This window comes from Microcaecilia unicolor, chromosome 3, assembly GCF_901765095.1.
Source record: "Microcaecilia unicolor chromosome 3, aMicUni1.1, whole genome shotgun sequence".
Taxonomy (NCBI): Eukaryota; Metazoa; Chordata; class Amphibia; order Gymnophiona; family Siphonopidae; genus Microcaecilia; species Microcaecilia unicolor.
Genome location: NC_044033.1, coordinates 501,455,316 through 501,743,673, shown reverse-complemented (window position 1 = coordinate 501,743,673; position 288,358 = coordinate 501,455,316). Strand labels below are relative to the sequence as shown.

At 43.8% G+C, this 288,358-nt stretch overlaps 1 protein-coding gene across 2 annotated transcripts; it reads right to left on the bottom strand.

The window, feature by feature from the left end:
- Positions 1-82,633: 82,633 nt before the first annotated feature.
- MAP3K7 (mitogen-activated protein kinase kinase kinase 7) lies at positions 82,634-230,675 on the bottom strand. Of its 2 annotated transcripts, XM_030199091.1 has the most exons (17): positions 230,446-230,675; positions 211,717-211,827; positions 193,504-193,569; positions 188,804-188,849; positions 180,160-180,298; positions 177,776-177,900; positions 169,222-169,350; positions 163,007-163,137; positions 159,580-159,661; positions 158,169-158,320; positions 150,282-150,441; positions 144,917-144,997; positions 128,233-128,300; positions 116,870-116,984; positions 111,673-111,734; positions 94,184-94,299; positions 82,634-83,695 (listed from the first exon to the last, which is right to left on the bottom strand). In XM_030199091.1, the coding sequence occupies exons 1-17, from the start codon at positions 230,530-230,532 to the stop codon at positions 83,515-83,517; spliced, it is 1,851 nt and encodes a 616-aa protein (XP_030054951.1). In that variant the 5' UTR covers positions 230,533-230,675; the 3' UTR covers positions 82,634-83,514. The 2 variants fall into 2 exon arrangements, with proteins under 2 accessions (XP_030054951.1, XP_030054952.1); XM_030199092.1 differs by lacking the exon at positions 144,917-144,997.
- Positions 230,676-288,358: the final 57,683 nt, after the last annotated feature.

Here is a 288,358-nt window from a genome sequence, read left to right as displayed (position 1 = left end):
TTAGTGAGGTTATATGTTCTCATTGTAGGCCTTGTTGAAGAAGAATGTTTTTAGAGACTTTCGAAAGATGGTTATTTCGTTGATTGCTTTCAGGTCTGTGGGCAATGCATTCCATATCTGCGTGCTCTTGTAAGAGAAGGTAGTGGCGTGCATCTGCTTGTACTTGAGACCTTTGCAGCTGGGGTAGTGCAGGTTGAGAAATTTGCGGGAAGATCTTGTGGCGTTTCTGGGAGGTAGGTCCACGAGGTCTAGTATGAATGATTTTGTGTACAATTGTGCAGATCTTGAACGCAATGCGTTGCTAAAGTGGGAGCCAGTGAAGCTTCTCTCTTAGTGGTTTTGCACTTTCATATTTAGTTTTGCCAAATATGAGTCTGGCGGCCGTATTCTGGGCAGTTTGGAGTTTTTTGATTATCTGTTCTTTGCATCCAGCTTATAGTGCATTGCAGTAGTCCAGATGACTTATTACCATTGACTGTACCAGGATGCGGAAGATGTATCTCGGGAAGAAAGGTTTTACTCTTTTAAGTTTCCACATGGTGTAGAACATCTTTTTCGTTGTGTTTTTCATGTGGGTGTTAAGAGTGAAGTTTTGATCAATGGTGACTCCCAGAATTTTCGTGAGACTGGAAGGGAGCAGTATGGTGTGATTATGATGTTGTAGTTTTTTGTGTTATGTTGGGAGGTGAGTACGAGACATTGTGTTTTCTCTGCGTTAAGTTTTAGTTGGAATGCATCTGCCCAGGTATGCATTATTTGGAGGCTTTGGTTGATCTCATTGGTGATTTCCTTTACATCCTGTTTGAATGGGATGTAAATTGTGACATCATCTGCATAGATGTAGGGGTTGAGGTTTTGATTGGCTAGTAGCTTGGCTAGAGGTATCATCATTAGGTTGAATAATGTTGGTGAGAGAGGGGATCCTTGGGGGACTCCGCACTCAGGTATCCATGGTGGTGATCTGTCCGCATTCATTGTTACTTGGTATGATCTTGTGGTCAGGAATCCTTTGAACCATTTGAGAACAGTGCCTCCTACTCCGAAGTATTCTAGTATATGTATTAGTATGTCATGGTTAACCATGTCAAAGGCACTGGACATGTCAAATTGCAGGAGGAGGTTGTTGTTGCCAGTCGCAATTGCTTGTTTGAATGAGTTCATTGCGGACACTAGTACAGTTTCGGTGCTATGATTCGTCCGAAATCCTGACTGGGACTCATGTAGGATTGAGTGTTTATTTAGATATTCAGTGAGTTGTTTTGTCACAATGCCTTCCATGAGTTTGGTCATGAGTGGAATAGATGCTACTGGTCGATAGTTGGTCAGGTCCATTGTGCTTTTTTAGCATCTTTCGGTAACGGGGTGAGTAGGATGTTTCCTTTATCCGTGGGAAAGAGTCCATTTTGAAGCCTGTAGTTTATGTGGTTCGTGAGGTCTGTTTTGAATTGTTTGGGTGCGGATCTTATTAGACTGTTTGGGCATATGTCTAATTTGCATTGCGATTTGGTGTATTTTCCTACCCAGTATGAGATTTCTTTTGATGAGATCGTGTCAAAGTCGGTCCATGATCGATCTGCTGGGTATTCTCCGGGTTTTGGGTCTAAACATTCAAGGATGTTTGTGTGGTCCGTTGTGTTAATGGGTATCGTGAGTCGGAGTTTCATGATTTTTTCATTGAAGTATTTTGCAAGGTTGGTTGCTGATGGGGTATCTGCATTGTTGGTGGTGACCTCGGTAGTATTTAAAAGATTGTTTACGAGTGAGAAGAGTTTGTGTGTATCCTTGTAGTTTGTTCCTATTTTGGTTTTATTATAGGTCCTTTTGTTTGTCTGATTGTATTTTCTTTGTAATTGTTTCCAGTCTTTATGTGGACTTCAATTTGATTCCCAATGTATATTGTTATTTTCTTCTTTTTAGTATTGGTTTCCTTTATTATTGTTATTGCTGTGACTCTTACTTTACTATACAAGTATGTTGATTGGTTGTAATTAGAAATATTGATAAATAAAAAGAAAAAAAAAGAAAGCATGAAGACGACTTGGTAGTAAATAGTAATAATAAACAATATTAAGTGCATTTTTATAATATTATAATTCCTCTGTGTACATCCATATGCTGCACAAGCTGGCATGTTTAAAAATATAAGTGAGATTAAATAAAAATGCTACCAGCAATAAAGAACAACAACATGGATGCAGCAGCCTGTTTTTATCCAACCTCCTTGGATTCCTGCAGCCAGCAGCGATTCACAGTCAGAGGCTGTCTCCGTGGCTTTCCTTCTGTAGTGTCCCGCCCTCTGTACTGCAACTTCCTGTTTTGATGCTAAACAGGAAGTTGCAGTAGAGGGTGGGATGCAGCAGGAGGAAGACCATGGAGACAGTCTCTTACTGTGAATCGCTGCCGGCTGCAGGACCCTGTAAGTGAGACCCGCGGGGAGGAAGATAGGGAGGGAGGAAAGGATACAAAACATTTTACCATTCCCGCAGGATGGTAAAAAGTTTTGATCCCACATCCCTCTGAAGTGAGCGCACATTGATCCAGGGGTGTAGCCAGACACCCACATTTGGGTGGGTATGGGCCCAAGATGGGTGGGCAGAAGAACTCCGCCCTGTCCCACAAGTGATTTGGTCTCTCACTTTCTTGCCTGCATGCCATATGGTCTAACAAACATCCCCCCTTCCCTGCATTCCTTTTAAATAGCAGATTTTCACCGGTAGCGAGCAGCAACTAATACACACTGCTCATGTTGGCCCCGCAGTCTTCCCTCTGATGCAACTTCTTGTTTCCACATAGGTGGGAATACATCAGAAGGAAGGCTGTTATGCAGGAGGGACAGTTGTTGGGAGTTTTCGGCTGGTGGGGCGTGGGGATCCCTGCCAGCCACATCATAGGTGTGCTGCAACTGGGTGGGCCTGAGCCCAAAGTGGGTGGGCCTGGGCCCATCCAGGCCCATCCTTGGCTACGCCACTGCATTGATCTTAAGTGAGTGACACTCCCGATTCATATGAGCAATTGCTCATGCACTCACCTTACAGGGAACACTGGTCACAAATACCTGGCAAGATCCTAAAAGAGTAAAACAGTTTTTATGCTGCTTATCCTAGAAATAAGCACTGGATTTTCCCAAGTCATATTTTAAAAATGACTGCCGAGGCTTCTGGTGGCAGTTTCGTGAGACTGCCCCCAAAGTCTCGGCAGCCATTTTGAAAACCCAGCAGTGCCGCCCACAGCACAGAAGAGCAAAATGGAGATGGAGGAGCGGCAGAGGGCAGGAGTGGGATTCTTTCCTGCCCCCGCAGCCACAGAGGCCACTATACCATCAGAGTGGCCTTCAAGGATCAAGGTAGGTCTTCTTAGGAGGTTTGTAGTGTGTGTGTGTGGGGGGGTGATGTAGTATGCAGGAGGGGAATACATAAGTACATAAGTAATGCCACACTGGGAAAAGACCAAGGGTCCATCGAGCCCAGCATCCTGTCCACGACAGCGGCCAATCCAGGCCAAGGGCACCTGGCAAGCTTCCCAAACGTACAAACATTCTATACATGTTATTCTTGGAATTGTGGATTTTTCCCATGTCCTTTTAGTAGTGGTTTATGGACTTGTTCTTTAGGAAACCGTCTAACCCCCTTTTAAACTCTGCTAAGCTAACCGCCTTCACCATGTTCTCCGGCAACGAATTCCAGAGTTTAATTATGCGTTGGGTGAAGAAAAACTTTCTCCGATTTGTTTTAAATTTACTACACTGTAGTTTCATCGCATGCCCCCTAGTCCTAGTATTTTTGGAAAGCGTGAACAGACGCTTCACATCCACCTGTGAATAACACACAAAAAAACTGAGCACAAAAATACTTCCTATTATTTTCATTCAGCTCCTTCTTCTATTTTCTGAAGGATTTTCTTTTACCTCTAATAGCTTCCTCGCCTCACATTTTAACCATGTTTGCTGTCGATTGGCCTTCTTTCCTCCTTTTTTTAATACATGGAATATATCTGGTCTGGGCTTCCAGGATGTTATTTTGAATAACATTCATACCTGATGCAAATTTTTGACCTTTACTGCTGCTTCTCTAAGGTGTTTTTTTTTTTAAACATACTCCTCATTTCATCATAGTCTCCTTTTTGAAAGTTAAAATTTTGTGCTTTTTCATTCACTGATAATAAATGCAAAAAAGGGTGCGCTATTTATTATTTTAATTTTTGTATTTAAACATTTCTAGTCCGCCTACAACTGGGTGGATCACAAATCAACATACACAATACAAGAAACAATAAAAAAAAATAACAGGCACTGAATTATACAATATTCAAAATAAAGAGTGTATACTTATTGAGTATAATGTGCACGCTCTGTGAAAGAAGATGCACTATTTGCAAAGTGTGTGTACTTGCATAAACCTATCTATGACAGTGGGGGGCTGGAGGGCCTTGGAGGCCTGAACCCCCCCCCCCCCCCACCACTTTGGTCTCAGGCCTCCACCAAAACTGCAACACCCCTTGAATGGCTGGCGGGAATGCCAAAGCCCCGCCAGCCGAAGACATCCAGTGCTCAAGCTGCCCTCATCTATGCTGCCTCAGCAGCAGTTTTCATATGAACTGAGCATGAGCAGAGTCCCACCACTGGTAGTTGGAAGCATGCTGTCGACTTGCTTCTAAAACAGCACACGTGGGAGGGGGGTGACTTAGGCAGTGGATTTCTTTTGGCTAGGGGAGGGGCTTCAGCATCCTCGCTGGCAAAGATTTGATTTTTAATACTGCGGTGGAAGTAGGGGCCAGAGGAAATGCCAGAAATGGACTTCTGACTACTCTCCTGATCTACACATGCATGAAACTCGTGCAGACATGCCCTTTTTGTTAGAAGTGTTCCCTCTTTCTGAAAGTGGCTGCATACTTTCCAAGAGTTCACCCTTTTTGTACCCAGTCCACATTATTGATGACACTGCCCCTGACAAGAAAACAAAGCAATGCTGTAGACGACATGATGGGACACAATCCAGCTTATTTTCGAAGGATCAGGACGCCCATCTTCCGACACAAATCGGGAGATGGGCGCCCTTCTCCTATGGGCGGCCAAATCGGTATAATCGAAAGCTGATTTTGGCCAGCCTCAACTGCTTTCCGTCATGGGGACGGCCAAAGTTCAAGGGGCATGTCGGCAGTGTACCGAAGGCGGGATGGGGCATGGTTAAGAGATGGGCGTCCTCGGCCGATAATGGAAAAAAGAAGGGCGGCCCTGATGAGCATTTGGCCGACTTTACTTGGTCCCTTTTTGTTAATGACCAAGCCTTGAAAAGGTGCCCGAATTGTCCAGATGACCACCGGAGGGAATCGGGGATCACCTCCCCTTACCCCCCAGTGGTCACCATCAACCCCTTCCCCCTTCCACCCCCCCCAAAAAATTTAAAAACATTTTTTGCCAGCCTTTATGCCAACCTCAGATATCATACCCAGCTCCATCACAGCACTATGCAGGTGCCTGGAGCAGTTTTTAGTGGGTACTGCAGTGCACTTCAGGCAGGCAGACCCAGGCCCATCCCCCCCTACCTGTTACACTTGTGGTGGTAAATGGGAGCCCTCCAAAACCCACCGGAAACCCACTGTACCCACATGTAGGTGCCCACCTTCACCCTTTAAGGGCTATGGTAGTGTTGTACAGTTGTGGGTAGTGGGTTTTGGGGGGGGGGGTTGGGGGGGCTCAGCACCCAAGGTAAGGGAGCTATGCACCTGGGAGCAATTTCTCAAGTCCACTGCAGTGCCCCCTAAGGTGCCCAGTTGGTGTCCTGGCATGTGAGGGGGACCAGTGCACTACAAATGCTGGCTCCTCCCATGACCAAATGGCTTGGATTTGGCCGGTTTTGAGATGGCCTGCCTCGGTTTCCATTATCGGCGAAAACTGAGGTTGGCCATCTCTAAGTCCGGCGATCTCAACATTTCGGTCGACCATCTCTAAGGCTGATCTAAATGTTGAGATCTGGCCTGCCCCGAGCATATTATCGAAACAAAAGATGGACGCCCCCGTTAGATTATGCCCCACAAAATGAAACAAAAATTTTTGGACTGCCCATATTTTGGAGACTCTGTCCCTAAGTTGAATCTGGCTTGCAATGTGATGTAATGGAGGCTGAACTTTCCTGCCAATCACAGGGCAGAGGTGTTCTCTCTCCAAATTGGAAGGAACTATAAAAAGACCTTACATGCAAGAGCCCGTGCCTTCCATCTACAATGAAATGGGGAATGTAGAAGAGCCCAGGGTTGGGGTACATCACAACTGTGTTTGATGGGACCAGCTCAGCTGCTTCATCTAAAACAGCAGTTCACCTGTATGCCGGCTCAGCTTCAACCACCAGCAGCATGTCGAATGCAATAGAAAAAGAGAGAACTGTGAAAAGGAGAACAGAATCCAGATATCAGAAAAATACGGATAACTACCGTGACAACCTACTCTAGATGATTCAAGAAATCATAGAAAAATAGTAATAGTGAAATGGTTACTTAATCACCGTAGGAATTGAAGACATAGTAACATAGTAACATAGTAAATGACGGCAGAAAAAGACCTGCACGGTCCATCCAGTCTGCCCAACAAGATAAACTCATATGTGCTACTTTTTGTGTATACCTTACCTTGATTTGTACCTGTCCTTTTCAGGGCACAGACTGTATAAGTCTGCCCAGCACTATCCCCGCCTCCCCCCACCGGCTCTGCTACCCAATCTCGGCTAAGCTCCTTAGGATCCATTCCATCTGAACAGGATTCCTTTATGTTTATCCCACGCGTGTTTGAATTCTGTTACTGTTTTCATCTCCACCACCTCCCGCTGGAGGGCATTCCAAGCATCCACTACTCTCTCCGTGAAAAAATACTTCCTGACATTTTTCTTGAGTCTGCCCCCCTTCAATCTCATTTCATGTCCTCTCGTTCTACCGCCTTCGCACCTCCGGAAAAGGTTCGTTTGCGGATTTATACTTTTCAAATATTTGAACGTCTGTATCATATCACCCCTGTTTCTCCTTTCCTCCAGGGTATACATGTTCAGGTCATCAAGTCTCTCCTCATACGTCTTGTAACGCAAATCCCTTACCATTCTCGTAGCTTCTCTTTGCACCGCTTGTCACTTCACACATGGCATCAAATATGGGGTGAATCGTGAAACACTTTACAGAGAGAGTTTCTGAGAGTCCATCTGGGCACTTCAGAAATATTCATCTGAATAAAATTTATAAGTTCAGAGAAAATTGAAATTTGTACTAGAAGTGGTGGTAAACCTAAAATTATGATTATAGAGGGAAATTTGCTGGATTTCCAGATTAAATACTCTTCACGCCTCTGGGATTATAAGAAGGAATTCATTTGTTCTTAGACACTCATTCATTTGCTTTTCCTACATCATGTATTCTGAGGTGGTCATAGATTAATTTATCTTGTATTATTAAGCTAGAACTCCAGATTAATATGGACAGCTATAACACGAGAATGAGTGTTCTGAAGGAATTTGGGGATATCAAATTAACCTTCATTTTTTAAACTAATTTTGGTTTTCCCTTATAGAGACATGATGACTTGTATATAATTAATTAAATCTTCTAATTAATAGTCATCTTATAATAACAATGGCTGTATGAATGTTGACAAAGTAGGGACTCCACACGCAGTAGCTGCTTAATGATGAGCATCAGAAGCACTGCTTAGAAGGAAAGGGAAAAGAGAAAAGACCTTCATAAATGGTTGATTTGAACCAGTGCTTTGTTTTTGTAGGAAAAAAGGTACCGGTACTCATTATGGGCAGGGCCACCACCCATGGCTCCGCCCCTATGATAGCCGCACCCATGTTAGCCACACCCCTTATACCAACCTTGGCGCATATAAACAGGCATCATTGAAAATATTATACCAGTATAGGAGAAAAAAAATAACTTGAATTTTTTTCATTATAAATAATTTCTGTAAGATATTACAGCTCCAGTATACCCAGTGCAAAATAAGACAGCAGATGTAAATTCTCAAATTGGACATATTCCAAACACTAAAATGAAAATAAAATGATTTTTTTCTACCTCTGTGACTTTGTTTTTCTGATCATGTCGGTCCCAGTCTCTGATTCTGCTGCTCTCTATCTGTTCCCTTAACTCCATTTCCAGGGATTCCTTTCCATTTATTTCTTTACTTTCCTCCTTTCTTCTTCATTTCTTGCTCTACGTCCATAGGTAAAAGCTGGGTCCTCCGCAGACTTGACTGGAGAAGGTATAGAGTGGATCCAGTTTTTGCCTATTTTCTCCATCCATGTGCAGTTTTTCTCCTCTTTTCCCTTTTCCTCATCTCCGTCAGTATGCATCTCCTTCCTATTCTTCCCTCCCCTCCATCCATATGCATCTCCTGTCTTTCTCTTTTCCCTCTCATCCATCCATGTTCATCTCACTTCCTCTCTCTTCCATTCCCTCCATCCATGTTTATCTCACAGGTGAGCCGGCCCTCAAAAAAAGCACTGGATTTGAACAATTATGTCTATCAATTTTATTTTATTATTAGAGGATTGTGAGGGAGTCTTTAAAAAGCGCTACCACTCCTCCTTAATGACACCTCCTTTTTTAAACCTCACATTCCTGTCCAGGGGGGAAATGACACGAGAGGAGTGGAGCCAGGAGGGCGTGGTCCAGGGAGTATAAAAGCTCAGGGCACAGCTAGGTTGAGGAGGCCTAGAGGGAGGCAGTATAGTCCCACTGCATATGGCTCCACCATATATGTGTGAACCGCAACTTAGTCAGTCAGGTAGACCAAGTTCAACTTGTGACCCTGCACAACTGTATCTTTTGCAGGTGTACTGAAAAATGATATAGCACACCCAAAACACACACCTACACTACCACAGGCCATTTTTCAGCGCACCTTAGTAAAAGGACCCCTCAGGCTTTTGTAGGCTCTCTCTGATACACGGAAACTTTTCCTACCTCACTAAGGGGCCCTTTCACAAAGGCGCGGGAGGGCTAACATGCAGGTAGTGCGTGCCCAATCGTCACTACTGCCAGTGTAGTGCGTGTGCCCAGTGGTAATTCTGAGTTTGGAACACGCAGAATCCAGGGGCATAGCTACATGGGGCCACGGGGGCATGGGCCCCCACAGATTACGCCCTGGCCCCCTCTACATTTGACCCCCCCCCTGCCGTCGCTGCCCGCCCCCCACCCCGCTGCCACATCAGGAACCTTGTTTGCTGGCAGGGGTCCCCAATCTCCGCCAGCCGAAGAGTTTTCTTCAGCGCCGGTCGACTCCGGCGCCTTTGTTGTGTGATCATCTGTTTCTGACGCCTTATGTCCTGCACCGTGCATGTAGCGGCGGTGGCGGGGGGAGGTTTGCAGTTGCGGCGGCGGTCCAAAGTTGTGGTGGGGGGGTTGCGGTTGCGGCAGTGGGGGGGGGGTCGGCTAAACAGTGCCCCCCCCACCCCACCTTGGGCTCTGGCCCCCCTCCCACCAAGGTCTGGCTACGCCCCTGGCAGAATCCCGTGGTAGAAAATCATTTTCTACCGCGGGGGGGGGGGGGGGCATTCCTGGCTGTAACCGGCATCATGCCCATGTTGGCACGTGCTGCATGGTTACCTCGTGGGTAGCACACGAACCCTTACCGCTAGGTCAATAGGTGGCAGTAAGGGCTCAGCCCATAAATAGGCACGTCCTAGTTTTATTATTAGCGCAGGCCCATTAAAAAAAATAGCCTTTTTCCCAGCTGCAGTAAATAAAATGGTCCAGCGTGCACCTAAAGGATGCGCCCACACTCCCGCAGGCTACTTTGTACCGCGGCTTTTATAAAAGGACTCCTAAAGCCTCTGCTTCTGGCAATTACAGGGTAATTACAGGGCCGCTTCTCTTCCCCAGGCTCTCCATAAATACTGCAACCAACGGGAATACTACTACTACTACTAATATCATTTATATAGCATTACCAGACGCCAGGGGCGTATCTGCGTGGGGCCACAGGGGCCTGGGCCCCCGCAGATTTCGCCCTGGACCCCCCTACTGCCACCGTGGGTACCTTTGCTGGCAGGGGACCCCAACCCCCACCAGCCGAGGTCCGCTTCCTCCTGCCGCTGCAAGGTTTTTTAAGTTCATCGGGATTCGTCCTCCGTCACTCTGTGCTGCTGTTCAAAGAAGCTGCTAGCTGAATGCAGTTTCGGACTGAGTCTGACGTCGCTGCTGCACGTTGTACATGAGTCTGACGTCCTGCACATACAACGTGCAGCAGCGACGTCAGACTCAGTCCGAAACTGCATTCAGCTAGCAGCTTCTTTGAACAGCAGCACAGAGTGACGAATCCCGATGAACTTAAAAAACCTCGCAGCGGCAGGAGGAAGCGGACCTCGGCTGGTGGGGGTTGGGGTCCCCCACCAGCAAAGGTACCCACGGCGGCAGGGGGAGGGGTAGGAAATGGCGGCGGCGGGGGGGGGGGGGCTATAATGTGCCCCCTCACTCTGGCTTCAGCCCCCGCTACCGCCGACTTTCAGATACGCCCCTGCCAGACGCACGCAGCGCTGTACATTTGACATAGAGAGCTCAAAGAGCTTACAATCTAGGTAAAACAGACAGACAAGACATTACGGGCAAGGGAATTACAGGGTAAAGAGGAACAGGAAAGGAGGAGGGCAAATGAGTAACGGTTAGGGGCCAAAGGCAGTAGTGAAAAGGTGAGCTTTCAACATACATTTAAAAACAGGTAGAGATGGAGCTAGACGTATGGGTTCGGGAAGACGGTTCCAGGCATAAGGTGCCACAAGATAAAAGAAACGAAATCTGGAGTTAGTGGTGGAGGAGAAGGGGGATGACAAGAGAGATTTGTTCAGAGAGCGGAGTTCACGGGGAGGAATGTAGGGAGGAGGAGGAATACCCTGGGAGTCTTCTGCTCTCGGGTTCCCGCTCTCTCTTTCTTTCTCTTGGAGACCACTGTATCAGGGCCTCACTCTTTCTCTCACTCCTGGACTGCTGTATAACCTCAAGAGTCCATTGACATCCACACCAGTCATCTTATTTTTTTTTCTTCTATATATTCTTTAAAACAGAAACTTATCGGGAGGCGGGGCTGGTGGTTGGGAGGCGGGGATAGTGTTGGGCAGACTTATACGGTCTGTGCCAGAGTCGGTGGTGGGAGGCGGGGCTGGTGGTTGGGAGGCGGGGATAGTGCTGGGCAGACTTATACGGTCTGTGCCAGAGCCGGTGGTGGGAGGCGGGGCTGGTGGTTGGGAGGCGGGGATAGTGCTGGGCAGACTTATACGGTCTGTGCCAGAGCCAGTGGTGGGAAGCGGGGGTGGTGGTTGGGAGGCAGGGATAGTGCTGGGCAGACTTATACAGTCTGTGCCAGAGCCAGTGGTGGGAAGCGGGACTGGTGGTTGGGAGGTGGGGATAGTGCTGGGCAGACTTATACGGTCTGTGCCAGAGCCGGTGGTGGGAGGCGGGGCTGGTGGGCGGGAGGCGGGGATAGTGCTGGGCAGATTTATACGGTCTGTGCCAGAGCCAGTGGTGGGAAGCGGGACTGGTGGTTGGGAGGTGGGGATAGTGCTGGGCAGACTTATACAGTCTTTGCCCTGAAGAGGACAGGTACAAATCAAAGTAGGGTATACACAAAAAGTAGCACATATGAGTTTGTCTTGTTGGGCAGACTGGATGGACCATGCAGGTCTTTTTCTGCCGTCATCTACTATGTTATGTTATCTTGACAGTGAAGCAGTCTCTTCTGACGTGACCAGTGTTTTGCGGTACTAAAACCGCCGCGTCGGGGAAAATCGCAGGCTGTCACCATGTAGGAGATATTTATTAAAGCATTATTTTTCAGCTTGTTTGGTGGCATCTTTAGTTATAGAAGAAAAGAAGAGATGGGTTTTTTTGAAGCCTATGACTGAATGAAGTAACAATAATTATTTCAACAGTGCGTTGCCTAAAATTCTGAGGCTTTTCACTTAGATAAATAAATATTTAGTATGAATATTACTTTACTACAAATTAAAAGCTTTACTACGTTAATTATAATGTGTTATTTTTGCACATAGTTTGCGGTGGATGTTTTTCTGTTAGTTTATATGTTTAATTCCACTTCCCTCTTGGCGATACATTTTATTATTTACTAGTAAAAAAGGCCCGTTTCTGACACAAATGAAACGGGCGCTAGCAAGGTTTTCCTCGGAGTGTGTACGTTTGAGAGAATGTGAGTGAATGTGCGAGTGTGTGTGTGTGAAAGAGAGAGTGAGTCTGGGTGCGAGTGTGTCTGTGAGAGAGAGAGTGTGTGCAAGTGCGTATGTGAGAGAGAGAGAGAGAGAGAGAGAGAGAGAGAGAGAGAGAGAGAGAGAGAGAGAGAGAGAGAGAGTGTTTCACACAGATACAGTGTGTGTAAGATACACACACTCTGTGAGACTGAGTGTATGAGACCAAGAGAGTGTGTGAGTGACTGTGTGACACATAGAGTGAATGTGATACAATGTATGAGTGAGAGAGAGAGTGTGTGTGACAGAGATACCCCCCCCCCCCCTCTGGTGTCTGAGCGTTACTGTGCAGGACGCTGAGCTCTGGCTGTGCTTCAAGGAACTGACCAATCCTATTTAATAGAATGCACCTCCAACATTCTGAAGCTGAGAAACCTCGTGTGGTTGGTCACTTCTGCTTGTGACGAACCCGGAAGTACTTGATGTCAATTCAGGAGATGGATACAGAGAGCAGGAATGCCTCAGCCATGCAGTCAGCTTCAAAACGTTGGAGGTGCGTTTTATTATATAGGATTTTATTTTACAAGGCTTGATATACTGCAAACGGTCCTGTGGAGGCGACTATGGGGCCCTTGTACCAAGCCGCGCAGTTGCCTACACGTGCCCAACGCGTGCCAAGTCAGAGTTACCACCCGGCTACTGCGTGGCCCGGACAGTAATTTCATTCTTTACGCATATCTGCTACGTGTGCCAGAAAATAATTTTTACTTTCTAGCATGCGGCGGAAATCGGGCGGTAATTGTCATTATATGTGCATAGATGATTACTGCACAGTTACCACGTGAGACCTTACCACTAAGTCAATGGCTAGCAGTAAGGTCTCAGACCCAAAATGGACACGTGCCAATTTTTACTTTGCCACATATCCCTTTTCAGCAAAATTTTTAAAAGGCCTTTTTTACAGGCGCACTGAAAAATTGATCTGCGCATGACCAAAACACACACCTACACTAGCGCAGCCCATTTTTCAGCGCATCTTAGTAAAAGGACACCTATGTGGCGACGAAAATGATAAAGGGGATGGGACAACTTCCCTATCAGGAAAGGCTAAAGCGGCTAGGGCTCTTCAGCTTGGAGAAAAGGTGGCTGAGGGGAGATATGATAGAGGTCTATAAAATAATGAGTGGAGTTGAACGGGCAGATGTGAAGCGTCTGTTCACGCTTTCCAAAAATACTAGGACTAGGGGGCATTCGATGAAGTTACAATGTAGTAAATTTAAAACGAATCTGAGAAAATGTTTCTTCACGCAATGTGTATTAAACTCTGGAATTCGTTGCCAGAGAATGTGGTAAAGGCGGTTAGCTTAGCGGAGTTTTAAAAAGGTTTGGACGGCTTCCTAAAGGAAAAGTCCATAGGCCGTTATCAAATGGACTTGGGGAAAATCCACTATTTCTGGGATAAGCAGTATAAAATGTTTTGTACATTTTGGGGATCTTGCCGGGTATTTGTGACCTGGATTGGCCACTGTTGGAAACAGGATGCTGGGCTCGATGGACTTTTGGTCTTTCCTAGTATGGCAATAGTTATGTACTAATGTACTTATGCAAGGAACCTGTTTAATATGAATCAGAGAAAAGATCATAGATCTTTTAAAGGTACATACTGTCATGATATGTGGCTATAGAAGTACAGAGGAAATTACTAATAAAAGAAGGACCTTAAAACCACATAAGATGACAATGCTGCCGGGTTTATTAGTTGCTTGGTTACAGGCAGCCTCCTCTTTTCTACAGTCAGAAGACGCTCCGGGACTACCAACTATTGAAATGATTGCAGGAGGAAATCAGAATGGAGTTGCCACTTGGTCTCCAGTTCAACTGAATAGGTTAACGATCTAATCTCGGTTTTCTCCCATTGCATTAGAGAAGAATTTGTAGCTCTGATTTTCTTAGAGAAATCAATGAGAAAATAAGAAACTACATGTCATGTCCCTTTGTCTTACTTTGCTGTTAAAAAAGGCCTATGAACACCAGAGATGAAAAGTGTAGTGGGTGGGTAGAATCATTTGCTGTGGTCTTCCCCACTGACATGGACTCGATGGTAAAATACCAAGGTTTCTTATACTACTACTACTACTTAGCATTTCTATAGCGCTGCCAGGGTTATGCAGCGCTGTACAAGTTTAAACATGGGGAAGGACAGTCCCTGCTCAAGAGAGCTTACAATCTAAAGGTAACAAACTATGTAGTAAGTGTAGGTATCATGAATGGAGAAGGTGGTTAGGCGCCAAAAGCAAGGGAGAAGAGATGGGCTTTGAGTAAGGACTTGAAAATGGTCAGGGAGGGCGCATGGCGTATGGGCTCGGGAAGTCTGTTCCAGGCATAAGGTGATGCGAGGCAGAAGGGGCGGAGTCTGGAGTTAGCGGTGGTGGAGAAGGGTACAGATAGGAGTGATTTGTTCTGAGAGCGGAGGTTACGGGTGGGAACATACGGGGAGAGGAGGGTAGAGAGGTAATGGGGGGCTGCAGATTGAGCGCACTTGAAGGTCAATAGGAGAAGCTTGAACTGTATACGATAGCGGATCGGGAGCCAGTGAAGCGGTTACCACACCAACTTATCTGTAGTGATCGAAAAGAAGATTCTGGTTAGAAAGTGCTACATAGTAGTTGATTGCAGATAAAGATCACTTGGACGATCCAGTTTGCCCAGCTATCCCTCCCTACTCGCTGCAGGGGTATATCCAAGCTGGAGAAACATCACCTGTTAAAACGTTGATCTCTTATAGAACATCATTGATTTGCCGCTCAACTTTGGTTTGCTTCTTCTTAGGTTCTTCATTGTCCTGAATAGATAATCGCACAAGATCGCATCCTCAATCCATTTGTGATTCTCCTTACTCCATGATGCCTTACCACAAAGCTTTGATCTAAATGACCAAACTTCTAGCTCAATGTGGCCATGCTGGATAGTAAACACAGTCACAAAAGAGAGGGCAAACAGCATACAAGAACAACAAAGCAAGAAAAAGAAGCAAAAACTGGGCCTTCAGGATTGGGAAAAAATGCAGTCCTTTATTATCATAAATACCCGACACGGGCCGTGTTTCGGCGTACAAACGCCTGCATCAGGGGTCTAACATAAAGATACATACAAATAAATAAATAAAAAAATAAAAATAAAAACCATAAATTGGTTTAACAATATCAATAAACCAAAATTACACATCATTGTTATATCTTCAAGCTATGTACATATACATCTACATTTATAACTGCTGTACTATATATACACACCACGCAAAAAGATATACGTATATCTTTTTGCGTGGTGTGTGTATATATAGTACAGCAGTTATAAATGTAGATGTATATGTACATAGCTTGAAGATATAACAATGATGTGTAATTTTGGTTTATTGATATTGTTAAACCAATTTATGGTTTTTATTTTTATTTTTTTATTTATTTATTTGTATGTATCTTTATGTTAGACCCCTGATGCAGGCGTTTGTACGCCGAAACACGGCCCGTGTCGGGTATTTATGATAATAAAGGACTGCATTTTTTCCCAATCCTGAAGGCCCAGTTTTTGCTTCTTTTTCTTGCCATGCTGGATAGTACCCAGTCTTTGCCAACCTGCTGGTATCGATACTATTTTCTAAGGGGTTATTAGATGCTAGTACTGACCTGGCTACCATATGGTCTGCAGCCTAGGCCCCTGATGGCGAACCTATGACACGCGTAGCCATTTTTGATGAAACGCGGCGCCACCGCAGCGTGGTCCGCCCTCCCTCTTCGCTCCCAGAAACTAACCTTAAAGCCTCCTTTCACGTCGCAGCAAGCAGCAGCAGGGCAGGCCACTCCTTCCTTCCGTGTCCTGACCTCGCCTGACGTAACGTCCGCGAGGGCGGAGCACAGAAGGAAGGAGGAGAGGTCTGCCCTGCTGCTGCTTGCTGCAACGTGAAAGGAAGCTTTAAGGTTAGTTCTGGGCCCGGTAGCGGGTGGAGGGGGGGCCCGGCGACCTCGGGTGGGCAGTGATCTCGGGTAGGGCGGGCCCGGGGGCGGTCCTAGTAGCAGTGATTTTTCTTGAAGTGACACACCACCCGAGTTATGCTCGGTTTTTTGATGAATTTTGACACACCAAGCTCAAAAGGTTGCCCATCACTGGCCTAGGCTGATCTTGTCTCAGGATACAATACAATGCAAAATTTTCTATCCTGCTCTTTGGATATGTAATCCCCTCTTAAATTGGGGTTTACTAGAAGAGTAAGCCCTTTAGAGAATCACTGAGGGGAGGACTGGGAGGTCCCTGGGTGGGAGGAAGCTCAGCCCATGGGAGCATTTATGAAACAAAATTCAGAGGAAAAGTGCCTTGGTACAGAAGAGTGACGGGGAGGTGGAGGTGGAGTTAAGAGATAATAAAGGTGTGTGTATGCCCTCTGAAGGGGGCAGGAGAAGGAAGAAAGCAGAGCTTGAAGGAGACGCTTTTGGAGTCAAAGGACTGGGGACTAAGGAAAGCCCATCCCAGTGACCAGGGTGATTCCAGGAGAGTGGACACTGCTGGGGAAGGATCAAGCCAAGAGGGTTTGAGCTGATAAGGAATTGCTTCTTAGGATTAGAAAGGAAGTACTGATTGATATTAAAAACTTACTGCAAACTGCACAGGGGAACTGTATATAGTTGTACATATTTTTAATTGCCCCGATTATCCCTATAAATACACCTGGAAGTGAAGGAGATGGAATTCCCTTTAAGGAACCGCAGAAGAGAGAAGGAGAGTTTTGATGCATTATCTATCGTTGGGCTATTTTTCCTATTGAGGTGACCGAAACTGCTGGTTGCAGAATTAAAATAAAGAGTTCCAGTTATTTTGTTACAAGCTGCTGACTGTGGAGTGGTCATTTTGGACAAAACAGTGTGTGGCTGCCCCCGCAACAGATTATGTTTAACTGCCAGCTTTGCTTTCCACAGAGGATTTGAACCTGAGACAGGGGCCCAGTTGCACTAAACCTAACGAGTCAGCAATGTGGTTTTTATACAAGTTCTAGCCGGTTTAGCGAGCAAGGAGTAAAATAAGATGCACAAAAGGGTTCGCCAAGCTCTTTTCCTATCATGGTAGCAGCTAATGAAAACAGAATGCAAAGCTATTATAATCAGCTAATTACTATACAAATGTGAATGCAAAGCGGTGCACAGCTGTTTTCCGACCCGATGCACAGAAGCAACCCCTGCCTTTACCATTGAAAATTAATGGGAGGTCTGGAGCTGTCGGTCCTGACAGTTCTTGCTAGTACTCCACAGCTGCAGGGTCCTCTTGTGCAGAAGACGTTAGAGCAAAGCACTTTTGTCAGCAAAGGCTGCCCGAGAGAAAAGCAAGGGGAGGAAGGAGAGGGAACTAGTCTTTGCCCTACAGCCGGCTGCCCTTCCTGTAGGCTTTGTGTCAATACAATACACAATAAAACATTTTAATAGATAGCATAGGGTGAAAGCAAAGATGGAACGTATAGATAGATAAGATACAGTAAGAAAATAAGGAACTAGTTAAAGAGAGTTGCAAATGAGGTCAGAAAGGGGCTTGAACATTATTTTGGCTAGGGCAGGCGTGGATAAACATGTTCTCCTATATGTGCAGCCGGTGTCATTTACTTCTTCCATTAAAGGCCTGGTTGAAGAGCCAAGCTTTCACCTGCTTCCTGAAGTAGAGATAGTCTTGTGTTAAGCGAAGCATTTCAGGGAGGGCAGTCCAAAGTGGAAGGACTACTCCGGGGAAGGCTCACTGGCTGGTGGGTATTGCATTGTGTGATGTCCTTTGGAGAGGCTGTAGTTAGGGAAACTTCTTGGGAGGACCTTAGTGACCTTGAAGGTGTGTAGAGGGCGATCCTGTTCTTCAAGTACTCTGGACCATTTCTTTTAAGGGTCTTGAAGGTGAAACAGAGAGTTTTAAATTTGACTTTATTGGCTACCTGTATTGTACAGGTAGCCAGTGAAGTTTATGCAAAAATGGCAGTGATGTGGTCACGTCGCTTACAATCTTCTATTATTTTATTTATTTTTTTGTTACATTTGTACCCTGCACTTTCCCACTCAATGCAGCTTACATGGGGCAATGGAGGTTTAAGTGACTTGCCCAGAGTCACAAGGAGCTGCCTGTGCCTGAAGTGGGAATCGAACTCAGTTCCTCAGGACCAAAGTCCACCACCCTAACCACTAGGCCACTCCTCCACTGTTGCTACTATTGGAGATTCTACATGGAATGTTGCTATTCCACTAGCCCAAACAAAAACAACAACAAAAAAACAGCACCACGGGCCTTTAAAAATGGAACACAGTTCTTTAATGAATGAGCCTTGACAAAAAGACTCGACACAGGCCGTGTTTCGGTGACTAGCACCTGCATCAGGGGTCACAGTGATGACGTGGAAAACTTGGGGAATAACTCGAATATATTCCTCTACAGTATATTATTCCTTACCCCACGTCTCATATAGTAAAAGCTACAAAGCACCAAGGCACTTTCACTTTCTGTATCCAAATGAAAGTGCCTTGGTGCTTTGTAGCTTTACGGCCCGTGTCAGGTCTTTTTGTCAAGTCTCATTCATTAAAGAACTGTGTTTCATTTTTAAAGGCCCGTGGTGCTGTTTTTTTTTTTTTGTTTGGACTTTAGTTTGTACTTCGTTCCCTCTCTTTTGCTATTCCACTAGCAACATTCCATGTAGAAGTCGGCCCTTGCAGATCACCAATGTGGCCGCGCAGGCTTCTGCTTCTGTGAGTCTGTCAGACTCAAAGAAACAGAAGCCTGCGCAGCCTTCTACATGGAATGTTGGTAGTGGAATAGCAACATTCCATGTAGAATCTCCAATAGTATCTATTTTATTTTTGTTACATTTATACCCTGCACTTTCCCACTCATGGCAGGCTCAATGCGGCTTACGTGGGGCAATGGAGGGTTAAGTGACTTGCCCAGTCACAAGGAACTGCCTGTGCCTGAAGTGGGAATCAAACTTAGTTCCTCAGGATCAAAGTCCACCACCCTAACCACTAGGCCACTCCTCCACTGCAGCATTCTGAATCAATTGGAGCAGGTGCAAACCTTTTGTAGTCAGACCAGTGTAGAGTGCATTACCCTAGCATCAGGTAACTACGATTCGGATTATTCTCCCAATGTGCATCACTTTGATTTGTCCACATTAAATTTCATCTGCCAGTTGGATGCCCATTCTTCCAATTTCCTAAGGTCTTCCTGCAATTTTTCACTGTCCACATGTGTTTTAACAACCTTGAATAGTTTTGTGTCATCTGCAAATTTAAAGCACTTCACTCATCGTTCCGATTTCCAGATCATTTATAAATATGTTAAATAGCACCAATCCCAGTACATATCCCTGCAGCACTCCACTATTCACCCTCCTCCGTTGGAGAGAAATGGCCATTTACCCAACCCTCTGTTTTCTGTCTAATAACCAGTTCCTAATCCAAAACAGAACATTGCCTCCTATCCCATGACTCTTTAATTTTCTCAGAAGTCTCTCACGAGGAATTTGTGAAAAGCTTTCTAAAAATCATGATACACTACATTAACTGGCTTACCTTTATCCACATGTTTATTCATGCTTTCAAAGAAAGGAAGCAAATTGGTAAGGCAAGACTTTCCTTGGCTGAAACCATAAGTACATAAGTAATGCCACACTGGGAAAAGACCAAGGGCCCATCGAGCCCAGCATCCTGTCCACGACAGCGGCCAATCCAGGCCAAGGGCACCTGGCAAGCTTCCCAAACGTACAAACATTCTATACATGTTATTCCTGGAATTGTGGATTTTTCCCAAGCTGACTTTGTCCAATTAAATCATGTTATAAGTACATAGGTATTGCCATACTGGGACAGACCACAGATCCATCAAGCCCAGCATTCTGATTCCAACAGTGGCCAAAAGAAAAGGGAAAAAAAGAGGAAAGGTCCCTCACGCAGACGTGATGGGAAAAGTGCTCATAATGAAATACACAGTCTATCCTACTCAACAACAACAAAAAGCACGCCAAATGTCTGTAATTATTATTATGTTTACCAATGGGTTCATTAGTTTACTATTTAACTAATGGTTTTATTCAAGTGTCACTCATTTTCATTCATTATCATCTATTCATATCCATGTTTTCATTGATTGTTATATTATTCACGTCTATATCATTGTTTGTTTCATTGATTGCTGTATTTACTTATGCTTGCATTATCTTTATTTATTTTTTAAATTGGCTTTGACCCCTGAGGCAGGCCTTTGTGCCGAAACACAGCTGTGTTTGGTCGATTTTATGCCTTTTATTATATAGACTCTTACATTACATGGTCAGCTTTACACCTTTTATAAAAAAAGACTTTTATGTTTTGATTTCCTCTTTGAGTTTGCCTCACTTTTTTGTTTTATTCCAACAGTGGCTAATCCAGGTTACAAGTACCTGGCAAGAGCCTAAAACAGTACAATACATTTTATGCTGCTTATCTCAGAAATAAGCAGTGAAATGAATGCCAGAGTTTAATTACACATTGAATGAAGAAACACTTTCTCCGATTCATTTTAAATTTACTACTTTGTAGCTTCATTGCGTGCTCCCTAGTCCTAGTATTTTTGGAAAGAGTAAGCAAGCGATTCATGTCTACCCGTTAAAATGCATTTATTATTTTATAGACCTCTAACATATCTCCCCTCAGCCATCTTTTCTCCAAGCTGAAGAGCCCTAGCTACTTTAACCTTTCCTCATAGGGAAGTCGTCCCATCTCCTTTATCATTTTCATCACCCTTCTCTGTATCTTTTCTAATTTCACTATATCTTTTTTGAGATGCGGTGACCAGAATTGCACACAGTATGCGAGGTGCAGTCGCACCATGGAGCGATACAAAGGCATTATAATGTCCTCATTTTTGTTTTCCATTCCTTTCCTAATAATACCTAATATTCTATTTGCTTTCTTAGCCATAGCAGCACACTGAGCAGAAGGTTTCAACGTATCATCAACGATGACACCTAGATCCCTTTCTTGGTCGGTGACTCCTAACGTGGAACCTTGCATGACATAACTATAATTTGGGTTCCTCTTTCCCACATGCATCACTTTGAACTTGCTCACATTAAATGTCAATTGCCATTTAGACACCCAGTCCCCCAGTTTTGTAAGGTCTTCTTGTAATTTTTCACAATCCTCCTGTGATTTAACGACTTTGAATAACTTTGTGTCATCAGCAAATTTAATTACCTCACTAGTTACTTCCCATCTCTAGGTCATTTATAAATATGTTAAAAAGCAGCGGTCCCAGCACAGACCCCTGGGGAACCCCACTAACTACCCCTTCTCCATTGAGAATGCTGACCATTTAACTCTTTGTTTTCTATCTTTTAACCAGATTTTAATCCACAATAGGACACTACCTCCTATCCAATGACTCTCCAATTTCCTCTGGAGTCTTTCATGAAGTACTTTGTCAAACGCCTTGTGAAAATCCAGATACACAATATCGACCGGCTCACCTTTATCCACATGTTTGCTCACCTCTTCAAAGAAATGTAATAGATTGGTGAGGCAAGTTTTCCCTTCACTAAATCCACGTTGGCTTTGTCTCATTAATCCATGCTTTTGAATATGTTCTGTAATTTTGTTCTTTTTAATAGTCTCTACCATTTTGCCCGGCACCGATGTCAGGCTTACTGGTCTATAATTTCCCGGATCACCTCTGGAACCTTTTTTAAAAATCAGCATTACATTGGCCACCCTCCAATCTTCTGGTACCATACTCGATTTTAAAGATAAGTTACATATTACTATAGTTCTGCAACTTTATGTGTTCCTTAATTTTAGTCATAAGTACATAAGTGTTGCCATACTGGGTCAGACCAAAGGTCCATCAAGCCCAGTATCCTGTTTCCAACAGTGGCCAATCCAGGTCACAAACACCTGGCAAGATCCCAAAAAAGTACAATACATTTTATGCTGCTTATCCCAGAAATATACACAACTAAATGATGGATGGAGCAAAACCAGCTGTATGTACAATTAAGTAATTAGTGAAGGAGTGTCTCATACTGTCACTGAAGCACCATTGCAGTCAGTGTGCTATATCAAAGCATACGCTTGTGTGACGTTTTTTAATCATAGACAACCTCCAACCTCTGATAGTGCACAACTTTGCTTGATAAGTGCCCTTTAAAATGTTAATACATTCAACTATTCAGTGTCCCAGTGAGATAATCCAAAATTTTTTTTTTGTTTTTTGTTATTTTTTAAGCACTATCGATCTACATAAAGCTTAAAAATACGTGCAGGAAAACCAACTTACAGTGGTGGAAATAAGTATTTGATCCCTTGCTGATTTTGTAAGTTTGCCCACTGACAAAGACATGAGCAGCCCATAATTGAAGGGTAGGTTATTGGTAACAGTGAGAGATAGCACATCACAAATTAAATCCGGAAAATCACATTGTGGAAAGTATATGAATTTATTTGCATTCTGCAGAGGGAAATAAGTATTTGATCCCCCACCAACCAGTAAGAGATCTGGCCCCTACAGACCAGGTAGATGCTCCAAATCAACTCGTTACCTGCATGACAGACAGCTGTCGGCAATGGTCACCTGTATGAAAGACACCTGTCCACAGACTCAGTGAATCAGTCAGACTCTAACCTCTACAAAATGGCCAAGAGCAAGGAGCTGTCTAAGGATGTCAGGGACAAGATCATACACCTGCACAAGGCTGGAATGGGCTACAAAACCATCAGTAAGACGCTGGGCGAGAAGGAGACAACTGTTGGTGCCATAGTAAGAAAATGGAAGAAGTACAAAATGACTGTCAATCGACAAAGATCTGGGGCTCCACGCAAAATCTCACCTCGTGGGGTATCCTTGATCATGAGGAAAGTTAGAAATCAGCCTACAACTACAAGGGGGGAACTTGTCAATGATCTCAAGGCAGCTGGGACCACTGTCACCACGAAAAACCATTGGTAACACATTACGACATAACGGATTGCAATCCTGCAGTGCCCGCAAGGTCCCCCTGCTCCGGAAGGCACATGTGACGGCCCGTCTGAAGTTTGCCAGTGAACACCTGGATGATGCCGAGAGTGATTGGGAGAAGGTGCTGTGGTCAGATGAGACAAAAATTGAGCTCTTTGGCATGAACTCAACTCGCCGTGTTTGGAGGAAGAGAAATGCTGCCTATGACCCAAAGAACACCGTCCCCACTGTCAAGCATGGAGGTGGAAATGTTATGTTTTGGGGGTGTTTCTCTGCTAAGGGCACAGGACTACTTCACCGCATCAATGGGAGAATGGATGGGGCCATGTACCGTACAATTCTGAGTGACAACCTCCTTCCCTCCGCCAGGGCCTTAAAATGGGTCGTGGCTGGGTCTTCCAGCACGACAATGACCCAAAACATACAGCCAAGGCAACAAAGGAGTGGCTCAGGAAGAAGCACATTAGGGTCATGGAGTGGCCTAGCCAGTCACCAGACCTTAATCCCATTGAAAACTTATGGAGGGAGCTGAAGCTGCGAGTTGCCAAGCAACAGCCCAGAACTCTTAATGATTTAGAGATGATCTGCAAAGAGGAGTGGACCAAAATTCCTCCTGACATGTGTGCAAACCTCATCATCAACTACAGAAGACGTCTGACCGCTGTGCTTGCCAACAAGGGTTTTGCCACCAAGTATTAGGTCTTGTTTGCCAGAGGGATTAAATACTTATTTCCCTCTGCAGAATGCAAATAAATTCATATACTTTCCACAATGTGATTTTCCGGATTTAATTTGTGATGTGCTATCTCTCACTGTTACTAATAACCTACCCTTCAATTATGGGCTGCTCATGTCTTTGTCAGTGGGCAAACTTACAAAATCAGCAAGGGATCAAATACTTATTTCCACCACTGTATCTTGATATTTGAAGTACTGGAATCATGCTGTGGTTTAAACATCCTGCATTTTCCAAATCTCATTAATCAGCATTCGGTTCTATTCCCGGTATATGCCAAGTCCCGACAGGAGCCTGTTTCGCATTCCAACGCTTTGTCAAGGGACAACTTTACACATACCTGCTAAAACATACAAAATATTTTAGTGCTTGTTGTTCCTGCAGTCGTTATAAAGGTACTTCAAATATCAAGATAAGTTGGTTTTCCTGCACGTATTTTTAAGCTTTATGTAGATCGATAGTGCTTAAAAAATAACAAAAAACAAAAAAATTTTTTTGGATTATCTCACTGGGACACTGAATAGTTGAATGTATTAACATTTTAAAGGGCACTTATCAAGCAAAGTTGTGCACTATCAGAGGTTGGAGGTTGTCTATGATTAAAAAACGTCACACAAGCGTATGCTTTCATATAGCACACTGCAATGGTGCTTCAGTGACAGTATGAGACACTCCTTCACTAATTACTTAATTGTACATACAGCTGGTTTTGCTCCATCCATCATTTAGTTGTGTATGCTTCAAAAATTAGGTTGGAGTGGTGCCATTTTGTCTAATTTTTGATTATATCCCAGAAATAAGCAGTGGATTTTCCCAAGTCCATTTTAATAATGGCTTATGGACTTTTCTTTTAGGAAGCTGTCCAAACTGTTTTTTTAAACCCCAAATGGCTTTTATCACTTTCTCGATGAATTCCAGAGTTTAATTACACATTGAGTGAAGAAATATTTTCTCCGATTTGTTTTAAATTTACTATTCTGTAGTTTCATTGCATGGCCCCCTAGTCCTAGTATTTTTGGAAAGAGTAAACAAGCAATGTATGTCTACCCATTCCTCTCCACTCAGTATTTTATGTACCTCTTTATAATAGTTTCCACTATTTTACCTGGCACTGACATCAGGATTACAGGCCTGTAATTTCCCAGATCAACCCTGGAACCCTTTTTAAAAATCAGCGTCACATTGGCCACCTTCCAATCTTTAGGAACTATGGACGGTTTCAGATAACTAACAGCAGATCAGCACAAGTTCCCAAATCTATCATGGGAACCCTAGATTAGTCTTTTTCAGGATATCCTCCATGAATATGCATGGGGATAGGTATGAATGCAAACTGTGGATATCCTGAAAACCCGATTGGCAGAAGTTCTTGAGGACAGATGTTCCTGAGGACAGATTTGGGAACCACTGGTCTATGACACCTGTGGGCAGCACTCCTTCTTTCAGTTCAGGAACTGTGAGTCAGCAAGCCATTACAATCCCTCACAACAGTCCTGCCTCCTCCAGGAAGAGCAAAGGCAAGTGAGAGAACTCTGAGTGTATGTTGGCTCTTGGTCCCTCTGCTTACTGAGGAAATGCTAGTAACCAGTGGTGTACCAAGGGGGGGGGGGGGCGGGGGGGGCGGTCCGCCCCGGGTGTACGCCGCTGGGGGGGTGCCGCGCGCCTGTCGGGTCTTCGTTTTCATGCTCCCTCTGCCCCTGAACAGGTTACTTCCTGTTCCGGGGCAGAGGGAGCATGGAAACGAAGAGCCGACAGGTGCGCGGCATCCCCCCCCCCCCAGCGGCATGCACCCGGGGGGGTTCTTTTGCCGGGGGGGGTCGCGCTGCACCCAGGGGGCGGGGCGCATCAACGATCCGCCCCGGGTGTCAGCGCCCCTAGGAACGCCACTGCTAGTAACATGTCTTCATAGCAGCAGAACTAAGGACTTCTCAGCTGTTTGGAAAGAAAGGTGAGGCTTGGAGTGAGTGAGGAGGGGGCACAGTGTAGAGATTTACAGAGGAGCCATAGCGGGGCCCAAATGAGAGAGAGAAAGGGAGGCATCTGTGAAGATCTGTTGGGCATTTCCTGTCACTTCCTGAAACTTACAGGAACACAAATAAAAATAAAATTAAAAATAAAAAATAAAATATAAAAATAATCACAGAATATGTATTTAAAAATATAAATACATAAAATAGATGACACTTTGGTTATAAAAATTAAAAATGAATTTTATTAGCCAACAGATGGCGGGGAAAAAGGGACTCGACACAGCTGTGTTTCGGCCATACAGGCCTGCGTCAGGAGTCTTCTCACCGTATGTTGATTCTGAACTCTATCCAATTATTGGAGAAATATATACATATATATCTCTTTAAAATAATATAGCGTTAAGTCCTGCCCGAAATGAAGTCAGGCGGGCAAGATCGAAGCAGCGTCTTGTATCAGTGAATGCAAACCATATTAGATGATAGCAGTAAAAGACCAAGTATCTCCATTTAATATATTCACTAAGAATGCATCCCAGCCGATAGCCACAGAGTGTGACTACCTGCAAGATATCCACGACAGTCATTGTCTTCTTCCTTGGTAGTCTACCATCTTGGCTAGAAGAGCATACAGATTTCTTTCCTGCACACCATCTTTCCCATATCTGACCCCATATCTGAAGAGCCATAGCTGTTTCAGCCTTTCCTCATAGGGAAGTCGTCCCGTCCCCTTTATCATTTTCGTCGCCCTTCTCTGTACTTTTTCTAATTCCACTATATCTTTTTTGAGATGCGGCGACACCAGAATTGAACACAATAGTCAAAGTGCGGTCGCACCATTGAGCAATTTGTGCATCCTTTCCAAAATTTGCCTCCATGTGTCATAAAAGGGATGGAACTGGTCTACGGCAGTAATAGAGATGTAGGAGAACTCATTTGAAATTACAAAGCTGTGAAAACGTAGCTACATTAATGAACCACAATATGTCCAAAACTCACCTGCACATAAATGAGTAAATTTTCATTTTTCCCTTGAGATTAACAGGAGCTGTGAAGAAGTAGTTGTGTTAGTCCAGTGTAACAAAATCGTGAGAGACAGGTAGCACCTTCTACACTAACCAATTTATTGAGGTATGAGCTTTCGAGGACCAGAGTCCACTTCGTCAGAAGAGTTTGATACACAAAATAAATAAGTCAAATTTTGAAGAAATGTACGCTAAGTATAAGAGAACGTTATTGCTAAAGAGTGCCACATAGTTGGGCAGGGCCACAAATCCAGAGAATAACTAGGAAAAAAGACAGGCATACCAATATAGTGTACTGTTTAACATATTTAAACAAGTGTAATACAATCCATTTTGTTTGTCAAATTGTAGCCTAGTGCAGTGGCTTAAGAACCAGGGGAACTGGGTTCAATTCCCACTGCAGCTCCTTGTGACTCTGGGCAAGTCACTTAACCCTCCATTGCCCCAGGTACAAAATAAGTACCTGTATATAATATGTAAACTGCTTTGATGTAACTACAGAAAAGTGGTATATCAAATCCCATCCCTTTTCCCTTTCGGCAAACTTACCATTGTTCTTCAGTTCTGTGTTTTCATATGCAATTGTAGAAATAAGGATTGTTATCGGGGGTTTTTTGAGGGGGTACTTGGGCAGGGCCTGAGGTGGAGCTAACATGCCGCCTTCCCCCCGGGCCGAGATGCCGCTCCTCCCTTCATAGCGTTTTATAGGAAGCTACATCAGAGATGTGGCCGCAGTAAAGGGAAGAGGCAGGTGCTGGCAGCGGCAGGGCAGCTTATGGGAATTGTTGCCACTGCTGGGTTTGGAATGTCACCGTGAGGTAAAACGCCGGAAAAGGGGAGATGCCTCTCCTCTGAGGTGCCACTCCTGATGAGTGCCACCTGAGGCCCCCATCTCAGGTGGCCTAATGGTTAGGCCGCCCCTGTACTTGGGGTTACTGAGTACCGATACCTTTTCCATTGTCTGCTAAAATAGACCTATGGTCCCCAAGTTTTAACAAAAGAGCTCAGGCTCTACACACCAATTCTGCCTTGTCATAGATTCTCTGAATGGGGGGTCTGGCTTTTGTGGGGTGGGTCCCTCTGAAGGGTAGCCTGGTATTTGAGTACCGCATCTTTTTTGCTAGAAAAAATACACTGTTATGCTTTGATGTTGAGCAACATGGTGTAGGTAGCCATTAATGTAGATTTGCCATGCTTTTGCTGCCACCTAGTGGCCAGAAGCATGGCATTTTCTAAGGTAAATGGGACTTGATATACTGCCTAAGGTTTTTGCAACTACATTCAAAGTGGTTTACATATATTCAGGTACTTATTTTGTACCAGGGGCAATGGAGGGTTAAGTGACTTGCTCAGAGTCACAAGGAGCTGCAGTGGGAATCGAACTCAGTTCCCCAGGATCAAAGTCCACTGCAGTAACCACTGGGCTACTCCTCCACTCCTGCTGCTTTGAAATTTTAGTTGCCAAAGGGGCCCTTGTACTAAATTGCACTAAAAAGAGCCATGCGCTACGATTAACACATAGGGAAACCCATGTGCTGTAAAATGGCTGCATTTCCATTCTTCCCAATAATGGCCAGGAGCTAATTTCCCCAATTAGTGCATGGCCATTAGCATGTGAGCCCTCACATCACTTATTTAGTAGGCAGAAAGGGCTCACGTGTTAAACTAATTAGCACTGGGCACTCCTAATCTCCAGTCCCCCAAACACACCCCCGATGCTAAAAAATGCAAAGAACTTACAGAGTGCTGGGAAACAGTGTTGCCAGAAGGAAAACATTTTCCGCGCCCAAAACCAGCCCAAAAAATGCACAAAGTCATTTGCATATGAATGACATCATTAATAAATATTCATGATGTCAATTTGCATATGAATGACATCATTAATAAATATGAGGCCATTTGCGTACAAATGACATCATTAAGCCCGCCTCCGTGAGACTTCTATTGGCTGCGGGTACGGGAAAACCAGCCAACCCGCGGCCATGCGAAAAAATCGTGACGGGGCAAAAAAAAAAGCCGCCCAAAATCCCACAACCCACAAGCGGCGTGAAAAAGCCGCAGCGGGTCACGGAAAGGAGCCCAATTGGGTGAGAAACCCACAGCCCTGGCAACTTTGCTGTGAAAGCATGCGTAGAATGCCTGAACTACCACTGGGCAGGGCTGCCGAGAGACAGAGCCAGCTCCGAGGCAGGGCCACCGCAGCCACCACCCCTCCCCACTTGGGACACAGCCACCATCCCTCACTCGGGATGCAGCTGCCGCCCCTCTCTCATTCACTGGCTCAGGCTGACGCAACCCCCGCCCCCTGCCTTCCTGCATCAGTGTATCTGCTTTTCCCTCAAGGGGGGCCCGGCGCAGGGGTACCGACAGGAGCAGGAGAGAGACAGACCTCGGCGACGGGCTCCCCTTGGAGCCCTGCTGTTGGGTACCTAAGTGCTTAGTGTTAGTGCTTATCGTTGCTTAGTAAAAGGACCCCATAATTTGTCCAAGGATAAACTGCACACTTTTGAGTTTGTTTCTTTTTATTGGCCAAAGAAAAAGAAAAATGTGCACTTTTTTTTTTTTTTTGGGGGGGGGGGGGAACTGAAGGGACTCACAGTTGCTTTTGCAAAAGGAAGAAGGAGTGATAAGAGCGATAACACATATAAGCCCAGGAGAAATGCATTTTACAGTTAGCTAGGATTTTTCATATGAAATGGGCTGCAATAGTGGGGGACTCAGGGGTGAACTGGGGGAGCCATGTATTTTCTCTCAGTTCTTCCCCCCCCCCCACCCCAGCACTGTTAAGTCCTACCTTTGCTGGTAGGAATGCCCAAGCCTCGTCATCCAAAAAAATCCTCTGCCCAAGCCCCTTCCATGCTGCCTGTGTTTCAGTCGCCAAAGTTGGCGCTCCTGCCAATGCTCAGTTCCATTCCGAGAATATGCAGGAGTGCCAGCATCAGCAGCTGAAGCACACCACCGACTTCCTTGCTGCTAAGGTAGCACAGGAGAGGGCTGGGCAGCGGACCTCTTCTTCTGGTGGGGCATACCCACTAGCCATTCCACAGGTGCTACAATTTTGGAGGGGGCTTGAGCCCAAAGTAAGGTGGCCTAGGCCTCCCAGGCCTCCTCTTGGCTATGCCATCTTCCTGGTATGGCTCAAGTCTCTGTTAATTGTAACAATCAATATTTGTAATGTATTTCCACTTATATCTGGTCTGCAAACAGCTCTGATAATTAATTTCTTGAAGAGCTATACAATAAAATGCCAATAAACAAACAATGAGATGCCATGAGTAAGGAGGAACAGAATTTAAGAGAGTTTTGCAGACTTGAAAGAACAGAGACAGCCCAAAAGACGGCCTCTGAAGTGAGCCTAAAGGCAACAGATCATGAGAGAGACAGCGAGTGAGCCTGGAAGTGACCGGAGCCCAGCAGAAGTGAAGAACCAAAACTGGAGCTGTGACAAATGCTGAGGACTGTAGTCCTTAGGGGTGAAAGAAACTACAGCAGAGGGAAGCAGTGAAAGAAGACATAGTAGATGAGAGACAAGAGTGAACCTTTTGGAGGCTATGCTGAGACATGCAAGAGTGAGTCTTGGGATAGAAGTGGCAACAGAAGCTGATCCAAACAGAGAGGGAGAGAGACTGCCAGTGGAACAGAAAAGGAACCTGCAAGCTGGGAAGTGAGGCCTTCCCTGAGAGACAGCAGCTGTGACAGATACACTGGAAGCTGTGGTGTGCTGCAGAGTGTCAAGAGACAGAGAGAGAGAGAACCACCGAAGGAACTGCAAGTCTTCAAGGGATTTAGTTCACGCCTTTCCAGTTCCAGCTTAGTGATACAGCACAGAGCAGTGCGCATACTGGAGGTCTGTCAGTCAGGTTTAGAGCAGTGGCGCAGCTATGTGGAGCCACGGGGGCTTGGGCCCCCCAAATTTCCTCTGGGCCCCTGGTTTTGCTGGCAGGGTTCCCCAGCCCCCGCCAGCTGAAGCATTGTTCAGCACTGGTCTCTGGTGCCGCTGCGTTGCCTGCCCTGCTGTGTTCTCCTCATGTCCAGCATTCTCCTTTTAGTGAAACTGAGTTCGCACTTACCTGTTGAATGAGTTCCTTCCACGATCCTGGCTCAACAGTCAATAGTGGGCTTTGTTACCCTGAGTAGCAATATTTTGGACCAGAGGAATCGGGAGCTGGGTGAAGGTGGGCTCCTTCCCAAAGCATTAGAGACCTCGCTGAGTCCTGGCTCAATGGAGACGCCTCCTTGACCTGGAAGAGCAGGTAGCTTTGAGCCGCAGGAGGAACTGGGAGCTATTGGAGGTGCTGCAATGTGTTCCCTGGATGACGGGGAGGCTGGAGCTGGTGTTACCCTCCCCCATACTGCCACCGTCTCGACAAGGAGAGGAGTTGCAGGAAAGCTTGCCAATGGCTGAACCACTAGATAAGTCTGGTGTGGTAAAATCTGGCCTTGGAAGCTTTGATCAGCCAGAAGAGGCGTGTGGCTCTATTACATTGAAAGAGTTTGGACTGCACTTGGAGCTGTGGAGAAATCTTTGCATAGTAAAATTGATAAGGTTTTATAATGTACTGCTTCCCTTCAAACCCAAGAACATGTGCAGGATCAGTCTTTGGCTGGGCAGGATCAGAGACTTGGAGAGTTGGAACAATCTGTTAAAGATTTAAAAGTTGTCCAGGGAAGGATGCTAAAAGACAACGTAATGGTTATAAGGAAATTGGAGGCATTAGAGAACATTGAAAGGTAATTGAACCTCTGGGTTTTTTTTTTAAACTTTCCAAAATCGCCCTTGTGGTCGCCTATGGAAATATTAAAGAAATATCTAAAGGAGATCTTGAATATTCCTGCAGACAACATGCCCCCATTGACTAGGGTGTTCTATGTGGGTGAAGTGAGCCAGCCTGTAAGAGTGTCAGGTGGAGAGTCAACGGGATTTCTTAAAGTGGAACGCTCATCTGATGTGGTTTCAAGAGTTATCCAAATAGCCACCTTTGCTTTGGGACCTGACCGGTCTTGGGTTCTGCATTTATATTTCTGCTATAAGGATCAGAGGTTTTTGGAACATAAAATACTTGCACCTCCTGACCTATCCAGGCCACACAAAGGAGAGGAAGGGCCTTTTTGGCCTTTAAGCCCCAGGGTTTGTCTCTCGGAGGAACATTTTCCTTCAGTATCCATGTAAGTGTATTGTTAAGATTAAGTCTAAGAATTACATGTTTATGGACCTGATTCACCTAGGCTCCCTTTTATCAAGCCGTGCTGGTGGCTGCCGGTGCGGTAATGCTGACACAGCCCATTCACTTTGAATGGGCTGTGTCGGCATTGCCATGCGTCTTAATAAAGGGGGTCTTAAAGAAGTTTCTGGAAGCAAGGAATCCTCACCTATTTCAGAATCTGATGCAATATAAGTTGTTTCTCTCTTGAATGATTATCAGCTGAAGCCTGCTCGAGAAAAGATTTCCTTTACTATTTTTAATTTTCCTGATAATGGAAGGTTGCCCCCCCCCCCTCCTCCTCTTCTGTTTCTCTTTCTTTGAAATGTGGTTTGTAACACTTATTCTAATATAGAATTTCTTTGTTTTCTTTTCTTTTCTTTGTCAAATTGCTTCTTGAATTACAATGTTTTCTGTAATCAAGCTTGAACTCGAATGTTTATAAAAATCTGAATAAATAAAAAATGTTAAAAAACCCAAATGAATAAAAAAAAATGTAAAATAAACAAACTGCCTGTAAATACCTTTCTGAATAATAATTTCTTTACTTGCTTTCTGAAACTACAATAATTTGACATTGTTCTAATCCCTGGTTTCGTTCAAAAGGCCCACCAATTGTAAACGTTTCTACCAATTGGCATTTACAGAAGGAACCCTCAATAACCTATCCAAGGAGAGATCAACCTACAGAGCCCATTACCCGAGAAAGCCTGGGATACAGTCACGTGCCTGGGGTTCCAGCTGACTGAATGGACAGAGAGAGAGAGAGACTCGGAGTAGTGAGTGGGACCTGAATCCCAAGTGCACCTGTCTCCACAACAGAAAAACAAACAGTATTGCAGAGAAAGAGACTGGTCTCCCAAGTGCATCCCTCACCATCTAAACTAGGGGTATGGCTTTCAGGGCCGCCGAGAGACTGGGCCGGGCCCCGCCCCCTTGACCCCGCCCCCACTGCCACTACCATAGAAGCCCTGCACAGTACAGCGAAGATCAGCTGAGAGGAGCGCGTCTGTGTGGGCCGCGCACACCGGAGTCAGAACAGAAGACAGCACTTCTGCTGGCGGGGGTTCAGGTGGAAGGGGCCCGGTGGCGGGTGGGACTGCGGTGCCAGGCCCCCCTGGAGGCCCGGGCCCTGGGAATTTTGTCCCCCCTGTCCCCCCCTCTTGGCGGCCCTGACAGCTTTTGATATTTCTGAAATGCTTTCCTTTTTGCTCCAAGCTATATCTCCACCACAGTCTGCTATGTTTTTGAGTTTAAAGGATTTTTAAATAATACACAGCACAGTATAAACACTGGAGGTGCCTGTTTAAGTTACCAGAGGTTGTTTAAAGATGTGGGGTGGTTTTTTTTTTACCAGCTTTATTGCAGAACTAATGCAAAATGAAACTGAGGAGTTGACATGCCTACCTCAACACCCCCAAAAAAAGATGATAAAGAGAAGAATACCAGAGATGTGGTCCAGGTCCAAGGACTTTGAAACCTTATATTCTGTGACGTGAGTGATTTTGCTACTTTACTAAATTATTTCCATTTCTGGACTGCTGTATGTGTGGGAATCACTGATAAAGGTGTTTTATTTATTAAATACTAGTATAAAAGGCCCGTTTCGGTAGGCAATGAAACGGGCGCTAGCAAGGTAATCCCCCCCCCCTGCAGCCTCCTTCCTGTCTCCCCTGCCCCCCCTGCAGCCACCCATCTGGTCTGAGGACCCCCTCCCCACCAACCCTCCTCTGCCATTGCAGTCACGCATGTGCAGCGGCCCTCCTTTCCTCCCTGCTCCCCCTCCAGCCACCCATGTCCAGCGACCCTCCCCTCCCCCTCGGCGCATCACCCAAGCCCCTACCCCCCCAGCACATCACCCAAGCCCCTACCCCCCCCTCGGGCACATCAACCCCCTCGCCACCCGCAGCCGCCAATACTAACGCTGTCCGGCCGCTGCTGCGTCTCCTGTTGAGCAGCAGCGGCCGGTACAAAAAGAAAAAAGCCAAAAAAAGATTTTAAACCTGAAACACGGCTCCGTAGACAGCCATCTGGCATTGGCTGTCATCTCTGCAGCCGCTCCTCCTCTCCCCTCTGAAGTCGCTGCACTCCTCCGGGGTCTTCCTGCAGGGGCAGTGACGTGGAGGGTAGAGGAGGAGCGGCTGCAGTGACGACAGCCAATGCCAGATGGCTGTCTACGGAGCCGCATTTCAGGTTTAAAATCTTTTTTTGGCTTTTTTCTTTTTGTACCGGCCGCTGCTGCTTCACAGGAGAAGCAGCAGCAGCCTGTGAAGCAGCAGCGGCTGGACAGCGTTAGTATTGGCGGCTGCGGGTGGCGAGGGAGTTGATGTGCCCGAGGGGGGGGGGGTAAGGGCTTTGGTGATATGCCGGGGGGAGGGGCTTGAGTGTTGCGCCGAGGGGTTGAACTGAGAGCTGATTGGTAGGCAGGTGGAGGAGTAGGTACTTCTCCCTCTGTCTGGCTCGCAGTTTTGCAGGGCATGGGCTTGGGTGTTGCGCCGAGGGGGGGGCACTGACAGCTGTTTCCCAGGCAGGGGGAGGAGTAGGGAAACACGCGGAGAGTGTTTCCCTACTCCTCCCCTTGCCTTGGAATCAGTGACATCACTGATGTCAGTGCATTCTAAACTGCCTAGCAGACCACCTCCATGGTACCAGGCACATTAGAACGTTGGAGGTGAGAATTATTATATAGGATAGCCACAGTGCTGGCAATGTTCCCTCTAAGGACTGAGCTGATGTAATCAAACATTTTCCTTCGGAAGCAAAAAATGTTCTATTACTTCCTACAGATACAAACACAGACATGCCCACATGTACATATACATAAACACTCGCAGGAAGGTTGGAAAGAATTCCATGAGCCATGCTTTGCATGCTTTCCCTACTTGTTTGGCTGTAGCTTAAATATATGTGTAAAGCTACTGTGAATTTGACTCAGTTACTGGATGCTTACCACAGTTTACAAGGACCATTGCTTCCCCTGTAAGAGCACCATTCTTAAAAAAAAAAAAGGGGGGACAGTAGAGGCATTTTTGAACACAGCAGGGAAAGACTCCTTCACTGTTTTTCCCAGTATCTCTGGTACTAATGGTATAATGTACACTGTATACACTCCAGATAATTATGCACCAAAAAATAAATAAAAAATAATTCACAACAAAATAATATCTATATAAATAATTCCCACCTCTGAAGCTCACTCCGTGCCACTGAAGCCCCCCTGAAGCCTGCCCCTGAAGCCCCCCCCTGTAGTGTTCATAGGGTGCCCCACCCTCAGCCCCGCCCACCCCGACATAATTCACAACTCCAACGTTCTGAAGCTCACTCCGTGGCTTCAGTGCAGGGACCAGGGTTCATGGATTTGTCATGGTGTAGCCATCTGTCTCTGGCCATCTGTCTCTGCCCCGCCCTCACGTCACAACGTCATGACGTCAAGGGCGGGCACCGCCCTCACGTCAAAACGTTATGACGTTGAGGGCAGGTAATCAGAGGACACGACACCTCCTCCAGCGTTCGGAAGCTGACTGTGGCTTCACTGAACTTCACACGGCATCTTTCAACACTCGGAGATTTAAAAAAAAAAAAAACCTTTCAAAAAAGAACTCCGTTTCAAAGGTAACTTCTTTGCAGGACAAAAGGGAGCATTTGCAAGGTGCCCTTTGCTGCTACATCACGCTGGCTCTCAGCGCCAGACGGAGGGAGGGAGGGACGCCCTAGAACTGGCAGGGAGAGGAGAAGGGTAGGGGGACCCTGGAACTGGGTGGGAGGCCGACCTTGAAACTGGGAGGGGGGCCAGAATTGGGAGGGAGGGGGGAGGGACTCCCTGGAACTGGGAGGCAGGGAGGGAGGAGGAGGGGCCATCCTGAAACTGGGAGGCAGGGAGGGAGGGAGGGCCACTCTGCAACTGGGAGGGAGGGGGGAAGGAGGGGGGCTACCCTGGAACTGGAAGGGGGGCCACCCTGGAACTGGGAGACAGGGGGGGGACGGCCACCCTAGAACTGGGAGGGGGGATGGCCAACCTGTAACTGACAGGGACGGGGGGGGGGGGAGAAAAACCCTGGGACTGGGAGGGAGGGGGAGAGAGGGGGGAGAGAGGGGGGCCCCTGGCACACACTCTCATTCTTACACACACACTCTCTCTCACACAGACACACTCGCACCCAGTCTCACTCTGTCTGTCACACACACACATTCACACATTCACTCTCTCTCTATCACACACTCACTCTCGCACACACTCTGTAAAACATATACACTCCGAGGAAAATCTTGCTAGCGCCCGTTTCATTTGTGTCTGAAACGGGCCTTTTTCCCTAGTAATATATTAAACAGAATAGTACTTGCAATAATATTTGCAAGTACTTTAAAACTTGGCTCAGTCAGCCAACTAGCCTTTAGTTTACTACTGAGTTATCAAAACAAGTTTGGAGTATGCATTATCTGTACCTAATAGTTAAAACACAGGCACCAGCTCCTTTATGGTGACTGGAGAGCATTCACGGTGTGTTGTTAAGCACCCTGAATCATTTTGAAAAGTTGACTCCTATGGGTTAGAACAGCAGGCTGAGAACCAGGGAAGCCAGGGTTGAAATCCTGCTGCTACTCATTGAGGTCTTGGACAAGTCACTTAACCCTCTACTGCCTCAAGTGCAGAACTTAAACTGCAAGCCTTCCATGGATAGGAAAATACCTGCTGTACCTAAATGCAATTTGCCTCGAGCTATTACTCAGAAAGGTGTGATGTAAATCCAAATGCAAAATCCAGTGCCAGGCATACTGTGTAGTGATACAAAACATTACAAATGTCGCTTAGTACCTACAAAGCAATTCTGCCACCATACCATAATAACACTGACATACAGTGCTAATTCCGCCACTGCTAATTCCAGGCATCGTTCCTTTTCCCTCACGGCACCTTATGCCTGGAACGGACTTCTTGAGCCTTTACACCTAGCTCCATCTCTACCTGTTTTCAAATCTATGCTGAAACCCCACCTTTTCACCACTGCTTTTGGCTCCTAACCACTACTCAATTCCCCTATCCTTGTTCCTTCTCACCAAGTGCTTTCCTCGCCCTTGGTTGTCTTGTCTGTCTGTGTTTTTAGATTGTAAGCTCTATCGAGCAGGGACTGTCTCTCTGTGTCAGGTGTTCAGCGCTGCGTGCATCTGGTAGCGCTATACAAATGTTAATAATAATAATAATAATACAGAAGTCATACAAGGGCCTACCTAAGAAAAGGTAGCACCATGAACACTGCAGGAGATGCTAGAACAGGGGTGTCCAACTTCGGTCCTTGAGGGCCGCAATCCCAGTTGGGTTTTCAGCATTTACCCAATGAATATGCATGAGGTCTATGTGCCTGCACTGCCTTCATCGTATGCAAATAGATCTCATGCATATTCGTTGTGGAAATCCTGAAAACCCAACCCGGTGAGGGCTGAGGATAGAAACCCCTGCACTAGAACATCAATGCACCTAATCAAGCCAGATTAGTACAGATAAATCCTGCGCAATCAATGGTAACAGAAAACCATATCTCTTTCACACACGCAGAATACAAGCAATATAGGATAAGCAACCACAAACTAAAAATAAAAATATGTAGACAAAACCCTGAAGAAGCCACACCCTGCATACAGTGAACCCCAGAGAAAGAGAAACAGTGATTCATGTGTCTCCTGCACTATGCAAAATATGAAGACAGCAGATATAAATTTCAAAAACTGACATATTCCAGTCATGACATTATGAATTAACAAATACAAATAAAACACAAAGTGAAAAATAAGATTTTGTTAGTCCAATAAAATGGTATCAATTAGCTTTCAGAGGCCAAAAACCTCCTTTCTTAGGTCTGGACAGTAAACTACTGTTATTGTATCCTGTTCTGACCTGAAGGAGGTTTTGGTCTCTGACAGTTGGTCAACAATATATTGCAATTAGTCCAATAAATAGATATCACTTTATTTCCATTTTCTGTTTATATTTATTGCACTTTATTAACACAGCTCACACTACTCAGGGGTCTGTGCTAGGACTGCTGCTTTTTAATATATTTAGAAATGATTTAGAGATGGGAGTAACTAGCGAGGTAATTAAATTTGCTGATGACACAAAGTTATTCAAAGTCGTTAACTCGCGAGAGGATTGTGAAAAATTACAAGAGGACCTTACGAGACTGGGAGACTGGGTGTCTAAATGGCAGATGACGTTTAATGTGAGCAAGTGCAAAGTGATGCATGTGGGAAAGAGGAACCCGAATTATAGCTACGTCATGCAAGGTTCCACGTTAGGAGTCACGGACCAAGAAAGCGATCTGGGTGTCGTCGTCGATAATACACTGAAACCTTCTGCTCAGTGTGCTGTTGTGGCTCAGAAAGCGAATAGAATGTTGAGTATTATTATGAAAGGTATGGAAAACAGGTGTGAGGATGTTATAATGCCATTGTATCGCTCCATGGTGCGACCGCACCTTGAGTATTATGTTCAATTCTGGTCGCCGCATCTCAAGAAAGATATAGTAGAATTGGAAAAGGTGCAGCAAAGGGCGACTAAAATGATAGCGGGGATGGGACGACTTCCCTATGAAGAAAGACTAAGGAGGCTAGGGCTTTTCAGCTTGGAGAAGAGACGGCCGAGGGGAGACATGATAGAGGTATATAAAATAATGAGTGGAGTGGAACAGGTGGATGTGAAACATCTGTTCACGCTTTCCAAAAATACTAGGACTAGGGGCATGTGATGAAACTACAGTGTAGTAAATTTTAAACAAATCGGAGAAACATTTTCTTCACCCAAAGCATAATTAAACTCTGGAATTCATTGCTGGAGAATGTGGTGAAGGCGGTTAGCTTAGCAGAGTTTAAAAAGGGGTTAGACGGTTTCCTAAAGAACAAGTCCATAAACCGCTACTAAATGGACCTGGGAAAAATCTACAATTCTGGGAATAACATGCATAGAATGTTTGTACGTTTGGGAAGCTTGCCAGGTGCCCTTGGCCTGGATTGGCCGCTGTTGTGGACAGGATGCTGGGCTCGATGGACCCTTGGTCTTTTCCCAGTGTTGCATTACTTATGTATTTTCTACCTTTGCTGTCTGGCCGTTTACTTTTTCTAATGGTGCTAAGTCCTGGTGTCTGGTTTATGCTTTCCTTCATCTTCTTTTAACTCTCTTGCCAGGATTCCTGCCTATTTGTCATTTTCCTCTTCCCTTATTTTCCTTTCTACTTTCTTCAATTTATTTTTCTTCTTTTCTGTTCTGATTTAATTCATTATAAAAGGTCTTTTTATTGAAAGCATCACAAATATATTACACCGCAAAACTGGCTAACAAGGCCAGCAGCCTATGACAGGAGAATTTATAGGCAACTCAACAGTGTATGCTAGTGAGTACATAAAAAAAAAGTCCAGTTGAAAACTAACCAACAACCTTTGTTTTAACATTATTTTAATGTTTTAGGTATAACATCAAACAAGCCTTTGAAAGCAATGGTACAGCTAACCAACCTACCCTTCCCCACCTTCTCCGCACCACTTGTTTAAACAACTGAAGATCCCCTTACATTGTTCTTTATAAATAAAAATTATTGGAACTTAACCCCCCCCCCCCCCCCCCACTGAACCCAGCAAAACCCCCTAGTGCTAATCAGAAAATGAAATCCCAAAGATTTAATTCATTCTTACTAGCCAGTCTTCAATTTCCCTCTTTTTTTTACTGTGTCTGTGTCAGGATTTTCATGGAAGCACAGGATTTGTGATCCCTTGGACCACTGCCGTGGAGCGGCAGTGGCAAGCAAACCCACCCCCAAACCAGAGGCAAGGCAGAACAGGACTGGAACCCCGGACTGTGAGTTGCAGCAGAGACAAACAAGCTGAGACAGGCAGAGCAGGAACAGCTAGACTTCACCTGCGCTTGACCGCCGTTCCCAAGGAGTTGAGCCCCTGGGTGCAGGCGGCCGACAGGGCTTACAGGACAGGGCAGGAACTGGATACCAACAGGAAACACACAACAGAGTCGGGACTAAAAGCTGCCAGGCAGCCACTAAGACAGAAACACAGACAGGTGAGAGTCAGGACTAAAAGCTGCCAAGCAGCCACTAAAAAGGAACACAGACACAAGACAAGGAAATGCAGACCAGAAACAAGACTAGGAACTAAGCAATAAAACCAAAGCTTTGGCCTGGATGAGGAAAGTGACATTGGAAGGGGGCAGGACCAGCAGCCCCTTATACAAAGGCTGTAGTTTGGAAAAGCAGCAGCAGCGGTGGAAAGGAAGCGGGAAATGTTCTGCTGCTGCTTCTTCTGAATGGCAGCTTGGAAAGAGGTTTGCGGCTGCGCAGCTTGGAGGAAACAGAGAGTGCCAGTCTGACTCCAGGGGGATGAGATGCCAATGCTTGGCAGTGGCTGATGATGCCACCACCTTTTGTCCTATATGGGCTAATGCAGCAGCAGTAGCAGCTCATGACATCCTATATTTCCTGTGCAGGACCTGGACACTGCTGGATTAAGGAAACAAAGGGGCAGACGATCTGCAAGCTCCAAGATGGAAAATATACAAAGCAGATCGTTGATGGATAAAAATGATTTTAATAATAAATTAGAATATGCATACAATAGCCCGACACAGGCTGTGTTTCGCCCTACTGGGCTGCTTCAGGGGCTCTTCAATGTTTCTCCACTACCAAAGGAGGAGTAAAATGATAAAAGCAACTGTGATATAATATACAGTTGATATCTTGAAAAAACGGCATTCTGGGAGATAAGTTACTGACTGATTGATTGTATGCTATTGATCATTGGTTTCAACATCTCTGAGAGAGCCGTTTTTTCAAGATATCAACTGTATATTATATCACAGTTGCTTTTATCATTTTACTCCTCCTTTGGTAGTGGAGAAACATTGAAGAGCCCCTGAAACAGCCCAGTAGGGCGAAACACGGCCTGTGTCGGGCTATTGTATGCATATTCTAATTTATTATTAAAATCATTTTTATCCATCAACGATCTGCTTTGTATATTTTCCACTGCTGGATTAAGACATATCTGACAGTTTCATTCCCCCCCTCCCCCCAAGCCTGTGGGCCTAGACATATGCCAAGTTGTCTGTGATTTGTTTGCCCTATCAGTGCTTGATGACTTTATGTCCTTCTGGAGGGTACCCTCACCCACCCTCTCTGTATGCTGGAGGTACATAGGAGTGAATGCCAGAGCTCAGTTCCTCCCCCACTGGTAGAGCTGCCCATTAGTAAATTTCTCCACATTCCTGTGCTTTGTGGTCAGTATCACTTTTCCTGTTTTTGCAATTTTTCTTTTGTTTCATGGGGCTGTTTTGGATAACTGCAGCTTTTACTTCAGGGTTTCCAGACTTTTTCTGTTGAGGCTGAAAGCTGTGCCTGAAATAGCACTTTGTTTTGGTAAAGTGGCGCAAGAGATGGGGGGGGGGGGGGGGGGGGGGGAGGGGGGTGTCACCATGAAAGAGGAAAAATGGCATTGTACAGCGTGTTTAAAAAAAACCAACCCAAGAGTATAGCTATTAGTCTTGTCAAGCTTTTGGCGTCACGCAGTGCCAGCTGTGGATGATATTTCTGCGATTTCTCTCGCTGAGAACAGCCGTGCTCAGAGGATATAAACTTTACCTAACCCAATTAATTTTAATCACTGCTTTCAAATCTCATGCTGTGCAAAGAAATACAAATTGGAATTCATTAATAGAAACCCCGGATTACGCTGTAAAACAGCTAAATAGAAATTGTATGTTGGTCCTATTTGTTTTACTAAATTATTTGAAAAGAGCTCACAAATTAGACGTGATTACATAATGGTGCTATCTGAAAGGCTTGAACAAATCCTTCTTAGATCTGTCTAGGGATTTGCCTCAACCTGTGTCATCTGTTTGAAATCCCAGGTTCATTTGCAGCTATAGATTTTGCAAGGTCAGCGTGCAACATGGAGGCGTTCTTTGTATGGAATTTTGGAAGTTTAAGGGACCCTTTAACAAAGGTGCAGGAGGGGCTAACGCTTGGGTAACACGTGCCCAATCGGCACTACCGGCAGGGTAGCGAGGGCACCCAGTGGTAATTCCATGTTTGGCTTCCACCAATTCCACAGTGGAAAATCATTTTCTGTTTTCTACTGCTGGGGCGTTCCCAGCGGTAACCGGCTGCGTGCCCATGTTGGCGCATGCTGCGTGTTTACCGCATGGGTAGCGTGTGAACCCTTACCACTAGGTCAATGGGTGGCGGAAAGGGCTCAGCCTGTAAGTAGGCGCATGCTAGTTTTAATATTAGTGCAGGCTCATTTCCCGGCCCATTGAAAAAAGGCCCTTTTCACAGCTGCAGTAAAGAGTGCCCCAGTGCGCACCAAAAAGATGTGCCCACACTACCGCAGGCCACGTTTTACTGCGGCTTTGTAAACAGACCCCCTAAGTGCTTTGAAAATGAGCCCCACAGTAACATAGTAACAGACGGCACATAAAGACCAGCATGATCCATCTAAGTACATAAGTATTGCCATACTGGGAGAGACCAAAGGTCCATCAAGCCCAACATCCTGTTTCCAACAGTGGCCAATCCAGGTCACAAATACCTGGCAAGATCCCAAAAAAGTACAAAACATTTTATGCTGCTTAGCCCAGAAATCAGCAGTGGATTGTCCCCAAGTCCATTTTAATAATGGTCTATGGACTTTTCCTTTAGGAACACATCCAAACCTTTTTTTAAACCCCGCTAAGCTCATTAATACCTTTCAAGAATTTAAATATCTGTATCATATCACCCCTCTTTCTCTTTTCCTCTAGGGTACACATATTTAGGTCTTCAAGTCTCTTGTCATGTGTGTTCTGGTACAGACCCCATATCATTTTGATTATCTTCCTCTGAACCACTTCAAGTTTTTTTTAAAGAACCTCTGCAAAATATGGCCTCCAAAACTGAATGCAGTACTCCAAGTGGTGCTTCACCATCTACTTGTACAGGGATATTGTTATCTCCTCCCTTCTGCTGTTTATGCCTTCTGTCTACGTAGCCTAGAGTCCTTCTGGCTTTGGCCAACACCTTGTCACATTTTTTTGCCACCTTCCCCGCCGAGGTAAAAAAAAGAAAGGCTTAAGCTGTGGCGTTCCTAGGGGGGCTGACACCCGGGGCGGATCGCCGATGCGCCCCTCCCCCGGTGAAATAACCCCCCCCCCGGGTGCACGCCGCTGGGGGGGGGGGGGTGCCGCGCGCCTGCCGGTTCTTCGTTTCATGCTCCCTCTGCCCCGGAACAGGAAGTAACCTGTTCCGGGGCAAAGGGAGCATGAAAACGAAGAGCCGACAGGCACGTGGCACCCCCCCAGCGGCGTGCACCCGGGGCGGACCGCCCCCACTGCCCCCCCTTTGTACGCCACTGGGCTTAAGTGGACTGGCGGAGACTGGGGGGGGGTTGAGGGCGGTTATTGTGCGCGGGTGGTTCGGGAGGTTGGCAGCCAGTCTGGAGAGATTCCTAGGCAGGGGGAGGAGTAGGGAAACACATGTTTCCCTACTCCTCCCCCTGCCTAGGTCGCTGTTTGTTGCTGTGTGTCGGGCTGATGACTTCAAGCTGGGTGTTGGAGCTGTGCGGGGGACAGGTTCGGACGTAGGCAGCGGCGACTGTGTTCGGGGTGGTGTGCGTTGTCCGTTTTGCCAGTCGAGTGTCAGTGGTCCGCCCTCGACATCATTACGTTGTGATGTGAGGGCGAGGCACACACTCATGGGGAAAAATTCCAATCTAGACCACCTCGGAAGTTGCAACTTCATTAGAATGTTGGGGTTGCGAATTATGTGCGGAAAGGGCGTGGCTGAGGGTGGGTCTATGAGTGACAGTGAGTGGTGCATGAGTGATAGTGAGTGGTGCTGACAGCCTAGCCTACCAACAGTGCAGGGCTTCAGTGTTTCCCTGCCACAGACTGAGCTTCAGAATGTTGGAGGTGAGAATTATTTATAGAGATAAGGAGATGGTGTCCTGACTTTACTTCGAACAAGAATTGTGAGGCCCTTTTACTAAGTCGCGTAGGTTTCTACTCGTGCCCAATCTGCGCAAAATTGGAGTTACCGCCCGGTTACTGCGTGGCCCTTGCAGTAATTTCAATTGTGGTGGGCATCTGCTACGCACATCTGAAACATATTTTAATATTTTCTGGTGCGCAGCAGCTACGCACGTCATGTGGCATTTGATGTGCGTAGACCATTACCGCCCGGTTACCGCGTGATACCTTACTGCTAGGTCAATGGCTTGCGGTAAGGTCTCAGACCCAAAATGGACGCCCGGCAATTTTCATTTTGTCGCAACGTCCGTTTTCGGCAAAAATTTAAAAAAAGGCATTTTTTTGTAGGCGTGCTAAAAAATAATTCTGCGCCTGCCCAAAACACGCGTCTACACCACCGCAGGCCATTTTTCAGCACACCGTAGTAAAAGGACCCCTGTTTTTCCAGATGTCTCAAGACGGACGCAAATTAGGAGAAAGCGATTTCTATTGTATAGACAAGCTAATCTTTCATCGGGGGCAGTTTTTCAATTTCGGTTTCCTTTGTAAATGTTTTGTAAACTATGAAGGGACAAGATATATTTTCTATGAACCTGCCCAATTACTGTTCTTTTTGGAAGTTAAGTCTATCCCAGGTGCTAGGCTATTTTATGTAGTCTGCAGGTTAATGCATTTTTTTTTTTAATTAATCCATTTCCTCATGGAGTTTTCCTTGGTTCCTCCTCTTTAGTTTGTGCGCTGTACTGCCTTGTTTATTTTTGTTTAACATTTGTTTAACTTGTTTATCTTTCGCAAATCTCTGAAGACCTTTCTTCAACAAGGCCTACATCAAGAACCTATAGCCTCACTAATCCACTTCACCAACCCATTCAGTCATGAAAGCCCACCTTCTAGAATTACTCTAATAAATCCCTTCCTTCTTCTTTCTTCCCTTAATTGATCTCTACACAATACTAACTGTACCTGATATACTGGAATAACTAAGTTAACAATACTATGTAAGCCACATTGAGTCTGCAAATAGGTGGGAAAATGTGGGATACAAATGCAATAAATAAATAAATAAAAACTATTTCCTAGCTAATGATATCAATAAGCTAGTTTGGAATTTTATTTCCTTAATTGTTCTTTTCCTTATGTTTATTTAGTTAATGATGTTAATTAGCATGTTTAATTTTGTTATTACTTCCTTTCAAAGTTGTTTCTCTGAATTTGTAAACTATAAATACAAATAAAACAAAACTCATGAGTGGCTTTCTGTTGAGCAACGAATCCTGTTCAAACTTCTTACACTTACCTTCAGGGCTTTTCGGCTAGGTCTTCCATGTTATCTTTCAGCTCTTACCATTCTCTGTTCTCCTGCCTATACTTTACCTTCAATTAAGGACCATCATTTGGTCCTTCCCAGGAGAAAGAAGGCCAGCCTGGAATCAACACCCCACTGTGCCTTTTTCTTTGCTTCCCCTTTCATGTGGAACTCTCTTCCAAAATAAACTTGAGGTGAATTATCTCACGAGACATTTAAAATAACCTTATAGACCTGGCTTTTTACTTTAGCTTTTGGTACTATGTAGCTGGGCTTCTTTGGCCATCTTGTTACAGGAGTACTCTACCCCCTTTTTGTTTCTCTCCTTTCCCTTCCCACCTACCCACTTTCCCCCTGCTCGGGTTCCTTCCCCCTCTCTGACTCTTAAAGTGTGGATAGCTTTTATCTTTCCTATATGAATATTGTAGTTCCTTTCTGTCTCTTCCAATTTTTTATGTAAACCTCTCTGATCTGCTAAGTTAGTGAAGGCGGTATAGAAAATGCTACGTAAACTAAGCTAAACTAAACTAAGCTATAATACCATCAATAACAGAGAGACTAGGTGGAGAGGCAACTGTGTTCAAAAATGTCACAGGTTTTGGCACCCAAGGATTTTAACTTGGCCCACCACACCCCATCCCACCCAGCCCTAGCCCCGCTTTAGCCTCTCCAAACATTTGAGTCACCAGCCATCTCCGTGTGTCTACAAAATCCTGAGTGGTGTAGAACGAGTAGAAGTAAATGGATTTTTTACTTGTTCCAAAAGTACAAACTACTAGGGGAATCTCGAGGAAGTTACATGGAAATACTTTTAAAAGAAATAGGAGGAAATATTTTTTTCACTCAACAAATAGTTCAGCTCTGGAACTCTTTGTGGGAGGATGTGGTAACAACGGTTAGCGTATCTGGGTTTAAAAAAGGTTTGGATAAATTCCTGGAGGAAAAGTCCATAGTCTGCTATTAAGACAGACATGGGAAGCAACTACTTGCCCTGGGATTTGTAGTATGGAATGTTGCTATGATTTGGGTTTCTGTCAGGTACTTGTGACCTGGCTTGGCCACTGTTTGGAAAACAGGATACTGGGCTAGATGGACCATTGGTCTGACCCAGTATGGCTACTCTTATATTCTTATGTAGGGGGTATAAGTGTGGGTTGGTCTAGGTGTTCTGGGGCAGATCTTTGTAAGGTATGTATAGGGGAATGTGTGGGTCCCAAAAAAACAACAAGGCAAACGATCTGCAAAATCCAATATGGGAAAGAAAGCCAGCAGATCAATATCACAACAAAAAGATTTTATTGAAGATACCGTGTATGAACAAATCGCCCGACACAGGCCGTGTTTCGCCCACCAAGGGCTCCGTCAGGGGCTACAATGAACAAATATATATATTTATAAATGACCTAGAGATGGGAATAACTAGTGAGGTAATTAAATTCGCCGATGACACAAAATTATTCAGGGTCGTCAAGTCGCAGGAGGAATGTGAACGATTACAGGAGGACCTTGCGAGACTGGGAGAATGGGCGTGCAAGTGGCAGATGAAGTTCAATGTTGACAAGTGCAAAGTGATGCATGTGGGTAAGAGGAACCCGAATTATAGCTACGTCTTGCAAGGTTCCGCGTTAGGAGTTACGGATCAAGAAAGGGATCTGGGTGTCGTCGTCGATGATACGCTGAAACCTTCTGCTCAGTGTGCTGCTGCGGCTAGGAAAGCGAATAGAATGTTGGGTGTTATTAGGAAGGGTATGGAGTCCAGGTGCGCGGATGTTATAATGCCGTTGTATCGCTCCATGGTGCGACCGCACCTGGAATATTGTGTTCAGTACTGGTCTCCGTATCTCAAAAAAGATATAGTAGAATTGGAAAAGGTACAGCGAAGGGCGACGAAAATGATAGTGGGGATGGGACGACTTTCCTATGAAGAGAGGCTGAGAAGGCTAGGGCTTTTCAGCTTGGAGAAGAGACGGCTGAGGGGAGATATGATAGAAGTGTATAAAATAATGAGTGGAATGGATCGGGTGGATGTGAAGCGACTGTTCACGCTATCCAAAAATACTAGGACTAGAGGGCATGAGTTGAAGCTACAGTGTGGTAAATTTAAAACGAATCGGAGAAAATTTTTCTTCACCCAACGTGTAATTAGACTCTGGAATTCGTTGCCGGAGAACGTGGTACGGGCGGTTAGCTTGACGGAGTTTAAAAAGGGGTTAGATAGATTCCTAAAGGACAAGTCCATAGACCGCTATTAAATGGACTTGGAAAAATTCCGCATTTTTAGGTATAACTTGTCTGGAATGTTTTTACGTTTGGGGAGCGTGCCAGGTGCCCTTGACCTGGATTGGCCACTGTCGGTGACAGGATGCTGGGCTAGATGGACCTTTGGTCTTTCCCAGTATGGCACTACTTATGTACTTATGTACTTATGTACGAATATAATATATCAAATATATAAATTGACAAAAAACAAATAATAAAATATGGAATATTACTAGGTATACATAGAGAGTATACTAGAATAATTACATGAATAAACATATCGCTACACACTGTCCAATATTTATTTATTTATGGTTCATTTATACCCCACAGTTTCCCACAATTGCAGGCACAACGTGGCTTACATGAATTACAAAAGTAGAAAAGTACAACACATGAATTTTACAGCAGAATAAGGAGAGAACACCAACAAAAATTAGGGTGACTAATAAGCAGAATTACTAATGGAGTAAGTTTTTTCAAAAAGGAACGTTTTCAACATCTTCTTGATGTATATATACATGTACATAAAAGAGCATATATAAGAAAATATATACCGTATTTTTCGGACCATAAGACGCACCTAGGTTTTAGAGGAGGGAAATAGGAAAAAAAAAATTTTCCTTTTTCCCTCCTCTAAAACTTAGGTGCTCCGGTGCGTCTTGTCCGAGTTCGGGATTGCCCTCCCCCCGGCCCTGTCACCACTTCTCCCCTACTCACGTCACGCGATGTTCCCTAGTGGTCTAGTGACGTCGGGGCAGGAAAGAGCCCCCTCTTTCCTGCCCAGCGCGCTGCTCTCCGTCCTCCTGTATGCTGCCTGACGGTCTCGGTGAGATTCAAAATGGCCGCCGAGAATTGAAGTCTCGGCGGCCATTTTGAATCTCGCCGAGACCGTCAGGCAGCATACAGGAGGACGGAGAGCAGCGCGCTGGGCAGGAAAGAGGGGGCTCTTTCCCGCCCCGACGTCACTAGACCACCAGGGAACATCGCGTGACATGAGTAGGGGAGAAGTGGTGACAGGGCCGGGGGGAGGGCGATCCCGAACTCGGGGGGAGGGCAATCCCGAATTCGGGGGGAGGGCGGGAGGGAGGGAACTCGCTACCTTCGGACTATAAGACGCACCCCCCATTTTCCTCCCAAATTTTTGGGGAAAAAAGTGCGTCTTATAGTCCGAAAAATACGGTATATAAAAGAAGTGTATGTAATGCAACAATTGTATGACAGTGTTTGTGGTGGTTATATGCGTGGGAGTGTTAGGAGTGAGGTAAGGAAGTTGTAAATGTGATGGTCTAGATGTGGTGTGGGGTGTGTTGGAATGTGTTTAGGTTTCTTTAGTATTTGATATACCACCATTTCTGACTCTCAGATCACAGTGGTGTGTATAATAAAATCGAATCAGAGAGGATCAATGGAAAGGAATGTCAAAGGAACAACGAGAGAGGAATCACTCGAACTTCATGCTTTGTTCAAAGAACCAAAGAGAATGACAGTAACACAATCCAATCTGTTCGACAGTGTAGACAAAGTCACTATGAGATGGACTCCATTCCTGGGCAAACCCAGGGATCCCAAACGCTAATTCATAAAAGTGAGTTTCCTGCAGAATTTTAAATTTGGAAAATAAAAGTGGAGATCTTATTTTTTTTTTTTTGGGGGGGGGGGGGGGGGGGAGGAAGAGAAATCATTCCAGACATGGAAGCCAAGACAGTTGGCATCAAGAGATGTGAGTGAACAACTAGGAGTTTATGAAATAGTCCAGTGGTTCCCAAACCTGGTCCTGGAGGCATCCCAGCCAGTCAGATTTTCAGGATATTTACAATGAATATTCATAAATAGTGTGTACAATCTTCAATGTTCAACAACCTATATTTATCGTAAATTACTACTTGTCAACTCTCATAATCATTTAATACATGTTTTAACAAAATAACAACCCAATAATATATATTGCCCCACAAAATACACAAATCATTCATTCAAACATAATTTAAGCAATAAAACATATTAATCACACTTAAGTCCTCCAGAAAAAGTCACAAACTCAGGAGCAGGAATAAATTCAATATTTGTCCTCCCACTTGATTGTTGTAGTCGACAACCACTTTGAAAACCAGAATCTCCGTGTATGATAATATCCAACTGCGAATTATGTTCATCGAGTAGTGGAACATGTGGAGGGGCATAATCGAAAGGGGCGCCCAAGTTTTCCTGAGGACGTCCCGGCGAAGGGGTGGGGAAACCCGTATTATCAAAACAAGATGGGCGTCCATCTTTCATTTCAATAATATGGTCGGGGACACCCAAATCTTGACATTTAGGTCGTTCCTAGAGATGGTCATCCTTAGACTTGGTCATTTCTGATTTTTCGGCGATAATGGAAACTAAGGACGCCCATCTCAGAAACGACCAAATGCAAGCCCTTTGGTCATGGGAGGAGCCAGCATTCCTAGTGTAGATACATTTCTACTCATAAATAAAACAATTTCTGTTGGGTACAACTGCCCCTCTGAGTTTCTATTTGCATGAGAACCACAAATCGCAGGTCTCTTATGGTGTGTCCACACTATCCAATGTACCACCAGTGGAGTATCTACTTGTTGCAAACATATATTACTTAAATGTTGTTCCAATCTGTTTTTTACTTTCCTAATTGTTTGTCCTACATACCAGTATGCACTTGGGCATTGGATACCATAAACCACATGTTCTGAATTGCAATCAGTACGTGATTTCAAAAAATGATATTTATTCATTGTAGATACCCAAACTCTACCTATGTCTAACGAATACTGGCAATTAACACAATGCCCACAACTAGTATGTCTACCCGGCATATTATTTCCTGGTACAAGTTCCCTGTGTCTACCTAATATCTCTCCCAAGTTAGAACCACGATTATAAGCAAGTCTAGGAATTTGATCAAACAATGTATAATAAGTAAGAATTGGACACTGTCTTATATAAGTGCTTGTACTTTATGCATTTGAACATAATAAGGTAATATACATGATAATCTTGAATTCCCCTCTTTAATTGTTTTTTTTTAAATAGCCAAGGCTGCTGTGCGTTATTAGCAACACTACTTGATGATCATAATTCGCGGTTGGATATTATCATACACGAAGATTCTGGTTCTCTACTACCACAACCAAGTGGGAGGGCAAATAGTGAATTTCTTCCTGCTCCTGTCTTTGTGACCTTTTAAGGAGGACTTAATTGTGATGAGTATGTTTTATTGGTTGAATGGTGTTTGAATGAATAGTGTATTTTGTGGGGAGATATATATTATTGGATCGTTATTTTGAGTGGAGGAGTGGCCTAGTGGTTAGGGTGGTGGACTTGGTCCTGGGGAACTGAAGAACTGAGTTGGATTCCCACTTCAGGCACAGGCAGCTCCTTGTGAATCTGGGCAAGTCACTTAACCCTCCATTGCCCCATGTAAGCCGCATTGAGCCTGCCATGAGTGGGAAAGTGCAAGGTACAAATGTAACAAAAATAAAATAGATACTATTGGAGATTCTACATGGAATGTTGCTATTCCACTAGCAACATTCCATGTAGAAGGCTGCGCAGGCTTCTGTTTCTGTGAGTCTGTCCTGCACGTACGTGCAGGACGTCAGACTCACAGAAGCAGAAGCCTTCGCGGCCACATTGGTGATCTGCAAGGGCCGACCTCTACATGGAATGTTGATAGTGGAATAGCAACATTCCATGTAGAATGTCAAATAGTAGCAACAGTGGAGGGAGTGGCCTAGTGGTTAGGGTGGTGGACTTTGGTCCTGGGGAACTGAGGAACTGAGTTTGATTCCCACTTCAGGCACAGGCAGCTCCTTGTGACTCTGGGCAAGTCACTTAACCCTCCATTGCCCCATGTAAGCCGCATTGAGCCTGCCATGAGTGGGAAAGCGCGGGGTACAAATGTAACAAAAATAAAATAAATAAAACATGCAATAAATGATTGCAAAATAGAAATGATGAGAGTCAATGAGTAGTAATTTACAATGAATATTCGTGAGAGATATTTGCCCGCATTGCCTCCATTGCATGCAAATCTGTCTCATGAATATTCATTGTGGATATCCTGAAAACCTGCCTGGCTGGGGTGCCTCCAGGACCAGGTTTGGGAACCAGTGGGAAACACACAGTAGAAAGTTAGGATGGAATGTCAAGGTTAATTGCTTTATGGATAACTAGTAAAAAAGGCCCGTTTCCAAAACAAATGAAATGGGCGCTAGCATGTGTTTTTTTTTTGTTTGTTTTCTTTTTCTGTTTGATATTAAGGGATATTTTTTTTTTTTAAAAAGGAAAAGAGTTTTTTTTTTTAAGTTGTAAAGTCTGTATGAGTGTTTGTGGTTTTGAGGGGGGGTTGTGGGGGTCTATGGGTGTATGCTATTTTTTGGGGGGGGGAGGGGTGTTTGTGGGGTAGGGTAGCGTTGTTCTGTATGAGTGTTTGTGGTTTTGAGGGGGGTTGTGGGTGTCTGTGGATGTGTGCCATTTTGTGGGGGGGGGTGTTTGTGGGGTAGGGTTGTTCTGTATGAGTGTTTGTGTTTTTTTGGGGGGGGGGGATTATGGGATTCTGTGGGTGTTTGTAAGAGAGAGATGTAGGTTTTTACTGTTTCAGTTTTTGTATTAAGGGGGTTGGGGGAGGGAGTGTGTGTGTATGAGTGTGAAAGCAAGATGTTGTCTGTCCATGGCAGTGTGTGGCATTTTGGGTGGTGGGCAGTTTGGTTGTATGTATGTGTGTTAGTGAGTGATGCTGATTGTCCATATTAGATGTGGGTTTTTTTTGTGGCTGGTAGGGGGTGATTCTCTGCGTGTGAGTGTGATACAGTAATCTTAATTCAGTAGGGCACTCTGATGTGGTATTTGTAGGCACTTGTATTTTTGTTGAAACCAGAGGGATCCGTTGCAGGCAGGCAGTAGGAGTAGATATGGTTTTTTTTCGAGTGTGGAATGTGGGTGGTGTTCTGTAGGGGGGGACGGGGCTGAGGGCGCATGTGTCTGGAGGTCTCCTTGTAGGCACTGATTTCAGCTGGGCACTCAGGTGGGCTGTGATCCGTTTTTTTTAGGGGGGGTTGGGCGCCGGAGGTTTCCGTTTGGGTGGTTTTTTTTGGGGGGGGGGGGTTGGTTTGGTTTTAGTGTGGAATGTGGGTGGCGTTCTGTAGGGGGGGCGGGGCTGAGGGCGCATGTGTTTGGAAGTCTCTGTTGTAGGCACTGAACGCCGGCTTGGAGACTCACCGCATGAACAGCTTGCAGAGTAAGGTCCGCGATGTAGTGGTTGTTTAGTGGTGTTCTTCGTCTGCGCTTTCCTCGCGGTTGGTCCCCGTGCTGGTAGCTACCCCCTCCTCAGGAAGGGGCGGGACTCGTGTGTGTTTGTTTTTTTTTTCCTGAACGCCGCTGCATTTTCTTCGCTGTCCCACTCCTGCTCCTCTGCAGCACCGGTCCCATTCAAAGGCTTGGTGGTTTCTAAGTCCATGTGAGTGTTTGGGAGGTGGAACCGTACTTTGTGTGCATCACCTGAGGCACAGCCAATCAGCAGCGCGTGGGCGGGGCAAACACTGATGTTCAAAAAGTGGTCTCTGCCGTCTCACTTTAGAACATTGGGAAAGTGAGGCTTCATTAGAATGTTGGAGGTGCATTTTATATAGAGAGATACACAAAACTTTAAACCAGATGTAGACAGGAAGCCAGTACAGCTTAGTTCGTAGAGGAATGGCATGGTCATGTTTCCTGACCCTACACGACAGGCGAGTGGCTGAGTTTTGAAGTGTTGTTAAGGTATCAAGGTACAATTTATTTGATTAACTGTTACAGGCATCAAAATGGTGTACAACAAAATTAAATAGTCAAGGAAAAAAAAAAAGGAAATACAATAAGAATAATAAAGCAAGAATAGGAGACTTCCCCACTTGCTGTGACCCATACCCCCAGCGATGTACAATCCCCAGACAGAGTCCACCCTAGTGGCAAAGCTAGCCACCAAAAACTTTCTGGAAAAGGGCTTTAAAGTAATGGATGTGTGTGTGGAGTTGCATGGGAAAGTGTATGCAAGTATTGTGAATGTGTGCTTGTTTGGGGGTTGTGGAGATGTATGTATGTATGTATGGGGTGAGTAGGAAGCTGCATGTGTGCACGTGTGGTGCAGTAATGGGGTTAGATCACATGGAGGTATGTGGAGGTGACTTTGAAAGCACCATTGGGGACCATTTTTCACCAGCTGCTTTAGTTGTTTTTCCCTGTCTCTATCTGCCTGTATTACTGAGGGCACTTTCAGAAATCTACTGTTTCCCTTTTACACAGAAAACAATGTGGACTGTTTTTTCATTCCATGCAATTCTTTCAAACTTTCCGTTTGTTGGAAAGAAAAAAAAAATGATTCCTTGAATTGCCATCGGGAAAATGGGGGAAATGAAGTAAAATTTGTAAAAACAAATAAACTTGCACCCCCAACATTTTCAGATAAAAGAAGCAGGGCCGTCAAGAAGGGGGCCGAGGGGGCAAGATTCCCCTGGGCCCGGCCTCCAAGGGGGGCCCGGTGCTGGGGTCTCTCTCCCGCTCCTGATGGGATCGGGGTGATTGCGCCCTGAGAGGAACAGGAGAGAGAAACCGCTGGTGCCGGGTCCCCCTTAGAGGCTGGGGAGGAGCAGACACGGGGCTTCGGGGCCGCTGGTTTGGCTGGCGGGGGTCCCTAAGCCTTCCTCCAGCACTGTTCTCTGCCCATTGCCTGCCCTGTGGCTGCTTTTCCCTTCGTGTTGTTCATGCATGTGGCAGGGCAGGCACAGGGCCGCTGAGAGACTGGGCCCGGGGCAAGGCCGCCCCCGGGGCCCCGCCCCTGCTGCCCCGCCCCCCCTGAGATCACCACCGCTGCTCCGCCCTCCATCTGCCACCGGGCCGGGACCCCTGCATTGAAATCGCAGTCTCATCTCCGTGAAAGTAGCGCTGCAGGCAGCAGAATAGCCTCCCTTCGGCCCTCCTTCCCTCCTTGTGTCCCGCCCTCGTGGAAGTTACGTCAGACGAGGGCGGGACACAGGGAGGGAAGGAGGGTCGAAGGGAGGCGCTCTGCTGCCTGCAGCGCTGCTTTCACGGAGGTGAGACTGCGATTTCAATGCAGGGGCAGACGGTCGACGACGGAGGGCGGGTGGGACTGCGGCGCCGGGTCCCCCTTGGAGGCCCGGGCCCGGGGAATTTTGTCCCCCCTGCACCCCCCTCTTAGCTGCTATGGGCAGGCAATGCGGCAGAGAATAGCACTGGAGGAAGGCTTCTGTTAGTGTGGCTTGGGGATCTCCACCAGCCAAGTCATGTGGAGTTGTCGCGGGGTCAGAGAGGGAGGCAAAATGTGCCCCCCCCCCACTATGTGGCGGTCCGGGGGAGTGGTAGCGGGGTCCTGGGGGGAGGGGGGCCCAGCAGCAGCAGCAGCTCTGCCCCGGGTCTGGCTCTGAAACGAAGCATGATTTTTAGGACCCAGAAATTATGTAGGGTTTTTTTTTCCATTTGGCTATGGAGCGTTTACTTTTTTGATGCATTGACTGTTTGGTGTTTGTTTTCTCTTTTCTTCATCATTGTCCTATTCATTATTGTAATTGTTTTCTGATAGAGACTCTTGTTACATAAGTACATAAGTAATGCCACACTGGGAAAAGACCAAGGGTCCATCGAGCCACGACAACGGCCAATCCAGACCAAGGGCACCTGGCGAGCTTCCCAAACGTACAAACATTCTATACATGTTATTCCTGGAATTGTGGATGTTTCCCAAGTCCATTTAGTAGCCGTTTATGGACTTGTTCTTTAGGAAACCGTCTAACCACTTTTTAAACTCTGCTAAGCTAACCGCCTTCACGTTCTCCGGCAACGAATTCCAGAGCTTAATTATGCGTTGTCATTTATATTGTACATCGCTATGATGATACTCTCCTTAGCCGTATATCAAATAGAGGCCATATGATTCTGTTCGCTGATGCTTGGATAATTCAGTCGTTCCAGTCCATGAATCTAGATTTTATTTTAACACCACCTTCAGACCAGAAAATGAAACTCGAGGTGCAGATGGAAATAGCTGAAGGTAAGACTGCCTAGCAATCCACCATTCCTGCACTGGAGTATGTTAGATCTGCAGGAAAATCACACTTGACATGCTAATCACACACCACATCTAATTGCCTGTTCAAAGGCATTTTTTTTCCTTCAGGGCAGCTTACCAAAAATAGCTTTCTTTGTTGAAAGTGTAGAGGAAAGCTTTTTTTTTTCTTTTTTTTATTTCTGAACAACCAGAACACTTATCACCAAGGACTGATGCATTAGCATAAGACTTAAATGAGTTCTGTTCCTGCCTGCAGCCTGACTTAGAAATTGAATTTATATGAACAGACTAATTATCAGGTCGATCTTTAAGCTGGCAAGGTGCCAATTACACAACCCGAGCTGGTGAAAGCTTTCTGTGTATGTCCAATTTTGTTTTCCTACTGTGGTTTGCATTATGTTTTGGTGAATGACTTACACTTGACCCCGCTATCCTGAATAACCTACCTTGCCAACACTGGTCTGCCCTCTGTGGTTTTACCTACAAATTCAGCTTTGTCTAATCATTAAGAGGAATGCAGTTTCACCCTAACATGTCAGCAATCACTGAACATATCCTAAACTAGGAATGGGGGTGACAAGACATCGAGGGGCCCTTTCACTAAGCTATGTAGGCGCCTACACATGCCCAATATGACAATTTAGACCTACCTCCTGGCTGTTTACGCTTTCCAAAAATACTAGGACTAGAGGGAATGTGATGAAGATAGAATGTAGTAAATTTAAAACGAATCAGAGAAAATGTTTCTTCACTCAACATGTAATTAAACTCTGGAATTCGTTGCCAGAGAATGTGGTAAAGGCTGTTAGCTTAGCGGAGTTTTAAAAAGGTTTGGACGGCTTCCTAAAGGAAAAGTTTATAGACCATTATTAAATGACTTGGGGAAAATCCACTATTTCTGGGATAAGCAGTATAGAATGTTTTGTACTTGGGGATCTTGCCAGGTATTTGTGACCTGGATTGGCCTCTGTTGGAAACAGGATGCTGGGCTTGATGGACCTTTGGTCTTTCCCAGTACGACATCCGTGTTTCTGTCTCTGAACCCCGTCCTTCCTGGTGTACCATACAGGCATCCTCAGTGCCTGCTGCAATTCATTCTCGCTGCTTGTGCTGGCCCTGCAGGCTTCCCTCTGCCACATACTGTGTTCCACCCTCAGTGACACCAGTGCCTGTTTCCTGTCTGCCTCCTCCTATTCTGCCAAGTTCAACATCTCCCCTTTCGTTCCCTAGCCCCATCCCCTCCCCTATTGGTTTCCCTTGCTTCCCTCCCCTTCCCTGCCCAAGTCTGAAATTTCACTCTTGCTTCCCTTGATGACCACCCCCCCCCCCTTGTCATGACCATCTTATTTTATGGGCTGAAAAAAAAGGCTGTGTGTGTGTGCCTCCCCCACCACTCTCCCCTTTATTTTTTTACTAGTAAAACAGGCCCGTTTCTGACACAAATGAAACGGGCGCTAGCAAGGTTTTCCTCGGAGTGTGTATGTTTGAGAGAGAGAGAGAGAGTGTGTGTGTGTGTGTGTGTGAGAGAGAAAGTGTGTGTGAGAGATGGAGTGTGTGTGTGTGAGTGAGAGAGAGAATGAGTGAGAGAGACAGACAGACAGAGTGTGTGTTTGTGTCAGAGAGAGAGAGAGAGAGAGAGAGAGAGAGAGAGAGTGTATGTGTATGTGAGAGTGAGTGTGTGAGACAGAGAGAGTGTGTGTGAGAGAGAGATAGAGTGTATGAGAGAGAGTGCATGTGAGAGACAGAGAGTGAGTGTGTGTGTGTGTGTCGGGGGCTCCGAGTTCCATGACCCCCTCCTTCCCTCCCTTTCCTCCCCTCTGAGTTCCAGGCCCCCCTTCCGTCTGAGGTGCAGGCCCCCTCCCTCCCTCCCTCTCCCCTCCGAGTTCTTGGCCCCCCCTTCCCTCCGAATTCCATGCCCCCCTCCCTCTCCTCCCCAGCGTGTTCCATGTCCCCCTTTCCTCAGAGTGTGTATGTTTGAAAGAGAGTGTGTGTGGGTGAGAGATGGAGTGTATATGTGACAGAGAGAGTGAGAGAGAGACAGAGTGTGTGTGTGTGTGTGTGTGTGTGTGTTTGTGTCAGAGAGAGAGAGAGAGAGAGTGTGTGTGTGAGTCTGTGTGTGAGAGAGTGTATGTGAGAGACAGAGAGTGAGTGTGTGAGAAAGTGAAGCCTTCAAGCCTTGAAGCATTCGTGCGCTCTGTAAGGCTCCATCTCAATTGACGGCACGTAGTTCCGGAACGTTGCAGGAATGCTTCAAGGCTTGAAGGCTTCACTTTCTCTGCTTCAGAATGTTGGAGGTGTGTTTTATTATGTAGGATTTTATGGGCTACAAAAGAAGGCTCTGTGTGTGTGTGTGCCTATGCCCCCCCCTGCCTCAAGACTGTCCATCTCACGCTGTTACCCCCCCCCCATTTTTCTTCTGCATGACATAGAAGACTGCCCATCGCACACTGTACCCCCACCCAATCCAGATATTTTAAAAGCCAAAACTTATGCCAAACAATCAGCCACCACCGCAGATCCATTTTCCACCCCAGCCACAGTACACAGCATCACAGAGCACAGCCAGAAGAAGCTGAAGAACACACACAGCCAGCTGCGCCAAACAGCAGGGCTGCAGCTGCACTGGGCCGGGCCAGGCCATGTCTGAGGAGGCCAAGGACCCTGCTAGGCCTGGGGCCCCACACAGTGTAGAGAAGAATGTCGGTCTCGTCAAGAAAAGACACTGAGCAGTCATCGACCTGCCCAACCAGGGGCATAACCAGACCTCAGCAGGAGGGGGGGTCCAGATCCCAAGGTGGGGGGGGGCACATTTTAGCCTGCCTCCCCCAGCCGCCCGACCCCCCCCCGCCACTTTCTACCTCCTGCCACCACAAGGTACCTTTGCCGGCGGGGGTCCCCAACCCCCGCTATCCATAGCTTTCTTCAGCACCTCTCCGGTGCGTTCGCTGATCTGTGCTGCGAGTCCTGACGCCCAGCATGGCAGCGGCTGCAGGTCGAAAGTGGCAGGGGAGGGTCAAAAGTAGAGGGGGCCAGGACTAAATCTGTGGGAGCCCATGCCCCCTGTGGCCCCACCTAGCTGCGCCTCTGTGCCCAACCCCCAGTTATTCTGGCTAACCGGCTCCTTCTTTTCTTGTGGTAAGGACAAGGTGTGCTGTAGGCGGCTGGGGCTGAGCAACTTTGAGGCTCGGGCTGGCTCACTGTAGCTGTGTTAGTTAGGGCAGGCAGGCAGACCACTGGATAATGATCCCAGCGCATTCATGGCTGCTGTAGTATCGTGTGCAGACAGGAAGGCGGCAGCGCATACGCATAGGCGTCGTTTAAAAAAAAAATTCTGCATTCCCCCCCCCCCCCCCCAGCTATGCCTTTGCTCCTTTCTGTTTTGCCCACTGTTTTTCTACTTCCCCTGATGTTCCCATCCCACTAACAACTTCTTAAGGAGGAAGTGCATGCAAACCTATCTCATGCTTATTCACTGTGGATATCTTGAAAACCTGACTGGCTGGGTGTGTCCCGAGGACTGGGTTGAGAACCCCTGCTTTAAGGGTTTCCCCCATCTTGACAAAGTTAGTTTTTAGAAGTCTAGAACCTTCGCTTTTGAATGAACCCTCTTCCATGAGTGTCTTAGTATTGAACCATGACAGCTTGTGATCACTGGATGTCAGATGATCACACACTATAACATCAGAAACTCTCTCCCCATTCATAAGCAGTAGGTCCAGTACGGTCCCATTCCATGTGGTTTTCTTGATCAGCTGCTAGAATCCAGGATCTCTCCTACATTTACATTAGTGTTTCCCCAAGTCCGTCCTGGCGTACCCTCTTGCCGGTCAGGCCTTCAGGATATCCACAATGAATATGCACGAGATTGATTTGCATACACTGCCTCCATTGTATGCAAATCTCTTTCATGCATATTCATTGCAAATATCCTGAAAACCTGACTGGCAAGTGGGTACTCCAGGACAGACTTGGAGAAACACTGATCTAGATGACACTGCAAGAGAGATATCCCCCAAAATCTGGAGTACTGAGATAATCTATTTGTATTACTTTCCTTTCATAGCTATATTGTGAATTTCTTCAATTAAATCTCTTTCTCTTCTTCTGAAAGAGAGAGGGGACTGGAAGCAGGATGGAAAAAGGCAGAGGGAGAGAGAGGAGGATAAGTGAGATAAAGGAAAGGTGTGAGAGGAAGGACTCCTATAATAAGTAGATGCCCCCCCCCCCCTCCCATTGCCTTCATATTTTCATCTGCCCTGGTATAAACACAATGTTATGGTGAGGCTTCATTGAACTTTCTGGTTGAATACATTTACATGCTTCAGGCATTTTACAGAGTTGATACCAGTGGGATTAATTTGCAATGCCTGGTTTAATATATTCTAGCAAATTCAATCAGTTTCATCTCACACATCAATAATTGCATTCTCTTCATTTTGCATATTGCTGGAAGTCCCCAAGACTGTGCTGATAACAAATGAAACATACATAGGAACAACCTGCTGCCTGAGGCGAGAGAAGAGCTGGCACCCCCCCCCCCCCCCACCTCCCACTTCGAAAATGGGAAGGGGGTCAGGGCCATCCCAACCATTAGGCAAGACTGGCCAGTTGCCTAGGGCATCAGCTTCTTAGGAGGTAGCAGCTGCAGTCAAATCGAAACAATAGATGTTGTCAGACAAACTCAAAGAGAGCAAAACCAGAAATTACAAATGGACTTCCAGGAGCAGGACAAAGAAAGACTTTATTGCAAAGACCCAACATGGGGCCATGTTTCGGCGACCAAGCGCCTACATCTGCGGTCTAATAAATTACAAAAGTAAAAATTACATATGAAATAGAATAAAATTATTATTAACATATAATAACATAGTAGATGACGGCAGAGAAAGACCCGCAGGGTCCATCCAGTCTGCCCAACAAGATAAACTCATATGTGCTACTTTATGTGTATACCTGACATTGAATTGTATCTGCCATTTCAGGGCACAGACCGTAGAAGTCTGCCCAGCACTAACCCCGCCTCCCAACCACTAGCCCCGCCTCCCACCACCGGCTCAGCCACCCAATCTCCACTAAGCTTCTGAGGATCCATTCCTTCTGAACAGGATTCCTTTATGTTTATCCCATGCATTTTTGAATTCCGTTACCGTTTTCATCTCTACCACCTCCCTTGGAGGGCATTCCAAGTATCCACCACTCTCTCCATGAAAAAATACTTCCTGACATCTTTCTTGAGTCTTCCCCCCCTTCAATCTCATTTCATGTCCTCTAGTTCTACCGCCTTCCCATCTACGGAAAAGGTTAGTTTGCGGATTAATACCTTTCAAATATTTGAACGTCTGTTTCTCCTTCACCCCTGTTTCTCCTTTCCTCCAGGTTATACATGTTCAGGTCAGCAAGTCTCTCCTCATACATCTTCTAACGCAAATCCCATACCATTCTTGTAGCTTTTCTTTGCACCGCTTCAATTCTTTTTACATCCTTCGCAAGATACGGCCTCCAAAACTGAACACAATACTCCAGGTGGGGCCTCACCAACGACTTATACAGGGGCATCAACACCTCCTTTCTTCTGCTGGTCACACCTCTCTCTATACAGCCTAGCAACCTTCTAGCTATGGTCACCGCCTTGTCACACTGTTTCGTCGCCTTCAGATCCTCAGATACTATCACCCCAAGATCCCTCTCCCCGTCCGTACATATCAGACTCTCACCGCCTAACACACTTAGGGATTTCTACTCCCTAAGTGCATCACATTGCATTTCTTTGCACTGTCCTCAGGTTCCAGCCACTGAAGATGCTGTTGAAGCCCTTTCCAGCCCATCCTAAACTGGATTGCCATATACAGGACACAGACCATTCAAGTCTGCCTGGCACCGGTCCCAGTTCATCACAGTTGGAGTTGCCATGCAAGCATCACTCAATATATCCATACTGTTGTACACAAACCCTCCTGCACTATTTGCTCTTGGTGGTCAGGAGAGTTATTTTGATGCAATGGCTGAGTGGATATTGCACTCACTCAAACTCAATGGCTGAATGTGCTGATGTTGTGATGATCAAGGAACGTCATACGGCAAGTTGGAATCATCCCACTTGGTGAAAATTTCAACAAATTTGGGAACATACAGTACTACCACATAAGGTACATAGTTGGAATCTGAACCATTGAATTTGTACTTAGTACATGGCTCTTACACCATTATGTATATTTTGGGGCTTGAATGAGAGTCCACTAAGCATGGAAGTTCAGTTCATTTGTCATGCAGAAGGGGCATGGGTGGGTTATGGGCAGCAGGTTGTGGGGGATGGGAGAAAAGGGATTTAAAAAATTGCAAGTTGTCTCTCTTATTGTCATATTTGTTTCCTTTCAATAAACATATAAAAAAAGAAATACTGCAGGTCCAGAAATCTTGACTGCATACTCGTGTAATAAGTGATGTTGCTGGACTTATCTTTCTTTTCTATATAGAAGCATATATTTACATGAGAATAGTATTTTCCACATATTTTTTCCAGGGTAAGGTGATTGATGTCTCTATTTTCTCATGCTCTGGACTTCCTAAAGTGAGCAGTGCAAATTTAGGCTGAGTTCTGTAGTTCAAAGTTTCCCAACCTTTTCAAACCCAAGAAACACCTACATTTTCAAAAACCATGGATGGTATACCAGTCTCAGTGAAACAGGCAGTGTGGCCATGGAAAGGGACACATACGATGAAAAGAAAATCTAGGGAAGCACTGAAAGTCTCACTGGATGCTAAAAGAACTCAAAAGAGGAGGTGGCTCGGGAAAGGGAAATGAGGTTTCTCTTGGGGGGGGGGGGTGGGGGGGGAAGGGAGCGAATGTTTTCAAATGGGCTATTTTTGTGCATTACCGATGATCCCATTCATTACCCATAACAGGAGGACAAAAAGACCTCATACGTCACAAAGATTTAACACCAGCACTTTGCAAACAGGTCTGGTTCCTTGACTTTTAGCCACTGTTGTAATCATAGATCTAAAAAAAAACCTCCTTTATCATCAAAAGTCTTGCTTAATTTTTTAAATTTTTCATTTGTAACTGTGCTTGAACATATACTGCATATCTTGTCATATCTTCAAAACATTACTAATTTGTGGTTTACAACTTCAACCATACAAGTACTGTATACAGAGTGACACTTATGTTGCAATCAGACCCCAACAAGCACCCGTTTCACCATCGCTTCTTCGGGGGATCTTGAAAGGTCACCTGGATAAAATGACATCAAAATTCATGCACAGCAAGAACAGATCTTTGTAATAAACATTTATAAATTCCTGTGAAAGGGAAAATGGGACTTGATATACCACCTTTCTGACGTTTCTGCAACTACATTCAAAGCGGTTTATTTATTGCATTTGTATCCCACATTTTCCCACCTCTTTGCAGGCTCAATGTGGCGTACAATACATCATACATATGTTCAGGTACTTATTTTGTACCAGGGGCAATGGAGGGTTAAGTGACTTGCCCAGAGTCACAAGGAGCTGCAGTGGGAATCAAACTCAGTTCCCCAGGATCAAAGTCCACTGCACTAACCACTAGGCTACTCCTCCACTCCAACAGACATTCCCACCACACTTGTTCTCAAACTGAATGTTCAGCAGCTACTGCATACAATATGGTGGTGGCAGCATCTTAAAAGAACTGTTTCCTGTACGTCATTGCCAATGCGGCAGCGGAAGTGCAACTATCATTGGCAGATCACTACAGTCATTTACATAAGTCCAATTCGAATTTGTATTTCATCCTTTGGGCTCCAACGATCCCCCAAAGAAGCAATGGCAAAATGGGTGCCTGTTGGGGGTGTGATTGCAAGATAAGTGTCTAGCTTTTTATTGGTTGGAATGGAGGTATCCCAGGTGATCATAACCCTCTTCATTCTCCATAATTCACTTAGGATCAGGATTCCAGTTCTTTTTCCATGTTTACAAAGTTTCCAGTGGAAAGATGTACTATCTTATGCCTTTCTGTATAGAAAGTTTCTGCCTTCAAAACTTCATAACCACCTACAAACTGCGCTTACTAAAGTTTCCAATGACATATTACTGGCTAAATCCGGAGGTCAATATTCCATCCTCATTCTTCTTGAACTTTCCGCTGCTTTTGACACTGTCGATCACAACATACTTCTCGATACCCTGTCCTCACTTGGATTCCAGGGCTCTGTCCTTTCCTGGTTCTCTTCCTACCTCTCCCTCCACACCTTTAGTGTTAACTCTGGTGGATCCTGTTCTACTTCTATCCCTCTGCCTGTCGGCGTACCTCAGGGTTCTGTTCTTGGTCCCCTCCTCTTTTCTATCTACACTTCTTCCCTTGGTTCATTAATCTCATCCGATGGCTTTTCCTACCATCTCTATGCTGATGACTCCCAAATCTACCTTTCTACCCCTGATATCTCACCTTGCATCCAAACCAAAGTTTCAGCGTGCTTGTCTGACATTGCTGTCTGGATGTCTCAATGCCATCTGAAATTAAACATGACCAAAACCGAGCTTCTCATTTTTCCCCCCAAACCCACCTCCCCACTCCCCCCATTTTCTATTTCTGTTGATGGCTCTCTCATTCTCCCTGTCTCCTCAGCTCGAAACCTTGGGGTCATCTTTGACTCCTCTCTCTCCTTCTCTACTCATATCCAGCAGATTGCCAAGACCTGTCGTTTCTTTCTTTACAACATCCGTAAAATCCGCACCTTTCTTTCCGAGCACTCTACCAGAACCCTCATCCACACCCTTGTCACCTCTCGTTTAGACTACTGCAATCTGCTTCTTGCTGGCCTCCCACTTAGTCACCTCTCCCCCCTCCAGTCGGTTCAAAACTCTGCTGCCCGTCTCGTCTTCCGCCAGGGTCGCTTTACTCATACTACCCCTCTCCTCAAGACCCTTCACTGGCCCCCTATCCGTTTTCACATCCTGTTCAAACTTCTTCTACTAACCTATAAATGTACTCACTCTGCTGCTCCCCAGGATCTCTCCACACTCGTCCTTCCCTACACCCCTTCCCGTGCACTCTGCTCCACGGATAAATCCTTCTTATCTGTTCCCTTCTCCACTACTGCCAACTCCAGACTTCGCGCCTTCTGTCTCGCTGCACCCTACGCCTGGAATAAACTTCCTGAGCCCCTACGTCTTGCCCCATCCTTGGCCACCTTTAAATCTAGACTGAAAGCCCACCTCTTTAACATTGCTTTTGACTCGTAACCACTCGCCTCCACCTACCCTCCTCTCTTCCTTCCTGTTCACATTAAATTGATTTGATTTGCTTACTTTATTTATTTTTTGTCTATTAGATTGTAAGCTCTTTGAGCAGGGACTGTCTTTCTTCTATGTTTGTGCAGCGCTGCGTACTCGTTGTAGCGCTATAGAAATGCTAAATAGTAGTAGTAGTAGTACAAGATGAGTGATCGTTTGTAGATTCTGTAAGAAAGAGTTGGAGCTGTACTAGTATTTTTAATGCTAGCTGTAAAACATGTCATCCATAATCTGCTGTCCTGAGCTGCAACTATCACTCATGTATCTGTTTTTGATCAATATCACTTTTTTAAAGTTAAAAACTCATCTCTTTACAAATTAATTTCAAATTTCTTCACATTAGTCTGTTTTAAAAAAAAATCTAATTAACTGGTCAACAATCTTACCTTCTGCTTGTATTATCTTTATCAAAGTGTAGATAGTTATAAACCTTCTATTAATCTGTTATTCCTTGTTACTCAATCCAGTGTATTTTGACTAATGTAATTTTTCATTCTATATTCATTCAATCTATATTGTAAGCCACAGTGAACTCAAGATGTTTTGGGATGATGTGGAATATCAGTGTAACAAATAAATAAATAAATAACTTTTTCACTGAATTTATGCATTTGCCACTTGTTTTCCCTCATTTGCTGATCGAATTACTTAAACAGTTTGTTCTCTTCCTTTGCAAATTCCCTATTGGATCCGGTGGATTCTCAGTTATTCCTTGTAATCATCAGAATGCTTGTCCAAGTTTAATGACGGAGATGTATTCTGGATGTTTACTTCCGTATTTCAAAACCTTTTGTGCGTTTGGCTCTGATGATGATGTTAAACAAGCCTGAAGGCCTACAATAATAACAGGTATAATCTATTTCTAATCGTTCTTCAGCTCAGGGAAATGTATTTGGCAGCACCTGATTCTTATAAGTGACCTGGTGGGCAGGGAGGAGTTTTCTCACCGTTCATCCAAGTTTTTAAGAGGCCAGTCTACAATTTCAATGCTGTACAGGAATTGACAGTTGAATAATGGCTTTTATTTTTATTCTGTGATATTAATGCATTCTTCAATATCAATTTTAGTCTAATATTGTTTAGTGATCTTTTCTCTGTGATTTATACTTGAGTGTTGCTCCATCCTGCACTCCTAGATATTTATGTACACTTCCCTGTTCAACTTCTGTCATCGCATATGAAACATGAGAATTGTCTAGCTTTTTATTAGTTGGAATGGACTGAAGGCCAATCTAGCCCAGTATTTAGGTCACAAGTTCCTGTCAGAATCCCAAAAAGTAGCAAAATTCCATTCTACTAATCCCATGGATAAGGATCGGCTTTTCCTATGTCTACCTTAATAGCAGTTTATAGACTTTCCTTCAGGAACTTATCCAAAACTTTTTAAAATTTGTTGAGTGAAAATAAAAATTCTCCTATTTATTTTAAAGGTGTTCCCTAGTCTTTATACTTTTTGAAGGTGTGATCAATTCATGTTTACTCATTCTACGCCAGTCAGAATTTTCTAGACCTCTATCCTAATCCTTCCTAAGGTGTCTCTTATCCAAGCTGAAGAACCCTAACCACTTAAACATTTCCTCATATGAGAGGAATTCCATCCCTTTAATTTTGGCTGCCCTTCTTTGTATATTTTCAAATTTGGCAATATATGTTTTGGGATGCAGTAACTGGAATTTCATGAGATACCCAAGAAGAGGTCGCACTATGGAACGATACAAAGGCATTATAATATTCTAGTGTGGAACCTAGGTAGCTATGACTTGGATTATTCTTCCCAATGTGCATTCCTTTGCATTTGTCTACATTACATTTCTTCTGCCATTTGAATGCCTAATCTTTAATCTCCAAAAGTCCTCATGCAATTTCTCACAGTGTGCATGTGATTCCACTAGTCACCTTTCTCATTGAGCGAATTGGCCATTTAACCCTATTCTCTGTTCTCTATCTTTTAACCAGCCTAGCCTATGGCTCTTTAATTTTCTCAAGAGTTTCTCATAAGGGACTTTGTCTAAAGTTTTCTCAGAGTTATCAGTCAGAGGGATGTTTTCTGTTTCATTCAACTTTCCTTTAACGAGTGTTGCCTTTAGAATATTTGGCCACTGGAACTGTACAGCATCAGATTATCTACATACAGTAAGTGTGATGTAACCTCTAGCTTATTCCAAAATAGAACCAAATATCTGCGGTTTAAATTCAATTCACTTCAAGGTATACAATTGCAGGCCTGTGCTTCATAGGATAAATATAATCATGGAGGAAAGAACCTCAGAACTTCAAACAACATGTTATAGTACTTTTAGAATTCAATCATAGGCTTAAAAAACCTCCATGTATACTCCAACTAGTCCAAACTATTCAAAACATGGTATATTATATCACATATAAATGGAGTAACATAAAACCAATCAATTCCATTTCAGGAACACAGAGAACTTATCTTACAAAGTGTTCTGATCCTGCCGACAATGACCAGTGTTTCATGACATAACATCGTTGCTTCAGGGCTTATGAAAGACCATTTTATCAAAGTTCTGTATTCTGCATGGAAACATTATGGCACAGAACACTAGCCACTGCCAGCAGAACCAGAAGGCTTTGTAAGATAAGTTCTCTGTGTTCCTGAAATGGAATGGATTGATTTTATGTTTATTTTCAACCAGTACACTGCGTTTGACAGAGATTGGTGCAGCGGCGTATTGCATACGATATCTCTGTTAAAAGATAATTGAACGTGAGTCATCTGCTTTACAAGTTATTTTGCATCAAAGATCAATAGACCCCTGACGCAGGCCGTTATGGCCAAAACACATTTCGTATCGGGTTGTTTTTATTGATTTGAATAAAGACCTTGTTTAGGAAGACACCACCTGTGAGAGGACTTTTTTTTTGATCCACTGTTTGTACGTCGGTCTTTGATTTTATGTTACTCCATTTATATGGTGATACAATATACCATATTTTGAATAGTTGGGAGTATACATGGAGGCTTTTAAAGCCTATGATTGAATTCTAAAGGCACAATTTATTAAAGTGCTGGTGAAAGATCTGAGGCTTTTCCCTCCATGATTATATTTATCCTACGAAACACAGGCCTGCAATTGTATACCTTGAATCTAATTTAAATTTAAACTTGGGATATTTGGTTCTATTTTTGAATGTTTTTGCTCTCCATTCTTCTTTGATATTGTGACCTCTAGATTATAGCCAGATGGCTATAATGTTTGAGCTGCACAAAAACTGAGCCTAACTAAACATGTCTTACATGCAGCTTGTTAATTCTCAAACTTCAGAGCTCATGCCGTATCTCTGGAGAGATGCAAGTGTAACTGCACATGTCAGCAGACAGAAAACGGTTTCTGCATATTTGCTATGAGGTGCTGAAAGGAAGCTGGTCTGAACCTGAGCATCAGGCAATAGTGACTATTCTCTGTGGAATACCTGATCAGATCTGACCACACACTGATTGGGAAATGCTGCTATAACTTCTGGCCACCTTTGGCAACTTTGTATTTGAATCAATTTGTTTTCATGCCCCTTTAAATGCAGAGAACTGCATTTTAAACTTTTCTAGCTTCCTGGCCAAAGCAAGCCCTTGCCCATCAATAATGCAGAACAAGACCCCTCCCCTCCCCTCCCTAGTGCTGGCCCTTTCTGGTAACGCAGGGAGTCAAAATGCTATGGTTACTAAACAGTGGTCTTTAACTCTGCTCCCCAGCAAACCTTCAAGCAGATTGAGAAGAGAAGAAAATGTGAAATTATATTGCTATATTAAAAGTTAGGAGTAACTGAACATAAGTTACAGCCAAGTTTCTCTTTGCCAGCATATGAAACAATCAATCCCTGCATAATTTAAAAATTTGCCATATTGGGTCAGGCCAAAGGTCGATCAAACCCAGTATTCTGTTTCCAACAGTGGCCAGTCCAGGTCAGAGTTCCAAAAGGTAAATCGTTTCCATGCTACCTACCCTCAGCAGTGGCTTTCCCCAGGTTTACCTTAATAGCGATTTATGGACTTTATTCAGGAATTCTCGTAATCGCTTTTAAGCCCAGTCACACTAACAGCTATTATCATATCCTTTGGCAACAAAGCCCAGAGCTTCTTATATAAACCCTTTCACCAGTCAGAAGTCACTGCTACAGTATATTGAGGATGAATGATTTGATCCTGTGCTTCTACAATGATAAGGTCAGGCCATGGAAGTTATTACACAGGGGGTGGGAGTGGGGGATATTTATTTATTAGGATTTAATTTACCACCTTTTTGAAGGAATTCACTCAAGGTGGTGTACAGCAAGATTAAGTCAAATGTAAGCAACAGACAATTTCAGCAGCAAAAATATTCAAAAAATACAAATTGACTGCATTTGTAAAATTTAAGGGGCCCTTTTACTAAGCCACATAGGTGCCGACACGCGCCCAATGTGCATCAAATTGGAGTTACTGCCCGGTTATCATGTGGCGCAGTAATTTCAAATTTGGTGAGCATCCGCTACACGTGTCTGATTTTCTGGCGCATGGCAGCTACGCGCATAGATCATTATCACCCAGTTACCTCATGAGACCTTACCGCTAGGTCAATGGCTTGCGGTAAGCTCTCTCAGACCCAAAATGGACGTGTGACAAATTTTCATGTTGCCACACATTTTCAGAAAAAAAAACATTTTTTGTAGCCCAAAACATGCGTCTACACCGCCGCAGGCCATTTCTCAGTGCACATTAGTAAAAGGACTTCTAAGTTTTGGGAAAATTTTGAATGGCTTGGGTGATACTTTTAAAGTATGCTGTCTGCACAGCATCAATCAGCCTCATGATCATTGATTTGGACTTGATGTGCATTGCTCTTATAGATCAAAGTCCTTAAGTTGGAGTATTTTCTGATGGCCCGTGTTAGTATATATCAAATGAGACAAAAGCTTCCCACTTTTGCTACCATGAAGATAGAGTTGGAATTTGTAATAATTTATTGATTTAACTGCCCTTTATTATCTTCATGTTCTACCCATTTTTATGTCTATTTGTATCATTATCCTCATTGAGTTGTAAGCTTATGTAACCCTGTAAGCCACATTGTGCCCGCTCTAGTGAGAAAATGTGGGGTATAAATGTACTATAAATAAAGACAGAAGTACAGTATTCTGTTATGTCAGCTCTGCTATGCTTTGACGCCACTTAGTGGCTGAAGTTAAGACAACAATGCGAGGCTAAAAGCACTAACCGAGCACATTCTTTGATGTTTTTGTCAGACTCCTTTCATGAAGTACCCTAAGACGCTGAAGACTTGTAATTGATCAGGCTTTTCCCACTTCTTGGACACAGCACGTGGATGGGTTGAAGAGAAGTTATTGATGAAGTAACGTTAAGCAGGTGGATGAAATTTAGGATCAAGGATTATTTTTATTATAAGCTGCTCTAATGTTTGATATTGTCATGAAGAAAAATCCTCACACACAAATGTGAAATCAAATATTATTTGAAAGAGTTTTTAAGTGTTCATAATCTGTGAGAGGAAAAACAGCTCCAACAGTGTGACTTACATAGTACCGGAGAGGCGATACAGACTCCGGTGTAAACAAATACAAAGTGATGTTGTGGTAAGATAAAGTTCATGTGGCACAGCCACACTAGGGAATCGTACAACGGAAGAATTGTGTTATGTCCATTACGGTCTTTAGTTTTGTTGTGTTGCAGAGATCAGGCATTAATGCCTTTTTAAACAGGTTAGTTTTTAGTGTTTTCCGGAAGTTTAGGTGGTCGTTCATAGTTTTCAAGGCTTTTGGTAATGCATTTCACAGTTGTGTGCTTATGTAGGAAGAACTGGACACGTAAGTTGATTTGTATTTCAGTCCTTTGCAGCTTGGGTAGTGCAGATTTAGGTACGTTCATGTTGATTCGGACGTGTTTCTAGTCGGTAGGTCGATCAAGTCTGTCATGTATCCCGGAGCTTCACCGTAGATAATTTTGTGAACCAGAGTGCAGATTTTGAAAGCAATGCGTTCTTTGATTGGGAGGCGGTGTAGTTTTACATGGAGAGGTTTTGCACTTTCAAATTGCGTTTTTCCAAAGATAAGCCTAGCTGCCGTGTTTTGAGCGGTCTGAAGTTTCTTTAAAGGTTTGTTCTTTGCATACCGCATAAATTCCATTGCAGTAGTCTACATGGCTTAGTAACATTGATTGTATCAGGTTGCAAAATGTTCCCCTCGGGAAGAATTGTTTCACGCGTTTGAGTTTCCACATTGAGTGGAACATTTTCTTTGTTGGGGATGTCACTTGGCTTTCTAGTGTTAAGTTGCGGTCCATTGTAACGCCAAGGATTTCCAGGCTGTCTGAGATAGGGAGGGTGTAATCTGAGGTGATGATAAATGTGGGGTTATCTGCACTGTGTAGGGATGAGATGATGAGACAGTGTTTTTTTTTTTGTTTAGTTTTAGTTGAAATGCATTTGCCCGAGTCCATGATGTTCAAGCTGATCTTGATTTCATTGGTGATTTTTGTCAGTTTAGATTTGTAAGGAATGAACATTGTGACATTGTCTGCATAGATGAAAGGGTTAAGGCCTTGGTTGGATAAAGACTTGGCTAGTGGGGTCATCATTAGGTTGAAGAGGATCGGTGATAGCGGTGATCCTTGTGGTACTCTGCAGTCTGCTTTCCACGGTGATGATTTGTTTGAGTTTGATTTTACTTGATATGTTCTTGTGGTTAGGAAACCCTTGATCCAGCTGAGTATGTTTCCACCAATCCCAAACTTATCTAGTAATCTTACTGTATAAAATGGACGAGACTGAGTAAATTAACAACCAGGTTAAAAAAAAGTAAACACACGTTAAATAAACAGATGTGATAGGACCTAAGGTATCACCAGACAAAAACCAGCAGGCATGATACCAGACAAACAGGCTCACCTTAAAGCTGGAAGGTGACTTGATAAAATGGCTCCAAGTATGAGCAGAGTTAAAGATGTGGCAACTATGTAAACTTGTATAGAAGTACATACTAGGCTTTTATTTATTTATTTTTTTTACTTAAACTTTTAATTTAGCTGCAGACTAGCCTGTGCTCTGTACTTTTTTACTTTTATTTTTATATTTATACCACTGCCACAATGCATCCTGTAGGTTCAGTCAATTTCATGATCAGTTTAAAGGTGGATATTCATAAAATATAGTATCCTGTCCCCTTTTTTTTTTTTTTTTTTACAGCTACGTTCATCCTTAACTCTGCTCACACTTAGAGCTGTTTTATCAGGGGAGCTTGTTCGTCTGGTATATCTTTAACCAATTTATCATGCCCTTCTGGTTTTCATCTGGTGATACCTTAGGTCCTATTACATCTGTTTAAATAACAGAATCAGGTTAAAAAAAAGTACATAATTTACTCATTCTTTCAGGTGCAGTCCATTTGATACAGTATTTTATGGTTTCTACCATATTCATTTGTTATATATATGTATTTTTACATAGACCTCATATCACATTTTGAATGTACAGTTGTCTAGTTATTTATCATGTTTTGACGTTTGAACTTTTTTTATTTATAGCTTCTGTATTATACAACTATTTATACTTTTAATGTAACACACATATGTTTTGTGACTTACTTTGGTGTTTTTATATATTGTTTTACATTTTTACAGTACTGTTGTATTTGACCCCTGAAGCAGGCAGATGTTTCTGCTGAAATACGGGCCTGTGTCGGGCCTCTTGTGGTGCCTTAATAACAAACATTTTTGATGACACTCCCTGTGTGGAACTCAATGGTTTATCCTCTACTCCTCTGGTGTCTTTTTATTCCATAGAAGTTGCCATACAAATATTGAAAAAAAAAATTCTGATTCTCATACCATCTCAGTAATAGGAAAATAAATCTCTCCACTAAAAGGCACATTGTGAAATATAAAACCTGAAAAATTTTAACATACATGTAGCAAATCTACCATAGAACAACAGCACTGATTCCTATGATTTAAACAAGAACCCTACTTAAGAACAGACAGCACTACAAATATTGCATGGGGCCCTAGAACACCAATACATCTTACCACTGGTAAAACAGAACAAGTGGGACTGCTGCAGAGTTGTATGCAAAAACTACTTGCAAACAAAAAAACACACCTCCATCAGACACAAAACACAGACAAACCCACAGCGAATACAGAAGGGGTCACAAATTAGAAATATAAAGCCTAAATTGAATTGGGAACCCCAATATAGGAGAAATAAAAACAGGAATGCATTTCCCCTTGTACTGAACAAGACAAATACATCCATGATGCACATTTCCCAAAAGCTAACATATTCCACCAAATAAATTCAAATTTAACACTTTTTTCTACCTTTTCTGTCTGGGTACTTTATTTTCCCAAGCATGTGGGTCCCCCAGTTTCTTCTTTTCTGTTTTCCTTTGACTTCTGTCCTCTTTCCAGTAGGTGCAGTCCATTTGTCCTTTCTTCACTTTCCTCCTATCTTCTAGTCCCTCACTATAACCCCCTCCTTCTATTAGTAGTCCCTCACTATCCCCCCCTCAAATTTCAACTTCTCACTCTTCAGTCCCCCACCTATATTTCACCACTTATAGTTTCCATCTCCTCCTCTCACCCTCTAGCTCTCCACCTCACTCCTTTCCTGGCCTATTTCCTTTTTTTCACTCAATTTCCATTACTACACTTCTACCCTCTGTACTTACCATCCTCTTCTCATTCATCTCCTTGAGAACCCTCATGTTTTCTCCCACATGGTTCCACTATGCCAAATATCTCCTCCTCCCTCTTTACACATTTGTAGCCAGGCATTACCTTGTCTCCCCCCCCTCACCCCTCCAACACTATGGCCCAGCATTTCCCTGTCCCCTCTCTATTTCTCTCCACCCCTATAGTCCCAGCAACTCCGTCCCCTTCCCCCTTATGAACCAGCAACTCCCAAATCTCCTCTCTCCCCCGTTATTGTTTAGCAATTCCCCACCCTCTCCCTTCCCCTCCACCCCTATAGTCCAGCAGCTTCCTGTTCCCTCTCCCCCCCCTCAAAAAAAACAATGTAGCTTAATGTTCAGTAGGTTAGCAGCTCAGAGAGGACAGCCTATTTAGGAAACCCAGCCTGGTGGCAGGAGACACGGCTACACAAATCCCAATGCTGTGTGCCTTCCCAGATTGTGTAGGTGGCAAACTGCACATCAGAAGTGAAGGCATGCTAAGTGCGGCTTACCGCCTACAGAACACAGGAAGGCTCTCAGCATCAGGTTTTGTGTAGCTGCATCTCCTGTGGGTCCTGCCACCTCCCCTTCCCTTCTCATGGTCCACTATCTGCCTTTCTTACCAGCACCCCCCCCCCCCAAAATGGTCCGCCATCTTCCTCCTCTCTCCCTGGGTTCCCTTGCCCATAGTCTGGCATGTCTCCTGTGCCTATCCTCCTCTCCCTGCAGGTCCAGCATCTCTCCCCCTCCCCTCCACTTTCCTCCCATGGGTCCAGTACATTTTCTTCCCCCGCCCCCCCGAGTTCGGGACCTCTCTCTCTTCTTCCCTAAGCCCCCCTCGAGTCTAGCACCACTTCCTCTCCTTCTCTCAGGCACCCCACGAGTCCAGCACCACTCCCTCTCCTTCTCTCAACCCCCCTCCCCCAGGTCCAACACCGCTGTCTCTTCAACCTGCTTTGTTTGCCAGCACCTGCAGCATTAACATGCTGCCTTGGCCAGCGTCAGATCCTTCACTCTGCTGCGTTCAGCCCCCCTCTGACATAATTTTTTTTTATTTGTACCCCACGCTTTCCCACTCATGGCAGGCTCAATGCGGCTTAGGTACTTATTTGTACCTGGGGCAATGGAGGGTTAAGTGACTTGCCCAGAGTCACAAGGAGCTGCCTGTTTACGCAAGGGTGGAATGCAGCAGAGGAAAATATCTGGTGCCAGCACAGGCCACATGTTAACACTACAGGTGCTGGCAAACAAAGCGGGTTTGACGGACTGGGGCGGGGGGTTTGAGAGAGGGAGAAGACGAAGCGATGTTGGACTGGGGGAGGTTTGAGGGAAGAAGAGGGAGTGGCGGGAGGGGAGAGAAGAGAGAGACATGCTGCAAAGTAAAAAAAAAAAACTCGCTATTGTGTGCTGGCCCTGCTATACACCTTCCGGATGCTCACACTGGTTCTGGTTGAGAACCATTGTTCTTAAAATACCCTGTGAAAATGACTAGCACACATTTACATCTGCTCTTCTTGGGTGTGCACAAATTTGCTACTTTATTTTACTCACTTGTGTATATTTTATAAAATACCCTATTAAGTGCAAAGACTGCACACAAGAAGGCATCCAATCAAGTCAGACGAACTTAAGCATATGCAAAATCGAGATAGGTGTATAGACTAACCAATTTATTGAGACATGAACTTTCGAGGACCAGAGTCCACTTCATCAGACTGACACAGCTACCTCTTTTTTTTTAAGTTTTTAGACCTATGCCAGGTATACACACATAACTTTGTGCCTGTACCCTAAGCAATTAAATAAAAGACGATTTCTATGCATAAACATTTAACATATAGAAATGCTTTTAATATTTAGGGTGTAAATGTATAAAAGTTTCTAAAAACGAGTATATCCAAATCTAGATACTAGTGACATACATAAATCCTACAGAGTAGTAGAAATGACAACTTTTTAATCTCACTTGAACAGACTGATTCTAATTCAGGGCTTCCCAAATCTATCCTGGGGCCCCCTTAGCCAGTCAGGTTTTCAGGATATCCATAAGATACATCTGAATGCACTGAAAACCTAGCATATACAATCCCATCTCATGCACATTCAGTGTGGCTATGCTAAAAATCAGACCGCCTCTGGGGTCTCCAGAACAGATTTGAGAAGTCCTGTTCTAATTCCAGTGGGTTCCATTGATTTTATTAGACCATCCCAGTGGCCAATAATATATTCCATTGAAAGGATTTAAAATGAAACCCTAAGAACAAATTGATGTTGGATGCTTGTAACACTTCTAGTGTCTTGCCCACGGTTATGAGAGTATTTGTACCTCCCTTTTTAAGAAGTGAGTGTTACACCCATTTTTTTCTACAGATACATTTCATTTTTTTTCCTCCCCGCTTTAAATGCTTTATTGATCTGTTCCCACGACAGTAAAACTGTTTTAAAGTTGAATAAAACAAAAATGCACTATCACACCTATGAGTCACAAGTTGACATTAATGATCTGACATGGCAAAATTAAAGTATTAAAAATATCATGCTATCCCTTATGTCAGAGTTAGTTCTTGATGGTTCTGGACCAGTCTGATGACCCAAACTTTGGCTGGCAAAGACTAGAGATTCTGTAAATAGAACATTTACGGCCCAGAAAAGGAAGAATTGCCAGCCAACCACCACAGAAGAGTAACATCTACAACTCGAGTGCACTTATTGAGTTTTGGAAGAAGCCCCCGGTCTGGACAATTCTGCTGGAAGACTGTTACTGTCATTTTAGGGTTAGACGCAACAGTCAAGGGTGAAGGGTACATTTTTAAAAATACGTAAAATACATTGGGAGGAACTGTACTTCAGTGGTTTCGGTCATTTTTGAAATAGCAGTGTCAAAGGGTTCGATTTGGTGATCAAGCATTTTGGATGGCATTGGAGTGTGGAGTTTCACAAGGATCAATTCTGTTTCCCCTTTTATTTAATTTGCATGTTTACACCATAGTGTAAACTCATTGCCTGTTTGGGAATTCATTATTACATTTAAGCCAATGAGATATTTTACTGTATTTACTGATATTTTCTGATTTGCGTCTGTTCACGCTTTCCAAAAATACTAGGACCAGGGGGCCTGCGATGAAACTACAGTGTAGTAAATTTAAAACAAATCGGAGAAAATATTTCTTCACCCAACAAGTAAACTCTGGAATTCGCTGCCACGTGGTGAAGGCAGTTTTTTTTGTTACATTTGTACCCCGCGCTTTCCCACTCATGGCAGGCTTAATGCGGCAGGCAATGGAGGGTTAAGTGACTTGCCCAGAGTCACAAGGAGCTGCCTGTGCCTGGAATCGAACTCAGTTCCTCAGGACCAAAGTCCACCACCCTAACCACTAGGCCACTCCTAACCACTTGGCAGAGTTGAAAAAGGGGTTAGACGGTTTCCTAAAGGACAAGTCCATAAACCACTACCAGGAATAACATGTATAGAATGTTTGTACGTTTGGGAAGCTCGCCAGGTGCCCTTGGCCTGGATTGGCCGCTGTCGTGGACAGGATGCTGGGCTCGATGGATCCTTGGTCTTTTCCCAGTGTGGCATTACTTATGTACTTATATTGTGACAGTGCTGAATTCTGGAAAGGAACAGATTACTCATTGGTTGTTTCAAGAGTAATTTTGTTTTGAATCTGAACAAATCTGAGGCTCTGTTTATAAGCTGCAATGATCATTCTGCTTTTTTCTTTCCGGATCTGTTTATCATAGGTTGGGGGGGGGGGGGGGTGTACATTCCAGACTTTCAGTGAATCCTCAGATAAAAGGTGGGTTTTTTTTTTTTTTTTAAAGAATGTATCCCATTGCATTCGTTGAGAGGAGTTAAGCCTCATTTGAATGTTGTGGATTTTCATCTGGTTGTACAATCTATCACCCTTTCATTCCTTGATTATTATAATAGAATATATTTGGCTTAATAAATATCTCAGGCGTTTATAAGTTGTACAGAATGTGGATGTTCATTTGATTTATGACCTTGGAAAGTATAACCATCACTTTCTCTATTTTACTCACCTCCATTGATTACTTGTTCTTGCATGTCTGAAATTTAAGATTTTACTTCTGACATTTGTGGCACTTAATGGCTTTGCTCCTATTTCCAAGAAGCAATTCAGAGATACTTTCCCAGGGGAGTTTTGAGATCAGAGGGTCAAGAGTTGCTCGTTGTTCCCTCAGTACGTTATTTTTCGTAAGGTAGAAACTAGTTCCTATGCTTTTATCTATGCAACTCCTGTCCTTTACTGCTGTATCACATAGAGGGGCATTTTCGAAAGAAACGTCTATATTTGGATTTGGTCGTCTTTGTAAAATGTCCAAATCCGGAGGTGGGGAAAACCCGCATTTTCGAAACGAGATGGACGTCCATCTTTCGTTTCGAAAATACCATCAAAGATGTCCAAATCCAAGGACGTCCTTAAATGTGGACTTCTTTGACTTGCGGCGATTTTCAAAACCAAAGACCTCCAAGTCAAAAACGTCCAAATGCAAGCCATTTGGACCAGGGAGGGGCCAGCTTTTCTAGTGCACTGGTCCCCGACATGCCAGGACACCAACCGGGCACCCTAGTGGGTACTGCAGTGGGTTCATAAAATGGTCGCAGGAAAATAGCTCCCTTACCTTGTGTGTTGAGCCCCCCAAAACTCACTACCCACAACTGTACACTACTACCATAGCCCTTACGGGTGAAGGGGAACGCCTATATATGGGTACAGTGGGTTTTGGAGAGCTCACTGTTTCCTCCACAAACGTAACAGGTGTGGGGGGGGGGGGGGGTATGGGTCTTGGTTCGCCTGTCTGAAATGCACTGCAGTACCCACTAAAACGGCTCCTGGGACCTGCATGCGCTGTCATGGACCCGAGTATGACATCTGAGGCTGGCACGAAATATTTTTAAAGATGTTTTTTTGAGGGTGGGAAGGGGTTAGTGACCACTAGGGGAGTAACAGGAGGTCATCCCCGATTCTCTCCGGTGGCCATCTGATCAGTTTGGGCACCTTTTTGTGCCTTATTCGTAAAAAAAAAACATGTCCGGGTGAAAACATCCAAGTGTTCGTCATGGACATCCTTGCTTTTTTCAATTATGGGTCAAAGACGTCCAAGTGTTAGACACACCCAAGTCCCGCCTTCGCTACGCCTCTGACATGCCCCCTTGAAATTTGGACATCCTTGCGATGAACTGCAGTTGGAGACGTCCAAAATCGAGTTTCGATTACACTGATTTGGACATCTCTGGGAGATGGACGTCCATCTTCTGATTTATGTCGAAAGATGGACATCCTTCTCTTTCGAAAAAGAGCCTGATAGTCAAACAAGACTGTCTGAGGTTCAGAAAATTAAATCCTTCTGTTTGCCTATAGGACCATTTAGTAGAATTTTTGGCAAGGCTTTTTCTGTTCTGTTGTCTGTTTTTATTGCTATTTCTTATGTTTTTGTGTACGCCACATAGGAATGTTGATATGTGGCCTATAAGTAGCTTTCAATAAATAAAATGAGAGGGAAAAATCCTAAAATCCTTGGATACCTGGTTATAAACTGCACAGCGCTGTAACCTTAGTTGAGAGAGGTTCTGTTTAAACTGGAAACGTAGAAGACAAGAAAAAAGTTGCTAGGTGGAATAAATGTCTTATGCTTTTGCTTTATGGGTAAGTTTTTAAAATTAAGCCAGTTCCCTTACAGTTCTTTTCATTGGGTATATTCTGCTGTAGACAGAACTGTTGTGTAGGACTTCACAAGCTGCACCTGTCTCATCTACTTATCTGTTAAGTTTTGGAACACTACCCAGAGAAAACAACATACTGTTACTAGCTGCCTCTTTTATTCTCTCTTTTTCTAGTTCCTCAGTGTTACTTTCAACAGTTGGTGTCATTTTGCTTCCCCAGCACATAGTGTGGTTGAAAGTTTAGTAAGATTTTCCTGTTACAAAATGGTATTTGTCAACACTATGTACTTTTTTTTTTTTTTTTTAATATAAATTGTCAGCACTTCATCACCAGGATCAATTTTAATAAGTATTCACTTATATAGAGGATTGCTGCATGCAGTGTACACATTCTCATTCACGTCTCAGCTTGTACTTTCAAATAGGCAATCTATGTGCTGTACTTCTATGTTTTTTTTTCACTTTGATTGAGGAAAGTATAGTCCAATCCTTTTTTTTATTACACAGCTTTTATTCCTTTGCAGTTTTGAAAAGTGCAGTCACATTTCCATGTTTCCATCTGTGTGTGCTTTCTGTATTTATTAAACAACCAATTACAATTGAGCTACTTTTTATTGTATCTTTACCAAAATAGATGGTGTTGTGTATATATCTGTTTCTAAATAATACAAGGGATTTACAAGTCCAATTGGTATGTCATTATACCTTTGGTAACATATCTCTCTGTCATATTGCTTTTTATTCATTATTGCAGCTCTTCAATAATCAATATGTTGTAGCCGTTAATTCCTTTGTACCTACTGGTGATGTTTTAACCCATGTTTTTATTAATGTTCATTAATAATTTTTACTGTTTTTCATTAATACATTGCTTTTTTTTTAGTAATAATTCCAATAATTTATATATGTATATTTATATAATTATCCACTTAGATCTGATTTCATTTATGTATTTACTTATCATTGTCCTTAAATGTTTTTGAATAAAATTTATGTTTATGTTTTGATGTTGTTTACAGAAGTTGAGACTCCTGAGGCAGGTGCACTGCCAGTCGAAAACACAGGACTGCGGTGAGTCTTGATATTACATTTTTAACGGATTTTATAGCTCTCTATGGACCGTATGTCTTTTTATGTGACTTTTAATAAATATCTCTTGGTCGGTATTTCTCTGGTCATTCCCCTTTTTGCTCTGTTGTTACTACTGCAATATTTCATTTTTTAAATAGATCTAATGAAATATATTTCAACAGCAGAAAGTCAAGACTGCTCATTCCAATGCACAAAATAATTCATCATTTTATGTACAAAGTCAGAGTTATAATCTTCAACATTTCATCCCCACCCCTCAAAAGAGGAAAATCCTATAAAAAGCAATTTTCTGGTAGAAGCACACAGTGTGGAGAAGCAGAATTCCTTTACATGATCTTATATAATATGTACTATATGACAGAAGCAAACTCATGGACCATTTGGAGAATGGGACAGTCAGACCAAAAAAAATAAAGCAGCAAAGCTGGAAATTGAACTTAGGGAGAAAAAAAAATTTAAATACTTCTTTCAGCACACCAAAATATTTTAACAGAAAATAAGAACATATGTAAACAACTTTAAAACAAAATTGTTGCACACGCTACCACCACTATATAGTAAAAAGGTAATTTTGCTTGACCTTAACCCAACAAAATGCCCTTCTTCCTCCTCTCCTCCCATGACATTCTGACTTAATGGGGTTGAAAAGGATATAAAATCAATTCAACAGATTTTTACACAATAAAACTGCAGAGTAATATATACATGTGGAGGGAGAGATGCAAGAGGGTCAAATGCATGATCCAAGAGGTTGCCTGTCTTCATAAATAATCAGAACAGCAAAACATGCTAACGAATAAGTATGGAAGAAAGCTGAATTGCACTCATTGCACTGGCACGTGCTCTAGTGTAACCCTGACGAGAGGAGCAGCAGGAAGTTCCACCTGCTGATGGTGGACTCTGCCTTCACTTCAACTATCCAAACTTCATTGAAAAACAAAATACTACACATTATCACATAAATTCAAGGCTTCATAAATTCACATAACAAGGCTTCAGAAGGGTTTAAGGAAGATCGCATGGCTGAGAATTACCCAGTATATTCCCGGTAAGGCAACAGTCAATGTGGTGAGAACTAAACGTCTCCTTTCTGGTGCTTTTAAGCCTGTATTTGCAAAGCAAATGAAGGCTGAAAATTTTATTTGGCAGTGGAGAATGCCTCTGGGTCCCAGAAAAAGCAATACTCTCCTTCTCTGGGCACAAATGTTTTCCACTAGGAATGTGGGTGTGTGCGCATGTACACAAAGGAAAACCACATGTGCAAGTACACACACACACACACATTTTAAACATGTTTCAAGTTACATGATATAGCAGGCCTGGTAAATATTGCAGGAATTTACCTCTTACTGTAAGGCAAAGTCAATTCCACTTTTGCCCTTTCACTTCATGGTTCTGGGCAAGGCAGTTTCCATTTTGGTTCAACTGACAGACCTATAGTAAGCAGCTATGCACTGGATACCAGGTGCTATTTCTAATACTACAGTTATTTTCTCTGCCAATTTAATTTTGCTATAAATACGGATGGCCTTATGTTGATCCCAATATCAATTTCAGCAAACTAATTAAATTATCTGTGTCTGTTTTGGGAACGATAAACCTCCCCCACCTAAATAAGAAGAGAGGAGGATCTGAATTCCCAATGGCTTGCCAATTATAGGTTGTAATTGTAAAGAAAACAGAATGACACTGTGTGGCAGAAACTGAGTATTTTTGGATAATCTACCACAAGCTATCAGAGAACTCATCTAGAAGCACAAAGAGCAAGGGGTAAAATAAAGCACTTACTCAGCTGACACTGTCAGTACCATTTGCTATCACTGATTCTGCTAACAGGACCTTGGGCTAATTATTTAGCTGAAATTGAGCCAGACAACAAAATGATCACAAATAGAGCCCTTGATCATGTTTCTGGTATCCTGATGACATAGTAACTTAAGTTTTCACTTGCTATTTTCTCTTCGCTAAAGATTTACAAGCATTAAAAAGCAGGTTTGACCCCCCCACCCTCTCTAAAAATGAGCTGCACCTGTATCCAAGCGACACTTTTTTGGAACACGCTCTAGTTAAAAATATAGTCCCACAGTCCAGCAAACTTCCAGTAACCCTGTCTTTTAGCAAATGGAACTATTTCTGCCCAGACAGAGTGTATGCTAATTTTATTTTAACTTTAAATACATACTTAATAAAACCAACTCCTGGACAAATGTGGTGGGAGAAGTTATATGGATAGCCTTATGATTACATGTCTGCTTCAGTTTCCTTTTAAAGATGCCTGACCTGCAAAAGTTATAGAAACCTCAGACTTTCCTTTGCACACACAGATACTGAAATCTTAAAGGAAATCCATCTTACGTTTGGCCAACTGTGTATAATTAACAGTTGTAACACGGTTTTTGTTTTCTTAATAATAAGCACTGGCATGAGGTTACCAAGAAGAAACAAAGAAATATCTTTAATGTGGACATCCGTTCGACTACAGCACGTGGATGACTGAACTCAGGATTCAAGTTATAAATAAACCCCTTTTTCCTGGTCAGCTCACATACTGTCTTGCTCAGCTGACATTCCACAGAAGGTTTCTTGCACTCACGAAAGTGATTGTTATTTGTCTGAAACGAGATCCATGAACAAAACAGTTTTCAAAGATTATTATAATGATTTCCTTGCTCCTACAAGCTTAACACCAGTAGCTACTCACATCAACCCACAAACCAATAAGAAAGTTATACAATTCATCAGGCACCCAAGCCCTCTTTGGCTTCCGCTCTGCATTTTGCTGGGCAGGTGATTTAGGGCAGGATCTGCTGATTTGTGAAAGTTACCTCCGTGACCACCTTTTATCATATGAACTCACTGAACTGCATGAGCATTGCTCAGAAAAGAAACGCGATGCAAACGAGTGCTGACTTGGCTGAATTTAAGCATTCAGAGTATTGTAAGAAGTGAATATCCACAGAACACTCTTACAGGGCCATTCAGAAAATCTTTTTTCTTGGATACGTTTGTATGATCCTGGGGCATCATGAAGTGCCCTGCCGTTTCTGTTGCTGACTTCTGATGACCTCTAATTGTTTTTTGCACTTCTGATAGTAGGTTGAAAGACTTTTGTTTTCATCTAAAAGCTTTTTATGTTCTTGGACAAGTCGGGATGTGTTTTGTTGGTCTTTTTCATCCTGGTTCAGTTCTGCTATTAATTCTTGCCTACAAAAACAATGTGAACAAAAGGCTGGGCATGAGACATGTGTACAACTCTAGAGAAATAAGATCCACTAGGAGATACAAAGTCAGCCTATGCACCTCAGCTTCTATTTCAAGTTAGAAAACGGAGGGTGGTCTTTTGCCCAGTTAAATTGCACTCTGAGTTGACATTCAGAGGCACTTAATTAGGCAGTGCTGCTGAATATTGGCTCTGGCCATTGTGCCGCTTGCCGGTTACTGCCGGCGCACAGCTTGGGCACTTACAGCACTTAATCCGCTAACCAGTTAAGGGGTCCCTTTTACTAAGATGCGCTGAAAAATGGCCTGCGGTAGTGTGGGCACGGGTTTTGGGCACGCCCCAATCCATTTTTCAGCATGCCTGTAAAAAAGGTCTTTTTAAAATTTTTGCTGAAAACGGATGTGCGGCAAAATCAGAATTGCCGCGCATCCATTTTGGGTCTGCGACCTTACCGCCAGTCATTGACTTAGCGATAAAGTCTCACCTGGTAACCGGGCAATAATGACCTATGAACGTCAAAGGCCACATGGCGTGCGTCCAAAAGTAAAACTTATTTTTCAGCCACGTGCCAAAAATGAAATTACCGCAAGAGCCATGTGGTAGCTGGGCGGTAACTCCATTTTGGCGTGCATTGGGCGTGCGTAGATGCTTATGCGGTTTAGTAGAAGGGCCCCTCAGTGCATAAAGTTAGGACAGCAAAAGGGCTGTCCTAACTATCTGCGGAGCTAACCAGGCACTGGTCTGAAAATTGGCCAGCTCCTGGTTAACTTCTGGCTGTCTGCTCTGACCTGGATATTCAGTGCCTCTGTCCGAATTTGGACAGCACTGAATATCTGGGTTAATTCAGCCCATGGCTGTCAGTGGCTTAAAAACGGACTGCTGTAGGCTGTTAGCCAAGGAACATTTATATATTTTCTATACCACATAATCCAAAAAGTTTTCAGCGGTTAACAGAATATACATACATAAAAAAACATATAATAAACACAATATACTGTCAAATACAAAACTTCAATAACTAAGACATATACGGATTAAAGATTGTTATCAGACCCAGAACTTCAATTCAATCACTTCAGTCAAATTACTTTAGCCAGTCTGCTCTTGATCTTCTGCTGCTTCATACGCTTGTAGGAAGAGAGAGGTTTTCAACTCTCATTTAAACTATTTTACCTCCTGAATTTTTTTCAGCTTCAACGGTAAACTGCTCCACATAGTAAGGCCTGCTACATGAAAAATAATTACTCTATAGTCACGCAATTTTATGGCTTGAAATGACAGGACATCTAAATGTAATTGTTCTGCAGATCTCAAAAGTCTCGGAGGTTGATATACATGCAGCTTTGCTGCTAACATTTTAGATACCTGACTACTTAAGATCTAAATACAAGATACAAAATTTTTAACTTAATGCGATATTCTATGGGTAACCAATGCAGAGCTTTCAGAACTGGTGAAATATGTTCATACCTACTGGTATCCATTAGAACTCTAGCAATAGAGTTTTGTGGAATTTGTAAAGCTTTCAATTGAAATTTAGGTATTCCAATCAAAAGGCCATTACAATAGTCAAAGCGCAGAAGCTCAGAACTACTGATCTAAAATTTTGAGAAGTTAATAAGTTCCTTATATGTCTAATCAATCGCAATTTAAAGTAAACATCCTTCACAGTTTTCTGTATATGCAACTTCATACTTAAGCTGGAATGTACGATTACACCCAAATCTCTTAAATTATTAACTGCTCAGTGTAAAAGCTTTTGGCCCATTATCCAGCAACAGGAATATAAATTAAAAAAAAAAATAAAATAAATTATCAACCACACATGAGACTGTCTTTTGCTTAAAGGGAACAACACTGTTAATCACTAATGGTTTAAACCACTCCTCCACTCTTTAAAAAAAACAAAAACAAAGGGATTCCTCGGTTATAAAAATGGGCCTTATTTATTCATTTAAATATATAAATTTGTATACCGCTAATTGGACCAAAATCATTCAAGGTGATTGGCAAAGCAGTTCACACAAAATGGAGGAACACTCAGTCCCTACGTCAGTCCACGGAGTAGGGTAGAAAAACTCTTCCAAAGGACCAAGGGAGACGTTAGTTCAAAAAGATGATCTTTATTGGAACAACTTAAAAGACTCGACACAGCTGCTATGTTTCAGCGTAAGGATGACTGCTTCAGGAGTCTCGTAATGTTCGTTGTACAAGAATAGTTGACGTTTCCAAGACAACATACAAATATAATAAGCAAAGTAGATACCTGAGTCAGTGGATGTACAAATAGCTTCTGTTGGCAAAAACGCATTTTTTTTTTCTCTTGGCATTTTTGCTGACAGAAGCTATTTGCGCATCCACTGACTCAGGTGTCTACTTTGCTTATTATATTTGTATGTTTTGGAAACGTCAACTTTGTACAACGATCATCACGAGACTCCTGAAGCAGGCGTCCTTACGCCGAAACACAGCAGCTGTGTCGAGTCTTTTAAGTTGTTCCAACAAAAATCATCTTTTTGAATTAACGTCTCCCTTGGTCCTTTGGAAGAGCCTTTCTACCCTACTCCTTGGACTCTTTCTTGATTGACAAAGCCATAAAATATCTATCATGAAGGCAATTTTATAACATGTCGCCTAAGTGGGGAGGCCAGGCAAGCACCAACTCTGAAGCTATTTTATAAAAACACAGATGTCTATGCAGCTTTAGAAAACAAAGTCTGTCAAAATCGCAGCTACAGTGCTGCAACGTATGTTTATGCCACCTTGGGAACTAATATATGTATGGCTAAAGTATGCACACAGAAAGCTAAGTTACTTACCTGTAGCAGGTGCTCTCCGAGGACAGCAGATATATATTCTCACATGTGGGCGATGTTATCCACGGAGTCTAATGCAGACACTGCCAAGTGCACTGTAGCTTTAAATGTTTGAGGTAGTGCTCCCATTGTGCATGTGCCTTCCCACTTGATGCTCAAGCGCGGGACCAGCAGTACAGTACTAAAGCTAAGAAGACAATTCCAAGGGGAAGTGGGAGGGATGTGAGAATATATGTCTGCTGTCCTCAGAGAACATCTGCTACAGGTAACTAACTTAGCTTTCTCCGAGGACAAGCAGGCATAAATTGTCAATATGTGGACTCACCAGCTACCAGGCTCACAACATAAATTAATTTTGCAACTAAGTAGATAGTGAGCCTGGTGGAAAAAAAAAAAAAAAGAGATGGATGGCAGAGTTGACTTAAGTAGTAAAAAGATTCTGTAGGACTGCTTGCCCAAACTGGCTATCCTGCCTAGAATGCTGCTCCAGATAGTAGTGAGCAGTGATGGTGTGGATAGAAGGAACACCAGAAGTAGGGACTGACACACCGACTTCCACACGAGAACCTGTAAAGCAGAAAGGCTCTTTCTTAAGGCACCAGGATGGAGACCCAACATGTTCTTGTTTCAATGGTACAATCCACCTGCCTCAGGGGTCACAGAAATACTCTGAAACTGCAGCACTACGGTAAAAGATGCCAAGTATGTGTTAGGCGGGGAGAGTCGGATAGGTACGGACGGGGAGAGGGATCTTGGGGTGATAGTATCTGAGGACCTGAAGGCGACGAAACAGTGTGACAAAGCGGTGGACATAGCTAGAAGATTGCTTGGCTGTATAGAGAGAGGTGTGACCAGCAGAAGAAAAGAGATTTTAATACCCCTGTATAAGACGTTGGTGAGGCCCCACCTGGAGTATTGTGTTCAGTTTTGGAGGCCGTATCTTGTGAAGCATGTTAAAAAAATGGAAGCGGTGCAAAGAAAAGCTACGAGAATGGTATGGGATTTGTGTTACAAGACGTATGAGGAGAGACTTGTTGACCTGAACATGTATACCTTGGAGGAAAGGAGAAACAGGGGTGATATGATACAGACGTTCAAATATTTGAAAGGTATTAATCCGCAAACGAACCTTTCCCGGAGAGAGGAAGGTGGCAGAACTAGAGGACATGAAATGAGATTGAAGGGGGGCAGACTCAAGAAAAATGCCAGGAAGTATTTCTTCACGTAGAGAGTGGTGGATGCTTGGAATGCCCTCCCGAGGGAGGTGGTGGAATTGAAAACGGTAACGGAATTCAAACATGCGTGGGATAAACATAAAGGAATCCTGTTCAGAAGGAATGGATCCTCAGGAGCTTAGCCGAGATTGGGTGGCAGAGCCAGTGGTGGGAGGCAGGGCTGGTGGTTGGGAGGCGGGAACAGTGCTGGGCAGACTTATACTGTATGTGCTGGGGCTGGTGGTTGGGAGGCGGGGATAATACTGGGCAGACTTATACGGTCTGTGCCCTGAAGAGGACAGGTACAAATCAAGGTAGGGTATACACAAAAAGTAGCACATATGAGTTTATCTTGTTGGGCAGACTGGATGGACCGTGCAGGTCTTTTCCTGCCGTCATCTACTATGTTACTATGTTATGTTACTATTCAGTGTTTTCAAGATACCAGGAATACTGCCAACAAATGGACAGTTCGTAAACAGCAAAGGACAAAATGTCACCTTACAAACAGGTGAAGCAAAAAAACAGTGGATTAAAATCACTTTACAATAAAGGACTTGTTTAAGAAGACACCATCTGAGAGGTTTTTTGGATCCACTGTTTTTTTGCTTCATTGTTCTGCTGTGGAGAATATACCTTCTGTGCGGGTTGGCACCTTACAAACAGGTTGCAGAAAGGGGTGTGGATAGAAGACCACATAGTCGCCTTGCAAATGTCTTCAATGGAGGCAGAGCGGAAATGGGCTACTGAAGCCACCATGGCTCTTAACTGTGAGAAGTGACCCGGCTATCAGCCCAGCCTGAGTATAAATGTAAGAGATATAGTCAGTCAGCCAAGTAGAGACAGTACATTTGGTGATGGATATCCCAAATCTCTTAGGGTAGAAGGTTATAAAAAGCTTGGAGGACTTCCTATGAGGTTTTGTATGCTCCAGCTAATACACTAGAGCATGTTTGCAGTCTAAGGTATGCAGTACTGCTTCTCTAAGATGAGAATACAGCTTAAGGAAGAAGACCGGAAGTGCAATGGATTGATTGAGGATTTGGGGTGGGTTCGGAGTACAACCCTGTTGTGGTAGAACCTGGTGTAAGGTTGGCCTGCCACAAGGGCTTAAAGTTCGCTTACTCTTCTGCCAGAAGTAAGAGCTACCAAGATTACTACCTTATATGTGAGGAACTTCAGAGAACAGGAATGAAGTGGTTCAACAGGAGGTTTCATGAGAGCTGTGAGGATGATATTGAGAGCCCAAACCACAGGCGATGGTTTGATAGGAGATTTGGTATGAAATAAACCTTTCAAGAATCTTACTATCAAAGGATGAACGGAAATTGGTTTATTATCAACTTTGAAGTACGCACTAATGGCACTCAAATGTACTCTGATGGAGTTAGTTTTGAGGTCAAAATCCAAAAGATGGAAGAGGTACTCCATAAAGATAGTCCGAGAACTAGCAGGGTCGAGCGCTCTGGCTGCACACCAGAGGGAAAACCTTTTCCACTTGAAACATTTTTGTGTAGAAGGTTTCCTAGAGGCTAGGAATAGCCCTATATCCTAGAGATCTTTCAGGAAGGTGTAAGGAATGTAAATGTACGTCGACATGAAACAAGCCGTCAGGGCTAGAGTGAGGGTCTGGATGGAGGAGAGATCCTGCATTCTGTGTTATTAAGGTTGGAAAAGGATCCAACCTCGATGGTTCTAGGAGGAGAGGGAACCAGATTTGACAAGGCCAGTAGGGAGCAATTAGAATCATGGTTACTTGGTCCTGATGCAGTTTGAGAAGCGCTCTCTCTAAGAGGTAGTGGGGGAAAGGCGTAGAGAAGGTTTGTTCCCCAGTGGAGCAAGAAAGCATCTGGGGTTGTACACTTGGGAGCATAAAGCCTGGAACAAAAGTAGGGAAACTTGTTGTTCTGAGGAGAAGCGAACAAGTCTATCACTGGGATCCCCCCACTGCTGGAGTATACAATGAATTGCAGAGATGCTGAAAGACCATTCGTGAGATTGACTGCTAGGAAAACAGCTCATATAGCAATGTTTCAAGAAGCTACCCAAGTCCACATCTGGATTGCTTGTCGACAGAGGTGGTAAAAACCTGCTCCTCCCTGTTTCTTCAGGTAATACACTGCAACCCGGTTGTCCATGTGAACTAGTATTACCTGATCAAGAATGTGGTCTTGGAAGGTTTTGCGGATGTTACAGACTGCTTGCAATTCCAGGAGGTTGATATGGTATCACTTCTCCCACAGGGACCAAGAACCCAGTGTGAGGTGAGCACCCCAACCTACCACAGAGGCATCCGTGGTGAGGACTTTGTGATAAGGAGGGGGCTGAAACAAAAGACCCTGGACGATATTCTGGGACACCATCCACCACTGTAGAGAGTTTTGTAACTGCAGAGGGACTCGAATATGGGTCAAGAGTAATTCTAAAGCTTGGGACCAGTGGGAGAGCATCCACTGAGGAATTCAGAAGTGGAGATGAGCCAATGGTGTTACATGGGTTGTTGAGGCCATGCGACTGAGTAGGCGGAGCATCCGATGAGCAGATACTTGGGTGGATTTGAACAACTGTGAGGAGAAATGTACAATGTTGTTTGCTCTTGGCTGAGGAAGGAAGGCTTGGCCCTGAGTAGTACTGAGGACAGCCTCTAGAATTGTAAGATCTGAACCGGTTGAAGATGTGATTTGGGGCAATTGATTACAAACCTGAGAAGTTCTAGGAGTCTGATAGGTGGATAGGATGGAGGTGTGCGCCGACTCCCGGGAGGCTACCTTGATTAACCAGTTGTCTAGGTAGGAGAATACGTGTATGGCCCACATGTGAGTTGCAACTACCACTATCAGGCACTAGGAGCCAAAGCCAAGCCGAACAGTAAGACCTTATATTGATAACGGAGAATTCCACAGCGGAAACAGAAGAACTTTCTGTGTGCAGGAAGAATAAGTATGTGTGTATATGTCTCCTTCAGATCTAGAGAGCATAGTCAGTCGTTGTTTCATAGGAAGTAGTGATCCTTATATTGATAATGGAGAATTCCACAGCGGAACAGAGGAACTTTCTGTGTGCAGAAAGAATAAGTATGTGTGTATATGTCTTCTTCAGATGTAGAGAGCATAGTCAGTTGTTGTTTCATGGGAAGTAGTGATCCCAGGGAAAGCATGCAAAATTTTTCTTTGAGGAGAAACTTGTTTAAGTCTCGCAGACTGAGAATTGGCCATACTCTCCTCTCAAAGTAGTGTCATTTGGAAGGAGTTCTACGAGACTTTCTTGGTGGATGGTTGGAAGGTCTTTTTCCCCGAACGCAGAGCGTAACCGTGCTGTATGGTGAGTAGTACCCAATGGTTGGGGGTTATGAGAGGCTACCTCTTTTGGAAAAGGATGAGGTTCTTTCCTACCGGTAGGTTGCTTGGCATAGACAACTGTATGGTGGCAATGCTCTCTAGGAAAGAGTACAAAACTGGGCTGTTTAGATTGAGATGGAGTCTGGTATTTTTGACCCCGCTGCTGCCTTGGACATGAGCATTTGGGCATAGTCCTTCGAGGTGGAGTAGGAGTGTAACGACACAGATACATAGTTAACTGGAGGGTCAAAACCTCCTGCAAATCTTCTAGAAAAAGAGATAGCAGAAGATTATGGCCTGATATAGTTTTTACAGTATCTATGTTTTTTTTTTTTAATTAGGTCAGCCAGTTCTTCAACTTTGTCACTGAATAAATGTTCTCCAAGACAAGGGACATCTGCTAGATGCTCCTGGACACCAGATTCGAGGTTGGAGACCCTGAGCCAGGAAAGATGCCGCATTGCTACTCCTAAGGTGGAAATGCGTGAATAGACATCAAAGGCTTGCCTTGCCAGATATTTACGACAGTCCAAAAGTCAGACGTTGGACCACCTCGATGTTGCATCGGTGCACTCTATGTCAACACCGATTCAGGCTCCACAATCAAGTGCCGAATCCCCTGCCACGCGTGATGCGGATGCCGATGCAGAAATGCTGTATGTCCTGGTGCTCTGGACCCAAGCACTGAACACACTAGTTATGGGGATTTGTGCCTGAAATAGTCCTATTGCATTAAGTACACTTCTTAAAACCACTCAACATTCTCGTTGACATGGGAGGAAAAAATGGCCGACAAAAGGTCAAGAAGCTCTAGTACCCAAAAATGGTTAATGCTTTCCGGGCAAAAGATGGGCTCAGAAGCACCAAAGGCTGAAAAATAATTGAAAAAAAATGTCTAAACTGAACAAATATAGAAAAAATAAAAAGAATATGAACTACAAATATCCCAAACAAGGGAAAGCACCAAATAGGCAAAGGTTTGATGCGCTGAGGAGAGATTAAAAAGACAAACCACTCTGCTCTGTGGAAAATAAGATTGCTGGTCCCGCACTTGAGTGACGGTCGTGAAGGCACAATAGGTGTGTCTCCCAGTTACACACTTAGTTTGTAGAATACTAGAAATCGTGTGTCTCCTTGTGCCCTAGGTGCACCAACTTATGCCTGCCATTGACATGGTAAGAGGGTGCGCTTAAACATAAGTACATAAGTATTGCCATACTGGGACAGACCAAAAATCCATCAAGCCCAGCATCCTGTTTCCAACAGGGGCCAATCCAGATTACAAGTACCTGGCAAGATCCCAAAACAGTACTATACATTTTATGCTGCTTATCCTAGAAGTAGTGGATTTTTCCCATCCATTTTAATAATAGCTTATGGACTTTTTTTTAAACTCACTAAGCTAACTGCTTTTATTACAGTCTCTGGCAACAAACTCCAGAGTTTAATTACACGTTGAGTGAAGAAACATTTTCTCTGATTCGTTTTAAATTTACTACTTTGTAGCTTCATTGCGTGCCACATAACCCTAGTATTTTTGGAAACAGTAAACAAGCGATTCACATCTACCCGTTCCACTCCACTCATTATTTTATAACCTCTATCATATATCTCCCCCTCAGCTGTCTTTTTTCCAAGCAGAAGAGCCTTAGACGCTTTAGCCTTTCCTCATAGGGAAGTTGTCCCATCCCCTTTATCATTTTTGTCGCCCTTCTCTGTACCTTTTCTAATTCTGCTATATCTTTTTTGAGATGCGGTGACCAGAACTGCATACAATATTCGAGATGCGGTCACACCATGGAGCAATACAAAGGCATTATAATGTCCTCATTTTTGTGCTCCATTACTTTCCTAATAATACCTAGCATTCTATTTGCTTTCTTAGCCGACGTCTCACACTGAGTAGAGGGTTTCAACATATCATCAACGATGACGCCTAGATCCCTTTCCTGGTCGGTGACTCTTAATGTGGAACCTTGCATTACGCAGATACAGTTCAAGTTCCACTTTCCCACATGCATCATTTTGCACTTGCTCACATTAAAAGTCCTCTGCCAATTGGATGCCCAGTCTCATAAGGTCCTCTTGTAACTTTTCACAATCCTCTTGCGATTTAACAACTTTGAATAACTTTGTGTCATCAGCAAATTTAATTACCTCACTAGTTACTCCCATTTCCAGATCCCTTATAAATATGTTAAAAAGCAACAGTCCCAGCACAGACCCCTGGGGAACCCCACTAACTACCCTTCTCCATTGAGAATACTGACCTTTTCACCCTACTCTCTGTTTTCTATCTTTTAACCAGTTTTTAATCCACAATAGGACACTACCTCCTATCCCATGACTCTCCAATTTCCTCTGGAGCCTTTCATGAGGTACTTTGTCAAATGCCTTTTGAAAATCCACACACACAATATTCACCGGCTCACCTTTATCCACCCCGCCAAAGAAATGTAATAGATTGGTGAGGCAAAATTTCCCTTCACTAAGTCCATGTTGGCTTTGTCTCATTAATTCATGCTTTGGAATACGTAATTTTGTTCTTTATAATAGTTTCTACCATTTTGCCCGTCACCGATTTCCTGGATCACCTCTGGTGCACTAATGCTGACTTACTCCAGTATTCTACAATGGTGCCAAGATGCCACCATAGAATTCGACCTAAGTACATAGCATTGGGGTGCCTAAACTGAGGTGTCAATTTATAGAATTGCATTGAATGTGTTTTACAATACATATTTGTTTTATATTTATAGCTTGTTACCCACAAGGAGCAAGAAATTTAACCTGCAAGCTCACCAACAGACAGTCAAAAGAGAACACAACTGTAAACTGCCACAAAACCTGAAAGAAAGAACGTCTAAGTCACAATGCTAGACAGACTTTTTTTTCCAACAGTTTTCAAGCTTTCCAGTCGGGGTACTGGGCTAAAAACAAACGTGAGGTGTGGCTGCATGGCCGCTGAAGAGCAGAAATACCGCACGTGCTCAGAAATGTTTCGAACGTTTCCTGGAATATGTATGATCCGTGCTGAACAAGCATGACATGACTGGTGATTGAAATGTAATGTGATAAGTTTTAAAAGCAAATAGTTTACTCACTTTCTCTGAAACAGCAGTGCGATTTCCGTCTGAACTTTCAAATATTCTTGGGCCATTTTACAGTGCTGCTCATACACAGCCATAGATTCTTTGGAGTTCGGACTTGGTTCTAGAGGCTGAAATAAATCAGACATGTTAAAAAGCAATCAACTGATAATGCAATATATAGCCTGCTAGAATGTGCTTGAAATATATTTCTAACCTGCTTTCAGAAACAAGTTAAGCCTTTCAAGATAAGAGTAAGACTAAACCCCGGAAAGTCTACAAACCCTCCTCAGATTTGAAATGTGCCACTGTTTGCAAGGACACTTTCCCAGTTATAAGACCGGAAGATCAAAGACTCATTTAATTAATATCAGTGAAGTTCAGAGAGCCAAAAGTTATTTGTACTGCTGAGAGAGACATTTATAGTGCAAGGAGTCATTTGCAGAGGTGTTAGCTGCTGCCAGTGAATTTAAAAATGTGCAGCTTAAAAGGTGCTATCCTAAGCAAGCGCTTAACACACTTCAATACGGAGGCATGTATTTTAAGGCTAAGACTGCCTATCACCTGCATGGACAAAAAAAAAATGGTAATTAGAAAAGACACTGACTGGAGCAAGCTTTAAGCTATTTCAGACCGAGGGGAAAAAGCATATAATCTATCTACCAGGTTAATTGCATTGGCCAAAGCAAATCAGATTTCACTCAATTTGATGTGTTAAATTTATACTTTGCTTGAAATGATGTGTGTGTGTGTGTGTGTTTGGGAGGGGGGATTGTTAATGGGCATTTTTTGCTCTGTAAAAGTAAAAAAAAAATTAGCTTTCACATAACATGTTTTCTGAAGAGAACCTAAACTTTGACAGTGATTACTACACAGTTAGAAAGGTTAGCCTCCAAAATCTGTTTTGAACATAGCTTAAAAATAGCTATACTTGGTCAGACCAACGGTCCATATAGCTCTGTATCCTGCTTCCCAATGGCGGCCAATCCAAGTCACAAGTACCTGGCAGAAATCCAATCAGTAGCAGCATTCCATGCTACTGATTAAAGGGCAAGCAGTGGCTCCCCCCATGTAAATCTCAATAACAGAATATGGATTTTTTCCTCTAGGAACTTGTCCAAACTCTTTTTTAAACCCAGAAACGCTAACCACTGTTACCACATCCTCCGGCAATGAGTTCCAGAGCCACAAAGTTTTAATCCTGCTTATGGAACTGTTGTTTTGTTTTTCATTTAAATGTAACCATGCTAGACGGCATCAAGCTCTTGCGTCTAGGTTTTGTGATGCCTCCTGCTGCTTCTGGGCTCTACAGAGCTAGATAGGAAAAATCAGATTTGTACATATACACCTGATTAATGCTAATATTAATACTTTAGAACAGTGTTTCCCAAGTTCAGTCCTGGAGTTTTAACATTAAGTTTGCCCATCGACAGCAAGGGACCCATTGGCAACATGACACCACAAAATAAAAAAATAAAAAAAAGGGCCATCTCAACTGCTTAGGGGAAGTGCTGTGTGGTTCGATTTCCAAACCTGGTTTCTGCCACCTGGGTCACCAAAGAGGATGGGGGTTGCCTGAAACTACACAACTATTCCCACCAACTGGCCCAAAGCAAAGTAACAGCATACTTAATTCCAGAATGAGTCACAACCTGTGGACCCTGAATGAGGGAAGTTGCTGAAATAGCTGGGCTAGCGACAAGTGATAAGAGCGCGCTAAAACGTGAACAAAACAGGGGACTTGTGAATGGAAATTCATGGCACTGTAGGACCAGAAAAGGCTGGTTCTTTGAACTACAAATCAGTGCTTCTTGTAGTCATAAGTACATACAAGTACATAAGTACAAAAGTATTGCCATACTGGGAAAGACCAAAGGTCCATCAAGCCCAGCATCCTGTTTCCAACAGTGGCCAATCCAGATCACAAATACCTGGCAAGATCCCAAAAAGTACAAAACATTTTATACTGCTTATCCCAGAAATAGTGGATTTTCCCCAAGTCCTTTTAATAACGGTCTATGGACTTTTCCTTTAGGAAGCCGTCCAAACCTTTTTTAAACTCCGCTAAGCTAACTGCCTTTACCGCGTTCTCCGGCAACGAATTCCAGAGTTTAATTACACGTTGAGTGAAGAAAGATTTTCTCCGATTCGTTTTAAATTTACTACATTGTAGCTTCATCGCATGCCCTCTAGTCCCAGTATTTTTGGAAAGCGTGAACAGACGCTTCACATCTACCCGTTCAACTCCACTCATTATTTTATAGACCTACTACTACTACAAATAATTTCTATAGCGCTACCAGTCTCTATCATATCTCCCCTCAGCCGCCTTTTCTCCACGCTGAAGAGCCCTAGCCGCTTTAGCCTTTCCTCATAGGGAAGTTGTCCCATCCCCGTTATCATTTTTGTCGCCCTTCTCTGCACCTTTTCTAATTCCACTATATCCTTTTTGAGATACAGCGACCAGAATTGAACACAATATTCGAGGTCTATACTAGTTAGTAAAAGGTGCTTGTCTTCTTGGACATATCACTAGCTATTAATTGCCTTAAATATACAGAACAGTTCTATATCCAGTTTCGCATAAAAAGCATGAATGCAAACCCCAAAGTGACATGGTTGGACAGACCTTCTAAGATAGATTTGAGTTTCCTTTGAATGGAAATTACCTGATCTGATGATCTCTTACAGCCCTGGCTTCTCCCCCTCCCCTACATTTTACCAAGTATAGCCTCCTAGACAGTGAGTGCTAAGGTTAATTTTACCATGAAATGCACTGCTGAATAAGTTGCTGTCTGAGAAGCAGCAGGGATATAGTGGTCTATCACCAGATGTTCCTGGAGCTTCTGTTGTACTGTAAGTTGCAGATGAAATGCTACAAGTGGGAAAGCAAAGAGCTGTGATGTGGGAATGGAGTAACTGTCAACCCGTTTTACAACTAGATAAAGTTATTCCGTGATCTGTGTGGTGCTGCCTTCTTTTATTGCTCCTTTCATATTACTGACAAGCACCTTTGTACACCACCATTCAAAAATGCCCAGTTGTCCACATAGTAGGATGGGACCAGTGCTGCTCTAACAGCAGGCAAGAAAATTGCAACTGGCCCCAGAAGCAACTCAGCACCTGGACCCCTTCTCTTCTCTAGGCTCACTAATCTCATCTCATGGCTTCCAGTATCATCTTTATGCTGATGACACCCAGCTCTATCTCTCCACACCAGACATCACAGCAGAGACCCAGGCCAAGGTATTGGCCTGCCTATCCGACATTGCTGCCTGGATGTCCAACCGCCACCTGAAGCTGAACATGTCCAAGACCGAGCTCCTCGTCTTTCCACCTAAACCCACTTCTCCTCTTCCTCCACTTTCTATCTCGGTTGATGGCACCCTCATCCTCCCAGTCTCTTCTGCCCGCAACCTCGGAGTCATCCTCGACTTCTCCCTCTCCTTCTCTGCGCATATCCAGCAGACTGCCAAAACCTGAAGCTTCTTCCTCTTCAACATCAACAAAATTCGCCCTTTCCTCACTGAGCACACCACCTGAAACCTCGTCCACGCCCTCATTACCTCTCGCCTCGACTACTGCAACCTACTCTTCACCGGCCTCCCACTCAGCCATCTATCCCCCCCTCCAATCCGTTCAGAACTCTGCCGCACGTCTTATATTCCGCCAAAACCGTTATTCTCATATCACCCCTCTACTCAGGTCACTTCACTGGCTTCCGATCAGATACCGCATACAATTCAAGCTTCTCCTCCTTACTTACAAATGCACTCACTCTGCTGCTCCTCACTACCTCTCTACCCTCATCTCCCCCTACGTTCCTGCCCGTAACCTCTGCTCACATGACAAATCCCTCCTCTCAGTACCCTTCTCCACCACTGCCAACTCCAGGCTCTGCCCATTTTACCTTGCCTCACCCTATGCCTAGAACAATCTTCCTGAACCCCTATGCCAAGCCCCCTCCCTATCCATCTTCAAATCCTTGCTTAAAGCTCACCTCTTCAAAGCTGCTTTCGGAACCTAACCTTTCCAACATATAGACTGCCCCAATCTGCCTGACCTATCAGATTGCTGTGTACATTTGTCTCTTAGATTGTAAGCTCCTTGAGCAGGGACTGTCCTTCCATGTTAAATTGTACAGCCCTGCGTAACCCTAAGTAGCGCTTTAGAAATGTTAAGTAGTAGTGTTTGAATGCACAGCTTATAAAGGGGTTAACTGTATCTAACACCTTCCCCTTTCAGCACAGTACTTTCACTGAGGCTCCTAGCCAAATTTACAGAGGAAAAACAGCTGAATGCCCTTCCAAAGTGAATTTGCAGAACAATCTGTTGTTTCCATCCCAAAGATTGGTAAGGGATAGAAAGCTCCTCTATTTCCCTCGGTGCTGCTGCACTGGTTCCACCTATCACAGGAGCTATACAACAGTAGGTACGACTTACGACATGCCTACAAGCTGTTATATGGGTACACTGCAATGCTATTCAGGGAAGGTTATCTTCTGAGCACGGATTATGGGCTAGATCGAAGATGATTACGTCTTCGTCCATATGGAAAATGATTCAGGGAAAAAAAAATCTGACTTGCAGAAATCTGGGTATTACTACTACTAATCATTTCTATAGCGCTACTAGACGCACGCAGAGCTGTACACATTACATGCAGGTACTTTCTCTGTCCCTAGAGGGCTCACAATCTTAAGTTTTTGTATCTGGGGCAATGGAAGGTTAAGTGACTTGCCCAAGGTCACAAGGAGCTGAAGTGGAAAAGCAAACTCTGAAGCCACACAGGCTGACCTCATCTCCCACTCACACCCCCAACTCATGCCACCCTGTGAACATACTCAACCAGCCAATCAGATTGCTGGTTGGGAATCTCCTTGGAAGTCTGTGTAGCCCAAGATATTTCTGGGGATCAACCACCTCGAAATTCCCTCATGCTGACTGTTGCTTGAGAGTTCAGGTTTCCATGTTACCAAAGGCTCTGTCCCAAACATAGCAGACAGATATAAGTGGCTTGCAAAACCAGCACCTTCTAAATCTATCAACGTCCATTTTTTTTTTACTTAGCAGAATATAGCAACCACAGACTCTGAAAATACTTTTAAACATGACAGTGTCATTTTATATGCTTGTAACAAAATGGGACCTATTAAAGCCATCACTGAGTGACATAACCACCATCTCTGTACAGAAATCATTTAGTACATAAAGCCTTACCTCTACTCATAGTTTAAATGTACCTAACTACAAGTATTGTTTCAGTGGGTGGTTGGCTATATTGCATGTTATATCATTTCATCCAAAATTTACAGCAGAAGTTGTAAATTTAAAAGGGTCAATCCTGGAGAAAAGCTGATTCTTAAGAAAAAAAAAAACCCACACACACTCCAAAGCTTTATTGGAGGTAGTTAAAAATCTGCCAAAACAAATCTAACCAATCAACCATTCCCAGCCCCAAACACCTTGAAAAGACTATGCTTTAAATGCCAATTAATTTCTTAAATATTCTGAACAAATTTGATTTTAGATGCATTACTGACGAAGAATTAGACATTTTGCATTCTGCCTAAGGCAGACTCATTTGGTCAATTAACACTGAATGAAGTCTATCCTGGGCAATAGCAACATTGAGCAGCTGCACAGACACCTGGATTCTATACAGCCTGCCTGGAGAGCCACGTCAAAATCCAAGCGTACTCCACAACAACGCACGTAACTTAATTGGCTCAAAATGCTAATTAGCGTTGATAACAGCTCTTAACAAGTAATAATGAGCTCTTATTGGCAATAATTAGAATTTACACGCACAACTCGCTAAGAGCATTCCCCATTGCAGTGTGCCTAACTTCTAAAGCATGCAGGCAAAAGGGGCGCAGTTATGGGCGTTTCGTGGGCATTCTGAAATTTATGTGTGTAGTTACAGAATATGACCCAGTGCGCCTAAATCTAGGCAGCGGGATTTACGCCATGTTTTCGTTGGTGTAAATGGAGGAGTGTAGTTTTAGGTGCTGAGATATCAAATAAGCGTATTCTATATACCACGTCTACATCTAGGCGCCGCTTACAGAGCACCCTAAGCCGGCACTGATTTCCATGCCGATTATTTAGGCGCCACATATAGAATCTCCCCCTAAATCCTTATCCTGCCCGGCTAATTCTTTTAAATGTTAATGCTTCTTTCAAGGACCTATCTGAGAAGTCTGGTCTGTACTGAGAAAGGCAAATTTGGACACAACGTTTGCTGAGAACGATAGCCCTACTCCAACCTTCCTTTTGTAGGCAAGTTTACTTGATTGCCTAATAGTGCAATAACCTGTTTGCAGAGCAAACGTTTTCTGGATCCATGCCAGTCGAGCTTCTGAATAGGTCTTGCTGATGATCGTAACTATTTTGGCAGGAGCCTAGACAAAGGCATGGATTCATTCTTGATGGTCCTTGATTGGAACATGCTGGTTCATGATATGTTGCTTAATCATCTGACGATGCTAGGCATCAATGGCATGGTACTGATCTGGGGCCAGATGCATCAACCAAACGTAAAAAAATCTAAAACGTAAAAGTCCCTAACGAATTTGACAAAAACGAAGAATGCACCGAAAAAACAAGTCGCACATGTTCAGTATTGTAAAGTACAATGCATTAAACTGGTGCAATCCCCGTCGGTAATCGGCCCCTAAAGCATGCGCAGAGCAGCCAAGCGTTATGCTGGTTGCTCTGCGCACGCCACAAACGTCAAACCAAACAAACAAAAAAACTCCCCACAAAACACAAAGCATCCTGTATGGACAGCCTTGCCCCCCCCCCCCCCCCCCCCCGAGGTAGCCGCTGCTCCCCGCTTCCCAAAAATCAAAACTTTAAGCTGCCCCGGCCCCCTCCCTTCCTCTCTTCTCGTCTCCCCAGCTCCGCCTCCCACCATCCTCCGCCCCCGTGCCCCCCCTTGAGGTCATCGCCGCTGCTCCCCCCTAGGTTACTTACGTCAGATGGGGGTGGGCCCAAGTCAGGGAAGGAGAGACGTCCTGAAGACACGCACCGATCAGATGTTCTTGTTGCCCGTGCAGCGCCTTCACACAGAGGTGAGAGGCGCTGCGCAGGCCCGGTAAGGCGGAGGGGGAGTGGTGGCGACGACCTCAGGGGGGACGGGGCATGGGGCAGAGGATGGCGGGAGGTGGAGCTGGGGAGAAGAGAAGAGAGGAAGGGAGGGGGGCCGGGGAAGCTTAAAGTTTTGATTTTTGGGAAGCGGGGAGCAGTGGTGACCTCGGGCGGGGGGGGGCACGGGGGCGGAGGATGGTGGGAGGTGGAGCTGTGGGAGAAAGAAAGGAAGGAGGGAGAAAGGGAGGGGGGCCAGGGTTGATAATGTTTTGTGACGTTTTGTGCTTTTTAATGCAGGGGGAGCAGCGGCGACCTCGGGCGGGGGGGGGGGGCAAGGACGCTCATAAAGGACGCTCCTGACGAGCGTTTTTGCCCCCTCCCTCCCGATTTTTTTGTTTGCATTACAGTTTGGAAGCCGGGCAGCCCTAACGAGAGGTACAGACCTCTCGTTAGATTTCCTGCGTTTAGGCAATCGGAAAAGGTTAGTGCATCTCGGTACAATGGGTTGTACACGAATTGCTCATCTGCATTCCATTTTCGTTAGCTGCTACCGTCTTCGGAAAAAGGCCTTTAATGCATGTCGCGGTTTAAAACTTGGTCGTTAAAGTTTAGTGCATCTGGCCCCTGGTTTCTTTTCTTCTTGGAGCACAGGATCCAAACAAATATTTTGGAAGAGATGTACAAGTCTTATAGGAACTTACATACGGTGTACCATAAGGATCTGAATTGTCATGACTGCTATTTGTTATATCTATCTCACTGTGAGGGAAAACACTTATATTAGAGTACAGATAATATCCAGATTACACACAACATTTATTTAAGAAGGTCATTTCTCTCTAATGCAAGTGGACTGTGATCTATGTATTTAATCTTCATGTACTGTCAATGATAGAGCACAGATTATTAAAAGCGTAATTAGTGGGGGTGGCGGTATGAAAGGCTTGTGTGAGCGAGCTCCGAGGGTACCTTATTGGTATGTGGTTTTTGTTTGTGTTTAATTATTGTGTATTAAACTATAAGTGTTATAAAGTGGGTTAGGGTACTGTTGTGTGTAATTTGTTACACCCAGTAACAAGACTGTTTAAGGACACTAGGTTAAATTGTTTCAAGCAGGCAGATGAAATATAGATTTACTCTGAGCTAGGTACACGCCACCAAGAAAACTTGCAATCTTAACTGTATGCCTTGTCAGGTATGGAAATGAAACACAAACTTACTTAAAGAAATAATAAAGTTAAATCCTCTTAAAACCTAAGTTCTTTAGAATAAGAGAACTTCCATTAAATTGTCCTTGCCTCAGCTTACCCCTAAAGATAACCTGCCAGCAAATACTACAATTAAAATTCTACAGGCCATTTGTGATTCTGAAGTGAACATACAGTTTCATATGACAGCAGTTGCAAAGATGCCATTTATGCAGTTCTGGATTTATTTGTAATATCTGTCTTATTTAACTAGAGATGATTTTAGTCCCTGTAATTTGTGCTTTTGTGACTGTATGTTTAGATTATTGCAATTCTCTTTCAACAGAACTGCAAAAGAAGCTAAATTTACAGACTGCAGTTATCCAGAGCACTACAGCACACATTTTACTTGGACTAAAATGGAAATATCATCACACTCCAGTTTTAGAAGGCCTTTAATTGGCTTCCAGAGTCTTGGAATTTGTTTTATTATTCTGTCATGAGTTTTTAGACCCCCTGTATAACTCAAAACACAGTATTTAAGCGACTGGTTATAGTTACCTGCACCTAATAGATTACTCCATTCTTAAGATTTATTGCTTTCTTTATCTATAGTCAAACTAGATGAAACTGTGAAACACTTCCTGATGGTTTTTTTTTTTTTGGTCAAAGTTATGTAATTCTGCAGCTAAGGAGTTGAGTCCTTTGGAAAAAGTAAAATGTTTGATACATTCAGTGAGCTAGGTGAATGGCACAATATGTAAATTGCTCACTGTAAAGAAAGGCAGACTAATGATCCACACTTACATTCGTTGGGGATGATTATCCATTAAAGTTGATAAAGTTGGGGTTAATAATGCACATACACTAAATAAAGGTAACTGAAAACTGGTTAGGGGGTCAGGGAAAACTCATCAGAATGTATTTGGGGCAGTCTAGTTGTGACCTCCCTGGAATTTGGAAGCAAAATCAGGTCCTCTGTTATATAAATACTGTGTCTCTTAGCCTTTTGGCTAAGAGGGGAGGGCTTACTTCTACTGGGGGAAAATCTGGAACTGCAGGCCATAGGCTCTCAAGAGCTAGGAACAGTGAGCCCGATATTCAGCTGGCAACAGGCAGCACTTTTGCTATCTGCTGCTGGCGTTAAACCTGGATATTCAGTGCTAGGCTGTTTCCGGCGACCAGCATTGAATATTTGTTTCTTTTAAATTGCTAAAGTTAACCAGTTATGCCAATATTTAGTGTTAACTGGTTAACGTTTTAGCAGTTAAAGATAGGATAGCTATTTATGCGGTCCTATTTGACCACTAAACTTATCTGGTTAGGTGCTGAATAGTGGTGCCTAGCCGGATAAGTCACGTAATATAGCCGCTTATGCGCTAACTGGTAATATTCAGCGAAGATAATAGCATCGGCGTTTAAGAAGGAGATAGAGCAGCTTTTAAACTAGAAATGGGGGGAAGGCCGACAGTCGCTCAAAAGAGCATGGTTCGGGATAAGGTATCTTTCAAAGATATCACCATAACAGGGAAGATAGAGTATCCTGATAGTGAGGTTGCAAAAGAGATTGTAGTAGATCGGGTATCTTTAAATAACAATAAAAATCAGACAAAAGATTGCCAATTAATACTGTCAAGTACTAAGCATGATGTACTTAGGAACAACAAACATAGTTTGAAATGTCTATATGCGAATGCCAGGAGCCTAAGAAATAAGATGGGGGAGTTGGAATATATTGCACTAAATGAAAAATTAGATATAATAGGCATCTCTGAGACCTGGTGGAAGGAGGATAACCAGTGGGACACTGTCATACCGGGGTACAAATTATATCGTAGTGATAGGGTGAATCGGATTGGTGGAGGGGTAGCATTGTATATTAACGAGAGCCTTGAATCAAATAGATTGAAAATTCTGCAGGAAACAAAACACTCCTTGGAATCACTGTGGATTGAAATTCCATGTGCAAAGGGGAAAAGGATAGTGATAGGAGTGTACTACCGTCCGCCTGGCCAGGACGAACAGACGGATGCGGAAATGTTAAAGGAAATCAGGGACGCAAACAAACTGGGCAACACAATAATAATGGGGGATTTCAATTACCCGCATATAGACTGGGTTAATGTAACATCTGTACACGCAAGGGACATAGGATTTCTTGATGAAATCAAGGACAGCTTCATGGAACAGCTAGTTCAGGAGCCGACAAGAGAAGGAAAAATACTAGACTTAGTCCTTAGTGGTGCTCATGATCTAGTGCAGGGGGTAACGATACGAGGGCCGCTTGATAACAGTGATCATAATATGATCGGTTTTGATATTGGCATTGAAGGAAGTGAAACTAGGAAATCAAGTACGCTAGCGTTTAACTATAGAAAAGGTGATTACGACAAAATGAGAAAAATGGTGAAAAAAAGACTGAAAGGAGCAGCTCGCAGAGTAAAAAACTTGCATCAGGCGTGGATGCTGTTTAAAAACACCATCCTGGAGGTTCAGGACAAATATATTCCACGTATTAGAAAAAAGGGAAAAAAGACTAAACGTCAGCCGGCGTGGCTAAACAGTAAGATAAAGGAAATCATTAGAGCCAAAAAACAATCCTTCAGAAAGTGGAGAAGAGAACCAACTGAAAGTAACAGGATAGATCATAAGGAATGCCAAGCCAAATGCAAAGCGGAGATAAGGAGGGCAAAAAAGGACTTTGAGAAGAAATTAGCGTTGGAAGCAAAAATACATAGTAAAAATTTTTTTTAGATACATTAAAAGCAGGAAACCGGCCAAAGAGTCGGTTGGGCCGCTGGACGAAAATGGTGTTAAAGGGGCGATCAAGGAGGACAAAGCCGTAGCGGAGAAATTAAATGAATTCTTTGCTTCGGTCTTCACCGAGGAGGATTTGGGGGGGACACCGGTGCCGGAAAGAATATTTGAAGCGGGGGAGTCGGAGAAACTAAACAAATTCTCTGTAACCTTGGAGGATGTAATGGGTCAGTTCAGCAAGCTGAAGAGTAGTAAATCACCGGGACCTGATGGTATTCATCCCAGAGTATTAATAGAACTAAAAAATGAACTTGCGGAGCTACTGTTAGAAATATGCAATCTGTCCCTAAAATCGAGTGTAGTACCGGAAGACTGGAGGGTAGCCAATGTTACTCCGATTTTTAAGAAGGGTTCCAGAGGAGATCCGGGAAATTATAGACCGGTGAGTCTGACGTCGGTGCCGGGCAAGATGGTGGAGGCTATTATTAAGAATAAAATTGCAGAGCATATACAAAAACATAGACTGATGAGACAAAGTCAGCACGGATTTAGTGAAGGGAAGTCTTGCCTCACCAATCTAATGCATTTTTTTGAGGGGGTAAGCAAACATGTGGACAATGGGGAGCCGGTTGATATTGTATATCTGGATTTTCAGAAGGCGTTTGACAAAGTGCCGCACGAAAGACTCCTGAAGAAATTGCAGAGTCATGGAATCGGAGGTAGGGTATTATTATGGATTAAGAACTGGTTGAAAGATAGGAAGCAGAGAGTAGGATTGCGTGGCCAGTATTCTCAGTGGAGGAGGGTAGTTAGTGGGGTCCCGCAGGGGTCTGTGCTGGGTCCGTTGCTTTTTAATGTATTTATAAATGACCTAGAGATGGGAATAACTAGTGAGGTAATTAAATTCGCCGATGACACAAAATTATTCAGGGTCGTCAAGTCGCAGGAGGAATGTGAACGATTACAGGAGGACCTTGCGAGACTGGGAGAATGGGCGTGCAAGTGGCAGATGAAGTTCAATGTTGACAAGTGCAAAGTGATGCATGTGGGTAAGAGGAACCCGAATTATAGCTACGTCTTGCAAGGTTCCGCGTTAGGAGTTACGGATCAAGAAAGGGATCTGGGTGTCGTCGTCGATGATACGCTGAAACCTTCTGCTCAGTGTGCTGCTGCGGCTAGGAAAGCGAATAGAATGTTGGGTGTTATTAGGAAGGGTATGGAGTCCAGGTGTGCGGATGTTATAATGCCGTTGTATCGCTCCATGGTGCGACCGCACCTGGAGTATTGTGTTCAGTACTGGTCTCCGTATCTCAAAAAAGATATAGTAGAATTGGAAAAGGTACAGCGAAGGGCGACGAAAATGATAGTGGGGATGGGACGACTTTCCTATGAAGAGAGGCTGAGAAGGCTAGGGCTTTTCAGCTTGGAGAAGAGACGGCTGAGGGGAGATATGATAGAAGTGTATAAAATAATGAGTGGAATGGATCGGGTGGATGTGAAGCGACTGTTCACGCTATCCAAAAATACTAGGACTAGAGGGCATGAGTTGAAGCTACAGTGTGGTAAATTTAAAACGAATCGGAGAAAATGTTTCTTCACCCAACGTGTAATTAGACTCTGGAATTCGTTGCCGGAGAACGTGGTATGGGCGGTTAGCTTGACGGAGTTTAAAAAGGGGTTAGATAGATTCCTAAAGGACAAGTCCATAGACCGCTATTAAATGGACTTGGAAAAATTCCGCATTTTTAGGTATAACTTGTCTGGAATGTTTTTACGTTTGGGGAGCGTGCCAGGTGCCCTTGACCTGGATTGGCCACTGTCGGTGACAGGATGCTGGGCTAGATGGACCTTTGGTCTTTCCCAGTATGGCACTACTTATGTACTTATGTACCTCTCACTGAATATTTATGGTTAGGTGCCGATATGCTCTTTAACCGGTCAGCGGCCATGTATGGACGGTTAACTTTGAAAACTGGGGTGAGTGGACCTGGCAGGAAAAGAACACTAGAGGCTCCTCCTAAAGATAGCAGACAGCTCCCCCAGCAGCACAGCAGCCCTTGGGAGCTGGCTCAGGGCAAGGAGGCCCTTGGGAACAAGTTCAGGATGACAAAAAAGGCCTCTGGCGTCAGTGCCCGAGGCAGTTGCCCTTAGGAGGCAACAATCAGTGAATGAAAGGCTCTTCAGAGTCCGGATTAGGCAGAGGCTCCTGGGAGTGCAATCAGCACTTGGAGCCCAGCAGAGGCAAAGGCCCTTGGGAGTGCAACTGGAGCTCTGAGCTCAGCAGTGGAGGCTGGCCAAGCCAGACTGACTCAGTCCCTTGCCGGTCATCCAACAGCTATCAGTTTAGAATGCTCCGGGGAACATGCTGAGGAAGGACAAGGGAAAAGACTCGGTGAAGGAGCACGGGCGACATAGGTAATACTACCGCTCTAATAAAAAGACTATCACATTTGGCAGATAGATAAACTGGTTTCAAGAACACTGTTTAAAGTTATTTAGTAGGTTGCTTATTGAACACCATTCACTCAAGAGGCTTGTAGATTATCACAAATACTTCTCATAACTAAATGTTTTAATGATTTCATCCTGTATAATAATTCTCACCTCCAATGTTCTGAGGCTGCCTGAAACCGTGGTTTCCGGCCAGAGCTGCTCAGGAAAGTGGAGTAGATAAAAGTGACGTCATTCCTGAACTGCCACTGATTGGCTGCACCTCCAGCCCGACGCCCAGCAACAAACGCGACCCAGCCAGCACGAAACAGCGATCCAAGCAAACGACGACCCGGGCAGGGGGAGGAGTAGGGAATCGCTGCAGACTGCCTGCCAACCTACAGAACCGCCCTTAATCGGAGAGCACGAAGAGGGAGGGCGGCGACACGGCGAACGAGCATCGGAGAGGGCGGTGAGACGGCGAAGGCAGGTGAGGGCTCAGGGTGGGGGTCGGGGTTCAGTAGTGGTGAGTCAGAGGAGGGGGGAGGGAAAGCGCAGCAGGTCCGATTCCAGCGCGGCCGTCATCCCCGTTCACTCAAAAGAAAGCAAGCAAACCTATGACATGCTGCAGGACGTTCAATAGACAAGAGTGGAAGTGAACAAAGCAAGTCTATAGTAAGCAAGGAAGCCCATTGGTTAAGCTCTGATTCCACTCCCCAAAGCAGCCATCATTCCTATACACTCAAAAAAAAAAAAAAAAGGAAACCTAGGAGCTGCTTCTCATTGTCGTTTTTACAGCTTTTTCCATTGGACCAAAGGAGGGGGGAGACACACAGACCCTGCAACTGGGAGGGGGGACCCTGCAACTGGGAAAAAAGGAGGAAGGGATGGAGGGGGGACACCCCTGCAAATGGGAGACATACTGGGGGGGGGGGGGGGCAACCCTGGAACTGGGAGAGAGGGGGGACCCTGGCACATACTCTCATTCTCACACACAAACTCGCACACAGTCTCACTCTCTCTCTGTCACACACACACTCGCACATTCACACTCTCTCAAACATACACACTCCGAGGAAAACCTTGCTAGCGCCCGTTTCCTTTAAAACAGAAACGGGACTTTTTTACTAGTATGGTATAAATTGTAAATAGTTCAATAAACTGTTTGACATTTCAGCTAGCCTTGTTCACAGCAGTCTTTTTTTAAATTTCCTGGGGGGGGGGGGGGGGGGGGGGGGGGGGGAGGAGGAAGGAAAGGTGGGACATCCCACCCGGTAGCACTTTTCTTTCCCCAGGTGGAGGTGACAGGAGCTAATCACTCCAGGGCCTGATGGAGCGGTCCATAAGTATTGCCACAATGGGACAGACCAAAGGTCCATCAAGCCCAGAGGCCAATCCAACAGAGGCCAATCCAGATCACAAGTACCTAGGAAGATCCCAGAAAAGCTCAATACATTTTATGATGCTTAGCCCAGAAATAAGCAGTGGATTTTCCCAATCAATTTAATAATGGTCTATGGACTTTTCCTTTAAGAAGCTGTCCAGACCCTTTTTAAACCCCGCTAAACTAACCGTCTTTACCACATTCTCTGGCAACGAATTCCAGAGTTTATTTACACGTTGAGGGAAGAAATATTTTCTCTGATTCGTTTTAAATATACTACTTTGTAGCTTCATTGTGCGCCCCCTAGTCCTAGTATTTTTGGAAAGAGTAAACAAATGATTCATGTCTACCCGTTCCACTCCACTCATTTTATAGACCTCTATTATATCTCCCCTCAGCCATCTTTTCTCCAAGCTGAAGAGCCCTAGATGCTTTCCTCATAGGGAAGTCGTCCCATCCCCTTTATCATTTCCTTCGCCCTTCTCTATACCTTTTCTAATTCCACGATATCTTTTTTGAGATGCAGTGACCAGAACTGAACACAATATTTGAGGTGTGGTCGCAACATGGACCGATACAAAGGCATTATAATGTTCTCACTTTTGTTTTCCATTTCTTTCCTAATAATACCTAACATTCTATTTGCTTTCTTAGCCACCGCAGCACACTGAGCAGAGGGTTTCAACATATCATCAACAACGACGGGTCCTGATCTGTCTCCCAGGAGAGGTCTGAGGAGTACGGGGAAGACAGTGTCGATCAGAATATCGGCTTTGCGTTGAGGTACGTCGAGACATACGAGCTTCTGATGTTGGAGAAAGCTCTTCTGCCGATGACAACACATACGTCGGCTGGGTGTGGGCTGCTCCTGATGGTCGATGTCAGGCCGGTGTGCAGGACCTCTTCCGTGACTCTTTCTCTGATGTATCCACAGTCTGGGCTGAGGCTGGTGCAAGCACCCTGTAAAAAGCCTGTATAGATTGCAATTGCAGTAGCCCTGAAACCTCTTCTTTGAGCATAGCCCAGATTAACTCATGAAGGGTAGGTGTTGGTACTGGCTGAGAAAGCAGTGTGGATGCAACCTGATAGTCTGTGCAGGTGTAGGAGATCTGGAAGACCTTGAAGGCTCTCAATGTGATATGAGCTGTAGAGAAAGAGAGCGGTCACTGTGGCATGGATGCTTCCCATGCATCAAGGACATTGATGAAGGGAAGGTATGGGCTGAGTGTCTGGAGGGAGAATGACGGTGATGCTTTTTATATTTTTTGTGCTGTGGGTCCCTCGATGCAGCACCGATGATGAGGACATACAGTCCTGATGTGATTGCGGCATCGAGTCTTATGTAGCACTCTCTCAATGTTGAATGGGTGCACCCAATGTCAATGCCGGTAATGTGTTTACTACAGAGTCTCTTGCCATGCTGGATGCAGATGTTGTTGCAGAACAAAAATGGGTTTTTTTTTACACTGGGGCTGTAGGCTTTAAGCTGCATATGCTGGCAGAGGTTACAGTAAATGTCTCGGTGGTCTGGACCTACTACTACTTGACATTTCTATAGTGCTACTAGGGTTACGCAGCGCTGTACAAAAAGGGGGGGGGGGCAGTCCCTGCTCAAAGGAGCTTACAATCTAGGCACCGAACACACCAATTACAGGGGTTTTTGCCTGAAATAGTCCTTGACATTCTCGATGACATGGAGGGAAAAACAGCCAACACGAGGTCAAAAGGCTCTATGGCCTAGGGAGCTTGAGTGATTGCAACTGTAACTGAAAAAGTTTGATGCTTCCCAGGTAGGAAAAAGGGCTCAAAGGCCCCTCAGGTTGAAAAAACAAAAGTATACAAAAATGAATAAACTAAACAAATTATGATAGAAAAAGATAAAATATGAAGAAAATATATCCTGAAAAAGGGAAGGCACCAAAAAAAGCAAATGTTTTTGGCGCTGAGATTAAAAACACAACCTTTCTGCTCCACAGAAAACGAAAGACTACTGGTCCCGCACTCGTGTGTCAGGTGGGAAGCACCAGTGCATGCGCGGTGGAGGCATTACCTCAAAGATTTAAAGTGACAGTGCGCTTGACAGAGTCCGCACCGGGCTCCGTGGATGTCAACCATATGTGAGAATATTATGCCTGTTTGTCCTCGGTGAAAAAAAAAAAGTAATATTATACTAATGTATGTTCAAAAGGTCATACTAAATTGAAACTATGTAAGGTTTTTTTTTTCTGGACAGTGTATATATTACAAAAAACATACCTATTTGGTTTATATTGGATTTTTCTTTTTTTTTTTTGGGGGGGGGGGGGGGGGGGGGGGAAGAAGAATTTGACTCCCAGCCATTGCATCACAGTGACACTTTGTGGTCAGCCTTAGAACATACACATACTGAACTCTTCAGGGAGACAGTCTGTGGCACCTAGCTGAGGAGTATTGCTGTGATGATAAGGCTACAAGGAAAGAGGAGTTGTCAAAATGAGGGAAACAACAAGGAAGTTGCAAAATGAAGGATTACAACCCTGTATCTCTCAGCAGATGGTGGTTCTGTTTGAGCATGAAAACCAAAGTTGCAAAAGGAATGACTGGATCAACCTCCCCTTCACCTCCCGCACATCCCACCCCCAAGAAAACAACAACAAAAAAAATGCAGGTCTTACCTGCAACTGGTGATCCAGGGTAAGATATGCCATTGGGATAGAATTGTCTGATCCATTTGTATCTGAAATGGAAATATGCACATTCATTTTTTGTTAATCCAAAGTGCATTGTTTCTTTTTTTGTTTGAATAAATTTTTATTAAACATTTTTAAGTCAAGGCATAACAGATCAAGTAAACCAAAAGCAATGCTCACTGCTAACCAGCAAAGTAGCTCGTACTATCAGTACAAGACAAAAAAACAACCCACACTCACCCCACCAAACACACCCACTCCTTCAAAAGTTTTGTCTCACTGAAGAATGGTCAACCAGTGGTTCCTTCAGGCTGACTGTCAACTGAAGTGTGAGATACTCTCCCATCCCCTACACCCCGTCAACCATTATCTCAAAATGTGTCCATTCTTCAGTTCCTGGGTCAAAACAACCAATCTTTCACAGAGTGGGTTCCATTGCTTGCTTCCAGTGAGCTGCAATTTCGCACTTAGCCATGGAGAGGCACAGTCATTTCAACCTCCCCTGCTATTTCTGACCTCTTGTTACTCCAATGCCCAACAAAACAAAAATTAGGGCAAAGCTGAAGTGGAGTGTCCAGGCCTACAGACAAACTTTGACTAACAGAATCCCAAAACTGTTGGATCTTTGTACAAGTCGACCAAACATGGAAGACAGTTCCCCTCTTGTCAAGGCACACCTCCCAATGAACCAACTGCTGTAACTGGGAAGCCCAATAATATGAAATAAGTTAACTTTGAGAACCACTCTTCCTCCAAGCTCAGTAGGGTATCATAACTGCAGAAGAAAATACTAGTTTCAACTAAACAAGAAGAAGAACTTATAAGTCTTGTTATTAACTTGAGTCTACACATGTTTTCTCAGCATCGTTTACCAGTTTTTTTAAACATCCCCTAGCATTTTTCTGTGTAGTTTGCAGTGTGGATAGAAAGGTTTGAGAAATCTGTCAGGTAAGTGTATTGGTCACATGTAAACATTTAAAAAAAAATGCTTGAAAGTTCCATTGTTTTTATTGTCTCTTAGGTCTGTTTGTCGTACTGCTAGGCAGCTAGAAAAAGGACTGGCTAGAATGAGTTGCTATCCTGTCAGAACAGGGATCCAACTTAATCATAGTCAATCTCCAAAAGTGAGCAGAGTCATTACTCAGTTGCCTATATGTGGTGAAAACTGACCTTCAATAATCATAATGGCCCAGAGTACTTGAACAACAGGAGCTCCCTCTACACACCTTAAGGGTCACTGAGGTCCTCCCAAGGAATTTTCCTAACCAAACCCTCTCCAAAGGACATCACAGAATGTGATACCAGCCAGCGAGCCTTCTCCGGAGTAGCCCCCATGCTCTGGAACGCACTCCCTGAAATGCTTGGCTTAACATCTACTTCAGGAAGCAGGTGAAAGCTTGGCTCTTACCTTTAACAGAAGTAAATGACACCGGCATAGCAGGATATGTTTATCCACTCCTACCCTGGCTAAGATAATGTTCAAGCAACTATCTTTAAACTAGTCCCTTATTTTCTTACTCCTGTTACTCTCTCTTATCTATGTTTCATCTTTGCTTACACCCTATACTGTCTATTAAAATGTTTTATTGTGTTGACACTAATGTAGCATACTATGCCATACTTTGTATTGTTTGCGTATTTTTACTGCTGTAATTCTCTATTGCTTATGTTTGACTTATTCTTGCTGTACACCGCCTTGAGTGAATTCCTTCAAAAAGGCAGTAAATAAATCTTAATAAAGAAAAATATACAATGCATTGCTCCAGACTAAGAAATTAAAAAAACCCATCTGTTCGTGAATCCACTCTTCTCTCAGCTTATTACATCGGCCCTTTCCTCCTTAGCCCAACTGATGCTTTTGTTTTGCAATACCAATTGCTGCTTTAGGAGCACTCACGTGTCTAATGTAACTGTCTTCAGAAACCCACAGCCCCCTACCCTGCTCCCACTATCCTGGTGTTGTTCAGTTTTGCAGTCCCCCCACTTCTCTCAACCCAGTTTTCTATTCCCAGACAGAAAGCGATCTCACAGAGTCTGGTCACTCTGGATCTTTACAGCAAGCTTGCCTGCTGCCTTGGGAAATGGCTCAATGCCCAGCACAACTTGCCCCCCCCCCCTTCGGTGTAGAACAGGCTGCTAATTCACAGATGAGGCAGTCAGCTAGAGATATTCACTGCAAACTAAACCCAAAGCTATATTTGTGTAGCCAGCCTGAAACACAGTTTCAGTTTGCCCCAAGACGTACTAACTTGCTTAATCAATTCTTCTTTCAGCTTGCTTTTAGACAAAGTCGTAATTTAATCTCCTTTTTCATTTTTTTTAAAACTTCATTCCTGAGCAGATACAAGTTTTTGAAAGCTTCCCTTAAACTGACCGACTTGTGTTGATTTTTTTTTCTAGATGGCAGCATCATAGAGATAACATGTTAACTAACAATATATCACTGACTAGAGAGAATTTAGTGAAGATTTTTTCAAGAAGAGTGTGCTATGGTACAATAATATGAATGACATCTCTACCTCAAAAAAAGCATTATAAAAAATTTTCATAACCAGAACGAGATGAAATGAATTTGCAATGATCACACACTAGCACTGTGAACAATCTACCAGTACTGATTTGACAGGATAGAAATGGCAATTCTTTTGTTGGCATGCAGTTCCAGATACCTGTGTTGAGGGTGTGTTATAGGAACCTATATCTTGTCGTGGGAGAATGCATCAAGTTAGCCACATCAGAAGGTTCAGGGAAAGAGCAGCTACACATGCATTTATAGTAGGTGGCATCCCATGTGTAGTGCACAGCTCAGCTAAGAAAAGCTGGGGCCACTACAACTGTCATGGTAAACACAATGGCAGTACTTGTGACCTGGATTGGCCGCTGTTGGAAGCAGGATACTAGGCTAGATGGTCCGTTGGTGTGACCCAGTATGGCAATTCTTATGTTCAACGTGAAACAGAAGAAACAAACCTCTGAAAAGCGTATGTAATGTGTGACGAGACAGCAAAGATGACTCAAAAAGTGGACGACGCTCCAGATAAAAATAGCTTTGTCACATCACGGTGGCCAGTGGCATGCGCCACATTAATGACTGGTACAGGGGCACGCATGACTTTACAGCAACAACCCTGGAACTTAATATGCTTAAGGATATACAATTTGGATATGTGCTACACACGACACGAGTAGAACTGCCTAAAGATCTGAGAGATACGGGGATTTACAGCTCAGCCCAGGCGGTATGGCGGTGGATATGTCGCCTTCACCACTTTTCCGCTAAAGTAACTCCTTATTTGCCGCTCCTGGGAAACCCAGATTTTCAACTGGGTCTGCTACACAGGGCATTTCGTAGATGGAAACAGAGCGGACTAGTCTACCTGGTGCAGGTGGTTTCTGAGGAAGGACAAATAAAACCATTTACAGACCTGAAAAATCAATATCAGTTGAACCCCTCAGATATCTTTCATTACATCCAGTTGCAGCATTATATTAAAAGCTTGCCCTGGGACTCCATGACTGAGGATGTGCAGGAGGAGCTGGCGGAGGCGTTCTCCTTTCGGGCACAGCAGAAAGTGCCACTGTCATTCCATCAAAGATGCATTCAAGACAGCTGTCCAGAATTAGACTTTGCTCATTTAGCGGATGCTTGGAGCACAGAGTTGGGAGTCTAGGTAACATCAGAGATCATCAAAGAACACATTTTGGGCATGAGAAGATGCACCGCCTTTGCTGGACACTGCGAAATTCAATATAAAGTAGTGTCCCAAGCGCATATACCAACAAGAAGGGCCTTCCACATGGGATTGTCGCCGCATGGGATTGCCCAAAGTGTGGGGAAGAGGGAGCTAATCTGGGCCACATGTTTTGGAAATGCCCAATAATCCGGAATTTTTGGACTAATTTGTTACAGTGGATATCAACGATTTGGTGAACATCGTGGAGACCTGAGCTGGAGCTCTTATTCGGAAAGTTACAAATTAGATCCCCTATACCGCTAGGCCTGCGGGAGTTCGCACTCAGGACCATTATAGTGGCCAAGACATCCATTTTGTCTGCATGGTTGTCCTCTGGAGGCCCCACGGTCCACTGCTGGCGGGGAGGAATGCTAGAACTAATGCGTTTTGAACGACTAGAGAAAAATAACTTACCCCTGTCAAAAAACGGAAATTTAAACGGATATTGACACCGCTTTGGGACAGCTTAACCCCTACAGCACGAAGCTACTTATTAAGCATGTGAACTTTCAGCTGCTAATAATATAATCTGGATGGATGTTACTGAGGAGTAGTGAGCGTGGGGAAGGGGTTAAATCATAAAACCATGAAGACTTATTGAAACTGAAATATTGTGTTGTAATACTAATCCATATGATGTTTATTGAGTCTGTTCATTATATTCTTTTATTTTTGTCCTTGTAGTCTTCAATAAAAATAATTGAAACATAAAATAGCTATTGGAGGGTGAACAAGACTCGACACAGCTGTGTTTCGGCCTATTAAGCCTGCATCAGGAGTCTCTTGTGTTCAATAATTACATTGCTTTTAAACTACGAGTTCACCCTAGAGGTTTTGTAGCTTTGTTTTACTCCGGCGCATAGGGAGCATCCAGTTTCCATTTAGACCTACTTATGACAAGAAACACTACAAGTGGATACTATTATTGAACACACAAGAGTCTCCTGATGCAGGCCTAATAGGCCGAAACACAGCTGTGTTAAGTCTTGTTCACCCTCCAATAAACAGCTATTTTTATCTGGAGCGACATCCACTTTTTGAGTCAAATTCTTATGTTCATACAACAAAAAGAAGGGAGACAAGCTATGTATAAGAAAGTGTGTAAAACTATATAATCAAAATAAGCAGAAAGGACATCAGAACAATTATGAATCTGATCTTACAGCCTCTTATAGTGCATAGGTGTTCCAAGCTTCCTCCTTATTTTGATTAGATTATATATAGTCGTACACACTTTCTTACACATAGTTTGTCTCCCTTCTTTTTGTTGCTCGATTTTTGGGGGGAGGTTTTTTTTTTTTTTTTTACTCTAGATAGTGTTATTATTATGTTCATAGCAGAGGATTTACTATTTTGAATGTACATTCAAAATGGCACAGAAATTATGCAATCTACAGCAATCCCGGAAGAAAATATGCTGGCCTTCAGAATGAGGTCAATACTAGTACCTGATGATTCGTCAGGCGTCCACGGAATACTGCGAGCTGGCTTATCTGCGGTTGGTCCTGGGGTAGTGATCATTTTCCCAACAGAACTCGATGATGGACTGCTGTTTCTGCTTTCCTGCATAAAGCATGAGAAGGGAGAGAAGGCAGTATGAACTCTTAATCCAACTCAGGATACATTTCTCCCCAAAAGATGATACATTGACAAATTCGGCAGCACTCTCATCCTATCCTTGGTTAACAAGCAGAAAACAAGGAAGTCTAACAAACAGAAAAAAATGTACTTGTCTGACTTCACATGCAACTTTCTTTAAATTAGTCCCTTTATTTTCTAACTCCTATTATAAAAATCTTATCTGTGTGTTCCACCTTTGCTTATATATCTTATGTTGTCGATTTCAAATGTGTGATTGTGTATCGTGTTGACAATTTAAGTAGCAAACTATCCCCCTCTTTTACAAAGCCGCGCTAGCGGCTGCCGACAGCCCATTCACTTTCAATGGGCATAGTGCGGCTTTGTAAAAAGGGGGGGGGGGGGGGGGGCGTGTATTGTTATTTGAATATTTTTACTGCTGTCATTGCTTGTTGCCTATGTTTAACTTATGTTCTTGCTGTACACCACACCTTGGGTGATTTTCTTTTTTTTAAAGGTGGTATATAAATCCTAATAAACAAACTTTATTTCACCCCTAGAGCCCCAAAACAGCAGAGAGCGGAATAGAACCACATACTTCAAAGAGGCGTGTCAGCAGATTCACAAGCTAACACAGCTTAAATACATTTCCCCTGTAGAAATACAGCAGCAGTCGCATCAGGCAACCCCTTGAGGAGGGAGGCAATAACCCTTCATTCAGAAGCTCGTTCTCTGTGATTTAGTGACATGAAACGGGCTAGAAGTCCTTCCCCTGCACTCATGTGGTTCCAGCCTACTGGAGTAGCTTTGCAGAGGTCAAAAAAACATCACGTGACAAGACTGGAATAAAGCTTTAACAGTTAACACTTATTTCTCCTTGGGAGAGGGGGAAAAAAAAAAAAAAAAAAAAAAAAGAGTTCATCAATTTGAAAAGCATCTCTGAAGGGGCCCTTCGTTTTACTAAAACAGAAATTACAAAATAAAAAATATATATATGTTGATCCCCCTCCCCCCCAAAGACTCTCACTGCCCCTCCAGTCTTTCCTTACCAGTTTTACCAGACACTTTTCTCATCAGTTCTGGGGTCCTCTGCTAAACTATTTCATTCTCCTTATTGAGACAAGAGCAGAGCTTTCTCTTTTATATTTTGGAAGTTCTGTTTTGGGAATGCAGTACTCACCCCTGTCCTTGCAGAACCCCACTACCACCCCCCCCCCCCAGAAAACCCCTCATAACCAATGTTTTGCTACTGTAGCTAAGTGGTTGACTCCCACAGACTGAAATGGAATCCATCAAAAATTGGTTTACTGGCAATGTTACTACTCCAGAATTTTTGCCAACTGTAATTGATTCACCTATTGTGATACAAAATGCAATTCTCATTCTTGGTGTCCTCCTGGACAAAAAAAAACAACAACTTTTGATCAACAGATCTCTTATGTTGGAAAATCTTGCTTCATTTCCCTCTGATGTATTCGAGACCCGACCTTATTTACATCTTACAGATTTACAAGTTCTTACACATGGTTAGTGCTTACTAAACTAGACTACTGCAATTTGCCTTTCGATGGAATAAAGTTTGCATCTTTAAAACATTTAACCATTATGCAGAATACTACTCAAAGTTGCTCTATCAAAAACAAAAATAGGACCACATGACACCTTTGCTAATACAGTTAACACTGGCTGCCTATATGTACCCTACAAAATGTATTTATTTAATTCACAATAAGCTCAGCTTCTTCACATTTATATCTTGTCTCACATAGGTCAATAGGATCGGTTCTTAATTACTTTATCCATTGAATAACAATCTGCTGTTCGGTCTTGGAGTTGCGACTGGTGCCTTTCATCACATGAGGATCTGATTGGCTATAAAGCCTATTATGCAAACAGCGGCCATCTTAGACGCCGCCTCTCAGAAACACTCTTGGTTAGTAACGGTCAAGATGTGTATCGGTACATAATAGTACTATCAATAGCTAAGAATTATTATTATACTAGCAATAAATGCCCGTTTCTGTAAGAAATGAAACGGGTGCTAGCAAGGTTCCCTTCCCCTCCCCCTCCCGTCATCGGCATACAGGGACAGAACAGGAAACCTGTGAGGTGTTGCATCCACGTTGTCATCCGTCCCTCGCACCGTCCGACGTTCAGTGTGTGTGGCTGGCTGCGTCGCCCCCGAAGCGGTTTTGTGCATTTGTGTTGCGCCGGTGTTGGGCGCCATCTTCGTTTCGTCCCGTTGGTGAAAATCGGTGTGGGCGTAGCGTCTTGACATTCCTGTTTGGCGCCATTCGCATTGCAGAAAATCGCGACGTCAGCGACGTCATCACGTTCCTGTTCGGCGCCATCTTGAAAATCGCTCTGGCCGCGACGTCATAACGTTGGACGCGAGGGCGTCAACACCATGGAGAGGCTTCACCACCATGAATCCACGAACCCTTCACGGAAGTGGCTGGAGCTTGGGGCCTCAATAGAACGTTGAGGTAGGGAATTATGTCCGGAAGGGGCGTGGCTGGGGGGGGGGCATGGCTGAGGGCGGGTGTATGAGTGAGAGTGAGTGGTGCTGACAGGGTACAGCAGTGCAGGGCTTCAGTGGTTCCCTGCCACACTGTGAGCTTCAGAATTGGAGGTGAGAATTATTAATATAGATACTTCTTATAGGAGACTACTTTGAAACAGCATGGAAGCGCGAAACATGGATCTGTGTCGGTGACATCTGGTCTCCACCACTGAGAGCTTTGTGAAAGCTAAGTATCATTGTGAAATCGCTATATATGCATAGAATAAAGAAAAATTGAACTGCTACATATGCATAAATTGCTTTGGTTTAATAATAAGAAATGAAAGTAATCATAAGGAATGAAAGGAAAAAAAAAAAAAAAAAAAAAAAAAATCTAAAAAAAAATAGTAAAACAACTGGATTGATGAGGACTGCGAAACCACCCCTAAAAAGTATGCTTGGCTCATTGAGTGATTTAGCCAAAACAGGGGTAGGTACACTAATCTGATAGATCCTATTATGATTTCCCGATCCTACTGACCTATGTGAGACAAGATATAAATGTGAAGAAGCTGAGCATATTGTGAATTAAGTGACTGTGAGCTCCCTTCAAGTTATAACTATATACAGTGCCCGACTACTATTGGGTTTATTTATTTAATGACATTTATATCCCACATTATCCCAAGCATTCTCAGGTTCAATGTGGCTAACAACAAAGAATAACATACAACATCAACAACTGGATATACATAGGGCCATGTTTACAAAGGCATGCGTTTTTAGTGAGCGCTGTGTAAGATGCCCATAACATTCCTATAGGCATCTACACGGTAAGCACATGCTAAAAATGCTAGAATGTCTTTGCAAATAGGGCCCACAGTATAAGATATAGCAAAGGTGGGTTAAAATTCAAAGTTTCGCTCATGGCCCACACCATTTAGCCAATTACTTAACACCATACACTGCTCAGTGGTCACTTTGTTAAACATTCCCCCTCCAACAGTGGGATATTTTGAATCTACCTGACTTTTGGTGCTTTTATTTTTGGTACCTGCTCTCTATAACAATCTTGACTCAAATTTACATATTTAAAAGTTATACTTCCTGCCTAATATTCTAAGTGGGTTACAATAAAATAAGCATAATATCTATAAAAAAACAAAAAAATAGTGATATGACAGTTAATACAGCATGTCAAACATACAAACCAAACCAAACAGAACCCCCTCCCCCCCCCCCGAAAAAAACCCTTGGCCATGATGAGTAGGGCTGACGCTTTGGGCAATTCCTGAATTTTTCTTTTCTTTCTTGTTTTCCTCTTTTCCTATTTAATGTCATTTCTGCTTTTTAATGATTGATATTATAAACCGCTCTGTTGGAAATGTCAAAGGGCAGTGTGTAAAGATTCACATTAAACTTAAATTTAAGAGAAAGCTGTGGAGAAGTAAAGACAAAGTTGCAGATCAACAAGGGTCTCATGAACCGTAGCAGGGAAAATGATCAGACTCTGCAGTATTTCACTGCCATCACAGCAGTCTGCAAACTTCCTGGGAGAAAGGATCAGTCCAAATATCAAGACGGAGAAACCACACCATAACTTATATACTTTCCTGTTTCCTACAAGAGCAGCTATTAGCGGTAAGATTTCCACAACCTTATTCAGACTCTTGCAATATAATCTTGGTGATGAAATGCATGAATGGGCTTTAATTGACAGTTTCTGCCCTGTCAGTACCCAGCAAAACCATTGCTGCTATAGAAGGAAACATTTTTAGGTGTTCATAAACAATGGCAAGTGCCTTCTTCCAATGACAAACACGCATGCCTGCAATTTGCAGCAATTAGTCTGGTTTCTCCTTCCAACCATACACATTTTCAAAGCTATAATTTTCTTAGTAAACAAAGAACTTTCCAGCACGCCCAGTGAAAAAAAGCGGGGTGAAGCAGGGCCAAAGGATGCATATTTCCAGGTTTATTGTTGCTGGAATAAGTACTTAAAGTCGAGGCATACTTGATTGGTTTATAATTACCATCAAGTGCGAAAAGGGGGCATATTCAAACAGAGGATTTGGAGGTAGATGGTCACCACAGAACTGCCTATTTCTCCTTTTTACAGCAACAATGCAGTTACTTTTCTTATGTTTGCTGGATGGCGTGCTCGTTTTATGCACAGATACAGACTTGTATTGCATCACCGTGCCAACATTTCTCAGAAGCTGCCTCAGGCTTTGGAAAGCTATGTGAATTTCTTTAAAAAGTATGTACAAAAAAAAAAAAGCACAACTACGATCTCTCAGAAACTGGGAATACGGATGAAACGTCAATGACCTTTGATAGGAGATAGTGTTCTATTGCGGATTAAAAACTGGTTAAAGGATAGAAAAACAGAGAGCAGGGTTAAATGGTCAGTATTCTCAATGGAGAAAGGTAGATAGTGGGGTTCCCCAGGGGCCTGTGTTGGGACTGCTGCTTTTTAACATATTTACAAATGATCTAGATGTGGGAATAACTAGTGAGGTAATTAAATTTGCCGACAACACAAAGTTATTCAAAGTTGTTATATCCCAAGAGGATTGTGAAAAATTACAAGAAGACCTTACAAGACTGACAGACTGGGCATCCAAATGGCAGATGATGTTTAATGTGAGCAAGTGCAAAGTGATGCAACTGGGAAAGAGGAAACTGAACTATAGCTACGTGATGCAAAGTTCTGCGTTGGGAGTCACCGACCAGGAAAAGGATCTAGAAGTCATTGTTGACGAAACTTTGAAACCTTCTGCTCAGTATGCTGCAGCAGCGATGAATGCAAATAGAATATTAGGCATTATTAGAAAATAAAAAAAGAGGATGTTATAATGCCTTTGTATCGCTCCATAGTGTGACTGCACCTTGAATACTGTGTGCAATTCTGGTCACCACATCTCAAAAGAGTGGAATTAGAAAAGTTACAGAGAAGGGCAATGGAAATGTAAAGGAGATGGGACGACTTCCCTATGAGGAAAGGCTGAAACGGCTTGGACTCTTCAGCTTGGAGAAAAGACAGCTGAGGGGAGATATGATAGAGGTATATAAAATACTGAGTGGAGTGGAATGGGTAGAAGTGAATTGCTTGTTTACGCTTTCCAAAAATACTAGGACTAGGGAGTACGCAATGAAGCTACAAAACAGTAAATTTAAAATGAATCAGAGAAAATATTTCTTCACTCAATGCGTAACTAAACTCTGGAATTTGTTGCCAGAGAATGTGGTAAAAGCAGTTAGCTTAGTGAGATTTAAAAAAGGTTTGGATAGCGGATGTGTGGACACGACGCTCTTTAGACCATCAAGTGTTCTGGCGCGAAGGCTCCGTTTACTGTCTAACGATGGGGAAGCGGAAGGGGAAAACTGCGGCACCTACCTCCGCGGCTCCGCAGTCGACGCCATCTACCCGCCAGACAACACTTGAGAGTTTTGGCGTCGTTCCCCTGGGACAACAGAATTCCGCCTCGACCAGCTCTCCTCTTTCGGGAGCGGAGCGCAGCATAGAGGGAGTAACGTTAAGTTCTCCCTCATTTACAGCACCCCAGCAACCCGGCAGCGAGTTTTCCCCTCAGGGGCCATGTAGAATGGAAGAGAGTGTTCCTATCTCCGTGGAAGGAGGACCCAGGGGAATCTGAACTCCAGGAAGTCTAACACCGGAACAGGGGCTGAGTCAACCCCGTTCTTCTACTCCTGGAAGTTTGGTGCCGACGACTGGAGGAGAAATCAAAAGACCTGCTGTAGTCACGATGGAGACCCTATGGGATGCCATACAGGGAGTGAGTACTATATTATCACAGATGAATATATCCATGAAAGGTGACATTTTGGAGTTAAAACAAGGATATCAGAATTTGTCTGTAAAGTTTCAAGAGCAGAGTGAAAAAAATGTTAAGACTGAAGGCGAAGTGGAAAAATTGCAAAATATCACCTCAGAATTAATCAGAGACGGAGAGATTCAAGAAAGGAAAATTGAATATCTTGAAAATTGGACGTAGGAATAATTTGAGACTCTTAAATTTTCCAAAATGTCCATTGATATCAGCAGTGGACATGCTAAAAAAATACTTCCGAGAAATATTGGAGATCCCAGTGGAGGGCTTTCCGCCCATAACGAGGGCCCAATATTTATCAGGGATTAAGAATTTCAAAGGTCAAACTGAAGATAAGCCTAATCTCAATTTAACAGAATTTCTTGAGAACTCTCTCGAAATTATAACTGAAAGAACAACGTTGATAGTTACTTTTGCTCTAGAACCAGATAAAAATAATATATTTCGAGCTTATTTTTGTCACTTGAATGATCTTTTTCTTGGGGATAAGATCCAGGTTTTTCCTGACATTGCAAGGAACACACAAAAAAGGAGGAAGGAATTCCTTTTATATAAATCCAGAATTTTGAGTTTAGGGGGCTCTTTTGTGTTAAAATTTCCTTGCAAATGTTGTATATCTTTTGAATCTGTTAATTATGTGTTTTATACCCCAAAAAAGTTGTTGGAATTTATTGCAAGTAAAGAAAGGGAGAGAAGACCCTTGGAAACACTCCCATAGGTAAAATGCTGTTAAGTCGGCTGTCGGCTTCTGTTGTCCTCTCTAGCTCTTTTTTTTTTTTTTTTTTTTAAATTTCCTCTATTCTTAATCCTAGTATCTTGATTCTAACTTGATATTGTGGACAAAATTAATAGAATATTTCAATAACATATTTTCAATATGTAAAATATTTTATTTATATATTTCTTTATAGTTTTGCTGGATTTCCAATGCATTTATGTTTTGTATATATAAATGTAAAATTAATAAATATTAAAATTTTAACAGCATGTTAACCTGCTATATGAACATAAGCGTTGCCATAGTGGGACAGACAAAAAGTCCATCAAGACCAATATCCTGTTTCCAACAGTGGCCAAAGGTCACAAGTAACTGACAATACACCAAAAGAGTAAAACCGATTTTATGCTAGTTATTCTAGAAAACAGTAGTGGATTTTTCTAAGTCCACCTTAACAGCTTATGGACTTCTCTTTTAGGAAATTATCGAAGCCTTTTTTAAACCCTGCTAAGCTAACCGCTTTTACAACATTCTCTGGCAATGAATTCCAGAGTTTAATTACACGTTGGTAATGATATTATTGGGATATGTAAGTGGATACAGAGTGCAGCACTAATGAATGAAAAAGGCTGCAGTGAGCTCCAAGGCAGCACTACAGAAATCTATCAATCATTCTTAAAAACAAACATTCTGCCAGTATGCACCCAAAAGCAACCCACCTTACACTTTTCTGCCAAATATCACATTTTATTTTGCATCATGAACGAATATTACATTTTCTTTTTTAAACAGAAATACAAAAACACATCTATGTATACCCGTGACACTCATGTATCAACACAAAATAAACCAGCAAAATTATGGCTTGCTCTTTTTAGAAGGAGGTAAAAACAATTCTGTAATAGCTAAATATGGAATTAAAGAAAATACTTTCAAACTTTTGGCCCTTACTGTTTCCGTTCCTCTGCCCACGTGCACAGAATTTGGACATTTACCAAAACCTCTGATGATTTCAATGTAGCCATCTCAGCAGTCTGAAGAGAGCACACGACATGAACTGCTGTGTTCTACAGTGTGAACTGAGGTCCGAGAGCAGCATAATTAACAAGCACACAAAGCTACATTATGACTAGGTGCTCACTCTCTGTGCTGCAACAGAGGAAGTAAGGATTAAGGAAAGCAGAGAACCTTTAAACACTGGCAGGGGGATGATCAGAAGCAAACGCCGGCGCTAGAGGCTGTTAGCACCATACTAGCACTGGCGTTTGCTAATGCCCCATGATCAGAGCCCTCGAGCATTTGAAACAATCCGCTCGAGAGCCCTGAACGCAACAGGCATGCAAATGCATGTTAAACAGGGCTAAACATATTCATCCCCAATGATCAGCGGCCAGCGTGCCAAAGGTTGGGTCGCTGGCCGCGGCAAACCCTATGCCAGCTCCGAACTGACGTTAGGGTTTGCAGATCATTGGGGAGGAATGGTGAGTCCTGTCCAGCATGCATTTGCATGCTGGCAGGCCCCCATTCCCCCCAACAGCAAACCTGCCAGCGACAGGGGGCTGGAGGTCTGGCGGACCTCTGGCCCCCCCCCCCCGATGTCCCCCCCCAAGGTTCAGGGAGGGCTGGAGATCCGGTGGGTCTCCAGCCCCCCCTAACTCTCCCAGCAAAGGGTCCCTGGTGGCCTAGTGGGCGACCAACCAACCCCCCCCCCCCCCACCAGCGACACGGGGGCTGGAGGTCCGCTGGACCTCCGGTCTCCCCGATGATTCCCCCCCCCCCCCCCCAGGTTCAGGGAGGGCTGGAGATCCGGTGGGTCTCCAGCCCCCCTAGGATACACTGGGCAGGGCGCCACCATTTTGCGGCATCACAGGAAGAGGAGGGAGGCAGGCTACCCTCCCTCCTTCAACCCACAAGGTAGGGGCATCTGGATCACCAGGGACCCCTTGCTGGGGGACCAGGGGGGGCGGGAGACCCACCGGACCTCCAGCCCCTATGTCGCTGGGGGGGGGGGGGGGGGGGGAGTTGGTTGGTTGCCCACTATGCCACCAGGGACCCTTTGCTGGGGGAGTCAGGGGGGCTGGAGACCCACCGGATCTCCAGTCCTCCCTGAACTTTGGGGGGGGGGGGGGGAGTCCGCCGGACCTCCAGCCCCCGTTGCTCGGGGCAGGGGTAGTTGGGGCCTGGTGGTCCCATGGACCTCCAGCCCCTGTGTTTGACAGGTTTGGGCTTTTGACAGCCCAGATCTGTCAAACAAGTGCAGGAGGATTGTGCTGAGCGCATGCTCAGGCACAATTCTTCCGCACTTCTATCCCATGATCAGAGATAACTGCGTGCTTAAATTTGCATGCAATTATCTCTGATCATAGGTCTAATAACACCCCTCGCTGTTGCAGCGCTAGTTTTGGAGCGCTGTTTGGAACAGCGCGGGGTTTTGATTATCTGTCTGTGGGAGCTTCAGCCACTGACCTCAGCACCAGAGGGCAACAGAGATGGGATTCAATTCAAACCAGAGCCTCCGGTTTGAGAGCGCTGCTTAAACACTAGTGGATTCGCTTTCAACACTTTTCAATCTGCCTGACCATATCATAAAGAAGTGGCTACATGACAATCTTATGTGGCTACTAGGGTGCTTTTATGTCAGCCTCTGTGTGTAGCAGAAAATAGCACAAGATGTGCTAAAAATGTGCAGTACAAATGGGGGGCAGATTATCAACAACAACAACAAAAGGGCAAAAAAGTATGTGCATGCAGGTTTATGGAGGCTAGCCATGCTCATGAGGTACTGCAGCCTGCTTCGCCACTTGGATAGACAGGAAGTCTTTAATAACCATGGGGTCCTTTTACTAAGCTGCGGTAAAAAAGTGGCCTCTGCGGAATTAGAAAAGGTTCAACGAAGAGCGACCAAAATGATAAAGGGGGTGTAAACTCGTCTCGTATGAGGAAAGGCTAACGAGGTTAGGGCTCTTCAGCTTGGAAAAGAGATGCATGAGGGGAGATATGATTGAGGTCTACAAAATCCTGAGTGGTGTAGAACGAGTAGAAGTAAATCGATTTTTTACTCTTTCAAAAAGTACAAAGACTAGGGGACGCTCGAGGAAGTTACATGGAAATACTTTTAAAACAAATAGGAGGAAATATTTTTTCACTCAACGAATAGTTAAGCTCTGGAACTCTTTGCCGGAGGATGTGGTAACAGCGGTTAGTGTATCTGGGTTTAAAAAAGGTGTTGACAAATTCCTGGAGGAAAAATCCATAGTCTGCTATTGAGACAGACATGGGAAGCAATGCTTGCCCTGGGATTTGTAGTATGGAGTGTTGCCCCAATTTGGGTTTCTGCCAGGTACTTGTGACCTGGCTTGACCAGTGCTTAAAATCAGGATACTGGGCTGGATGGACCATTTCTCTGACCCAGTATGGCTACTCTTATATTCTTATGGATGTGTGAAATTAGCACACAACAGGCCATTTTTACCATTGCTGGTAAAAAGGCCTTTAAAAAAAAATATGTGGCAATAAATGGCCGTGTGCTAATATTAAAAGTAGCGTGTGACTATTTACTGCCCAAGCCCTTACTGCCACCTATTTGCTTGGTGGTAAGGGCTCACACGCTACTCGTGCAGTAATCAGTTAGCGAGTGGCAATGTGGCTGTGTTGCCGATTACCGCCGGGAATGCTCCCCAGGGTAGAAAACAGAAAATTATTTCCTACCTTGAGAAACAGCGCATGCCAACTTTTGGAATTACCGCGAAGCGCCCGGCAGTAGTGTTGATTTAGCACGCACTACCCATGCGTTAGCCCTACAACAGCTTAGTAAAAGGGCCCCCTTGTGATTTGTCATAAATGATTAAAGTACACAAAATTTGTATAAATAAAAATACTCTTAAAAAAAACAAAACAAAACTTGAAAACTAATGCAAAAAAGGAGAACAATTTTCTGCCAAACCTAATTTTACATCAATATTACAGCCCTATTATTTAGATGATAAACTCAGAGCACTGATAAACAGTTGTGAAGTGAAATGGTATCTGTTTCATGGGATTACTGCAGATGACTGCTCAGGGCACAGAGCAGAGAAGAAAACTTGCAGCCATGTGTCCTAGAAGACGGCAGAGTATCACAAATGTAACAAACAAGGCTGTTCAGGTATTGTGCCTTACCTGATTGCACTCTGTTCCAGATACGCTAAGGTCTTGAACTGAGCGGCGCCTCTGCTGTCCGTTGCCTACTGTACAAGAGACAGAAAAAAAAACGCTGAAAAGACTTTCAGAAACAAAACGAGAAGGAAGCGACTTCTGCAGCACCAGCTTGGAATTTGTACAACTCCAAAGAGTGAAAGTAAGGGAGAGAGAGAAAGAGAGAGAGAGAGAGACAGCTGCAGAGTTTTAACTGAAAACAGGCTGGCTGTGAACAGAAAGCATATCCTGAGACAATGACCACTCCTACCACATGAATAGCTGCAGTTCCCCCCCCCCACTCCCCACCAAAACCCCTTTCTGTCACATGTGTTCCAACAGGCTGTGTGTCTAGGGGCCAGGGCTGATGACGGCACCTATTTCCAGGGCTTTGTGCTACGAGGTTACTACAGCGGTGCTGTTAGTGCTGCCTCTGCCATGATCATCTCTCTGACATGAACCGACTTCTCTGGTCTGGTCTTTGTATCAGAATCAGCAGCAGGAATACACCGAGACCTCTGCTTCATTTATGACATAAAGGGCGACAATTGGGTTTGTCTATTTTCTTTCTTTTGGTTCCCATTATTAAGTAGATTTGACCTACCCCCTTTTCATGGCTGTAATATTTAAAGTAAAGTTCATTTAGGCCGGTGGTTGGGGTGGGGCAGAGAGGGGTCAGACAAGCAACATGATTTTGGCTTGTGATACAGAGGAACCATCTGTACTTCCTAACCTCATCCTCCCTTCCTTCTCCCACACAATTATTTCCCCAAAGTCCCATCCTACTGTCAATACATTAAGATGTAATCTTTTCCCTCTCCCTCCACCTGTTAGCAATTCTCAAACTTAGTAATTAGCAAAATGCTGACTGCTATGTACCAGGCGCCTATTTACGTTAGTCAGTCAGTCCATGCTGTCAAACAAAGAGTAACACGGGGATGTCTTGGGAGAATTACGCAGCTATGTTCCAGCCGGGGTCTTTTAGGTTTCGCTGCCTTTCCTCAGACTGATTGTTTCTTTGAGCTGCTTCTTGAAAGGGAAGCTCAGATGGCTGTAAGGAAGCAACAAAATGCCGGGGCACTGGGGCTAACAGCTGACGTGCTGTTTGGCATTCTTGGTCTTTGATAGTTGCATTACGTAATTATTCTGCCAGTGGGCCTGCACTGGTAGATTCTCCTCTCCGCCGTCCTCCTCCCTTTTATTCCAACAACCTTGGCCTGTTTCTCTGTGTTCTGTAATGTGCACCCCCCCCCCCCCCCCCACTTGTCTTACTTTAATTCAGCTCATGTCATCACTTCGGTACATTTCACTGGCAGTGTATAGGGCAGATGTTGGCACCAGGCCAGCTGTTTCACGCCCAATTAAAGGAAAGCAATATAGCACTGGGGGTGGGAGAAGGGTGAGGGAATTTGAGACCATTCAAGGTCTTACACTAACAATTTGTGCAGTGTTGTATACATAAGGAGGATAATATTAAAAACATTTATGTAGGTAAAACAGTGCTTTACCCATGGAAATGAATTTTTAGAAAACCGCTCACTCGACAGGCGGAGCAGAAATACTCACAGTACTGAGAGTTCTTCAAGGCATAGGGTTTAGAAACCTACCTAAACAAATTCACAGGTGTAAATTTGGGAGATTACTTTCCTTAAAATTACCCCCCCTCCCCCCACAGTGTTTTATAACTTTGGTATCCACTCTCACACAGATGTGTCAGCATAGCCTGCTGATGTGTGGTGAATCATGACTCCGATGGACTGAAATGTGTTCAATAGCCCTTTATTTTAATTTGGCTCGCGCCTTTTTTCAGTTGTAGCTCTAGCCACTGCGTACAAAAGACAAATGTGTGAGCGACTGCTGTGACTCCAGATTCATAGCAGCTCAGTTCAATTTTTCTTTCAATATCTGGCAATCGTGCAGTGAAAACAGACCCTAAAGTTCAGGATATGATTTCTGTAGCTGGCAATAACAACCATCCTGAGTTTTGGACTCCCATCTTCTGACTATATCAAAGCCATTTCCGCTGGTAAATCAGTGCTTTACCCAAAGAAATGGCCCCGCTCTACACACAGGTGAAAGTGTACAAAAATAGTGCCATTTTGAGCACACTTTTAACTGAAAATTTATCTGCACAAGCTCCCAGGTGTAAATGCGTATGGGTACTTTTGCTGGGACAATTTACAAGGTAAAAGCAGATGCGTATCTTTTTATTCTTTTATTCCAGCAAAGTCCACACAGTGAAAAGTATGGACATTTAACGCTTCTGCCCCACGGGTCTCTTTTAAATCGCTATCCCCAGATCTTACACTTGAGTGACATAGGATCATTTGCTGGCCAAGGGAAGTTGTCACTGGGGCTAACCCCTCAGGGCTGACATTCTTTTAAGGGAACAGGAACACTGCAAACCACAGCAGATACAGGATACAGGTGGAACAATTTTCGGCAGCTGCCAGCAGTTTACAGACCCATGGGCAGGCTTATTTTCAAAGCCAGCTCATGACAACTGAAAGAAGGATTTTCCCATGGCTAAACACTAGGGCTGGCTGGCGGTCGCCTAGGGTGGCAGATTTTGGAAGCAGCGAAGAGCACAGCTGCTGTCAAAACAAAATATGTCCTGACAGTCACACAAACTCAAAGAACCATCAGCACATACTTTTACCTGCTGGAAGGGTAAATGGCTTTTGGTAATTGCCCTCATTATATAAAAGAACATTTTAATATTTAAAGCCATGTCAATCCATTTTTATAGAATCATTTTGGGAGGGTGGTGTTGTAGTGATAACAATTGTTAGATTTAACTACCAAAATCTCAGAGGAGCTCTCGAAGTTCGGAATACTAACTGAGGGGTCACAAGGCTGAACTGTTTCTTATAAAGCGAAGATACTTACCTGTAGCAGGTATTCTCAGAGGACAGCAGGCTGATAATCCTCAGAATTGAGTTGGCGATCTGTGCCAATCCAGGAACCAGCATTCCAAAAGCAAAAAAAAAAAAAAAATTGCTAGAGCCTTCTGAGAGCGACACAGGTCCGACCTCACATGTGCAGAGTGCCTTCCCGCTCGCCACGCTCCTCAGTTCAGTCAAGAGTAAAAACAGAAGGATAGAGAAGCCAACTCCAAGGGGAGGTGGGTTGGTTTGTGAGGATTACCAGCCTGCTGTCCTCAGAGAATACCTGCTACAGGTAAGTATCTTCGCTTTCTCAGAGGACAAGCAGGCTGAATAAGCCTCACAAGTGGGGTATCCCTAGCATCCAGGCTCACTCAAAACAATACATTGTGGTCAATTGGGCCTCACAACGGTGAGGACATAACGTAAATTAACCTGAAACTATATACGAACTAGCTGAGAGCGCAGTCTGGAACAGAACAAAATGGACCTAGAGGGGTGGAGTGGCCTAGTGGTTAGGGTGGTGGACTTTGGTCCTGGGGAACTGAGGAACTGAGTTCGATTCCCACTTCAGGCACAGGCAGCTCCTTGTGACTCTGGGCAAGTCACTTAACCCTCCATTGCCCCAGGTACAAATAAGTACCTGTATACAATATGTAAGCCGCATTGAGCCTGCCATGAGTGGGAAAGCACGAGGTACAAATGTAACAAAAAAAAACAAAAAAAAAACAGATTCTGCAACGCCGACTGCCCAAACCGTCTATTTATTTGGATTTATTTACCGCCTTTTTGAAGGAATTCATTCAAGGCGGTGTACAGTAAGAATAGATCAAACATGAGCAATAGGCAATTACAGCAGTAAAAATATTCAAACAATACAAAGTATGGCATGGTATACTACTTGCAAATGACAACACAATATGTACTAGAACATTATAATTGGTAGTGATGGGTAAGGCAAAGTTTAACATATGAGTAAGAAAGTAGGAAGAATTAGAAAGTAAGGTGATTGATTTGAAGAAAGTTGCACATGAGATCAGAGAGATGGTTAAATATTATCTCAGCTAGGGTAGGAGTGGATAAACATGTCCCGCTGCAGTATGTGCAGCCCGAGTCAATCCTTGTGTGTGTGAGTGAGACTAACAAGTTGGTTACTTCTTCCGTTAAAGGCTTGGTTGAAGAGCCAAGCTTTCACCTGCTTCCTGAAGTAGAGGTAGTCTTGTGTTAAGCGGAGCCTGTCAGGCAATGCATTCCAGAGGGTGGGGGCTACTCTGGAGAAGGCTCGCTTGCAGGTATCACATCGTGTAATGTCTTTTGGAGAGCGTGTAGTTTGTGAAAGTCCTTGGGAAGACCTTAGTGTTCTTGGCGGTGTGTGGAGGATCATTCTATTCTTCAGATACTCGGGGCCATTTCCTTTCAGGGCCTTGAAGACCAGACAGAGTTTTAAATTTAGCCCTGTATTGTACTGGTAGCCAATGAAGTTTTTGCAAAAATGATGTGATGTGGTCACGTCGCTAGCAACCTTTTATGCGTCTTGCTGCTGCATTCTGGATCAACTGGAGCTGGTGCAGGCCCTTTGTAGTCAGACCATTGTATAATGCATTGCAGTAATCCAGTCTTGATGGCATGCACAACTGGGATAAGATTTACCTTCTCAATGTAAGGAGAGAGGCAGCGTAGCTGTTGCAAATAGTAGAAGCTCTTGAAGGTTGCTTGGATTTGGGGAATCAGAGTAAGTGTTGAATCTAATTGTATTCCAAGGTTCCTGACTTGTGATTTGAGGGAGAGTTCATACTTCCCAAAAAGGATTTTGATGTCAGGTATGCATCCACTTGTGTTAGGGACCCAGAGAAGCTCGGTTTTACTTGGGTTCAGGCAAAGTTTGTTGTGTTTAGCTCATTCTTGAATTGATGTTAGACAGGTGATCAGGTGCGTCGGGTATCCTGCTCAAAGCAGTAATGAGACGTGAATGTGTATGTGTGGACTGAAGACCACGTTGCAGTTTTGCTACTCTCTTCAATAGAGGCTGACTTTAAGTGAGCCTCTGACGCAACCATGGCTCTGACATTATGAACCATGACATGACCCTCCAGAGTCAGCCCAGCTTGGCCATAAGTGAAGGAAATGCATTCCTCTAGCCTACTGGAGATGGTGTGTTTACCTATGGCAACTCCCCTTCGGTTGGGGTCAAAAGCAACAAACAACTGGGTGGACTGTCTGAAGGGCTTCGCCCATTCCATGTAAAAAGGCCAATGCTCTCTTGCAGTCCAGTGTAAACATCCCTGAAGTCCAGAGAGCATAACCAATCACTTTCCTGAATCATGGGAAGAAGGGTGCCCAGGGAAACCATCCTGAACTTTTTTCGGACCAGGAATTTGTTCAGGGCCCTTAGGTCTACGTTGGGACACATCCCCCGTTTCTTCTGCACAAGGAACTACCTGGAATAGAATCCCAGCCCTTCTTCCCCTGGTGGAACAGGTTCGACTGCTTGGGCCTTTAGAAGGGCAGAGAGTTCCTCTGCAAGTACCTGCTTCTGTGGAGAGCTGAACGAATGAGCTCTGGGTGAGCAATTTGGAGGTTTGGATTCCAATTGAGGGTGTATCCTAACTGTACCATTTGAAGAACCCACTGGTTGGAGGTTATGAGAGTCCACCTTTGGTGAAAAAACATTAACCTCCCCACAACTGGCAAGTCATCCGGCATGGACACTTTTATTGCAGCTATGCTCTCCTGGAGCCAGTCAAAAGTCCGTCCCTTGCCTTAGGCGCACACTGTTGATGGGAATGAGCACGCTAGGGCTAATCCTGTGCAAACTGGCGAGACACCAGAGTGTACCTATGCCTAGAATAGGAATAGGAAGCACTCTGTGACCCACCAAAATACCTCTTAGTTGAGGAGGTAGAAGAAGAAGGCACAGGGCGGGAGAGAGAAGCCATAGCGTCTGTGTGCTTCTTGATCTGGTCAACTAGATCTTCCACCTTTTCTCTCAAAAGATTATCCCCCCTGGAAAGGAACATCTGCAATACTCTGCTGGACCGAATGGTCCAGGTCAGAAACACGCAGCAATGCGAGTCTGTGTATTACTTTACCCCGAGCAGAGATTCTGGATGCTACATCAAAAGTGCCGCTATGTGCCCGTGGCCAAAAAGTTATGACATGCCTTCTGCTGCTTAACCAGCTGGTGAAAAGGTTTGGCCTGCTCCGGAGGGAGGGCATCGATCAAACTAGACAGTTTCTGCACCGAGTTCCGAAAGTGGATGCTCACGAAGAGCTGGTATGATTGTATACGGGCAACGAGCATGGCAGCCTGATACATCTTTCTCCCAAAATAATCCAAGGTCCTAGGCTTCTCTGCCTGGGGGTGCCAAAGCATAGTCCCTAGAACTCTTGGCTCCTTTGAGAGCACAGTCCACCACCATGGAGTTGTGGGGTAACTGAGACCTCATCAACCGAGGCTCCCCATGGATCCGATACTGAGAATCTGTCTTCTTCTGGACAATGGGGACAGACAGAGGGGATGCCCAATTTCGCATAAGGACTTCCCTGACTACCTTATGCAAAGGAGCTGTCACTGACTCTCTAGGTGGAGAGGTGTAGTCCAGGACCTCAAGCATCTGAGCCCTGGGCTCATCCTCCACGTCTACAGGGAATGGAATGGCCTGAGCCATTTCACGCACAAAAGATGAGGAGAGGCTCTCAGTGGGAGACAGTCTCCTTTCAGGTGGAGGGGAAGGTTCAGGGGGGATCCTAAAGGACTCATCTGAGGAGAAGTACCTGGGATCTTCCTCCGACTCCCAGGAGCGTTCTTCCACAGATACGAAGGCGGTAGAACAAGAGGACATGAAATGAGATTGAAGGGGGGCAGACTCAAGAAAAATGTCAGGAAGTATTTCTTCACGGAGAGAGTGGTGGATGCTTGGAATGCCCTCCTGCGGGAGGTGGTGGAGATGAAAACGGTAACGGAATTCAAACATGCGTGGGATAAACATAAAGGAATCCTGTTCAGAAGGAATGGATCCTCAGGAGCTTAACCGAGATTGGATAGCAGAGCTGGTAGTGGGAGGCGGGGCTGGAGGTTGGGAGGCGGGGATAGTGCGGGGCAGACTTATACGGTCTGTGCCAGAGCCAGTGGTGGGAGGCGGGACTGGAGGTTGGGAGGCAGGGATAGTGCTGGGCAGACTTATACGGTCTGTGCCAGAGCCGGTGGTGGGAGGCGGAGATAGTGCTGGGCAGACTTATACGGTCTGTGCCAGAGCCGGTGGTTGGGAGGCGGGGCAGACTTATACGGTCTGTGCCCTGAAGAGCATAGGCACAAATCAAAGTAGGGTATACACAAAAAGTAGCACACGAGTTGTCTTGTTGGGCAGACTGGATGGACCGTGCAGGTCTTTTTCTGCCGTCATCTACTATGTTACTATCAGAGAGCACGTCCTTCAGTGACTTCCGAGACTGAACCTGCCTCGATGCCGAAGACCCATGGTCTCGATGGTGATGTTGAGAGGCTGACTCCCCGCATGGACTGCGGCGAGGCTTCCCCCATCAACGTCGATGGGGAGCTGACCTGGGCGGCAGCCAAAACTGGAGCTGCAAGTGGCGCCGAGCTTGGAGACCGCTCCGAGGGTGGAAGGCCAGACATAGCTGCAGCAGATGGCAAGGTAGGCGCAAGCACCCCCGACGCCGATGCAGTGTAATGCAGCAGTCCTTCCAGAAGCAAGGCCCAGATCCGCTCGTCGTGAACCGCCATCGGAAAAGGCTGTGGGGCTGGTGGAGCAGTCTGTGGCAGAGTTGCCTGGGGCTCGGGAGAAGGAACTGGACTGCTGGGAGACCGACATGTAGACACCTCTTGTATGGAGGGGGAGTGGTCCTCCTGGGGCTGATGCTGCTCGGGTGCTGATGCACTCGGTGCCCCGGAGCTCCCGGCACCATGCGTAGAGGGAGAACGGTGTCGGTGTTTCTTAGCCTTCGCTCGATGCACTTCACCGAGGTTTCTCGGTGCCGACGAGGACGATGTCAAATCCCCACGTTTCTTCGGGGTTGGGTCCGACGATGGACAGTCCCGGGGGACTTGTATAGCAGGTGGCGATCCACTCGAAGCTTCGCTGCCCCCAGTGTGTCTTGGTCTCTCACTAGCCATGCCTACTTCCACTCTAGATGTTGGTGCTTCACTCGATGCTAACGTCGATGCTGCCAACCTCGATGCTGATGTTGAAGGACCAGACCGAGCCCCAAAAAGTTTCTCTCACTGGGTTTCTCAAGCCAGTTGAGTCCTTTTCTTCATACGAAGACAAAGGGCACAATGAGCTGGGCTATGGTCAGGCCCAAGGTACTGTATACACCACGAACGGGTATTAGTGGCTGAGGTGGTCTGGGTGCACTGAGATCAGTGTTTGAAGCCATTGGGAGTCATTGATGAAATGGAAGGGAAGACAGCCTTAGCCAAATCAAAAAATGCGACTGTGCTGACAAGAAAGCACAAAAAAAGAGAAAACCCGGTCGAGCAGGCTTAAAGATGGCCACAACTAAAAATAAAGGAAACTTTACGCGGGTCCAAACCTAAGAAAAAAAATAAAGGGAATTAAATTTTTTTTTTAACAAGACAAGAAAAGAAAAAAAGAAAATAGAGGCGAAACATAGAAAAAAACAATAAAGAAGACACTGAAGGATTTCCTGGGCAGAAAAGCATAGCTAAGAAAGAACTGCCACTCACGCAGAAAAATAACAACTGAGGAGCGTGGCTGCATGTTGTGCAGCATGTTGTGCTCAGAAGACTCTAGCAAATATTTTTTTGCTTTTGGAATGCCGGTTCCTGGGCTGGCGTGGATTGCCGACCCACTTGTGATGATTATTCAGCCTGATTGTTCTCGGAGAATATTTAATACCCTTGCACTAGGCATGCTAAACACCCTACAGATATGGCTTTGAAAACTGCCCCCCCCCCTCCAAGCTTAAGATAGTGTTCAAAAGGCAACTATTTGCATTGTGTCCCTTTGAAAATAAGCAGCTGTAAACTGCGACAAAATCAAACATGTATTTGTGCAGATAGCTGAGCACAGGCTAAACAGTATGTATACATTTGATAACTGAATTTATGTGCATCGGATTTCCTCACCTGACCTAAATCCACCCTCATGGACTGATGCTTTTCAGACACTTTAACCAGGCAGAAGATACCAAGCTTCAGTGAAGTCATTTTACCCAGATCAATGGCTTTAACAAATTGTCCTCTTAAGACGTAAACAGAAATTTTGACCCCCCCCCCAAAAATACTGATGTTCAGTCCAGTTGCCGCACCATGGTCTATTCCTGAAGATACAAACCGCTCAATGACAGGTACTGTTAATGCTCACATTTTATTTAACAGCGGAGGACTAAATTTAGCAGCACCCAAAGAAGCTGGCAAAAAATATCTGGACTTTACAATTCAGATTAGCAACATCTGTGAGTTTAAAGACCTCAGCACTTGTGACAAAGAATTAGATCCACTGAAGTAGGGATATTCAATTTAGCAAAGTGGGAGTACGGAATGAGGGAGGGAGGTAGAAGGAGAAACAAAATTATAAGCATTTTACAAGGAAAAAAGGTAGGAGTTAGTGACCGAACACCAGAAGCGAGAAATGTATAAGTCATTAGCAAGTTGTAATGAGAGTTGTGGAAAGCAATTTGTAAATTTAATTTAAAAGACCACTGCAAACTGCAATTGAAAACAGTTCAAAGGAAGCAGAGAGTGAGAGAGAGAAAGAAAGAAAGAAAAAAAAATTCAATCAATCTTAAATACTGGTTGCTCCAGGATGCAAAATGGCAATTTTTGCTTGTGTGACTAATTGGTTGGTTCTGTCCCCTGCACATTTTTTTGTGTGGTTTGAAACTCATTTTGCTCTCCAGCATGTATTTCTGCTGGTTAAAACAGCACCACATGTCAGCTGCTCTTCATCGAGTTCAAAAAGGCAAAGGGGCCCATGATTAGCGACTCACTGTTCCATGAGATAGTCATTTAAATCCCAGTAATGTGCAATGAGGATGCCTCTATAAAGTCCTGAGTAGAACCATAAGGAGGATACAGCATGGAATTGCAATCCACTGGGAAAAGCTACTTACTACCTGGATTAACTCAAATGGTTCTTAGCTAACTTGAAACCGCCACAAAATTATGCATACTTTTTACCTACACATAGGGCATGAAACTTTCAAAAAACCTTTACTATGCCGTGGTAAAAAGTGGCCTGCGGTACTGTAGGTGTGTGTTTTGGGCGTGCGCCAGGTCAGTTTCTATTGCGTCTGCAAAAAAGGGCTTGCTTTTTGTTTTTTAATGGGAGGGGAAAAGGGCATAGGGTAAAACTGAAACCAGCACATGCCTAAAACTGGCTTGAGCCCTTAACACCACCCATTGATCTAGCGGTAAGGGCTCATGTGGTACATGCATGGTGACTGGTTGGCGCAAGCCAACTGCTGATTACCGCCGGAAATCAGCATGGGAGGAAATAAATAAAATCATCCAGGCATTATGGGTGCGTGGCAAATCTGAAATTACTGCCGGGGAGGGGGGGGGGGGGGGGTGCGGTAGTCTGCAGGTTGTCTCATTTTAGCGTGCGCTGCACGTGCATAGAGCTTAATGTGCCTTTGTAAAATGCACCCTTTTTTATACTGTGCCAGCAGTTCTCAAATTTCCTCGGTAGAACCACCCCCCTTTCCTCTTTAATACTTTAAACCCACCTCCCTCCAAACACAGTATATGGTAATATTGTTCTCCAATTTAAAAGGGGAAAGAGCCTATGTACTACAATTAAAGTTAGGCAAACCAAACCGGGTTTATTAAAAGTTGATATATTGCCAATTGGAATACCGTCTCAGTAGTTTACCCGCAACATCCCATGAATCCATCCCGCACTCCCTCACAATTACTGCATGCCAATTCCTGATCAAGGAAAAGTAAAATAGGTATTTTTTTTCAATAACAAAAATCTCACATTTTTCAAGCTTTCTTCATTAGGTAATTATGCTGCTATTTTTTCTTCAGAACTACATTTCCCTAAATTAGGCTAGTTTATGATGCCTTTTTGCTACAGAATGCATACTTCACTACAACCTTTAACTTTTAATCATCTCTCTGACCTCATATGCAACTTTCTTAGTCACCTTATTTTCTAACTCTTCTTACTCTTTTACCTATCTATATATTCCATCTTTGCTTATACCCTATGCTGTCTATTAAAATGTTCTATTACACATCGTGTTGACATTGTGAGTTTTTTTCGCCGCTGCAGCAACTCCATAGGACTCCGGAGTCCCTTAGCGTGGAATATTTGGTCATAGTCTTTTTCCTGAGGGTTAAACACCTGGTTGAAGCTAAGTATTCCACATTTGATATATCTGGGGTTAAGCCTGAGTGGGTTTCTAATTGTTGTAGAGTGTATAAGTAAAGTTTCAAGATGGTTTAAAATGTTAAAAAGTTTTTTATACTTACCATTGTTCTTCTTTACTATACAACAAATAGTACCTTAGGGTATCTCAGGGTGTACCCTTGCTCTGAGGGTTCTCTTTAGATAGTCCTTTACTGGCTATTGTCAGTCTTTAGGGTGGCTTGATGATTGGTGTCCATTTGTATTTAAGATTGAAAAAGAATTTTTAAGAGAGAAATTGAGTTTTTTATCCCATCGGTTTTCTCATGTTTCATGAGTTTTTACGTTGGGGTTTTTTTCTCTTGACTCTCTTAAACAGAACCTATGATAGTACTCTACTCCTATTAAAGCAGGGGTTTAGCAATAATTTTGTAATATTCCCTGCTAGGAGGTTTGAGGTTCATTTTGTTAATATTATTCATCAATCCAAAGGGACACCTTTACACCATCTTTTTATATGATTTAATAATTAAACTCCTTCAGATAGGTTGATATTTCATTTTTGAGTTTATTTTCTCCTATACAATTTAGAGGAGTAGTATACTATGCCATACTTTGTACTGTTATTTGAATATTTTTACTGCTGTAATTGTCTATTGCTTATGTTTGATTTATTCTTATTCTTGAGTGAATTCCTTCAAAAAGGCAGTAAATAAATCCTAATAAATAAATAAACAAACCTCTTTCCTTCATAGGATGGTGAGGAAATGCCTGTGTGGAGCCAGTCTGACACAACTAGCAAATGTGAAACTATTTCACATAGGTTGTCCGACTCGGGGAAAAAGCTGCAAGTTCACAATTTGCAGCATATTTTAGAAAACAGTTGCTAAATGCAGAGCCTTTTGCAAAATATGTGCAAGACTGCAGTAGCAGAAACAGCCATTTTCTACCCCCCCCCCCCCCAAGAAAAACTCCATAGATAAAAATGTTTTAAAATTCAAATAAAAAACTAAAAAGAGATGGACTAAGAATACATTTTTTGACTAGCTTTTGCTGAGTAATATTGTTCTAGCATTCCAAAGATATATATCAGGCCAATAAAAAGGTATCATCTTATTTGCTTTTTTTAAAATTATTATTTCTATTTATTATCTTTAAAGTGGACTAAAATAGTGCCCACACGAATTAAAAAAAAAAAAAAAGCGAGAAGCATCACTCGGGACTATATGGGCCAAGTATTTAAACATTTGCATCATATCATCCCCATCTCTTCGTGTCACGTCGGAGTTTTATCAAGGTTCTAACAGACAGAGGAATGGGGAGATACTAAGATTAGCTCCCCCAATCAAGGGATAAGGTGTTTGCTGCTAATCTCTTTTCTAATCTCCTATATTGTTGGAGAGATGAGCCATAGTTTGAGTTATATGAAGCAGTACCTATAAATTCCAGTTGAGATGTTACGCTCAGTTTGGATTTGGGATAATGGAAGTCAAACCTTAATAACTGCACTTACCTGGACAGTGCACTGCATGAATATATTCTGCTCTTGCCTTAGGTCTGCAGCTGACTAGACAGTCCAGGTAGGCAAAGATAAATCCCCAGATTGCATATGACTGCAAGACCCACAGAATTGAGGCTAGGCCAAAATGGCAGAATGAGGTATTAAAGGAGTCATTTCCTGATTAGATATCTAGATGTCCCCTGTGACTTGAAGACATCTCTATGTGGGTGTATGCTTCCTGTAGATCTACAGAATGCAAGCGTTATCCTTCGTTTGAAGAGTTACAGATCTCAGAGTAACCATCTTGAAGTTTTCCCTTGTCAATACTTTGTTCAAAGCCTTTAGGTCTAAATGGAGTAGAACAGGTAAATGTGAATCAAATGTTTACTCTTTCAAAAAGTACAAAGACTAGGGGACACTCAAAGAAGTTACACTGTAGCGCATGCAAAACATTTTTTTTTCACTAACAAAAAAAAAATCATATCTGAAGGTCACAGAGGGCCAAACAGAACAGAAGGGCGCAAATGGGCTGCAGCAGTGGTGAACTACAACACATGGGCAGTAAAGCATTTTTGCCTTTCCTAAGAACATAAGAATAGCCATACTAGGTCAGATCAGTGGTCCATCTAGCCCAATATCCTATTTCCAACAGTGGCCAATCCAAGTTACAAGTACATGGCAGAAGCCCAAATAGTAGCAACATTCCATGCTACAATCCCAGGGCAAGCAGTGGCTTTCCCCACGTCCATCTCAATAACAGACTATAGACTTTTCCTTCAGGAACTTGTCCAAACCTTTTTAAAACCCAGATATAATAAATGTAACCACATCCTCTAGCAACGAGTTCCAGAGCCTAACTATTCTTTGAGTGAAAAAATATATCCTCCTATTTGTTTTAAAAGTATTTCCATGCAATTTCATCGAGTGTCCCCTGGTTTTTGTACTTTTTGAATGAGTGAAAAATCAATTCACCTCCACCTGCTCCACACCACTCAGGATTTTGTAGACCTCCATCAACACCCCCCGCCCCCTCAGCCGTCTCTTTTCCAAGCAGAAGAGTCCTAACCTCTTTAGCCTTTCCTCATATGTGAGCAGTTCCATCCCCTCTATCATTTTGGTCACTCTTTGAACCTTTTTTAATTCTGCTATATCTTTGAGATACGGTGACCAGAATTGAACACAATACTCAAGGTGAGGTCACATCATGGAGCGACACAGAAGAATTATGATATTTTTGGTCTTATTTTGTATCCCTCTCCTAATAATTCCTAGCATCCTGTTTGTTTTTTTTGCCACCACCACACACTGGGCAGAAGATTTCAGCGTACTGTCTACAATGACACCTAGGTCTTTTTCTTGAGTGCTGACTCCTAAAGTGGACTCCAGCATCATGTAACTATGATTCAGATTATTCTTCCCAATGTGCATCAGTTTGCATTTGTCCACATTAAATTTCATCTGCTATTTGGATGCCCAGTCTTCAAATTTCCTAAGGTCTTCCTGCAATTTTTCATAATCTGCATACATTTTGACAACTTTGAATAATTTTGTGTCATCTGCAAATTTAATCACCTCACTCGTTCCGATTTCCATATCATTTATAAAGATGTTAAATAGCACTGGTCCCAGTACAGATCCCTGTGGCACTCCACTACTCACCCTCATCCATTGAGAAAAATGGTCATGTAACCCTACCCTCTGTTTTCAGTCCAATAACCAATTCTTGATCCAAATAGGCAGAAGAATCTCAATTACAGTCATATAAGACTAGATTCTATATAACGCGCCGAGATTTCTGCACGGAAATTGAAGCGTATTCTATAAAATATGCCTAAATTTCCGCACCATTTATACAATATGCTGAGCGCCCGGTTCAAATGACTAAATTTAGTTGTGGTCAATTATGCCAAGCAAAACCTGGTGTAAATCCCAATGCCTAAACTAGGCCCGGAGCGGGTGTAGTCTATAACGTTTATAGATTTAGAAAAGCCCACGACCCGTCCACTCCATGCCCACTTTTCAACTAAGCGACTTATATTTACACGCACTACGTTACAGAATATGCCTAGCAAGTAGTGTGCGTAAATTCAAATTAGTGCTAATAGGTTAACATCCAATTATCAGTGCTGATTAGTTTGTTAACTAATTAAGTTATGCACATTTGTTACTGAATACGCTTCGATTTCCACTCAGAAATCTCGGCGAAATATATACACTCCTGGGAATTGGACATGTGTGAAGAATATGAGTAACATGTACTGGTAAATAAGGGTTGTGCCAAGCAAAATCTATTAATTATCTGGACCAAGAGGCTTGCATACGACAGATTTCCTTTCACTATCCTTTCTGGATATTATTACATGAGGTCAGGGATTGTCAAACTTACTTTCAATCAAATCAATCTGCTGGTAACACTTCTGGACAGAAAAGTCAAAATACTGACATAAATTATCTCCAACACAAAAGAATAGATTATTACAAACTTGCTTATTATCAACTTTCTAAATTGAACATTTCTAATTATTTCATCCGGAGTTAAAAACCGATATAAATCCAATATTCTCCAAAATGTTGTAAACTTTCTCACTATACATATACTTCCTAAGCTCTTAAACATACAACATAGATACTTATATATAAATGTTCATCAATACTGTAAAAGAAAGATTTTAAACACTTCTAAACCTACAAAACATCAGGAGAAAAATCAAAATACGGTGTTGTTTTTTATTGATGATAATAGAATAGCCATTGCATCGCAGTGGAGACATGAACGGCTCCGGAGGACGCCTATTGGCGAAACACAGTCTTGTGTAGAGCTGTCTCCAAGTTTTCTCTTCATCTATGATGGAATCGTCAAAAAAAAAATGTTTTTGAAGGTTGTATACATCAATAGCAGCATTATGGACTGTAACTGCCTTGTGGATTTGTTTAATTCAAGGGTCGTTGGTGGAAATACGGTGTTATCCGTGATGATCAATGGACTCATCAACACTCCCTGATGTTCTGTACATTTAGAAGTGTTTAAAATCTTCCTTTTACAGTATTGATGAACATTTATATATAAGTATCTATGTCGTCTGTTTAAGAGCTTAGGAAGCATATGTACAGTGAGAGGATTTACAACATTTTGGAGAATACTGGGTTTTATATGGGTTTTTAACTCAAGATGAAATAATTAGAAATGTTCAATTTAGTAAGTTGGTAATAAACAAGTTTGTAATAATCTATTTTGTGCTGGAGGTAGTATGTAATTGAAGGATAGTTAGAGTGTAAGTTCCCAAAAGATCTTCTGGAAATTGTTATAAATTATGCCTGAAGTATTGGCGTAAATTACACCCAAGGTACCCTGCAATATGTGTGCGTGTGGAGGGGGGAGACAAGGAAGAAGAGGGCCCAGTTAACCACTCCTGTAACTCTGGGAGGCCCTTAAAATTTCTGCCACTGGTCTCAAGCTTTGTTTTGCCATTGATACACTGTTTACAGAAGCTGGCCTTAAATAGCTATACTTATGACGACAAACGGTGCAGTGGATTTCACTTAAAACCTGTCAATATTTCACACTTCTAAAGCACTGTGTTTTCTTTCCTGCAGCTTCAAGGCATCCCTTTCTGAAACACAATTTGAAACATTTAGACCTGCAAACTCTCACACTAAACAACAACAAAAGAGGGGCCCAACATACTCTAGTAACCTTATGAAGCACCGATTTGGTCTTAAAATTACAATGGAGCTCATCCTACCCTGCCGATTAGCCACTATTTAAAAAAAGGTGCAGCCTCTACATCCAATTAACCAAATCTCACAGGGTACTTAACAGATACCAAACGCTGGCAGGTTTGTAAACAGTTTTAAAAACAATTCTGCCTCAAGCAATCTGGAGCAAACAGCATTTTTCATACGAGATTATGATTTTAGTGTCTTTAGCATGGGCTGGCCTGCGGTACCTGTGATGACGATCTTGGGGACATCCAGAATGTTGCCAAATGAAGCAGTTTTGCGATGGCCTCGTTTAGGCTTGGCAGACGCTGCGGAAAACACACACATACAAATACACGTGCAAACAACTACAAATGGCATCAAGGCACACAATTAAAAACAAAAAACACTATGGATTTTCACCTACATGTGTTAAAAAAAAATGGCAAGAGAAGACATGCACAACACTTCCATGCATAATACAACAGGTGGCATTACATGAGTGGGAGGTGGAGAAAACAAAATATGCAGGCACCATATTAGCAATAAATTAAGAGACAAACAACATTTATTAGTTCCAACAAGCATGTACATACATACAATTAGAGGTAGAGTTATCAGGATACATTAAGCAGCAGAGTCACTAGTAAGGGACTGGGGGAGGGGAAGGTATATGCAGAAGACAGGCTAGAAACGGACTCTCACAGGGACCAGCAGGATATTGGTGCTGGGAAGCAAAGATTATTCTGCAGGGAAGGAGGGATCCTGGATAGAAAATGGTTGTGATGGGATGGGCTTGTGGAAATGATTGAACTGGTGGCGCTTCTTGAGGTTCATAATTTCTGCTTTCCATGTGTACATTCTTAGGGCCTTAATCGCCAGAAACTATTTTCTTCATTCTGTGCCTAAAACTGCCTTCTAAAATTTCATTCTTAGAATCGCAGACTTCTTACACGGCTATTTTTGTCTATTTAATACAGTCTTCTGGTAGCATTAAAATCAATCCCTCCCCCATTTGTGATGGGACAAATAAGGCAAAGGGCATATCATACGTAATTTTTTTGCAGCGTTTTCAGTTGCCACTATTTCTTCACTATTTTCCATATGACAAGCGTAATCCTCTCAGTTTCAGTAGGAACTAAACAGTTCTGTGGCCCCAGTGGGACTCTGTGGCAGGACATTGACATGCTGCTTGTGTCATGTCAGTTCTCATTCTCAGCCAAACAGGCGTGAAGGAACCATCCTCAGCTCAGGGCTCATAGTTTCTGCTCAGTCTTAACCAACAGCTGTAGCAAAGGAAGCTACTAAAAGCTTTCTATATGAGCTGTTCCTTGGAAACAAAATCAAAGTCTGACTAAAAGAGGGATCATGACGAGTCTGCTTATTTTAATTGGTACTAGTGATACTGCTAAGAGTACTGTAAGGAACATGCATACTGCCCTACTGTAGGCAGCTGCGATTCTGGGAACACTAGTCATTTTTTTTCCCCCTGCTGTTTAAATGCAGTGCCGAGATAGCAGAAACCTGGCATCTCATGTTACTGCAGGCTCCTGCAGTTGGAGGGGAAGAGAGCAAGAGAGGTCCTGTATTGGTCAGGTACTGTGTGCTCAGGACAGAGAGATTCACAGAAATCTTTCCTCAGTCAAGGACCTAGGACTAAAGGCCATTTGTGCACAGCCTTTCACATACATAGAAGCTAGGCACAGGGCACTACATGCCAGCAATCATTTTCCCCTTCATGTTGATATGAAGTGGAAAATGCTTCTGCAAAGGGTAGTATTCTTCCTTTAAGTTTAGAAACTTAAAGGGAGAATATTACCCCTTGCAGAAGCAAAACATCCCCATCTTATAGCCCTACATATTAGAAGGATTAATATTTCCTTTTTTAAAATCAATTGAAAACCCCTCTGATACGGCTGCCATATATATCGTCTGCTAGGTCAGACATGCCTACCGACAATAAAAGAATCATATTCTGCTCCCTTAGTTACTGCACAGTGAAACAAGATTGGTGTGCTCTGGCTGTGTTTTCTCCAGTCATAGCATTCTTGGGAAATAAAGTGGTTACTGGGTGATAGGCCCACAGTCACAGCCAGAAGGCACAGTCTGAGCAGGTCAACCCATTTTCAATTAAAAGTGTAACTAAGTGCAAAACAAATTAACAACTAGGCAGCTGCTGTAGCACACACCCATATCTCCAGCCAGGACTGAAGGATGATTATCAGTGAACCTCAAGTTAACAGAGCAGCAAGGAATCTTTAATGGTGTGTAATGTTTATCTTTAGCTATGGATCTGAAGTCAATTTTGCATACTTCTACTAGAAAGCTCTATACTCAGAACAAAGAAATAAGTTTCCTAGGTCAGAGATTTATGGAGATGGTGCAGAAGGCACTCTGCTAGCTGAAACAAAAACAGTTTTTGGTTATTCCTACTCCAGGTCACAATATTTCTAGGGGTTAAATTCTCTCCTCAAAACAGCTCCCCTCCCCAAAGAAAAAAACAACCCCCCCCCCCAAAAAATATCCTCTATATAACACAATTATTGTATTGCTTATGGAAGGGCTCCCCAAACCTGCCCAGGTGAATCCATAGGCAGTTGGGTTTTCAGGATGCTCATAACAGGCATGAGAGAAATCCGCATACACTGGAAATGCATCTTTAAAATCCTCCTGAGCCCTGTTTACAGTTAACAAGATGTGTTAAGGAGAGACCTAAGTGGCCCATGTAGCGTTGTCAGAGTTCTGTTAATTGAAAGTTTATTTATTTTCTTACATTTGTACCCCCCCCCCCCGCTTTCCCACTCATTCATTAAACAAAACTCCATGGGTTTTATTTCAGGCCCTGCCTTGTCTGAAGTGCTAAGAGTCAAACAATGACCAAGTGTTGCAATGTTAATTAGGGCACAGAGTCTCATTTTGGGAATGTGGCGAAAACAAAATAAATAGTTAGGTCCCTCAAAACATTTTAAAAAGTCCACTTCTCTGGGCATCTTTATCACTAGCAGCTCTGGAAAAAATGAGGATAGTGAAGGGCAGGACAGTACTCTCAATTTAGCATGCATGATTTTTCTCCATATAAATGTTTTTCAAGATAAGTTGCTGAGGTTCAGAAGGGAGTAGTTGTGATCTACAGATTCATAAGCAACACACTGCAAAGAATTCATGACATCAGTAGGACAATATAAATTTATGTTAATGCAATATGTAGAAGACAGAATCTATTGCCCCCTCTTTAAATGTAAGCCTATTGTTTTAAAACATAGGAGGAGTGGCCTAGTGGTTAGGGTGGTGGACTTTGGTCCTGGGGAACTGAGTTCGATTCCCACTTCAGGTACAGGCAGCTCCTTGTGACTCTGGGCAAGTCCTTTAACCCTCCATTGCCCCATGTAAGCTGCATTGAGCCTGCCATGAGTGGGAAAGTGCGGGGTACAAATGTAACAAAAATAAAATAGATACTATTGGAGGTTCTACATGGAATGCTGCTACTACTGGAGGTTCAACATGGAATGTTGCTACTATTGGAGGTTCTACATGGAATGTTGCTACTATTGGAGATTCTACATGGAATGTTGCTACTATTGAAGGTTCTACATGGAATGTTGCTACTATTGGAGGTTCTACATGGAATGTTGCTACTATTGGAGATTCTACATGGAATGTTGCTATTCCACTAGCAACATTCCATGAAGAAGGCTGCGCAGGCTTCTGTTTCTGCGAGTATGACGTCCTGCAGAACGTCAGACTCACAGAAGCAGAAGCCTGCGCGACCACATTGGTGATCTGCAAGGGCCTACTTCTACATGGAATGTTGCTAGTGGAATAGCAACATTCCATGTAGAATCTCAAATAGTAGCAACAGTGAAGGAGTGGCCTAGTGGTTAGGGTGGTGGACATTGGTCCTGGGGAACTGAGGAACTGAGTTTGATTCCCACTTCAGGCACATGCAGCTCCTTGTGACTCTGGGCAAGTCACTTAACCCTTCATTGCCCCGTGTAAGCTGCATTGAGCCTGCCATGAGTGGGGAAAGCGCGGGGTACAAATGTAACAAAAATAAAATAGATACTATTGGAGGTTCTACATGGAATGTTGCTACTATTGGAGGTTCTACATGGAATGTTGCTACTATTGGAGGTTCTACATGGAATGTTGCTACTATTGGAGATTCTACATGGAATGCTGCTACTATTGGAGGTTCTACATGGAATGTTGCTACTATTGGAAATTCTACATGGAATGTTGCTACTATTGGAGATTCTACATGGAATATTGCTATTCCACTAGCAACATTCCATGTAGAAGGCTGCGCAGGCTTCTGTTTCTGCGAGTCTGACGTCCTGCACGTCAGATTCACAGAAGCAGAAGCCTGCGCGGCCACATTGGTGATCTGCAAGGGCCGACATGGAATTTTGCTAGTGGAATAGCAACATTCTATGTAGAATCTCAAATAGTAGCAACAGTGGAGGAGTGGCCTAGTGGTTAGGCTGGTGTACTTTGGTCCTGGGGAACTGAGTTCGATTCCCACTTCAGGTACAGGCAGCTCCATGTGACTCTGGGCAAGTCACTTAACCCTTCATTGCCCCAGGTACAAATAAGTACCTGTATACAATATGTAAGCCGCACTGAGCCTGTCATGAGTGGGAAAGTGCGGGGTACAAATGTAACAAAAATAAAATAGATACTATGGGAGGTTCTACATGGAATGTTGCTACTATGGGAGGTTCTACATGGAATGTTGCTACTATTGGAGGTTCTACGTGGAATGTTGCTACTATTGGAGGTTCTACATGGAATGTTGCTATTCCACTAGCAACATTCCATGTAGAAGGCTGCGCAGGCTTCGGTTTCTGCGAGTCTGACGTCCTGCACGTATGTGCAGGACGTCAGACTCACAGAAGCAGAAGCCTGCAAGGCCACATTGGTGATTTGCAAGGGCCAACTTCTACATGGAATGTTGCTAGTGGAATAGCAACATTCCATGTAGAATCTCAAATAGTAGCAACAGTGGAGGAGTGGCCTAGTGGTTAAGGTGGTGGACTTTGGTCCTGGGGAACTGAGTTCGATTCCCACTTCAGGCACAGGCAGCTCCTTGTGACTCTGGGCAAGTCACTTAACCCTTCATTGCCCCATGTAAGCCGCACTGAGCCTGCCATGAGTGGGAAAGCGCGGGGTACAAATGTAACAAAAAATAAAAAAATAATGGCTTACAGCACTACATCACAGGCCCTGTGTGGCAATGCATGACATGAGGATGATTCTCCAAAGCCATAGCACAACCACAAGGGAAGAGATGAACAGAGGGTGAGTCAGAATGTTTCTGCCACTCAATCAGCTGAGATGTTTGTCTGTGGCCTGACAAAAAACAATCATGGAAATGTTCATGCCAAACAAATTTCAAAATCACAAGGGTTTTTTTTTTTTGCTCCCTTCCTAAATTTGAGATAATTAACCATTACTCTACCCCGCCCAATTCTATTCAGAGCACTTAATGCCCAGTCTGGTTGAGCTGAGTAGCACAGCCCACTTTAAATACTGAGAAACAGTCTAGTGAGTATTTTCAAACTTGCCTCACTTTTTTTGTCTTTGTATTGGAGATGGCGGCGGTATTTGTTTTACCTGGGGGTGCCGATATCCTCGGATCTATTTCAGACATGTCGGCACTCATCCTCTTCCCATCAACAGGTCCGAGTATTGACTGGGGCCGGACTCGGGTGTCTGACAGACTTTCCACACTACTGCCACGAGAAGGAGGCAAACTGAGGCGGCCAGTGTCACCCTGAAAAAAAAAATACAACGATACATCTAGGGTCAGCAATGTTGGCGGCTGTAGCTAAATTTTACCTTCATATGAAGGCTGCAACCATAATCATACAACTGTCTTATTCACATCATTGTCACAGATTGTCTTCCCTTTTCCACCACACCAGGAAAAGCAAGACTAGAATGTGGTAATGTGGTAATGTTACCAATTCTAAAGTTTACACATTTACATTTGCTTATTTCTGATCTGAGGAAGAAGGGCAACCTTCAAAAGCTAATCAAGAAATGTATTAAGTTATGTCCAATAAAAAAGGTATCATCTTATTTTCTTTTCCATGTTTTATTTTGTTTGATTTCTATTGATAACCTTAAGAGTGGACTAACACGGCTACCACACTCCTCTACTTAAAGTTTACACGTATGCGCAAGATAGCAGTCGGAGAACACATCATACAGCCAAGAATTGCAGTATACAATTCATTAATGAAAGCTATCCCCAAATGTAGAAATCAATTGAAAAACTGGGATGAGACAGTTTTGTAAAGGTTTTTGCATGAAAAATATACGTAAATACTTAGTCATAGTTGTCAGCTCTTTATTAGGCAGGATGGGCTGCCTTTGGGGTTTGAAAACTGTACAGGGGCATGCTGGCATCCTCTCTATGTGCTGCTATATCATGTGGGGAGGGAACAAGGGGAGGGTTGGGGAAGATGATGCGCATAGTTGGTGTGGAGAACGATAAGGCGATGAAGGGAAGGAGAGTTCTAGCCCATGGTAAAATTGCTCATGGAACCTCTATAGCAGGACACAAACTACAGTAGCTAATGCAAAAACCAAGAGGTCTAATTACAGTAAGGTGGTTCTCTGATTATTAAACTATTACTAGCAGTAAATCTGAAAGCTTGAGATCACACCCTAAATACACTGGCTCACGAGCAAGGCTCATTCTTGTAATGGAATGTTCATCGCTTCTCCTTTGTTTTCTGTTACTTCCAGATCTACGAAGTGATGAACTAACCACCCAGGGGTGTCAGCAAGCCAATCTTATGGCTCACAGGATTATAAAAGTGTGTGTGTGTGTGTGTGAGGGGTTTGCGATTGTCAGCTGAGCTAAGCGTGTCATAGTCTCACAGGCTGTTTGCTCTCATGTATCCCAGCTTCCATATCTCCTAATCTCTCTCCAGGAACACACACACACACGACATAAAATGAGCTGTACGCATTTCAGGATCTAAATGCATTTTAATTGTGCAAATGTATTCATGCTTCCACTCTTTTATCAAGCAAGATGTAAACTGACTATTTGATTTTCTATTACAAAATACCAGAAACAGAATTTAACAAGGAGGTGGTTCTGATAGATGAAATGGTTCTAATAGAGAAAGAATAATATTCACACAGACCTTGCAAGAAGTACCTTCCTACTCTGGAGATGAGAGGGGGCCTTTGGTTACTATTAAAAAAATTGAACTGACCAACTTCAATCAACATCCTCCATTCAATTCTGTTACAAACTAGTACTCCTCTAGCCAGTGAGATCAAGCCTTATCAAAACAGAGCTACTGTAACTACCATGGCTCTCTTGAAATCAGCTTTGCTGGACAGCATATGCAAAGTAGCTACTTGGTCTTGCTTCATACTTTTGCATCATGCTACCATTTGTACCATTAAAAATTATATATATATAATACACTGTTTTTTATTTTATATATATATATATATATATATATATATATATATATATATATATATATATATATATATATAAAATAAAAAACAGTGTATTTGGCCAAACTGTGCTGCCTAGTGTACGTCTTTATAACATTGGTAGGCACCTCTCCCCAGAATCCAAAGTGTTTCTGCTGAGAAAGTCTGCCTGCACATGCTCTACCCCTCCTACGTGAATGACTAACATTACTAAGAGATGGGTTTCTACCCAACTCAACAGCTGAATGACGACTTCTGCTATCTTGTTCAAGTACCACCTTGCTGACTGATTTAAGTGACCGTCTTCACTTAGTCTGATAAGATCCAAACTATTTTTCTCTGTACCAACGGAAGAAAGGATTGCAGAGCCAGCTGAGCTACCTGCATCTCTAAGTGGCTGACAAACCAATTTGCTTCCTCTGGGTGCCAATGACCCTGAGTTAGCTTTTCTTAGCAATGGGCCCCAACCACTAAAGCTCACCTCCACCATGACTACAACTCACTCTACAATCTCCACACTACCAGACAGATTCTTTACTGTCAACTATCAAGTCAAGCTGGCTCCCAGCTTCCCCTGAAAGGGGTGGGGGTGAAGTCTCAACCATAGGTCCTATAACTACACTGACTATAAAGACAGGAGCAACCACTGTAGCAGTTGCATATGGGTCATGGCCCAAAGTACCAAATTCAAGGCTGCTGTCATCGACCCTAGCATCTGGAGATAATACCAAGAGCTGCATTGAATTGCCTTGATCTTATCCCTGGTCAAAACACTTTCTCTGGGCATCAACAAGGCTTCCAAATACTCCAGCGTCTAGGATGGAATCAGCTTGCTCTTTGTGAATATGATTATCTAACCCAACTCTTGAAAGAGGTGAATTACTTGGTCAGTAGCCATTTCACTCTCCAAGTGCACAATTTTCTTGATCATCCTGCCGTCCAGATATGGGTGCACCAGGATCCCTTTCTTCTAGAGAGCGGTCACCACTATCACCACCATCATCACTTTGGAGAAGGTCCTTGGATCCAAACTACAGGGCTCAAAACTAGCAGTATTTCCCTTGACTGCAAACCACAGGAAGTTCTAGTGATCCTGCTGAATGTAAATATAAGTACACAAGTGTTGCCCTACTGGGACAGACCGAAGGTCCATCAAGCCCAGTATCCTGTTTCCAACAGTGGCCAATCCAGGTCACAAGTACCTGGCAAGATCCCAAAACAGTACATTTTATGCTGATTATCCTGGAAATAAGCAGTGGATTTTCTCAAGTCCATTTTAATAATGGCTTATGGACGTTTCTTTTAGGAAGCTATCCAAAGCTTTTTAAAACCCCGCTAAGCTAACTGCTTTTCTTTTAGGAAGCTATCCAAAGCTTTTTAAAACCCCGCTAAACTAACTAGCAACTAATTCCAGAGTTTAATTACATGTTGAGTGAAGACATTTTCTTCGATTCATTTTAAATGTTCTACTTTATAGCTTCACTGAGTGCCCCCTAGTACTAGTATCTTTGGAAACAGTGAACAAGCGATTCACGTCTACCTGTTCCATTCCACTCAGTATTTTATATACCTCTATCATATCTCCCCCTCAGCCGTCTTTTCTCCAAGCTGAAGAGCCCAAGCCGTTTCAGCCTTTCCTCATAGGGAAGTCATCCCATCCCCTTTATCATTTCTGTTGCCCTTCTCTGTACTTTTTCTAATTCCACTATATCTTTTTTGAGATGCAGTGACCAGAATTGCACACAGTATTCAAGGTGCGGCTGCACCATGGAGCGATACATAGGCATTATAAAATCCTCGTTTTTATTTTCCATTTCTTTCCTAATAATACACAACATTCTATTTGCCTTCTTTGCCACTCCAGCACACTGAGTAGAGGGTTTCAAAGTATTGTCAAAGATGACTCCTAGATCCTTTTCCTGGTCAGTGACTCCCAACATGGAACCTTGCATCACGTAACTATAGTCCAGGTTCCTCTTTCCCACATAAAATCACTTTGCACTTGTTCACATAAACTTCATCTGCCATTTGGATGTCCAGTCTCATAAGGTCGTCTTGCAATTTTTCACAATCCTCTTGCGATTTAACCCAAAGAGATAAAGTCTCCTTGTCATACAGCCATCATGATCAACCTTGGGGTCTCCAGGTGAAAATGGCACCTGAAGCATCTTGTTGACCTGTCTGAAGTCCAGAATAAAGTGAAACATGCCTTCCCTCCTTTGGAATGACAAAATAGATGGACTATTTCCCTAGTCCTCTCTTCTCCAGAGGCACTAGGATGATAGATAGTGCAATAGCCTCTTGAGGATTTCTCTGACCACCTCTACTTTTAAAGGGGAATGTGAAGAGAACTCTATAAAAGTATCGGAAAAGAGATCAAACTAGATGGAGAACATAGCCTTCTTGGATGAACTTAAGAGTTACCCTACTGGGTCCGGCCAAGGATCCATTTAGCCCAGTATCCTGTTCTAACTGTAGCCAGTCCAGGCCACGTCCTAAAAAGTAGCAAGATTTGATGCTTCTTAACCTCAAAGAAAAGCTGTGGCTTTCTCCAAGTCTACGGTTTATGGATTTTTCCTCCAGGAATTTGTTTAAACCTTGTTTAAAGCCCAGCTACCTACATTAACTGCTTTTACCACTTGCTCCAGCAATAAATTCCAGAGCTTAACTATATATTGAATTAAAAACAATATTTGATCCAATTGGTTTTAAACGTGCTTCTATATAACTTAATGGAGTGTCCTCTAGTTTTATTTATTACATTTGTATCCCACATTTTCCCGCATAGCAGTAGGCTCAATGTGGCTTACAGGTTCCGGAGAGGAAAGTATCAACTCCGGGAATATATACAGATTGGAAAATAGAGTAACAGTAGGTGCAAGGAAGCTGATAAGGTTCCGGAAAAGAGAATACAACTCTGGGATGAATATATAGTAGCATATAGAGAGAAGTAATCCCAATGAGGCTGTTTGTGCAGCGCTGCATATGCTTTGTAGCGCTATATAAATGCTAAATAGTAGTAGTAGTGATAAGTCTCCAGATATGGGACTACAGCTTCTAGTGAGCAATACAGAGTAGGATAAGGGTAGAAGTACACTTAATTATAACTGGAGTGAAAAAATTCATGCAGTTTGAAGTAATAGGATTATGTGGAAGGGGTATTGTTCATTTCTTAGATCGAAAGATGTGATGCATTGTTCATGAATTAGTTTGGGTCTGCTGGGTAGGCTTTCCAGAAGAGGTGAGTCTTGAGGTCTTTTCGAAATTTTAGATGGGTGTTCACAGTTCTAATGTTTCTAGGTAACGCGTTCCAGAGTTTGGGCAAATGTAGGAAAAGCTAGATGCATATGTTGATTTGTATTTTAGTCCTTTAAAGTTTGGGTAATGCAGGTTTAGAAACGCTCTTGATGATTCGATGTTTCTAGTTGGTAAGTCGATAAGTTTGGTCATGTAGGTTGGGGCCAGACCATGGATTATTTTGTGGACCAGAGTGCAAATTTTGAAGGCTATTCGTTCCTTGACTGGTAGCCAGTGCAGTATTTCGCGTAGGGGTTTAGCACTTTCGAATCTTGTCTTTCCGAAAATGAGTCTAGCTGCCGTGTTCTGCGCGGTCTGGAGTTTCCTTAAGATCTGTTCTTTGTATCCCGCATATACGGCGTTACAGTAGTCAACATGTGATAGTACCATTGTTTGAATTATGTTATGGAAAGTTTCCCTTGGGAAGAATTGTTTGATCCGTTTGAGTTTTCATACTTGAAAGAGCAAACAGTCAATTCACAATTACCCTTCCACTCCATTCAGGATTTTATAGACCTCCCATCTTAAGAGCCCTTTGTTTGCCATTCTTTGTATGTTTTCCAGTTCCACATCTTTTTTTGAGATGCAGTGACCAGAATTCCACACAACCCTCACGACGCTGTCTTATCATGGAGTGATACTGGGGCATTATGATATTCTCTGCTTTATTCTCTATTCTCTTCCTAATAATTCCTAACATTCTGCTTGTGTGGGCTTTATTTTTTTTTTTTTTTGGATGACTCCACACTCTGAGCAGAAAATTTTTAATGTATCATCCACAACACCACCTAAAATTCTTTTCCTCGGTGGCAATTCCTAATGTGAAACCTAGCATCTTGTAGCTATAACGTGGACAATTCTTCCCAATGAATTTCATCTGCCAACTGGATGTCCGTCCAGCCTCCCAAGGTCCTGCAATTTCATGCAGTTTGCATGTGATTTTAACAACTTTGAATAGTTTTATGTTGTCTGAAAATCTGATCACCTCACACGTCGTTCTCATCTCCAGATCATTTATAGATATGTTAGTAAGAACCAGTCTGGGTACAGATCACTTGCATTTCTATCATGAACTTGATAGCATCTGTCAGTAGCAGATTTTGGATCAGATAAACTTTGTTGTATGGTTTGTTTTGCAATTTCTTAACTGGTGAAGAGTTATGCTAGCCCTTGCTCTCAGGCCAATGGCTCATAATAAGAGCTAGGCTTCTTAAAATCAGAATCATCTCCGATACAAATGAGAGCTACCCTGTAAAAATCAGAGATCACCTTTGACACAGTTACATTTCACTGTGGCAAGTGCTGAAATGAGGTAATTGAGAGCTGGCAAGGGTGGGGGCAATCTACTCTATAAACAATCCTGAGACTCGCACCTGCAAGATGTCATGAGCAAGAGTTGCTATGGTTATGTAGAGATAGTACTGGGTCAGCTGCATCCCGGGTGAGAACATCCAAAGGGGGGCTAGAGGAAGGTTTGGGAACATATGAAGTCATTCTGATCAACTGATAAGGGCTAGGAGCCCTGTTGAGACAGCTGGGGTCCACTGAAATGAATAGGGCCAAAATTGTATATAAGGAGCAGTTTGAGGAGTATTAGATCAGACGAGAGGAGAAAAAGACCAGAGAAGGAAGACTCCAGAAGGCTAGAGAGAGAGGATGTACCATGATATGCGGTTCCATTATGTGAATGCTTAACTTGCTTGTACCATTGGTAAGATTGTAATAAACTATCTTATATCTACTACATACTGGGTTCCTTTCTAATTACTAGGGTCTATACTGCCTTGACCGAGTAACACTGTCATGAGCAGATTTAAGGTTGGGGTAATTAAGCATCTAGAGGGGATTTGCAGTTCTCTCTAGGATAGTACAGAGAGCCCATGGCTTCCGCTGCCCAAATGGGTGAGGCAGACCTAATTATAAACACTGGGTATGTATTTTTGTAACCTGCCTAGTTTTAGGCGGGCTAGAAATATTGTAAATAGGCACTATTCTATAAAGTAGCACACATCTGCAAAGGGGGCATGCACATGGGTGGAGCATGTGTGGGCCATGGGTGTGTCACCAAACAATATGCACCTAGGTTCGCACACTTACACCAGCCATTGGCCTGGCATAAGCGATCATGCCTAACTTTGAGCATTCCAAAGCAGGTTTGTGCTAGTATTCTATACCAAGTTAGGTGCTTTTAAGTGCCATTACAGAACTTGCGCTAAGAATGTCCCATTGTGGTACCTATTTCATAGAACCAAATTACAGAACCCCCCCCCCCCCCATGTGTTCACTGGTGAAAAGTTATATTTACATAGCTAACTCTGGAGTTAACCACAAATTGTTTTCACATTGACTTTACTGTAGTGAGCTGTCTGGTGACTTCTGCTATAAAAGGAACACATCCTTTAGTATTTACATACACCAGTGATTTTCACCAGTAAACTGAGCCAGTATGACACACGGAGAACAATTAAGCACCATTATTTACACAGGGATAACTCAAATTGTTTTCAACATTGACTTCACTGTAGTGAGCTGTATGGTGACTTCTGCTATGAAAGGAACACATCCTTTAGTGTTTACTTTTCTTGTGCAGTCACTAAGTACATACACCAGTGTTAAACTGAGCCAGTATGACACGTGGAGAACACATAAGCTCCATTATTCACACAGGGATCTGTATGATGCAAGAAGCACCGTGCATGAGAAGTAGGAAAGAAGAACAGCAGTGGCGAGAAAGCTTACCGATTGCTTGAGCTGGTTTTTATTAATATGTTGTGGCAGCTTGGACCCTGTACGTTTGATGGTATCATTTGTGGCACTGGCCAGGTAATCTCCCACTTCCATATTGTCACTCTTGTTGCTTGAGTTAGCAGATGTGATATCAATAAATGAGCCTGTAAAACATCCACAAAATTTTCCCATTTTACATACAGAAACTGCATAAATCTTTATGCTGCATACAAATAAAACAAACAAACAAAAAACCCCTCCCTGCCCTTCACTCCCAGCTCTTCCATCCTATTCCCTCTTATTTACTCAAACACACAACAACATTGCCAAAGAGAGATGCCTCTCCATCACAAACTCCAAGTCAGAATGGATCTGGATCTTCCATTATGACCAGATTCTGAGGCAACAGCCCTCGACCCTGGGGAAGAGAAAGGGGTAACTCCGCCACCAGATGCATCAGATGTGCATATCATGACTTAGTGGGTTGACTGGGTGAAACCAATACAGTCAGAGGGATGGCCCTCTAATCTTATGAGCACCTGACCTATTAAGAGGCCATGGTTGAAAGAGTAGGCTACACAGGGGCTATAGCTAAAAAAAAGCAGGTTGATTCCGCAGGATCCCAGCTCCTTCCTTCAACTGTAGAAGACACAAACCTTTGATGGCTAAGCAGGGGAACACAAATCCATGGATGGGGGACACCCATCTCTTTACAATGGATTGGAAATCCTTAGGGCTCAGCTCCCACTCTCCTGAATCCAATGTCATTCGACTCCAAAAATCTGTCTATATATTACTGACCCAGGATAGGCAAGCCACCAAAATCGCCTACAGGCTCTGTTCCACCTGAAATAGGCCACCAACGTCACACAAAGTAAAACTGCAGCATCCTGCAACAGCTGAAAAAACTGGAGGAGAGTCAGTCATGGCCCTGGACTAAGCTGCCTCTTTCTGTGACCATACTCCTTAGGCTATCCAAGGGAAAAAAAGCACCAAGAGCCTTCAAATCCGGAAGAGGTCCTTTAATCAGTTGTGTAAATTGATGCTGTACATCATTGACCCGACACAGGCCATGCTTCGGCATTCAATGCCTGCATCAGGGGTTGTACAACATAAAGGTTCAAAAATGAACCAGCCCAACATTGGTTCTTTGTAGAGCATACAAAATGCTGAAAAGCTGCAAAGTACTATAGGGAGCTCTGACCACTATGAAATATAATCTCTATTAGAGAAAGCAAATTTTACTGTGGTTTACTGGCTATCATAGCCAAATTTTAGTAACCCTATGACCGTTTTATGATTAAAAAAAAAAAATCTCTATTTCCTTAGAACTATTTGTGACAGATGTTATGCTTTTTTAACATATACAAACAACTTCAATTCACCCCTCCACTTGTTAATGAAATGTGCATTTGAATCATACCTGTACTTGTGGCAGAATTGCTTTGCCCGTCATCTGAATACTGGCAAGGATACTGCAGAGATTCATCAGATCCGGGAAAGTACTGCAAAAAAAAAAAGGGGGGGGGGGGGGGGGGGAAGAACCAAACTTTAAAAGTAGCGTAACATACATTGTCTCCTCATGTCCATGGTCAGGCATTACAACGGTGCTATGCTATCAAACATATAAACGGCGCGTGACCGTACTCACTCGCAAATGCGCAGTAGATACTTCCCTCTCTGCCCCGCCCCCGCGTCAATACGTGATGACGGGGGGTGGGACAGAGAGTGAAGTCTCTACTGGCATGCTGCAGACGTTGGAACTGCTCCCCCTCCCCCGGAGTCGCCGCCGCCCCTCCATCTGGCCCGAGCACTGTGAACTTACATCAGCACGCAGCAGCAGGCACATCAGCAAAGCTGCCGTCGGGCTTCCTTCTCTGCCTTTGTCCCGCCCTCGCCGACGTTACGTCACACGAGGGCGGGACACAGGCAGAGAAGAAAGCCCGCCCTGACAGCAGCTTTGCTGATGTGCCTGCTGCTGCGTGCTGATGTAAGTTTACAGTGCTGCTCGGGCCGGGTGGAGGGGCGGCGGCGGCGACCTCGGGGGGGGGGGGGGGGGCTCAGAAACCCCCCATTCCAAAAGTAGCCCGTTTTCACGGGCTCAACGGCTAGTACTAGAAATAAATCAAAATGTCAGCATGTCTCTTATAGAATAGTCAGGTATTATTATCACAAACTCTAACAGCTCATCAATAAAGATGCTAAATACTGAATAGCTGTTTTATCCTACCACAAAAAGGAATTGCAAAGCACTTTCTATAGGGCACCTTTTTATCCTTAATTCACAACACTGATTTCTTTTTGCAAACTTGTTTTATCCACTTGTCTGTGTAAGCTGCAGAACTCATAGGAGTCACAAGGTGTCAATACTATTTATTATAATACCATATTAGAGATAAGTGATTTTTCCCATTTTTGACTACATCCAAGTGTTTTCTGTGAAAAAAAAAAAAAATCTAGAGACTAGATCCCTGATGGCGAACCTATGACACGCGTGTCAGTACTGACACGCGTAGCCATTTTCGGTGACACGCGGCCGCATGTGGCCGCATACAGAGAAGCAGCGGCGTTCCCCGGGGCGGATCGCCGATGCGGCCCCCCCCAGGTGCAGCGCGACCTCCCCCCTCCCCGGTGCATGTTTACCCGCTGGGGGGGTGCCGTGTGCGCTCCTATTGGCTCCCTCCGAGTCCTCCGCTTGTTCCCTCCCTGCTGCTCCCTCTGCCCCGGCTCTTGCACGGCCGTTAGGGGATCTTTGACCTCACTTCCGGCCGGCGGAGCAGAGAGCAGCGGAATGCCGTGGGGGACGCATCTCTGGGGGCCCTGTGATCGCCATTACCACATAACCACAGCAACCATCATCCAATCTACTGTTCTGGGGTGTCGTGGATTTCTAATTGACCATCATTACTGAGATAGGTGAGGGGGAGGCTGGGAGAGGCGAGGGCATGTGCTATGGGTGCCGTTTCCCGCCATTAGAAATAGCGGCTGCCATCTTAATTTACATAAGGTGGTCAGTTAGGCTAGTTAACCCCTAATTGCCTGCAGGGCTAACAGGCTATCTATAATTCTATCTTCTGTCACTGCCCCCCTGATGGAGAACCCAAAAAATAAAAAAACAAGGTTAAGTAAAGGAAGTGGTAGTAGCAGTAGCCGACCCTTTCAAGAGACATGGACCGAGATGTATGGCATTATAGAAAAAAATGGCAGATCATTTTGCGTTCTATGTACTGAAACGGTAGTAAGCAGAACGTGGAATATAAATAGACATTTTGAAACTAATCATTCCCAGCTCTTGAAAAACAGTGAGGATGAAAGGAAGGAATACATTTCCAGGCAGCTACACTTTTATAAGGGCCAATCTAATTCCATCCTTAAATTTGTAAAAGGTTCTACAAATTTAACATCTGCAAGTTTGAGCATTGCTCATTCCATCGCTCAGCATGGAAAAGCACTCAGTGAGGGAGAATTTATTAAAGAAACTCTCCTAAGATGTGCACCAGTTCTATTTCACGATATGCAAAATAAAGATGCAATTATTAAGAGAATATCTGAGTTACCACTCAGTAGAAATATCAATTGAAGATTTAGCCAATGAAATTCAGCAACAAAAAAGTCACTAATAGGCAGATTAGTTAAAGAATTCCCCCTCCCCCTCACTTATCTTAGTTCACGGCACCCCACACAAGTTAAATAATATCAAGACCAACAAAAGAAACCGACTGACAGATGAACAAAGAAGTCACTAAGCAGGTAAGTTAAATAATTAGTTTTTGGTTTATTAAATACAGTTATATATTACAATTATACATTTTTGTTATTTAAACTATAAATATCGCAAAATTATGTTTTTTTTTTCTCGAAGTGACACACCACCCGAGTTATGCTCGGTTTTTTGGCGAATTTTGACACACCAAGCTCAAAAGGTTGCCCATCACTGGACTAGATTAATGTTAATAGCTCTACCTAGTTTGAAAATTTGGGAGGTAAGACAGAAACCAAATACATAAGCAATTATTTTAGGCTACAGCACTAACAAGAAGTACTCCAATACTACACTACATTTTCATCCTCAAATTTACAACTTTTGTCAACACCTAACTGATAAGGGTGATACTGGTAATAAGGGCTGGAGATTAAGGGGCCCTTTTACTAAGCTGCGTGTCTATGTGAACCAAAATGAAGTTACCACCCGGCTACTGCGTGGCTCTTGCGGTAATTTCATTTTTGGCGCGCTTCCAATACGCACGTCTGAAAAATAATTTTTATTTTCTGACACGCGTATTGAGCGCGCGCCAAGTGGCATTTAACAAGTGTAGGTCATTTCCGACCGATTACCGCATGAGTCTTTACCACTAGGTCAATGGCTGGTGGTAAGGACTCAGACCCAAAATGGACGCACAGCAATTTTCATTTTGCCGCAGGTCTATTTTCGGCAAAAATTTTAAAAAGGCTTTTTTTTTTTCACAGGTGCGCTGAAAAATGATTCTGCACGTAACCAAAACACACGTCCACATTACCACAAGCCATTTTTTCAGCGCGCTTTTTTAAAAAGGGCCCCTAAGTTCTCTCAGTGACAAATCCTCAGAGCAACTACACAGTTGTTTGGCACAGAATGTCAAAGTCCCTGCAGTCATCTTTCCTCCAACATGCAGATCAAACAGGTCACCCTTTCAACCCTGCTGGATCCATAGAGCAAGAGACTCCAACTCTGCACCACTACATTATTGGGGGGGGGGGGGGGGGGGGGGGAGGGGAAATCACTAGAAAAAAAAATGTACTGCCTTACTTGAAGCTGATAATTTTAAGTTTTAAGAAAACAATTTAAATTTAAAAAAAAAAAGATGATATACCCGCATCAAATGGGTCATTATTTTGACAATTTCCTCCATGGAAGGTCGTTGTGATGGATCCTTCAGCCAGCAGCGTGTCATTAAGCTCTCAATAGGTTTAGGTAAATTTTTGATCAGTGGTGGTCGAGTACCTGTAGTTAAAAAAAAATCAGGAAGAAAAATTTAGAACTGGATTTATTATAGGCTTTTCCTATTTTGCATGCTACTGGAAAATGCTTAAAACACAGGATCCTCAGTTACTCATTCTCCTTTTAATAGTTCATCAATACAATTATTTGTGCCGATTAAACAAATCTTTTGATGAGAAATTAAAAATAAATACATTTAAAAACCATTATAAAATAAAATGAATAAACAATTAAATAACTGTTATATGTAAAACTCAGCAAGTTAAATTCGGTGCCCAAAAAGGTACACTGAAAAGTGTGCCCCTCAAGTGCAAACCTCTGGCGCTATTCCTGTGGCAAGCATGCCGCAGCAGGCACTGCATTTATAAGGAGCTTGAGGCAAGGGTGGCGATACCACCTAGCAACGGAGTTTATCATCGTTGAATTAACACAGCAGTGTTTTCAATTTAAAAATACATGGCCTGATATTCAAAGTCACTCATGCGGGGTACTGGGCCCATCTCTTGATTTTTAGCAGCTTTATCAAAATGTCACTGAAAATCACTACAGACCACCCTGGCATTATCTTGAAAGCATCGAGGCAAGTCCATGGGTGAAGCAAGGGCAGTCCCCAATGTTATCCAGATACCAATTTGGATAAAGACAGGAAAGCAAAACGGATGACAATCTAATTCAGTTTGCTACCTGAACAGCAGGCTGAATATAACCACTGTCCAGATAGTGCTGGCGAACACCGCTTGATCCAGATATATGGATTTATTTCAGATGCAGGCCGGCATTGGAAGAAAAAAAAAAAAGCACTGACTACCCTGGATGAATATTGACCCAACAAATTTAAGGAGTCCGTAGAGCTCTGGAGCAAGATCAGACATTTATATTGACAACTTAAATAAAAGTGCTGTCCTCACAACATGCAACGCACAATTTTGTGGTCCACTTCTCCGTAGCTTTTGAATTGGTGATCACTCCCGTCATCAACACCAGATCCACTCTAAAAATCAACAGTTCTGCCCCCTTTCAGGTTCTGTTTTTTATGCTCTGTCTTCAGCATCCTGTGGCAAAATTGTAAGGGCCCTGTTTACTAAGCCGCATTAGTGTTAACGCGCGTTAACAGTATACACGCCTCCAATATCCTTATAGGTGCCTATACAGTGCGCACGCTAATTGTAGGCGCGTTAAAAATGCTAACACGCCTTAGTAAACAGGGCCCTAAGTTACTTACCTGTAAGCAGGTGTTCTCTGCGGATAGCTGGATACAAATCTTCACAACATGGGTGACATCACCAATGAGGCCTGGCTTGGGAAATGTTACTCCAGCTCAGACTGCTGAGCGCCTGCCTTCAAGGTCCTCTTCATCAGCCAATTGTCAAGATAAGGGAACACATGCACTCCTAGTTTGCATAGCGATGCTGCAACTTCCACTAGGCACTCTGTGAATACACTGGGCGCAGACGCCAGACCAAAAGGCAGCACACAGTACTGAAAGTGCTGAGTTCCAAGTCGAAATCGAAGATACTTTCTGTGAGCTGGAAGTATCGAGATGTGTGTGTAAGCATCCTTTAAGTCCAGAGAGCATAGCCAATCGTTCTCTTGAATCATGGGAAGAAGGGTGCCCAGGGAAACCATCCTGAACTTTTCTCAAACCAGAAATTTGTTCAGGCCCTTTAGGTCTAGGATGGGACGCATCCCCCGTTTTCTTTTGCACAAGGAAGTACATGGAATAGAATCCTAGCCCTTCTTCCCCTGGTGGAACGGGTTCGACCGCACTGGCCTTCAGAAGGGCGGAGAGTTCCTCTGCAAGTACCTGCTTGTGCTGGGAACTGTAAGATTGAGCTCCTGGTGGACAATTTGGAGATTTGGATTCTAGACTGAGAGTGTATCCTAACCGGACTATTTGAAGAACCCACCGGTCGGAGGTTATGAGAGGTCACCTTTGATGAAAAAACATCAACCTCCCCACTACCGGCAAGTCGTCCGGTATGGACACTTTTACTGAGGCTATGCTGAACTGGAGCCAGTCAAAAGCCCGTCCCTTGCTTTTGCTGGGGAGCAGAATGGGCCTTAGTCGCACGCTGTTGATGAGAACAAGCGCGCTGGGGTTGAGCCTGGGCAGGCTGGCGAGAAGCAGGAGTGTACCTACGCCTAGAGTAGGTATAGGGGGCACTCCTCCTCCCTCCAAAAAACCTCCTAGATGAGGAGGCAGTAGCAAAAAATGCCCGGTGGGAGAGAGAATCCATAGCATCATTATGCTTCTTGATTTGATCAGCCAGATCCTCTACTTTTTCTCCAAAAAGATTGTCCACCTGGCAAGGAACATCCGCCATCCACTGCTGGACAGAATGATCCAGGTCAGAGATACGCAGCCATAAGAGTCTGCGCATTACTATACCTTGCGCAGCGATTCTGGATGCCACGTCAAAGTGTCAAAAGTACCCCTGGCCAGGAACTTGCGACACACCTTCTGCTGCCTGACCACCTGGTGAAAGGGCTCGGCCAGCTCCGTAGGGAGTGCATCAACCAAGCTGGACAGTTGACATATCGAGTCTCGCAAGTGTACGCTCATGAAGAGCTGGTATGACTGGATCTTGGCAGCGAGCATAGCGGCCTGATACGTCTTCCTCCTAAAAGAATCAAGAGTCCTAGCTTCTCTGCCTGGGTGCACCGAAGCATAGTCTCTAGTACTCCTGGCTCTCTTGAGGGCGGAGTCCACCACCATGGAATTGTGGGGTAACTGAGACCTCATCAACCCAGGCTCACCGTGGATCCGATACTGGGATTCAGCTTTTTTCGGGACCACGAAGCCAGACAGAGGGGCTGACCAGTTTCGCATAAGGACTTCCTTCAGTATCTTATGCAAAGGAACTGTCACAGCCTCTTTAGGTTGAGAAGAATAATCCAAGACCTTGAGCATCTCAGTCCTGGGTTCATCCTCAACCTCCACAGGGAAGGGAATAGCCGTAGTTATTTCCCGGACAAAAGAGGAAGAGGACAGACTCTCCGGTGGAGACAGTTTCCTTTCTAGAGGAGGAGAAGGATCAGAGGGAATCCCAAAGGACTCATGGGATCCTCATCTGACTCCCATGAATGCTCCTGCTCAGTGTCGGATAAAACCCGAGTTAAGGTGCTTCGACACTGGACTTGCCTCAATGTCGAGGAATGATGTCCTCCATGGCGCTATCAAGAGGCCGATGCCCTGTCCGACTGTGGCAAAGCTCCCTCCACTGACATCAAAGGGGAGGCGACCTGGGTGTCAGTCGACGCCAATGTCACAGGCAGCACCGCAGTCGGAGACCTCACTGCAGGAGAAGGGTTCGAGACCGCTGCAGCAGATGGTACAGAAGGCGCAAGCACCCCTGACACCGAAGCTGATTCACGTAGCAGTCCCTCCAGAAGTTCTGGAAACAAGGCCCGGATGTGCTAGTCAAGATCCGCCATTGGAGAAGGCTGCAGGGTCGGTGGAACAGGCAGTGTCAGAATCCGAAGAGGTACAGGAGCAGGTACCGGGCTGCTAGGAGACCGACGCATCGGCACCTCCTGTATCAAGGGGGTGCGATCCTCTCGGTGCCGACGCTTCTCGGGTGCCGAGTCTCTCGACACCCTGGAGCTCCCAGTACCATGTGTCGAGGAAGAACGATGATGGTGCTTCTTCGCCTTCGCTCAATGCCCGTCATCGAGACTCCTTGGTACAGAGAACGACGTGGAATCCTCACGCCTCCTAGGGGCCGGGTCCGACGAAGGCCGGTCCCGGGGGGCCTGCATAACAGGAGGCCTCGAGACAGGTGGAGACCCGCTCGACACCTCACTGCTCCCAGCGCGAATTGGTCTCTGATCAGCCATTACCTTTGCTCCCGACGTCGATGCTCCTGTTGACGTCGACACCGCCAACCTCGGTACCAATGTCAAAGGACCGGACAGAACCCCAAAAAGTTTTTTTGCTGGGCCTCTCGAGACGCTTGGGTCCGTTTCTTCATACGAAGACACAGACTACAAACGGCTGGGCTATGGTTAGGCCCAAGGCACTGGATACACCAAGCATGGGTATCGGTACCTGAGATAGTTCGGTTGCACCGAGTACAATGTTTGAAGCCGCTGGGTGTCTTCGATGACATGGAAGGAAACACAGCCTCGGTGAAATCAAACGACGCGATTGTACCAAAAAGAGGACGCACAAAAAGGGAATAAATCTGACCGCGCGGCCCAAAGGCCAGTTTCGTCGAAAGAGAAAGGAAAATTTAAAGATGGACAAAAGAAACAAGAAAACTACTCATATTATTATTATTTTTTTTTTGTAAAAAGAAAAAATAAAGAAATAAAGCGAAACTAAATTGTGTAGAGTAGTTCTCTTCCTGGGCCTGAACGGAGCGCAGAGGAAACACTGTTGCACCTTGCTGCGGAGAAAAAAGAACTGAGATAGCACGCTTGTGCGGCAGGCGGAAAGTCCTCTGCGCATGCATGGTGAGCGCGATTCACGCGCCAGAACTCTCTGGCAAAACCTTTTATTTTGCTTACAAAATTTCCGATTCCTGGGCCGCCGTGGACATCGACCCACATGTGAGAACAAGCAGCCTGCTTGTCCTCGGAGAACACTTCAATACATTTTTAAAGATTATAATAGTGTATAATTCTACAAGGAGGTGGGAGGGAAACTGAAGAATTGTATTCTGCTGTCCACAGAGGTTACCTTACAGGTAAGTAACTTGTTCCCCCTTCCTCCAAGGATAAACAGAATATGGCAGATAAAGACCTGTATGGGCTATCCACTCTACCCAACAAGTCAAACTCATAGCATATGGTATGATGCACTATTATATATGCATACTTAATCTGTCCAGTCATAATCAGGGCCATAGTAACCTCCCCTACATTGGCCTTATTACCCAATTAACAGAGTTTGCCATCTAAACACCGTTGTTTGTTTTGATTCCATTCTCTTTCCATACAGGATTCCTTTGTGTTTATCCCAAGCATTTTTGAATTCCACTACTGAATGAGATTCCCTAGCTCTAAGCTGCCTTCAACAGAAAACAAGGAAAATATAACTAATGGCACTGCAACAGACAGACATCAATACTGGTTTTGGTGACAATAAGCCCTACAAGTATTTTGTCCTTTTCTGTTTGTTTTAATTTTATAAGGAAACCTGAAACAAAAAGCTGGGTGGACTTTCTAAAGGGGGCAATTCTATAACTAGACACCCCAATGCTGAGCGGGGACAACCTATTCTACAATGGCATCTGTGCTCTCATTACTCAGCAAGCTGAAGTGTCTGCCACCAAAACTAACACCTTTCAAGGTCAGGTACTTCAGATGACAGGAGCTGAGTGGCTCAGAAGGCGCTTTCCTCACCTGGGTTAATACAATGATGAAGTCCCATGATACAATTAGATGGAAAGCTTTTGCAGAAATAAGCACTACATAAAGCGAACAACTAAGGGTTGCAAAGAGATTGGTTTACCCTCTGCATGGCGATAAACACCAAGGTATTCAAGCAGTTTTTACGTTGGACAGGAGAAGGAATCCACGGCCTTTTCATCAGAGCAAATAGCAAACCTCCTCTTTTTAAAACTGTATTCTGGAAGCCAGTAAGACTTTTGACATTGTCTGGCAGCTCAGGGAAGTTAAAGCTACCCTCTCAACATCCAATTTTTGAAGGCTAGATCCATCGTTCTCTGAGCCTACTATGAGAATCATGATTCCCTGTTCTTATCCAAGTTTCAGGAGAATTTCACATCAAGAGCATATCTTGATGTAAAAAATAAAAAGGAGATAGAATTGGGTGAAGTATGACAACCCTCCTTGAATAACCACGTACGAGACAGTACACCAGCATTTATAAGTATTCGAAAATGAGCTTTAAAAAAAAAAAAAAAGAAAAGAAAGAAAAATCAAGCATTATGACTAACTACAAATGCCGCTCATTACCCTTCAGACTGCAATTCGATTGAATACAATTTCTCTAAATGAAGGAAGCTTACATTATTTCTAATCAGTGGAAAATCCCAGAGGATGATTTTTCAGCCCACACCGAAGGAGAACTTTTTCATGTTGTTTATATAACTGTGGTCCAGACTCCTGTTGTACACTTACCATTGTGAACGGCCCACATTATGCGGAATGCAGGGCCACCAATCTCATCAAAAGGTTTCCTACGCGTTATCACTTCCCAAAGGATAATACCCCAGCTGAATACATCACACTTTTCACTGTAGTTGCTACCTAGGGAAAAAAAGAAACCAGAAGTGTAATTATTAGTTCTTTTCTGCAGGATGACGCAATGGACTCTGCATACTGACTGACTTTTTTTTTTTTTTTTTTTTGAGGGGGTAAACTGTAGCACTGGAGGATTTCCCTAGGGAGACAAACTTGATTAATATGTTTATTCTATTCTCATGGATTGCTTTTACTTGACAAACCTCAAAAGACTACTTCTACCTACAGTCCATAACCTTGCATAGACCTAACACAAGGCTAGAAGGATGTTAAGAAGGTGGACAGCAAGCCCCATGGAAGACAGGCACAGTCATCATATGCAAATGCAGCACCAGTGGCTGGATTCACGGCCTATAAATGCAGAGCTCTAGAAGCAAACTGCATGAATGTCTGCCTGTCAAAGACCGTCCCTGTAATCATTGAGTTAAATGAATTTGGGGGGTTCCATTTTTTACTTCTCTCTCTCTGTAGAACATTATCCAAGTTTCCATTTGGGATCATTCAGATGCTCTTTGGTGAACAGCAGTGCTTTTTTTTTGTAGGAGTACGAATTTCATTCTAGCTATCCCTCCTGTGAACATCATTTCCAGGATGTCAGAATCAGAAGGAGGAAGACTTTTGAAGAAAGACGACCTCGGCTGGCGGGGGATGGGGTCCCCCGCCAGCAAAGGTAGGCGACGGCGTATTGGCGGTGTGAGGGGGGGGTAAAGTTGGTGGTGGCGGCGGGGGTCAGCAATGGCAGGCGGGCAGGGGGGGGGCTAAAATGTGTCACCTCAACTCGGGGTATGGACCCCCTTCCCGGCGAAGTACGGCTTTTGTTGAGTGTTGTTGGTTTGGCTGGAGCGGGAGTGAGAGGGGTGCTGTGAGTGGCTGAGCGACATTGTTTGCGGGGGCGTGGCTGAGGGCGGCTGTATGAGTGTTGGTGAGAGCGGTTACGAACACTACAGGGCTTCAAGGCTTCAGTGGCACGGAGAAAGCTTCAGAATGTTGGAGTTGTGAATTATGTGTGGGTGGGGTGGGTCTATGACTGGTGCTGAGAGCCTACAAACACTACAGGGGTTCAGGGCTTCACTGCCACGGAGTGAGCTTCAGAACGTTGGAGGTGGGAATTATTTATATAGATCGTATATATGCCATTGAAGAAAACAGCATATTTAACCATCATTTACAAAAAACATTTCACTTGAGGAGTCAATTTAATTGCCAGTTTGAGGGGGTAGTAAAAATCTGGAAATACAATAACGTGTGTCTAGTGCTACTGAAATCAGGAGCATCCCATTATACTGATGTTAAAATATATAAATGCTATTGTGTATTTAAAATCTGTGTAGCAGATTATATGATTTTATGACCCAGATGTAGGCTGTTGTCGAAACTTGGCCAAGTTGGACTTCATAAAAGAAATGTTTGGACTTCCACCTCCTTGAAATGTCTTTTGGATGGTTTTTAATTGACCATTGGGAAAAAAGGGTCTGTTTTGAAGACAGACTCTTACTTGACCTCATTATCCCGACTACTGAGTTTGCTCATGGTGGTTGCTCCTGTAGTTTTACCTGTGCTCAAAGTTGAAACACGTGTATTCATTATCATTAGGGTGGTGGACTTTGGTCCTGGGGAACTGAGGACCTGAGTTCGATTCCCACTTCAGGCACAGGCAGCTCCTTGTGACTCTGGGCAAGTCACTTAACCCTCCATTGCCCCCTGTAAGCCGCACTGAGCCTGCCATGAGTGGGAAATCGCGGGGTACAAATGTAACAAAAAAAAAAAAAAATTTTGCATGAAGAGCTTTGGAAATTAAGACTCACACAGAGAAGAAATTACTTGATCTTACAATCTTTTTCAAGTCAGCACATGACCTATCCTGAAACACTGTAGGATGGCGTTCATTCTCAGTCAAGACTCTAGGGCCACAGAACGGAAGACCCATTATTTATTGATCTGTAAAGGTAAAAGGCAAAATTCTCTAACATATGCATGCTTGTTACCTTCAGATAAATAAAAATAACCAAGAATACAAAATCATCACTCAGGGAAGAGAGAGTTCTAATGAAGGAGTCTAGCAGCCTCAAAACAACCTAATTTGTTTGTTTCTTCCAGGACCTAATCCTCACACCTGCATTACCCCAACTGAGTTTTAACTAAAACCAAACACACACTTCATTAGCTGTATGCTCTTTGGTCTCCTCCTCGGATGTAGCCGGGCTGATATAACCTCAAACTCATTGCATGTGCCTATTTGCAAAGTCAATACCCTGTTGTTGCTTGTTGGGAGAATTGCCTTTTTTTTTTTTTTTTATAAATCTCAGGCTTCTTACGTATGATTTTTTTTTCCCTAAATAAATTAGGAATTAAGTTGTATGAGTGCTTTTGTCTATTCTAGGTACCTGCAAGAAGCATTATTGGTCTCCGATTGGATTGCAGTCTCCTCATCTCCTGGATTGGATGCCAGTCTCCCCTTCGAATGAGTGATCACAAGACCTGCTTGACTAAAGCTGCCTCTTACGCTGTCAGATATGTTTTAGTGCTCTAGTGGCATTTGCAACTCAGGCGTGCACCCAAGGAGCATGTCACGCTCTTTACACTTGCACCTTGGGGCATGCTCCTTAGTTTTTTAGATGTAGTTTTTTTTTTTGGATACTATTGTCTAAGCGGATTTACAAGAATTACTAGGTTTTGCTTTTCAGTTTTGGCAGATTATTTTCTGGAATAGTGGAGGAACCTGTAGTGTCTGTAATGGCTTTTGAAGAAGCTGTAATTCCAGTTTACTGGCGCAACAGGCCCTTTTCCTGTGTTTACACATTTGGAACATGCTCAAGAAAAAATTTAAGGAACTTAAATATTTTGCAACCAGGTAAACTGTCACAAATAGAAGCACAAGATGCTCTTTTTCTCTAACCTTTACCTTTGTTGACCTGTAGATCTGTGTGAACTAAGAGACACAGGCTCAGGTTTTGTCTCACTGAGCCGGTTGAGGCAGGGAGAGGAATCCTATTTATATCAATGTGGTTCATCTAGTTTTAACATTATATCTTCATCTTGCTCTGATAGGAAAGGTGATGGTCCTGTAATTTTAAGTGATATAGGGCATCTATATCTGAGGTTCCTATACTGAATGTATTGTATCAGGAGATACTGTTAATCAAAGTTGCAAAACAGACCCCTTTAAATCTGACATAGTACTGCCCACCTGGGTTTCCTACCTCAGTGTGGGATAACATTTATCAATCCCTTGCTAATATAGTCAATTGCTGCTTAGACTTTAGTATCGCAATGGTTAACTGAGAATCATTTGATTCTGAATATAAGACAACTAATTGAGTGCCCTCAGTATGGGACCTAGAGTAACTGAATGGGTTAAAAATTGGTTGAATGGAAGGAGACAGAGGGTAGTGATAAATGGAGCTTGCTCTGAAGAAAAGGATGTCATCAGTGGAGTACCACAGGGATCGATCCTAGGGCCGGCTCTTTTTAAACGTCTTTGTGAACGATATTGCAGAAGGCCTGTCTGGTAAGTTTTGTCTCTTTGCGGATGATACCAAACTCTGCAAAAGGGTGGACACCCTAGAGGGCGTGAATGACATGAGGAAGGACCTAGCAAAGCTAGAGGAATAGACCGGTATTTGGCAACTAAGATTTAATCCCAAAAAAATGCAGAGTCATACACTTGGGTCGCAAGAATCTCAGGGAACAGTACAATCTGAGGGTGAAGTAATTCAGTGTACGAAGGAAGAGCGGGACTCGGGGGTGATTGTGTCTGATGACCTTAAAGATTCCAAACAGGTAGAAAAAGCAACGGTCAAAGCCAGAAGGATGCTTGGATGCATAAAGAGAGGCATGACCAGCAGGAAAAAGGAGGTGATAGTGCAATTGTACAAGTCTCTGGTGAGGCCCCATTTGGAGTACTGCGTGCAGTTCTGGAGACCGCACCTACGGAAAGATATAAACAGGATGGAGTTGGTCCAGAGGCCGGCTACAAAATTAGTAAGCTGTCTTGAACGCAAAAAATATAGAGACAGACTTATGAACCTCAACATGTATACGCTGGAAGAGAGGAGGGAGAGAGGAGACATGATAGAGACTGTCTGTCCTATGTTAAATTGTACAGCGCTGCATAACCCTAGTAGCGCTTTAGAAATGTCAAGTAGTAGTACTTTTAAATATCTCAAGGGCATTTATGTACAGAAAGAGAGCCTTTTTCAACTGAAGGCGAGCTTTGGAATGAGGGGGCAAATGACGAAGTTAAGAGGCAACAGGCTTAGGAGTAATCTAAGGAAGTACTATTTCACAGAAAGGGTGGTGGAGGCGTGGAATGGCCTCCTGGTGGAGGTTGTGGAGTCGAGGACTGCTTCAGAATTTAACAAGGCATGGGATAAGCATGTGGGATCGCTTAGGAAAAGGAAGAGTTAAGGGTTACAGAGGATGGGCAGACTGGATGGGTCATATGGCCTTTATCTGCCAACATGCTTTTATAACTGGACACTTCATGAACTGATTTGGTACCAATTATACGTGGAGTTCTGATGGCAGATGAAGATTCATTCCAGTATTTAGGGGCGATAACTACCAATTTAAGATTTCTAATGTAGTTATTTTTATTTATTTTTTAAGTTATTTTACATCAACTGCATTCCTTGAGAGAGACTTCTGGAGGCAGAGGCATTATTGCCTGCATCAATTATGGTAATGTGATCTATGCTAGGTTATCAAATTAAACTTAAAATGACTGCAGTCACTTCAAAATACAGCAATATGTTTGATATGGAACACAAGACACAGGTCATGGACTCCATTATTTGTTTTCATTGGTTACCAATTAAGTTTAGAATTGATTTTAAGTTATTAGTACTTGCCTACAGAGCCTATGATCATATACTAACTTATTTGGCTACCCTAATCCTATCCTATATCCCTAATAGATCATTAAGATCATTTTCTGATCATAGGATAGTAGTACCTCATCCACTGAAGGTCTTCTGGGTGTTCACACAGGAGAGTGTATTTTTTTTTGGTCGTTACCTTCATTATGGCATACTTTACAAATTTACGTTCAAGCTGAGAGCAATCTGAAGAAATTCAAGATACTTACAAAAACATATTTTTTTCAAATTGCTTTTCCTGGACAACATTTTGAAGGATGAAGATCACATCCTGCAGTGTACCTAGATCAGGGGTTCTCAAACCTGTCCTTGGGGGGGGTGGGGAACTCCAGCCAGTCAGGATTTTAGGCGTAGACTGGGGGGGGGGGGGGGGGGGGGGGCGAGGGGGGGCAATGCCCCCCCAAACGATGCGAGGCGCCGCCGCGCCATTAGTTAAAAAAAAAAACAACAACACATGCAGGCACGCGCTCCTCTCCATCCGCTTGGCTTCCCTGCCCTCTCTGTCTGCGTCCCGCCTTCCTCTGACGTCAGAGGAAGGCGGGACGCAGACAGAGAGGGCAGGGAAGCCAAGCGGACGGAGAGGAGCTGTTGTCCGTCTACCCCTCTCTCTTCCTCCCTCCCTCCGTGGCGCAGGCAGCAGTCTTTTCCAGCGTTCCTGGCAGCGGTAGCATTGTACACGCTGCCTTTGGCTCTGCCCCGAAGCCTTCTCTTCAAGTTCCTGTTCCCGCATAGGTGGGAACAGGAACTTGAAGAGAAGGCTTCCGGGGCAGACCGAAGGCAGCGTGTACAACGCTACCGCTGCCAGGAACGCTGGAAAAGCTGAAGACTGTTGCCTGCACCGGAGGGAGGGAGGGAGGGAGGAAGAGAGGGGGTAAACGGAGTCACCATCTTGGACCTCGCGGGGGGGGGGGGGGGGGGGGGGGAGCAGAGGGAAGATGGATGGGACTGGGAGGGGTGGGGAGCAGAGGGAAGGAGCAAGAGATGGATGGGACTGGGAGGGGTGGGAAGCAGAGGGAAGGAGCAGGAGATGGATGGGACTGGGTGGGGTGGGAAGCAGAGGGAAGGAGCAAGAGATGGATGGGACTGGGAGGGGTGGGAAGCAGAGGGAAGGAGCAAGAGATGGATGGGACTGGGAGGGTGGGGAGCAGAGGGAAGCCTACTGGAAAGAAGACACTGCATAAAACAGAAGACACTGGGACCAAAGCGAATAGAAAAACTAAATGATCAGACAACAAAGATAAATAAAAGTATTTTATTCATAATTTATTAATTGAAATGTGTCAGCTTTTTGAAATGTGCATCTGTGTTATTTTGCCTGTAAATTTCATTTCCTTCCTCCATATTAGCATATTCATTTGCATATGTATATATGCAAATGATATGCTAATATGCTCCGCCCATTCTTTGCCCCTCCAAATGAAACAGTCAAACTACGCCTATGATTTTAGGATACTTCCACTCAAAAAGATCTCAAACCACTAAACAACAAAATGTAGATTACAATGCTACTGGGTCCACTTACAATATAACAATGGTGCTCAAGTGAACATTGCCATTTCATTCTTCACAGCACTCATCATCGGCCAAAAACCTCCTCACATATATTTTTTCTTATTTTAATGTTCAATAAACGTCCTGCTCACCACAATCCGTGAACAGTCAAAAGTGCAGACAAAAACTTATAATGAGCTACTTAGCTTTTTTATTACTTGATCTCACTGCATAGCTCCTGGAAACACAACTCCAACAGGGACCCGTTTCACTCTCCGGCTTTGCATATTGAGCACCTGAGTATTTGAGGTCTTTTCCTCCTCTTTTGAATTGTAAGTGGACCCAGTAGCATTATAATCTACAGTTTTTTTTTGTTTAAAGAAGATTTTAGAATATCCACAATGAATATGCATAAATTAGATTTGCATACCAAGGGGCAGTGTATGCAAACCGTTCTCATGCATATTCATTTTGGACATCGTCAAAACCTGACTGGCTAGAGTTCCCCCCGGATAGGTTTGAGAATCACTGACCTAGATATTGATGTTCATACTTCAGCTTCATATGACTGGGCTATATTCTTAGTGATCATGAATGACTGTCCCTTTCCTGTCTTAACGGAGTTCTTTTTTCTGTATGTACATATTTTATTTATTGTACTCTGCTGTGATCTGTGTAAGTTAGACGATATATCAAATTTTAATAAACAAATTGGTGTTTTTGACAAGGGCATAAACACTGCCCACACCAAGCAGCCGCACAGTGCAGGGGGCCAGCAATTACAAACTGCGGAGGTGAAGAAAGAGTACAGCGCACTGTACTTCGCTATGACAGTGCTGATGCTCTACATCTTTTCTTCGCTGCTCCTGCATACTGAACTCCCTACCTCATGACATTCACGCAGAACTATCTTTTAAAAAAGTTTAAGTCCGCATTAAAGGCTTGGCTATTCCTTCGGGCTTTTAATCTCTCAAGTTAGTTGCTTGTAGATTACTACTGCTGGTTTAAACCCACTCTCTCTCTCTCCCCTCCCTTCTTCACTTCCCCCTCTCTTTGCCTTTTTCAAGTATGGCCATATACTGGCTCTATCTGCACGAGTGTAATTAAACTCATTGCCAGAGAATGTGGTAAAGGCAGTTAGCTTAGCGGGGTTTAAAAAAAGGTTTGGATGGCTTCCTAAAGGAAAAGTCCACAGACCATTATTAAAATGGACTTGGGGAAACTCCACTGCTTATTTCTGGGATAAGCAGCATAAAATGTTTTGCACTTTTTGGGATCTTGCCAAGTATTTGTGACCTGGATTGGCCACTGTTGGAAACAGGATGCTGGGCTATGGACCTTTGGTCTGTCCCAGTATGGCAGTACTTATGTTTTTATGTACTTTTTTTCCTATAAAACATTATAGTTCCTTTACTACTTTTTTTAAATCACTTTAGATTGTAAACCATCTAGGTCTACATGTTAGTTAAAAGTGGTATTTCAAGTTACTGTAAGTAAGTAAATAAATCTTGACCCTGATCTTCATTTACTCTGTTGGAACCAGCAGCATGAAAAGCACTTAAGCACAATCTCCTGCTGTCGCACGTCTAAGTCTCACAATATGAGTCATATGACTTTTCCTTGTTCTCACATCAGAGGGGGTGTGGTTTACCCCAGCTCCCATGTTCGGCCCTCAGCAAAATTTTGCTCAGGGGCCCAGAATTTCAGTTTATTCAAAAAGCACTTGCATAAGGTTTTTCTATTGCAGGGAGGACAGCTATTGCTTTCTATTTTATCTGTTACTCCAGAAGTGCTGTATCTGCACCCCAACTCAAATGGATATTTCTAGAATAGACGTGCCAAGGCTATTCAGTGGCCTGGGCCCACTTTTCTATCACAGACGAGTTTGTGGTTTATCTGTATGCATACACAGTGGAAAGGGGTGGGTCACCGTGGCTACAGCCCTATCAATACTTTGTCTGACACAGCATCAGCAACTAGAGAGCCTGGGCACAGGATGGAGATTGATTTGTTTGGCCCCCCTACTCAGAAAGACATTTCACTGCCCTTCGCTGTATGCTTACCTTCAAACACTTCCGGGGCCATCCATGCGGCACTCCCCTTATTGTTGGTCATGTGGGTCTGAATATCACAAGCTGTACCAAAATCACAGATCTTGAGCACTGTTCCTCCAGCTACCAGCAGCAAACTGCCAAGAGAAAGCAAGTCACAAATCCAAAGACTTTAATGGCAGAGAAAACCAGCTATGCTAATACCACCCATACCCCAAGACCAAGATCATCACTCTTTCAGTCACACAGAAAACATGCCTAGCTCTCCAAACAGGAAGCTGAAGCCGTAAACAATATTTTATTATATATAGTAAATTACACTTCAAAAAAAGTGCTCCTTAGAATCGATACTATCAATTAATACCTCTGTGGCACTTTAACTATTTCAACACACTCTTTTTAATGAATAATAATCTTGACTTCAGATTTCCGGTGTGTTTATTAATTGTTTGCTTCATAAACTACACCTCTCCGCTGTTCCATTGTTATAACAGCGGGAATCCTCATTAGTCTAGATTGACGGTTTTTTACTTATTTACTTTTTTTATTATTCTTATTCATCCCTTTTAATATCATTCAGTGTTACACTTATCTTATCTTCCAGGCTTTTTCACTGGTTTGCTCTACAGTGCGCTTCTGTTTCGTAACATCTTCAGAAGCGCACTGTAGAGCAAACCAGTGAAAAAGCCTGGAAGATAAGATAAGTGTAACACTGAATGATATTAAAAGGGATGAATAAGAATAATAATAAAAGTAAATAAGTAAAAAACCGTCAATCTAGACTAATGAGGATTCCCGCTGTTATAACAATGGAACAGCGGAGAGGTGTAGTTTATGAAGCAAACAATTAATAAACACACCGGAAATCTGAAGTCAAGATTATTATTCATTAAAAGAGTGTGTTGAAATAGTTAAAGTGCCACAGAGGTATTAATTTATTATATATAGGCAAATAATGCTGCTCAAATGGGTAGGGTGACAGAACACTATGCCTGAAACTTATCCTCACCATGAAATCATAAGTGATCTGATGTAAGTTAACGTTTCTCTAAGAAAGGCTATATTTTGTGTAAACAAAAATTAAGTTTAAAGCCAGCTCGCATAGTCTGCAAATATGCTGTTCTCTCCATCTCTTTGTCACCTTGTTTTATGTCATTTTGGTCTCATTTTCACAGCATCATGACTATTATAATCAGGGATGGAAAAATATTTAGAAAATTTGGAGCCTAATCAAAACTTTTTAAGAACCAAGAAAAAATAAAATATTGTTTTAGCTTGTAATTTTTTTTTTTGACTTGACAGATTTTCCCCTGCTCTTTTTATACTTCCAGCTCTTTGTAACGAGGGCTGAAACCCTGCACTATCAGCCATTGTTCACAACCACTCAGGGATTTTACCCCTATTTTTTATATCTTTCCTATCAGCTGATCATTGTAGTGAGTGTCCTTGAGTGGTGGTCATGAATCCTGCATTCATGGGTCCCGAATCCAGCCACTAGGTGTCACTTTAAAGCAATTACCATGACTCCATCCACCCAAGGGCCTGTGATCACTGCCTCCACAGCATCCCCAGACCCAGCCAACTTGAGGAATGGGAGAATGAAATTCAGGAAACCAAACTGGGGACCTTCAACACTGCCACTGAACCAGCCCACTTGTAATTTAATTGTTTTTGCTATTTCTAGTTTTCTCCAGTTTTTAATGTTTAGCTTGTGTATGTTATTTTATGTTGCTCATTGTGTGTGTTCTTTTTTTTTTTTTGGGGGGGGGGGGGGTTGCTTTTTTTTTTACTTTTTCTTTGTCACCTTTCCCTCTGTATTTCCCCCAATTTTTCTCCAGTTTTTCAAGCCATGGCCTACTCCTTTCAAGTGTCATCGGCTGCAGAAGTGGCGGCAGCAGCTCACATTACAAAGGTCCATGTGGGGGCCTCCCCTCTCCCCACATAGGCTAAAAGCAGAGACCATAGCAGCAGGCCCCCCTCTCTGTGACCAACAGAATGGGCTGCTCTGGGCTACTTTCTCTCTATGCAGACCAGTGACTGCCTTGGCCCACAGTAAGGACTCCATTTTTCTGCAAGCAGACAAGACCAGCCTGAGGACAAGGTGGTAACATTCTCAAAGAAGGATGACAGTATGAGCTGCCTTGAATGGCAGCAGTAACTCCTCCTCTGTGGCTTGGGCAGAAGCAGACACAAGCAATTCAATTTTGCTCACTAGGCAATCGGAGTTTTCCAAAATGTTAACAGTAATTTGCAACGGCAGTGCCTCGTATTACAGAAAAAGAATTTTATTCGCAGTACAACTCTACCACAACTTTATAAAAAGTTTAAGAACAAGGTTGACAGAAGTAAAACAAACAAACAAAAAAGAAACACTTACTCCTTCTCCGGAAACCTACTTTGGTGGTTTGAGGTCCCTGTGAATTAGAGCCTTTGGTTTCATGCTGTGAAGATATGCCACACCTGTGGCACACTGTAAGCACCAGCTCATCGCATGGGCTGCTGTATAATAAGGCAGAAGCTCGGTACCATGCAGTACTGCAAAACAAAGATACAAACAGAAAAAAAAAAACTTTGGTGCATATTGACATAGACAGATATTACAAATGTGCACGTTCTTTCCATACACCACTCCAAAGATTAGGTGGCAGAGCAGGTGGTGGGAGGCGGGGCTAGTGCTGGGCAGACTTCTACAGTCTGTGCCCTGAAAATGGCAGATACAAATCAAAGAAAAATTACACTCGAGCTTTGTAAATAATTTGTAGAAAATCAAACACAGGTTCACAACCCCTATGTAAATGTATCGTGAATCACTCATAGATAACTATCTCCAGATAGTGTATAAGTGGAGAAAAAAGCTTCAGAATCGCCGACCAGCCTCTCAACTCTCAGTGAAATAATAAGGCATGAGCACGGCGTGCCATCATTTAGCTTCAAAAAAATCCACATTTGCCTCAATAAATTAATCTCAATTTTCTTTACTACTCTATGTATTCACTACTTCTTCAATGAATGTACTGTATCAAATCAATGGAACTATTAAAGCAACAGAACATAGTTTTGAATGCAAACATAGCAAAAAAATCAAGGAGAGTCACCGCAGATCACTTCCTATATAATAATTCTCACCTCCAACGTTCTGAGGCTGCCTGGAACTATGGCTTCCGGCCAGAGGTGGTCTACTTAATGGAGTGGAGTAGGTAAAAGTGACTTCATGAAAGAAGTGCCACTGATTGGCTGCACCTCCGAGTCCAGCCCGACACCCAGCAACAAACCGCCACCCACCCAGCAGAAAACAGCAACCCAGGGAAACCGCGACCCAGCCAGCAGCAAACAGCGACCCTGCCTGCGAACCTCCCGAACCACCCCGCACACTAACCACCCTCAATTGGAGAGGACGAAGAGGGAGGGCGGCGACACGGTGAGCGCGCGCCTGCGGCGACTGTCAAATCTGCAGGAGGCGGGAGAGGGCTCAGGACGGGGGTCGGGGTCCAATGGCAACTCGCAAGACGGAGGAGGCAAAGAGGAGCAGCTCCTACTACAGCGCAGCCGTCATCCCTGTTCACTCAAAACAAAGGTTGCAAACCTATGACATGCTGCAGCAAGTTCAGGAGTGGAAGTCAGCAAAGCAAGTCTACGGTAAGCAATGAAGCCCATTGGTTAATCTCTGTTTCCACGCCCCTACGCAGCCGTCATTGTTATACACTGAAAAACAAGCAAAAACTTGCAGCTGCCTGACATTGTCGTTTTTAAAATGTTGTTCCATCTGAAACAAGTCTAAAGCTCTTTCAACTGGATAGACAGTGCCTTAAAACTTGGAGGACAAACATACTCTGCAACTCGGAGGAAGGAGGGAGAGAGGGGGGATCCTGCAACTGGGAAGAAGGGAGGGAGGGGGGACCCTGCAACTGGGGGGGGGGGAGGGGGGACCCCCCCTGCAACTGTGAGACAGACCCTGGGTGGGGGGGATGACCCTGCAACTGGGAGGGAGGGGGGACCCTGGCACATACTCTCATTCTCACACACACACTTGCACACAGTCTCACTCTGTGTCACACACACACACTCGCACATTCACTCTCTCTCACACACACTCTCTCAAACATACAGACTCCGAGGAAAACCTTGCTAGCGCCCGTTTCCTTTAAAACGGAAACGGGCCTTTTTTACTAGTAGCTTTATATTTTCATTAGTAGTCATAGTAACATAGTAGATGACGGCAGAAAAAGACCTGCATGGTCCATCTAGTCTGCCCACGATAAACTCATATGTGTATACCTTACCTTGAATTTGTACCTGTCTTTTTCAGGGCACAGACCGTATAAATCTGTCCAGCAGTATTTCCCGCCTCCCAACCACCAGCCCCTCTTCCCCCTGCCACCCAATTTCAGCTAAGCTTCTGTGGATCCATTCCTTCTGCACAGGATTCCTTTATGCCTGTCCCACGCATGTTTGAATTCCATTTGAATTCCTTCTCCGTGTGACCCTTCTCTTTTGAAAACCCGACAGGGAGCCCCCGTTTTGCGAACGCTGCGTCAGGGGTGATTTCCAAAGTTCATAAATCCAAAGAATGCATCCACTGTCACTTCTCACCGTTAGCTCCCAACTTGTGCTGCTAAACAGTACTGTTGCGGGAAAAACAGTGCCATGTTAAACCAAACTTAACTCCGCCCTTCTTTGGTGAGGCATGGCTCCATCACTTCCGCCATCTGTTTCCACCTTAGACTGTCAATACTGCATCATTCATATAACTATACCGTCAGAAAAAAGCTGACCATTCGACCCTTACGTTCAGCCCTTCTGGTTCTACAGTATTAAAATAGAAAATCCACTTTTGTTCTTTTTGACGGAGCAATCTACTCATATCGCCCCGTCTCACAGAAGGTCGAACTTGTTCAAGGACTATGCACAACAGATCATCTTCCCCTACCTAAACTAAGCACAATACTACTGTATCTAAGATCCTGGAATGACAATGTTATATAACCATGTAAGCCACATTGAGCCTGCAAATAGGTGGGAAAATGTGGGATACAAATGCAATAAATAAATAAAAATAAATCATCAAATTTATGTTGCAATTTCTCATTATGAGACACCATCGGTGCTTCTTGCTTGCCCAATTTCAAACAAGAGCGATGTTCAATAAGCCTTGCTTTAAGGCTTCTAGTGGTTTGCCCAATGTACAGCAAACTACAGGGGCATTGAATCGCATAGATAACCCCTGTGGATTCACATGTAGTGATGGTTTTCAGGGTGCATCTACGTTCTGTGCCAGGTTGGATAAATTCACTATTTTCCATCATGATATGGCAAACCGAACAATGATCACATTTAGAATGTTTACCAACACCTTTCAAAGATTTCTTAGGTGTCCATACATCACTAGTGCTCAAACTGTATCCCAAGTTACATCCTCTTAACACCGGATGGGTTCTGAGTAGCTCAAAGTGTCTCTTTATAACTTTACTAACTAATTATCCCAGTGTCTGTATTAAATTTCAAAACGAAAGTTAATATATCTTCCTCTTGACGTTTAGATGTTTACTCCAATAGGGCTTCAATGCGATTCAATGCCCCTGTGGTTTGACATGAAGCAGAACAGTGAGGAGGGCCAAGATGGAACCAAGAGGGATCAGATTTTATTGAAGGACCCAACATGGTTCGTGTTTCAGTCAGGGTCAGTGTCAGGGGTCTACATACACAATGTGCTATTTTGGTATCTATGTTTTGCTATATGTAGTGACACAAAGGAGAGTCCAAAATCTCCCGTAAAGGGACAACAGTAAAACAAAAATGAACGGGAGCAATCCAGAGAGACCAGACTGGATTCACAAATGTAAAAGCCAAAAATAGTTTATTATGACCCAACATGGTCCATGTTTCGGCCTTTGGCCGAAACATGGACCGTGTTGGGTCATAATAAACTATTTTTGGCTTTTACATTTGTGAATCCAGTCTGGTCTCTCTGGATTGCTCCCGTTCATTTTTGTTTTATTGCTATATGTAGTGCCACACTTTCTTAATTGCTGTTTTTAAAAAATCATATATCGCGTTGTTTGGTGTGGATATTCATTTTATCTTTAATAGATTTGGGTTTTTTTTAATGTATATAGGCCCCTGAAGCAGGCACTTGCCGAAACACAGGCTGTGTTGGGTCCTTCAATAAAATCTGCCTCTTCTTATTCTTGGCTCTGCCTTGTTGCTCCATCTGTGGCCCTTTCCACTGTTCTATTCTATGGAGAAAAATAATGGGGTCATTCAAACAGCAGTTGTGTTTTATGGTTTATTTCGACTTAATATACCGCCCTTCCTGTAGGCATCACAGGGCGGTTTACACCATGATAAATATTTAACTGCTATTTTTTCCTAATACCTGGGGGTAAAGGGCAATTCTATTACTGGGTGCCAGTTAAGAGCCTACTCTATAAAAAGAACCCAGGCAATTACTTTCCTTTATAGAATACTAGCGTAATAAGATACATATGTGCTTAAAAGTTAGGCACAAGCACTTATGTCAGCCATACAGCTGCAGTGTTAGTGCTTAATTGCTGAAGATATGAGCATAACTTACAGTATTCTATAAGTTATGCGCATAAATATGAGTCCCCCTATGTGCATGTGGTATGTAAGTTAAGCGGCTACTGCTTAGGTGGATTGTAGCTGTTTTGCAACAGTTGTGTGGGTCAGTGTTTATTTGCATACTTACTCTGATTCCGCAAATCCAAGCAACCTTCAAGAGCTGCTTCTACCATTTGCGACAACTATGCTGCCTCTCTCCTTACATTGAGAAGGCAAATCTTATCCCAGCTGTGCATGTCATAACAACAACAAGATTGGATTACTGTAATGCACTCTTCACTGGTCTGACTACAAGGGTCTGCACCAGCTCCAACTGATTCATAATGTAGCACCAAAACACTGGCTACCAGTACAATACAGGGCTAAATTTAAAACGATGTCTGATCTTCAAGGCTCTTAAAGGAAATAGCCTCAACTACTTGAAGAACAGGATCACCCTCAACACACATCCAAGGTCACTAAGGTCCTCCCCAAGGAGTATCCCTAACCACACACTCTACAAAAGACATTACACAATGTGATACCGGCAAGCAAGCCTTCTCCAGAGTAGCCCCCCCACTCTGGAATGCATTGCCTGAAAGGCTCCGCTTAACACAAGACTATCTTTACTGCAGGTAGCAGGTAAAAGCTTGGCTCTTCAACCAGGCCTTTAATGGAAGGAGTAACTAACTTGTTAGTCTCGCACACACAAGGAGTGACACGGGCTGCACATACTGCAGCAGGACACGTTTATCCACTCCTACCCTAACTGAGATAATATTTAATCACCTCTCTGACCTCATGTACAACTTTCTTTAAATTAGTCCCTTTATTAGTCCCTGAAAGGCTCCGCTTAACACAAGACTATCTTTACTGCAGGTAGCAGGTAAAAGCTTGGCTCTTCAACCAGGCCTTTAATGGAAGGAGTAACTAACTTGTTAGTCTTGCACACACAAGGAGTGACACGGGCTGCACATACTGCAGCAGGACACGTTTATCCACTCCTACCCTAACTGAGATAATATTTAATCACCTCTCTGACCTATGTACAACTTTCTTTAAATTAGTCCCTTTATTTTTTAACTCCTCTTATTCTCTTACCTATCTATATGTTCCATCTTTGCTTATACCCTACGCTGCCTATGAAATGTTTTATTACCTATTGTGTTGACATTGTAAGTAGTATAATTTGCCATACTTTATTTGAATAATTTTTACTGTTGTAATTTTCTATTGCATATGTTTGATCTATTCTTACTGTACACTGCCTTGAGTGAATTCCTTCAAAAAGGCAGTAAATAAATCCTAATAAATATTTGTGTAAATAATAGTATCTACGTTACAGAATTACCCTCATAGTGCTATTTATATACAACTTAGGCCATATGAGCTAAATGGGTAACTTACCTATAAAGCACTAATAACTTCAAATTCCAGGTGTTCCTAGTGTCTGATACATCCTTAGCTGCATCTGAGCAATCTCTAAAACAGCTTCATGCTCACTACTCAAATTCTGAAGACAACTGACTTCTTCCCCATCTCACCGGGGGAGGTGGTGGAGATGAAAACGGTAACGGAATTCAAACATGCGTGGGATGTGCATAAAGGAATCCTGTGCAGTAGGAAGGGATCCTCAGAAGCTTAGCTGAAATTGGGTGGCGGAGCAGGTGGGGGAAGAGAGGTTGGTAGTTGGGAGGCGAGGATAGTGGAGGGCAGACTTATACGGTCTGTGCCAGAGCCGGAGATGGGAGGCGGGACTGGTGGTTGGGAGGCGGGAAATACTGCTAGGCAGACTTGTACGGTCTGTGCCCTGAAAAAAGGCAGGTACAAATCAAGGTAAGGTATACACATATGAGTTTATCTTGTTGGGCAGACTGGATGGACCATGCAGGTCTTTTTCTGTCGTCATCTACTATGTTACTATGTGTTATGGCACCCGTGGAGCTTTGAGGTCTTGTTTATTTAAATTTATCTTATTTAGAATAGCCTGCTGCCTTGATCTCCCACACTAGTTCTGACCAAAAGTTATTTTGATTGATAACTGCAAATGTATTAAGATTTCCGTTCCTACATATGACACGACAACTGTGGCCTTATCTTCATGAAAGAATTTACAAGCTATATTTTATCAAGACTGGACTATTGCAGTGTGGTTTATTTTGGTTTAGCACAGCAATTTAAATGATAGACTATAGTTGGTATAAAATTAGTAGGGGCTTTGAAATAGAAAAAGCATGCTATCCCCAATTTTGAAGTGATTTCATTGGGTACCTGTGAATGCCAAAGTCGGTTTAAGTGTGTTTTCCTGGTTGCAGACATTTCAGGACGGGGAGATTAGGAGGCGTATTTTCAAAGCACTTAGACTTACAAAGTTCCACAGTAACCTATGGAACTTTGTAAGTCTAAGTGCTTTGAAAACGAGCCCATAGGACTCCCTTTCGGGAAAGGGGGCACATTTATAGACAACCAATGGCCAGACATTTGCACAGGTAGCTCCAACGTTGTGGAATGCACTGACCCAGGATGTAAGGCTGTTGTCTGATGTTTCAGAAACACGTGAAAGCATGGCGTTTTATCCAGTCATATGGTCAAATATGAGGAGGTTCATAAGAAGGTGAGGATAGGGGTACTGCTGGTCAGGGTTGTAGATTTGGTACACCAAGCCTTCACTTTTGACCCCTCTATTTTTCTACTGTTGACACCGACTCCTATTACTACTACTACTACTATTTAGCATTTCTATAGCGCTACAAGGCATACGCAGCGCTGCACAAACATAGAAGAAAGACAGTCCCTGCTCAAAGAGCTTACAATCTAATAGACAAAAAATAAATAAAGTAAGCAAATCAAATCAATTAATGTGGACGGGAAGGAAGAGAGGAGGGTAGGTGGAGGCGAGTGGTTACAAGTGGTTACGAGTCAAAAGCAATGTTAAAGAGGTGGGCTTTCAGTCTAGATTTAAAGGTGGCCAAGGATAGGGCAAGACGTAGGGGCTCAGGAAGTTTATTCCAGGCGTAGGGTGCAGCGAGACAGAAGGCGCGAAGTCTGGAGTTGGCAGTAGTGGAGAAGGGAACAGATAAGAAGGATTTATCCATGGAGCGGAGTGCACGGGAAGGGGTGTAGGGAAGGACGAGAGTGGAGAGATACTGGGGAGCAGCAGAGTGAATACATTTATAGGTTAGTAGAAGAAGTTTGAACAGGATGCAAAAACGGATAGGGAGCCAGTGAAGGGTCTTGAGGAGAGGGGTAGTATGAGTAAAGTGACCCTGGCGGAAGATGAGACGGGCAGCAGAGTTTTGAACCGACTGGAGAGGGGAGAGGTGACTAAGTGGGAGGCCAGCAAGAAGCAGATTGCAGTAGTCTAAACGAGAGGTGACAAGGGTGTGGATAAGAACATAAGAATAGCCATACTGGGTCAGACCAATGGTCCATCTAGCCCAGTATCCTGTTTCCAACAGTGGCCAAGCCAGGTAGAAACCCAAATAGTAGCACCAATCCATGCTACCAATTCCAGGGAAAGCAGTGGCTTCCCCATGTCTATCTCAACAGCAGACTATGGACTTTTCTTCCAGAAACTTGTGCTACTGATATTAGGCTGACATGTTTTGTTCTATATCTAAAAGTACTGATAGATATAACTTTAGATCTAGGACAAAGATACAAGTGGAAAAGCATATTTAAAAAAAAGAAAAAAAAACATTACAAGGTAAATTTATTTTGAAGCTGGATTTGGAGTCAGTACATTTTCACGGACTCCGTCCGACTCCACTCAAAATTGCTTCTGACTGACTCCAAAGCCCTGCTGCAGGCAACCTTTTATGTGTGTGAAGGTTTTGTTTTTGAAATGTAATAAAGTTGATTATTTAGTTGCTATAAGCTTTGAGGTAGTAGCATTTTCCAAATATAATACATGAAATGAATAAATCCATATTTCCTTTAGCCATCATTAATCTAAGGCTCAGTGCTGCACCTGAATTCCTGATGTCTGGGAATGAGAAATCAGAGCCTGTTCAAGGACACCGGTCCCTTTTGCATATGGGAAAATAACTGGTAGAAATGATCCTCAAATTACAGCATACTTTTCTTCTAGATTATGCTTGATGGTGGTATCCATAATCTCAGGTCCTCAATATCAAATGGAACAACTAGAATGAGGTGGAACTTGCTGGATGTGCCATGTTTTCTTTGCTCAATAAAACTATATTATAAACTAGATGCCATCCTAATTGCTTTCAAAGTACCCAGTGCTTTTATATCATTTTTTTTTCCTGCAGGTGAACCTGTTTTATCTGCAGAAAAAAGGCTTTTAAAAATTACCATATGTCAGGTTGAAACGTATGCAGATGTATTATACCCATGACTGCAGGTTTTGAAGACACCAACACCTATGTGTCTTCATAAACCACCCCCAAAATAGTAGTCCGTTTGGACTTCTTATTTAGGAAACCTGTTGCAAAATTAGCCTGAAAAAGTGAAACTCACCATTGTACAACGAACCTCCTTCAGCATATTCCATGACGAGACACACCTTCAGAAAGAAAGCAGAAGACAAGATCATTTAGCAGAAAAAGAACACTCAGAAGACAGGATTTTTTCCTGCACTAGGAATAATTACTAATCAAACAATCAACAGAAATACAACTGTAGAAATAGGACCAAATGAAACTTCCACTGCATGACCCGCAGAACTGATTTGCTTGTAATATTTTTATGCACAATATTCATTTTTTGGTGTCCTACCCAGCCAGATGGCCTTATAAGGAATATCAAAAGCAACATGTAAGCAAGTAAACCAGGCACTTGCAATGTGGAGCATATTAACAAGTAAAACACAGGAAGGATAAAGCTAAGGCTAACAGTGACACCCAGTACAGAAGTACTAACAAACTAATAGTAACATTTTACAAATTTTCTCCTCAGTCCCCAAAATCTTCCTTATCCCATTATAACATCTTTTGTAATTATCCCCTACCGGACTTGGCGAATGCCTTTACGGTATTATGTAAGCCACATTGAGCCTGCAAATATGTGGGAAAATGTAGGATACAAACGTAACAAAAAAGAATAGGGTAATCATAGTAACATAGTAGATGACGGCAGAAAAAGACCTGCACGGTCCATCCAGTCTGCCCAACAAGACAACTCATGTGTGCTACTTTTTGTGTATACCCTACTTTGATTTGTACCTATGCTCTTCAGGGCACAGACCGTATAAGTCTGCCCAGCACTATCCCCGCCTCCCAACCACCAGCCCCGCCTCCCAACCACCGGCTCTGGCACAGACCGTATAAGTTTGACCAGCACTATCCCTGTCTCCCACCACCGGCTCTGGCACAGACAGTATAAGTCTGCCCAGCACTATCCCCGCCTCCCACCACCGGCTCTGGCACAGACCGTATATAAGTCTGCCCAGCACTATCCCCGCCTCCCACCACCGGCTCTGGCACAGACCGTATATAAGTCTGCCCAGCACTATCCCCGCCTCCCACCACCAGCTCTGGCACAGACCGTATAAGTCTGCCCAGCACTATCCCTGCCTCCCAACCTCCAGTCCCGCCTCCCACCACTGGCTCAGGCACAGACCGTATAAGTCTGCCCCGCACTATCCCCGCCTCCCAACCTCCAGCCCCGCCTCCCACTACCGGCTCTGCTATCATATCTTGTCCTTAAGCAGTTGACACAATTATGACAGACAGCAGTTAATTTATATATAAGATTAAGTAACCATTTACGCATGGAGTGCATGCTTGATTTCTTCCATGCTGCAGCCAGAACCAGTTTTGCTGCACTCAGGTAATACCACACAATGGAGAACTTGACTGAAGAAAAAACAGGGATCACTATTAAGCATGAAAATTCCCAGATCTCAAGGAACTTGCAATCTTGTAAATCAACTTGATTTGAAATCAGATGCTCTTCCAGTAGGCCTTAGCTAGGAAACAGAAAATACTGAACATTCCAGGCTGCGCAATAGCACAATACCCTTAAGGAGCGGATTACTTGGAACTATTTTCTGTTTTCTTCCACTGGTGGATGGTCATAAACCCATTATTTATTAATTATGACATTTGTATCCCGCATTATCCCAGAGTTCAGGTTCAGTGTGGCTTACAATCCAATTATAAGCAGATACTATCTCTGTCCCTAGAGGGCTCACAATCTTGGTTTTTGTACCTGAGGCAATGGAGGGTTAAGCGACTTGCACAGGGTCACAAGGAGCTGCAGTGAGAATCAAACCCAGGATGCTGGGATCAAAGTCCGCTGCACTAACTATTAGGCCATGCCTCCACTCTACCAGTCTGGTACAGATGACAAGGAGTTAAAGTTATAGGAGATGGATTTAAGGCTCCAGGGGACCAAGACAGTGCCCTGGTACAATTGTCAGTGCGTCCTGTTTTCTTCTCAGGTAGGGAAGGGTCACAGGTTGGAACCCTTCGAGGAAGTGGACAGAAGGTTGGTGGAAGAGGATAACGAAGGAAAAGGATTTTTCGAATGGATGGTTAGGTTGGATTGGGAGAAGGGAGATCAGTCCATGAATGGCTTAGTTGAGGAGTAGGATAAATAAGTACAAGAGATGTTGGATGAGGAGGGGGAAGGGAAGATTTCCAAGGTTCAACAGAGGGGTTGAGGATTAATAAAAAGGGAATTACTGCGACTGCTTTTGTTTTCTTGCAATTTTGTTTACTGGTTGACTATATTGTGTACTTTGAGGTCTATTAAATTTGCTTTTTACCTCTAGTGTCCCCTTTTATTTTTGGTTGGATTCCCATGGCCTATCCAAACTGTTTTTGATCCCATTGTGAGTTTGACATAGGGTGGTCCGTCTCCTCCTGTTCTTTGTTTTGGTGAGTTAAGTGATTTGCCAGGAGCCACACTGGGAATGGGACCCAGGCTCTCAGTTCACTGCAGGCTATTCCTCCACTCCTTAAATGGAATTATTTCATCATCACTCCTATATTAAAAACACCAGGTTTGGACCTGCTGGTGTGTAAGCATTATAGACCAGTTGCAAACGTTTTGGAACTAGTGGTGATGAAGCAACGGCATGAGTTTGTAGAGAAAGCTGGAGGTTTGGGTAGGATTTCAAAGGGAACACAGCACACAATAACTCTGTACAGCAAAGTGCTGCCCTGTGCTGCAGTGGCTGAACTGCTTCTACTTGTCTTCTGAATTTGCTTTGAACAACTGCTCATGTTTTACCAATAGTATAAAATAGGGACAACTTTGGAATAGATTAAAAATCTTTTGTACAGAAATGAGGAAGTGCGGATGCTCGTCATGTTTATTGCGCTTGCTGTTTAACATATTTTGTATCCCTTGGGAGAGCTGATAAAACGATTAAAGAGTTCATTTATGCAGATGGAGTCCAATTGTTTGCATCCTTGAAGGGGGGACTGGGAAAAATACTGTGTGTTTGAATGAAGTGTTGGGCGCCAGTACAGACCGGTTGGCTGAAAGCAAGTTGGCTTTGCATAGGCAAAAGCCACCAACTTTCTTAGTGGGAGGGAGTAATGCAGGTCTGGTTATGACCCATACTGTATCTGCAACAGCAGAAGTGAGAGATTTAGGGGACAAGTAATCAACATGGAGTACCGTTAAGGCATGTTATTTTACTATTAACCCAAGTTATTGGTAACTCTTAGCCATCTCTCTCCTCTTCAATCAGTCCAAAACTCTGCTGCGTGACTCATTTTCCGCCAAAGTCGCTATGCTCACGTTAGCCCTCTCCTGAAGTCACTTCGCTGGCTCCCTATCCGTTTCCGCATTCAATTCAAACTTCTCTTATTGACCTATAAGTGCATTCACTCTGCCGCTCCCCAGTACCTCTCTCCACTCCTGTCTCTCCCTACAACCCCCCTCGGGTACTCCGGTCTGTTGATAAATCTCTCTTATCTGTCCCCTTCTCCTCTACTGCTAATTCCAGACTCCGTTCCTTTTATCTTGCTGTACCTCACGCCTGGAATAAACTTCCAGAGCCTGTACGTCTAGCCCCCTCTTTGGCTGTTTTCAAGTCCAAACTTAAAGCCCAACTCTTTACCACTGCTTTTGACTCCTAACCACTGCTCACTTGCCCTGTACTTTTTATCCTCACCTCTTTATTCCCTTACCCTTAATTGTTCTGTCTGGCTGCCTGTCTTATCTAGATTGTAAGCTCTTTGAGCAGGGACTGTCTTTTTGTGTATGGTGTACAGCGCTGCGTATGCTTTGTAGCGCTATAGAAATGATAAGTAGTAGTAGTAACTAGGTTTCACTGTATAAAATGGGACCTGTGATAAAATAGCAAGAGACAATGGTAAAATAACCCATCCTAACGGCAGCCAACATTAATAACTAACCCTCCCCCTTTAGGGTGTTACCTGGATTGGCGAACAAGAGGCTAGGGACAGGTGATACATACAATGGGGTGGGTGTATGGGAAACTGAGGACGATGAGGAGGCTGTGTCCATTTTTGCAGCTGAATATGTTTCTGCTGGTGGTACAGGCAACAGTACTTCTGGTATTAAATTCTGGTAATATGCTCTATGTCAGATTGCCAGGCCAGTTGCATTACTTACTACAAGTGGCGCAAAATGCTGTTGCCAGGCTGATTTTAAACCTCCAAGAAGGGTTTCAGCACATTCCCTTGCTTCATGAGCTGACCTGGTTACCAACATGGGCAACAATTCAGACTAGATTATTTTCGTTGGCATTTCAAGTTCTATGTAGCACAAGCCCAGAATATTTGGCAGAAAAAAACTGAGTTGGCATATGCCCAGTAGACAGTTACAACCTAGTCAAGGGGCTTACTTGAAAGTACCATCAGTTAAACAGCTGTGTCACGTGAGGCTCAGCGCGAGGGCTTTTTCATTTGTGGTTCCAGAATTACAGAATGCGGATGCCAGAGGAGCTGCGACAGGAGCTAAATTTCAGAGAATTTTGAAGAAACTGAAGACCTGGTTATTCCCCATGTAGAAAGTGGTGTGAGGAAGGTTGTCTCTGCTGTTAGAGGGTGTGTGTTTGAAGAGGGGATCAGGAGGTATTGGATTTTTATTATATACCGGTCAGTTTTTAGCATCTATTGGGATTATGTACAGTAAAACACTGCCATCAATCCAACTGTTTTTATGGAAACAACTAGACAGTATATAAGAATATTAAATAAAATCAAAGAACTTTACAGGGATAGGAGACACAAACTTACAGGATTCAGGCAGGCTCCATACAACTTTACAATATTCGGATGATTCACGCGTGAGAGCTGTCGAAGCTGCAAAAGGAAGAAAATGGAAAGATCAATTACAATTAAAGATCACATTTTAATCTTTTTTAGCACTGATGATATATACAACATAGTTCATGTTAAAACACTGCTAAGGCAACAGAGGGATGCAATGGGGTATTTTTGCAAATCCAGAAGTACAACAGACAACGGAGATTGCCTGCTTCAATTTGTCCATGATATAACATTTTGTACACATCATGCCCTTTACTTCAAACAGTCCAGCCTTTGCCTGTGTAAAAAAAAAATGCACAGCAAAGGTGAGAAGGTTTCTATCCTATCATCAGACTTCCTCTAGGATCCAGTGGAAGCAGAATACATTTCCAGTGTCCTGCAGCTTCTGCTTTTTTAATGTATCATTGGCTAAATTTCATGACCATGTAACCCAAAATCCTTCTGTAAAACCAAATGTATATTCTCCTCTCATTTCCAGTATCCATGATGTATTGTAAGCCACATTGAGCATGCAAAGAGGTGGGAAAACGTGGGATACAAATGCAATAAATAAATAAATAAATAAATAAATAAATAAAGAGGGGAGACCGGATGCACTAACAAACAAATACAGGCTGATCAAGAGATAGATTTCCTCTTCAGAACACATTGTCATGTTCCCGATGCTTCATATGGCATGGCCTGGGGGGGTGACACAATGAGCTGGACATTTCCACTTGGTTGACCATGAGTTTAACAAAACATGAATTTATTAAGTACAATGTGGAGATATACAGGAAGCACCATGCAAGGTAACGGTCTATATTTGGCCCATCACTTTGCACCAACTAAGCATCTTGGAAACCTTGGGCAGGACTCTGGAATAGTGGGAAGGACTAATGGAAAGAAATGATCAGGTATGACCTAATTCTTCCTTCCATTATGTAGCTTCCCACTAATCCATAACCTGTGTGATATATAAAAGCAATTCCTACAGTAGGTGGGATCCTGGGGCTGTTGCCCTGAGGGCCAAAGCCCCAAAACTGGCTTCTGAGTAATATTAAGTGACAGCAGATAAAGACCTGAATGGTCCATCCAAAGTGCTCAACACACATTCATTCTCAATTCAAGACTGAATCAACAATGAACATGATATTATAGTGTGCCACAACGTCCACCCTGTAGTGCTTGGTATGCAGTGTCAACCACGTTGCTGCCTTGAAAATATCTGCCGGAGACAGTAACATAATCTCCACTAGTATGTCACTGCACGCCTCATAGAATGAGCCCGCAAGGCCTGAGGAGCCTGCTTCCCTACAAGCAAATAAGCTGACGCAATAGTTTCCTTCAGCCATCTAGCAATTGTGGGCTTAGAAGCCATGAGGCCAAGCCTCTGTTTACCAAAACGCATAAACAATCTGTCCAGTTTGCAAAACTCATTTGTGACTCATGTATCTAATGAGGACTCTATGCACATAAAGAAGCTTCAAGGAAGATCTAACTATTCCTACTTTCTTACTCTTCTATATGTTCCATCTTTGCTTTACCCTTCGCTATCAATTATAATGTTCTGTTAGGTATTGTGTTGACATTGTAAATAGTATACTATTCTAATCCTTGTAATATTTACCACGTGGTATTCAAAATATTCTGCTCCAAACATCCACAGCTGATTATTGATCACAATTCTTAATTCTTAATTTTATTAAGAGGACCTCAAGACTTCCCAGCTTAACTGTTCTATTCAGAACACATTTGCACAATATGCTTATCCCACGCATGTTTGAAAACGGTAACGGAATTCAAACATGCGTGGGATAAGCATAAAGGAATCCTGTGCCGAAGGAATGGATCCTCAGGAGCTTAGTCAAGATCGGGAGGCGGGGCTGGTGGTTGGGAGGCGGGGATAGGGCTGGGCAGACTTATACGGTCTGTGCCAGAGCCGGTGGTGGGAAGCGGGACTGGTGGGTGGGAGGAGGGGATAGTGCTGGACAGACTTGTACGGTCTGTGCCAGAGCCGGTGGTTGGGAGGCAGGGCTGGTGGTGGGGAGGTGAGGATAGTGCTGGGCAGACTTATACGGTCTGTGCCTGTGCCAGAGCCGGTGGTTGGGAGGTGGGGCTGGTGGTTGGGAGGAGGGGATAGTGCTGGACAGACTTGTACAGTCTGTGCCAGAGCCGGTGGTGGGAAGCGGGACTGGTGGTTGGGAGGAGGGGATAGTGCTGGACAGACTTGTACGGTCTGTGCCAGAGCCGGTGGTTGGGAGGCAGGGCTGGTGGTGGGGAGGTGAGGATAGTGCTGGGCAGACTTATACAGTCTGTGCCTGTGCCAGAGCCGGTGGTTGGGAGGCGGGGATAGTGCGGGGCAGACTTATACGGTCTGTGCCCTGAAGAGCACAGGTACAAATCAAAGTAGGGTATACACAAAAAGCAGCAAATATGAGTTATTTTGTTGGGCAGACTGGATGGACCGTGCAGGTCTTTTTCTGCCGTCATCTACTATGTTACTATCTTCATATGTGCACTCAAGCTGTTTGCTGAAAGTAGTCATCATCACTGGTCCTATATTTGCTATCAAAATCTTTCAGAGGCCAGGTCTCTTAAGTCAATTGGAAAAAAAAACTCCCATTAGGAGTTACAAGGATTAAAATAGAAAACCAGTGGTCCCTATTGTGAGAATTTTTTGGTTAAACACAAAACAGTATACTATGCCATACTTTGTATTGTGTATTGTTAGTTGAATATTTTTACTGCTAATTGCCTATTGCTCATGTTTGATCTATTCTTACTGTACACTTCCTTGAGTGAATTCCTTCAAAAAGGCGGTAAATACATCCTAATAATAATAATACTGAGCCTCTCTGCAAAAGAACAGAAGTTCCACAGATTGGTTGAGACAAAATACTGATACCCCCAACTCAAAAAAGCAGAGAAAGGGATACTGACAAGAGAGAGCCTGACACTCTGAAACCTTACGTGATAATGCAACAGCCACCGAAAATGCTGTGTTTAGCATAAGATCTTTCAAAGACGCTTCCCAGAGTGGCTCAGAAGGAGGCTTGTGCAGAGCCCGAAGGACTAAATTAAGGTTCCATTCTGGACATGGCATACAAAAGGGATGCTGCAAGTGGCCCGCTTCCTGCAAGAATCAAACAATATCCAGGTGAGCCACAAGAGACGTCTTCTGTAGACGACCCCTGAAACAGGACAAAGCCGCAACTTTAACTTTTAGAGAACTCAACGCCAATCCTTTCTGAAGGCCTGCCTCGAGAAATGCTACAATATACACAATCTGAGCAGAGAAGGGAGAAAGTCCGCTGTCAAAACACCAGCCCATACACCATACAGAGTGTTTCTGAGCCCAAAGCAAGGTAGCAATGACCAAATCCTTTTCGTCTCAACCAAGCCCTTTCAATGCCAAGCCATAAGATCAAAGGAGCACAGATCCTCCAAGAGCACAGGACCTTGCTTCAGTAAGCTATGCACCTGCAAAGATGGAGAGGATCCCCATCCAGCAGTCCTTCAACAATGGCTCCTCTGACTAGACCAGTCACATCAGATAAGGAGGGAGATGCAGAGATTACATCATCGGCCCACTACTGGAGATCTAAACGAGATCTTTTACAAGCCAGAGAGGCAATGGGGCAAGAAACTGAAATACCATGCAGCAACTTGACTGTCCATGCTTCAATCAATAGGCCTGGTGTAAGAGCAATATAAACTCCGGAGAAAAGATGCTGATGTAGCTGAATGCTCTGTCGGGTCCTGAGGCTGTAAAATAGTGGCTGTGCTCCATGCGTGATCAGACAGAGGCTGTTCTTCCCTGCCATCAGCCCCAACAAAATGGTGCCCATTTCCGTGCTCTCCTGCATCAAACTGCGCATCGGCCCTGCCAGAGAGCCCGACGTCCCCAGCATACTCAGATTCTGCACCAAATCTTAAGACGTGCTGCTGCCAACTAATTCTGCAGGATTCCTGACTTGCACGCACTACAACGCCAGCTGGCGGGGTCACAGCGGGAACACCACCTAACTGCCTCCGCAGGAGTCACTATTCATCCCATCACAGTGTTGCACCACATGCTCCCAAGCAGCAAGTCAGGATCCCTCCACTGTATCAAGTAGAACTTGCAGCCCTGCAAGTGGTTCTGAATCAAACTTTAATCGGGCTTACTAGTGCTGGTTGTCCCCCCACCCCCCCTAAGCTCACAGTCTCCACAAGTATTACTCCAGATGAGACAGTATCAGGACAGATACTAACCCACGCCCCACGCTCTCCAGTAAACCTCTTTCCTTCCCCTCTCTCTCTCTCTTTTCTTTTCTTTTTTTAAAGGCCGTGCTGGAAAGGAGAGCTCCACAGAAAACGGGAGAGGTTAAGGGAGGGAAGAAAATTTGTGGAGCACCAGAGATAGGGATCTGAAGATCTCCAATGCAGACTTGAGTTATTCGCAAAGTTCGACTGAGGACCAGTTGACCAATTGGACCAGGGGGAAATTATAGACCAGTGAGTCTGACGTCGGTGCTGGGCAAAATGGTAGAGACTATTATAAAGAACAAAATTACAGAGCATATTCAAAAGCATGGATTAATGAGACAAAGTCAACATGGATTTAGTGAAGGGAAATCTTGCCTCATCAATCTACTACATTTCTTTGAAGGGGTGAACAAACATGTGGATAAAGGTGAGCCGGTTGATATTGTGTATCTGGATTTTCAGAAGGCATATGACAAAGTACCTCATGAAAGACTCCAGAGGAAATTGGAGAGTCATGGGATAGGAGGTAGTGTTCTATTGTGCATTAAAAACTGGTTAAAAGATAGAAAACAGAGAGTAGGGCTAAACGGTCAGTATTCTCAATGGAGAAGGGTAGTTAGTGGGGTTCCCCATGGGTCTGTGCTGGGACCGCTGCTTTTTAACATATTTATAAATGACCTAGAGATGGGAGTAACTAGTGAGGTAATTAAATTTGCTGATGACACAAAGTTATTCAAAGTTGTTAAATCACAGGAGGATTGTGAAAACTTACAAAAGGACCTTACGAGACTGGGCGTCTAAATGGCAAATGACGTTTAATGTGAGCAAGTGCAAAGTATGTATAGTAACATAGTAGATGACAGCAGAAAAAGACCTGCACGGTCCATCCAGTCTGCCCAACAAGATAAACTCATATGTGCTACTTTTTGTGTATACCTTGATTTGTACCTGTCCTCTTCAGGGAACAGACCATATAAGTCTGCCCAGCACTATCCCCACCTCCCAACCACCAGCCCTGCCTCCCATCACCGGCTCTGGCACAGACCGTATAACTCTGCCCAGCACTATCCCCGCCTCCCACCACTGGCTCTGGCACATGTATGTGGGAAAGAGGAACCCGAATTAATGCTACGTCATGCAAGGCTCCACGTTAGTAGTCACGGACCAAGAAAGGGATCTAGGTGTCGTCGTCGATGATATGTTGAAACCTTCTGCTCAGTGTGCTGCTGTGGCTAAGAAAGCAAATAGAATGTTAGGTATTATTAGGAAAGGAATGGAAAACAAAAATGAGGATGTTATAATGCCTTTGTATCGCACCATGGTGCGACCGCACCTCAAATATTGTGTTCAATTCTGGTCGCCGTATCTCTAACAAGATACAGTGGAATTAGAAAAGGTGCAGAGAAGGGCAACGAAAACGATAAAGGGGATGGGACGACTTCCCTATGAGGAAAGGCTAAAGCGGCTAGGGCTCTTCAGCATGGAGAAAAGGTGGCTGAGGGGAGATATGATACAGGTCTATAAAATAATCTCACCTTGCATCCAAACCAAAGTTTCAGCGTGCTTGTCTGACATTGCTGTCTGGATGTCTCAACGCCACCTGAAATTAAATATGACCAAAACCGAGCTTCTCATTTCCCCCCCCAAACCCACCTCCCCGCTCCCCCCCGTTTTCTATTTCTGTTGATGGCTCTCTCATTCTCCCTGTCTCCTCAGCTTGAAACCTTGGGGTCATCTTTGACTCTTGTCTCTCCTTCTCTGCTCATATCCAGCAGATTGCCAAGACCTGTCGTTTCTTTCTTTACAACATCTGTAAAATCCGCCCCTTTCTTTCCGAGCACTCTACCAAAACCCTCATCCACACCCTTGTCACCTCTCGTTTAGACTACTGCAATCTGCTTCTTGCTGGCCTCCCACTTAGTCACCTCTCCCCTCTCCAGTCGGTTCAAAACTCTGCTGCCCGTCTCGTCTTCCGCCAGGGTCGCTTTACTCATACTACCCCTCTCCTCAAGACCCTTCACTGGCTCCCTATCCGTTTTCGCATCCTGTTCAAACTTCTTCTACTAACCTATAAATGTTCTCACTCTGCTGCTCCCCAGTATCTCTCCACACTCGTCCTTCCCTACACCCCTTCCCGTGCACTCCGCTCCATGGATAAATCCTTATCTGTTCCCTTCTCCACTACTGCCAACTCCAGACTTCGCGCCTTCTGTCTCGCTGCACCCTACGCCTGGAATAAACTTCCTGAGCCCCTACGTCTTGCCCCATCCTTGGCCACCTTTAAATCTAGACTGAAAGCCCACCTCTTTAACATTGCTTAACCACTTGTAACCACTCGCCTCCACCTACCCTCCTCTCTTCCTTCCCGTTCACATTAATTGATTTGATTTGCTTACTTTATTTATTTTTTTGTCTATTAGATTGTAAGCTCTTTGAGCAGGGACTGTCTTTCTTCTATGTTTGTGCAGCGCCGCGTACGCCTTGTAGCGCTATAGAAATGCTAAATAGTAGTAGTAGTAGTAGTAGGGTAGATGTGAAGCGTCTGTTTATGCTTTCCAAAAATACTAGGACTAGGGGGCATGCAATGAAGCTACAATGTAGTAAATTTAAAACGAATCGGAAAAAATATTTCTTCACTCAATGTGTAATTAAACTCTGGAATTTGTTGCCAGAGAATGTGGTAAAGGCGGTTAGCTTAGCAGAGTTTTAAAAAGGTTTGGACGGCTTCCTACAGAAAAAGTCCATAGACCATTATTAATGGACTTGGGGAGAATCCACTATTTCTGGGATTAGCAGTATAGAATGTTTTGTACTTTTTTGGGATCTTGCCAGGTATTTGTGACCTGGATTGGTCACTGTTGGAAACAGGATGCTGGGAATGATGGACCTTTGGTCTTTCCCAGTATGGCAATACTTATGTACTTATGGCTGAAAAATGTATCCATCCACTTGCTGGAGACAGAAAATACTGAGGAGCTGGACTAGATGCCAAGAGAGATATGTCTCAACTAAGTTTTCAGTTCTCTATCTCCACCTGCTGGTTCACAGACACAACTATCTGACAGGTTCTGGAATAGTTGGAAGCTAAATAATGGAAACCCGTTTTTCAATATCTATATCCTGGATCTTGAAGCCCCTAATATAAAAAAAATAAAAAAATAAAAAAAAAGACTATGGTCCCGGTCCCTATCCAAAATGTTTGCTTTCTGAATTGAGCCCAGCTACAGTAAACAGTGGTCCTTCAAAGATGGATATAGAGAAAATGTTACAGGCAGTGGGAGGCCTTGTGTTGGCCCTGCGTTTAGCAGGGACGTTATCCATGTGGGCTACTGTTGAGTCAAGCTATTTTAGCATAGGGTTTCTACTTGATTTATTCACTAGTCCTCAATTAACTAGCCTATTGTAATACCTTGTATAAAGGATTGCAAATAAAAGATCTTCAACACCTACAGCTAGTTCAAAACACTGCTATAAAACTTATTACAGGAGCAAAAAAATACAATCATGTGACATTACTCCTTAAAGCTGCCTCTTTCACGACGGATAACATATAAACTACTACTACTGGTCTTCAAACTTCGTAATTCCAGTGAACCATCCTTCTTATCATGTTTCTTGACACCTTACTCCCCCCTCCTGGGTCACTCAGATACCTACATAAATTGCTTAATCATCCCCACTTTCAAAGATATGATCTATGAAAGCACCCAACAATCTATATTTTCTGTTCAAGGCCCTGAGCCTTTGTAGGATAATTTTCAAAAACATTTCCATGAGTAAAACTATGCTTTATCTGCAGAAATAGGCTTTTATAAAATGTTGTGCATTATCAAGTGGGTAAAATTATGCAGATACTATTTACATAAACACCACAAATTTACATGAACTGACCAACAGCTTTCCTAGGGCATGGTTTTCACTTACATACCTTTGACAATTTTTGGTTATTTTATGGTATTTGATAATTATGTAAGTTATGATTTATTGTCTATGATGGATTGTGCATGTTTTAAGATTTGAATCGTCTGGAGATTTTTAGGCAGCCATTCCCTAAATGTGAGTAAATAAACCTCGACAATTTCTGTATGCTTGAGAGCAGGTGTAAATGGAAGTGTATAATTTCCCTAGAGATAATTTCAGAACTATTCTCAAATATTTACGGTCTCAGCATCACCTTTGATCATTATCAAAAACCTTCATGGAACCACACTGTCGTTTAAATTGTTTTTCACTGTGCGCCCTCTCTCAATCCAGTCCTTGGGGAACCCCAAACCAATCTGGATGTCAAGATCTCTTATGCATATTCGTTGTGGGTATTTGCATACAACAGAAGCAGTGCATGCAAATAAATCTCTCTCATGGTAACATAGTAAACGGTGGCAGATAAAGACCTGCATGGTCCATTAAGTCTGCCCAATAGTCACACTCATTCTCTATTCGTTATTGAACTAACAATCCAATAGTATTATTGCAATATTTTACTCATGAATATTCATTGTGGACATCTTGAAAACCAGAATGGATTGGGGTTCCCTAAGAACTGGGTTGAGAAATCCTGGACGAGACTGTAAACTGTTAGGGTAATTTCATAAGAGGGAACCTATGTGAAATATCCAAAAGTGCCCATGTGCCTTTTCAAAATAGGCACTCAACAGACAAATGATCTCACTAAGATCTACACCTGCTCCAAAAGGTGTAAATTTGTGCATATTTTCTATGTGTGCATTTGCAGAATTTACAAAATATGTACATAGGATTGCAGTTCAGCCAAAACTACACCCCAGGAAACATGCAGTTCACATAAAAGTACAGGTTATCTTTTGGTACACTTCTGACATGTCTTTATAAAAATGCATATTTTTATATGAGCCACTTTCCAGATGCAACACATGCTTTAATCATAGAAATACTCTACAAAATTACCCCATGGGTCTCTGTAGAGTACTTTGTACATCTGATTTGTGTTACAGAAATCATAACCACCACCACCTGTAAAAAAAAAAAAAAAAAAAAAAAAGTGGGACTCCTAAGCTGCCAATCACTGGCAAAAGAACCCAGAGCGCCCTTCTCCATGGGGTGCTTTCTGTACAGTTTCATTACTGATGTGGGACTGAATACTGTTCATTTCATTGTTATTACAGGCTGTATTTGACTATCAGGCTCATTTGCAAAAGAGAAAAATGTCCAAAAAGTGACATAAGTCTGCATTTGGACGTTTATCTCACAAAAACGTCCACATCAGTATTTTCGAAACCTCTTTTTAGATGTTTTTCTCTGAAGCCCAGTAGAAGGAAATCTAAATCTCAAGGGGGCGTGCCAGGGGCGTGATCAAGGCGGGATTTGGGTGTTCCTAAGACTTAAGACGTCTTTCAGCCATAATGGAACAAAACAAAAACGTCCAAGACTAAAAAACTTAAGATGTTTTGAGCTAGACCTGTTTTTATAACAAATAGCTGCAGTGGGAAATGAAACCACTTCCCCAGGATCAAAGTCTAATGCACTAAACTACTAGGCTACTCCTCTACTCCACACAAGAGGTGCCCCAAATGACCAGATGACCATTGGAGGGAATAGGGGATCACCTCCCCTTACTCCCCCAGTTGTCACTATCTCCCTCCCACCCCCAAAAAATGTGATTACAAATATTACTTGCCAGCCCCTGATGTTATACTCAGGTTCATTAGAATAGCATGCAGGTCCCTGGAGTAGTCTAGTAGTGGTGCAGTGCACTGCAGACAGATGGACCCAGGCTTTTACCTCCCCCCTCCTTGTTACACTTGTAGAGGAAACTGTGAGCGCTCCAAAACCCACCAGAAACCCACTGTACCCAAACATTGGTGTTCCCTTCACCTGTAAGGGCTATGGTAGTGGTATACAGTTGGGGGGTAGTGGGTTTTGGGGAGCTCAGCAGACAAGGTAAGGGAGCAACGATGAGATGTGTACCTGCAGTGGCGTTCCAAGGGGGGCTGACACCCAGGGCGGATCACCGATGTGCCCACCCCCCCCCCCCCCCCCACCCAAGAAGTAACCTGTTCCGGGGCAGAGAAGAAGCATGTAACGACGGAGGACAGGCGGGCTGGCGCGCGACACCCCCCCCCCCTCCAGCAGCATGCACCCGGGGTGGACCGCACCCACCCCCCCAGGAACACCACTGTGTACCTGGGAGCATTTTATAAAGTCCACTGCAGTGCCCCTAAGGATGCCCTATTGCTTTCCTGGGATGTCACTTTTCCACTATTCTACCTGATGCCAAGCTTTCTATAACATCTGAGCCTTGTGTATATTGTTTATCATTAGATTTGGGCTTTGAATTCAGATCTATAGATGAAAAGGAGGTCTCATTACATATATCTAAATACCAGACTGCTATTTTTCCACACTTCATAGCAGGAGTGTACATTCCCTAATTACCTGTCCCAATAAAACTGAAGCTTTTACCTCCTCAGTGCATGTAAATGGTTTCATCCCCGTGTGGATTCTCTGATGCCATGTGAGACTTTCTTTCCAACCAAAGCTTTTACCAGACTCAGGACATAGTAAATGGTTTCACTCCTGTGTGTATTCTCTGGTGCGTTGTGAGGTTTACCTTCTGACCAAAGCTTTTACAACACTTAGAACAACATGTGAATGGTTTCACTCTATTGTGGATTTTATTTTGTAAGTTCTGTATTTGGATGTTTTTTGTTTGAAAATGGACCAAAAAATAAAACATCCAAATCACAAAACGTTTTTCCAAATAGCATTTTCAAAAGAAAATGAGACTTTTTTTTTGTAGAAAATTACCACGATGGGACACCACCTTGTAAGTGGTGGAGGGGCTTCCGTGTTTCAATGACTTAGAAGGCTATGCTGAAAGGTTACCCATATCAGACAGGCCTCTGAGAAGAAACCAGACAAAGAGTGACCCAAACTGGAGGATCCAAGATGGCGCCGAGGGAGGACGTACGTTAGTTGAGTTCTCGTTTTACATCAGAATACCTGAAGAAGTAGGCGCGCTCCCCAGAGAATGGGGAAGAAAAAAGGTAAAGCCGTGGTGTTGTCCTCCTCGAATACGGCTGGGGTTCCCACCACTTCTCAGTCTACTTTGGAGAGATTCAGGGTCATAACATCGGGGATATTGGTTCCTGCTTCGGGGAACAGCAAGACTTTATCGCCGAATCTCAGTGGAGAGGGAGTGACTTTGAGTCCCGCTGTTGGCATGACCTCTCCAAGACCCGGAAACAGTAACGCTTCGCTATGGAGGTCGACAGTGGAAACGCCCGAAGTGGGTTAGGATTCTCAAGCAATCCGAGGAGGTCCTGGCGCAGCATTGACTCCGGATAATAAACCAACTGGGAGATTGGAGAGTGAGCTCTTCCCCCCCTGAAGATATCTGGAGCGGTTCTGTGGAGAAATTGGACCTGGTGAAGCCAAAAAATGTCATAATGGACGCACTATGGGAAGTGCTGCAGAGTGTGAATAATTCTCTTCTTCAGATGTTAAAAATTTTTCAGGAATAAATATGTGATTATATCAATACTTATCTAACAAATTGGAAGTCCAAGATATAAAAATAGAGTCTTTGATTACCGGAAATGGTTTCTCTACGAAAATCAGTTAATCTGGTAATGAAGGACAGTCATGTTTCTTGTAAAAAAGTGGAACTTCTGGAGAACCAATTAAGGAAAAATAACTTGAGAATGATAAATCTTCCTAAAATACCCTATATAGAGAGTTATATTACTAGTGACTTTTGCCTTTGATTTAGATAGGAACAATGTTTTGAAATTGTATTTCCGATACATGGCTGGTTATTTTTGGGTTCAAAGATAAATATATTTCCTGATATATCAAGGGAATCGCAGACTAGGAGGTGTGAACTCTTGGCTTTTAAGCCAAGAATCATTGCCCTAGGTGGGACCTTCCTAGAGCGATTCCCTTGTAAGTGTTTTATTTCCTTATTACTTGTTTGTTGAACCCAAGAAATTACAAGAGTTTGTGGAGTTAAAAGAACAGATGAAGAACCCTCTGCAACAACTTCCTTTAGTTACCACTGTACCAGTTGCAATTACCGATTAACCTTCCTCCCTCAGAAAATATGAATTTGTAAGATTAACCACTTGGTGTTTTTCTTATTTTCTTTGAGATTGTTTTCCTGATCTTGGATCCCTCAATTGTGGACAATTATATATATTGTTGAGAGAAAATGTTTTTTCTTTTTCCTTATATTAATTTCTGTTTTTCCTTATATTTACGTGATAAATGTGAATGTAATTAAGTAAAATGATAAATAAAAAAATTAAAAAAAAAAAGAAAATGACCTTTCCTGTTCTGATTTTGGACGTTTTACAAAAAATGTCCACATTCAGACTTAGATGTCATATTCAAAAATGCCCCTTGTGCATTTGACTTGCCCAAAGTCACAAGGAGCAGCAGTGGGAATTGAACCCATAGTGCCAGGATCAATGCCCACTGCACTAACCATTAAGCCACTCCTCCATTTTGGATGTTTTGCATTTGGACGTTTTTTTGTTCGAAAATGGATGTTTTTGTAAAACGTCCAAATTCTGATTTAGACGTTCTATCAAAAATGCCCCTCCACGTACACATCCAAAATGAAGTCTATTTCCCAGCTATTTTGTAGTACGAAACTGTCCTCTTTCCAGCCTCTCGTTCTATTTCTCTGTTGCCCCCTCCCTGAACAATCACCCTCTCCTCCTCAAGGACTCTTCTCAGAATCCTTGGTGTTATATTTTACTCTTTCCTCACCTTCAAACCTCATATAAACTCAGTCCTCTGTTCCTCTTTGATCAGTTCATCCTCTGCTACCTGCTGTCTCACTATAGCCTCTCATCCTGGCTATGGTCATTTCCCATTTCGACTATGGCAACGCTTTACATGCAGGTCTTCCCTTACACTGCTTGAAAAGTCTGCAACTAGTCCAATCAACTGCAGGTCAAATTTTTACATAATGCACATAGATTCAACCACAGAACCCCCTTACTCTGCTCCGAACACTGGCTTCCTATTTCTGCCCGTATCAAATTCAAAATCCTCATGCTGCTCTACAAATCCTCCAGACTTCCATCTGCTCCCTCATCTCAATAGCCTCCTTACCTCGTACACCCCTCTCCACTATCTCCGCTCAGCAGATAATAGCCTTCTTATACTACCATCCCCTTCTCTCATACCACTACCACTTGTGATTCTGCTTTCAGCTACCTGGGCCACAAGCTATAGGATGACCTTCTCCTGTATGTCAGAAACCAACCCTCCCTTCCCACATTCAAAGAAGCTTTGATAAACATACCTTCTTTGCTGCCGTCCCTATCATTTAGCCTTCCTTTCTGTCCTTCTCTTCCTTCCTACTTATTTACCTTTTCTTTGGCTATTTTATGCTTTAATTGTTAACTGCTCTGGACTAGATTCTATATATCACGCCTAAACATTCGGTGCCAAAATGAAATTTGCCTAAACACATTCTACAAAGTACGCCTCAATTTACGAACAGTTTATAGAATACGCCAAGTACCCACCTGTGCAACTAAATTTAGTCACATGCAGTTATGCAAAGTAAAACCTGGTGTAAACGCAGACACCTAAATTAGGCGCAGACCGAGTGCATTCTATAACAACGCGCATAGATTTAAAAAAAAAAGCCCACAACCCGCCCATGGTCACGCCTCCTTTTCAACTATGCAACTTAGAATTTATGTGTAGCATGTTATAGAATACGCCTAGACAGTTCTGCGTGTAAATTCTAATGCCAATTAGTGTCAATAATTGCTTAATTGGCAATTATCAGCGCCGATTGGCTTGTTAACCAAGTTATGCACATTGTTATGGAATGCGTTTCAATTTCCTCGTGGAAATCGCTGCGCGATATATAGAATCTGGGGGCGACTATGTGTAGGTCCCAGCGGTATATCAAATGGAAATAAATAAATGCTGTAGCACACACAGGTAAAAGTAGGGAACAGGCTAGCTAGGAACTCTCAGAATAGTGGGAGACAGAACTGAACGATCTGATTTGCCCTGGCTTCAGAAGACTGCTTTCCATCTCCAGCTGTCTATGTTCCCTACTGTTCCAATACCAGAGCTTCTGAAACTGCTCTCAGCCAGGAGGTCAGAAAGGTCAACAGCTAGATCTAAAGACAGAACAATAAAGTACGGTAATGGTAGCCATCACTAACAAGCAAAAATAGTAAACACTCCATGCAAACAGATCAGTGAAGCTGTGCATTTTTTACATGGAGAAAAGGACTTATAAAGGTGCAGGTGATCTTGTCAGCATGTGTGTACTTTTACTTGGATACACACCTATGCAATTTTATGAGGACCACATGTAGATATTCCTGGGGGCGCAGTCTGAGTGGAGTTGCAATGTATGCACATAGTTAGAGTACACATACACAGTTAGAACTGCCCTGGAGTAGGTATAAATTTGGACAACAGTATTAAAAAAAATTTATATAACAAATTCCAAGATAATCAAATCTTGTAACAGAAAAGGGCAGATGTGCATACGAACATAAGTGTTGTCATACTGGGACAGACTGAAGGTCCATCAAGTCTGGTATCTGGTTTCCAGCAGGGGCTAATCCAGGCCACAAGTACCTGGCAAGATCCCAAAATAGTAAAATAGATTTTATGCTGCTTATCCTAGAATAAGAAGTGGATTTGCCTCAAGTTCATCTTAATGACTTATGGACTTTTCTTTTAGGAAATTATCCAAACTCTTTTAAAACTCTGCTATGCTAACTGCTTTTACCACATTCTCTGGCAATGAATTCCAGGGTTTAATTACTTGTTGAATGAAAAAATATTTTCTCCAATTTGTTTTAAATTTACTACTTAATAGCTTCATTGCATGCCCCCTAGTCCTAGTATTTTTGGAAAGATTAAACAAGTGATTCATGTCCACCCATAAAGCCCCATCTTGCATTCACATGAATTGGCACAGAAAGAGCACACCTTCCCTCTCTCAATGACACAGACACCCTCCTTTTTTCTCCTTTTCCAAACACCAACTCTTTCTCCGTTCCTCTCCCCTCCCTCTTTCCCTCCTTACCAGCGCTTCCCCATTTTATTTATTTACAAAACTTATATACCACAATATCTACCATTCTATGCGGTATACAAACTAACATATACTTACTACCCTACCATGCCACATGGATAGAAAAAAATACTCCCCCACCAAATGCCATCTCCATAGTGCAGCACTTTTTCCTGGGCCATCCACAGAGAGCACTTTATGCTATCTCCTACCCCTACAGGGAGTACTGGACAGCATTTATCCCCAGAGGTGGCTCAAGGAAGTCTGGTTCCTGATGTGAGGGATAAGGTAGCACCCTCCTTCCAAGGCTCCCAAAAGAGAAAGCCCTCTAAAAACTCTTGGGAGAGTGAGGAGGTCCGCTTACCCTGAACGCTAGTCAGGCAGCTGTCCCAAGGAAAAATAAATAAAGCAATTTATATGCCTCAGCTTTACTTACAAAAAGTAAACTTTATCAGCAAAAATTGTTTGAGATAATTATGTTTCCTGGAACTCTAATATAAAAAATACAGACCCCTGACTCTGCATTGACACAGTGTTAAAAGCAAGCATACATTCTGCAGCCACAAAAGTCTCTCTCACATAAAATGTGGGCAGAGCAGAACTAGGGGATGTTCTTATAGAATTCACAATACAAAAAAAAAAACCCCAAAACACCCGATTCTAGTTTCACCTCAGTAGCAGTAACATAACCCCACTCCAGCAGCAGAACTATTACGAATGAATACAAAACCCTACAAACGTCAAGTCTATTATTCCATATCAGCACTGACAAGGACCTTCCTAGGAAAAGGAACCATCATAAATATCACAGTGATCCCTATTGAGATAATTGAACAAGCTAGAATACTATATCAGAATAACTGACCCCAGTCACACATGCAGGACCACAAACTAAAAGTAAAAATATGTAGGCAAAATTAATGTGAAACTTCAAAAAGCCAGATACTGCATGCAGCACACCACCAGAGAAATAGGAAGAGATGCATTTGCTCCTGTTACGTGCAAAATATAAAATAGCAGATGCCAATTACCAAAACTGACACATTCCAATCAATAAATGGAAAATAAAATTTATTTTTCTATATTTTTGGTCTGGTGGGGTTTTTTTTTTTTGTCCTAATCATATTGGTCCTAGTTTCTGCTTCTTTCTTCTTCTATCCTCTTAGTGTGCTGACCAGGGCTTCCTGTCCATTTGCTATTTCTTTTCTGTATTCCTATCTTCATTTCCCCGATTGATTTTTCCCACGCAGCTTTCTCCAATCTATTTTCTGCCTCTCAAATTTCATGTCTCCTTCTCATGCTCCAATCTTCAAGCTCCCACTTTTCACTGTTTCTATCTAGCTCTCCATTTCTCCCCCACCCTTCTCAAACATCTCTCCTCTCTTCCCCACAGGCATCCCTCTCCTGTCTTCCTTTCCCTCATGTCCAGTTACCTCTCCCTAATCTTCCCTGTCACCTACCTCCATTTTCAGTATGTCTTCCCATCTCTCTCTTTCCACTATATCCAGCATGTCCCCCTGATTTCCCATGTTTCTCCATTTCCAGTATCTCCTCCTGATCTTTCCTTCCATCCGCAATCCCAGGTGGGTAGAGGGTGGGATGGGAGAGGGAAGGAGGTGTTAGCTGCTTGTGTCCCAGATACTGGTGTGGGGTGGCATATGGTGGCAGCTGTGAAGGGGCAATCCAGTGCGGCAAGCTTTAGGTGCCCTTACACTTGAGTGCTCTGAGCCATCTTGCTGGCCCTTGTTTCCCTATTCTTTTCCCCCAATATCTAGCCTATCCCCTTTCCAACCCAAGGTGGTCTGCCATTTTTCTTCTCCTCCCCTTCCCCATGTGTTCCTGCATCTCCCCCCTTTCTCTCTCCAGCACTGCCCCTTCTTGCCCACCCCCCTTTCACCTCCTCCCCTCAAAACTGCCCTTTGTCTCCCTATTCCCTTCTTCTTGGCATCCCCTCTCCCAACCCAAAACTGTGTGCCATCTTTCTACTCCCTCCCTTGCCCCACACATTCCAGCATCCCACCTCTCTCTCTCTCCTTCCATGTCCAGCTTTATCCATTTTTGTCCCCCCCCCCCCCCAATCCGCTCCCTTCTCGCAGCTGGACTAAGTGCCTTACTCTCCCTCCCCTGCCCGATGCATTCCAGTATCAATCTCTCTTTCTCGTCTTCCACGTACTGATTTGTCCCTTCTTGCCCCAGCATCCACTCCCTCCTCTCAAGCCTGTCCTAGTATCGCAGCTCCTTCCCAGTGCAGCCACTGTAAGCAAGAACTAGACAGGGCACGTGCAGAGCCTCGTGCTGTAGCGCTTCTTGCCAGGTTCTGATAGAACCGCTAACACAGCAGCAGGAAGTGTCAGAGGGGGCAGTCCGGCAGAGCCCGGCTGAAAGTGCTATAGCACAGGACTCTGCATCAGCTGTTATTAGTTCCTGCTCATTGCAGCTGTACTGGGAAGAAGCTGCAGGACTAGAACAGGTTTGAGAGGAGGGAGTGGATGCGGGGGGGGGGGGGGGGGTGTAAGAAGGGACAAAGCAGAATGGGGAAGTAGAACGAGAGAGAGACTGGAACACGTTGGGCAGGGAAGGGGGAGTAAGGTACTCGGTCCAGCAGTGTTTGGAGGGGGGGCAGTGCCCCCCTCGCCCCCCCCCCCCAAAACTACGACCATGATCATAGCTCCCCCTCAGCCATTTCTTCTCAGAGTAGAAGAGCCCTAGCAGCTTTAGCCTTTCTGTGTGCTAATGAAAAGGGAGACTGAATGACCATGTTCTGGAATAAAAGTGCCTTGGAATTTTGCACCTTAATTTTTTGTTTCTCTGACCCACTACCAAGCAAAAAAATCAGCTGTTGGTTTAAAATATTAAAACCTGGAAAAACAAAAGAGTCCTCTAAGCAACAATCCATGCTCCAGTTACAGTACCTCTACAATGAACGCCTTCCTTTCAGATTCACTTTCTATTTGCTTGATGGCCACGTCTTTTCCTCGCCATTTTGCCTTGCTGACCACTCCAAAGGCTCCTCTTCCAACAACCTAGATAGAAATAAAAATAATTTAACGAAAAGGAGCTATGACAAATACAGGCTCCATCCTCTGGATTAGTGAAGATAACAACCCTTAGAGGGAAGTTATTTAAAAGGACCCTAAGGGTCAGGGTCAGAGTGAGGATCATGGACGATATACCGCCTTTCTGTGGATACAAAGCGTGTATATATATATATAAAAATATGCAGGTACTTTCTCTGTCCTCCAGTAGGGGAAGCAGCTCCAGACAGAGAATACAAATCTTAGGCACATTCCTGGCACTACCACAACCAGGATAATCACGGTAGTTCATTTAAAATATTCTTAAGTCCTAATGCATCTTATATAAGTACAAATAAAATATCTTTTTAATACTCTGCTGATTTGACAATACAGTAGATAAAGCAGTGTGGTTGCCATGCTAGTCCACTTGAAAGAACAGAAATAAAGGTTAACTTGGTTTTATTTATGTTGGAGCCTGATGGGGGAAAAAGACCTTTTAGCCCAGATTCTATCATAGGCAAATTAACTTTATAGGGAATCGGAGTTTGCCTTTGACAGCAAGTACTTGATTTGAGAGTTAATTTCTTTACAAAATTTTCTGATAAGGGTATTATTCCTTTGTAGGCCCAGAACCACTGTAAGAAATTCCTTGTGTCTAGAGAGCAACTGGCCACCAATTCATCATAGATTCTGGCTGGGGGTATCCAATTTGTTCAGGATGACAGTTAACTTAGGGCCTCTTTTACTGCCACGAGGGAATCGCTAGCACGGTTTGGTAAAAGAGGCCCTTGGTTATGCGTTCACCTTTTATTTAGTTATTTGTTTCCTTCCTGTTATCATTATTTGTTACATTTGTATCCCACATTTTCCCCACCTATTTGCAGGCTCAATGTGGCTTACATAGTACCGTGATGGCAATCGCCAATTCCGGTAAGAGAAATAGCAGTGGAGGAGTGGCCTAGTGGTTAGGGTGGTGGACTTTGGTCCTGGGGAACTGAGGAACTGAGTTTGATTCCCAGCCCAGGCAGCTCCTTGTGACTTTGGGCAAGTCACTTAACCCTCCATTGCCTGCCGCATTGAGCATGCCATGAGTGGGAAAAAGTGCGGGGTACAAATAAAAAAAAAAAAAAAAAATACAGAGTGGTCTAGTGTTGATGTTCAAATGTTCATATCTTAATATGACACCACCTCTTCCCTGCTTTGTTGGACAATTTCTGAGATTTTAGCAAGTGAGTGGTCGCTCAATTCCCGTGTGGTACGACAGATCTTCCAGGTGTGGGGCACCCCCTTGGTAGATCTCTTCGCATCTCGAGTGAACCACAAAGTCCCTCAGTTCTGTTCCAGGCTTCAGGCCCACGGCAGACTGGCATCGGATGCCTTCCTCCTGGATTGGGGGGAGGGCCTGCTGTATGCTTATCCTCCCATACCTCTGGTGGGGAAGACTTTGTTGAAACTCAAGCAAGACCGAGGCACCATGATTCTGATTGCTCCTTTTTGGCCGCGTCAGATCTGGTTCCCTCTTCTTCTGGAGTTATCCTCCGAAGAACCGTGGAGATTGGAGTGTTTTCCGACCCTCATCACGCAGGACGAAGGGGCTCTTCTGCATCCCAACCTCCAGTCTCTGGCTCTCACGGCCTGGATGTTGAGGGCGTAGACTTTGCCTCTTTGGGTCTGACGGAGGGTGTCTCCCGCATCTTGCTTGCTTCCAGGAAAGACTCCACTAAGAGAAGTTACTTCTTTCATTGGAGGAGGTTTGCCGTCTGGTGTGACAGCAAGGCCCTAGATCCTCGCTCTTGTCCTACACAGACCCTGCTTGAATACCTTCTGCACTTGTCTGAGTCTGGTCTGAAGACCAACTCCGTAAGGGTTCACCTTAGTGCAATCAGTGCATACCATTACCAAGTGGAAGGTAAGCCGATCTCAGGACAGCCTTTAGTTGTTCGCTTCATGAGAGGTTTGCTTTTGTCAAAGCCCCCTGTCAAGCCTCCTACAGTGTCATGGGATCTCAATGTCGTTCTCACCCAGCTGATGAAACCTCCGTTTGAGCCACTGAATTCCTGCCATCCGAAGTACTTGACCTGGAAGGTCATTTTCTTGGTGGCAGTTACTTCGGCTCGTAGAGTCAGTGAGCTTCAGGCCCTGGTAGCCCAGGCCCCTTACACCAAATTTCATCACAACAGAGTAGTCCTCCGCACTCACCCTAAGTTTCTGCCAAAGGTCGTGTCGGAGTTCCATCTGAACCAGTCAATTGTCTTGCCAACATTCTTTCCCCGTCCTCATTCCTGCCCTGCTGAACGTCAGCTGCACACATTGGACTGCAAGAGAGCATTGGCCTTCTACCTGGAGCGGACACAGCCCCACAGACAGTCCGCCCAATTGTTTGTTTCTTTTAATCCCAATAGGAGGGGAGTGGCTGTAGGGAAACGCACCATATCCAATTGGCTAGCAGATTGCATTTCCTTCACTTACGCCCAGGCGGGGCTGGCTCTTGAGGGTCATGTCACGGCTCATAATGTTAGAGCCATGGCTGCGTCGGTAGCCCACTTGAAGTCAGCCTCCATTGAAGAAATTTGCAAAGCTGCGACGTGGTCATCTGTCCACACATTCACATCTCATTACTGCCTGCAGCAGGATACCCGACGCGACAGTCGGTTCGGGCAGTCAGTTCTTCAGAACCTGTTTGGGCTTTAGGATCCAACTCCACCCCCCGAGGGCCCTGTTTGTTCTGTTCCAGGCTACACTCTCAGTTAGTTGGTAAATTTTTTAGGTCAATCTCAGTTATGTCCTCGCCGTTGCGAGGCCCAATTGACCAATGTTGTTGTTTTGAGTGAGCCTGGGGGCTAGGGATACCCCATCAGTGAGAACAAGCAGCCTGCTTGTCCTCGGAGAAAGCGAATGCTACATACCTGTAGAAGGTATTCTCCGAGGACAGCAGGCTGATTGTTCTCACCAACCCGCCCGCCTCCCCTTTGGAGTTGTGTCTTCCCTTGAAGTGTATTGTCTTGCTACATACTGGACTGGCCGGCTCGAGCCGGTTTCGGGCGGGAAGACGGCCGCGCATGCGCGGTGCGCGCGGGCGCGCGAGGGCTAGCAAAGGACTTTGCTAGTGAAGTTTCCGATTGGAGGGGCTGCCGTGGACGTCACCCATCAGTGAGAACAATCAGCCTGCTGTCCTCGGAGAATACCTTCTACAGGTATGTAGCATTCGCTATATACGTATATAAAAATGTATAAAACATCAATATGAATGCTAATGTACATGTAAAACATAGACATGAATAAAAATATATATATAGAGTCGAATGAACATTTTAAAATGTTTTTGGAATTATAATAATATAACATAAAAATGCACATAGATATATATAAAAAATATATAAATCAATATATCAAAAAAATGGTTTTACAATTCATTTCATGAATTTCATCTTTGGTTACGCCCGTGCCCTTTCTTTGCTGGTATTTTGTAATACATATGTAATATACGTGTTGACAATTTTTAGTGTTTAATGTATAATGTATAAGTTTTTGATATATATATATATATATATATATATATATACACACACACACACATATGTTTTTTTATATATATATTACAGGGATATGCCCACTTCCAAATGTTGGTAGATTGTACAGCTTTATGCCTTTAATGAAAGGTAAAGCAGACTAAGAAATCTCCCAAATTCAATGAGAGAGACTAAATAGTCTGGACAGACTCCTGATGAATTTTGAATAACATACAGCATTATTCATGTGTTTTTGTTTCCATCTTTATAGCTGCTGGTCTCTTAGCCTTGACAATGCAGTGAAACGGCACGCAGAAAAGTCTACAAAGCACTGGTTTTCCATCTATCAGCTCATTGAAAAGTACCTACAGGAACAAACTGTGGGACAGATGGAAGGTAATGCTATTGTTTTGCTCCAGATTTAGTGGGGTTGGGGGCAGGGAAACCAGAAAGAAGATTGAGGGCTTGAATTGTGTCAGAACACACACAAAGTGGAACCAATAACATGAACAAAAATAAAAGCTTCAGTTAAAGAAAAATTTGTAGATTTAATAACTCTGGTTATTGCTTGGTTTGTGGATTTGCATTTGCTAAGCAAACTATGCAGTTGCTGCTTGTTTAACACACATTTCTTTTTATTAAAAGTGAGATTCCTAAGGACTTTATAGATAAGTTTTATTTTTATCCTTCTTCCCTTCTTTTGTGGAGTAGCTATACAGGGACAAAACTTAGATTGTGAGCCCACCAGGGACAGAGAAAGTACCGGCATATAAAATTTGTAACTGTACCACAGAAAGGCGATATATCAAATCTTTGATACTTTAGTTTTATTGGTGAACATATAGTTTTGATGATCCTGCTAATGGTAGTGCACATCTTTTGTGGAAAGGTGGAGACAGAACGGAGACATGGACTCTTTCTTCACTGATCACCACCTTGCAGACATTTATCGAGGGATCCACCCTGGGGGAGTTCCACATTCGCCTCCGAGTCCTACTGGTTTTTCACTGCCATGTCTTGCTGGTTCCCCAGGTGGAGAGAAAAGGTATGAATTTTCTTTGCAGATGTTTATTACATAGAAATACACAGTATAATGACAGATCAGAATAATAAGGCCTGTCCAGTCTGCCCAGTTAACAACATGGTGTAATGCTGCAGTCCCAGCAGATTTCCTGGTTTTCCTTCACTTTACTGTCTCCTGCTTATGTAATTGCTCTTCCACAGTAAGCCAGTAGCAATGTACAATACCATAGAAACACTAAATTACATCCAAATAGACATAAATGCAGCTAAGACAACATATCTAATACATGCATGTTAATATGGAATTATATTTATAATGTATAACAGTAATCAGTACTAATAAAACATTCATAAAAATTAGAAAATAATGCAAGTACATCAAAAGTCAAATTACATCAGTAATGAGTACATTCTGTAAATCATGCAGATTTCATGCAATACTTCTTGATCAACAGGAGCAAGTAGAGAGCTAATTTTTTTAAGCATGCATCATCTGTGACTGCACTAATACTACAGGGACAAAATTATATCTTAATGGGGAGAATTACAATTCTACCGATAGGCCTAGCAAAAGAGTCAGGTCTTCACATTGTATCTATAAACCAGATAACTGCCTATATAGTTTCATTTCTCTGAACATTGTATTTTTAAACCTTCAAGCTGCTACGGGAAATGCTGTCTCATAAGTCCCAGTTAATTTGGCCTGTGCTATGGATAGGACAAAGATCAGCCATCTTAGTGTGATCTGACTGCCTGATCTGGACTATAAGATGATTGCTCCATTGGGTTTTCAGGGGCTACCCTGTACTTAGCTCCATATGCTAACATCAGCAGTTTAAACCTCTAGTGGTATTTCACTGCAAGCCAGTGTAACTTTTGCAGAATAGAGATTGCTCTCTTAATGATATTTCCATTACATAGCTTCCCACTATTCCAGAACCTGTGGATTAGTTGTGTCCATCAACCAGCAGGTGGAGATAGAGAACTGAAAACTAAGCTGAGACATATCTCTCTTGGCATCTAGTCAAGCTCCTTAGTATTTTCTGTCTCCAGCAGGTGGGTGGACACACTTTTCAGTGTCTGGTTCTGAGTGCTTTGTTGTTGGTCCAGAGGTGTTCAGCTCATATTAGCCTTCTCCTCAAGTCACTTCACTGGCTCCCTATCCTTTTCCGCATACAGTTCAAACTCCTCTTATTGACTTATAAGTGCATTCACTCTGCAGCTCCTCAGTACCTCTCCACTTTCATCTCTCCCTACATTCCTCCCCGGGAACTCCATTCACTGGGTAAATCTGAACTCCTAACCCTTACTCATTCAGTACCCTTATTTTATCATCCCCACCTTAGTAATGCTCTCATCTCTTATTTGTCCTGTCTGTCCTAATTAGACTGTAAGCTCTGTCGAGCAGGGACTGTCTCTTCATGTGTAGAGCGCTGCATACATCTAGTAATGCTATAGAAATGATGATTCGTAGTAGAGATGTTTCAGCTCTGTTTTTAGCTGGAGTACTTTGGATTTTGCAGTATCTTGCAGTATCTTGGCTTATTTCTGACATACAAATTATTGCTGTAATCTGTATAAATTATTACAGTTGCTTAAAGTGGACAGGGAAAAATTAAAGTGAATAAAAATAATAAAACATTGAAGGCCCTGGGTGAGACCAGGGTTACATAAAAAGTGATGCCCAATGTGAGGCATTAGTGAATGAGATTTGAAAGGTGATGTGAAAGAGGGATAAATCAGAAGGCAAATCTTAAATTGGAAATATAAGTTGGAAGTGTGAGAGAAAGCAAAGCCCTGGGTGAGACCAGGGTTACTTATAGATGCAATAACAGGTGAAATCAGAAGAGGAGAAAAACTTTTTCATGTCACTGTATGTTCCTATGTGCTTTATTTCAAAGTTACCCATTCATGGACACTCTGTGGAGCTTGCAGTCTAGTTAAGAAAGGTTTCAAAAACTCAGCTGAAATAAAAGTATACCACAGTCTGTACCTCGCTCCTGGTAACACTGTGTGGTAACCCAGTCAAATAGGTCATATTTACCAATGAAGTGGTCTAATTGGAAATTGTTAATCTGTCAAAAGACCTTGCAAATCCACTGAATATACATATATAGGTGGGGAAAAGAACCTCAGAAAACACTCGGTAATGTATTATGGTTTCTTGACTTATTGTGGCTTCTTGAATCACTCTCAGGTGATTAATCAATCATTGGTTCAGAAAAAAACCACAGAAGTCTTAAATTTTCTCAAAGTTGTAACGGAATCCTTCAAAAAAACAAAAAACAAAAAAACCACAACCCCAAAATCTTCTCTGGAAGACAACTTCTTCTTTTAAGGCATGTAGGGAGAATATACTGACGTATAAAGAAATGAAAATCAAAGAGAGAGGCTCTCTTGTAGTAACACAACTACTCCTGGAGGATGGATTACTGTAAAGATATGTTCCCCACTCCACCAATATCAGCCTTTTGACAACCACTCAATCTGAGGTAAACTTTTGTGAAAACCCAGCTAACAAAAGCTTAAAAAGAAGAGAATGGCTTAAGTCTCGGCAATATACCACAAGGCAAAACTACGCCATCACAGCATCCCCCTTGCCCAAATGAGAAACACATTCAACATAACTCATGCGTGTCCTTTAATACAGTTCATATTCAGTGCAGAAAATATGAAGAAGGGTGCTACACTGGTGAGAGAGGCCACATGTCAAAGGCAAAAAATCAACAGACATCAACAGTCGCTCAAAAGCGCATGGTTCGGGATAAGGTATCTTTCAAAGATATCACCAAAACAGGGAAGACAGGGTATCCTTATAGTGAGGTTGCAAAAGAGACCGTAGTAGATCAGGTGTCCTTAAATAAAAATAAAAATCAGACAAAAGATTGCAAATTAATACTGTCAAGTACTGTAAGTAGGAACAACAAACAGTTTGAAATGTCTATATGCGAATGCCAGGAGCCTAAGATGGGAGAGTTAGAATATATTGCACTAAACGAAAAATTAGATATAATAGGCATCTCTGAGACTTGGTGGAAGGAGGATAACCAGTGGGACACTGTCATACCGGGGTACAAATTATATCGTAGCGATGGGAAAATTAGGTTCTTACCTTGGTAATTTTCCTAGCTCCAGCTGCCTCTTCAGTATTTGAAGCTTCCAAAGCAGTGTGACATCGCAAAGCATAATAACATGAACTTTCCACACAGCGGATGAACGCCCCAGAACAGGAGCAACAATTCTAAGGAGGGACGAACTCAACCTCCTGTAACAGAACAGAAATCCTGAAGACTGTTTTCCAACTTCTCCCAATGAGGGAACATATCTACAGGAAAAACTGAACATAAAATTAACAGTCACATAATGAACCACTGAGGGAGGGCTCATGGATTCATCTGCTATGACGAAAGGAAAGAAAATTACCAAGGTAAGAACCTAATTTTCCCTTCCTTGTATCAAAGCAAATCCCTAGATAGGGTGGGAACAAGCCACACCAATTGCCAGCACTTGTGCTCCAAAATGCGCGTCTCTCCTAGTAGCCACATCCAGCCTGTAATGTCGGGCAAAAGAGAGCTTAGAAGCCCATGTCGCTGCACTGCTATCTCTTGAAGAGAGAGTGCTCCAGTTTCAGCCCAGGAAGAGGAAATCGCTCTTGTGGAATGTGCCTTAAAGGCTTCAGGCGGAGGTTATAGTGGCCTTAGACGCTGGAGACCCTCTGCGCGGACCTGACAACAGAACAAAAGGATGGTCAGAGGTCCTGAAGGCATTTGACATGCGCAGATATTGCAACAGAGCCCTTCGCACATCCAGAAGGTGCAACTGCCCAAATGATTCTGAAAATTCCTCTTTAGAAAAGGAAGGCAGGAAAATAGGCTGGATTAGGTGAAACGCTGAAACCACCTTAGGCAAGAAGGAAGGCACCGTACGTACCATAACTCCGGACTCTGAGAATTGCAGAAATGGGTCTCGACAGGACAGCGCCTGAAGCTCAGAAACCCGTCTCGCCGATGTAATGGCCAGCAAAAAGACAGTTTTTAAGGTCACATCCTTCTCCAAAGCTCGCCTAAGCGGCTTGAAGGGTGAACACTGAAGAGCCTTTAAAACTAACCCCAGGTTCCATGCCGGACAGGGAGCCTGCATGGGAGGACGGAGCCGAAGCACCCCTCTGAGAAACCGTGCCACATCCGGGCAAGCAGCCAGAGAGAGGCCAGCGACCTTCCCTCGAAAACATGCTAAGGCTGCCACTTGAACAAGCAGGGAATTATAGGGCAAGCCTTTTTGTAAACCATCCTGCAAAAAGTCAAGTATCGGCGAGACAGAAGCCCGCATGGGTGTGATCACTTTAGAAGCACACCAAGCCTCAAATTGGCGCCAAATCCTGGCATAAACCACGGAAGTGGAACACTTGTGGGCCTGTAGGAGAGTGGAAATGACTTTACTAGAGTAACTCTTGTCACTCAATTGCGCCCTCTCAATAGCCATCCCGCTGCTGCTCCTTGTGATCTTGGGCAAGTCACTTAACCCTCCATTGCCTCAGGTACAAGCTTAGATTGTGAGCCCTCCTGGGACAGAGAAATATCCAGAGTACCTGAATGTAACTCACCTTGAGCTACTACTGAAAAAGGTGTGAGCAAAATCTAAATAAATAAATACCGACTGGCCAGGCAGCGTCACGTCCTGTATACACAGGGCAAATCAGTGCTATCTCTACCTGCTGGTAGATGGACACAACCCACAGGTCTCTGGATTCATCTGCTACTGACACTAAGGAACCACCAATATACAAATCAAGTTTCTAAAAGGACCAACAAAGGGAAAACTCTAATCTGACTTCTACTTAGGAGATATTTGAATCTAACTTGACAGCTTCATGTCCCCCATCTTAACGCCACCTCCCTTCATTATCCTTTTTGACAAAATAATTAAATGATTTTAAAGACGTTAATTCTCTTTAGTATTCTTTTCAGTTTATAAAAATGTAAGAATTGCGATACTGCGTCAAACCAAAACGTTCATCTAGCCCAGTATCTTGTTTCCAACAATGGCCAATCCAAGTCACATGTGGTAGAATCCCAAAAAGCAGTAAGATTCCATGCCAATTACTCTGAGATAAAGCTGTGGTTTTCCCCAGGCCTACCTTCATAAGTCTCCAATGATCTGTTCCTAGCCAGATCCAAAGGTCTCTATTCTATCCTCATCCTTCTCGATCTATCTGCTGCTTTTGACACTGTTGATCACAGCCTACTCCTTGATACGCTGTCCTCACTTGGATTTCAGGGCTCTGTTCTTTCCTGGTTTTCTTCTTATCTCTCCCAGCATACCTTTAGTGTATACTCTAGTGGATCCTCTTCTACTTCTATCCCACTGTCAGTTGGTGTACCTCAGGGACCTGTCCTGGGACCTCTTCTCTATCTATACTTCTTCCCTTGGTACTCTGATCTCATCCCATGGTTTTCAGTATCATCTTTACGCTGATGACTCCCAGATCTACCTCTCCACACCAGAAATCTCAGCCGAAATCCAGGCCAAAGTATCAGCCTGCCTGTCTGACATTGTTGCCTGGATGTCTCAGCGCCATCTGAAACTAAACATGACCAAGACTGAGCTTCTTATCTTTCCCCCTAAACCAACCTCTCCTCCTCCCCCATTCTCTATTTCTGTGGATAACACTCTCATCCTTCCTGTCTCATCAGCTCGTAACCTTGGGGTCATCTTCGACTCCTCCCTCTCCTTCTCTGCATATATTCAACAGACTGCTAAAACCTGTCGTTTCTTTCTCTATATCAGCAAAATTCGCCCTTTCCTTTCTGAGCACACTACCAGAACCCTCATCCACACTCTTATCACCTCTCGCTTAGACTATTGCAACTTGCTTATCACAGGTCTCCCACTTAGCCATCTCTCTCCTCTTCAATCTGTTCAAAAATCTGCTGCACGACTAATATTCCTCCAGGGTCGTTAAGCTCATATTAGCCCTCTCCTCAAGTCACTTCACTGGCTTCCTATCCGTTTCCGCATACAGTTTTCAAACTCCTCTTATTGACCTATAAGTGCATTCACTCTGCAGCTCCTCAGTACCTCTCCTCTCTCATCTCTCCCTCCTACATTCCTCCCCGGGAACTCCGTTCGCTGGGTAAATCTCTCTTATCTGCACCCTTCTCCTCCACTGCTAACTCCAGACTCCGTTCCTTTTATCTTGCTGCACCATATGCCTGGAATAGACTTCCTGAGCCGGTACATCAAGCTCCATCTCTGACCGTCTTCAAATCTAAGCTAAAAGCCCACCTTTTTTGATGCTGCTTTTAACTCCTAACCCTTGTTCACTTGTTCAGAACCCTTATTTTATCATCCTCACTTTAATATTCTCTTATCTCTTGTTTGTCTGTCCTAATTAGATTGTAAGCTCTGTCGAGCAGGGACTGTCTCTTCATGTTCAAGTGTACAGCGCTGCGCACGTCTAGTAGTGCTATAGAAATGATAAGTAGTAGTAGTAGTATATGGACTTTTCTTCCAGGAATTTGTCAATCCCCTTTTTTTCTTTTTTAAACGTACGTCACTCAGGAGGCTTAAAGCCTGCTTGTCAAATGAGAATCTCCATATTATTCTGCAGCAGCTCATTTTGGCCCCAAATAACTATTGCAATGCTTTGTGCACGCCGGGGCATCCAGCAGCTTTTCTGAAACCCTTTCAATTGGTACAGAATGCTGCTGCTTGACTCCTAACTGGTGTGAAACTTCCTGAACATATGCCACCATTTTGATTTGCACTGGCTCCTACTCACACCCCAGGCCAAGAGCAAGGTGTACTTTTTAAGATACTTATGCTATCAAGATCTTTACCTCTTGCTCTTCCTCAGTATTATGTGAAAATAGTCCTTTAGTCACAGTTAGCGGTACCTTCATAATGAAGGGCACAGAGAGCTAGGACCCAAAATTGAGCCTGCTTCAATAAAAGCTCTTCCAGCGAGTCATGAGAATGGTATTTTGAAGTTTTATGTAAGAAACTTATGAACATTTTTATTCGGGGAAATTTTAATAATCGACTTGAAATTCAAATGGAATCGGATTTACCATGCTTGGTTGATTTGTGCATTTTGTAATGAGCACATTCTGTCAACACTGTATTGGAATCCACACAGAACTGGCCGAGCTGTGGAATCTAGACTTTTTAAATAACTGAATGGCTATAAAGTTCAAGACAAAGCAGAACAAAAAAGGTCCCTAGCAACATCTAACCAGAGTTCTCCTTGAAATATTTCCAGACCCAAAATGCCATATCTAACCAAGCAGGTTTGATTGACAGGTGTCACATGACAAGGATGAAGCCATCTACACCCAAGGAGGTTTAACTGATTCTCTATGCAGCTGCCACCATTTTGATACACTCAAAATACATTACTTGGTATGGCGGCAAGCTCTGCCTACTGGCTTCAGGCCAGAATGGGCCGAGCAAGTTCCTGATGTCTCCTGAAAATTAAACCTCCTTGTATCCAATGATACCCTCCTCCTTAATTTAAGAAACTTTACTCACAAATATTCTTAGTTATGACCTTGCTGTTTTACTCAAAGCCTCCTACTTGTTTTTTTCATTGTGTCCCCCTGTCTGTCTCGACCGAACTGTAAGCTTCAAGAAGGAACTGCCCATTACAGAGATAATTTTATAAAAAGGGCTCTTATGAAAATACTCCTGGTGTTAGGTGCATAAAAGTACAGTGACAAGACCACATGTACTTTTATGCCACCCGTGTAAGCGTGTTCAAAGGCAGAGGCATGATTTATATTCATACATATTGTTGATGAGACCTCATCTAAATACTGTATCCAGTTCCTGAGACAGTACCTCTAAAAGGACTTGCAGTAAGGCTTACAAAAATGGTTGAGACTCATGAGTCTGCACAAGGTGAGAGGTAAAGGATAACTTTGCATACTGGAGTGGAGTAGCAGCCTAATGGTTAGTGCAGCGGGCTGGGAACCAGGATCAATTCCCACTGTGGCTCCTGGTGATCCAGGGCAGTTACTTAACTCCTCATTATCCCAGGTACAAAACAAACTGTGAGCCCACTAGGGACAGAGAAAGTATCGTATCTGTATGCAATATGTAAACCGATTAGGTTTACCACAAAAAAGCTGTAAGTATAATAACAAAAACAAATAAAATAGGTCTAGGTAGGAAAAAAAAACATTTAGGTCTATGCATTTAACTAGTAAAAGGATCAGCATACACGACACCTAAAATACATAAGAGCACCACCAGAAATCATCTAGCTTAATGGTCAGAGCACTGGGGTAACAACCAAGGAAGCTGCTCATTTTTAACTTGGTAAGTCACTTAACCCTCCATTGCCTCAGGTCCAAACTCAGATTGTGAGCCCTCTGGGAATGGAAAATGCCTACTGTACATCAATCACTGTATTTATCTTGAGCTACTACTGAGAAAAGTGCAAGCTAAATCCAAATAAATATTTTGCATGATGCACAACAGAAGAAGCCACGTTAAAAAAAAAAAAAAAAACGTAAAAAGAAAAAAAGAGTGGCATCACTAGGGGGCCTGTGTCTATAAGTGGTGCCACAGAAGACACAATTTTGCAACTTATGGGTATTATGTGGTGAATTTGGTAAAATATGCGTGTCTGAAAGAAGCTGAATAGGAAGCCAGGGTCCAAAACCTTTGAATGCCAGAGGGGTGAGCACAGCTTCCACACCAGGTATTTGTGACCTGGATTGGCCACTGTTGGAAACAGGATGCTGGGCTCGATGGACCTTTGGCCTTTCCCAGTATGGCAATACTTATGTACCCCAGGTCCCAAGCAAGAAGTTAGGTTTTTTTTTTTTTGGGGGGGGGGGGGGGGGGGTAACACATGATCCAAAGCAGTCGTAAATGCCAAGAGAGAAATAGTCAGGAGTATTGTGTTCAGTTTTGGAGGCCGTATCTTGCTAAGGATGTAAAAAGAATTGAAGCGGTGCAAAGAAACGCTATGAGAATGGTATGGAATTTGCATTACAAGACATATGAGGAGAGACTTGCTGAACTAAACATGTATACTCTGGAGGAAAGGAGAAACAGGGGTGATATGATACAGATGTTCAAATATTTGAAAGGTATTAATCCGCAAACGAAACTTTTCCGGCGATGCGAAGGCGGTAGAACGAGAGGACGTGAAATGAGATTGAAGGGGGGCAGACTCAAGAAAAATGTCAGGAAGTATTTTTTCACGGAGAGAGAGTAGTGGATGCTTGGAATGCCCTCCTGCGGGAGGTGGTGGAAATCAGAACGGTAACGGAATTCAAACATGCGTGGGATAAGCATAAAGGAATCCTGCGCAGAAGGAATGGATCCTCAGGAGCTTAGTCGAGATCGGGAGGCGGGGCTGGTGGTTGGGAGGCGGGGATAGTGCTGGGAAGACTTATACAGTCTGTGCCAGAGCCGGTGGTGGGAGGCAGGACTGGTGGTTGGGAGGCAGGGATAGTGCTGGGCAGACTTATACGGTCTGTGCCAGAGCCAGTGGTGGGAGGCGGGGCTGGTGGTTGGGAGGCGGGGATAGTGCTGGGCAGACTTACACGGTCTGTGCCAGAGCCGGTGGTTGGGAGGCGGGGCTGGTGGTTGGGAGGCGGGGATAGCGCTGGGCAGACTTATACGGTTTGTGCCCTGAAGAGCACAGGTACAAATCAAAGTAGGGTATACACAAAAAGTAGCACATATGAGTTGTCTTGTTGGGCACACTGGATGGACCGTGCAGGTCTTTTTCTGCCGTCATCTACTATGTTACTATGTAGGTATACAATGAGGCATATTTTCAAAGCACTTAGCCTTCCAAAGTTCCATAGAAACCTATGGAACTTTGGAAGGCTAAGTGCTTTGAAAATATGCCAAATTGAGTGCCATTGTAAACTAAAAGAACACATATACACCTTGAAGAACTGCCCAAACCACACCTCCTGCATATCTCGGTATAACATATGAATAGCCATACTGGGTCTGACTGAAGGTCCATCTAGGCCAGTGTCCTGCTTCCAACAGTGGCCAACCCAGAACACAAGTACCTGGCAGAAACCTAAAGAGTAGCAACATTCCATGCTACCAATCTCCTTTTTATTCCGTCTTTTGTTATCTTATGCATAAACTACTACGAATGAACTTTTGTTTCACTAAAATGATACACAAAACTAAAAGAAAACTTAGTCCTTAGTGCAGGAAAGAGAAGATTCAAATACGTCAAAAGCTATGGATGCCCAAGAAGCAAACCTTAACACTCTCAAAACAAGAGGCTCCCTGGGAAAAGGTGGTGCACGGAATGAACAATGTCAATGGAGGTGAAGAACTGAATTAGTCACGTAATTTAAAGAAGCCTGGGACAAGCACTGAGAAACCCTATCTGCAAACAAATGAAAAGCAAAACAGGAACCAAATGGCATCTGCATAAACTAACAGGAACGGAAATGGGGCTACCTAGAAGGATCCTTCTCTACTGTCACAATGTGATTTCTTTTTTTTTTTTGTTACATTTGTACCCCACGCTTTCCCACTCATGGCAGGCTCAATGCGGCTTACATATTGTATACAGGTACTTATTTGTACCTGGGGCAATGGAGGGTTAAGTGACTTTCCCAGAGTCACAAGAAGTCGGCCCTTGCAGATCAGCAATGTGGACGCGCAGGCTTCTGCAGGACGTCAGACTCACAGAAACAGAAGCCTGCGCAGCCTTCTACATGGAATGTTTCTAGTGGAATAGCAACATTCCATGTAGAATCTCCAATAGTATCTATTTATTTTTGTTACATTTGTACCCTGCGCTTTCCCACTCATGGCAGGCTCAATGCGGCTTACATGGGCCAACGGAGGGTTAAGTGACTTGCCCAGAGTCACAAGGAGCTGCCTGTGCCTGAAGTGGGAATTGAACTCAGTTCCTCAGGACCAAAGTCCACCACCCTAACCACTAGGCCACTCCTCCACTGTTGCTACTATTTGAGATTCTACATGGAATGTTGCTATTCCACTAGCAACATTCCATGTAGAAGTCGGCCCTTGCAGATCACCAATGTGGCCGCGCAGGCTTCTACATGGAATGTTGGAATGTTGCTAGTGGAATAGCAACATTCCATGTAGAACCTCCAATAGTAGCAACATTCCATGTAGAATCTCCAATAGTATCTATTTTATTTTTGTTACATTTGTACCCCGCGCTTTCCCCACTCATGGCAGGCTCAATGTGGCTTACATGGGGCAATGGAGGGTTAAGTGACTTGCCCAGAGTCACAAGGAGCTGCCTGTGCCTAAAGCGGGAATCGAACTCAGTTCCTCAGGACCAAAGTCCACCACCCTAACCACTAGGCCACTCTTCACACAAAGACAAGTAAATGACAGCAAATCTATATAAAAACACTTAGAAGCACACATCCGAGGGTACTTAGGGAAGTTCTAGCAGCTCCGCTAGCTGACCTTCTCAATGCTTCTCTTTAGAGTTAGGAGTAGTCTTGGGGGACTAGATATGGTCCCTCTCCACAAAAAAGGAAGGAAGGGGTTGGGAACTACAGGCCGGTAAGTCTGACTTCTGTGGTAAGTAAATTAATGGAAATGCTTTTAAAAACAGAGAATGGTAAAGTTTCTGGAATCCAACGGATGACGGGACTAGCGGCAACATGGGTTTACTAGAGGTAGCTCTTGTCAGACAAATCTGATTAATTTCTTTGACTGGGTCACCAGAGAGTTGGATTGAGGGAGAGTGCTAGATGTGTTATATTTAGATTTTAGCAATGCCTTCGACACGGTTCCACACTAATAAACAAAACTGTGTGCCTTCGGTATGTGAGGAGGCAGGGAACTACAAGGTCCAGAATGCACTGCAGCAGCAAGGGAATCAGAGTCAGGGGGAGGACTCTAGGCAGGAGAGTGAGAAGCCAGCAGTTGATTGGGAAATTGAACCAGGTGTGAGAGGGTTGCAGGCAGCTTTATTAAGAGAGTGGTGGAAAGCTATAGGAGGTAGATGGAAACACTGGTGAAGCCTCTCTGGAAAAGGTGACAGCTGGAGAAGGAAAGTAGATGCTTGTGTTTGACAGTTTGAGGAACTGTCTTACGTCTGAGAAGGGTTTAAGTAGCAGGCTGAGTAAAGTGCCTTTTTGTTATGTTTGACTTGAAGAAATGTTTATGTTAAAGAAGAAATAAGCCATTGAGGAGTAGGTTAAACGGCCATTAATAAAACCCGCAATTATAAGAAGCCTGGTGTTGATGAGCGTTTTGTGAAGGGAGAAGAGGAGGCAGAAAGCTCCCCAGTGTTTGAGACAGAATCATGTGAGTTACCAAGAAGGCTAGAGCCTGTGTGTGTGCGCTTTAAAGTGACTGACTGGGTTAGGAACTAGTTGAGTGGAAGGCGACAGAGGGTAGTGGTAAATGTAGCTCATTCTGAGGAAAAGGATGTTACCACTGGTGTGGTGCAAGGTTTGGTTCTTGGGCCAGTTCTTTTTAATATTTTTGTAAGCGATATTGTTGAAGGGCTGTTTGGTAAGGTTTGTCTCTCTGTGGATACCAAAATCTGCAACAGGGTAGACATCCCTGGTGGTATTCAGTTGTTCAGTATCCATGTCTGTTTGTTTTTATAATTCCCACCTTAAGTAATTCCCTTATCCCTTGTTTGTCCTGTTTTGCCTGTCTTGATTAGATTGTAAGCGCTGTGGAGCAGGGACTCTCTCTTACATGTTTAGTATACAGTGCTGTATAGGTCTAGTAGGGCTATAGAAATGATTAGTAGTAGTATGGTGTGGATAACATGAAGAAGGACTTAGCAAACCTAGAGGAATGATCTGGAATTTGGCAGCTAAGATTTAATACTAAAAAAATGCAGGGTCATGCATTTGGGTTGCAAAAACCCAAGGAAATGGTATGGTTTAGAAGGATGCTTGGGTGCACAGGGAAAGGAATGGCCAGTGGGGAAAAAGGAGGTGATGATGCCCCTGTATAAGACTCTGGTGAGACCTCATTCAGAATATTGTATACAATTCTGGAGACTGAAGCTTCAAAAAGATATAAACAGGATGGAGTTCGTCCAGAGGGCAGCTAATAAAATGGTCAGTGGCCTTCACCATAAAGTGTATGGGGACAGAATTAAAAATCTCAATATGTATACTTTGGAAGAAAGGCGAGAGAGGGGATTTATGACAGAGGCATTTAAATAACTACTCAGCATAAATGCACAGGAGGCAAGTCTCTTTCAACCAAAAGGAAACTCTGGAACAAGGGGGCACAGGATGAAGGTGAAAGGGGATAGAATCGTAAGAAAACTGAGGAAATACTTCTTCACAGAAAGGGTGGTGAATTCATAGAACTACCTCCTGGTGGAAGCGGTAGAGACAAAAACAGTATCTGAATTCAAGAGTGCTTGTGACAAGTACATAAGATCTCTAAGGGAGTGACAGGGAGAGTAGATGGCATGGATGCACAGACCGGATAGGCCATACGGTTTTAATCCATTTATTTTTCTATCCCACAGCAGTATGGGATTTGAAGTGCCAGATCCTGCCCATTAAATCAGTGCTGCAAATCCCTTTAATGAACCAAGAGGGGGGTGGGGGATGTCAGAAAGCCAGGACTGTCTCCAAATCTGCAGCCTGGAACTGAGTAAACTTGTCCACTGTTTTTATAAGAGCTTTTCAGTCCTGCTGAGATGGATATAGGCACTGAGCTAGAAAAGACATAGGAACAGATTCAGCACACCGATATTAAATATTTGTTATCCAACAGTAGAAAAGGAAGGTACAGCTAAAAGGAAGTTCTTGTTTTATCGCCCTTTGCATCAAGTTAGGGCAGGCTACATGCTCTTTGGCGCAGGGACTTAACCAAACCTGGACTAAATGGTATTTACCTCTAGCTAAAAAAAAATTGGCAAAGCAGCCTGAAAAGTACAAAATCCCAGCAGTGCCAAAAGCGATGTGTGACAGACCCTTGCAAGCAACCCTACCCCAGTAACTTCTGCCCCGCACTGTGCCTGACCCAGACCGGGGACGAAGCTGCACGCAAGACAGCCTGAAAAGTGAAGCCCAGGCTCGGTGTCATTATTCTCCGGCCTCGGTGGAGCTCTGCTGCCCCGGCCGGCCTCACTCACCTCCGCCACCCCGATCTCGCAGTTCTTGATCTCCTCGAAGTTGAGCACGGGCGGCGTCTCGATCATGTCCGCGGCCGGGGCGGACATTCTACTGGCCCGGCCCGCTCTCCGCCGCCTGGGCCGCGGGCGCTAAGGCCGCCGGAGCGCTGCCATGGCCCGGGCCCTCCGCTGCTGCTGCCTCTCGCGCTGGGTGGTGATGATGACGCTCGTTCGCTCTCTTCAGTCTCCGCCCCCTACTGTCTCCTCCTCCTCCTCCTCCGCCTCCTTCTTCCCGGCAGAGGGAGCAGCTGCTGCAGGCTCGGGAGGCTGGCCTTGGGGGAGGGGAAAGCGCGCGCCCCACACTGGGATTAAGCGCGTTGAGGGAGGAAGGGAGGGGGGGGGCGGAGCGCGCGCCCCACACTGGGATTAAGCGCTCTGAGGGAGGAAGGGGGGCGGGGGAAGCTCGCGCGCCCCACACTGGGATTAACCGCTTTGAGGGAGGAAGGGGGGGACGGGAGAAGCGCGCGCGCCCCACACTGGGATTAAGCGCGTTGAGGGAGGGAGGGAGGGGGCGGAGCGCGCGCGCGCCCCACACTGGGATTAAGCGCTCTGAGGGTGGGGCCGGTTGGCCGTCCTCAAAATTGTACTTTCAACTATATGGAATAGTGATTGGGGAACGGGCGGGTCTGGTTCGAGGCTGCGTTTTATCCCCATTACGTGAATCTTGTTCTAATTTTGGCCCAATCATTTTTCCTGGCTGCTTCCTAGTGTTTTGTATGAACCAGCAGTGTTGTATAGTAACAGTGTAACACTGATCTCATCTCACCACACAGTTCTGAGCACCAGCTAGCTCATTGGGTCACACACATCTGAAACCAGGGTTACACAGCAAAAGCTGTAGTAGGGAAGCAAAACGCGAATGCCTGGAGGCTTATTAGCGCCATACTATTGGCCGCCTTTGCTCGACGTCAGCGATGGCCTGTGACTGCTGCCCCAGGCTGACTCCTGACCAGACCCTGCCCAAACCAACAAAATATCGCCTCAAACCAACAAAATACCACCCTCTCTATGAAGCCTCCTTGCCCCCAATCGGCAGAACGGTGCCCAGAATACCGCCCAGAGCAGACGCACAGGACACCACTCCCGAGCATCTGACTAACTCAAAGCACGGCGAAAATGACAGCCCATGATTGCTGCCCCAGGCTGACTACTGACTGGTCCCTGCCTCAAACCAACAACATAATGACCTCTCTAACGAAGCCTCTCTGCCTCCAACCAGTAGAACGGTGTCTAGAGCTGCAGTGCTCTGCGCCCAGGACATCACTCCCGAGCATCTGACTGTGAGTAATCTATTTATCCTAAACTGACATCAAAATGAACACAATCAAAATACTTCTTGTAATCTACTCCCTTTTACTGATCCACCTAGCACTATCCATCCCACTCACAGAACATTACTTCATACCCATCCTACAAAATCACCACAGACTGATCAAACATTCCACACTCCACCAAACTGACACTCACCACATTAAAGGAAGATTATTTAAACACGGACATTACCAACAAAACGGGAGGAAAGACCACAACAAACACACACCACCTAAGAAACGACAACTATCAAAAATCCACATAACACCAAACCTAGCAGCCCCATACCAAAATATCCAGGTGGGCTACATCAATGTTAGGTCCGTAATTAACAAAACAACAATATCAGACTGGATCATCTCAGAAAACCTCAATCTTATCTTTATCAATGAAACATGGATCCACAACCAAAAGGACCCCATAATCCTTGAACTATGCCCTCCAGGTTATAAAATCACTCACTGGACCAGATTGGAAAAGAGAGGCGGAGGCATAGCACTAATCTACCAAGAACAATTCACCACAGAAACCATTACCGACTCCATAACACCCCAACTAGAAATTGCCTCATTTTGAATCCATAACAATTCCCTGATCGATCATCTGAACTGTGGCCTGTTTTACAGACCACCCGGTAACTGGAAAGAAAGCCAGCCCATCCCCACGGACTTCATACCAAACAATTGTGTAAACAACTCTAACATGTTAATACTAGATGACATTAACCTTTACCTAGAAGACCCCAATTCCACTAACGTACGTGAATGCAAAGACTTTCTACAGTCCTGGGATCTCAAATGGCCTCATATTCAAATTACCCATATTAAGGGACACACACTGGACCTCCTATCACATAAATTGTCCACAGATCATAACCTATTAATAACAGACATCAAATGGACAGCAACGCCTTGGACCAACCATTACAAATTGAACCTAACTTTAAACTGGTGGAAGAAGGCTTCAAACCGCACACCGGAACATACAACGTACACTACAAGAGGGCAAATAGATCCACAAGTATTCTGGCAACAGATATACGACAACGAATGGACAACACAAACTGATTCCATATTTTATCTCAACTGCTGGGATGACAGACACAGCAATGTACTAAATGAAATACACCCTTAAAAACAAGAATATCAAAAAGACAGAACACTATACCATGGTCCAATGACGAACTAAAAAAACTCAAAACTCAATCCAGGAAACTTGAACGAGCATGGAAAAAAATACACTCAACGCATGGAAACAAATACATAGAAAATACAAATATGCAATAAGACAAACCAAAAGGTCCTACTACAAAACCAAAATAGGACCAGACTACAAAGATATGAAGAAACTATTCCAACTCGTAAATGTTATTAGACACCACCCCTATCACCACAACCAACACAGACATCCCACCCGCAGATAAATGTGCTAACTACTTTAACGAAAAAATAATAAAATTAAGTAGCACACTTCCTCATCACAACACCGACATCGAAAACTTCTTCAACGATCTGGACCTAACCTCCAATGGATACCCAGCTGACCATATTTGGACAACATTTAATTTCAACACAGAGTCAGTTGCACAAACGACTCACAGGTTCGCCAATACCCACTGCAAACTGGATACATGTCCCAGTCATCTACTAAAATCCCCCCTGACCGCTTCATAGCAGACCTTACATCCCACCTAAACTTTATGTTACAACAGGGTCTCTTCCCTGAGGAATATGGCAACATCCTACTCACCCCAATACCAAAAGACGTCAAGAAAAGCACAAACGATCTCACTAACTACTGCCCATTTGCGTCTATCCCACTAGTAGTAAAAATGATGGAGAGTTTGGTGACTAAACAGCTTACGGAATACTTAGACAAGTTCTCAATATTACATAATTCACAATCAGGATTCCGCTCCCACCATAGTACTGAAACTGTCCTAGTCACCCTCCTGGCCAAATTCAAGCAGGAGATAGCCATAGGTAAAAGCATACTCCTCCTCCAGTTTGACATGTCGAGCGCATTCGACATGGTAAACCACAACATACTACTAAGACTCCTTGGCCACTTCGGGATTGATGGAAATATACTTAACTGGATCAAAGGTTTTCTAACCACCAGAATTTACCAAGTAAAATCAAACTCAAATATATCACCACCGTGGAAAGCAGTCTGCGGAGTACCTCAAGGACCACCACTATCACCAATACTCTTCAGCATGATGATTATTTCACTGGCACAGTCCTTGTCCAATCGTGGCCTCAACCCGTTCATTTACACAGTTGATGTTACAATCTACATCCCCTTCAGACATGACTTGACAGAAATAACCAATGAAATCAATGATGGCCTGAACATCATGGACTCCTGGGCAAACTCATTCCAACTGAAACTAAACACTGAAAAAACACACTGCCTCATCCTCTCCTCTCAACAAGTACAAACCCACAACCATAAATACCCCAGGACACACCCTACCTACCTCAGACAGCTTGAAAATACTCAGCGTCACACTCAATCGCAACCTTACACTCGAGAGCCAAGTAAACTCTGTAATAAAGAAAATGTTCTATTCAATGTGGAAGCTCAAATGATTAAAACCTTTCTTCCCAAGGGAAACTTTTCGAAACCTAATACAATCAATGGTCCTAAGTCATGCAGATTATTGCAACGGAATCTATGCTGGATGCAAAGAACAACTAACAAAAAAAAACTCCAGACCGCCCAAAATACATCAGCCAGGTTGATATTTAGCAAAACACGCTTCGAAAGTGCTAAACCCTTTGAGAAAAACTGCATTGGCTCCCAATCAAAGACCAGATCATCTTCAAAATCTGCACTCTGGTCCACAAAATTACAGAAGGACCTTACGAGACTGTGAGACTGGGCGGCTAAATGGCAGGTGACGTTTAATGTGAGCATGTGCAAGGTGATGCATGTGGGAAAAAAGAACCCGAATTATAGCTACGTCATGCAAGGTTCCACGTTAGGAGTTACGGACCAAGAAAGGGATCTGGGTGTCATCGTCGATAATACACTGAAACCTTCTGCTCAGTGTGCTGCTGCGGCTAGGAAAGCGAATAGAATGTTGGGTATTATTAGGAAAGGTATGGAAAACAGGTGTGAGGATGTTATAATGCCGTTGTATCGCTCCATGGTGCGACCGCACCTTGAGTATTGTGTTCAATTCTGGTCGCCGCATCTCAAGAAAGATATAGTAGAATTGGAAAAGGTGCAGCAAAGGGCGACTAAAATGATAGCGGGGATGGGACGACTTCCCTATGAAGAAAGACTAAGGAGGCTAGGGCTTTTCAGCTTGGAGAAGAGACGGCTGAGGGGAGACATGATAGAGGTATATAAAATAATGAGTGGAGTGGAACAGGTGGATGTGAAACGTCTGTTCACGCTTTCCAAAAATACTAGGACTAGGGGGCATGCGATGAAACTATAGTGTAGTAAATTTAAAACAAATCAGAGAAAATCTTTCTTCACCCAACGCATAATTAAACTCTGGAATTTGTTGCCGGAGAATGTGGTGAAGGCGGTTAGCTTAGCAGCGTTTAAAAAGGGGTTAGACGGTTTCCTAAAGAACAAGTCCATAAACCACTACTAAATGGACTTGGGAAAAATCCACAATTCCAGGAATAACATGTATAGAATGTTTGTACGTTTGGGAAGCTTGCCAGGTGCCCTTGGCCTGGATTGGCCGCTGTCATGGACAGGATGCTGGGCTCGATGGACCCTTGGTCTTTTCCCAGTGTGGCATTACTCATGTACTTATGTACAAAATTATATATGGCGTAGTCCCAGGATACATGATAGACCTTATAGATCTACCAATAAGAAACAGAATCGGATCATCACGATCATACCTAAACCTACACTACCCAAATTACAAAGGACTGAAATACAAAACAACCTACGCATCCAGATTCTCCTACATAAGCGCACAACTATGGAATGGCCTCCCAAAAGCTGTGAAAACAATCCATGACCACCTGAACTTCAGGAAATCACTTAAAAACCAACCTCTTCAAAAAGGCTTACCACAACGATCCTACGTAAACCTCTTCACCCAGCAACACAGCATGACTAATGATTGTACTGGACAACACACAATCTTCATCTCTTCGACCCTCCACATATACCTCATTCGATCACTACACAACCATGTATCTGTTATCATCCGACTGCGCAAACGCCTTTGACGGTACTTTGTAAGCCACATTGAGCCTGCAAATAGGTGGGAAAATGTGGGGTACAAATGTAACAAATAAATAAATAATAGATATTAGTTGATTTGGCAAACCCACTGCATCTTTCAGGATCTTAGGCTAAAGCGGCCCAGCAGAGCAATCAAAATAAATAAAAAAAATATTAGCTATCTATCAAAAGCAGAATGAAACAAATGCGTTTTAAGTACAATTTTAAATGAGGAAAGAAAAGATTCTGTACGTAGAGGAATAGGTCAATTATTCTAGAGAGTAGGTCTCAGTACGTTAAACATTACCTTCCGAAGTGTGGAACACGGAAGTACTACTACTACTACTATTTAACATTTCTAAAGCGCTACCAGGGTTGCGCAGCGCTGTACAATTAACAAAGAAGGACAGTCCCTGCTCAAAGGAACTTACAATCTAAAGGACAAAAAGTGCAGTCAATCAAGATTGAGGCAGTCTAGATTTCCTGGATAGAAGTACAATGGTTAGGTGCCGAAAGCGACATTGAAGAGGTGGGCTTTGAGCAAGGATTTGAAGATGGGTAGGGAGGGGGCTTGGCGTATGGGCTCAGGGAGTACATGCAATGATGGAACAGACAGTAATGATTGTTGGGCTGGATCATAAAGCTTGTCCAGGGACATAAGATTGTAAATGAGGCGACAGAAATTTGGGCAGTCCTGAGTGAAAAGTTTTGAACACCAAAAGTAACACTTTATAGACGATACAATATTCTACTGGCAACCAGTGTTCGTCTTTTAAAATGGGGTCACATGGTTATATATATTTTTAGGGGGTCTTTTACTTAGGTGCGCTGGCATTTTTAGTGTACATTAAAAATAGGCGCATGCTAAACGTTAAAGATGCCCAAAGGAATGCATTGGCGTCTTTGGCATTTAGCGAGCGCCTATTTTTAATGCGCACTAAAAACGCCAGCACGCTTTCGTAAAAGACCCCCTTAGCATGAAAAAGTAGTTTCAAAGCTGTATTTTGTATCAGTTGTAAGTGTCTGATTTCCCTCTGGCCAATGCCCCTGAGGAGTTCATTGCAGTAATCAATGCATTGCATAACTAAAGCATGAATTACTATATTTATTTATTTAGATTTTGCTCACACCTTTTTCAGTATGTAGTGCTTTTTTATCAAACAGATGATGAACTGAACTTATCTGACAAAAGTCTGAAAAAGCATGCTTTAACAACCTCTGAAATATAAATATGTAGACGAATCTTAAAACCCAAGAAACCACACTATGCATGCACTGCAACACTAGAGAAAGAGAAAAAGAAATGGCACGCTTCATTCTGCAAAATATAAAGAAAACAGTGTAAACTTATTATAAAACTGACATTATGGAATGCCTAGCTACCCATCTGGGGTTACCCTGCGGCCACTTAGAGGGTCTATCCCTAGCACAACTCAGGTCTGCCTGCACCTGCCGCTTGTGCTCTACACTAGCACCCTCCTGCCACCGACTGGGTCACAACCGCCTCTGAGCGAGTCTTCTGCTGTCAAATTATCCCCAGTGATTTCTAGTTTACTGGGGCCACACTCCCAGTGGTCCCACAGTTCCCAGAAAACACTCACAGACCCAACACACAAACCACCAGGATTCTTTATCAGTCCAGACAGGCAGAGTCAACAAACTAAATATTGTTTATTGTCAGAACTCGAGCAGTGAAACAAAAAAGTGCAATCAGCGGTACAATAACAGGTCACTGAAATATGGATCAATTATAACAAGCTAAACATTTGTTTACTTTCTAAAAAATATCTGGGGGAGATCAGGAAATATAGCTGCTCACCAGGGCTTCAGCAAAAAAGCTCCTGGGCTGAAATGGGGGCCAAAGCCAGTACAATCCAAATGAAATTTCTTTATTGCATTTGTATCCCACATTTTTCCACCTCTTTGCAGACTCAATGTGGCTTGCAGAGTTGTTGCTGTTGTTATATAAAGTATAGCAAAATCGAGAATTAACAATTGGAAATGGAGCTCCTGGGCCAATCAGAGCCCAGACAAGTGTTAAAAGAGGGAGCATTCACTTTTCTGTAACAGCTTTAATATAAAACATGCACCACCTGCTGGCCACTACAAGAAATACACTTTAGGAATTAAGGCCGTTTTACAGGCTTAAAACACACTCTTTTGTCACAATCTTCTTTCTAACTTTGTTGTCTGGTTGTTTTGTTGTCCCCCCGCCACCCCCATCATGTTTATCCTAGTCTCCAGTTTCTGTTTTCATCTTGCTTTTCTTAACTTTCTTCACTTGATCTCCTAGTCCACCTGCCACTTCTTCTTCTTTCTCTTCCTGTCTCCTTCATTTCCTCTCCTATATCCACATCTACATACATAGTAACATAGTAGATGATGGCAGAAAAAGACCTGCACGGTCCATCCAGTCTGCCCAAGAAGATAAATTCATATGTGCTACTTTTTTTATTTGTACTGTCCTCTTCAGTGCACAGACCGTATAAGTCTGGCCAGCCCTATCCCCGCCTCCCAACCACCAACCCCGCCTCCCAACCACCAACCCCGCCTCCCAACCACCAGCTCTGGCACAGACCGTATAAGTCTGCCCAGCACTATCCCTGCCACCCACCACCGGCTCTGGCACAGACAGTATAAGTCTGCCCAGCACTATCCCCACCTCCCAACCACCAACCCCGCCTCCCAACCACCAGCTCTGGCACAGACCGTATAAGTCTGCCCAGCACTATCCCTGCCACCCACCACCGGCTCTGGCACAGACAGTATAAGTCTGCCCAGCACTATCCCCACCTCCCAACCACCAACCCCGCCTCCCAACCACCAGCTCTGGCACAGACCGGATAAGTCTGCCCAGCACTATCCCTGCCACCCACCACCGGCTCTGGCACAGACCGTATAAGTCTGCCCAGCACTATCCCTGCCGCCCAACCAACAGCCCCGGCACAGACCGTATAAGTCTACCCAGCACTAGTCCCTCCTCCCAACCACCACTGACTTTGATATTTTCCTTTCAGCTTTCCTTCATTTAGTTTCTGCCTCTCAGACTTGATTCATTCTTATTATTCAGTCTTCAATCTTCCTTTTTATTTTTAACATCTGCCTATAGCTTTTCATCTCCCTTACTCCAGCCTTCCCATTCTTCATCCTATTATTTCATAGTGTTTTTTTTTTGCTAACTCTCCCCTCTCTTCCAGAACCTTCTCTTTCCCCCCTTCTATAAAGCACCCTCTTTCTATTTTCACTCCTCTGACCCCTATACTGTCTCTTATTTTCTCTCACCCCCTTCTATACAGGATGTCCTCTTTCCTTCACCTCCAGCCAGCATCTTTCCCTGACACCCTACTCCCCCTCGTATTCAGCATTCCTCCGTGCCCTTCTCTCCTTTCCATGTCAGCATCTCCCCTATATCCCTACTCCTCCCATGTCCAGCCCACCCCTTCTCAATCCTGATCCCTGTGCAATGTCCAGTACACCCTTTGTTTTTTTTTATTCACCTTTGTCCAGCATCTCCCCTGTCTTCCTGTGAGAGAATGTGGTAAAAACAGGTTAGTGGTGTTTGAAAAAGGTTTGGATTGCTTCCTAAAAGTCCATAAGCCATTCTTAAAATGGACTTGGGAAAATCCACTGCTTATATCTAGGATAAGCAGCATAAAATGTATTATGCTGTTTTGGGATTTTGCCAGGTACTTGTGACCTGGATTGGCCACTGTTGGAAACAGGGATACTGGGCTTGATGGACCTTTGGTCTGTCCCAGTATGGAAACACTTATGTACTTAAGTACTCTGACCCTTTCATCCACCTCCTGTCCCTTTTCTCTGAGCCTTCCATCCAGCGCCTGTCCCCTCCTACCTTCCATCCAGCTCCGTGACCTGTCCCTTTCTTCTCTCTCTCCTTCCATCCAGTGCCTGTCTCTGACCCTTCCACCCAGTGCCTGTCCCCTCTGCTCTTTTCCCTCCAGCGTCCGACTTCTCTCCCTTCCCCTCCCTCCAACACCCCTACCGCTGCTACTTCTCCAGACCAGCAGTGTTAAAACAAAGTACAGCTATCTGTTGCGTCCATCGCTCCTTCCGGCTCCTCCGCGGCGAGGGGTGGTGGTCCGGAGGCCTCGGCGGGGAGCCGGGGGCCGCCGCGGTGATGGCCGTTCCGTCCGGGGCTGGGGCCAGAGGCTGGCGACTGCGGCCGCCGGTCTCTCAGTCGCCGGCTGTGGGGGCTATGTTTGCGCCGCTGAAGGAGGCGGCGCCGAGGTGCGATGGCCGGCGTCTTCTTCTCTCCCGGGCGGGAGGGCCCGGAGCTCCGCCTCTGAGGTGCTGGATTGGGAGGCCAAGTTGGTGGTCCTGCCTGGGGAATCGGACAGAGCCAATCAGAAGGGCTCTGCCGATAACCAGGTCCGGATTGGTCGGCTGTACCTACGGGGGCAGGGCGGCTGATGCTGAACTGTATTTAAGGAAGGGGACTGAGCTAGAACTTGGCTTCAGGTTCTGTTCCCGAGGCCAATCTCCGTGGTTCCTGTGTTCCGTTGTTTTCCTGGTGTTGCTGATTTTGGACTTTGGACTGTTTCCTGATTTTCTCTGCTAGCTGCCTGCCTAGACCTCTGGCCTGACCTTGACTTCTCTACTAGCCGCCTGCCTAGACCTCTTGCCTGACTCTGACTACGCTGTTAGCTGCCTGCCCTGATCTGCTGCCAGTTTGTGGACTTCTCTATTCCACCTGCCCGCTTCTCTCCCGGTTCCTGTCCAGGTCAGTCCGTCAACCCCGCGGTTCCGGAAGTCCCGTTGACCGCCTGCAGCTGGGGGCTCAACCCTCGGTGAACGGCGGTCGCCGCGGGTGAAGACTTGGGGTTGCACGGCTGTCCTTTGAGGTCCTTCGGGGCCTTACGGGACCTAAGGGCTCACCTTCCTTGTGGACAAGACACTATCGCAGGGTTGCACTTTGCAGATTCGCGGCTGCTAGTCCCTGCCCCTCCAACGTCATTTCCTGTTCCGGGGCAGGGACCGGCAGCTGCAAGTCTACATAGTGCGGCCCCGCGATAGCTGTACTTTGTTTTTATGCTTTTACCGCAGCAGAGGTGGGAGGGAAGTGAGGCAGGTTTTGAAGAAATTGCTGCAGATGTCTGACCATGTAGCTTAGAGGGAATGGTGCACATAGGCACCATTTCCACTAAAATCTATTTGGAGGAGCGACTGCTCCCCTTGCACCCCACCTAGCTATGCCTCTGGCTGGATTAACCCTTCTATCTACCCAGAGTACTTCTCTCAATCCAGGTAATACTTTAGTTGGCAAAAACCTCCTGTTAATTCTGCCTTAGGTTATTGGGCTTATACAGAACACCCCCTCTCCTTACAGGTCCTGGTGGAGATAGAGGTAACCAAAGATCATGTGCTCTGCACAACAGATTTTATTAATTCTTAACTCCACACCTATATGGAGTGGAGGAGTAGCCTAGCGGTTAATGCAGCAGACTTTGGTCCTGGGAAACTGGGATTGATTCCCGCTGCAGCTCCTTGTGACAATGGGTAAAGTCACTTAATCCTCCATTGCCCCAGATAGATCGCTTTGGATGTGGTTGCAAAAACTGTAGAAAAAGCAATATATGACATCTCCTGTCCATCTAAACCCACAAGGATTTCCCTCACCAACTTTCCCATAAACACTCCCCTTGAGGCTGGGCTTTTCACTCTCATTTTAAGTAGAGGAGTGTTGTAGCCGTGTTAGTCCACTCTTAAGGTTATCAATAGAAATCAAACAAAATAAAACATGGAAAAGAAAATAAGATGATACCTTTTTTATTGGACATAACTTAATACATTTCTTGATTAGCTTTCGAAGGTTGCCCTTTTTCGTCAGATCGGAAATAAGCAAATGTGCTAGCTGACAGTGTATACAGTGGGGGAAATAAGTATTTGATCCCTTGCTGATTTTGTAAGTTTGCCCACTGACAAAGACATGAGCAGCCCATAATTGAAGGGTAGGTTATTGGTAACAGTGAGAGATAGCACATCACAAATTAAATCCAGAAAATCACATTGTGGAAAGTATATGAATTTATTTGCATTCTGCAGAGGGAAATAAGTATTTGATCCCCCACCAACCAGTAAGAGATCTGGCCCCTACAGACCAGGTAGATGCTCCAAATCAACTCGTTACCTGCATGACAGACAGCTGTCGGCAATGGTCACCTGTATGAAAGACACCTGTCCACAGACTCAGTGAATCAGTCAGACTCTAACCTCTACAAAATGGCCAAGAGCAAGGAGCTGTCTAAGGATGTCAGGGACAAGATCATACACCTGCACAAGGCTGGAATGGGCTACAAAACCATCAGTAAGACGCTGGGCGAGAAGGAGACAACTGTTGGTGCCATAGTAAGAAAATGGAAGAAGTACAAAATGACTGTCAATCGACAAAGATCTGGGGCTCCACGCAAAATCTCACCTCGTGGGGTATCCTTGATCATGAGGAAGGTTAGAAATCAGCCTACAACTACAAGGGGGGAACTTGTCAATGATCTCAAGGCAGCTGGGACCACTGTCACCACGAAAACCATTGGTAACACATTACGACATAACGGATTGCAATCCTGCAGTGCCCGCAAGGTCCCCCTGCTCCGGAAGGCACATGTGACGGCCCGTCTGAAGTTTGCCAGTGAACACCTGGATGATGCCGAGAGTGATTGGGAGAAGGTGCTGTGGTCAGATGAGACAAAAATTGAGCTCTTTGGCATGAACTCAACTCGCCGTGTTTGGAGGAAGAGAAATGCTGCCTATGACCCAAAGAACACCGTCCCCACTGTCAAGCATGGAGGTGGAAATGTTATGTTTTGGGGGTGTTTCTCTGCTAAGGGCACAGGACTACTTCACCGCATCAATGGGAGAATGGATGGGGCCATGTACCGTACAATTCTGAGTGACAACCTCCTTCCCTCCGCCAGGGCCTTAAAAATGGGTCGTGGCTGGGTCTTCCAGCACGACAATGACCCAAAACATACAGCCAAGGCAACAAAGGAGTGGCTCAGGAAGAAGCACATTAGGGTCATGGAGTGGCCTAGCCAGTCACCAGACCTTAATCCCATTGAAAACTTATGGAGGGAGCTGAAGATGCGAGTTGCCAAGCGACAGCCCAGAACTCTTAATGATTTAGAGATGATCTGCAAAGAGGAGTGGACCAAAATTCCTCCTGACATGTGTGCAAACCTCATCATCAACTACAGAAGACGTCTGACCGCTGTGCTTGCCAACAAGGGTTTTGCCACCAAGTATTAGGTCTTGTTTGCCAGAGGGATTAAATACTTATTTCCCTCTGCAGAATGCAAATAAATTCATATACTTTCCACAATGTGATTTTCCGGATTTAATTTGTGATGTGCTATCTCTCACTGTTACCAATAACCTACCCTTCAATTATGGGCTGCTCATGTCTTTGTCAGTGGGCAAACTTACAAAATCAGCAAGGGATCAAATACTTATTTCCCCCACTGTATAAGTGAAAACATTCAAGCATTACTATGACAGTAAAATAGATACCATTGGAGATTCTACATGGAATGTTGCTACTATTGGAGATTCTACGTGGAATGTTGCTATTCCACTAGCAACATTCCATGGAGAAGGCTGCGCAGGCGTACGTGCAGGACGTCAGACTCACAGAAGCAGAAGCCTGCGCAGCCACATTGGTGATCCGCAAGGGCCGACTTCTACATGGAATGTTGCTAGTGGAATAGCAACATTCCATGTAGAATCTATAGAAATCAAACAAAATAAAACATGGAAAAGAAAATAAGATGATACCTTTTTTATTGGACATAACTTAATACATTTCTTGATTAGCTTTCGAAGGTTGCCCTTTTTCGTCAGATCGGAAATAAGCAAATGTGCTAGCTGACAGTGTATATAAGTGAAAACATTCAAGCATTACTATGACAGTAAAATAGATACCATTGGAGATTCTACATGGAATGTTGCTACTATTGGAGATTCTACGTGGAATGTTGCTATTCCACTAGCAACATTCCATGGAGAAGGCTGCGCAGGCGTACGTGCAGGACGTCAGACTCACAGAAGCAGAAGCCTGCGCGGCCACATTGGTGATCCGCAAGGGCCGACTTCTACATGGAATGTTGCTAGTGGAATAGCAACATTCCATGTAGAATCTATAGAAATCAAACAAAATAAAACATGGAAAAGAAAATAAGATGATACCTTTTTTATTGGACATAACTTAATACATTTCTTGATTAGCTTTCGAAGGTTGCCCTTCTTCCTCAGATCGGAAATAAGCAAATGTGCTAGCTGACCAGTTCCCGCCCCCCCCCCCCCCCCCCCAGTTACTCTGGTGAGGCCTCTCTGAAGTTTTTGTAATACCCAATATATTGAAGGATTACATAAATAAATATAGCCTGGGTCTCACCGACCAGTTCTCCTTGACTGGCCGGAGCAACAAAAAGAAAGGGGGTCCTTCTGCTTCACTTCTCACACCTCATCTTGTTCTCCTGATTCAAGTTTGGGCGCAGGCCGGGGCCGGATAAAAATTCGGAAGGCCATAGGATATTAAGCTGGGCTGTAATCTGTGTATCCTTATCAGTCTGGGAGAAAGCTCTTCACTTCCTCTGAAGCTTAAGAAATACTTGCCACACCAAGGTGTTAACTGTTAAGCAAAACTTTACTTAACTCTGCAACATTTAATTCAAACTCAATATTTCCTATGTACTGTCAGCATTTGGTTTAAGAGGTTTTTCTGTCCATCCATGACTATTTCGTACAGTCTTATCCTCTAATTAATGATTTCTTATAGCAATCCCAAAGTATGCACATATATACAACTCCTCCAGTCCATCACCTATAGGGTTACCATATTTTGTCCCCCAAAAAGGAGGGCACATGCCCTGCCCCCACCACACACCCACCCCGCCTCCTTTTGCACCCCACTCCACCCCCTTTCACACCCGCCCACCCCCTTTCACGCCCTCATTCCACCCCCTGTCACATTTCCCCCTCCCCCCTGTCACACACTCCGTCACTCCCCCTCCCCTTACCTTACTACTGCCCTGGTGGTCTAGTGACCTTTTTGGGACAGGAAAGAGCCCCCTCTTTCCTGCCCGGAGCGCTGCCCTGCATGCATCCTTCCTGTTCCTGATCTCGGCGCCGATTCAAAATGGCCGCCGAGAGTGGAAGTCTCGCGAGGTCACTTCAACTCTCGGTGGCCATTTTGAATCGGTGCAGAGATCAGCAACAGGAAGGATGCATGCAGGGCAGTGCTCCGGGCAGGAAAGAGGGGACTCTTTGCTGCCCCGAAGGCGGAAGAGGTCACTAGACCACCAGGGCAGTAGTAAGTAAGGGGAGGGGAGGCTAGCAATCTGCCAGTTTGTCCGGATTTCTGGACAAACGGGCAGATTGGCAAAACCCGCCCGGTTGCCCGGACATGTCTTCAAAAAGAGGACATGTCCGGGTAAATCCGGACATATGATAACCCTAATCACCTATCCCTTTGGGCTGTATAATCCAAGGCTGTGCTGATAGCATTGGTAGTCACCAGCAATCTCCTCCAGATCAGACCGTCCTGTCTGTCCTCTCTTCCAGAGTTCCTCTTCACTGGACTGTGCCCTCTGGCCTTGAACAGGCTCTTCCCTGTTCCTGCTCATGAGCTGGGCTCCCCTTGCCCATCCAGAGCACTCCTCTCTAACAGTTACTGCCTTTGGCTGACAATAACACCCCCTAAATTCAGCCTTAGGTTAACTGGCCTTTCCAGGATACCCCCTCTCCTCTTAGAGTCCTGGCAGGAGTGAATGCAACCAAAGACCCTGTGCTCAGCAACTTATTCCATAAACACACTCTCTGGGCTGGATCCTCAGTCCATCCACAATTCAGATGACTTCTAACCAGGGCCACTGAGGGGGGGGGGGGGGGGGGGGGGGGGGGGGAAGGGGGCAAAATTCCCCAGGCCTGGCCTCCAAAAAGGGGACCCGGCGCCGGCAAGCTTCTTCTGGGTCTGTCAGAGTCTATCTCCTGCTCCTGCATGCCGGCCATGACCTGTTGATTGCATTAACATAATAACCCAGGTGACCAGGGATATTGTGTTAATGCAATCTTCCGAGTTCCGGCACACAGGAGCAGGAGCAGTCAGACACAGAAGGTAAGGGAGCGGGCAACCTGAATGTGGTTGGGGTGTGAGTGTGGGGAGCTGGTGCCACGGCGGCCCAGGTGGGGGGAGCAGTCTTGGCCCAGGCCCGAATGTGTCTCTTGGTGGCCCTGCTTCTCACACCTCCAGACCTCTTCCTTCAGAGCCTCTGGAACATTCTGTCAAGGTTGTGGCCGGGCCCTTATGTTCAGACCTACTGTATCTAGCTCTGTGACCGTCCCATTGTTCTTCCTGTAAGCCAAGCCTCGCTTTGGTCTCCCTGCTTCTGCTTCATTTCCTGTTGTTGTTCTTCCTGTTAGTCAAGCCTCGCTTTGGTGTCCTGAAGCCAAGCCTCACTTTGGTCTCCCTGCTTCTACTTCATTTCCTACTTGTAGGGAACAGAGAAAGGGTGGGGAAGATAGGCTCTATCCAAACAATGGGGGAGACGTATAATTTAATTAAGCAATGATATTTATTGGAAAAGGTTGCCTCAACACAGCCGTGTTTCGGCGCCATAGCGCCTTCTTCAGGAGTCTTCCAAAGGTATATTCAGTGTTTGGGTGGTTAACACACTGGGAGAAAAAGCATTGAGGCCTTCTTCCAAAGGTATATTCAGTGTTTAGATGGTTAACACACTGAGGAATAAGCAATTCCTTCTCTTCAACGAGCAAATGGCGGTGCAGCAAGTCACAAAAAGTGGTTGCACCTGATGTGCAACCACTTTTTGTGACTCGCTTCACCGGCTCTGGCACAGACCGTATAAGTCTGCCCAGCCTCCCAACCCCTGTCCTCCCTCTCACCATTCTAAAAAAAATGCCTTGGTAGTCTAGGAGCCTGCTCCCCAGTTCAAAAAGAAATTCTTTGGTAGTCTAGTGGCATATACAACCCTTCCCGAAGCCATCCCTCCCTCTAAGCCCCTCAGTCCTGTACTTCAAAAGAGACAGGAGTGATACCCATCGCTCCTGCCTCTTCAAAATGGTGGCACCCTGCCTTGTGTGATGCATCTCAATCAACTAACCCTTCTATGCTGCCCTGGACCTGGTGCAAAGTTTCCCTGCACAATGCACAGGAAAACTTTGTTTTTCCGGCATAGCTATGGGATACCTAATGACTGCATTAAAATGTATTGAAATACATTTTAATGCAGTCTGCAGTAAGGGTTTCTGCATGAATTAATACCTCTGTTGAAACCCTTCCTGCATTGCTATCCTGCAATAACTATATTATGTCAGCGTTAACCGCATGGGAAGTTTTCTCATGGGCCCCAGGGTGTGTTCTTTGTAGTCACAGAGGGCCAGACTGGAGAACTGAGTGAAGCCACTGGGCTGGGGTGGAAGCCAAAGTAAGAGCATGGAGATGGAACAGGCAACTGTGAATCCTGCTGTACCGAGGGATAGGAGGTGCAGTACCTGATGGAAAGTAACTTGAAATCTGCGTTCAGTAAATAATGAATCTTTCTCTCTTATATACTGTGTGTGGGTGTCAGTACTTGGTTGCTCTATTACACTGCTGCAGGTGAAATGTTACCCCAGATCTTTTCTCATTTCCCAGTCCCTGAAGTTCTAGATAAATACTTAGGGGAAGATGAGAAAATGGTTTTATAAGCTTGGAGAAGAGACGGCTGAGGGGAGACATGATAGAGGTATATAAAATAATGAGTGGAGTGGAACAGGTGGATGTGAAGCGTCTGTTCACGCTTTCCAAAAATACTAGGACTAGGGGGCATGCGATGAAACTACAGTGTAGTACATTTAAAACAAATAGGAGAAAAGATTTCTTCACCCAACGCGTAATTAAACTCTGGAATTCGTTGCCGGAGAATGTGGTGAAGGCGGTTAGCTTGGCAGAGTTTAAAAAGGATTTGGACGGTTTCCTAAAGGACAAGTCCATAGACCGCTACTAAATGGACTTGGAAAAATCCACAATTTCGGGAATAACATGTATAGAATGTTTGTACGTTTGGGAAGCTGCCCGGTGCCCTTAACCTGGATTGTCCGCTGTTGGGGACAGGATGCTGGGCTTGATGGGCCTTTGGTCTTTTCCCAGTATGGCATTACTTATGTACAAGGGAGAGAGGGACACGTTCACTCTGTAATTTTTGCTTGTGCTCTGAAAAGCCCAGAACAAGTGCATTTAAAGGGATTCTGTTGATGTACTTGTATTGTTTATTGGAATAAAAGAGCCTGGCACTCTTTAATTTAAGGAACCACAGTAACCTCACTTGTGCAGTCTGCAAGAGCAGCTGAATCCAGCACAAGTTCATAAGAGATTCATGATTTGGAAGGGGTATCTCTGAATAGTGGCAAGATACCCTTCTGTGTATCTTGTATCCTGGATGGCTTAGACTCACCACTACACTTTGATGGGCTGACCATTGTACATGGCTAAACAGAGTGAGAATGAAATTAATAAATACGTTTGAAAAAAAAAATGTTTTTCCACCACCAGATGGCACTGTGGTACTATCACTGTTAAACATCAGCTATTCTCTTAAAAACTCAGATCCTCAACAAGTGTGTTTTGAGGTTAATATTTTCAGCTGAAATGGGCAGCCATAAGCTCAAACCTTAATCAATGCTTGTACCAAAGTGCTTGAGTAGTCATCTTTTCCCTTTTTTTCGTACACTCCAATGTTGAGAACTGTGAAGAGGAGGATTTAGGAGAGAAAAAAATAAAGCTTAATTTCACATTGAAATACACTGGAGTAAGGATGGAATAGAAGGGAGAAAGTGGAAAATATTTTGTTGCTAAATTAAAAAGGTCCCTTCCAAACAGTGACATCCACATGGTATTGTTAAGGTTAGAAGTCCAGCTTGGACAAGTAGTTGGTCCTTTCTCCACATAACGTGTTGGCCTTAGCTCTAACCCATTTGTCATCTGTATGGGAGAATCTATCTATAACTATATAAATGAGAGGTGACCGACTCACCAGCAAATGCGCAGTAGAGAGCAGCTGTTCTGCACGGCACATCACAGGTCTCTCCCGACGTCAGCTGATCATAACTGCAACACCTATCATTTCTAAAGCGCTATACTAAACGTACGCAGCGCTGTACAGCGACCTTCCTCTCTCCCCTGCCCCCCTCCAGCCACCCATGTCCAGCCACCCTCCTCTCCCCCAGTTCCCCCTCCAGCCACCCATGTCCAGCAACCCTCCTCTCTCCCCTGCCCCCCCTCCAGCCACCCAGGTTGTCCAGCGAATTCTTCGGGGCAGGCAGGAAAGATCCCCAGTTTTGCCTGCCTGCCCGCTGCTGGCGCTGACTCTCCCCCACTGCCGGATCGCTCTTCAAAATGGCCACTGAGACTTCAGCAGAAGTCTCGCGAGGCCGCCGCTGGAAGTCTCGGTGGCCATTTTGAAGAGCGATCCGGCAGTGGGGGAGAGTCAGTGCTGGCAGCAGGCAGGCAGGCAAGAACGGGGATCTTTCCTGCCTGCCCCGAAGAATTCGCTGAATAACCTGGGTGGCTGGAGGGGGGGGGGGCAGGGGAGAGAGGAGAGTCACTGGACATGAGTGGCTGGAGGGGGGGCAGGGGAGAGAGGAGGGTCGCTGGACATGGGTGGCTGGATGGGGGGCAGGGGAGAGAGGAGAGTCACTGGACATGGGTGACTGGAGGGGGGCAGGGGAGAGAGGAGGTTCGTCGTATATAAAAGTGTACTGTAGACATCCACTCTCATTTCTTGCTTTGGCTATTTCATTACATTTTTCACAACAAAAATGTTGCCTGTTTTAACGGGCTTTACAGCTTGTTTTAAATAAACCAGATGTCATACTTTATGGACTCAGAATAAAGAGGTAGCACTCTGAAATTATACCCTTCTTCACTATCTAAGCTTCAAGTTTATTGAAATTTACAACCCCTCCCAATAGTACGTACCATTTGGGCAGCTGGGGGAGACAAGGCAATCTAGACTCAACATCACATGATAGTGAAAGAGGGTGGAACTACAATCTTTGATAGGATGGAGGGGAGGGGGGAGTGGAACAATAGGCCAGCATTCCTATATTACCCAGCTCTGCAACCAGCTCTGCCCAGTCCCCAGAGAGTGGAATAAAGAGTAAGGTGTAGGAGTAAGGAAAAGTTTTGAGGGTGGCCTTAAATGGAGCGTGAGAAATGCTGTTGCAAGTATTGTAGTAAGGAGTTCCAAAGTTCAGGACCCTTTATGGAGCGTCCGGTATGCTCATCAATGATTTCCCTGTAGGTCGGCACGTTGAGATGATTTTGATGTGCTGATCTGAGAACCTGTAAGGGGAGATAAGGAACTATGGGGCCCTTTGACCAACCTGCGGGAAAAAGGGCCCTGTGCTGGCGGTGGGGGCTGTTTTTCCCGCACGCCAGGACCCTTTTTACCACAGCGAGTAAAAACACCCCCAGCACAGGTGGCTACGCAATAAGAGAACTCTTACCGCATGGCCATGCGACGGGGAGCCCTTACTGCCACTCACTGAGGTGGCGATAAGGGCTCCTACGCTAACCTGGTGGTAACTGGGCAGTGCGCTGCGATGCCCAATTACCGCCAGGTTACTGCCACGCAAGCCATTTCCAGGGGTTTTCTTTTTCCCCTGGAAATGGCATACGCTCGGGGCAGGACTATCGCCAGTGGCCGCGTTGGGCTGGTGGTAGTCCCGAAAGAGCGAGCGGTAACCTGCGTTGGGCTTACCAACTCTCTGTAAAAGGGTCCCTAAGTGATGTGAGGTTCTTCTAGGGTGTGAGTCTTGAATACCAGTAGTAGTATTTTATAGGTGATTCAGAGGGGCATAATCGAACGGGGCTGGCCATCTCTAAGGTCGGCCCCATAAAGCGGTATACTGGACCGTATTATTGAAACAAGATGGCCGGCCATCTTTCGTTTCGATAATACGGTCGGAGCCGGCTAAATCTCAACATTTGGGTTGGCCTTAGAGATGGCCGCCAATCTGCCATTGGTTTTTGCTGATAATGGAAACTAATTGCGGCCATCTCAAAACCGGCCAAATCCAAGCCATTTGGTTGTGGGATGAGCCAGCATTTATAGTGCACTGTAACAGGTGTGGGGGGGGGGGGGGATGGGCCTGGGTCCGCCTGCCTGAAGGTCTCTGCAGTACCCACTAAAAACTGCTCCAGGGACCTGCATAGTGCTGTCATGGAGCTGGGTATGACATTTGATGCTGGCATAGAGGCTGGCACAAAATGTTTTTAAATTTTTATTTTTGGGTGGAAGGGGGTTGGTGACCACTGGGGGAGTAAGGGGAGGTCATCCCCGATTCCCTCCGGTGGTCATGTGGTCAGTTGGGGCACTTTTTTGAGTCTTGGTCCTAAAAATAAATGGACCAAGTAAAGCCGGCCAAGTGCTCGTCAGAGCCGGTCTTCTTTTTTCCATTATTGGCCGAAGCCGGCCATCTCATAACCACACCCCTGTCCCGCCTTCGGTACCCTTCCAAAATGCCCCCTTGAACTTTGGCCAGCCCTGCGACGGAAAACAGTTGAAGCCGGCCAAAAATCGGCTTTAGATTATACCGATTTAGCCGGGTTTAGGAGATGGCCGGCCATCTCCCGATTTGTGTCGGAAGATGGCTGGCCTTCTCCTTCGAAAATAAGCAGGTCAGTGTGAAATTGGTAACCAGTGAGCGTTTCTGAAACAAGGCGTCACATAGTCATATCTAACTTCTGACTATCTGGTAAGCATCCTGGTGTTCCCCTGAAAATGTTTCTTTAATGTAACCTCATCCAGCAGTTAAAGGGAACTGAGTGACTTGGCGCAGCTTAATAAATTGCAGAAACCAAAAGTCATAATGTTTCCATGGCTTTTTCTGCCTATAATGGAATGAGCTGTGGTCATAACATCAAAAAATATTTGGGAAAAGCACATCTGTGATATCTAAATCAAAAATCAATCATTTCTATTCATCGTGTATATAAGGGGGACATCAGAGTAATTTTCATGAGGGTCATAAGACCTCTTATAGGTTATACCTATTGCAAGTTCAGACCTTTATTTAAATTTTAATCGCTTGTCCTCCCTTAAATTCAGTGGAGACCATTCACCAAATGTAGTATGTGAAAATCAAAGGTCATTTTTTAGTGATATGCAAATATATAATTTTTTAAAAAGTGATCAATTATCTGTTCTTCAGCGCTAAACCATTTAGGTCATCTGACAGCCACATAGCGTGTTGAGTTAGTAGTCGCCATCTTGTTTCCTGTTGACAGGCCTACAACTCACTAAATCTCCCTCTCCCTGAGCTTGGATTTCCTGAAACTGTCAGCTGTACTGTAGAGAAGCTAAAGATTAAATGTGCCACTGGTGCCCGACTTATCCTAGATGAGTTTTTCTTAGAGATTTAGACAATAGAAGGTTATCACTCTGTGTCTAAACCAGTGGCGCCCCCCCCCCCCCCAATTTCATCCTGGTGGAAGCAGGTGGGCCCGAGGCAGGAGGGAGTAGGCTATCGTCCTGCCTCCTATGTTAAGGTACTTGGAAGGGTCTGGGGGGGGGGGGGGGTGGAGGGAAATCCTGCTAGACCATCAGGGCTTTTAGTGGCCACTAGTCAGGTTTGTGGGGGTTGGGGTGGGGGATCCACCAGACCACCAATGATGTTCTTAGGGGGTCAGGGGGGTCAGAAGGGATTTTTTTAGGTGGGGGGATCAAGGTTGGGGAGGTCCACAGACCACCAATGATGTTCTTAGGGGGGCAGGGTGGTCAGGAGGGGTCCACTGGACTGCAGGGATTTTTTTTTAGGGGGGTGTATCAAAAGGGGTCTTATGGACCACCAGGAAACCAGGTGCACAGGACATATCAGTGGGAATTCGGGGGAGGGTTGGGAGAGGTCTGAACATCCATGGGCATACACACAAGAGCTGAGCCTATCACACAGCTCTTATGGGCATATAGCAGGAATGCTCGAACCCCTTTACCCACCAATGCACAACACTAAAAGTGTGTATATAATTTGCATGCTGTTAGTGTTGTGCATTGGTCGGTAATTCTGACTCATTAATGAGCTGGTGTTTTTCTGGTGCTGTTCCTTACATTGCCGGATTTTTTGTTTTTGTTTTGTTACATTTGTACCCTGTGCTTTCCCACTCATGGCAGGCTCAATTCAGCTTACATATTGTATACAGGTACTTATTTGTACCTGGGGCAATGGAGGGTTAAGTGACTTGCCCAGAGTCACAAGGCGCTGCAGTGTGAATCAAACCCAGTTCCCCAGACTCAAAGTCCGCTGCACTAACCCCTAGGCTACTCCTCCACTCCTTGCCAGAAGAGAAACAATATTGCAGTGTTTGCTGCTGCTGTTCCAGTTCGGAATAGCTTGCCAACCTGCCTCTCAGAACGGACAAATCAACTCCTGTTTTTATTTCTTGAAGACCTATATACAATGCCTGTGATGCCTTCATTATTTTAACTGCAGACTCCATTGTGATCGTGCGTGCTCTTGATTTTCAAGGAAAACCCATCTGCAGTGCTTCTGAGTTATTTATACAGGTATATATATAAAAACAAAATCGTGATGGGCGATAGCAGGCAGACAGAATCCGCTAGAGCAAAAAGCAAGCTGAAGACTAAAAACCTCACAACTGGATAACACTTTCTCAGGAACTCACCCCCAGGCCACCCTCCAATTACGGCTGTCAGTCAATAAAATAAGACATCAGTTGGGGGGGGGGGGGGGGGCTTTCCTTCTTTTCTTTGTAGCTGGTTTCTTTGTTGGAGGAGTGCTAAATTATTAACAGATATATCCATGTATCACATCAAAGCTTTACTGAGCCAGGCTCTGTACTGCCTCACTAAGATTCTAGCTAATAGCTTCTGGCAGGCCACAAAGCTAGAAGTGGTTGGTTTGAAATGGGACACCTCCAATTAGGACAGTTGTTGGGGTTTGTTTATTTATTTATTTGCTGCATTTGTATCCCACATTTTCCCACCTATTTGCAGGCTCAATGTGGCTTACGTTATATAGCAATGGCATCACCATTAACAGAGTAAGAGGTTCAGCATATTGTTACAATTAACGTACAAGAATAACAGGTAGGTAGGGTAAATAAAACGACAATACATAACATACAAGTGAAAGTAGGAAAAATGTAATGTTCAATAATGATAATATGATAAAATAATCAAATCAGAAGGGATCAATATTGGTTGGTTCTGGTATAGATTAGGAAACAAGTCATTAAGGAGGATTCTTTTTGTAAGTCTCTTTGAAAGCTGAGTATTATTAGGCAAGGGATGGAAAACAAACACGAGGACATTATAATGCCGTTGTATCGCTCCATGATGTGACCGCACCTAGAATATTGTGTCCAATTCTGGTCGCCACATCTCAAAAAAAGATATAAAGGAATTAGAGAAGGTGCAGAGATGGCGACGAAAATGATAAAGGGAATGGAACGACTTCCCTATGAGGAAAGGCTGAGAAGGTTAGGGCTCTCCAGCTTGGAGAAAAGGCGGCTGAGGGGTGATATGATAGAAGTCTACAAGATAATGAGCGGAGTAGAGCGGACAGATGTGAAGCGTTTGCTTACACTTTCAAACAACAACAAAACCAGGGGACACAAGATGAAGCTAGAATATGGTAGATTTAAAACAAACAGGAGAAAGTTTTTCTTTACTCAGCGTGTAGTTAGAGTCTGGAACTCGTTGCCGGAGAATGTAGTGACAGCAGCTGGCCTTACGGAATTTAAAGGGGGTTTGGACAGATTCCTGAGGGAAAAGTCCATTGAACATTATTAAGAATTAAGTTTTTTTGGGGGGGAGGGGGGGTTGCTGGATTCTTGAAGCCTGGATTGGCCACTGTCGGAGACAGGATGCTGGGCTTGATAGACCCTTGGTCTTTTCCCAGTATGGCGGTGCTTATGTACTTATGTACTTATCCTTGTGAGCAATATTGGAGACTAGTAAAAAAGGCCAGTTTCTGAGGAATAAAACGGGCGCTAGCAAGGTTTTCCTCGGAGTGTGTATGTTTGAGAGAGTGTGTGTGAGATTGACTGTGTGAGAGAGAGGGAATGTGCGAGAGTGTGTGTGTGTGACTGAGAGAGTGTGACTGGGTGCGAGTGTGTCTGTGACAGTGTATGTATGAGAATCAGAGTGTGTGCCAGGGGCCCATCACTCCCTCCTCCCTCCCTGTGCACCCCAGCTGACCTTGTTAATCACCCAGGGCAACCACTCCAGGTGCCTGAGAAAACAACTGTGGCAGGAGTTACCGTATTTTTCGGACTATAAGACGCACTTTTTTCCCCCAAAATTTGGGAGGAAAATGGGGGGTGCGTCTTATAGTCCGAAGGTAGCGGTTTTTGACCTCCGTTTTGTACTTACAGGATTCCGTGTTCCCTGGTGGTCTAGTGACGTCGGGGCAGGAAAGAGCCCCCTCTTTCCTGCCCATCGCGCTGCTCTCCCTGCTTCTCAATGGTTTCCGGCGGTCTCGGCGATATTCAAAATGGCCGCCGAGATTCTCGAGATTCTCGGCGGCCATTTTGAATCTCGCCGAGACCGTCGGAAACCATTGAGAAGCAGGGAGAGCAGCGCGATGGGCAGGAAAGAGGGGGCTCTTTCCTGCCCCGACGTCACTAGACCACCAGGGAACACGGAATCCTGTAAGTACAAAACGGAGGTCAAAAATTCGGACAAGACGCACCGGAGCACCTAGGTTTTAGAGGAGGGAAAGAGGAAAATTTTTTTTTTCCTCTTTCCCTCCTCTAAAACCTAGGTGCGTCTTATGGTCCGGTGCGTCTTATAGTCCGAAAAATACGGTAATTGCTTTACTTGCAACTCTCTTTTCCTTTGTGTACTTGCTAAACCGGATATCTATGCCACCTCAAGTTTCCGGCAGGAGGCTTCAATTAGAACGTTGGAGGTGCCTTTTATATATAGAGATGATATTCAAAGTGATTTAACCAGCTAGAAATGGCTCCTGGCAGATTAAATCGCTTGTTCTGAGCTTACTGGTCATATTCAGTGACACTTTACCAGATAGTGTTGCTGAAAATGTATGGTTAGCACCCAACATGGAACCGGCTATTTTGCGGGCATTCCAGGATGAAGTCAGCAATTGGTTGGTTAAATGGTGGTGTAGAATGAATAGAAGTAAATCAATTTTTTGCTCGTTCCAAAAGTACAAAGACTAGGGGACACTCGAGGAAGTTAAATTGTACCTGAGAAAAAAGCTATTGCTCATTTTACACATTCTTCTCCTTGAAAGATGGCATCTTGACCCTAAACCCCACCCTTAAGAAGGGCCGTCCTCCCACCCAAACCAATCAAAGCTAACTGCATGCCCCAACCATATTTCATGTTAATGAATGCCAATCAATTTCCAGATTTAAACCCTGAGGTGATGTGGTGTTCAACGAGAAAATCCATCGCTGTTCTTTATGTAACCCGGTGGGTTATATTTATTTTTTTTATTTTTACCTGGGCTCCCAGAGATTGTTGGTGGTCAGTGCTGTGACTCCAGAAGCAGTTCTGGACTTCCTGCATGGAGCTGTGCTGTCTGCGGCTTGCCCCAATGCTCTGAGTGTTGGAGAAAAGTGATGTGAAGGCGGTAGAACGAGAGGACATGAAATGAGATTGAAGGGGGGCAGACTCAAGAAAAATGTCAGGAAGTATTTTTTCACGGAGAGAGTAGTGGATGCTTGGAATGCCCTCCCGCGGGAGGTGGTGGAAATGAATACTGTAATGGAATTCAAACATGCGTGGGATAAACATAAAGGAATCCTGTTCAGAAGGAATGGATCCTAAGGAGCTTAGCCGAGATTGGGTGGCAGAGCCGGTGGCGGGAGGCGGGGATAGTGCTGGGCAGACTTATATGGTCTGTGCCAGAACCGGTCGTGAGAGGCGGGACTGGTGGTTGGGAGGTGGGGATAGTGCTGGGCAGACTTATACGGTCTGTGCCCTGAAGAGGACAGGTACAAATCAAGGTAAGGTATACACAAAAAGTAGCACATATGAGTTTATCTTGTTGGGCAGACTGGATGGACCGTGCAGGTCTTTTTCTGCCATCATCTACTATGTTACTATCCAGCTTATAATTGAAAAAGAAAAACGCCTATATTGCGACCCAAATCGGGAGATAGACGTTTATCTCACAAAAACGAATAAAGCGGTATAATCGAAAGCTGAATTTGGACGTTTTCAACTGCACTTCGTCGCGGATGCGGACAAAGTTGATGGGGGCGTGTCAAAGGCGTGGTGAAGGCGGAACTGGGGCGTGGTTATCGGGCGATCAGAGATGGGCGCCTTTCGCCGATAATGGAAGAAAAATATGCGTTTTTAGCGAGAATTTAGGGCACTTTTCCTGGACCCTGTTTTTCCACGAATAAGGCCCCAAAAAGTGCCCTAAATGACCAGATGACCACTGGAGGGAATCGGGGATGACCTCCCCTGACTCCCCCAGTGGTCACAAACCCCCTCCCACCACAAAATATGCCGTTTCACAACTTTTTATTTTCACCCTCAAATGTCATACCCACCTCCCTGGCAGCAGTATGCAGGTCACTGGAGCAGTTATTAGGGGGTGCAGTGGACTTCAGGCAGGTAGACCCAGGCCCATCCCCCCCCCACCTGTTACACTTGTGCTGGTAAATGGGAGCCCTCCAAACCAGCCCCCAAACCCACTGTACCCACATGTAGGTGCCCCCTTCACCCCTTAGGGCTATAGTAATGGTGTAGACTTGTGGGCAGTGGGTTTTGAGGGGGATTTGGGGGGCTCAACACCCAAGGGAAGGGTGCTATGCACCTGGGAGCTCTTTTACCTTTTTTTTTTGTTTTTGTAAAAGTGCCCCCTAGGGTGCCCGGTTGGTGTCCTGGCATGTGAGGGGGACCAGTGCACTACGACTCCTTGCCCCTCCCACGAACAAATGCCTTGGATTTATTCGTTTTTGAGCTGGGCGCTTTCATTTTCCATTATCACTGAAAAACAAAAACGCCCAGCTCACAAATTGTCGAATAAAACATGGACGTCTATTTTTTTCGAAAATACGGTTCGGTCCGCCCCTTCACGGACCCGTTCTCGGAGATAAACGCCCATGGAGATAGACGTTTTCGTTCAATTATGCCCCTCCACGTTAGTTACTATTTAGATGTGTGTTTAAACATGTGAAAGGTGCACTGTATGTATAGTTTGATGGCACCAATAATTTTGAGATGTTTTGATCTGATTGTATAGAAATTTTATGGGGTTTTGTCTGAAAGTATAGCTTTTCTATTATTTCCTATGGAAAGTTATTTTCCAAAATTGCCTCAAATACAAACGTCACCATCAGAGTCAACCTTTCAGATTCTTCAGACTATTTTCCGATGAATAAAGGTTCTATCTTTGACTGTAGTTATATTGAACTCCTGGAGAGTTTTCAATTCTGATTTTAAATCTTTAACCTGCAAACCAAATTCTTGTTTTATATTTGCCATATTTGTAAAAAGTGAATGCACTTTACTTACAAGAGATGAAATTTCTTTTGTTGAATTGGCCACTGACATGTCCAAACGCTGGAGAGTTTCCCAAATTCTCTCCAGCGTCACCGTCCCAGGTCTGCTGATTAAAGCACTTGGCTGAGGAAGGGGAACATTCTCTTCCTTCCCTCCGTCGGTCTTCGCCACCTCCACTCCTCGCTCCGAGGGCCCCTGCAAAACCACTTCCGGTCCTGGGAACCCTCTCTGAGGGTAGCGTCCTTCGGGCGGGGGCGGGGGTTCGAGTTCCGGAGGAGATAAGGTAACATCTAGTCCAAAGCTCCGTTGGTCTCTTCCCAATGGGGCTGCTGGACTGTCTCCGGATATCGGGGTAGATGTAGTCGTGGTGTATCGCTCCATTGTTTGTTGCCTAGCGGGCGGTCTGGGCAGCGAGGACTCGCCCCTGACCAATCCTTTACGCTTTGTATGCAGCATCACTTAAAAAAGAGGAAAAGTTTAGCAAACTAAACTCCGGAGGTCTCAAACCACTAACTTACGTGCCGCCATCTTGTCACGTGACCGCAAGGGCAAAACTTTACCTACATTTATAATTTAATAAAGTTTCCATATCACTCCCTTCCCACCCTAATTCAATCTTATCAACCACGCTCCACATTATATGTAATGATGAATGTTGTTTTCCAAGCCAATGCAAGACCAACGGTGCTGATACTACTTGACAATGAATACAAGATTTATGCTCCATCAGTCTCAATTTAATAGGTCTCATTGATCAGCCTATATATAAAAGTTTGCATGGACAACTGGAAATTGATTGGTGCTCGTGAACATGATTAGGGTCGGGCCATGTAGTTAGCTTTGATTGGTTCGGGTGGGAGGATAGTCCTTCTTAAGGGTGAGGTTTAGGGTTAAGCCACCATCTTTGAAGGAGAAGAATGTGTAAAATGAGCAGTGGCTTTTTTTGTCAGGTACAATTTAATTTGATGTATTTAGACAAAGATTTTTAAGGGGTATTATAGAATTTCAGAGAATTTTTATATTGTGTTTCAGGACCAAGCCCTGAAGCAGCGATGCAAAATATGACATTGTCAGTGTTCATCAGATTATTGAATGCTTTTAAGACTAAGTCTAAATGTAATGAAATAAAGTGCCAATATTATGGTTAGCAGTAATTTGGGACCAATGATGAGATATGTAAGCCGCGGGGCTGTGTTTCTCGAGTAAAAAGAGCCACAGTCGAGGTCCTTGCTACCATAAGTGATTTGCTTCTACCTGTACTTCAAGATTTTTAGCTCTGGGTTTTAATGAAGTTGCAATATTAATTGCCCCTGCAATTTAAGAGTTTTGTGTGGACTTTAACTGCTGTTTTGGAGGGGCCATATATCCTATACCCTGCCTCACCCCAATGCACTGCTGTCTCTGAATATAGTGAAGAGGTGCTGAGGGGAGGAAAACTTCTGAGGGGAGGAAAACTTTACTGGTGTACTTTACCTGCTGGAAAGTGCATTCAAACTTGGGGAAAAGGTAAATTTAGGATTGAATAGGTGATTTCATTGCCTTTTAAAAATTAAATTACTCTACTTTATTTAACAAAGTCAGCTTAGACAAGAGGTTTCCCTCAGTAATGGAGGTGGTTGAACGATGTCACTGCACTGTAGGTATCGTTCGCTTGGGCAGCTGGTCGTGGCTTTGCCTCCTGTAATCCTGGGGCCTTTGGGCTCCAATCGGTGATGCTTCAGTGTTGGACGCAGGTGTCTCTCCCAGCCGAGCGCTGGGTCTCTGGTGTTCCGAGTGATGCCCACGCTTCAGACCAGGTGGCCACACTATCCCCGTCTCTCCGGCCCAACTTGCTCATGTGGGGTATGGGCGTGTGGGCCTCCATCAGCAATCGCTCCTGTCCCCGTTACTGTCCTCCAAGGTGTAGGCTTGAGGAGGTCTGGGGAAAGTTTGTCTTGATCTGCTTCCAAAAACGGGTGCTCTCCGACAAGGTCGGTAGGAGTACATAACCGTGCCTCCTGTTCAGAGGTCATCTTTAGCACTATAATTTCTTGTATTCTAGAAGTCACAGACTAGGAGGGACCGAGGCAGGGCATTTCTTAGAACAGATCAGTAATTTACTACAGAGTTTCAGAGAAATATACATCAATGAAAACATGTGTCTCATTGTGACCCTTACAAAGGTGGTGGTGGGGGTTGTCACAGGTATTTATAAAGTGTTCTCGATAGCCACATTATCAGGAAAAAAAAGAAGACATTTAGTAGATCTACACAACAGGGTAATAACTTGTCCTTTGTGAGGAGTCTCAAGGCACTGCTGTCAAGCTAACAGACGTAGAATTGCTACAAAAAGCCAGAAAACTACACGCCAAGCTAGGATGGTCAGAAAGCAAAAAAGTTATGTTTAGCAATGTAGTGTTTTTTGAACAACATCTGGGCCTAAACATACGAATCCTACATCATATAGACAGAAACAGGTGGTGGCTTTTTAAAACAAGCGACCATCAGCTGTTCCTTAAGACTGTATATCTATTAATTCATCATGATCGTTTTTATGGTATCTTAGATATCAAACAGTTCTATAGTAAGAGAAATTTCTGTACACATTATTAAAAGTCTTATAGTTGTAATCACATGTGCAAATTACACTGTCATCTGTGTTTATCCAACACATGCACAGTTCAGGCAGGTGGTAGAGAGAGGTGCCCTAACTGTCGGCTGTATTATCGTTCTAAGGAATGTTTAAAACAGCACACAAACCTGGTACCCAAAAAGGAGATAGAATTCTTGTCTAAAATATTTTGTGATAAGTGTGACTCTTACACAGGGAAAAAAAAGCACAGATGCAAAGTCACAAAATGTCTACAGTGCAGTGATCCTTTACTGAAAGGCGAACAACATTTATGATATATGACAAGGCTGGCTAGACCTAAAACATCTGAAAGGTATATCATTTTTATGACTGTGAAAATATGCAGGAGACGGGATTACACATCCCCACCACATCTTTGCAATACTACTACTACTACTTATCATTTCTATAGCGCTACAAGGCATACGCAGAGCTGTACACCATACACAAAAAGACAGTCCCTGCTCAAAGAGCTTACAATCTAGATAAGGCAGGTAAACAGACAGAACAATAAGGGTAAGGGAATAAAGAGGTGAGGATAAAAGGACAGGGCAAGTGAGTAGTGGTTAGGAGTCAAAAGCAGTGGTAAAGAGGTGGGCTTTAAGTTTGGACTTGAAAACAGCCAAAGACGGGGCTAGACGTACAGGCTCGGGTAGTCTATTCCATGTGAGGGGTGCAGCAAGATAAAAGGAACGGAGTCTAGAATTAGCAGTAGAGGAGAAGGGGACAGATAAGAGATATTTATCTACAGAACGGAGTGCCCGAGAGGGGGCGTAGGGAGAGACAAGAGTGGAGAGGTACTGGGGAGCGGCAGAGTGAATGCACTTATAGGTCAATAAGAGAAGTTTGAATTGAATGCGGAAATGGATAGGGAGCCAGTGAAGTGACTTAAGGAGAGGGCTAATGTGAGCATAGCGACTTTGGCGGAAAATGAGTCGCGCAGCAATGGATCTTTACTGTGAGCACGAATGGAATTCAAGGGGGGTGAACTGACTCTCCGAGTTCATAGGTTCTTTTATTGACAAGCGGTTCAAGGACTACACCTTCATAGCTCACAATTCAAAAAGTTACATCGGTTATTTTGTTGTCAGTCAGCTGTTGCAGAAAATGATGGATATGAGTTTGTTAGCATAGAGCGGTAAGCTTTTACAAATCAGGGTTGATGTGCTAGGCATTCGCTTTATAGATTCTCTAAATTTTCTGCCCATGAAGCTTAGCAAGCTCTCACAAGCCATGGGCTTTGAGGGCAGCAAAGGGTAATTTCCTCACTTTTTTAACACCATGCAATACATAAACATAAAACAATACAGGAACGTAAGACCTTTGAAGTCAGAATGATTGAATATTTTGACACCCAACAGACAGGACTTAATAAGGATCTGGGTTTTCTAGCCCATTATAAACCATGAAGTTGTATTTGTCTGTTTATCACCCTCCTCTCACCTACCAACAACCATCCTGTTAGAATATCAATGAAATGCTTTGATGTCCTCATGCATACCCCTACCCTCCCACTCTGTCAGACTGTCAAAGTAATGCTTTGATGTTTCTCTTATATATACACTATCTGCTACCCCATTTGCTTATTTCCGATCCGATGAAGAAGGGCAACCTTCGAAAGCTAATCAAGAAATGTATTAAGTTATGTCCAATAAAAAAGGTATCATCTTATTTTCTTTTCCATGTTTTATTTTGTTTGATTTCTATTGATAACCTTTAAGAGTGGACTAACATGGCTACCACACCTCTCTACTTAACACCATGGAAACTATGTGGGGGAAATGCCTGAGGGAAAGTACTACGGGGTTGAGAGCATAATGCCTGATGAGAACGAGGCATGCTTTCCCAAGATGATACAGCAAGAACAAGCATAAGACATTTGATTTACAAAAAGAACTGGCCTTCTTCTATAAGCAGAATGTCTATATTTTACAAAAAGCCTGTGTCCTGCATAGAGAGGAAATTACGAAAATGATGGCGAGGGCTGTGGAGGTAGACGTAGAATAAATACCGGGGGTGGGGTGCGGCAACCCTAAGGAATTGTATAGACCCATTCCAATACATCACACTCACTTCCATGTATATAACCATGTTCAGGGTTATATGTTTACAACTGAGAACCATAGCTCTGCCGTCAGCCGATGATTATTATCGGCAGACCAAGAGATATTCAACTGCCAGTATCCGTTGGCCGATGTACACTGAGGACAAAGAACACATAAAAAATCAGGCATGCTCTAAAGGGTGGTGAAATGCAGGCGGGTGACTACTTTCTCAACGGTTACCGTAATTAACGGCGAGTGCACTGCCTTTGAATTTAATGGGTGCTTTTACCACGGGTGTATGACCTACTATGATTCTAATAAACAGAATCTGTTGAGGGGACCATCTTTGGGTTTCTCAACTACAAATCTCAATGCAAGGCAAATTATCCAAAAGAGAAAAGGTATAAGGTCTTCAGTATTTGGGAACATGAGTGAGACAGTTTGGTTAAAAAGGATAGGGAACGTGCAGCTTTTCTGAGGAGAGCTATGTTACCAGAACCTTTAGTTCCATGAAACACCCTTTTTGGAGGCAGAACAAATGCCATGTGTCTGTACTATCACTGCCATTAGGTGAGACCCTCAGTCTTTCTCCCAAAGGCCTTTGATATATAGATATGTACTCTATTATGATTTTACCAGCCTGTACCCTTTTACATAGTAACATAGTAGATGACGGCAGAAAAAGACCTGCACGGTCCATCCAGTCTGCCCAACAAGATAACTCATATGTGCTACTTTTTGTGTATACCCTACTTTGATTTGTACCTGTGCTCTTCAGGGCACAGACCGTATAAGTCTGCCCAGCACTATCCCCGCCTCCCAACCACCAGCCCCGCCTCCCAACCACTGGCTCTGGCACAGACCGTATAAGTCTGCCCAGCACTATCCCCGCCTCCCAACCACCAGCCCCGCCTCCCAACCACCGGCTCTGGCACAGACCGAACAAGTCTTCCCAGCACTATCCCCGCCTCCCTACCACCAGGTATATCTGATTGGTCACCCTCAAATCATCTATGAAAATTTTGGCCCCCTCTCTTATTAATTCAGGCTTGTAAAAGTCAAGGTGTTCCCCCCAAGTGGACTCTTTTTCCTCGTACTGCCTGTTAGGATGCACAGTAAACTTTTATGTGGTGATTAGATAACTGTGAACTCTGCAAAATGACAACTTGCAAAACTGTTCTTAGACTCTTTGTGGGGGAAGTTTGGTCAAAGAAGAATTCTACCTATCACAAGCATCGTGACTCGACCCCAATGAGCTATATATGTACCAGTTTTCCCCCAAATACACTGTGTTGTCTTGCAATCTTAGACAATGATGCGGCTTGCATTACCTGGAAGTGCACAAAGGAACACTAACATCTTCATAGCCTCTTTTACAACTACGCATGCCCGGATAGAGCTGTACAGGATTTTTGACGCTTTACAAGAACGCTGTCTTTATCATGAAACAGACCCTATGATTTTTGTGAGCAAGGAGGGTGAATGGAATCCTCCTCTGGGTGACTATTTCGGTGAATTAACAAGTGAGATCCCTTAAGGTGAGCATATCAAAGAGTTTGTCTCGGCCAGGAGTAAAACATACGGGTACAGGCTATCCAGCAGGAAAACCCACCTGAAGGTAAAAGGAATCACATTCAACAATGAAAACAGTGAGAAAATAAATTTTTGCAGTCTAAAGGAGCTAGTTATGGATTACAATCCAAGGGTGCCACGGGGAACGAACCAAAATATCCATCCAGCAAAAAGGGATAATTAGAAACAAGACCCGTGGCTCGTTGAATCTCGTGTACTTAAAAAAAATCCAAAGGGTTTTGATTTCAAAAGTTTAATACATTGCCTTACAGCTACTGATTATGTCCACACTTCTTGAATAATGTGCTCAAAACATTATTTGTATATGCTTTACTTAATGAAAAAAATTGTATGCATCCTAGATGGATACTATTAGAGCAACGCCTTTGCTTATCTGTAACTGTCTCTGTCAATATAATATATGTTTTCATTCACACGATCTTTCTTAGATTGTCACATATCCTGGTGGGGAGGGGGTGGTGTACATATATGGTGAGGAGGGACAGGGTGCAGAGTGATGTTAATTATCACATTTTTAAAGCAGTCAAACTTGCAAACAGCATAAATTGTGTGGGATGTGCATTCTCACGTAGGAAGCAGCACATTGCTCCATCACTGTATGGGGTTGAGCCTTTTGTTATAAAGCCTAAAACGGCTATCATTCAGCAATCAGCCTGTCGTTCTTAAAAACAGACCTTACTCAATCCAGCTTAAAATATGCACAAGGTATCCTTTTGAAAGAAAAAGAAAAAAAGAAAACAAATGCTTATTTTCTTTCTTGTGAGAAAAAAGGTTAAGTTGCACACATTCCTCCATGGCTATAGGGGGCGTTTGACGCCATTTCCCATCATGTGATCCCCCATTTAAGATGGCGGCTAGTAGTGGAAACTGGTGTGTCCAGTAGTAGCTGCCATCTTTGAAAAAGGGGTACAGCTATGATGTCACTTCCTGTGATATCACCAAAAGGGGTGGGATTCAGGGTGGGGTCATACACAAGGTGGCAGGGTTTGTGGAAGGGCTATGCAAATAAGGCAGGGCAAGGGGTGTGTTTATAAAAAAGGCATGGGGCTTGGACAAACCTATAACATTGTATCTGGTGATGTCATCAAAGGGGGTTGGGGCAGGGACGGGGAGTGGGTGTGACTTGGCAGACCATGGCATGGTTTGGGCATGTCCTTGCTTCTGATTGGCTGAGAACACAGAAGTTGGTGTGTCACCTGTCAAAATCAATTAGTTTGACAAATGTTGGTGGAGATATACTACTTATGATTAACTTTTTTACTGATTGGACAAACTTCAGATATCTGGAGTGGCAACAATCTGAAATTCAGTAATTCTAGTTTTAAATTTGAAACAAATCTAAAGATACTAGGAGTTACAATGTCTAGTTCTTTATCTCTAGAGCTACACATTAATGCTTTGATTAAGAAAATATTTATTATGAAGAAATATTAGAAATATGCTGACACATCAAGCTTTTAAATTGGTGGTCCAAAGTTTAATTCTAGGACAACTTGTTTACTGTAACATTATTTATATAGGTTGCTGAAATTTCTTCTTAAAAAAACTCAAGACAATACAGAATGTTGCTACTAGATTAATATTTTTGGCACATGTCAGCGAGTGGGTTTCTCCTTTATTAATAGATTTACATTAGTTACTAGTGGAGGCCCGTATTGAATTAAAACTTTGTGTGACAATCTATAATACACTATATGGTAATGCTCCACTCTGTATGTTGGATTTAATAGGATTTCCAACAGCTGGTGGATCTGGGGTTTCTAGGAACCCTTTATTGTTAAAATATCCAAGCCTGAAGAATATCCATTTAAAGTCAGTATTCTCTGCTACTTTTTAATTTTTAGCAGCGCAATGATGGAATACTTTGCCAGTCCAGATAAGAATTTCAACTTACTATGGTCAATTTAGGAAGTTTTTAAAAATATTTTTATTTAAGAAATTTCTCTTATGCTAATTGTTGTACAGAACTTGTAATTCTCTGGAAATTGCCTGGACTTCTTGATTCTGTGATCCGCGTAGAGCTTGGTGGTTATTGCGGATTATGAGAATAAACTGTAAACTGCGACTGTATGATTGAGGTCTACAAAATCCTCAATGGTGTAGAACGAGTAGAAGTGAATCATTTTTTTTACTCTTCAAAAAGTACAAAGACTAGGGGACACTCAATGAAGTTCCATGGAAATACTTTTAAAACAAATAGGAGGAAATATTTTTTCACTCAACAAATAGTTAAGCTCTGGAACTCATTGCCAGAGGATTTGGTAACCGCGGTTAGTGTATCTGGACTTAAAAAAAGGTTTGGACAAGGTCCTGGAGGAAAAGTCCATAGTCTGCTATTGAGATAGACATGGGGAAGCCACTGCTTGCCCTTGGATTGATAGCATATAATGTTGCTACTATTTGGGTTTCTGCCAGGTACTTTCGACCTGGATTGGCCTCTGTTGGAAACAGAATACTGGGGTAGATGGGCCATTGGTCTGACCCAGTATGGCTATTCTTATGTTCTCGCCCCCCCCAATCCCTCCGGGCTCCCTGATCCACGCAGAAAGAGGTTCTTTAACTCCTGCTGTCTTGCCCATTATTGCCAAAATCATGCCAGCTATATTTCATCTCATGCTCTGGCCCACATACAGCTGGATTGTGTGAATCCTCTTGGGACAGAGAAAGTATTTGCATATACCCACGGATAGCATTCTGTTCCGAAATCTAAGTATATTCCATAACTTAATTTGCTTAACAAGCCAATCAGCATTTTTAACAGCACTTAACAAGAAATAATGAGCACTAATTGGCAATAATTAGAATTTACGCGCATAACTCGCTAAGCTTATTCTGTAATGAACTGTGCCTAAATTCTAAAGTGCGCAGTTCAAAAGGGGTGTTGCTATGGGCGGGGAAATGGGCATGTCACGTCTGTGGCCGTGACCACCCTCATACTTACCCTGTTTCTGGGAGTCAGTGGCTGTGCTGGCTTCTGTTTGTCTCTGTGTCTGTCTCTGTCTTAGTTTCTCTCTGGCTCTGTGTGCTGATTGCCTTACTGGACCTCACCTGTGTGGGCTATGCCTCTTCCAAGATGGCTGCTGACTCCTCTATGCCAGTATCCAAGATGGATCCTGCTTGTCCTTCCTGTGGGCTGACTTCTCTGTGTGTCAAGCCTCTGTTTGGAGGCAAGGAGATTGCTGCAGCTGTGCCTCTGGTGTTGAAGGGCTTTATTAATCACTTAGAGACTGCAGCCCTTGCCTTTGCATCGTCTAAGGGCCCTGGTATGTAGAGTGCTCTGTGCACTGCTACATTGTCCAGCTCAGTGTGAGTTCCTAGTGTAAGGTTAGTTAGCTTGGGCACAGCTTTGCTTGTTAGCCTGTGTACAGCTTTACTAGTTCTCCTGTGTTTGCTTAGTGTATGTTTCTAGTGTATGGCTTGTTAGCTTGGGCACAGCTTTGCTTGTTAGCCTGTGTACAGCTTTACTAGATCTCCTGTGTTTGCTTAGTGTATGTTTCTAGTGTATGACTGGTTAGCTTGGGCATAGCTTTCTTGTTAGCTTGTGTACAGTTTCCTAGTCTTCTTGTGTTTAGCCTTCTGGTTTTCCCGTGTGTGTTTTCTTTTGCTTCTGGAGCTTCAGCCCTTGTTCTGTCTGTTGCCAGTTCTCCTTGATACTGGAGCTCCAGCCATAGTCTTGCTCCTTGACCTGACCATTGCTTTGAACCTGCCTACTGCCAGAACCCGGACATTCCCTGCCTGTCTGCCTTGCTTTCGCCTAGGTGCCTGGGGGCACTTCTGTATCCTGATTCCTGCTGTTCCTGCTTGCAAGTTCTAGTTCCGGTTTTTCCTGTAAGCCCTGCCGGCTGCCCGAACCTGAGGGCTCAACCCTCGGGGAACGGTGGCTAAGCGTAGGTGAAGCCTAGGTCCAGTGTGTTCCTGTCCAGCGGGTTCCAGTCCAGTGGGTTCCGCTCCAGTGTGTTCCAGTCCAGCGGGCTTCACTCCTGTATGTTCCAGTCCAGTGGGTCCACTCCAGTGTGTTCCAGTCCAGCGGGCTCCACTCGAGTGCGCACCTGTCCGGTGCGTTCCAGTCCTGTGTATTCCAGTGTAGAACTCCAGTCCAGGGTTCCAGTCCAGTCTTGTCTCGTCTCTACCTTGAAGGTGATCTTGCCTGCCACTGCCGCTCCACGGTAGTGGCCCAAGGACTCACAAACCCAGTGCTCCCGGGGAAGAAGCCTAACAGTATGCCAAGGTCCTCGGGAACGCGACAGGGCATTTCATAGGCATTCCCAAATTTACGCATGATGTTATAGAATATGGCAGATTTATGCATATTTTTGTTGGTGTAAATTGAGGCGCGTAGTTTTAGGCGCTGGGATATCAACTAAGCGTATTCTATATACTGCACCTAAATCTTATAAAATACCCTTAGGCAAAATCTACCCCATAATGTGTATAGCTCAGTGTACGTCTAGTAGAGGCGCTATAGAAATGGTAAGTAGCAGTAGTAGTAGAAGGAAAAAGGAAAACAAAAGAAAGATCAGAGTAGGTCACCAGAAGGGCATTTCTGCTCATCTGTTTCACCTTATCACATCCTTTATTACACATTCTATGAGATACTCTCTCTCAATAAATCTCTCCTTCATAATTACTGGTTGCCTCTTAAAATCCTCTGAAACAGAACATAACCTTTTTTAGATAAAGAAATTGACTGGCGTTTTCTTTTGTGGTTTGACTGTAATAATTTTGAAAACGTAACATTTTATATTAACATCAGTGGGTTTCCTCTAAATGCTGAAATGAAAACCACAATGATCACAATGTCTAAAAATGAGGATTTCAGATTTCAATGCCAATACAAAAAGCTGAGATCCCGTTTTTAGACATTCTGATTGACTATTAAAAAAAGTAGTTTTTGCACTAACATTTATCAATGTTGTTATACTTCTGAGCGTAGGGTGTTCCCTTAGGACCTCCGATAGAAGGAATTCCAAACGTTGTTCAACATGAACCTCCCAGTAGCACCGATTTGTCCAGCATGGAAGCTATGGGAGCTAATTAGTGTTTTCAAGCTCATTTTTGATTGCTTGCTCTAAAAAGTCTACTACAATCTTTACATCTACTGTTTCACCCTGTTCTCTTCACTTTCTGGATCTCCCTGAGCTATGAATGGGGATACTCATATCTATTTATTTATTGTATTTGTATCCCACGTTTTCCCACCTCTTTGAAGGCTCAATGTGGCTTACAATTTATCATGGATACTGGAAATAGCAGAAGATATACATTTGGTTATACAGAAGGATTTTGGGTTACAAGGTCATGAAGTTCAAGATAGTGGCATTACAGAAGACATTGACAGACATTAGGAATACAAGATTGTGGTATTGCAGAAGACATTATCAGACATTAGAAATACAAGCTACTGGTATAGCAGAGACATTGTAAAACAATAGACGTGTTACGACGATTGTAGGTGTATTTTGAGATCTTACATGTATTATTCTTTGTGGTATGTCTTTTCAAAGAGATGTGTCTTTAGTAGTTTACGGAAGTTGGTCAGTTCATAGGTTGCCTTCAAGTAGCGTGGTAGCGCGTTCCAGAGTTGCGTGCTCAGGTATGAGAAGGTGGAGGCGTGTGTTAATTTGTATTTCAAATCTAGTGAAAGATTAGAGTGGTGGTTATCAACCAGTGTCCTCAAAAGGTGGGAGGTGTGTCACAAAACATTTTGGTATAGATAGCAAGCCTATATTTCATTTACAACCATCAGTGCCTGAAATCTAGGACGACCAGCAATCTTGAGAGTCAGGTTCTTGAAATTTCTGTAACTGGTTTCTATTTCTGCTCCCCCACTACACCCAATAATAACTCCTGCCTCCAGCTCCAACTGAAAATGTTCCAGGTCTGCTGTCCAGATTCTGTTTGCTATAAAGTTTCTGAGTAGCATATTTGCAGGTTTTTTTTTTTTTTTTTTGCAGTGGAGGGATTTTGTGTTGCTGTAACTGAGGTGACACTAGAATTTGAATATATATTTGTTTTGATGTATGACAAGTGAGAAATCTGAGATTGATGTGTTGCGTACAGCTTTTTGATAGGAGATAGACAAATTCATGCTAAACTTACTGAAATACTTAGGCATGCTTTGTTCAGCTGTGAATTTTAGAGTTCAGTGTGTCACAAAACATGAACAATGTCTGTCAGATGTGCCACTGCAGAAGAAAGGTTAAGAACCACTGGATAGAGTGTAAGAACCATATCTTACGTGCACCTGTATATAGAAACAGAGAAAAATTAAGGCAGGTAAAGACCATATGGCCTATCCGGTCTACTCATCCATGTCATGTACTATCCCTTCCTCTCCCTTAGAGATCCTGTGTATTTACATAAGTACATAAGTACTGCCATACTGGGACAGACCAAAGGTCCATCAAGCCCAGCATCCTGTTTCCAACAGTGGCCAATCCAGGTCACAAATACCTGGCAAGATCCCCAAAAAATACAAAACATTTTATGCTGCTTTTCCCAGAAATAGTGGATTTTCCCCAAGTCCAATTTAATAATGGTCTATGGACTTTTCCTTTAGGAAGCCGTCTAAACCTTTTTTAAACTCTGCTAAGCTAACCGCCTTTACCACAATTTCTGGCAACGAATTCCAGAGTTGAATTACACGTTGAGTGTAGAAAGATTTTCTCCGATTCATTTTAAATTTGTAGCTTCATCACATGCCTCCTAGTCCTAGTATTTTTGGAAAGCGTAAACAGATGCGTCACGTCTACCTGTTCCATTCCACTCATTATTTTATAGACCTATATAATATCTTCCCTTAGCCATCTTTTCTCCAAGCTGAAGAGCCCCAGCTGCTTTAGCCTTTCCTCATAGGGAAGTCGTTCCATCCCCTTTGTCCCAAGCTTTCTTGAATTCAGATACAGTTTTCATCTCCACCACCTCCACCAAGAGGACATTCCACAAATTCACCACCCTTTCCATGAATAAGTATTTCCTGAAGTTATTTCTGAGTCTATCCACTTTCACCTTCATCCCATTCCTCCTCATTACAGAGCTTCCTTTCATTTGAAAGAGACTTGCCTTCTGTGCGTTTATGCCATGGAAGTATTTAAATGTTTCTATCATATCTCCCCTCTTCCAATGTATAACAATGCGTACATTTGGTCGCATTTTAGAAAAGATAAACAGTAGTAGTGGTAGTAACAGTAAGTACTATCTAATGAAAATAACTGATATATTTGTGTATACCAGGTACCTAATGTATGAAAGGAGGGCCCCATAGCTAGCCTAATGCTGTAGCATAGTGACTGTGTGCGTGGGGTCCTTCAACCAGCCATCTCCTCCCCTCCCCCTTCCCCACAGCTATGCTAATGCTGGAAGAGATTGGAGTTCACGAATGTAGCCCAGTGCAACTGAGTTGTGTTTGCTCTGTAAATTAGGAAACCTGGTCTCGAGTTGGGATTGTTGCAGGCCAGGGTGGAAGCATCAAAGGCTGTGTAACAAGGGCACGATGAGGGATAAACCTCAGGTTAATGGTAGTATTAACTAGACATTCAGTTGGGGGGAGATTTGCCTAGGAAGCTCTAGGAGGCTATCCAGCTTATAATCGAAAGAGAAAAACGCCTATATTTCGACCCAAATCGGGAGATGGGCGTTTTTCTCGCAAAGGCGCCCAAATCGGTATAATCGAAAGCCGATTTTGGGCGTTTCCAACTGCACTCCATCGCGGAAATGAATAAAGTTGACGGAGGCGTGTCGGAGGCGTGTCGGAGGCGGGACTGGGGCGTGGTTATCAGCCAAGGAGAGATGGGCGTCTGTAGCTGATAATCGAAAAAAAAGGCGTTTTTACCGCGATTTTGGGTCACTTTTTTTGGACCCTTTTTTTTCACTTACAAGTCCCAAAAAAGTGCCCCAACTGCCCAGATGACCACTGGAGAGAATCGGGGATGACCTCCCCGGACTCCCGCAGTGGTCACTAACCCCCTCCCACCAAAAAAACCCCCACTTTAAAAACTTTTTTCCCAGCCTGTATGCCAGCCTCAAATGCCGTACCGACCTCCATGACAGCAGAATGTGTTTGATCCTCTCACAGCCTTTCCCTGGGTCAGATGTGGCTCTCCGGTGCACTACAGGGTCACATCAGCATTGCATTGTGGTGGGTGTAGGGTATTGGGCTCCGTGATTTCATTAGCTTGTGTTACAGTCTCACGATGTTGGTAGTTGGTAGGCTCTTCTCCCATGGTGCTTTTCCCCCTGCCTACTGGGTCAGAGTGTGCCCTGTTGTGTTTCCTGTTGTAGTCCATGCGGTAGTGGCCATTTTTGTAAGCCAGTTTTAGTTCCCTTTCCTGTGTTAGCCATGTTAGACAACTTAGTTCTTACCTTGAATGTGGCTGAAAGAGGGCATTGTACAGCATTCTGCCAGCTCTGACCTACTGCTAATCTCAGTACCAGGGAGACTCGTTGCCAGTGGGGAACAACCTCTGATCTGCAGTTAACTGTGAGTAAGCGTGCTTATTCCAATAAAGGATGTTTTTGGAGAGATTAGTCTTCAGGTGTAAACTGGTGTGCCATTGTTATATAGCAGCAACAAGTCCTAGAGGCCTGCGTGTATTCAGGTCCCTGGAGCACTTTTAGTGGGTACCGCAGTGCACTTCAGCCAGGTGGACCCAGGCCCATCCCCCCTACCTGTAACACTTGTGCTGGTAAATGAGAGGCCTCCAAAACCCACTGTACCCACATGTAGGTGCCCCCTTCACCCCTAAGAGCTATGGTAGTGTTGTACATTTGTGGGTAGTGGGTTTTGGGGGAGGGTTAGGGCCAGGACTGGTGAATAACATGGGGCTGATAAGCAGTATCTATCAGACTTCTAATCACATCCATCTGGCCAACTCCAGTTATGTTGCTCTGAATCAACTATTTTCAGTCACTTAAAAGCATTCACAGTGTTCAGTGACAGAGGCAACAGACTAACTAGCAACATTAACAAACAGTCTCTAAGGTTGTTTACTCTCACTTCCCTCCTAGAGACTGTCCCAATGTCCTTGTCTTCTTAATCCTACCACAAAGTAAACACAGTTCCCTTTATTACAGTGGGCAGCAGAATATCCCACTTCACGATAGGGTTCCACTTACAGTTTAGTAGCTGATTGCCTGGAGGCTCAGGGACATCTGAGACTCAAGTGGTGGTTCTTTAAGCTTGAGATCCCATATGTTATGCTGGGTCCTCAGGGCCTCCGTAGATGTTGTAGATGGTATCTGTCTTTCAGCCTTGTGATTTTCCTGGAACAACAGTATATGGAATGGAACCAGGTTGCCTTGCTGTAATACATACACACATAGACCAGTTCTCTCCTTCTCCACAGAAACTCAAGAGGGTGGTGAGAGTTCCTCATTCCCTCTGTCATCCAATAAGCAACAATTTAAGTGGTTCTGTCTTCCATGTACTCTTGACTAATCCCTTGACAGTTAGTTTACTGGCCCGAGTAGCATAGCACCAGTCCATACAATGTCTACCTATGAAGATAAGGCTTGAGCATGAAGGCTGTCCCTTAGTAACTAGGAGGAGTGGCCAGGAGGAACAGGAAATCACAATGACAGGGTTTCAACAATGAGCTAATGCTTTATAGTCTGGAGTTTCTCTCTACAACCAGTTCCTCCCTCTGGTTGTATTGCGAGACTCCAGAAAGTCCAGCTGGTCAAATATGGTTCTGCCTGCCTACTACTGAGGTCAGACAAAAAATATTATTCCAGTGGTTCAGGTAGTAGCACTGAGAATCTGAGCAGGAATCTTTCACTGCTTGATTAACAACTGCTGCTATACAAGTCTTTCACTTGTATAGCAGCAGTTGTTAAACAAACAGAGAGGGATTCCTTTCACTTCGTAGCCATCAAGGATCCTCAGTGCTTAGCAAGTAACTTATATGTCTGTGATATGGGACGTTATAAATATCTATGATTTTAAGGAACTCCCATTAGAAGAGTGGGCGTGGTCCCACTTCACAAAAGAAGGGACAGGGAAGAAGTGGGTAAACTTCACTTCAGTGGTTGGAAAACTAATGAAAACTCTGCTGAAAGGATGGTGAACTTTGTAGAACCTAACGGTCTGCAAGATCCGAGGCAGCATGGTTTTATGAATGGAAAATCCTGCCAAACGAATCAAAAAAAACATTTTTTTGACTAGGTAACCTGAGAACTAGATAAAGGACATGCGCTAGATGTAATCTACTTGGATTTCAGCAAAGCTGGAGGCTCATGAATAAGTTGAGCAGTATGAAGTTAGGACCCAAAGTGGTAAACTGGATTGGAAATTGGTTGACTGACAAATTATAGAGCTTGGTGGTAAATGGAACCTGCTCGGAGGGAAGGAAGGTGAATAGTGGAGTCCTCGGGGAATGGTGCTGAGGCCAATTCTATTTAATATATTTGTGAGCAACATTGCCAAAGGGTTAGGAGGAAAAGTTTGCCTTTTTGTGGATGACATGAACATTACAAACAAGGTAGATAACCCGGATGGAGTAGAAAACATTAGAAGAGTGGTCTAAGGACCGGCAGTTGAAATTTAATGTGAAGAAGGGCATAGTAATGCACTTGCGATGCAGAAATCCAAAGGAGACGTACCAGATGTGAGGTGAGAGACTGGAGGAGTGGCCTAGTGGTTAGGGTGGTGGACTTTGGTCCTGGGGAACTGAGGAACTGAGTTCGATTCCCACTTCAGGCACAGGCAGCTCCTTGTGACTCTGGGCAAGTCACTTAACCCTCCATTGCCCCAGGTACAAATAAGTACCTGTATACAATATGTAAGCCGCATTGAGCCTGCCATAAGTGGGAAAGCGCGAGGTACAAATGTAACAAAAATAAAATAAAAATAAGCACAACCCAGGAGAGGAACCTTGGGGTGATAGTGTCCGAGGATCTCAAGGTAGTGAAACCATGTGACAAGGTGACAAAACCATGTGACAAGGTGGTGGACATAGCCAGAAGAATGCTAGGCTGCATAGAAAGAGGTATAACCAACAGAAGAAAAGAGGTGTTAATGTCCCTTTACAAGTTGTTGATGAGGCTCCACTTGGAGTATTGTGTTCAGCTTTGGTGGCCATATGTCACTAAGGCTGTAAAAAAACTTGAAGCAGTTCAAAGAAAAGCAACAGAAATGATATGGCATTTGGACCACAAGACATATGAGAAGAGACTCGAGGAAATGAATATGTATACCCTAGAGAAAAGGAGGGATAGGGGTGATATGATTCAGACATTTAAATATTTAAAAGGTATTAATATGCAAACAAATCTTTTCCAGCGAAGGGGAAGCAGTAGAACAAGAGGATATGAATTGAGATTGTAGTGGAGGAGCAGGCTAATGGTTAGTGCAGTGGGCTTTGATCCTGGCAACCTGCGTTGGATTCCCACTGCAGCACCTTGGGCAAGTCACTTAATCCTCCATTGCCCCAGGTACAGATTATGAGCCCTCTATGGACAGAGAAAGTACCTGCGTATAATGTGTACAGCGCTACATATGTCTACTAGCGCTATAGAACTGATTAGTAGTAGACGACTTAGGAATAATGTTGAGAAGTACTTTTTCATGGAGAGGGTGGTGGATGGCTAGAATGGCGTCCCCGAGGAAGAAGGTTTGAAAGAGAAATTTCTGTAGGATGTTGGAGACTTTCAGTGAATTACCGATCAAGCTGAATTTTCAGATAAGTCCGCTCCTGTTAGCCTCATTTTTCCCAGTGCCTTTACTTACCATCTTTGCTACTGTTTATGGTAGTGACAGATGGTTTCATTGTTTATGGGGCAAAGTTTGTACCTCATTTATTAGGGGGTCCAAGCTATTTTTGTATATCTATTGAATAACACATATATTTTCACTTTATTTAATTTATCGTATGTCACTCATTGGGCGGTTTATGTGCCACTTTACTTCAGAGCCTCATTTATTAGGAGTAGCGTATGATGTATAGAGCCCTTTAGTGAGCCGCTGACGGCGGCTAGTCTCACTGAAATTTGTGCTTGGCTGTGGTTTCAGCCTATACAGAACTCTCTCTTTGGCTCTTTATCATAAGATTTGGTTATGCCATGTGTTTTTCAATAGATATTTGTGACTTTGTATTTATGGGATTGACTTTTTTGATGTGATTTGCCATTTTCAGGGCACAGACATACTCTCCGATTACTGGAGTTGCCGTTGAAGTTCACGCCAGCCCGTCCAGATCTGTCTAGCCATATTGGAGCACAGACCATAGAAGTCTGCTTGGCCTTGGCCTCATTTCCCAATATGGCTAGACAGATCAAGATTAAGGATATAATGGTAATGGTAAATCGGTTTTCTGTCCCGCTATTACCTCGCAGTTCTAAGTGGGTTATAATTTTTAAGAAGCCAGTTTCATTTAACTGGGAAGAGGGCCATAGTAATAGATTCAATAATTAAAAACAAAAATACATACATAAGTAAAGAATAAATACTGATATCAATAATTAGAATGAGATACATATTTCTGAAAAAAGAGGGTGTTCAAATCTTTCCTAAAAATAATATGACTGACAAGATTTGAGAGTAGATGTAATCATAGTCCATAATCTTGCCACTTAAAATGCCAACCTTAATTCAAAGAGATGTAATCTCTTTTTTCCTTTTGATGATGGGAAAGAATAACCTACAGTGCTAGCATGTCTTGTTCTCAAAGCATAAGTAAATATAAAACATGGATATAAGTAATCTGGTGCCAAGCCGTGTAGAAGTATAAAGAGAAAACACGCCAATTTGAAATAAATTCTGGCCTCAATAGGCAGCCAGTGTAATGATAAATAGCTGGAAATAATCCCTATCGAATTTGGACAGTCCAATATACATGTTATATTGCATTATATGCTATGAGTTTCTTATTGTGCAGATTGGATGGACCGTGCAGGTCTTTAAATGCAGGGCCGTGCCTAGGGTCTCTGGCGCCCCCCTGCAGACTAACGCGCGCCCCCCCCAGACCTTTAAATTTACCTCGCTCCGCATCCGACGTCTGCGCAGCGTCAGTGAAAGCGCTGCCTGTCTGACGTCTCTCCACCAGCCTTCCCTTCGCTCGTTCATTCCCTCTGTGTCCCGCCTTCTTCTGACGTCATTTCCTTGAGGGCGGGACACAGAGGGAACGAACGAGTGAAGTTAAGGCTGGTGGAGAGACGCCAGACAGGCAGCGCTTTCACTGATGCTGCGCAGACGTCGGAGGCGGAGCGAGGTAAATTTAAAGCGCCGGGGAATCGGGGATGGAGCGGAGGAGTAAGGTTTTTTTAAAAAAATACAACGCGACGGCGCAGCGCCCTTGAAGGCAGGCGCCCCCCTGCGGCGCTTACCGTGTTGGCACAGCCCTGTTTAAATGCCATCATGTATTCTGTTACTATGTTATTGTGATAGTACTCCTTATTATTCTCTCCCTGTCTCTAAAGCCTTGCAGTTCTCAAGTAGGAAATAAAAGACAGGTTTTTTTACATTTTGATAGCATTTTATAACAAAGCTACAGCCTGGCATATTTTTTTTTATCACTCCTGGTCTTTATATTCTGTCTCCAAGCTCAGCTCCTGGTCCTTGAAGTCTGTGAATGTCATCTCTGACCTCTGTCAGACAGTCGCAAGCTGTCAGCGATACATATCTGTGAGTTAGTAGCAAAGAGGATGACGTGCCCCTGCTCACAGAAAGGGTCATTCCACCGCATCATACACTTTTCCTCTTTTCGTAGCATGTTGAAATGTGATAGTTTCAATCTTAAGAGGATCAAACAGACAATATGAAATACCACTAGACGCCTCACTCCATATACAAAATCATCTCCCAGGATGAAGGCTGCTGTTCCCACTCCATAAAAGTTAAGTGCTCTAGAGCTGACCCTACTCTTTACAGTTGCCCTTTTGGAGGGGTTCTTTCCTGTAACCCGTTTCACAAGTGTAACAAAAAAAAAAGAAGAAGAAGAAGAAGAAGCAGCTGCTCATGGAAGAAGGTGCATTGCAACAGAGGACACTCGACTCCTCGATTCTGTTCAACGAGCCCTTCTGAGACTGAAAGGTTCACCGTCAAAGACTGTAAGGAGCTGGCAAAGCAAGTTGTTGATTTTCCAGAGAAGTTCTGCTGCGAACCTGAGTTTCAAAGTTAAGCATCAATGTTTCCTTATTTTCGAAAAGATAGCCGATGTAGCCACTGGTGTTACTCATAGCAGTGGTGGTTCTATTCATGAATAAGCCTGCAAACTGCACCTTCAGACTCACCATTCCTACTTCTGAGGATGGCACGGCGAGAGTCCCCATAATCCATAAACGAAAGAATAGGATGTAAAAATTATTTTCCCCCTCTGGTTGCTCACTCAGATTTTCTCTTGCCACAGGGTTCTCATTGTATGCAGCTTGTGTTTATCCTTGAGCTGCTCTCTCTTGCTCATGTCTGTTGCTTGTAGTTATAACTGAGAGAAGCAGTACATGGTTCAGTGCTGAAAACTGCAGCTTTAAGCTTTATAAGAATTGGAAGGTGTGTCCTCCTGATATAACACGTCTTCACTGACAGTAGTAAATATAATCTGTGTGTTACAGCATCTTGTTAGAGCATCTCCCTTGGTTATTGCCAAGTCTGTTTGTTAAAAAGACAGGCCATTGCCTCCGCCTTTTCTGCCTCGCCTCACCCCATGCTTGGAATAAACTCCCTGAGCCCATACGCCAGGCCCCCTCCCTGCCCATCTTCAAATCCTTGCTCAAAGCCCACCTCTTCAATGTCGCCTTCGGCACCTAACCACTATACCTCTATTTAGGAAATCTGGACTGCCCCAACTTGACATTTCATCCTTTAGATTGTAAGCTCCTTTAAGCAGGGACTGTCCTTCTTTGTTAAACTGTACAGCGCTGCTTAACCCTAGTAGCGCTCTAGAAATGTTAAGTAGTAGTAGTAGTAGAAACAACAGATTTTAATATTTGAATGCAAGCATGATTTGTTCTTATTTGGAAAGGTGTATTAGTAAGTTTATGTTGCTTGTGTTTTTACACAACTGATATACCAAGATTGACCTCTCTTCCCCAAATTTTCAAATGCTGTCAATCAAGGCTATCAGGCTTATTTTCGAAAGAGAAGAGCGCCCATCTTTCGACACAAATCGGGAGATGGGCGTCTTTCTCCCAGGGTCACCCAAATCGGCATAAGCGAAAGCCGATTTTGGGCGTCCCCAACTGCTTTCCGTCGCAGGGACGACCAAAGTTCCCGGGGGCGTGTCGGAAGCATAGCGAAGGCGGGACTGGGGCGTGCTTAACACATGGGCGTCCTCGGCCTATAATGGAAAAAAGAAGGGTGTCCCTGATGAGCACTTGGCCAACTTTACTTGGTCCATTTTTTCTTGCGACCAAGCCTCAAAAAGGTGCCCGAACTGACCAGATGACCACTGGAGGGAATCGGGGATGACCTCCCCTTACTCCCCCAGTGGTCACTAACCCCCTCCCACCCTAAAAAAAACTTAAAAAATAACTTTTGCCAGCCCCTATGCTAGCCTCAAATGTCATACCCAGCTCCCTGACAGCAGTATGCAGGTCCCTGGAACACTTTTAGTGGGTGCAGTGCACTTCAGGCAGGCGGACCAAGGCCCACCCCCCCTACCTGTTACACTTGTGGTGGTAAATGTGAGCCCTTCAAAATGCACCAGAAACCCACTGTACCCAGATCTAGGAGCCCCCCTTCACCTGTAAGGGCTATGGTAGTGTTGTACAGTTGTGGGGAGTGGGTTTTGGGTAAGGAAGCTATGCACTTGGGAGCAATTTGTGAAGTCCACTGAGGTGCCCCCTAGGGTGCCTGGTTGGTGTCCTGGCATGTGAGGGGGACCAGTTCACTATGAATTCTGGCTCCTCCCACGACCAAAGGGCTTGGATTTGGTCGTTTCTGAGATGGGCGTCCTCGGTTTCCATTATCGTCGAAAACTAGGTACGACCATCTCTAAGGACAACCATCTCTAAGGTCGACCTAAATGTTGAGATTTGGGCGTCCCCAACCATATTATCGAAATGAAAGATGGCCACCCATCTTGTTTCGATAATATGGGTTTCCCCTCCCCTTCACGGGGACGTCCTGCGAGGACGTCCTCAGGAAATCTTCAGCGCCCCGTTTGATTATGCCCCTCTGTGTCATCCTTTTTGCAAGGAAAAATATTACCTTCCTCTCTCATTGTCTTACCAGCACCAGCTCCTTTTCTATGATTTAGCCCCTTTGGCACCTAGCCCCTTTCTTCTGTTACCCCTTAGACAGTTTTGTCCTCTGCTTATTTTTCTGGCATCCCATTTCCACATTATCTCACCCCTTCTACAGTCTTCTGTCTCTCTTTGCACTGTTTCTGAACCTCTTCCTAGCCCCTCCAGATCTTCAAACTATTCCTTAACTCCTCCATCCTCCCCCTTTTCACTCCTTCCTTTCATCTCCAGAAGCTCTTTCATCTTCATAGCCACTTGCACCAGACACTGTTCCCTCTCCCCTTCTCCCTCTCTGTCTCTACACTACTTTATCCCTCTCTCCATACTGTACATTCCCCCCCTTTGCACCACACTATTCTCCCCCACTTTTATAACCACCCCCTCCCTCAGTAATTCCCCCTCCCTTGTTAAACCCTCTATCCAGACACTTTTCTAACCTTCTTCTACCCTCTTTCCCTATAGACAAACATGGTTTAATGGGACAGGGTCAGCGTGGGTTCAGCCAAGGGAAGTCTTACCTCACCAATTTGCTTCATTTCTTTGAAGGTGTGAATAAACATGTGGATAAGGGTGAGCCGGGTGATGTAGTGTATCTAGATTTTCAGAAAGCTTTTGACAAACTCATGAGAGATGCCTGCGAAAAGTAAAAAGTCATGGGATAGGAGGCATTGTCCTTCTGTGGATTAAGAATTGGTTATAGGACAGAGAGTAGGGTTAAATGACCATTTTTCTGAATGCAGGAGGGTGAATACTGGAGAGCCGAAGGGATCTGTACTGGGATCGGTGCTATATAACATATTTATAAATGATCTGGAAATCGGAATGACAAGTGAGGTGGTTAAACTTGCAGATGACACAAAACTATTCAAAGTTGTCAAACACATGCGGATTGTGAAAAATTGCAGGAAGAAGCAATTTAAGAGGAGCGGCGATGGTAGGAGCTGAGTGGCGGCAGTATTTGTGGTAGCAGCAAGAGCAGCGAGAGCAAGTGATGAGCAGCAGGAGCAGCCAGAGCAGCCAGAGAAGAGGAGTGGTTGTGTTAGTCCAAGAGGAGACGTAGCATCAGAGCAAGAGGAAAAGCCCAGGTGGAGGAACCTGCAGAAGAAAAGTCTTTAACCCTGTTAGGTTGTTTAAAACGTTCATATTGATTCTGGTTCTGGGGAGGGGATGATGATGAGAGAAACATAGTGGAAATCGGGAGGGGTAAATACATTTCAAGTTTATTGTAAAATTTACTATCGGAGCATCTTACATTTTAAAACAGAAAGTAGAGTAAGAAAATAGTAGAGCACTGAAAAGTGAGAGGGATAGAAAAGGAGGCCTGAGACTGGTCTGAGGGTTCCAACAGGCTTCATCTCAATTGTTTTCCTAGTGGGGTTAGGAGTATAGATGAATTTTAAAGTCTTGTTGCAATGTCTATTGGCAAAGGGACCGGGGTAAGTGGTTCCAAAGTTTGTGGCCCTGAACTGAAAAGATAGCCTTCCTGGTGTGTTGATGGATTACCTCGCGGAAGGAAGGGACTACTAATACGTTTTGAGAAGATGAGCACAATGTTCTTATATTCAAATATGGGGTTAGCATGTGGGAAAGAGAAGGTGGTTCACCAGGCTCATAGAGTTTTAAAGACCAGGAGTAAAATTTTATAAATGAAATGATGTGGTACAGGAAGCCAATGGGCTGCCTTCAAAAGTGGGGCAACGTGGTCAAACTTCTTTTTACTAATAGAGAAGGGTAGATAGTGGGGTTCCCCAGGGGTCTATGCTGGGACCGCTGCTTTTTAACATATTTATAAATGATCTAGACATGGGAGTAACTAGTGAGGTCATTACATTTACTGACAACACAAAGTTATTAAATCGCAAGAGGATTGTGAAAAATTACAAGAGGACCTTACGAGACTGGGAGACTGGGCGTCTAAATGGCAGATGACGTTTAATGTGAGCAAGTGCAAAGTGATGCATGTGGGAAAGAGGAACCCGAAATACGGCTTCGTAATGCAAGGTTCCACGTTAGGAGTTACTGACCAGGAAAGAACTCTAGACGTCATCGTTGATGATACATTGAAACCCTCTGCTCAGTGTGTGGTGGCGGCTAAGAAAGCAAATAGAATGTTAGGTATTATTAGGAAAGCAATGGTGAGGATGTTATAATGCCTTTGTATTGCTCTGCGGTGCGAATGCACCTCGGATATTGTGTGCAATTCTGGTCACCATGTCTTAAAAAAGATAGAGTGGAATTAGAAAAGGTACAGAGAAGGGTGATGAAAATGATAAAGGGGATGGGATGACTTCTCTATGAGGAAAGGCTAAAGCGGCTAGGGCCATTTGTAAAAGACAGCTAAGGGGAGATATGATAGAGGTCTGTAAAATAATGAGTGGAGTGGAAAGGGTAGATGTGAATTGTTTACTGTTCCCAAAAATACAAGGACTAGGGGGCATGCAATGAAGCTAGAAAGTAGTATATTTAAAACGAATCAGAGAAAATATTTCTTCACTCAATATGGAATTAAACTCTGCAGTTCTTTGCCAGAGAATGTAGTAAAAGCAGTTAGCTTAGTGGGGTTTAAAAAAGGTTTGGATAGTTTCCTAAAAAAAGTCCATAGACCTTTATTAAAGAGGACTTGGGGAAAATCCACTGCTTTTTTCTAGGCTAAGCAGCATAAAATGTATTGTACTGTTTTGGGATCTTGCCAGGTACTTGTAACCTGGATTGGCCACTGTTGGAAACAGGATGCTGGGCTTGATGGATCTTCGTTCTGTCCCAGTATGGCAATATTTATGTACTTTTGAACATGGATGAGTTTAATTGCAGTGTTTTGGGCTATTTGTAGACGTCTGATGTTGGATGTTCTAAGGCCTATGTAGAGAGAGTTACAGTAGTTAAGTTTGCTGATGATGAAGGAGTGGATGAGTATGTTTAGTGCTGGTAAATCATTAAAAGGGTGAATTGAGCATATTTGTCACATTTTGAGGAAGCATTGTTGAATTACAATAGAGTTGTGTGGTCGAAAAGAGAGTGTCTTATCTAAGGTAACACCTAAAAGTTTTTTGGTAGATGATTGTGGAATAGCAGATGTGCCTAGAAAGATTGGCCATGATAAGGAAGCCTTGGGATTGTTTGAGAGAAGGACACAACTAGATTTGTTTGGGTTGAGTATCAATTTATTATCTTTTAGCCAGTCATTGATCCATGTCAGGTTGTGGTTAATATTTTGGATCATACGAACATTGGTATAATCTATGACGTGCAATAGTTGACTATTGTCTGCATAAATTATTATTATTATTATTTATTGTATTTGTACCCCACATTTTCCCACCTTTTTGCAGGCTCAATGTGGCTTACAGAGTATGGAAATGAGAACGTCATTACGTGATTTAAGAAAACAGTCGATCATAAGCTGGGGTGAGAGAGGAATTTAGGTAGAAGGTGTTAGGTAAGTTCGCGTGAGAGGTGTTTTGGTGTACTTGGGTGGTTTAAGGAATGATTTGTTTCATTGAGGGTGACTTTTGTAGGCTCTGTTGAAGAGATATGTTTTCAAAGCTTTGCAAAAGCTGGTTAGATTGGTCATGGTTTTTAGGGACATGGGTAGTGAGTTCCAAAACTGTACTTTTGTTCGCAAAGGTAGTAGCATAAGCCTGTTTGTATTTCATTCCTTTACAGCTGGGGAAATTCAGATTGAGGAATGTATGCAGTGAAGCCTAAAGATTGCATAAGTGTAAGTAAAAAGGCCTAGGAAGATATTAAATAGCATATAGGCCAATATGGATCCTTGTGGGACTCCCAAGGTCAATCAGTAAGAACTGTGCTGACGCCTTATTATGAAAATGAACTATATATGAACAATCAGTGAGATATGAGTAGAACCAGGTGAAGACTAGATCAGGACTCCTACTTGGTGAAGTCTATCTAAGAGTAAGGTATGATCAACTAGATCAAATGCTTAGGAAAGGTCAAGTGATAACAATAGGACTGAATTGTTTTGATCTAGTTTATGACATATGTATGTTGTAATACTTTTGCAGGAATTACCACTATTGTTAGCAGAATCTGTGGTACTTCAGGAGTCAAACACCACACACCAGAATGAGAAAGAAGTCTTCTTTATTTGCCAGCAAACAAAGTAGGACATCAGCTCTAGCTCGCTCCTTCTCTCTCGTCTCAGCTCCTTCTCTAATGTAAGCTGCTTCTGCTCTCCTTTATATAGGGTCCTACACCCTTCTAGCCCCCCTTTTTCACCAGATGGTAAAGAATAGATTGATTACCCTGTCTTGAACTAATTATTACTTACACATTACTTAAAAATATCAGTTACATAGGTTTGAGATATTTCCTAAACTGACCTATGACCTGGGGCCTCTCAAACTAGACAATGTGGCACCTATCTCCTGCATTTTATTATTATTAAATTCTCAGATTCCCAATCAACTTCATACTAACTAGGTTCATTGAGGGGCCAATCTTACTTAAAGGCACACAGACATGGTTTGTTATTACTTTCAGAAGACCAGTCCTACACTTAGCTATAATTCATCAAGGAGAAGAGAGTTGACTTGTCCTGACCTCTTTCACCTATTAGTTTCATACACAAAACTAGCTATGACTGTGGATAATTCAAACCAGATGATGACCTCTTAAACTGCAGACAAATCTCACTTGAAAAGTCAGACAAAGATGTAACACTGAATTGAAAAGATATTCTACATAGAGAAAGAACTTATTAATTAAACAGAATAAAACATATTCTAAAATAAGCAGAAATCAGAATTCCTTATAAGACAAAATCTAAATCATCTAGAATTATCTAAATGTACTCTATCTCCTTCTAAACAGCTTTCAGTCTAATCTTTTAAAACAGCTTGCTTGCTGATCCCCTCGAGATTATCCAGTATGCCTTACTCAGAATGGCATCCAGATGTGGTAAATAATACCTATGAACAATCCATCACTCAAAAGGGACAAAGAAAGTTTCATTTCTCACTGACCTTTCTAACCTCTAGTCTAGCAAAAGCTAGACATTTGAGCAATCAAAACCAGATGGCATTCCACCACTTTACAGGACTGAACCAAACAAACAGAATTAACAAATATGATTTCTCTGCCCAGGCTGCCTCAATACCAAAGAGGGCAGTTTCGGTGCTGTGGTGCAGCCTGAATCCTGTTTGAATGGGATGAAGTGTATTTGGCGTAGTTAGAAAATTTAGAAGTTGAGAATGGATTATAGTGATCTTATTAAGGAATGGAAGGTTTGCAGTAGGATGATAATTACATTTGTCTGAGTCAGGTTTGGAGGAATCTTTAAGTTTTCGTTTCATGATTGCTATCTTCCAGGCTGCTGGGACTGTTCCGGATGAAAAATAGGAGATGATCCTGTGAGAAATAAAAGCTCCTGAGTGGTTGGTCCCCTGTCGTGGGGGGTGGGGTGGGGCGTGTAGGGGAGGGGGAGGAGAAAGTTTGGTTTTGGATGGTAGAAACAACGGGCTTGGGGGGCTATTGCTGGGGTGGCCCTGAGGCCTGGTTTACAAGAGTGGATGCTTGGATATATATGCATTTCATTTTCTCATGGCTCCAATTAAATTAGTTTCATGGAATGTGAATGGAGTTTCGTCCCCTATAAAAAGGCAAAAAATTATGCAGGCTTTGAATCGGCAGAGGGTAGATGTGGTCTTTCTACAAGAAACTCATTTACCCACCTCAGAACATATTACATTTAAAAAATGGTGGGTTGGAGACTTAGTGGAGGCACCGGCGCTAAATCGGAAGGCGGGGCTATTGATTTTATTTAGGAAAGGGCTGGAAGTGCAGAAGCTACAAACTTGGAGGGACCCTAAGGGAAGGTTTCTTATTGTAAAGGCAGCCCTGTGTAAACAGGAAGTGCTTTTGTGTAATATATATGGTCCCAATGTGTATGACCATAGATTTATACAAACAATTATATGTAAGCTGTTAGAGACACCGGACATTCCAATCTTCATGGGAGGCAATTTTAATCTAGTGCATGAACCGAGTTTGGATAGATCCTCTAGCTCCCGGGAGGTTGGAAATTGCAGTAAGGGCATACCATTACTATGTTCCACATTGGATTTGTTGGACGTATGGCGTACATTACATCCAATGGATAAAGATTTCACACATCTATCGAGAGCACATGGATTCCAGTCCCGGATAGATTATTGGTTGCTCTCCTCTTCATTTTTTTCTAAAGTATTGGATGCAGGGATTGGTCCCTATAATGTCTCAGATCATGCATCGGTATAGCTTTGGGACAAGCGGGGGCGGGGTTGTTCCGATGGAGATTTCCATTTCAGTTGTATTGGGACACTGAGTTCAGAGAATATTTGATAAAGTGGAAATGATTACCAGGTCAATAATGCTGAACATAGACATACACCGGTCCTCTTCTGGGAGGCAGCCAAAACAGTTTTGCGAGGAGAAATTATAGCATACACAGCATTTAAAAAAAAGGCAAGAGATCGAGAAATTTTGAGGCTGGAAAAACAGCTGATTAAAGAGAGGATTACATACGGGAAGTCTCCGTCGGAGGCTAGGCGAAGTTCATTAATAGCTCTACAGTCTTCCTTAGGAGAGTTGCTTCATGCCCGGGCAGTTAAGTCACTACAATATTATAAATACCAACTATATCTTCATGGAAACAAATCAGGGAAATTGATGGCACATTTGATTAAAGGAGCGAGAGGTCCTTCAAGAATAGCTCAGATAGATAGGGGAGATGGTGTGTTAGTGAGGGATGACTCAGAGATTATGGATGTTTTTTTGAACTATTATATGCACCTGTATACAAGATCAGAGGGGGAGCTAATGGAGGGTAATGTGTTCTTACATAGTGTAGATCTTCCAAGCATATCAGGCAAAGACCAAAATATGATGGATGCTCCCATCACGGAGGACGAAGTGTCATTGGCAATCCAGCAAAGTACTTTATGTAAATCACCAGGGCCGGATGGCTTTCGGGCCGAGTTTTATAAGATATTATCATCTTCCATTGTACCGTTGTTGCAGTTGGTTTTCATGCAATTTGTTTGTGATGGGGCCTTACCTAGGTCTCTTCAGGTGGCCCAAATCAGCCTGCTGCTGAAGCCAAGGAAAGATCCTATGAAGCCATCCTCATATAGACCCATATCTCTATTAAACACAGAGGCCAAATTGCTTGTCAAGGTATTGGCGAATAGACTGGCCCGAGCACTCCCATCGGTGATAGCTGAGCCAAAGGCAGGGTTTGTGAGGGGAAGGACAATAACTAAGAATATGAGAAGGATTCTTATATCTTTGGAACAGGTAGAACGACTGCAGATACCATCCCTATTAGTCAGTTTCGACGCTGAAAAAAAGTTCGATAGGGTGGATTGGGGATTCCTGTTCGATACTTTACGTCAGTATGGGGTAGGGGAATTTTTTCTACA

Excerpts from the sequence above, each read along its gene's own strand:
- MAP3K7 (XM_030199091.1), bottom strand. The coding sequence starts at position 230,532 with ATGTCCGCCCCGGCCGCGGACATGATCGAGACGCCGCCCGTGCTCAAC. Across the intron at positions 159,662-163,006 it reads TAATGACCCATTTGATGCGG|TACTTTCCCGGATCTGATGA; the intron begins GTATATCATCTT and ends TTTTTTTTGCAG. Across the intron at positions 128,301-144,916 it reads CCCCAAGATCGTCATCACAG|TAGGCAACGGACAGCAGAGG; the intron begins GTACCGCAGGCC and ends TCTCTTGTACAG.